The sequence below is a fragment of the Penicillium samsonianum genome (assembly GCF_028829775.1).
Source record: "Penicillium samsonianum strain IBT 33392 chromosome Unknown utg000003l_segment0_segment0, whole genome shotgun sequence".
Taxonomy (NCBI): Eukaryota; Fungi; Ascomycota; class Eurotiomycetes; order Eurotiales; family Aspergillaceae; genus Penicillium; species Penicillium samsonianum.
Genome location: NW_026643261.1, coordinates 1410 through 268916, shown reverse-complemented (window position 1 = coordinate 268916; position 267507 = coordinate 1410). Strand labels below are relative to the sequence as shown.

The 267507-nt window shown below is 47.6% G+C and overlaps 103 protein-coding genes across 103 annotated transcripts in view; 51 read left to right on the top strand and 52 right to left on the bottom strand.

Annotated features, from left to right (window-relative positions):
- The window catches only part of N7471_003645 (uncharacterized protein), a gene marked incomplete at both ends in the record, with an annotated part of 1135 nt that extends 1088 nt beyond the window's left edge, over nucleotides 1-47 (top strand). Inside the window, one exon of the mRNA XM_057276365.1 lies at nucleotides 1-47. This exon is cut by the window's left edge and continues 718 nt beyond it. Coding sequence (XP_057135975.1) covers nucleotides 1-47 — 47 coding nt within the window.
- A 159-nt stretch (nucleotides 48-206) lies between these two features.
- N7471_003644 (uncharacterized protein) lies at nucleotides 207-953 on the bottom strand (the record flags this gene model as incomplete). Its single annotated transcript, XM_057276364.1, has 2 exons — nucleotides 207-402; nucleotides 490-953. The coding sequence occupies 2 exons, from the start codon at nucleotides 951-953 to the stop codon at nucleotides 207-209; spliced, it is 660 nt and encodes a 219-aa protein (XP_057135974.1).
- A 621-nt stretch (nucleotides 954-1574) lies between these two features.
- N7471_003643 (uncharacterized protein) lies at nucleotides 1575-5578 on the top strand (the record flags this gene model as incomplete). Its single annotated transcript, XM_057276363.1, has 5 exons — nucleotides 1575-1705; nucleotides 1759-1979; nucleotides 2033-2064; nucleotides 2104-2164; nucleotides 2214-5578. 5 exons carry the CDS (start codon nucleotides 1575-1577, stop codon nucleotides 5576-5578), a joined length of 3810 nt encoding a protein of 1269 aa, XP_057135973.1.
- A 4908-nt stretch (nucleotides 5579-10486) lies between these two features.
- Nucleotides 10487-10759, bottom strand: N7471_003642 (uncharacterized protein; the record flags this gene model as incomplete). Its single annotated transcript, XM_057276362.1, has 1 exon — nucleotides 10487-10759. One exon carries the CDS (start codon nucleotides 10757-10759, stop codon nucleotides 10487-10489), a length of 273 nt encoding a protein of 90 aa, XP_057135972.1.
- Nucleotides 10760-11718: 959 nt separating this feature from the next.
- Nucleotides 11719-13005, bottom strand: N7471_003641 (uncharacterized protein; the record flags this gene model as incomplete). The annotated part of the gene is made up of 3 exons (XM_057276361.1): nucleotides 11719-12517; nucleotides 12573-12854; nucleotides 12914-13005. The coding sequence occupies 3 exons, from the start codon at nucleotides 13003-13005 to the stop codon at nucleotides 11719-11721; spliced, it is 1173 nt and encodes a 390-aa protein (XP_057135971.1).
- A 2523-nt stretch (nucleotides 13006-15528) lies between these two features.
- Nucleotides 15529-20786, top strand: N7471_003640 (SNF2-related protein; the record flags this gene model as incomplete). Its single annotated transcript, XM_057276360.1, has 6 exons — nucleotides 15529-15919; nucleotides 15974-16549; nucleotides 16606-17361; nucleotides 17662-18036; nucleotides 18106-20346; nucleotides 20444-20786. Exons 1-6 carry the CDS (start codon nucleotides 15648-15650, stop codon nucleotides 20784-20786), a joined length of 4563 nt encoding a protein of 1520 aa, XP_057135970.1. The 5' UTR covers nucleotides 15529-15647.
- A 521-nt stretch (nucleotides 20787-21307) lies between these two features.
- On the bottom strand, nucleotides 21308-26987 carry N7471_003639 (uncharacterized protein; the record flags this gene model as incomplete). The annotated part of the gene is given in 3 exon segments (XM_057276359.1): nucleotides 21308-22823; nucleotides 22838-26493; nucleotides 26613-26987. The coding sequence occupies 2 exon segments, from the start codon at nucleotides 26485-26487 to the stop codon at nucleotides 21308-21310; spliced, it is 5166 nt and encodes a 1721-aa protein (XP_057135969.1). The 5' UTR covers nucleotides 26488-26493; nucleotides 26613-26987.
- A 243-nt stretch (nucleotides 26988-27230) lies between these two features.
- On the bottom strand, nucleotides 27231-28086 carry N7471_003638 (EXPERA domain-containing protein; the record flags this gene model as incomplete). Its single annotated transcript, XM_057276358.1, has 4 exons — nucleotides 27231-27304; nucleotides 27362-27596; nucleotides 27656-27819; nucleotides 27882-28086. 4 exons carry the CDS (start codon nucleotides 28084-28086, stop codon nucleotides 27231-27233), a joined length of 678 nt encoding a protein of 225 aa, XP_057135968.1.
- Nucleotides 28087-28611: 525 nt separating this feature from the next.
- Nucleotides 28612-29337, bottom strand: N7471_003637 (SDR family oxidoreductase; the record flags this gene model as incomplete). Its single annotated transcript, XM_057276357.1, has 2 exons — nucleotides 28612-29026; nucleotides 29057-29337. 2 exons carry the CDS (start codon nucleotides 29335-29337, stop codon nucleotides 28612-28614), a joined length of 696 nt encoding a protein of 231 aa, XP_057135967.1.
- A 1189-nt stretch (nucleotides 29338-30526) lies between these two features.
- On the bottom strand, nucleotides 30527-35262 carry N7471_003636 (Galactose oxidase/kelch beta-propeller; the record flags this gene model as incomplete). The annotated part of the gene is made up of 5 exons (XM_057276356.1): nucleotides 30527-33353; nucleotides 33407-34226; nucleotides 34275-34376; nucleotides 34432-34500; nucleotides 34533-35262. 5 exons carry the CDS (start codon nucleotides 35260-35262, stop codon nucleotides 30527-30529), a joined length of 4548 nt encoding a protein of 1515 aa, XP_057135966.1.
- A 217-nt stretch (nucleotides 35263-35479) lies between these two features.
- N7471_003635 (SDR family NAD(P)-dependent oxidoreductase) lies at nucleotides 35480-36313 on the bottom strand (the record flags this gene model as incomplete). Its single annotated transcript, XM_057276355.1, has 2 exons — nucleotides 35480-35674; nucleotides 35720-36313. The coding sequence occupies 2 exons, from the start codon at nucleotides 36311-36313 to the stop codon at nucleotides 35480-35482; spliced, it is 789 nt and encodes a 262-aa protein (XP_057135965.1).
- A 628-nt stretch (nucleotides 36314-36941) lies between these two features.
- N7471_003634 (uncharacterized protein) lies at nucleotides 36942-37973 on the top strand (the record flags this gene model as incomplete). Its single annotated transcript, XM_057276354.1, has 1 exon — nucleotides 36942-37973. The coding sequence occupies one exon, from the start codon at nucleotides 36942-36944 to the stop codon at nucleotides 37971-37973; it is 1032 nt and encodes a 343-aa protein (XP_057135964.1).
- A 368-nt stretch (nucleotides 37974-38341) lies between these two features.
- N7471_003633 (isopenicillin N synthase family dioxygenase) lies at nucleotides 38342-39708 on the bottom strand (the record flags this gene model as incomplete). Its single annotated transcript, XM_057276353.1, has 8 exons — nucleotides 38342-38416; nucleotides 38479-38487; nucleotides 38551-38656; nucleotides 38713-38843; nucleotides 38905-39125; nucleotides 39186-39324; nucleotides 39393-39500; nucleotides 39568-39708. The coding sequence occupies 8 exons, from the start codon at nucleotides 39706-39708 to the stop codon at nucleotides 38342-38344; spliced, it is 930 nt and encodes a 309-aa protein (XP_057135963.1).
- A 665-nt stretch (nucleotides 39709-40373) lies between these two features.
- Nucleotides 40374-42726, bottom strand: N7471_003632 (CAZyme family AA5; the record flags this gene model as incomplete). The annotated part of the gene is made up of 2 exons (XM_057276352.1): nucleotides 40374-40551; nucleotides 40611-42726. The coding sequence occupies 2 exons, from the start codon at nucleotides 42724-42726 to the stop codon at nucleotides 40502-40504; spliced, it is 2166 nt and encodes a 721-aa protein (XP_057135962.1). The 3' UTR covers nucleotides 40374-40501.
- Nucleotides 42727-44636: 1910 nt separating this feature from the next.
- On the top strand, nucleotides 44637-46647 carry N7471_003631 (Dyp-type peroxidase; the record flags this gene model as incomplete). Its single annotated transcript, XM_057276351.1, has 8 exons — nucleotides 44637-44683; nucleotides 44752-44986; nucleotides 45051-45445; nucleotides 45504-45596; nucleotides 45650-45760; nucleotides 45817-45914; nucleotides 45974-46279; nucleotides 46352-46647. The coding sequence occupies 8 exons, from the start codon at nucleotides 44637-44639 to the stop codon at nucleotides 46645-46647; spliced, it is 1581 nt and encodes a 526-aa protein (XP_057135961.1).
- A 1094-nt stretch (nucleotides 46648-47741) lies between these two features.
- N7471_003630 (uncharacterized protein) lies at nucleotides 47742-49913 on the top strand (the record flags this gene model as incomplete). Its single annotated transcript, XM_057276350.1, has 6 exons — nucleotides 47742-47851; nucleotides 47927-47961; nucleotides 48019-48088; nucleotides 48149-48316; nucleotides 48376-48725; nucleotides 48775-49913. The coding sequence occupies 6 exons, from the start codon at nucleotides 47742-47744 to the stop codon at nucleotides 49911-49913; spliced, it is 1872 nt and encodes a 623-aa protein (XP_057135960.1).
- Nucleotides 49914-50661: 748 nt separating this feature from the next.
- On the bottom strand, nucleotides 50662-52722 carry N7471_003629 (uncharacterized protein; the record flags this gene model as incomplete). The annotated part of the gene is made up of 1 exon (XM_057276349.1): nucleotides 50662-52722. One exon carries the CDS (start codon nucleotides 52720-52722, stop codon nucleotides 50662-50664), a length of 2061 nt encoding a protein of 686 aa, XP_057135959.1.
- A 339-nt stretch (nucleotides 52723-53061) lies between these two features.
- On the top strand, nucleotides 53062-54944 carry N7471_003628 (misato family protein). Its single transcript, XM_057276348.1, has 5 exons — nucleotides 53062-53138; nucleotides 53188-53390; nucleotides 53440-53878; nucleotides 53948-54468; nucleotides 54550-54944. Exons 1-5 carry the CDS (start codon nucleotides 53067-53069, stop codon nucleotides 54809-54811), a joined length of 1497 nt encoding a protein of 498 aa, XP_057135958.1. The 5' UTR covers nucleotides 53062-53066; the 3' UTR covers nucleotides 54812-54944.
- Nucleotides 54945-57278: 2334 nt separating this feature from the next.
- Nucleotides 57279-58850, top strand: N7471_003627 (uncharacterized protein; the record flags this gene model as incomplete). Its single annotated transcript, XM_057276347.1, has 3 exons — nucleotides 57279-57603; nucleotides 57653-58417; nucleotides 58468-58850. The coding sequence occupies 3 exons, from the start codon at nucleotides 57279-57281 to the stop codon at nucleotides 58848-58850; spliced, it is 1473 nt and encodes a 490-aa protein (XP_057135957.1).
- An 809-nt stretch (nucleotides 58851-59659) lies between these two features.
- On the top strand, nucleotides 59660-62644 carry N7471_003626 (Hsp70 family protein; the record flags this gene model as incomplete). The annotated part of the gene is made up of 1 exon (XM_057276346.1): nucleotides 59660-62644. One exon carries the CDS (start codon nucleotides 59660-59662, stop codon nucleotides 62642-62644), a length of 2985 nt encoding a protein of 994 aa, XP_057135956.1.
- Nucleotides 62645-63050: 406 nt separating this feature from the next.
- On the bottom strand, nucleotides 63051-63326 carry N7471_003625 (uncharacterized protein; the record flags this gene model as incomplete). Its single annotated transcript, XM_057276345.1, has 2 exons — nucleotides 63051-63187; nucleotides 63263-63326. The coding sequence occupies 2 exons, from the start codon at nucleotides 63324-63326 to the stop codon at nucleotides 63051-63053; spliced, it is 201 nt and encodes a 66-aa protein (XP_057135955.1).
- A 1373-nt stretch (nucleotides 63327-64699) lies between these two features.
- On the top strand, nucleotides 64700-66953 carry N7471_003624 (pseudouridine synthase PUS7; the record flags this gene model as incomplete). The annotated part of the gene is made up of 2 exons (XM_057276344.1): nucleotides 64700-64921; nucleotides 64973-66953. The coding sequence occupies exons 1-2, from the start codon at nucleotides 64713-64715 to the stop codon at nucleotides 66951-66953; spliced, it is 2190 nt and encodes a 729-aa protein (XP_057135954.1). The 5' UTR covers nucleotides 64700-64712.
- A 256-nt stretch (nucleotides 66954-67209) lies between these two features.
- On the bottom strand, nucleotides 67210-68397 carry N7471_003623 (uncharacterized protein; the record flags this gene model as incomplete). Its single annotated transcript, XM_057276343.1, has 1 exon — nucleotides 67210-68397. One exon carries the CDS (start codon nucleotides 68395-68397, stop codon nucleotides 67210-67212), a length of 1188 nt encoding a protein of 395 aa, XP_057135953.1.
- Nucleotides 68398-70156: 1759 nt separating this feature from the next.
- N7471_003622 (cation:proton antiporter) lies at nucleotides 70157-72040 on the top strand (the record flags this gene model as incomplete). Its single annotated transcript, XM_057276342.1, has 7 exons — nucleotides 70157-70193; nucleotides 70256-70462; nucleotides 70534-70659; nucleotides 70709-70759; nucleotides 70821-70941; nucleotides 71006-71543; nucleotides 71597-72040. 7 exons carry the CDS (start codon nucleotides 70157-70159, stop codon nucleotides 72038-72040), a joined length of 1524 nt encoding a protein of 507 aa, XP_057135952.1.
- Nucleotides 72041-72655: 615 nt separating this feature from the next.
- Nucleotides 72656-74247, top strand: N7471_003621 (uncharacterized protein; the record flags this gene model as incomplete). Its single annotated transcript, XM_057276341.1, has 2 exons — nucleotides 72656-72942; nucleotides 73020-74247. The coding sequence occupies 2 exons, from the start codon at nucleotides 72656-72658 to the stop codon at nucleotides 74245-74247; spliced, it is 1515 nt and encodes a 504-aa protein (XP_057135951.1).
- Nucleotides 74248-75211: 964 nt separating this feature from the next.
- N7471_003620 (uncharacterized protein) lies at nucleotides 75212-77089 on the top strand (the record flags this gene model as incomplete). Its single annotated transcript, XM_057276340.1, has 4 exons — nucleotides 75212-75313; nucleotides 75386-75484; nucleotides 75552-75638; nucleotides 75701-77089. The coding sequence occupies 4 exons, from the start codon at nucleotides 75212-75214 to the stop codon at nucleotides 77087-77089; spliced, it is 1677 nt and encodes a 558-aa protein (XP_057135950.1).
- Nucleotides 77090-78204: 1115 nt separating this feature from the next.
- N7471_003619 (elongation of very long chain fatty acids protein) lies at nucleotides 78205-79892 on the top strand (the record flags this gene model as incomplete). The annotated part of the gene is made up of 2 exons (XM_057276339.1): nucleotides 78205-78993; nucleotides 79062-79892. The coding sequence occupies 2 exons, from the start codon at nucleotides 78205-78207 to the stop codon at nucleotides 79890-79892; spliced, it is 1620 nt and encodes a 539-aa protein (XP_057135949.1).
- A 714-nt stretch (nucleotides 79893-80606) lies between these two features.
- Nucleotides 80607-83897, top strand: N7471_003618 (glycoside hydrolase family 35 protein; the record flags this gene model as incomplete). Its single annotated transcript, XM_057276338.1, has 5 exons — nucleotides 80607-81407; nucleotides 81493-82489; nucleotides 82543-82836; nucleotides 82890-83049; nucleotides 83108-83897. 5 exons carry the CDS (start codon nucleotides 80607-80609, stop codon nucleotides 83895-83897), a joined length of 3042 nt encoding a protein of 1013 aa, XP_057135948.1.
- Nucleotides 83898-84164: 267 nt separating this feature from the next.
- N7471_003617 (putative MFS transporter) lies at nucleotides 84165-85740 on the bottom strand (the record flags this gene model as incomplete). Its single annotated transcript, XM_057276337.1, has 2 exons — nucleotides 84165-84331; nucleotides 84390-85740. 2 exons carry the CDS (start codon nucleotides 85738-85740, stop codon nucleotides 84165-84167), a joined length of 1518 nt encoding a protein of 505 aa, XP_057135947.1.
- A 3327-nt stretch (nucleotides 85741-89067) lies between these two features.
- N7471_003616 (uncharacterized protein) lies at nucleotides 89068-91455 on the bottom strand (the record flags this gene model as incomplete). The annotated part of the gene is made up of 4 exons (XM_057276336.1): nucleotides 89068-89115; nucleotides 89173-89543; nucleotides 89602-90472; nucleotides 90535-91455. 4 exons carry the CDS (start codon nucleotides 91453-91455, stop codon nucleotides 89068-89070), a joined length of 2211 nt encoding a protein of 736 aa, XP_057135946.1.
- A 3277-nt stretch (nucleotides 91456-94732) lies between these two features.
- Nucleotides 94733-96522, bottom strand: N7471_003615 (translation initiation factor eIF2B subunit gamma; the record flags this gene model as incomplete). Its single annotated transcript, XM_057276335.1, has 3 exons — nucleotides 94733-96189; nucleotides 96285-96414; nucleotides 96472-96522. The coding sequence occupies 3 exons, from the start codon at nucleotides 96520-96522 to the stop codon at nucleotides 94733-94735; spliced, it is 1638 nt and encodes a 545-aa protein (XP_057135945.1).
- Nucleotides 96523-96889: 367 nt separating this feature from the next.
- On the top strand, nucleotides 96890-98246 carry N7471_003614 (uncharacterized protein; the record flags this gene model as incomplete). The annotated part of the gene is made up of 2 exons (XM_057276334.1): nucleotides 96890-97570; nucleotides 97623-98246. 2 exons carry the CDS (start codon nucleotides 96890-96892, stop codon nucleotides 98244-98246), a joined length of 1305 nt encoding a protein of 434 aa, XP_057135944.1.
- Nucleotides 98247-98742: 496 nt separating this feature from the next.
- Nucleotides 98743-101926, top strand: N7471_003613 (uncharacterized protein; the record flags this gene model as incomplete). The annotated part of the gene is made up of 3 exons (XM_057276333.1): nucleotides 98743-99361; nucleotides 99421-99633; nucleotides 99687-101926. Exons 1-3 carry the CDS (start codon nucleotides 99013-99015, stop codon nucleotides 101924-101926), a joined length of 2802 nt encoding a protein of 933 aa, XP_057135943.1. The 5' UTR covers nucleotides 98743-99012.
- Nucleotides 101927-104126: 2200 nt separating this feature from the next.
- Nucleotides 104127-104604, top strand: N7471_003612 (uncharacterized protein; the record flags this gene model as incomplete). The annotated part of the gene is made up of 3 exons (XM_057276332.1): nucleotides 104127-104351; nucleotides 104424-104514; nucleotides 104564-104604. 3 exons carry the CDS (start codon nucleotides 104127-104129, stop codon nucleotides 104602-104604), a joined length of 357 nt encoding a protein of 118 aa, XP_057135942.1.
- Nucleotides 104605-108390: 3786 nt separating this feature from the next.
- brlA (C2H2 type transcription factor BrlA) lies at nucleotides 108391-110266 on the bottom strand (the record flags this gene model as incomplete). The annotated part of the gene is made up of 2 exons (XM_057276331.1): nucleotides 110068-110266; nucleotides 108391-109748 (listed from the first exon to the last, which is right to left on the bottom strand). The coding sequence occupies exons 1-2, from the start codon at nucleotides 110078-110080 to the stop codon at nucleotides 108391-108393; spliced, it is 1371 nt and encodes a 456-aa protein (XP_057135941.1). The 5' UTR covers nucleotides 110081-110266.
- A 6732-nt stretch (nucleotides 110267-116998) lies between these two features.
- N7471_003610 (uncharacterized protein) lies at nucleotides 116999-117551 on the top strand (the record flags this gene model as incomplete). Its single annotated transcript, XM_057276330.1, has 3 exons — nucleotides 116999-117390; nucleotides 117456-117483; nucleotides 117540-117551. 3 exons carry the CDS (start codon nucleotides 116999-117001, stop codon nucleotides 117549-117551), a joined length of 432 nt encoding a protein of 143 aa, XP_057135940.1.
- Nucleotides 117552-119606: 2055 nt separating this feature from the next.
- On the top strand, nucleotides 119607-121318 carry N7471_003609 (uncharacterized protein; the record flags this gene model as incomplete). The annotated part of the gene is made up of 5 exons (XM_057276329.1): nucleotides 119607-119916; nucleotides 119972-120085; nucleotides 120140-120272; nucleotides 120323-120752; nucleotides 120800-121318. The coding sequence occupies 5 exons, from the start codon at nucleotides 119607-119609 to the stop codon at nucleotides 121316-121318; spliced, it is 1506 nt and encodes a 501-aa protein (XP_057135939.1).
- Nucleotides 121319-122039: 721 nt separating this feature from the next.
- Nucleotides 122040-122991, top strand: N7471_003608 (T2 family ribonuclease; the record flags this gene model as incomplete). Its single annotated transcript, XM_057276328.1, has 4 exons — nucleotides 122040-122275; nucleotides 122352-122646; nucleotides 122695-122887; nucleotides 122942-122991. The coding sequence occupies 4 exons, from the start codon at nucleotides 122040-122042 to the stop codon at nucleotides 122989-122991; spliced, it is 774 nt and encodes a 257-aa protein (XP_057135938.1).
- Nucleotides 122992-123532: 541 nt separating this feature from the next.
- swc5 (putative Swr1p complex component (Swc5)) lies at nucleotides 123533-124664 on the bottom strand (the record flags this gene model as incomplete). Its single annotated transcript, XM_057276327.1, has 2 exons — nucleotides 123533-124211; nucleotides 124288-124664. 2 exons carry the CDS (start codon nucleotides 124662-124664, stop codon nucleotides 123533-123535), a joined length of 1056 nt encoding a protein of 351 aa, XP_057135937.1.
- A 790-nt stretch (nucleotides 124665-125454) lies between these two features.
- On the bottom strand, nucleotides 125455-126463 carry N7471_003606 (uncharacterized protein; the record flags this gene model as incomplete). Its single annotated transcript, XM_057276326.1, has 5 exons — nucleotides 125455-125471; nucleotides 125642-125978; nucleotides 126075-126155; nucleotides 126230-126310; nucleotides 126377-126463. The coding sequence occupies 5 exons, from the start codon at nucleotides 126461-126463 to the stop codon at nucleotides 125455-125457; spliced, it is 603 nt and encodes a 200-aa protein (XP_057135936.1).
- A 761-nt stretch (nucleotides 126464-127224) lies between these two features.
- On the bottom strand, nucleotides 127225-127542 carry N7471_003605 (uncharacterized protein; the record flags this gene model as incomplete). The annotated part of the gene is made up of 1 exon (XM_057276325.1): nucleotides 127225-127542. The coding sequence occupies one exon, from the start codon at nucleotides 127540-127542 to the stop codon at nucleotides 127225-127227; it is 318 nt and encodes a 105-aa protein (XP_057135935.1).
- Nucleotides 127543-129004: 1462 nt separating this feature from the next.
- On the top strand, nucleotides 129005-129700 carry N7471_003604 (uncharacterized protein; the record flags this gene model as incomplete). The annotated part of the gene is made up of 3 exons (XM_057276324.1): nucleotides 129005-129126; nucleotides 129192-129290; nucleotides 129376-129700. The coding sequence occupies 3 exons, from the start codon at nucleotides 129005-129007 to the stop codon at nucleotides 129698-129700; spliced, it is 546 nt and encodes a 181-aa protein (XP_057135934.1).
- Nucleotides 129701-130041: 341 nt separating this feature from the next.
- N7471_003603 (uncharacterized protein) lies at nucleotides 130042-130820 on the bottom strand (the record flags this gene model as incomplete). The annotated part of the gene is made up of 2 exons (XM_057276323.1): nucleotides 130042-130431; nucleotides 130500-130820. 2 exons carry the CDS (start codon nucleotides 130818-130820, stop codon nucleotides 130042-130044), a joined length of 711 nt encoding a protein of 236 aa, XP_057135933.1.
- A 1913-nt stretch (nucleotides 130821-132733) lies between these two features.
- Nucleotides 132734-133914, top strand: N7471_003602 (dihydroorotase; the record flags this gene model as incomplete). The annotated part of the gene is made up of 3 exons (XM_057276322.1): nucleotides 132734-132788; nucleotides 132837-132916; nucleotides 132982-133914. 3 exons carry the CDS (start codon nucleotides 132734-132736, stop codon nucleotides 133912-133914), a joined length of 1068 nt encoding a protein of 355 aa, XP_057135932.1.
- Nucleotides 133915-133980: 66 nt separating this feature from the next.
- Nucleotides 133981-135293, bottom strand: N7471_003601 (MIND complex subunit MTW1; the record flags this gene model as incomplete). Its single annotated transcript, XM_057276321.1, has 3 exons — nucleotides 133981-134577; nucleotides 134656-134982; nucleotides 135099-135293. The coding sequence occupies 3 exons, from the start codon at nucleotides 135291-135293 to the stop codon at nucleotides 133981-133983; spliced, it is 1119 nt and encodes a 372-aa protein (XP_057135931.1).
- Nucleotides 135294-135811: 518 nt separating this feature from the next.
- On the top strand, nucleotides 135812-136288 carry N7471_003600 (uncharacterized protein; the record flags this gene model as incomplete). The annotated part of the gene is made up of 1 exon (XM_057276320.1): nucleotides 135812-136288. One exon carries the CDS (start codon nucleotides 135812-135814, stop codon nucleotides 136286-136288), a length of 477 nt encoding a protein of 158 aa, XP_057135930.1.
- Nucleotides 136289-136321: 33 nt separating this feature from the next.
- N7471_003599 (CENP-X/MHF2 family protein) lies at nucleotides 136322-137137 on the bottom strand (the record flags this gene model as incomplete). The annotated part of the gene is made up of 2 exons (XM_057276319.1): nucleotides 136322-136464; nucleotides 136526-137137. 2 exons carry the CDS (start codon nucleotides 137135-137137, stop codon nucleotides 136417-136419), a joined length of 660 nt encoding a protein of 219 aa, XP_057135929.1. The 3' UTR covers nucleotides 136322-136416.
- A 411-nt stretch (nucleotides 137138-137548) lies between these two features.
- On the bottom strand, nucleotides 137549-138411 carry N7471_003598 (Appr-1-p processing; the record flags this gene model as incomplete). The annotated part of the gene is made up of 3 exons (XM_057276318.1): nucleotides 137549-138064; nucleotides 138131-138189; nucleotides 138255-138411. The coding sequence occupies 3 exons, from the start codon at nucleotides 138409-138411 to the stop codon at nucleotides 137549-137551; spliced, it is 732 nt and encodes a 243-aa protein (XP_057135928.1).
- Nucleotides 138412-138868: 457 nt separating this feature from the next.
- N7471_003597 (MIF domain protein) lies at nucleotides 138869-140037 on the bottom strand (the record flags this gene model as incomplete). Its single annotated transcript, XM_057276317.1, has 2 exons — nucleotides 138869-139591; nucleotides 139648-140037. 2 exons carry the CDS (start codon nucleotides 140035-140037, stop codon nucleotides 138869-138871), a joined length of 1113 nt encoding a protein of 370 aa, XP_057135927.1.
- Nucleotides 140038-140203: 166 nt separating this feature from the next.
- Nucleotides 140204-140688, bottom strand: N7471_003596 (DUF504 domain-containing protein; the record flags this gene model as incomplete). The annotated part of the gene is made up of 2 exons (XM_057276316.1): nucleotides 140204-140466; nucleotides 140523-140688. The coding sequence occupies 2 exons, from the start codon at nucleotides 140686-140688 to the stop codon at nucleotides 140204-140206; spliced, it is 429 nt and encodes a 142-aa protein (XP_057135926.1).
- A 4027-nt stretch (nucleotides 140689-144715) lies between these two features.
- Nucleotides 144716-145144, bottom strand: N7471_003595 (uncharacterized protein; the record flags this gene model as incomplete). The annotated part of the gene is made up of 1 exon (XM_057276315.1): nucleotides 144716-145144. The coding sequence occupies one exon, from the start codon at nucleotides 145142-145144 to the stop codon at nucleotides 144716-144718; it is 429 nt and encodes a 142-aa protein (XP_057135925.1).
- A 2331-nt stretch (nucleotides 145145-147475) lies between these two features.
- N7471_003594 (uncharacterized protein) lies at nucleotides 147476-148046 on the top strand (the record flags this gene model as incomplete). The annotated part of the gene is made up of 2 exons (XM_057276314.1): nucleotides 147476-147638; nucleotides 147715-148046. 2 exons carry the CDS (start codon nucleotides 147476-147478, stop codon nucleotides 148044-148046), a joined length of 495 nt encoding a protein of 164 aa, XP_057135924.1.
- Nucleotides 148047-149833: 1787 nt separating this feature from the next.
- N7471_003593 (uncharacterized protein) lies at nucleotides 149834-150570 on the bottom strand (the record flags this gene model as incomplete). The annotated part of the gene is made up of 3 exons (XM_057276313.1): nucleotides 149834-149979; nucleotides 150041-150199; nucleotides 150483-150570. Coding segments are annotated over 3 exons (393 nt in total), but the record flags the coding sequence as incomplete, so codon positions are not given.
- Nucleotides 150571-152198: 1628 nt separating this feature from the next.
- Nucleotides 152199-153636, bottom strand: N7471_003592 (arylsulfotransferase family protein; the record flags this gene model as incomplete). The annotated part of the gene is made up of 2 exons (XM_057276312.1): nucleotides 152199-152933; nucleotides 152992-153636. The coding sequence occupies 2 exons, from the start codon at nucleotides 153634-153636 to the stop codon at nucleotides 152199-152201; spliced, it is 1380 nt and encodes a 459-aa protein (XP_057135922.1).
- A 1063-nt stretch (nucleotides 153637-154699) lies between these two features.
- N7471_003591 (uncharacterized protein) lies at nucleotides 154700-155332 on the bottom strand (the record flags this gene model as incomplete). Its single annotated transcript, XM_057276311.1, has 1 exon — nucleotides 154700-155332. One exon carries the CDS (start codon nucleotides 155330-155332, stop codon nucleotides 154700-154702), a length of 633 nt encoding a protein of 210 aa, XP_057135921.1.
- Nucleotides 155333-156659: 1327 nt separating this feature from the next.
- N7471_003590 (glycoside hydrolase family 47 protein) lies at nucleotides 156660-158643 on the bottom strand (the record flags this gene model as incomplete). Its single annotated transcript, XM_057276310.1, has 4 exons — nucleotides 156660-156711; nucleotides 156784-157041; nucleotides 157102-157896; nucleotides 157982-158643. 4 exons carry the CDS (start codon nucleotides 158641-158643, stop codon nucleotides 156660-156662), a joined length of 1767 nt encoding a protein of 588 aa, XP_057135920.1.
- A 490-nt stretch (nucleotides 158644-159133) lies between these two features.
- On the bottom strand, nucleotides 159134-161100 carry N7471_003589 (uncharacterized protein; the record flags this gene model as incomplete). Its single annotated transcript, XM_057276309.1, has 2 exons — nucleotides 159134-159139; nucleotides 159385-161100. 2 exons carry the CDS (start codon nucleotides 161098-161100, stop codon nucleotides 159134-159136), a joined length of 1722 nt encoding a protein of 573 aa, XP_057135919.1.
- A 2430-nt stretch (nucleotides 161101-163530) lies between these two features.
- N7471_003588 (sulfotransferase family protein) lies at nucleotides 163531-164460 on the top strand (the record flags this gene model as incomplete). Its single annotated transcript, XM_057276308.1, has 2 exons — nucleotides 163531-163675; nucleotides 163739-164460. 2 exons carry the CDS (start codon nucleotides 163531-163533, stop codon nucleotides 164458-164460), a joined length of 867 nt encoding a protein of 288 aa, XP_057135918.1.
- A 1682-nt stretch (nucleotides 164461-166142) lies between these two features.
- On the top strand, nucleotides 166143-168038 carry N7471_003587 (MFS transporter; the record flags this gene model as incomplete). The annotated part of the gene is made up of 5 exons (XM_057276307.1): nucleotides 166143-166351; nucleotides 166487-166865; nucleotides 166945-167022; nucleotides 167102-167453; nucleotides 167560-168038. The coding sequence occupies 5 exons, from the start codon at nucleotides 166143-166145 to the stop codon at nucleotides 168036-168038; spliced, it is 1497 nt and encodes a 498-aa protein (XP_057135917.1).
- Nucleotides 168039-168325: 287 nt separating this feature from the next.
- On the bottom strand, nucleotides 168326-169914 carry N7471_003586 (MFS transporter; the record flags this gene model as incomplete). The annotated part of the gene is made up of 2 exons (XM_057276306.1): nucleotides 168326-169262; nucleotides 169325-169914. The coding sequence occupies 2 exons, from the start codon at nucleotides 169912-169914 to the stop codon at nucleotides 168326-168328; spliced, it is 1527 nt and encodes a 508-aa protein (XP_057135916.1).
- Nucleotides 169915-170680: 766 nt separating this feature from the next.
- N7471_003585 (uncharacterized protein) lies at nucleotides 170681-172105 on the top strand (the record flags this gene model as incomplete). The annotated part of the gene is made up of 2 exons (XM_057276305.1): nucleotides 170681-171036; nucleotides 171064-172105. 2 exons carry the CDS (start codon nucleotides 170681-170683, stop codon nucleotides 172103-172105), a joined length of 1398 nt encoding a protein of 465 aa, XP_057135915.1.
- A 45-nt stretch (nucleotides 172106-172150) lies between these two features.
- N7471_003584 (uncharacterized protein) lies at nucleotides 172151-172849 on the top strand (the record flags this gene model as incomplete). The annotated part of the gene is made up of 2 exons (XM_057276304.1): nucleotides 172151-172341; nucleotides 172444-172849. The coding sequence occupies 2 exons, from the start codon at nucleotides 172151-172153 to the stop codon at nucleotides 172847-172849; spliced, it is 597 nt and encodes a 198-aa protein (XP_057135914.1).
- Nucleotides 172795-174937, top strand: N7471_003583 (uncharacterized protein; the record flags this gene model as incomplete). Its single annotated transcript, XM_057276303.1, has 2 exons — nucleotides 172795-173606; nucleotides 173971-174937. The coding sequence occupies 2 exons, from the start codon at nucleotides 172795-172797 to the stop codon at nucleotides 174935-174937; spliced, it is 1779 nt and encodes a 592-aa protein (XP_057135913.1).
- A 1752-nt stretch (nucleotides 174938-176689) lies between these two features.
- N7471_003582 (aldehyde dehydrogenase family protein) lies at nucleotides 176690-178537 on the top strand. The gene is given in 5 exon segments (XM_057276302.1): nucleotides 176690-176834; nucleotides 176886-177412; nucleotides 177430-178086; nucleotides 178141-178210; nucleotides 178263-178537. The coding sequence occupies 5 exon segments, from the start codon at nucleotides 176776-176778 to the stop codon at nucleotides 178417-178419; spliced, it is 1470 nt and encodes a 489-aa protein (XP_057135912.1). The 5' UTR covers nucleotides 176690-176775; the 3' UTR covers nucleotides 178420-178537.
- Nucleotides 178538-179061: 524 nt separating this feature from the next.
- N7471_003581 (uncharacterized protein) lies at nucleotides 179062-180571 on the bottom strand (the record flags this gene model as incomplete). The annotated part of the gene is made up of 4 exons (XM_057276301.1): nucleotides 179062-179197; nucleotides 179245-179323; nucleotides 179381-180104; nucleotides 180167-180571. The coding sequence occupies 4 exons, from the start codon at nucleotides 180569-180571 to the stop codon at nucleotides 179062-179064; spliced, it is 1344 nt and encodes a 447-aa protein (XP_057135911.1).
- Nucleotides 180572-181842: 1271 nt separating this feature from the next.
- Nucleotides 181843-182564, top strand: N7471_003580 (uncharacterized protein; the record flags this gene model as incomplete). The annotated part of the gene is made up of 3 exons (XM_057276300.1): nucleotides 181843-182010; nucleotides 182084-182111; nucleotides 182236-182564. 3 exons carry the CDS (start codon nucleotides 181843-181845, stop codon nucleotides 182562-182564), a joined length of 525 nt encoding a protein of 174 aa, XP_057135910.1.
- A 145-nt stretch (nucleotides 182565-182709) lies between these two features.
- Nucleotides 182710-184984, bottom strand: N7471_003579 (Zn(II)2Cys6 transcription factor; the record flags this gene model as incomplete). Its single annotated transcript, XM_057276299.1, has 5 exons — nucleotides 182710-183199; nucleotides 183251-183841; nucleotides 183889-184289; nucleotides 184342-184547; nucleotides 184600-184984. 5 exons carry the CDS (start codon nucleotides 184982-184984, stop codon nucleotides 182710-182712), a joined length of 2073 nt encoding a protein of 690 aa, XP_057135909.1.
- Nucleotides 184985-186491: 1507 nt separating this feature from the next.
- On the bottom strand, nucleotides 186492-188287 carry N7471_003578 (putative nonsense-mediated mRNA decay protein Upf3; the record flags this gene model as incomplete). Its single annotated transcript, XM_057276298.1, has 2 exons — nucleotides 187962-188287; nucleotides 186492-187896 (listed from the first exon to the last, which is right to left on the bottom strand). The coding sequence occupies exons 1-2, from the start codon at nucleotides 188207-188209 to the stop codon at nucleotides 186492-186494; spliced, it is 1653 nt and encodes a 550-aa protein (XP_057135908.1). The 5' UTR covers nucleotides 188210-188287.
- A 355-nt stretch (nucleotides 188288-188642) lies between these two features.
- On the top strand, nucleotides 188643-190347 carry N7471_003577 (dipeptidase; the record flags this gene model as incomplete). Its single annotated transcript, XM_057276297.1, has 4 exons — nucleotides 188643-188657; nucleotides 188696-188939; nucleotides 188999-189211; nucleotides 189267-190347. 4 exons carry the CDS (start codon nucleotides 188643-188645, stop codon nucleotides 190172-190174), a joined length of 1380 nt encoding a protein of 459 aa, XP_057135907.1. The 3' UTR covers nucleotides 190175-190347.
- A 777-nt stretch (nucleotides 190348-191124) lies between these two features.
- mep20 (uncharacterized protein) lies at nucleotides 191125-192398 on the bottom strand (the record flags this gene model as incomplete). Its single annotated transcript, XM_057276296.1, has 5 exons — nucleotides 191125-191144; nucleotides 191198-191460; nucleotides 191525-191653; nucleotides 191706-192117; nucleotides 192170-192398. The coding sequence occupies 5 exons, from the start codon at nucleotides 192396-192398 to the stop codon at nucleotides 191125-191127; spliced, it is 1053 nt and encodes a 350-aa protein (XP_057135906.1).
- Nucleotides 192399-193808: 1410 nt separating this feature from the next.
- N7471_003575 (uncharacterized protein) lies at nucleotides 193809-194288 on the top strand (the record flags this gene model as incomplete). Its single annotated transcript, XM_057276295.1, has 1 exon — nucleotides 193809-194288. The coding sequence occupies one exon, from the start codon at nucleotides 193809-193811 to the stop codon at nucleotides 194286-194288; it is 480 nt and encodes a 159-aa protein (XP_057135905.1).
- Nucleotides 194289-194620: 332 nt separating this feature from the next.
- Nucleotides 194621-195352, top strand: N7471_003574 (uncharacterized protein; the record flags this gene model as incomplete). The annotated part of the gene is made up of 1 exon (XM_057276294.1): nucleotides 194621-195352. One exon carries the CDS (start codon nucleotides 194621-194623, stop codon nucleotides 195350-195352), a length of 732 nt encoding a protein of 243 aa, XP_057135904.1.
- Nucleotides 195353-195904: 552 nt separating this feature from the next.
- On the bottom strand, nucleotides 195905-196714 carry N7471_003573 (A4/G1 family peptidase; the record flags this gene model as incomplete). Its single annotated transcript, XM_057276293.1, has 2 exons — nucleotides 195905-196569; nucleotides 196627-196714. 2 exons carry the CDS (start codon nucleotides 196712-196714, stop codon nucleotides 195905-195907), a joined length of 753 nt encoding a protein of 250 aa, XP_057135903.1.
- Nucleotides 196715-197510: 796 nt separating this feature from the next.
- Nucleotides 197511-197971, top strand: N7471_003572 (uncharacterized protein; the record flags this gene model as incomplete). The annotated part of the gene is made up of 2 exons (XM_057276292.1): nucleotides 197511-197616; nucleotides 197754-197971. The coding sequence occupies 2 exons, from the start codon at nucleotides 197511-197513 to the stop codon at nucleotides 197969-197971; spliced, it is 324 nt and encodes a 107-aa protein (XP_057135902.1).
- Nucleotides 197972-198258: 287 nt separating this feature from the next.
- N7471_003571 (Zn(II)2Cys6 transcription factor) lies at nucleotides 198259-200295 on the top strand (the record flags this gene model as incomplete). The annotated part of the gene is made up of 6 exons (XM_057276291.1): nucleotides 198259-198349; nucleotides 198403-198850; nucleotides 198943-199204; nucleotides 199269-199441; nucleotides 199494-199803; nucleotides 199855-200295. The coding sequence occupies exons 1-6, from the start codon at nucleotides 198304-198306 to the stop codon at nucleotides 200293-200295; spliced, it is 1680 nt and encodes a 559-aa protein (XP_057135901.1). The 5' UTR covers nucleotides 198259-198303.
- Nucleotides 200296-200999: 704 nt separating this feature from the next.
- On the bottom strand, nucleotides 201000-203089 carry N7471_003570 (putative phenol 2-monooxygenase; the record flags this gene model as incomplete). The annotated part of the gene is made up of 6 exons (XM_057276290.1): nucleotides 201000-201051; nucleotides 201111-201186; nucleotides 201245-201361; nucleotides 201416-201590; nucleotides 201644-202528; nucleotides 202580-203089. 6 exons carry the CDS (start codon nucleotides 203087-203089, stop codon nucleotides 201000-201002), a joined length of 1815 nt encoding a protein of 604 aa, XP_057135900.1.
- Nucleotides 203090-203597: 508 nt separating this feature from the next.
- On the bottom strand, nucleotides 203598-204952 carry sitA (TOR signaling pathway phosphatase SitA; the record flags this gene model as incomplete). Its single annotated transcript, XM_057276289.1, has 4 exons — nucleotides 203598-203887; nucleotides 203950-204281; nucleotides 204350-204737; nucleotides 204799-204952. 4 exons carry the CDS (start codon nucleotides 204950-204952, stop codon nucleotides 203598-203600), a joined length of 1164 nt encoding a protein of 387 aa, XP_057135899.1.
- Nucleotides 204953-205575: 623 nt separating this feature from the next.
- On the bottom strand, nucleotides 205576-207237 carry N7471_003568 (putative alpha/beta hydrolase; the record flags this gene model as incomplete). The annotated part of the gene is made up of 1 exon (XM_057276288.1): nucleotides 205576-207237. One exon carries the CDS (start codon nucleotides 207235-207237, stop codon nucleotides 205576-205578), a length of 1662 nt encoding a protein of 553 aa, XP_057135898.1.
- A 342-nt stretch (nucleotides 207238-207579) lies between these two features.
- N7471_003567 (lactonase family protein) lies at nucleotides 207580-208795 on the bottom strand (the record flags this gene model as incomplete). The annotated part of the gene is made up of 3 exons (XM_057276287.1): nucleotides 207580-207935; nucleotides 208000-208473; nucleotides 208543-208795. The coding sequence occupies 3 exons, from the start codon at nucleotides 208793-208795 to the stop codon at nucleotides 207580-207582; spliced, it is 1083 nt and encodes a 360-aa protein (XP_057135897.1).
- Nucleotides 208796-209661: 866 nt separating this feature from the next.
- N7471_003566 (carboxymuconolactone decarboxylase family protein) lies at nucleotides 209662-210276 on the top strand (the record flags this gene model as incomplete). The annotated part of the gene is made up of 1 exon (XM_057276286.1): nucleotides 209662-210276. One exon carries the CDS (start codon nucleotides 209662-209664, stop codon nucleotides 210274-210276), a length of 615 nt encoding a protein of 204 aa, XP_057135896.1.
- A 231-nt stretch (nucleotides 210277-210507) lies between these two features.
- egl2 (putative endoglucanase) lies at nucleotides 210508-211941 on the bottom strand (the record flags this gene model as incomplete). The annotated part of the gene is made up of 5 exons (XM_057276285.1): nucleotides 210508-211250; nucleotides 211297-211394; nucleotides 211451-211515; nucleotides 211579-211790; nucleotides 211845-211941. The coding sequence occupies 5 exons, from the start codon at nucleotides 211939-211941 to the stop codon at nucleotides 210508-210510; spliced, it is 1215 nt and encodes a 404-aa protein (XP_057135895.1).
- Nucleotides 211942-213534: 1593 nt separating this feature from the next.
- Nucleotides 213535-215145, bottom strand: cbhB (putative 1,4-beta-D-glucan-cellobiohydrolyase; the record flags this gene model as incomplete). Its single annotated transcript, XM_057276284.1, has 1 exon — nucleotides 213535-215145. One exon carries the CDS (start codon nucleotides 215143-215145, stop codon nucleotides 213535-213537), a length of 1611 nt encoding a protein of 536 aa, XP_057135894.1.
- Nucleotides 215146-216315: 1170 nt separating this feature from the next.
- On the top strand, nucleotides 216316-217179 carry N7471_003563 (formyltetrahydrofolate deformylase; the record flags this gene model as incomplete). Its single annotated transcript, XM_057276283.1, has 1 exon — nucleotides 216316-217179. One exon carries the CDS (start codon nucleotides 216316-216318, stop codon nucleotides 217177-217179), a length of 864 nt encoding a protein of 287 aa, XP_057135893.1.
- Nucleotides 217180-217630: 451 nt separating this feature from the next.
- Nucleotides 217631-218239, top strand: N7471_003562 (NUDIX hydrolase; the record flags this gene model as incomplete). The annotated part of the gene is made up of 1 exon (XM_057276282.1): nucleotides 217631-218239. One exon carries the CDS (start codon nucleotides 217631-217633, stop codon nucleotides 218237-218239), a length of 609 nt encoding a protein of 202 aa, XP_057135892.1.
- A 465-nt stretch (nucleotides 218240-218704) lies between these two features.
- N7471_003561 (class I SAM-dependent methyltransferase) lies at nucleotides 218705-220399 on the bottom strand. Its single transcript, XM_057276281.1, has 8 exons — nucleotides 220257-220399; nucleotides 220141-220197; nucleotides 220051-220080; nucleotides 219954-219995; nucleotides 219779-219904; nucleotides 219509-219721; nucleotides 219033-219461; nucleotides 218705-218973 (listed from the first exon to the last, which is right to left on the bottom strand). The coding sequence occupies exons 1-8, from the start codon at nucleotides 220325-220327 to the stop codon at nucleotides 218883-218885; spliced, it is 1059 nt and encodes a 352-aa protein (XP_057135891.1). The 5' UTR covers nucleotides 220328-220399; the 3' UTR covers nucleotides 218705-218882.
- Nucleotides 220400-222762: 2363 nt separating this feature from the next.
- N7471_003560 (uncharacterized protein) lies at nucleotides 222763-223485 on the top strand (the record flags this gene model as incomplete). The annotated part of the gene is made up of 2 exons (XM_057276280.1): nucleotides 222763-223210; nucleotides 223265-223485. The coding sequence occupies 2 exons, from the start codon at nucleotides 222763-222765 to the stop codon at nucleotides 223483-223485; spliced, it is 669 nt and encodes a 222-aa protein (XP_057135890.1).
- Nucleotides 223486-223945: 460 nt separating this feature from the next.
- Nucleotides 223946-224239, top strand: N7471_003559 (uncharacterized protein; the record flags this gene model as incomplete). The annotated part of the gene is made up of 1 exon (XM_057276279.1): nucleotides 223946-224239. One exon carries the CDS (start codon nucleotides 223946-223948, stop codon nucleotides 224237-224239), a length of 294 nt encoding a protein of 97 aa, XP_057135889.1.
- Nucleotides 224240-225263: 1024 nt separating this feature from the next.
- N7471_003558 (nucleobase cation symporter-1 family protein) lies at nucleotides 225264-227285 on the bottom strand (the record flags this gene model as incomplete). Its single annotated transcript, XM_057276278.1, has 5 exons — nucleotides 225264-225707; nucleotides 225761-226485; nucleotides 226620-226848; nucleotides 226954-227024; nucleotides 227180-227285. 5 exons carry the CDS (start codon nucleotides 227283-227285, stop codon nucleotides 225264-225266), a joined length of 1575 nt encoding a protein of 524 aa, XP_057135888.1.
- Nucleotides 227286-228973: 1688 nt separating this feature from the next.
- Nucleotides 228974-229889, bottom strand: N7471_003557 (copper homeostasis protein CutC; the record flags this gene model as incomplete). The annotated part of the gene is made up of 2 exons (XM_057276277.1): nucleotides 228974-229667; nucleotides 229789-229889. The coding sequence occupies 2 exons, from the start codon at nucleotides 229887-229889 to the stop codon at nucleotides 228974-228976; spliced, it is 795 nt and encodes a 264-aa protein (XP_057135887.1).
- A 421-nt stretch (nucleotides 229890-230310) lies between these two features.
- Nucleotides 230311-231837, top strand: N7471_003556 (M81 family metallopeptidase; the record flags this gene model as incomplete). The annotated part of the gene is made up of 1 exon (XM_057276276.1): nucleotides 230311-231837. The coding sequence occupies one exon, from the start codon at nucleotides 230311-230313 to the stop codon at nucleotides 231835-231837; it is 1527 nt and encodes a 508-aa protein (XP_057135886.1).
- A 1251-nt stretch (nucleotides 231838-233088) lies between these two features.
- N7471_003555 (YjgH family protein) lies at nucleotides 233089-233538 on the top strand (the record flags this gene model as incomplete). Its single annotated transcript, XM_057276275.1, has 1 exon — nucleotides 233089-233538. One exon carries the CDS (start codon nucleotides 233089-233091, stop codon nucleotides 233536-233538), a length of 450 nt encoding a protein of 149 aa, XP_057135885.1.
- Nucleotides 233539-234790: 1252 nt separating this feature from the next.
- N7471_003554 (MFS quinate transporter) lies at nucleotides 234791-236772 on the bottom strand (the record flags this gene model as incomplete). Its single annotated transcript, XM_057276274.1, has 5 exons — nucleotides 234791-235178; nucleotides 235239-235666; nucleotides 235737-236133; nucleotides 236195-236613; nucleotides 236667-236772. Coding segments are annotated over 5 exons (1659 nt in total), but the record flags the coding sequence as incomplete, so codon positions are not given.
- A 1770-nt stretch (nucleotides 236773-238542) lies between these two features.
- N7471_003553 (YncE family protein) lies at nucleotides 238543-239748 on the top strand (the record flags this gene model as incomplete). The annotated part of the gene is made up of 1 exon (XM_057276273.1): nucleotides 238543-239748. The coding sequence occupies one exon, from the start codon at nucleotides 238543-238545 to the stop codon at nucleotides 239746-239748; it is 1206 nt and encodes a 401-aa protein (XP_057135883.1).
- Nucleotides 239749-240516: 768 nt separating this feature from the next.
- N7471_003552 (PstS family phosphate ABC transporter substrate-binding protein) lies at nucleotides 240517-240846 on the bottom strand (the record flags this gene model as incomplete). Its single annotated transcript, XM_057276272.1, has 1 exon — nucleotides 240517-240846. The coding sequence occupies one exon, from the start codon at nucleotides 240844-240846 to the stop codon at nucleotides 240517-240519; it is 330 nt and encodes a 109-aa protein (XP_057135882.1).
- Nucleotides 240847-242193: 1347 nt separating this feature from the next.
- Nucleotides 242194-242547, top strand: N7471_003551 (uncharacterized protein; the record flags this gene model as incomplete). The annotated part of the gene is made up of 1 exon (XM_057276271.1): nucleotides 242194-242547. The coding sequence occupies one exon, from the start codon at nucleotides 242194-242196 to the stop codon at nucleotides 242545-242547; it is 354 nt and encodes a 117-aa protein (XP_057135881.1).
- A 1723-nt stretch (nucleotides 242548-244270) lies between these two features.
- Nucleotides 244271-244522, bottom strand: N7471_003550 (uncharacterized protein; the record flags this gene model as incomplete). The annotated part of the gene is made up of 1 exon (XM_057276270.1): nucleotides 244271-244522. One exon carries the CDS (start codon nucleotides 244520-244522, stop codon nucleotides 244271-244273), a length of 252 nt encoding a protein of 83 aa, XP_057135880.1.
- A 7333-nt stretch (nucleotides 244523-251855) lies between these two features.
- On the top strand, nucleotides 251856-252176 carry N7471_003549 (uncharacterized protein; the record flags this gene model as incomplete). Its single annotated transcript, XM_057276269.1, has 1 exon — nucleotides 251856-252176. The coding sequence occupies one exon, from the start codon at nucleotides 251856-251858 to the stop codon at nucleotides 252174-252176; it is 321 nt and encodes a 106-aa protein (XP_057135879.1).
- Nucleotides 252177-253883: 1707 nt separating this feature from the next.
- Nucleotides 253884-254930, top strand: N7471_003548 (Alpha/beta hydrolase fold-3; the record flags this gene model as incomplete). Its single annotated transcript, XM_057276268.1, has 1 exon — nucleotides 253884-254930. One exon carries the CDS (start codon nucleotides 253884-253886, stop codon nucleotides 254928-254930), a length of 1047 nt encoding a protein of 348 aa, XP_057135878.1.
- A 311-nt stretch (nucleotides 254931-255241) lies between these two features.
- On the bottom strand, nucleotides 255242-256984 carry N7471_003547 (uncharacterized protein; the record flags this gene model as incomplete). The annotated part of the gene is made up of 1 exon (XM_057276267.1): nucleotides 255242-256984. The coding sequence occupies one exon, from the start codon at nucleotides 256982-256984 to the stop codon at nucleotides 255242-255244; it is 1743 nt and encodes a 580-aa protein (XP_057135877.1).
- A 651-nt stretch (nucleotides 256985-257635) lies between these two features.
- Nucleotides 257636-258488, top strand: N7471_003546 (glutathione S-transferase family protein; the record flags this gene model as incomplete). Its single annotated transcript, XM_057276266.1, has 2 exons — nucleotides 257636-257962; nucleotides 258024-258488. 2 exons carry the CDS (start codon nucleotides 257636-257638, stop codon nucleotides 258486-258488), a joined length of 792 nt encoding a protein of 263 aa, XP_057135876.1.
- A 4083-nt stretch (nucleotides 258489-262571) lies between these two features.
- On the top strand, nucleotides 262572-262922 carry N7471_003545 (uncharacterized protein; the record flags this gene model as incomplete). The annotated part of the gene is made up of 1 exon (XM_057276265.1): nucleotides 262572-262922. The coding sequence occupies one exon, from the start codon at nucleotides 262572-262574 to the stop codon at nucleotides 262920-262922; it is 351 nt and encodes a 116-aa protein (XP_057135875.1).
- A 1573-nt stretch (nucleotides 262923-264495) lies between these two features.
- Nucleotides 264496-264975, top strand: N7471_003544 (uncharacterized protein; the record flags this gene model as incomplete). Its single annotated transcript, XM_057276264.1, has 1 exon — nucleotides 264496-264975. One exon carries the CDS (start codon nucleotides 264496-264498, stop codon nucleotides 264973-264975), a length of 480 nt encoding a protein of 159 aa, XP_057135874.1.
- Nucleotides 264976-265829: 854 nt separating this feature from the next.
- Nucleotides 265830-267314, bottom strand: N7471_003543 (uncharacterized protein; the record flags this gene model as incomplete). Its single annotated transcript, XM_057276263.1, has 1 exon — nucleotides 265830-267314. One exon carries the CDS (start codon nucleotides 267312-267314, stop codon nucleotides 265830-265832), a length of 1485 nt encoding a protein of 494 aa, XP_057135873.1.
- Nucleotides 267315-267507: the final 193 nt, after the last annotated feature.

Below are 267507 nucleotides of genomic sequence, written 5' to 3'. Positions count from 1 at the left end.
AAGCGATTCATACGACCCTGAAAACATACTCCATGCACTGCTCTTAGAGTTGAGTATATAATTGTAAGTGACAATCGTCCCAGCTCACCACCAAAAGCACATTATCTCTTCATGTCTCTCAATAACACCAATGAACGCCGATTAGCTTTAGGTTAGACTTAACACAGACTCTCGCCATGTCGATGTTCATAACCCCAGCGTCTAAATCAAACTATTTCCAAATGCACTCTTCCAAAGTGCTCAGTCATATTATCTTTCCGACTGAAGAGTCTGTCACACTTAGGGCAACCGAATGAGCGCGGAGTGACATGCTGTGTCTCAATATGGCGCATCAAGACCCCTTTACGGGAGAACATGCCGGGGTAGGAGCAGTCCTTCCAGTTGCAGCGGAAAGTACCGTGGCTGTTACTTATATGAGAGCACTGTTGTTAGTAAGGTTGTAATAGCAATGCCCAGGCCTGATGCTGAGCTTGAACATGGAAGACTTACCCCGAGTTCTGCCTGCGTGCACCACGACGGCGACATAGCATCCCAGCCCTGGCACAATGGCCGCCATCGTCGTTTCGTTGCGGTATCTCTTGTACAGAGCAATCGGAGGATGGGGAGGCGGCACAAGTAGTAGTCCCAAACCCCGAGCTGACGCCGTCTGTAGGAAATGGTCTGGCGGCACCATTGCCCTCGAGCGAAGGATGGTGTGTGACATCCTGATTCGGGCGGTATAAGTCGAGATTATACGAGGCGGCCGGCATCAAAAAGCTAGGTTCGAGTGGTGCGGACGAATTTTGGAGATGATGGTTGGATAGAAGATGGCCTGGAGACATGGATGGCCCTGCCCTCGAGGGATTAGAGAATGGGCGAGCAGGAGAGACCGGAGGCGATTTACAGCCACTGGTGTCCCATCCAAATTCGTAGGAGGGACTCAAGTTGTCCAAGGAAATATTGTACGATGCCATCGTGAGTTAAAGAGATAAGGTGGAGGTCCTTTGAGGTTTGGAAGATGAGATGATTTTCTGATTTCCCTTGGAAAGGGGGTTTATATAATTGTACGTGGACATCTGTTTATTTTAATTGACATAACCTGTTCCAATTCACTGCACACATAATAAGCAGCTATGTGAGTGTACCTTGAATCTATAAAACAAAGGTGGATCAGCAGAATTTGTTATGATCCAATAAGAACAGGATTGGCAGCGAGGCGTTGTTAACCATAAGGGGGGGTGTCGATAACAATCCTTGCTAATAATGGGAGGCTGGGAGCGCCCTATCCGATTTGTTGGAGACATCTACCAATCAAGCCTTGCCCGAACAGCTCATTTGCTTACCGTCAGATCATCATTCACTCTCCGGAAAGCACAGGCAATGCGCCTAAGTGGAGAAGAGAATGTGACCTCCGCAAATCACAGCGCATACACGTTGCGGTGCGGTGAGTTAGGGTGCAGCGAGTCATGCCCAAAATACAGCCTCATCTGTTACCTCCATGGCCATGAAGCTAGTTCTATTGAAATAGGCATCCACAATACATTGTTCTCTTAACAAACTCTTCATCTACTGCCCATCTTGATCGATCCTTCGCCATGTCGACAACAACGAATTACACGGAATGGGAACCCTATAAGGCCCAGATCGAGCAGATCTATCTACACGAGGGCAAGACCCAAAAGGAGCTTAGTCGGATCATAGAAAAGACACACGGGTTTCGAAAAACGTACCATGTTCCCCTAAGCTGCTATCCATTGTGTCACCGCTAATAACTTCCAGGAAACACCAATATGAGAAAGCATTCGAGCGATGGGGCTTCAAGAAGTACCAAATGACATCTGAGAAGTGGAAGTTCGTCAAATACCGCAAAGAAAAAAGAAAGCGAGAGAATGGCAAGGAAAGTGAAGTGTACATTGATGGCATTCTCTGTCCATCTAAAAAAGTGAAGTATGAGATCGGACGACAGGCTTTCGAATCCACCATCGCGAGGTTCACCTCAGGTACAGTTTCACTCCGCAAAGAATACTACGGTCGTGTAGCTTATATTTCCTAGCACCTTCTCCAAAAACACCCGAGGGTGTGATGGTCTGTTCTCCTGGACCGGCTACTACATGGCAATTACAGTGGCCTCCAAATCTTCCTTGGTTTGCTTTCTCTCAAACACCTGTGTCGCAGAATCTACCAGGTGAGAAGATACCAAAGAATCACTCTTCTCTTGCTAATATGCGCCATAGGAAACCTTCTGTCAGCAATTAGTTCCACGTCACAAGCTCTTCAAACTACTGGGTTTTCGCGATCACAGTTGAAGAGGAGCCTGACCCAATCACTAGACTCTTTGCTGTCTTGGAAACCCATCAGATGTGTCAAATTGCTCTGGAGCAGCTCTCGAGTGGCAGCAGTACTGAATGCTACCATGCCCGAAGAATATGATGATCAGCATCGAATTGTATCTGAGAGGATCTACAGTAACGGGGAGTTGTATCTAGAGGAGTTCTTGCGAATCGCCTTATTTCTTTTGTCCAACAATCGAATTTTGGGGCACGCTGCACATGACCCAACTACAACCAGTGAGAATGATGAGAATGGTGAGAAAAAAGACAAACTCATCATAAATCTCCTTCGAATCTCTGGAAGTCTCAATATCTCAAACATGAGGAACTTGGTGTCTCTAAAGATCGCAACAGCAGATGCAATTGCGGAGAAATTATTTGGAAGCGCAGTCAGGTCTTGCGATTTTCAAGCTATTGAATTAATGCTGGAAGTTGGGATGAGTCCAGATATATCAATCATGAGTGGTGAAGGGAAAAGCTCTAGCCCGCTGGTCCATGCAGCCCGCATAAGCGACAATGAGCTTTCTTTCAAAATATGCCGTCTATTGCTGTTGCATAAAGCGGATCTCAATCAAAATAATGCCGGGAAATCAGCACTCGAATGGGCCATCAAGTTCAACAATGAGGAGCTGGTAAGAATTCTGATATCCAAGGGCATGAAAATTCCCTTAAGCGCGTTAGGGAAAGCTTTCAATTGTCGTTGTTCAAAAAATATTGTTGAAATGATTATGGACGCTGATGCAGACATCAAAGAAAGACTCGATCGAGGCAACCTCATGACAGTACTTGGATACATTGTCAATAAGAAAAACGCAGAATTGGCAAAATTGCTGCTTTCACGAGGTGCAAATCCAGATTCGTTGCACTCAGTGGGCTTGTATTACCCCAGTTCTCTTCCTAGAACATCGAGCTGGTCAAAATGTGGCTTGCGGAAATCACTCAAGGCATACCAAACGACCACACTGGGAGTCGCAGCGTCCAAAGGAGATACCCCAATGATGCATATACTTCTAGCAGCACATGCAACCGTCAATCGAACAAACAATTCGGGCAATTATATACACCCACTGGCGTTGGCTGTTATCAAAAGAGAGGAAGAAGCCACTAGGATTTTACTGGAAGCAGGCGCCGATATCCAAGCCGCCGAAATATACGAAGTGTCAGATGGGGAGAGAAAAAGAAGTTTGTTCGAACGAGCCTTGGAAGCAAATGACCTACCCATTTGCCAGCTTCTCCTGGCAAATGGAGCCGAGGCAGGGGCACAGCTCATGCAAGATTATTATTCCTCTCAATTGTGGGAGCACGTCAAACAAGACGACACGGAGACCGTGGCACTACTTCTACAATCCGGAGCTCGAGCAAATGATCTTCGTAAGGGCATTCCTAATAGTGCACTGGGCTTGGCCATAACTCGAAGGAATTGGACTATGTTCTCTCTGCTACAAAGCGCAGGGGTGACAGGAGAGAGCCATGCAATTCCCTCCATCGATAGCGTTGAGACCGCAAGATTTCTGGAGAAGAGCAACCTGTTACCACAGCTTCTTCGGACTAATGGGCAAATGATACTTATTAAGGCAATCCTCGCGGAGAACGAGCCTTTGACAAGCCTTCTTCTGAGCCATGGAGCCGATCTACAGGAGCGAAACATCGAAAATGCGCACGGAAAATCAAAGATGATGGTCAACACCCCATTAGAAGCAGCATTGTGCCTTGGCAATCTAAGCCTGGCTCAAATCATCCTCAGCCGCGGAGGATGGGTGACTGAGGCTGAACTAAATGCAATCATGTGGAGAGCAGGGATGGTCCAGGATCATTCCGTTCTGCTGAGCTTTATCAACATGTTCGGGCGATTTTCCCTCTCTTCTCCAACTGCAATTGCAATGGCCGTGCTATCAAATGACGAAGCTGCTATCCATCATTTGTTGGCGGCCGGTGTTGACCCACGCGGTGCCCCAAAACTGTATATTGACGGCCCTCGAGAGATTTTGGAGCCCAAGCCTGCAAACCATACATACACCGACGAGATGATGGGCTGTTGGAATTTTGACCGTGTCAAGCAAACATGCGGTCTCCTTGAATCGGTGCTCGAATTGGCAGTGATACATGGCAACCGGCAAATTTTACAAACCCTATTGGGAGCAACTATCTGGACAAGGGAAGAAAAAGGACGCGCCTTGTCACTAAGCCTTCACTTTTGGGACAGACAGTTTGTGCAGGACTTGTTAGATGTTGATGCAGATATACACCAAGAGGTTTTGCTTATTTACCATGTCATGGGACGGCCTTTAACCCCCGTGAAGGTTGCTTTGAGCGAAGGGAATACTCTCTTATTGCGGACTCTACTGGCCATCGACCGCATTGTTGACCATACCAACAGCCGAGTGTACATGCAATACGCCATCGAGCATGGAAACATTGAACAATTCAAAATTCTCCTGACAGCCAACACTGCTGTTAATGGTCTACTGCAAAACTCGGAAGGACAGTCACTTTTAGAGACTGCAGTAAGGGCCGGGAAAAATAAGATTGTGTCTTTGCTTTTGGAAGCAGGCGTAGATATTAACGAGACCCACGAGATGTCTCTGCCTGGAGGAACCGCGTTACATCTTGCCGGCGAAATGGGAAACATGGAGCTGATGAAGATTCTTCTGGAAGCCGGTGCGAGGATTCATGCTGTACCGACACCCAAGCACGAAAAGACTACTCTGTGGTACGCCATAGAAGGAGGGGATCTGGAGGTTGTGAATAAGGTCTTGGCAGCAGGTGCAGTTGTCAATGGTCCACCAGTTGGAAAAGGCGGCATGACCCCGCTACAGCAGGCTGCAAAGCAAGGAAACATGGAGCTTGTGGACTTGTTCCTCAAAGCAGGCGCAAATGTGAACCAGGAACCGGCGTCTCACAGCGGGGCCACGGCATTGCAGTTTGCGGCAATTCAGGGTTATTTTGGAATTGCCCGCAAGCTACTCGATGCTGGTGCTAGCGTTCAAGCCCCCGGTGCTGAGCGATATGGAAGAACGGCTCTTGAGGGCACCGCTGAGCATGGCCGATTAGACATGCTACAACTTCTCTTGAACGAGGGGGTGCTCATCGAGGGGAATGACCGGATTGAGTATATCAGGGCCATCAAGCTGGCTCAACAAAATAGCCACCATGCCGTAGCCAAGTTTCTCAAGTCATTCTCTGATTGGGCTGAGGTGGATTGCGCATGCTACGAAGAACAAACATTTGATCGGGAGGGGAATCCCATGTTTATAAGATTGGTGGGCTGAAACCATTGAGACAAACTGTCAAGATGAGAAAACCAAAGGGAAGTGAAATGCTCGGAGATATTTTGATTGTTAAGAAATACGAAGTACCGGATTACGAAGTACCTCAGGTCTCGGTTATCACAAAAACCCTCGATAGACTACATTCATCATGTTTCTTGGTGGTCAATCACCAAGAACCGAGAAGACAAAACCAAGGAACATGACGGATACCAAGTTGGATTGCGCGCATGTACCATATGTTATCACCTAGCTATCCCAATTGATATAAAAAGCAACATTTATCAACTCGTGAGAAGCGGGATGACCTGTTACCGGCTGATGATGCTGCATGGGACCGGAGGGTATATTGTTGCATTACTTCATTTGTCTTCTAGACACTATGTTTGGATTAGAGGTTATATTGTTAGACTTGATGGGTTCCCGACCCTATCAAGTACTAGGTCAGGTCCTCCACTACCTCTTAAGCGGCAACACCGGCGACAATGATCAAATCACCTTAGTGAATATGTTAGTATAAACATCTTCAATCATACGTTAGCAGTATTGCTTGTTAGGTCGGGATCCGGAGAATATGTCCCTATAGCGCGGCCTATATTTTGCGTATCAGATCTGTGGGGCGCAAATACGGTCTAGCAGAAAAGCACCACAGGATGCTATCCATTTGGGGGCTTGAGTTGGTGAGATATAGAACATCTGATTATAATATCCATGGATATATCTCTTTACGGAGTACATAAATCTAGAAAGGATTCGACTATGTTGCCTCTTATCACCCACGGCAACCCGAGGATTAAAAAAATACGACCTCATCTGGCTGAATGGTCTGGACACTACCGTAGTATGTTAAAATTCAAGGACCGTGCAGTTTATGCGTAGTAGAGGAAAGAGGGCCCGCAGGGCTGCGCGTCTGTGCGGACCAGATCCAGATCCAAGATCCATCTATGTGATCCAAACTTTAAATAAATCCTGCTTTAAAACTTCAATAGTATAATATATGTACCAAGTACTCACTCCGTAAGTATTGCGTAAAAGTGAGATTAGGTTTGGGATTGGAGAGGGGCCGAGAATTAAGATTCAATGATTGAGTGTGTAAGTTGCTTGTGATAGAAATATTTTTTGGATGTCGACTAGCAGACAAGGAGTGTAGGAATTCTTCGACGATATGAGTTTTTCTGATGGATGGACAATGTTATTTTTTGACTTCTTTCGCCAATACAGAACATGTTTAGGTAAGCTCTTCGGACTGAAACACTCGAGCCGAGGTATTCTTAGCTTGTCGCTAGCCTCAAGCGATGTAACCTACTAATCGGGTCGTCGAACGCGGCCACCAGGCGGTGTCCGGGTTCCCGGGCGCAATGATAACCCGGGCGCAATGATAACTTTTCCAACCTGTCCATCTAATTCATTGAATTTAAATAACATCCCCAGTAGTATCAACATAATAAAGATTATCTATCCATTCTGGGGCCATTTCTGTATCGGGATCCTCCTGAATTTCACCTGTATCCTCAATGTCGCCGTCCTCAATTGCTTTTAAAATAGCGGCGTCCCGCCATACTTTCTTCGACCGGTTGAATATTTGTAGTCTTTCTCGGTCGGCACGGTCGGAAATATGCTTTTTATAGTCCTTAACTAGGCGAGGGCCTAGTTCCGGAAGCCTGCGCTTTGTTCTAGCAGTATTCGACTACCTTTTCCGCTATAGAATCCGCATATTGTCCTCCGCGAATTGAGCACTAACCTTGGTAAGAGCGAGCCCACCCGCTAAAATCCGAGAAAGACTATCTCGTACCTTCGGAGAAATTGTAGTATCATTTTGGATATATTTTATGACCTTAGTGCTCGCTTTTCTTAGCTTTTACACGGTCGCCGGCGGTGAATTTGGTAGTGAACTTGAAGGTGGTGGTGGTGTAGTTCCGGAAGTAATATTATAAATGATAAAACCAGGCATATTAGGAAGACTATCGTTAACTAAGCCTAATTTCTCAAGGCCTTTATCTGAATTAATTGGCTAAATACCAGTTTCTCGGAAGCTATATCGAATAGTGCGCTTCGTTAATGATTTTGTCCGTATATCGTGGATCCCGGCGAAGAATTCAGCCTTATACTTCGGATCACCACCCTAGAAGATAGCATTATTATTCGACTATTTATAATAATGCTTTAAGACTTAAAAGGGGCGTATCATTAAGAGGTTAGCAACCGTGTGTCGTATATAGAATAAAACAATAAGGAATGATTCGTTTTTACTAGCAAAATTCAATGAAGTTATAGGTCAAATATGAACTATAATTATCTATTAAAAGAAGACGATATTCCCCTTTTTTAACACGGAACGACGTAAATTCATCGAAGATCTGAAGCCATACGAAACTAACGATCTCGTTAGTCCAACCATTTAGGGTTGGAACGATCGTATAATTATCTAGTAGATTGGTTTCGATAAACCAGCTTTCTATATGATATTGGCCCTTCACTAAGAACTATAGCGGTATAACCCAACTATCCGTAGAGATATATTTAATACCGGTAAGCGATTCGGCTTACCCACTAGTAGAATTCGATGAATTGCCCTAGGCTGAGACAACCTTTTCAGTCTTTCCTTCGCCAATTCTAAACCTAGTTTCATCGAAATTGTATAGGTTTTTCTCGGTGATTCTATAGGTTTTAATCGTAATTTGTAGGCGATCGTACCATATAACAAGAAAGCCTAGTATAATAGCTTCATATCTTGCCCTTTCTATAGGTTTTTGCTTAATATTTTAAAAGCGCGGTGGTAAACGAGCGATGAAATCGTAAGCCCAGTTTTTTCCTAGGGTTCGGGAAGGATCATAACGCTAGATAATTTGTAAGGCAGCACCCTAAATTCGCGCTACTAATAGCGGAGAAAAGGCCTGATCTAAGGTATCAATCTATAGAATTAAGGCCTTTTCTTGCTTAGGTTCTAGAGCTTTATTGCCTAGGGTTTGGGCCGCTCGAGATTTCCGACCCTAAACTCGCCCTCTAAAGGTTTGGTATAGAATGCTAAATTCCCGCGCGATCGACGCGATTTTGGGCTTCTTAGCAGCATGGTATGCTTCTAAAGCCTTGATAATGCGGTCTTCTAATTCTTGAGACATAATATGAAGATCTGGGGTAATGGTGAATTAATGAAGATGGCTAGGTTGAAAAAAGTATCATTGCGCCCGGGTTATCATTGCGCCCGGGAACCCGGACACCGCCTGGTGGCCGCGTTCGACGACCCGATTATACAAGGATATATACTCGGTACCTGAACGGAATTGCCGGAATTGCCGGGATTACCGAACGGGCTCGAAAGTCCCATCTTATATCCCGTAGCCAACAGCAAATCAAACACTGTTCCTAGCAACTACCCCTGCATCTCCATCGCATCGTGGCGGCCGGCGTACCTACGAGATGTAGTTAGAGTGAAGGCAAACAGCCCTACAATTCGCCGCCATGTGTGTTGTAGTGTTACATCGGGGATTCATTGCCTGTCTTGCATATGCAAAACATGCAACAAACAATATGTAAGTATATAACGTACTTCACAAGCGAGCTGGACACCCCAACACACCATACTAAATGCGATTTTCCAGAACACAATATCTCGACAACCACATTTGTATTTAATTTCATTTCTGGTCAATAGCTGTTGATAAGACGTTTAAACATTATATATCAATTTTAAGAAAATTGAAAATCTGCATTATCATGGTATTGAAAATTACGTTGCCCAAAGCTCGGAATATATATATCGCAATTACAAAGTCATGAAGATTGTCTAAATTCCGTAGAGAAGCTAGATATCACATAAAAAGCATTAAGCTACTAGAGAACCTCCATATAGACTACCGTTGTTGAGATATCAAGCTGTAATTTATCGCATTTACTATGTGATTTGGGATGTCCAGCTCGCATGTGGAATACGTTATACATTAACTTGTACTGGAACCTGAAGACTGAATCGCCGGACAAAACTCCTATTCGGGTGAGCATCCCGTAGCCATCTAAACTAACTAGCCCAAGCAAAAGCCTACATCTAAGCTAGAGGATACATACTTTGTATGCAAAGATAGAGTGGGGACTAAAAATTCAGACCAGAGCGAGTATACAACATAGTTGCGATTAAAGAGTGAGGTCTTTCGGAGTTGACGGTGGGGTCGACCGGGTCACTCCGGCCGAGGCGAGAGAAGAGACAAGGAACAAGGATAAAAAAATAGCAAAAAAGAAAAAGAATGGAGAAAAAGAAAAGGAAATTACCACCCCTTTCTTATCGGGAAAAGATGAACTTGCAAGGTTGTCGGCGTTATGTACATATGTTGTAGTGCTCCGCTTAGGGGATCCACTTTATGATCGTATGTAGTTGTGTACAATTGTAATAGGAATATGGAGTACGGAGTATAATTCATCCTAGTCATGCAATTACTACCGAGCCCGTTGAGACTAACTTTTTAGTGAATCCTTCAGCACATACCATAATATAACACCGAATATTATCCGTGCAAGTTACTAGAATAGGGATAGGTGATCGTATTTTCACTCAAAAATGAGATCAAAATGAGACCAAATACACATGGTTCGGCTTCCAAGCGACATCTAGAAGAATGAGATGGTCCAGTTTATACCTACAAAGTATGTAGCACGCGCACAGTAGTATATGGAAGTTGGAGACCGCGCTGTAACTCTGGGTCGCCGAAACTCAATTGAAACTCAGATTTAGGGGACTTACGCGGCTTAATCCCGAGGTCTTTTCAATGAAACAGTTTGAGATTTCACGCTTAAAAGGTCTTTTAATAATACCTAGGTATCCATTTCAATTCCCATGCCAGATCAGTAAGACATACGGAGTAAATGAAGCCGTACAAGATATGACCGACGGCAATTGATAATCACTCCATTCCCCCCTTATCACGTCATCATCTCTCTCCATGCAGATCCCGCGAAAATCCAGAGCATTGTTCTGGTACCGACCCCAAGCCATCCAGAGATAGCTTTCAGCTTGTCCATGGTACCAGCGCGAAATCTCAGTACAACATAGAGCATCCGTGGATGCACAAGTGGACTCTTGGCGGCTTTGACCAGCTTTTCCAAGGTTGATGTGCACTGATCGACTGGTGGAGCGGGAACCTTGAGGATGAACCACTGTTCGTTTAATACTAAGGTTTCCCTTTTTTTGCCCATTTTACCTTTTTAGGATCAACATCGCCGACGTCGGACACTGGCCTTTCGGGGTAATCACCGCCATATGATACATATATTGTAGTTGTTGGTGCCCAATGTTGTAGGATGTATAGTCTGTGGATGATTTCCGTATGATGTTCTCATGGAGTAGGGAGAGGAACTTATTATGTACGATAATAATTACAGGCATGAACCATCCTAGCTTTGCATTCACAATAGCCCGAGAATATACAGACCAGCAACGCCACATAATTTCCAGCCCAGCCATTCCAAGCCTAAGCCCAGGCACTGGTTATCAGAACCGGTGATCGGGTGATTAATATCGACGGAAAGGCTCCATTGCGCCCGAGTCATGTTCGCCGGTTCACCCAACCACCTCCCTCCCTGCAGAGGTCAAAGAACTTAGGCTAATCCCGGCTGTTCAAATCCCGGGGTCAATCCCTTCCCAGCTTAGAGCGTCGCCGTCAGATGCCGATAAGATCGGCTGTTCTTAATGCAAGGTGCCGGGAGATCGGCAGGTTGTGATGGAATGTATCCCAAGGGTTCTATCTGTCTTTGAAAAGCGGTTAACCCACTCGCCGCGGGGTTTGGGTATGGGTGGCTGGGAGCAGAGGCTCTTCTTTGGGAGGTTCGATGCTCTGTGGAAATGAAGGTGGAGATTGTAGTTACAGTGGCATACGCAATTCAAGTTGTAGTGGCGTATGCAATTCATCGGTTTGGACTTTTAGTTCATTGTGAGGTATGTTCAAGGAGAAAACTCTATATCTAAGAAACAGGTGTTTTCGACAATCCCAGAGAAACAAAGCAGAGAAACAAAAGAAGCGTCTAGAAGTAAATATGTACAGACAAAATAGAAACAAAATAATACAGGACCGGGTATCAAGCCCTCCGGGAGTTCGTGTATTCATAAGAAAGAGACAAAAGAAAAGATACTTTTCTCAGCGTATAACAGGAGTCGATTAAACCTCCTCGTGCGCGTGGGTAATGCGCGAAGAATTCGCCTCATAATCCGACGGCCGCGAATCACGCTGCACCGTAACGGTAATATCCTGACGAATGCGCAAAGCACGGGCTGAGCCATCGTCACTGCTCACATCGCGCTCCTCGCTGAGACTGATATCAGAAGCAGTCGCCTTTTGCGGGGTAATCGTGGTGGTGCCCTCGAATTCTTGCATGCCGAAGTCTCCCGATCGCGCATGGCTGGGCGGGCCATAGGGAGGTATATTGGAGCCACCCTTGCTGGTCCAGGGCCCGGACTTGTAGCGGTCGGTGCCGCGCTTGGAGCCTCCGGTCCAGCTCTTGAGGGCGGGGAAGACGTCGCGAAGGAGTGACCAGACCAGAGGCAGGTTGGTGACCAGGATGGCGACGGTTGCTTCGCGGAAGTACCAGTTCATGTAGACGTAGGAGATCAGAGACGGGACGAGGCAGTACACTTTGTTTAGGACGGCGGCGACGATGACGAAGATTCCCATGCCGAAGAGGAGCGTCAGGATCATCTTTTGCTTGAGCGGGACGCGGACTTGGATTAGCATCGGGATGGCGATGAGGAGCATGAAGATGTCGGCAGAAATTGAGATGCAACCTTGCACGACTTCGTAGTATTGGTAGGACGAGCATTGGTAGTCTGGCGTTGGGACGACGGCCCAGTAGTCTGTTAATGGGCGGCACATCAGGAAGAGCGACAATTCGGTTGCGACAAATCCTAGGGCAACGTAGATTGCGACATAGTTGATCCATCGTTTCTGCTTCAATCCTTCACTGTTGGTTGGTGTTAGCGAAAAGAACAAGCTCCAAATATCGAGTTTCAACATACGTGATACGCGCATAGATCACCAGCATGCATGCTTTCAAACTCCAGACGCAAAGAATAAAGGAATGTTCCGACACGAAGACCCATTTGCTACCGCGCACTCGTTCGCCGATAATTTTATCCGTCAACGATTGTTTGTCTTCTTCGGTCATAAGATTCGAGCCGCCACCGGAAGCGACTTCATTTAGAGCGACACATAGGATCGTATACCAAACTACCGCGAAGAGCATAAGATAGTCATCGACCTGGAGATTGCGAATGCCTAAACGTCGAATACGAGCAACCCTGTCAAGAATCTTTAGTCAGTAGGTGTTTGTATATTGGGATATTCAATCAAGACTTACCATCGCAAGACGGCACCCAGTACGCCGACGGCATACAGAGCCCATGTTTCACGGGCGAATTCCACCGCGAAGTGACCTCCTAAGCCAGACATCCCTGGCCTATTTGAGTAGAGGTTAACAGGATCCAAGGGAAAAACGAGAGTTGAGAGGCGCACTCACATTTTGTGAAATTAGCCGGGATATGAAATACTATGTATACTAGTAGGGTTCCAAGTACCGATCCTGCATATGCCGATGATCGTACCGCCAGGGGTGTGGTTCGAAGTGTGTGAGAACCTTCGAAGTGTGATAGGTTCGAAGATTGGTAAATGCAGAGGATAAAACGCCAATCACTCAAGATAGAGCCCAGAGAATCACCATTGGACGGTGGGGACTTTTCATGGCGAGTGTTCCTTGGATGGGATTAGTTTGGTAAATTGATTTCATGACTGCATTCTGATTTGTGACTGCCAATTTTGTCATTGGTCCACTTTACCGTGCTTTGCTTACTCTGGAGTTTCCTCTAATCCTTGTAAATCCTAGCTGGTTTACAGTTTATTAGCCCTTTAAAACCCAATCTTAGTAGGCAGGATTTTACTACTTAGATCCATAACGAACCTAGTTGTTACCCACCTGCTTGACTAGGCAAGAGGACATACAACATAGGAGCACATCTGTAAATTGGTATGCCCAATAACCATGGTAAACCATCACTTAAGCGAAGATAGACATTGCTCTTTCTATCTGGGGGAAAGGTCCACAGTGGAGGAGCCGAGAGGGTGATCAGCCAATATTCCAAGGTTTTGTCAAGGAGTGTTTTGTTTACAACAAGGTAACTCAATATTCAAGCCCCGGAGAGATCCAAGAATATAGTCCTTTGGGATATACTTTGTAGAAGCTGAGATTGTGGTCGGTAGACTTTACCTCGAAACTGCCCAGGGTGGATGAAGACCGGCTAGATCGGGCATTGAGACATTTTGAGTTTGCCACTAACCACCTGGGCACAAGTAGGGGGGGGGGGAACCAACCACATCCATGGATGAGACGCTAATTGGCCCGAGCCTTTTCTTTTTGAGGGAATTTTGTGAATTTTGGAAAGTGGAAACGGGGCGGATCCTTACTCGGAACGGAGGTCTCCTTAATCTTTTATGGAGTGTGGGACCTCCCCAGAGGCAAGTTCGAGATATGTACATCATACTACGGAGTACAACTTGCACTGAAAATGTAACTGGGTTCGAAATATTGGAATAAAGTTGATATTGTAAGCTTCGAAGGATCGGAATGGTCGGAACTTTTGTCTCATATTTTTACTGTGCGCTAAACTCTAGCACGCATGAAGGAACAAGAGACTTTATTCACCTCTTCACTGCCGAAATATGCATTACACTCCAAATTAATTCATTCTAAGGTTACTTTAGTCCTTAATGAGCCACACGGCTGATAGTACTTAATTGGTCTAGAGGCGAAATATCGATTAGACCACGTAGTCTCCTAGGTCACTATGCCCACTAGATTGAGGCTAAGATCGGACATCGCCTTGTCTGCGCATCCACACTCAGCTGCACTACGGAGTATACCTCCGGAGAACGTTCTGGTTCAAGACTAAGAGATCCGGACTCTCGATTGCCCCCGATAGTTTCCAATTGATGGACTCTCGATGGATTGAGTACTTTATGTTGTGGCCCTGGTCTTAAGTGGGTATAGAGGCTGATCTAAGACCACCCTCTAGCCCTATATTGCTATATACCCTTGTATGAGACACACCCCTGTCGCTTTAGCCTGACAAACATAGATTGTTTGTGTCCACATCCAATGCTACTTGAAATTACTTGACTCTATGATTAGGAAGGTGGCATGTTATGTCTCTGGGCTAGTAAAGGATTTATTCGGATTCGCATTTAGTCCACTTTTGCACTTTAGCTTACCAGGTACTATAGTGGTCATTTTTTAGGCTTGTCTCACTTGCAAATAATAGTTTTCAATTCAAATATGGGGGGATTCTAGAAGAAAGTCTGTAATAGTGGTTACTTTGTATTTGTATGTGGGTACGAAGTACGGAGGACATGCATGAAATATCGGAGGTTTGAGCCATTCGTGGATGTTTTATGTTTATGTAACATGCATACTTCCAAGGAACATGTCCAGATGGACATCTATTTAGAGTATCGATGAACATCATTTTAAGCAGAGTCTGGGGTCAATTGACCCGCCAAAGAGCCCCAATCTCCCCAATCTCCCAAAAAAGCAAGAAGTAGAGATGAAGCAGAAGTAAAACGAAACTATGGACCCTAAGGGGGATGGAAAATTCCTTTCTGCTGAAGCTCCCCTTCTAGGTTAAGCGTAATGCAGCCATGCAGCCGCGTTTACTGTGAGAGTTTCCGTTGGAGTACAATGTAACATCCTTGCCTCCGATTTCGCCCAATAGAAATTCTGGGGCGACTCCACTCGAACCAGTTGGCCACCAAATGATGTGCCTCCGTGGTCGCTGATTGGACAAAGATTGAGAAAGTAGGGGTGGGGTCGGGAGGAATTCATGGATTGTCGAACCAGCCGATCAGGTCGGCTTTGCCGTGACTTGATAATATACCTTGTACGCCTAGTTTTGCTCCTTTTTTCTCTTAACATCTGTGTTCACATCGATTATTCCCATATCATTCTTTAGTACGCCTGGGAGGTGCATTCCGGAAGCCCCTCGTTATCATCGTCAAGGAGTATTGCGGTGTGGTTTTAGGGAAATTCCCAAAATACGTCCAATATGTCTGGGAGTGGAGTCAGTTATTCGCCGGAGAAGGAGGTCAGCTACGTCCCTGAGAAGGAGATCGCACCTACGCCCGATTATACCAATGATGGACCAGTGGATGGAGAGTTGGTCAACGCCTCAGGCCATCGCCAGGAACTCGAGCGGAACTTTGGTCTTATCAGTATTTGTGCTGTGGCAGTGACCACCGGAAACACATGGATTGCCCAAGGTGGTAGTGTTGTTGTGGCTCTGAGCAACGGTGGACTTGCAGGAACTATCTACGAATTGTATACCGGCCCTCCCTTACCAGTCTAACAAACTAAAGCTAACCCCTTAATTAGCATGGCTGTGTCTGTCTGCTACTGGTTGGTCGCCGCATCGATTGCCGAATTGGCATCGGGTATGCCCTCAGCCAGTGGTGTTTACCATTGGGCAACTATCACTGCGGGAAGCAAGTACGGTCGCGTGTGCGGATTCTACGCTGGATGGTGGAACTGCCTGGCTTGGATTCTCGGCGCTGCATCGATGTCTTTGATTCTGGCTCAACAGACTGTGGCTATGTATGTGCAGATGCATCCTGACTTCGTGCCCTCACAATGGAACGTGTTCGTCAGCTTCCTCCTCTGCACCTGGACTTGCTGCTGCATTGTGCTGTTCATGAACCGCTTCCTTCCTTACATTGGAAACCTCGGCATGTTCTTCATTCTCGCCGGTGTGTTCGTTACTATCGTCGTGTGCGCTGTGATGCCTCATGTGACCGGCTCTGGATATGCCCCCGACAAGCTCGTGTGGGCGACTTGGGAGAACGGAACCGGTTATTCCCAGCAAGGATTCGTCTTTGTGGCTGGTATGCTCAACGGTGCTTACAGTGTTGGCACCCCTGACTGCTCATCTCACTTGGCTGAGGAGATCCCAAAGTCAGTGTTCTTCTTTTCCCATTCCCTCTATTATCAATGCTGACCTGAACTTATAGGCCGAGCCGAAATATCCCCAAGGCTATCCTGGCCCAGATGGGTGTCGGTTTCGTCACTGGTATCTGCTACATGATCGCAATCTTCTATTCCATTAACGACCTCTCCAAGGTGACCGACCCGACCACCTTCTTCCCTCTTGCTGAGATCTACCGCCAAGCCACCGGCTCCCATGGCGGCGCTCTCGGTCTCCTGGTCGTCGCTTTCCTGCCTACCTTTGTTACTGCCTGCGGCTGCTACATCACCGCCGGCCGTACACTCTGGACCATTTCTCGTGACGGCGCCACTCCATTCGCGGGATGGCTTGGACGCATCAGCCCCAAGTTTAAGAACCCCTTCAACGCCACCCTGGTCTGCGGTGGCTTCATCACCATCCTGGCATGCATCTACCTTGGCTCGACCACCGCTTTCAGCGCCTTTGTGGGATGCTTCGTGCAGTTGTCCAGTCTTTCGTACTTCATGGCCATCTTCCCTCACATCTTGACCCGCCGTTCGTCTTTCGTTCCTGGATACTTCTTCATGAACAACAGAATTGGCTATGTCGTCAACTCCTTGTCCTGTGCCTACATCATCGTCTTCGCCATTATCTTCTGCTTCCCTTACGTTGTGCCTACTAGTGCCGCGACGATGAACTATGCCAGTCTGATGACTGGAGGTCTGTCCATCTTCGTTACTATCTGGTGGTTCATCCACAAGGGCTCCTACGTGGGCCCGAAGCATGTCCCATTGACCGACAAGGCCCTGGCCGACGATGCTCGGTAAATCTACTTGGGGATGTTGGAAGGACTATTCTGCGTATACCATTTTGCTTGGCACAGCTTTTTCTTCGCTGCACAGCTATAAAACGCTCTTTTTTCATGATGCGACTTAAACGTTATATACACCTTTTGTACATTTCTATTCGTGTTGGGCTTTTTCCGACTCTATACATAGCTACTGTAAAAGCATAATTCATATTCATTTGTCCAAACACTTTTTCTGAATACGCACACTTTCCATACCACTATTAATAGCTAAATATTTAATCCACATCAAGTATTTTCTGATTCTAGACCCAGTCCTTTAATGCACCAGAGTGATCTACCAACTCACGTGACTACGCGTCCCGCGCCCGTGTCGCGTCCTCATCCAAACGCTATCTTGATCAAGGAAGAAAAGACCAGCATAGTCATGGTCTTCAAACCCTTCAAATCCCCTTTAATTAGGAATCCCGCTACATCATCGACCGAAACTCCCGACGAGGCCAGTCGTCCTACCAAAAAGCCCCGCCTCGAAGACGAACCAGTACCCAAGGAGGTGCAATCAACACCGATAGCTAGTCGAAAGCTACTCCTACAGGTCAATAATCGAGGGCCAGACAGTGCGACGCAATCAGCAGCCGGTGAATCGACCAAAGATGATACATCCGACGAAAGATATTTCAATGTTCTTTGGTAGGTCCTCGGAACGTTGATCCCTCACAGGATGAGTACCAATTACATCGAATCAGCTAACCCAGACAGGCGCAAACCAAGCGCCAAAAAGCACAAAACATGGGACGGAGACGGAATCCTTTCCTCCCGCGGAGAATTCGTGTTTCTGCGAGACATTGCCGGAAAAGAGATGGGACGGAAGATGCACGAAGCCCGCCTCGAGCCGGGAACAACACTGTCTATCGCCGGGAAAGAGGTTGAAATAGACTCCGAGATCTCGCGCAAGGAATACCTCTCCGGCAGAATCTTCCTGGAAGCCACGAAGCCAGCACCTACCTCCACGCGGGACCCGGTGCCCACACCGAAGAAAGAAGCTCTCCCCGCTCGAAAGAAGGGTGAAGTACGCAAGCCTACCGCTGCTGAGCGGACACAGTCCCTCAAGCGCTCGCTGGCTCTAGTTACTAACCCAAATGCGAACCCTGGAACCGCACCGGCCACGTTTGCGGCTTATAAGGCGCCGCTGCTTGTGAACACGGTTACTCCCAAGGTTATGGGGAAGGTCGTTCCGCGTCATGATCCCAAGGCCGTTGGTGCATTGGTTATGCCGCGGCCGAAGTCTGTGCCGAAGGGGAGACAGGTTGTGGATGTTGTTGTTGATCCTCTCTTGACCAAGAACTTGCGGCCGCATCAGCGTGAGGGTGTGAAGTTTTTGTATGAGTGTGTGATGGGCATGCGGTCATTCAATGGTGAAGGTGCCATTCTCGCAGATGACATGGGCTTGGGAAAGACTTTGCAGACTATTGCGCTGCTTTGGACTCTGCTCAAGCAGAACCCTGTCTTTGAAGCCCCGCCTGTTATTAAGAAGGCCTTGATTGTGTGTCCTGTCACTCTTATCAATAACTGGCGGAAGGAGTTCCGCAAGTGGCTCGGCAACGAGCGCATTGGAGTTTTTGTCTTTGATGATAAGAGTAAACGTCTTACGGATTTCACCAAGGGCCGGGCTTATAGTATCATGATTGTTGGATATGAAAAGCTCAGAACGGTCCAGGAAGCTTTGGCGAATAGTTCTGGAGTCGATATCATTATCGCGGACGAAGGTCACAGGCTCAAGACATTGCAGAACAAGAGTGGTCTAGCGATCCAGTCGCTCAGCGCTGTGAAGAGAGTCATCCTCTCCGGCACACCAATCCAAAATGATCTGAGAGAGTTCTTTGCAGCCGTGGACCTTGTTAACCCAGGGATACTGGGAAATTTCAAGTCCTTCATTCGAGAGTTCGAAACCCCAATCGTTCGCAGCAGACAGCCAGAAGCAACGAGGAAGGAGATCGAGAAAGGAGAGTCCAGAGGCGAGGAGCTGCGAGAACTCACCTCCAAATTCATGCTCCGCCGAACAGCAGACATCCTGGCCAAATACCTCCCCCCAAAGACCGAATACGTCCTCTTCTGCAAACCAACCCGCCCTCAAGCAAACATCTACAAAGCCGTCCTCGCCTCCCCAATCTTCCAAACCGCAATGGGTAACGCCGAAAGCGCCCTGCAGCTAATAACAATCCTCAAAAAACTCAGCAACAGCCCATCTCTCCTGACAGCCAAAAACAACAACAACACCCCCAACGAAACAATGACCGCCCTCATCGACTCCATCCCCCAACCCCTCCACCGCCATCTATCCCCCTCCTCCAGCGCGAAAATCCGCGTCCTCGACCAACTCCTCGACACAATGCGCAACAAAACAGACGAGAAAATAGTCCTCGTCTCAAACTACACCTCAACCCTCTCCCTCCTCGCAACCCTCCTCACCTCCCTAGGCCTCCCCTACCTCCGCCTCGACGGCAGCACACCAGCCCAGAAACGGCAAGGCCTGGTAGACGACTTCAACCGTCTCCCCGCAAGCTCCTGCTTCGCCTTCCTGCTATCCGCAAAGGCAGGCGGCACAGGTCTCAACCTGATCGGCGCGAGTCGTCTCATCCTCTTCGATGTAGACTGGAACCCGGCAACGGATATTCAGGCCATGGCTCGTATTCACCGCGACGGCCAGAAACGTCCTTGTCGTATCTACCGTGTTCTGCTCAAGGGTAGTCTTGAGGAGAAGATCTGGCAGAGACAGGTTACCAAGCTTGGTCTTGCGGATAGTGTTATGCAGGAGAAGAGTACCAGTAATGGTGGTGCGCAGTTCTCAGCTGCTGAGCTGAGGGATTTGTTCAGGCTTGATGAGGACAGGGCTTGTCAGACGCATGAGTTGTTGGGTTGTCGGTGTGGTGGACGGGGTGTTCAGGCTGATTCTGAGGCTTCGTCTGGGGCTGTGACGCCTGCTACTGTTGATGGTGGGGGGTGGGTCCGAGGTTGAGGATTTGTCGGATCCTCCTTCTGATCTTGATGATGGGGATGAAGATTATGATTCGGATGAGTCGCTGCCGAAACCTCATAGTCTTGTCAAAGCTTCAGAGGTCGATATGGAGAAACAAGAACAGTCTATCCGTGACGGCACTTATCGGGCTAAGATGGCTGGGAAGGGGAAGAAGGGCACGAAAGAGAAGGATGGCGATACGAAGAGTCAGAAAGATAAGATGCACCAGTCTTTGGCTCAGTACTCGCACATTGATCCAACCCTGCTTGCAGCTGAGTCCGATTCTAATGCCGAGGCTGGGGCTGAAGATGAGGAGCTTGAAGCTGCCATTGATGACGATGTGCTGGTTTCAATGCTGAAGGATGAGTGTAACTTGATTGGATATGTTTTCAAGAAGAGTAATGGGGCGGAAATGAGGAGTTAGACTGCTCTGTGTCTTGCAGGGCTGGAATAGCCTTTAAGATGATGTATTATGATGCATGTTCATTTATTTTGGACTATACTATATATACCAGACTAGAATGACATACATAGAAGCACCTCAAACACGACATGCAGAGATAAATGTGTAACGTAATAGCATACCTAGACTAGGTACGATTGAAGGGCTCAATATCAAGGTCATGGATCCTGAAAATCATAACCTGCTTCTATACAATAGAGGATGAAGAAGAGAGAGAGCAAGAGAGAGAAGTTAGGCACGATTGCATTATTCCACGGCCAGGATATCATTCAGCTGAGTCTAAATGTACAAAAGAAAAGAGCTAATAATGATTGAAGATATGCAAAAAAAAAAAAAAAAAAGAAGAAGAAAAGGAAAAGTAAAAAGAGAGAAAATGCCAACACATACACCCCCCATACCCCATAACCATACCCCTACCCCGTTCACACATACACCCAAACACAAACCCAACATCAACTCATCACATCACATAACATCACTCATCAATACCTGAGCTTGCCAACAAGCCCAAAGGTATAAGCCGCCTCAGCCTCACTCTTCATTTGAATCATAAATATCTTGCCAGAGCCAGTAGCAACGCCACCCTTCTGCGCGACGGAAGCGTCATCATTCTCCTCGCGGATGGAGACTGCAATTCCCGTGCGGGCAATGCGCTCAAAGGCGTTCTCGCCCAGACAGACATCAAGCAGAGTCTCGCCGCGTGTCTTGCCGCGGATGACGATGCGCTTCTCAGTCGAGATAGCGCCGCGCGGGGAGGCGGACCCTGATGTGGGAGGTGAAGTGCCGCTTGCGTTGTCGGCGTTGTCGCCTTGCGGGGAGCTGTTGTCGCTGCGGCCGCTGACGCCAGTACCGGGGCGGGAGGGGTTCTTGGGTGGTGCTGGCATGATGGTCATGCGGGCGGCGCCCATGTCGCGCCACTTGGAGGCGGATTCACGCGCGTAAAGGCGGACCTTGGCGTTTGAGAGGCCAATGCCGTCGGCGCCTTTGACTGCTGCGGCGATGCGGCCTATGCCCGAATTGGGGGATGGGTCGTTGCCGGAATCACCGGAGCCGGAGTAGATGCTGCCTTCGCGGCCGGTGCGAGATTCGATGGTTGAGCGGGAAATGTTGAACATTTTGCTGCTGTTGCCGAAGCGTTTGAGGGCCGAGAACGCGCTGCTCATTGTTCCCACGCTGCTTTCGGATCCTTCCGCTAAAGAACGTGGGGAGCTGGATGCGCGATAGCTCTTTCTGCGGCGGGGCCAGCCAAACAGGCCTCCGCCGGATTTCGGTGCAGGTTCAAAGGTAGAGACATGGCCGTTGAATGGGCCGCGGGCGTTTTGGAGGGCGATATATGTTGGGTTGTTGATTCTTGATTGGTTGATTAAGCCATATAAGGCGTCGCATTCATCGGGGTTGCCAGACCGGAACATGATGTTGTTGCTGGATGTGATCTTGGATCGCTCGGTGGGAGGAGAGCGAATACTGATATCGATGGCGGTGCCACGGCGAATAGGAACGAGTGGTGTCAATTCAAGAGAGATAAGCGGTCTTGATGATGTGGAATCGGAGTTTGCATCAGGCTCAGAGCCCGCCGCGAAGGCCTCGATCAGACCAGGACTAACGACGATGCTACATTCGTCAGGAAGCAAAGGCTCCCAGTTGCCTTTGTCGGACCAGGCAAAGACAGATGCAGTGGCCTTGTTGGTCTTGGTAGGCTGCAGCGGCACAGCACGGTAGCCACTCTGCGACACAGAATTAGAAGGCGAGAGAGAACTGGCGTCGGTAATCGCGTCGGGTGCTCTTGGCTTGGGAGTAAGATATTCTTCGTCTTCAGATACCGAGGAGTAATCATCTTCTGAGTCAGTAAAGCCACCGGATCTTGAGTATTCGGATGATGAGTAGGAATAGTGGCGCACTGTTGACGCGTCCGAGTCGGTCTCTGAGTAGTCTGAAGCTGTAGAGGGTTCATATTCGTGCTTTAGGGGAGAAGAGCCACGCCGCTTGAGTCCACCACCACTGGAAGTGAGAACTGGAGGAGTAGAGCGCTTGCCATTGGCAGGGCTAGGCGAGCGATGAGGCGGGGGGGGGGGGGACTGTCATCATCCTTTGGCCGTCTTCGAGACTTCCTTCTCCTAGTTCTTGTTGGTGTCTCCGGAATTTCTTGCTTGGGCAAGCATTCAAGTGGAGGATAGTCTTCCTCATCTTCGGGGCCGATGCTTGTCGGAGTGGAAAGGTGAGTTTGGCTGCTAGGGGTTCGGATTTTGGGAATCAATGGGAGAGTTGCTGAGGGAACAGATGAAACCCTAGGAGATTCAGGCTCGGGTTCCCTGACAGGCGTCTTCTGAGGCTGAGGAATCCTCGAACGCGACTTTTCTCTCGGTGATCCTCTAGCTGGAGATTCCTCCGATTCGCCATAGAATCTACCTCCCGTTGGCGTACTTGGAGTTTGAGGAGAGGCAACTGCAGGTCCGCTGTGTTCGGGTGCTTTATCGGATACAACAGTTTGCTGAGAGGCAGTCTCGGAAGCTTGGCTGTCACCATAGCGAGAAAGCCTCTTCGCCTTGGATCGTTTGAGCCCGGTGGGAGTCTTGTCCGGGCTAGTTGGCGAGCTCCTGGGAGCCGTGGAAGGAAGAAGAGGTAGGTCAGGGCGGGCGGGTTTTGCAGACAACTCGGATCCTCCAGTGGTGTAATCAGTCTCCCGAGTGACGATTGAGGACAAAGAGCTCCTGGCATCGGTAGCAGAGGTGACCGTACTTGGCTCAGACGAGTGCTCTTTAGGGGTCCACGAGCGTCGTTTACCGGTCGCCTTCTCACCGATGGGGATATCAATGTCATTCGGGTGTGGTCTGGGCGGAGAAGTAATGGCAGAGGGCTTGCGAGCCTTGTTCTGCTTGGCTCGGCTGATGAAGCTTTGGCTTCGACAAATTGATGGCGGAATAGGGTCAGATCCGAGCAATGAAACCCACTCAGACCCAACTTCTTCTTCGTCAATGCGGAGCGAGATCAATTCTTGCCAGTACTTAGTTTCATCTCCGGGAGCACTGCGCAGCATGAGCACGATCTCATGTTTCGATTCTCCTCTGCGGGCTGAAACACATCTTAGGTCCATGGGAGGGAACAGAAGCCAGCGATCTGAATGATCGATTTCACAAATCAAAAGATCACCTCCAGGCCCTTTGCTCGAGGCGTTGTCTCGATATAAAAGCTCGGCTCGACAATCCACAAGTTGTCCACTTGAGTGATACAACGACAGATTGAAGAAGTCGCGAGCACGGACATGGCGAGTCTGATCAATGCCGATCCCGTGGAGGACGCCCAAGGTCATCGGGTCTCTTGTGCGTGTTGGGTCGATACAGGCAGCAGAGTCATCTTCCAACCTCGCTCTTTCATCGCGGACGCGTTTTCGGGCATCGATAACAAGACTTTGATAGGCGGTAGCCGTTTCTTCAGCCTTTGGGGACGGTTCCAGTAGATTGATACCCTTGAAACTCTTCGCTAGGTACTTAAGACGTACTAACGGTCGCTTCAGCAAATAGGCCACATCGACCTTTTCCCCGTTGCCGTCTACAAAGTCGCCATTTTCGTCTCGCTCCAAGCCCTCATCCAGGCTCTTCGTGTCAGCATCGTTCGTGACGTCATCTTCTTCTAGAGGAGCCAGGTTGACAATGACATCTTTGAATCCAAGACGCCACGCCCTCAAGTACTCGCGGTAGACTCTCTGGGCCCCTTGCGCCCATGTAAGCAAGGCATCCGCGTTGTCCTGCGGGATTCGCTTGTGCAGGTTCTTGAGACGCTCGATCGCCACTCCCATGTTGACGATTGGCTTTGAGAAGTTCACGTCGTCTTGGGGGTCCAAAGACGGCCGAAACAGGCCTGCGGCAATAGCCGAATCAGAGCGGGACAGCACGCAAGTCAAAAGGACCGGAATCACGCCCCCGACCAGTGTTTTCAGCTCGCGCATATACTTCGTCTCGTCACCCGAAAGCTCATAGAGCAAATCGTCAACTGTCGCGTGGGCCAGACGACTTTTGTTGGTGCGAATACTCCGATTCGACCGGGTACTTCTGCTCCGCGAAGCCGAAACAGATAGCACAGACATGAGGTCATTGTGAGTGGTAAGCCGTCTTTTCAGTTGTGAGGAGACAACAGGTAGCGAGTCTGGATCGAACTGGTCATCCCTTTCTGCTTCTTCTGCTTCCTCAGCAAGTTTTGATTTGCGTTTTTCGGTAGAGGTAGACTTCGGTACGTGGTCAGTTCCATCTGTAAGAGTGGTGCTCAAGCTTTCCGTGGAAACAATCGTTGATAAACGATGGTAACCGGTGCTCGGGAATGGCTTCTTACGGCCAAGCGGTACAGGTGCATTAAGTCCCGATACTTCAGAGCCACCGTCGGAGAATGGCTGTAAATCGGACTCTGAGGGCGCGAGACTATCCTCATAAGGCTTGTCTTCGACAGGATTATCCTCTTTGCTCTTGACGGATGACTTGGAGGTCCTATCTATACTAGCTCGCTTTGATTCCGAGGCTGTGTCGCGATCTTGTGCCTTTGGTGTTTTCTCGATTGAAGAAAAGCTCTCCTTTCCTTTGGAGTGCCTACTCACAGCGCTCTTTGGGCGAGAATCGGAACTCTTCGGGCGCTCGCTGATCGTTGATGGTTCAGACTCAGTACCAGGTTGTATGTCTCCGTCTGCAAGTTTTTGAGATCGCCTTGCTCGGCCTGACTTCAGATCCAGAGGAGCTGGAATATCATTCTTAGATCCGGCTTCATCCATAAAAGGATCCGGTGTGTCAGAGAGCCATGCCTCGATTTTGGCTCCACGGCCCGTAGTCGGCGTAGGTGTAGGTCTCGGCGGTTCGGGTTCAGGGATCCCAAACATTTTTCTGGACTCGTCGATCATATGTGCGAATATACCACCTTTGGGAGGCTTTGCAGGGCCGCGCTTGCGTCTTCTCGACAGCTCAGAAAAGTCCGCCTCGCTTGCGGCCCATGCATCCTCTGGAGGAGGGGAGCGCGTCTTGAGTCTGTCCGAGAGCTCCGAAGGTTCCACGGATCTGGGATGGTCCGTCTCATAGTCGCTCTCCGTGATGGTATCGATATTCTGTCGTGCACCCGCGGACTTTGTGTCTCGAGTAGGAGATTTAGACCCTGTTCCGGTGCCTCGTTTTGCCTGAACTCGAGCAGGATCGCGACCTTTCTCATCTTCATCTTCACTATCGTCGTGTTTCCCCCGTGAAGACCTAGGCTGCCCTTCATTTGTGGTGTATTCGGCTATGCGCTTAGGTGCGGGCAGATTGCGCGACGAGGACTGGGTTAAGGCTCGATTTCGCGTTCGTTTCCAATGCTCATCGCTCACCACACGTTTGCGCGGTGTGCTGTGACTGCGCTTCCTTGTGGCCGGGGGTTTGTCCTTGTTCGGCTTCTCGACCTTCTCCAGCTTCTCCAGCTTCTCTACCTTGACCTTAGCAGGCTTTGGTTTTGACTTCGCATTATTTTCCTCGTCATCGGCATAGGGGTCGTCCACTGTTACGACCCCGCCGCCTTGTTGCTGCCATTTTCGCACTCTCGAGCGCACCGTATTTGTGTCGTGCACCCCTAGCGGTTCTCCGATGTCGACCGGTTTCGTGGATTTCGCAGTTCCTCCACGATTGGAGGGACGTTGTGTCGTCGCAGGAGATGGCATCGGTACCTGTAGAGCAAAACAGAAGGCAACATTTAGTAGGGAGCTCGAGGGTTTGTTGTCAAAGCAGATACCCGACAAAACACGGGGTTTGTTGACTTGGACAGTCACAGAGAGTTTGTACTTACCAAAGCCCCTAAAGATTAACAAATTTGGAGCATTTGCTTTTTGGACGATCGCAGGAAAATCCTTCAGGGATCATAAACAATGCGTCAGACCCTCTGGAGGTTGGGGCTGACAAGTTCGATAAGCCTCCCCCTCCCGCACTAAATTGGTTGCCGGGAAACCAGATCGGCCTGAACAGCTTCTTATTAAATGGTTTCCCCCGCCTGATTTGATCTGGTGAGCCTTTATTAAAGATGACCTCGAGCTTAAAATTAGAAAGAAATCATCTTTGGAGAGACAGAGTAGTTAATATTGGCTAATATCGCCGGGTTGCGCGTCAGGTGGCCCCCCTGTGCATGAGCGTCATAGGGTGCTTAGTGTGGGTGGAGATATTAAACCTATTAAACCCTACTAAATCTTGGAATATGAATGAACTAACGAGAGGTAGCCCTCATTTAATCATCATGTAGGGCAATCATATGATCCGGGATACTATACATTGACCAATTCCCCCCGTTCTGACCCTCGCATCTCCTCAACCTCAACACCGAATTCCCTTAATATTTCCTGCCAACTCAGTTCTAGCCCAATGCTCCACTACGCCTCGACCCGCCACTATACCAGTGATGACGAAAGAGGTGTTACTTAGTCTTGTCCTTTTCCGACTGGCGTTTGAGTGCAGCCGAGATGGTGGAGATGCTCTGATAGAGATAGTCTATTATACCAAGTCATGTCAGCCTATAACGAGCATCCCGGGAACTGCAGGACATACACGCCGGGACAACAATCCAGATGAAGTTCATGAAGAAGTAATACAGCCAAAAATAGTACGGCTCCGGTCGGGAATATGGTCGCCCGTGGACATACTCGTCAAACAAACTGGTCGCATAATACAGCATGTCGCCGTACAGATGGCTCATGCACACAATTACCTGGATAGGGTGGCGCAGGGAATGCCTGGTTGCGGTCAAGTATGCAACAACAAAGCACAATGGTCCCCACAGGAGCTTTGTGAGAATCAGCGGTGAATCCTCGAGTTGGCCTTGTATATAATTGTGGGACTCACCACGGTCATTGTCTCCATACATAACACCAACGTGTCTGAGGTCATATACCGGGAATCCGACAGAGCATATTCTTTCCATAGTTGCCCAAAAAGATCTTGGGCAGAAGCCATGTGGTTATGGTGGACCATAAAGTAACCCTCGAAGAAGCAGTGCAGAGTTCCAGCTATATATCCCCATTGTCAATATTCAACCTTCAAATTCATCTTTTCTCGATTGGCGTCTTACAGAGCACAAACCACAGGATGGCGATTCGATCCGCCATGCGCAGTGTCGGTTTCACATAGCTAGCCAACGCGAAAGTCACACTAAGGAGAACAGTACATGCCCCACCAGCAGAGACGAGAAGCTCCAACACTGGGGTCTGGTTGGGCTCATAACCCACAACATTGGCATCGAGGGGGTAGTATGGGTGGGATGGAGGACTGGGCATTTTTGGAGTACCCCTGAGAGTTGGAACTCTGGTCTAGACTGTGAATGTCTCAGTGTCCCGGAAACACAAATATAGAAAAGTACAGAGTATAGGAAAGTCAATGGACAAAATGAGACGTCAAGAATGTTTGGCTTTTTGCGAAGGGGGTGGATTTGAGTTCGACCAATAACAAGCTTAATTGGATCTACAGATGACCTCGGGATGCCTCAATTTGAGAGAAGACGATCAGAGATTAGATCGATCAAGCAAAAATAAAGAAATAGTGACACAAGCTTGAACATTTCAAGGCTTGCATCTTGTGTTTTTCTTTTAGCATCCTTCTCGTGTGTTTTCATGCCTCTGGCGACACTAAATGCCTGAGGCATTATATTTGCTCAACGCATCGAACTGCACTGGACTTGCGATGCTGTAGAGTATTTATATACAATAAGTTGCTTAAGTTCGTATTGGCAAAACTGGCTATCCTTAGGTACTAAACGACAACCCTCCATTTGCAGAAATAGCACTCCCAGTACACCATCCAAACTAATGATTACAGATCGTCGCAACCAACCCAGCAATCTCCTCAGCATACGCCGCTCTCCCTCCAAACTTCTTTCCCAGCTCCTTCACCTCCGGGCTGTCAGTCTTCCGAACAGCCCCCAATGGAGTGAGAGGATTCCACAATGCAAGTTCCTTTTTGACTGCATCAGGGGCAGACATATACATATCCGTCATGACAGGACCAGGGTTGATCGAGTTGACGGTGGCTCTCTCAGCCAGCTCACAACACCACACACCGGTGAGTAGAATCGGACCAAGAACATTTAATTCATAGATTCGATGGAACTCGGATTCTATGACTGATTCGAGTGGGCCGAGGTATAGCACCGCGGCGTTGTGAACGATGATGTTGATTTGGAAAGATCCTGTTTGCGAGTCGGTGAAATGCTCTTTCGCGCTTGACACGATTCATGCGCATTCCTCCCGCGAAGTAATGTCTGCTCGAATGGGCAATGCGCCCACTGAGTATTCCTTTTCGAGGTTGGCGGCGAGTACTACTGCGGATGCGTCGGAGGCCTCGGTTGCATAGTTGATAAACACATCGCAGCCCTTGCTGGCCAGTTCTGGACTATTGCGGCTCCGATACCTGGAAGACAATGAGTATGGGATGTCTGAGGAGCCAATGTCGGACTTACTCCGTGCGGATCCCGTTACTAGAGCAAGCTTGCGCTCGTATATGCGAAGGAATGTGCCTTGATAACTACCCATATTGACAGTGGTTTGATCGAGCAAAAAATCAGGATTGGACCTGGATCAAGACCAAAGCAAGCTGGACACGTTCTTTTATGAGAGATACGGGTGTGTCTGGCTCCAGTATTAATGGAAGTGGCCAGGCATATCATTGGCCTGCCCACAAGCTCAACGGAAACGAAGGATTAATCCCCGACTTAGTACGGAGTGTGCACAAAGTACGATGTATTGTTGTGCAACTGTTCTATGACCCACATGGATTGACTCCAATAATAGCCCGCAGACGCACTCTGTAAATGTCGTGGGTGGATACTAGCGCATAAAGTCTAGTATTTCTTCCAATTCTCTGGGGTATCGGCACCTCTAAATCTTTCAATTCCATCCGCCACTGCATCTTCGTTCATCCCCCAGTCCCCTTTTTCCACACGTTCTGCCCAGCTCAGTAACACCTTATGGTTTCGCGAACTGTGCGAGTCGCATGGCAAGATACCACTGAATTGATATACCTGACAGAGTTTATCAGACATGCCATCAAACCTATCAAACCTGCTCCGCAAGGCTTCTTGGTGCATGTCTGTTATGCTCGACTTCAAATGGGGGTGACAGTCGACTATCGTACCCCGAACCTGCAGGGTAGAACCTGTCAACAACATTGAAATATAAGCTGGTCTGAATATCCTGCACCTTCTCTTCCGAAAACCATGGTCGAGTCTAGGGCGATTTATTCTCACCAATCCCTCGCAAGACGAGAAATGGGATAGACTTGGGATTTAGAGGAGGATGTGTGCTATTTATTGAACAAGAGGGTTCGAGCGGGCCTATACAATCTTGGAAAGTTCATCCGCTCAACCATGGTTCCAAGGTTGGTGAACCTTGGAATACAACAATCTACCACAAATGTAGATTCAACGATCCTTTCACTTTCGCTGACGAGCTTTAGATACATATGTACTCTCTGCTGTCCAATTCATTGCCCGAGGATAGCTCAAATGTACTGGAGATTTCGAAGTCGTGCAATTCACCGACTCTGCTCTAGCACGGAATATCTCCAATGCGTCTATTGGGGAGCATCAACTTGAACTGGAAATCTTGGTTTATGAGGCACTGAGGGCAGACCAAGCTTCATCTGCTGCCGGATTGATTAATTATCCACCTAGAACCTTCCAAGGCTTTTTCCTGAACAAATAGACTGACAAAATGGAGATGCTCACTCCTCGCTAAAGCCCCATAGGAAATTATCGAGGATAACCCTTGCATCGTGCAGGTTCAATTCATTCGAATTCCCATACTTGACCAGCACTTGTAGGGCCCGATAGTCCTCCAGATCAACTGCTAGCTCGACTGCTGTGTTCACCATATCCTGTGAGACTTCAATGTCTCTCCGGTGGGCAAAGAAAGTCTTCAAAAGCCATCCCCGGCCTGCCTTCAAGGTATCGATTACAAGTTCATCGGACACTCCAATTTCAAACTCGCTCTCGAGGATGAGATTTAGAGCAGGCTCAGATACCCAATCGGGCCAATCGCTCGGTCTCTCTTTTGTTGTCATCACTGCGTTCAGAATATCCTGGCATAATTTGGAATCTTTCACCCGGGAAAACAGAAACTCAACATCCGTAGAGTTGGGAGCTTTCAAAAACATCTCAGGACACACATTGATATGTGGGGCGAAGTTCCAAAGCACCCTGAGCATGTCGATGCTACAGCTGGGATTTCCAGATGCCGCAATCAGAATATCTTCGGTAACAACAGCATTGTCTAGTTTCAAAAGATGCTTCATTACCTCCAAACTCCCCGTGGCCGCAGCGGCTAATAAAACAGATGGCGTGGCCTCGCTGATTGAACATCGATCCAATACTAAGGTTAGCATAGCGTGGTTGCCGGACTCGGCCGCAGTTTTCACATTCGCCTCGCAGAGATCAAGTTGTCCGAAATGGGTCTCCAGTATCTGCAGTATTTTATAGCCTGAAATCTGATTACTGGTGACTGCGTCAACAACCATCAGGGATGGTTTCTCAATCATTGCAGTTCGCTGCAATAGAAGCTTTGTCATTTCATCTCCGAATCGACAGTTCTGAGCAGCACCAAGTAGCATCTGGCTCGAAATATTCGTAGCGCCGTGTCGGTTGAGAAGCTTTGATATGGTTTCGGTGTAGTCCAACCTTTTCAATGCATTTACAATCACCGCATCAGTAACCTGTATCTCTCGGTTGTCCTCCAGAATGACATCCAGAATGGTGTTCCCTTTGATGGAATTTTCCGTGAAAGCAATCAAAACCTCTTCTGAAACCTTCAGACCAGGTTTCATTTCCAGGAGCGCTTGAAGAGTTTCCGGATTCCCCCATGTATTTTGAGCGCATTGCAGCATCATCTGGACCCATAATTCATCATCTAACGGTCGGTTCGTCAAGGATACAAGGAGCTTGACCATTTGAGGCCCATCATCAAGATTCCGCGCTCCACCAACAATCACTTTGGACGTAATTGGGCCTCCAGCCTTGAGCAGGAGCTCGAGAGGAGCGATTCTTCCCCGTGTCGCAGCTTTCACCATAACGTTTTCTGTTACCGGCCAACCGTGATTGATGAGAATTTCGATCGCCTCAGAGTTGTCGCGTGAGGCAACGGCTTGAATCATAGCCCTCTCGGTCCCTTTGATCTGCCCAGCGCATTCCAACAAAAGCTCTATTTTGGCTCGCATCCCTTCTCTCAAACCAGCGTAATAGCTAGCCGATGCGATAATTTCACATGTAATGATCGATTCATCATTCTTGTGAAGAATTTCTCTCAGGTGCTCAATGGGTATGGCGGCTATAGCATTCTTGAGTATCTCAGAGGTGACTACGACATCGGGGGCTCGGCTGAGAAGTGCTTCAATGGCCGTGTAAGACGACCTACATTCTTCGATGAGCTCCGTCGTAATGTGGAGACTTTTATTATAATCAAGCAACAGCTCAATTATTTCCTTATCTGCCTGATGCGCATTTACAATGACCGGTCCGGTAATCAGGTCAGGCTCGACGAAAGTCAAGAACCATTTGAGCGGCTCAATGTCGTCGTTTTCGACTAGTGCGTTCAAAACGCGCTTTTGCAGTAATCGGCCTTTTATTTCTCCCATCAAATACTCCCAGATATGATACTGGGAGTGTGTAACGGCCGCCAAAATACATGCTTCTTTGACGTCGTCATCCAGCTCATGATAGTGATCGATGCGAAGAACTTCACCGAAGCCGAAGACGCAGGAAAGCAAAAATGCCCGGTCCCAAGATCGATGATAATTTTGCAACAGCCCGAGAAGGTGCGATCCGGTTACGCTTTCCATTTTGCGGCGCTGACGAGAATGGACCCAACACTTTAGTGGACAGTTCGGATCCGAATCATCAAATAGAAAATAGCGCAGGAGGTGAAAAAGGTGTAGTTCTTCGTTCGACCGATTCACTTCGCCAGCATACACACAGTGTACATTCCAATTTCGCAAGGAGTAGTCATGTATGCCTTTCCTGTAAGAGTCGATATCTGACAAATTTACGGTGCTTTCATCGCTGAGGCCTAGTCTGCTGAGGAATTGTTCTGCACTAGGCGACCCGGAAGCTCCGATCAGTTTCAACAAGCATACCTCCGCGGCAAAGGCGTTGCTGGATTCCGTGGAGTATTCGGGCTTGGTTTCTAAGAATTCTCGCACTGACAGATGGGCGAAGCGGAAGGTCCGGTTTCCATCTTGGGTTGTCTGAGAGATCACGAAATTGCTGAACAGATCCAAGATAAAGTCTTCGTCGATCTCGTATGTCTCAATTTCCACGAAGCTCGTGATAGCTTGGGAGAAGTCTTCCCAACCGAAAACCCGCGTCGTGCATAGCATCCATTTCAGCGTGTTTTGGAACAAAACCCGATCTGTTTCTTCGGTGCTTTCGAGTGCTTTTTTGTAGAGGTCCTCGTATAGCTCGCTGAGTGGGCGCGGGATTGTCGACATAGCGAATCGAATATCTCTCTCCGTACGAATCCAACGAAGACTCTGCAGCTGCAATTGGGCCCAACGGAACCTAAAGCTCGTAAGGCTTTGCGTTATCGAAGACCCAGAAATATTTTAACTTACATTCCGTTAGCCTTAGAAATAGTATCTTCTTTGATCAACGCCTTCAGATCATCTTTTGTGGATTTGACTCGGATAGAGCCAAGTAGCTGGTTCTTTGCCACAAGCCTGTCCGTTTCAAAATTCACAAATTTCTCGATATCGGACCCATTCTCTACCCACGTCACCTGAACCCCCGAATGCGCCTGGATAGATAACCTCAAGTCACCTTCTTCGCGCGAAGTGACAAAGATCTTGACGAGGCTAGTCGAGTTGTCGATAATATACTCCAGGGCCTCGACGAGTTCTGCACGCTCGTCTCTACTACACTCATCCAGAGCGTCCATCACAATGGTGGTCCGGGAATAGACTTCGGTCAGTTCAACGATTAAATCACGGCACTCACACAGATTCGGAACTCTCGTGGAACCATCTGCCAGGTGTAATTTCCTGTAAAGAGAAACTGTTGGGGGAGCAAGGGGCTGGTTTGAAGATGGGCTAGAAAGCTGACGCGCAATACATCCGAGAATACTCTGTGCATTCGCACGTTGGGACTCGGCAGTGTTGCGAGAACAATAAAAGTAGGCTTGAGCAAAGTCTTCAATCTGACAGGAGACATTCATGCCATCATCAATGACCATCGATGCTAAGCAGCTTTTGCCCGCACCCTGAGCACCATGAAGCCAGAGCAGCGAATTTGTGCTCTCGCCTTTCCATTCAGTGAAACTTGGATGTTGCAGAACCCATTGGCATGTTCCGTCCAGGACTCTAAATTTGATCGTGGTGTGGTAGTCAAGATACGGCTGAGTAGACAACCAGTCCAACATCTGTCGTCGCTGTATACCTGAAGGACACGTTAGATTGCTCCGATCGGTTAAAGAGGGAAACTTACTGTCCAAATGATCCTCGACCTTGTTCAAGTGGAAGAACACCTGTGAGAGTGGCTGTTCCATCCGACTGAGCGTATCTCGCAGTGAATGAAAGGTCTCCATCTCTACAAAACCATTAGTGGTGGGCATTTGTGCTCGTGGTTTGAGTCGTCTCCTTACCTAACGACAAGGTCGCAAGATGAGAGGCAATATTATTGTTCACTATTATGATCGACTGATCAACCATGGCTCAACCAAAACAAGGCGAATGGAATACTTACTCTCACCTTGAACCAAACTCGCACATCGGTCTACCAATTTCTCGTCCGCTTCCATTTTGTCCAAAAGCTCCTGGAAATCATCCTGGCCAAGGAGCCCACTTTTCAAAAGTCGCACTAAAGATTGTGAGCTTTCTCCAGCTACCATCGAACTTGGCAATATAAGCTCACCTCCTGTTTTATGTTCAAAATAGCGCTTGGCTTCAACGAGATATTTGAGGATTGAGCCATACACCCTCACCACCGCCTGCTCAAGCTGTTCCGAGGTAGCTGAACGTTTTTGGATGTAAATCTTCTCGATGATTCTATATCGTGCGGTCATTTTGGCAATTCTTTCGGCACCCTGCACAACGAAATCGAATTTGCTGAAATCGTTGATAACAATCTGCAACAAGAACCGAGCTCCGGCCCATGGTAAGGCAGCGTGGCCCGGGTCATACTGCACAAATTGATCGCCCACTGATTTGAATAGCTCAATCCAGCGCACGACTTTGCTCAGTAGGTCACGAATTATAACTTTCTTCCCTTTTCCTGGGATGGTGATTTTCCATCTCTTATGGATGCATGTATCGTATGCTTCCCGAGTAGTTTGCTCAAGTCTCTCCAATATCTCAAGCTCGTTTTGTCCAGTTCTCTTGATATCATTGTCGCTATCGAAGGCCAGCAGGTCCCGGTCAACGTCGTCGAGTTTGGATTTCGCAACCGTCCAAAGTGACTGGCTCTGGACGCACATGATTCCTTTGCATCAATACACGTTTTGATTAGAACCGGTAATTGGTACAGACGGATCTCCCCAGGTCTGGATGAACCTCACGTTGGAACGAGAAAGAAAAGGGACTAGTGTCTACGGCCTGGGGGTTGCCCCGCGCTTAGGTGAGCTAAGGGTTTGTCCACTCCACGGGTCCCACGTGAGAGAAATATTTCCATAGCTCAATTAAAAAACTATGTAACTACCATTTGGCCAGGAATCCTCCATCGATGGGCAGACAAATTCCGTTTATGTATGACGAACACTCAGATGCAAGCCAAAGTGACCCCTGCGCTACCTCATGAGCCTGTCCGAACCTGTTTAGGCTGCTAACCTTGGGCGCAAACTCCTCATGTGTAGTGCCCATAATCTCCAACGCTGCGGCCGACATTTCACTCTGCTATTATTAGACCCTCTTCGAATTCAAGACGGGAAAACATACAAATATCGCCCCAGGCGCAATGGCATTAACTCGGATGCCCTTAGGGCCACCTTCAGTCGCCGCATGCTTGGTCAAGCCCAAGAGTGCATGCTTAGCCGCCGTATATGCTGGCATATTCGGTTGTGGTGAATAGGCGTTGATTGAAGCAATATTGACAATAGAGCCCTTAGAGCCCTGCTTTTCCATTTGCTGCATCTGGTATTTACAGCACAGTGCGGTACCAGTCAAACTGACATCCATCAATCTGCGCCAATATGACTCGTCAAAGTCAATCAGGGGAGTCTGATCCGGAGACATGGCCGCATTGTTGATTGCCACGTCCAATTTGCCGAAGGCGCTAACTGTCTGCTTAATGAGGTTTTGTACATCCTCTGACTTCGAGATATCGGTCCCCACGAAACGAACTTCTCCCAAGGCAGAAAGCTCCTCTGCAACTTGGGCTCCCTGCTCTGCCTTCACATCGGCAATGACTACCTTAGCCCCCGCGCGGAGAAACACAGACGCGGTAGCCTTGCCCATGCCCTGGGCGGCACCTGTAATGATGGCGACCTTACCTTCAAGGAGGGGAAAGATAGGCGCTTCTGGCACATTCATTTTGCAGATGATCGGCTAGACGACAGGATGAATATAGATATGTGAACAACAGGGGGCAAAACAATGAGTTTTGTTTCGGTTTAGTGTGGCCAGGTATGATTTTATGTTCGATAATCTATTGAATTTGTGGGTCGGCATTGGCCCCCTGTTTTGGGACCATTTCGGCCCCATCTATCCTCAAATTGGCCCGTCTGCACAGACGATAATCTGCCCCATTCCCTGGGAAAGACCGTTATTGTGTCAAATAACGTTCAGTGGATTGAAACACCAAACAATGGAGTACGACCCACTTTCCGAAGCCCCAGTCTTGGTAACAGCGCCAATATCAAGTTAGTGTCGAGGCCGTCAAGTCCTAGCGGACGGCGATCGCCCTATGTGCCTCTTCTTTAAGAACAATACAATTAAACCCATTTAAGGCTATTGATGCATGGAGTACAAATTACATAAGTACTTAATTTACACATGCAGCAAAGGTTACGAGCTACGGAGTACATGTAGCAGGTCCAAGTAGCCCTGAGTTTTCTTTTAACTATCATCATTTTGAAATCAACCACCAAACTATCTACTTCCTGTTCTTATTGACATTCCACAATGGCTGCCTTTCCTGTGCCTTCTATCAATGCAGATGATGAATGGTCTCCCCTCAAGTCAGTTATCGTGGGCCGAGCAGGGCAGGCATGCTTTCCCAGCGCCCCCCCCTGAAATGATCGAAGCAACGATGCCGTCGGCCCACGTGCCTCTATTTAGGCCGCGATCCCCGTTTGACAAGCTTCTGATAGTCAAAGCGGAGGCAGAACTGAACTATCTCGCTCGACTTCTCGAGTCTGAGGGTGTTCGGGTCTATCGGCCGCCGGCAGGGATCAACTGGCTAGACGTTGGTGGGTACACTGGTGCCATGCCTCGTGACGGGCTTATGAGCGTCAAGAATACATTGATTGAAGCCTGTTTTGCCTGGAACTGCCGTGATCGGGAGATTGAAATTGCCTTTACGCCGATCCTTGACGAGCTGGCGCAGGACAGCGGTGTGACCATCGTGCGGCGCCCTCCGCACTCCTTTGCCAACTCCTTGCTTGACGACTTCCCTCAGACTGGCGATGCTGCCGGAAATGCCACTAGTCAGTGGGTAATCAACAACACCCGCCCTGCCTTTGATACGGCGGACTTTATGCGGTTTGGCAAGACTATCCTCGGGCAGTTCAGCCACGTAACCAACCAGGCTGGTATCGACTATGTCCAGCAGCATTTGCCTGGGGGGTATAAAATTGAATTGCTTGAAGTTAACGACCCGAGCGCCATGCACATTGATGCCACAATCCTGCCGCTCCGCAATGGACTATTGGTTTACAACCCGACAAAGGTCACCGAGGCCGCGCTTCGCAAGCATGAGGTTCTGGCGGATTGGGATCTCCGAGCCTACCCCTTTATTCCAACTGAATCAGATGGTCCGCCGCTTTACATGACCAGCCCATGGTTATGCCTCAATGCTTTGGTTTTGGATGGAAAAAGAGTCGTGGTCGAGGCTAGTGACCTCCAGACAACACAGCTGTATGAATCATGGGGAATGAAATGTATTCCATGCCCCTTCAAACATGTGAATAGTATTGGTGGCTCTTTTCACTGCGCAACAGTGGACTTAGTCAGGGACAATGTTGAGAAGTGATAGAGTAAGCAAACAAGCCCGATAGGTGGGAGCTAGTAGGCTCAAGGAAATTCTTTTCAGTCATTCGATTTCATAACTCAAATTTGCATTGATTGATCTGGGTCAAGGACTGACTGTTCCTATGCTATGAGCTCTAGTTTCTCTGCCTTGTTCGTATTATATTGATTCAGAGAAAAGTTATACTCGCGTACTACGGTTCCCTCTAGAATCACCTGGGAAACGGCCATAATGTCAAATCATCTAGCGGTGAAGCCCATGTGGATAAATGAGTTGGGCTTAAGAAGCCAGCTTTGTCTAACGAGCCGGGTATACTGTCTCACGCGACTGTCTGACATCCAATAGCAAAGGGTAAAATGGCCAAGGACAAATTAAAGCTTAATGCGGTCACCAGCAGCCTCACCATCATGTCCAACATAAGATAGTGAAAGCTTGTCGCGTATATACTGCAAGTGCTCACATTCAGTTGTTCACCTGAGGAGATTATGAGACAGATGTTATGACTCACCTCTCCGACCTTGAATGGTTTTTTGCAAGGAGGGTTATTCTCTGAAATCTGTTTTTTTTTTTTTTTCAATACGGAAATAGTTGTATCATAGTCAACGCCAAAGAATGGTATTGAATGCCGTTCCTCTCCGGTCGAATTGGCCACGCGGTGAATGGTCGACTTGAATTTGTTGTTTGTCCTAAGAGCTGGTTAGTATATGTTGGCACCGATTTGAGATGAAATCTTATCCCATACCAGAAGGCGAAGCAATCCGAAATGTTCACAATTAATGTTCCTGGATCGGCGGTGCCGCTACCCACTTCCCATGAGGGTTGAGGACCTGCAGAGCTGGAACGTGGTCTAGGGCCTGTGAAGCATTGATAGTCCTTCCAGAATGTAAGCATGCATTATTATGTCCACATCGAGTCTAAAAATGACTCTGTCTACCGTATGAGCCGCTAGCCCCGGGGTCTCCTGCCCCTTCACGGGCGGAGGTGGATAATGCATCATCCTCGATGCGACCCCTGGATACTTCACCATCGATTGGAAATAACCCTCGTCCTGGTCCAACGCCAGCGCAAAGATCCTCATCAATCCTCGGGCAAGCTCGAGGACTTCGGCAAAATATTGAAGGTACGTCGCCCGGAAGCCTGGGAGGAGGCTTTCTTCTAGCCACTAGTTTTCTCCATGTAAACCGTACCTATCTGAAGGTGGCGAATCATCGGGACCTTTTTGCAGATCTCCTGAGAGCTCATAGCCGATGTCGAATGCCTCGGAAAGAGACCCAAGGGGCTTGTCTTGAGTGGCTCCCTCAAGGTCGGTATTCGACGATTTCTTTCCATACAAGGGGCTATAGCCTCGGAAGTACTGGTGTCAACGTGGTTAGTTAGTCCCACCACCTTCACAGATCGCTGGCTCTAGTATGCGACACGCACTTCAGACGTCGCCAGATAGCATGCCATCTTATGTTCTTCGCTGAGGGAGAATAACTGATGGGCGGCTTTGTAGGTACGATTGATCAGCACATCGGAAATTCCATGACTCTGTTCGAACGAGATTTGATTAGAGTTAACGTAAAGGTTGATGGGTTGGGAGTGAAACCCCTTGCACCTTGATGTCAAAGAAGCCAACCTGGGTACAGGCCTGAGCGATTTCTCTCCTGAGTTGGTGGCGCTGATGGATACAGGGACTATTCAATGTGCACAAGTCAATAATGGGAATGCTCTCAAAATCAACTTCTTGGATGGCCATTTTCTGAGACGGTTGCTGTAAGCTGAGGGTGGGGATTATTTTCTAGCACTCCAGTGTAACAGTCTTATTTTCTTGGTATAGCAGCACTCGGCAATACTATATATACTCCATGCAGAGCCAGTCCTCCACCGCACCGGGGAGTTAAAGTGGCACCGTGCATTCTCTTCTATACTGGTGTCTAAGGAATGTGGGCTATGTAGTGTACTGAAAGTCCATAACACAATGTTCACTTACTGCATATTTTATTGCATATTGTATTGCATGTGCATATGTAGACTTCAGGTAAGTACCATTTACTCCGTATATTGCTCACCGATACACGATTCCTGCCCCATACTTGTCTATTCAAATTAGGCTAGGGTCCTAAGATTGTTGTTTGTCAGGAAGAGAGCTCCTCTCCCTTCTTCCTTCTCTCCCCAGTGTGCCATTTTAGCATCCAATACAACTGTATTAATCTGTTCTGTGTTTCTGATCCTGTAGAGGTTGCATTGGCTAGAGAAAATTAGTTATTTATGTATGTATCCAAAAGAGATAGACTCATCCAAAATTAGACCTACATAGAAACGATGCCAGAAAACATCCATACCAGGTAGACTACTTATGTGGTGATACCCTTCCTCTATCCTTAAGGCTATGGCAAAACCATATTTCAAGCTTGGGGTGGCTTTTTTGAGGTAAGTTTTTAGATTCTACTCCTTACACCTATGTGAAAGTCCTCAACACTGTATTTACTGCAAGAGACCTAAAATGACGCTATATCAAATTTCGGACTCTTCCAAAATACCAGCTTGCCTCAAAACCACTTTCTTTTCAGCAACTCGATCCTCATAAACGAGTCAAGATCTGTAAATTCAGCGTTAGGTTCTAAGTTTTCCAAAAGGGTTGCAGTGATTCATGCTTACTGTTCTGAGCCTCCATCATGCCTAACGGATCCTGCGCAGCATCGATGGTCTTCGTGCTGTCCAAGCCAATCATCATGATCTTCGCGATGCTAGGCACGCCATTCCGGTCCATAACGAACAGCATCCAGTATCCAGGAATTAGAATACCCGAATCTTTTGGCAGGGTAGTTTTCCAGATCGACTTCCAGAAGCGCCAGTCACGAGTAACATCAAGTGGAATGCGGCGTTGATCAGTGTTAACAGTGTGGGTGGCGGTACCCAGACGGACCAGGGAAGCTGTGGAGATATCATCATCGGTTTCGAATGTCAAGGTACTGCCCACCGAGGCATAATCTTTCAGTCCTGAGATGATCTTAGGACGGCGCCGGGGCTGACCTGAAGGAGTCAGGAGGTAGGGAGGGGTAAAGATCTGGCCATCATAGTGGTTGGCTGTGCAATTGCCACAAAGACCACCGCCTGCGTTCAACACCCGGGCGTCCGGGAGGAGGATTGACACGGTGTGGTATACTCTCACAAGATTGTTCTGCTGCAACTTCGTGAAAGTGTTGGTTTTAGGGTCATAGATTTCCGGGACGAATTGGACGTTTTCCTCATTAAATGCAACGCCGAACGTCTGGCCGCCGAAGATGGCGACTTTTCCATCGGGGAGAACGACAGTAGTGTGGAAGACACGCTTAGTGTGCATAGTGCCTCCTCCGGCCGGTTCAACCTTCGGCTTCTGACCCGGTTCGCCGATCGTGATAATGTGGGCGGCGTTCGTGGCCGGCGATTTATCATAGTCAGGAGAGCCACCGAGCGTGAGGATCTTGCCCTTCACGGCATCGAACATGATTGCGTTGCCGGACATAGAATCCTCATCGTCCATACGAAGCCCTGCCTCCTTAACACCTCCATTGTGATGAGCGGAGTACCAGTTCATCTGCTTGCTAGGCCCGGCTTGGAAGATACTCAGGTCCTTCCAGCCGAAGAGCCAGCCATGGTTGTCCGCTCGCCAAGGACCTTCCATATCCTTAGTCAACATGTGGCTGACCTTGGCTTCAGGAAGCATAGTCCAGTTTCGGGTAGCAGGGTCGTAAACCTCGGCATCCTTAGCAACATTCGAACCTCCAGCCCATGAACCTCCGATGACGAAGACACGTCCATCGGAGAGAGTTGTAGACGCCTGGTATCCACGACGGAGTTTCATTTCGGTTGCGCGAATCCATTTATCATTGGCAGAATCGTAGAGACTAGTCTCCGAGGCATCATTGCCACCAGTAACAACCATCATGCCGGTGCCATCATAAGAAATGCCCGGGCAGAACATGTCGTGGTGGGTTTCGCTGACAGTGCGTTTAGAGACCTCGTCGGTCAATGGGTTCCATCGGGTCATAACGGTCTTGCCTCCCGGAGTCGAGTGGAATTGGTCGTCGGCCCACGAGGACCAGAGAGCAAGCCTGCCAGATCCCTCCTGAGCACCGGAGACAGGCACAATAGGGAAATCAAGAGTTGGCCCCCAGACACCGAGAGCAGGGTCACGAGGAATGGTGTACAGAGTTCCATAAATGTTCAGTTCAGCGATACCGACCCAAGGATTCTCACGGTCGGCATCGGCCGTGATTCTCAAGTATCGGGTAGATGATGGTTCAAACGCAGACATTCGCTGTCTGTTTGTATTGGGCCACATTCCATATGCAACAGGCTCCGCCCACTTCTCATGATCTTCGCTGACCCAGATCTTGTGCTGGGTAATGAGGCCTTCCGTGCCCGTATCAGTTGGAGGAAGGACAACGACGGCGCTCACTTGGTACCACGCTCCAAGATCAACAATAAGAGTATGTCCATTGTTGGAGGGGTCGCTGCGCCAGGAAGTAGTGTTCTTGCCATCGATGGCATATTTGCATGGGTAGCGAGCAGCAGAGCTGCTGCATGTCAAGGTCCAGTCTTGACGGGGGATTCGGTAGCTTTGGTATGGAGGAGATTCATCTTTGAACTCCGGTACCCATTGGGGGTTGTTGTCGGATTTGCCATAGCCAGAGACACGCTCTCCTCTCATAGCCTCGTGCATGTATTCAGCCATACCATTGACTCCGCCAATGGAAACCCCAAAGAGGAGCCCGGCCCATTGAAGCTTCATATTGGGCGAAGTTTATTGGAGAGTGAAGAGAATGTGAAGAAGGGGAAAGAGAAGCTCACTTCACCTATGCGAAAAAAAATTCTTGACGTGACCAAGGGCACATACATATAAGTGCAGTACTCGGCATACTCCACCTGGAGTGGAGCGCTACTCTCATTCAGGATCCAAGTTATTTTCAGCACGGAATACAACATCGGCAATAGCCTACGCCAATATTACGCAAACTATAACAGTCTAGCCCGATCTCGTTGGAGGGCAGGTGGGGCTGCTTTCCACCAGTCAGGTGTATATCTCGGCATTGCTGAATATCAACATGAGAGACAGACGTCAGTGATTGCCTGGGCCCACCTTGCGTAGTACGACGTGACTGGGCACTCCATTTTAGATCGGTGAAGAAAAGTCTCCAAAAATCAGACCCGATCGGCGATGCTCGGCGACAGGTGAAAGATCAGCGTCTCCTGCAGAAGACACGGCATGCAAACCCACTACGAGCTGGATAGTTCAGCTGCGTGAGGCTATTCCTAGCTTGCATATTAAAGGTGGGGCTTCCAAGGTTGTATGGCGCAAAACTTGGCGTCATGACTCGGCAATCGAAGATTAACCAATTGGCGATCGGGGATTTGGTGCTGCGAAATTACCGCATGTCGATCATGGTTGGAAGAGGAACCACAATATGTGATGGTACATGTCCCCGGGTAGATAGTTCGTGCTAGCGGCAATTGGGTGGAGCCCGGCCCGCTTCCGCTGACGTCCATGGATTGAAGAAGCGCTAATCTTGAGCGATCTACTCTCACAGTCGTAATCTCACGTATGTTGTAGGTGGAAGTCCAGTTCAGCTGAGCCTTTATTTATGGGCATCGGCGCTATTCTGCTCTGTGCACTAGCTTTTTGCAGATGTGAGTTGGATATGTCGCTCCTGGCAGAAATGAGCTACATACGGAGTGGAATGTGGACCCATAATTTGTGGAAAGTGGAAAGCTGAAAGCTGAAAGCTGAAAGCTGAAAGCTGTCAGCCCCACATCCCTCAACTTGATGGTTTTCCTGCGGTTATTTCAGACTGCTGCGTTCCTGCATCCATGGATACAATGTTACATCCATACCAGAACAATTGATAGTCGTGACATGTTCGATCCCCTCTTATCGACCAGAATGTTGGGTTGACATGAATGTCCCATCATTCAGATGCAGCTAGGTAGATCGCGGCCGAAGCTTAGAGATCTAGGTCTGTGCGATGTACATCGATTACATCTTACCTTGCCAGATATAGATATTCCGAGGTCTCCACTACTGCAACCAGCGTGTTGAATATACGGAGAACTACGGAGTACAACTGTTGTAGGGAACCGTGATGTTCGTGATATTCTAAAATGTCTCGTCTCATTTGCTTGAAGGTGACCCACCCGTCAAATGTGACTGGAAATTGGGCTATGTTGATCTCTAGTATTGGAAGAAATGCGACCCTATGATCATCTCTGTATTAGGAATCCATTCGATTTATGCGCTGTGGGGCAATGAGTTCGCACACTCAAGTCAATACTAGTCAAAGCGTAATGGAGTATGGCCTTCCCCTCTTGCTCCAGAGATGCCCATACAGCTGAATGTGGCTGTAATCGATTATTGCTATTGGAGCTCACTCGATACTAATGTCGGTATCGAATATGCCTCATATCTAATTGGGCGATCTGATCCAGTAGCTGGATGCTACGTGCGGTTCAATCGCAGGCCTGCGCTGCCCCGCCTCCTTCCTTTGCTTTTTGATTTGGAAATGGAATTGTTGCTGGGTCAGAAGATTGCGTGCCACCCATCTTTTTCATATATTTATACCATCCCCTCAGGTCAGCCCTTGTGGTTCGACAGTAGCCTTCATTGACATTGGATCGTGCACTCTCTTAAGAGTTTAGCTTTCCATCATGAGTCTTACTTCGGCCATCAAGGCAAATATCCAGGGAGATGTTTGGTAAGTTTCCCATGTTCCCAAATGTTCATATATCGGCATGGTCTTTCAAAAATACTTATCATCATCAGGCCTGGTCTCCCCAAAAGATTTCAAACCTTTCTCTTCTTTCGCGTTCGAGACCAAGTTGCTTTCAAGAACCGTCTGAAGACATTTATTCCCAAGATCACCACGGGTCAAGATGCCTGTCAGATGAGCGAGACCATTAAGCAGGCAAAGAAGGAGGCCGAACTGGCAAAGAGATCAGCTAGGCTTCAAGGCTTGCCGGGTATCAACATTGCCTTTACCTCGACCGGTCTTGAAGCAGTAAGTTGTCATCCCAACTGTTTTCACTGGCATCGAACAAAGACTGATAAGTGACTACTCATAGCTCGGAGCATTTGTGAATGCCAATGATCAGAAACTCGTTAAAATGGACAGCCAGCTATCTCCAGTCTTCCGGAAGCAACAACTGAAGGGTGGACTGTTCGAAAAGGGCATGTATGCAGATCTCGTGGGCGAGGGGTGGGACAACCCCCAGGAGCTTCGAAAGGAATACCAGCCCACCAGTGATAATGAGAGATCCATTGATGGTGTGATTATGGTGACCGCAAGTCTGAAGCGTGATTTGGATACCAAGGTCAGCGAGGTGAAGCAACATTTCCTGGCCGACGAAAAAGCACCTCTCAACCCGGACACATATGTACTCAGCCAGAACCCTTCTATAGAGTTGACCCTGGTCAGAGAAGGAAATGTTCGCCCGGGCGCTATGAAAGGAAAAGAGCAGTAAGTACTTACCAAACGCCTGGGAGTCTTTACGAGCCAAACTTACCTTTATATTCAGCTTTGGATTCAAGGATGGCATCAGTCAGCCTATCATTAAAGGTTGGGATGAAAGACAACCCGTGGGCAAGGAACCTCCAGCCGCAGAGCCAGGGTAAGTGTGCTCACCGTCATTGAATAAAGGACTGGCAGACTGATGAAATGCAGAATGATCTTTTGCGGGCATGAGGGCGACCCAATGGGCCAACCAGCTTGGGCCAAAGATGGCAGTTTCCTTGTTTTCCGTGACCTCCAGCAACTTGTTCCTGAATTTGAGGAGTGAGTAACCTCTGATTGTTTCATTGTTTCCTATTTGGTATTGACCAAGTGTATAGGTTCATGGAGGAAAATGCCAAGCACGCCCCTTTCACTCAAGACCATCCCAAGCCAGCCGAAAAGCTTGCTGCATACTTGATGGGCAGATGGAAGAACGGTTCGTCGCCAATTAAGAATGCTGAAGATTTACAATTTGCTGATTCAATCAATATCAAGGAACCCCTGTGGATGAGTCTCCTCATGATGACGCTGACGAAAATCTGTTCTCATCAAACAATTTCGATTACCACCCCGTCACGGAGCACAACAAGTGCCCCTTTGCGGCACACACCCGCAAAATGAGACCCCGAGCTGACTTAGAGCACGACCATGCTGTTATCATCCGTCGTGGCATTCCGTATGGCGAGGAAGTCTCGGCCGATGAAATGACTGATCGAAAGTCATCTGCGGAAAAGGAACGTGGGCTTCTGTTCGCCTGCTACCAGAGCGACATCCGAAATGGATTCAACTTCTTGACTACCCGTAAGTACTCGCAACTTGAACTCATGCATAATGTGTGACAAAGGGCTCCTCACTAACGTTTGATGTTTCCAGGCTGGGCAAGCAACCACCACTTCCCCGACCGCAAGACTAACTTCGTTGGTGGTGAAGGTCCGGGTATTGATGCCTTCGTGGGCCAGAGATTGGATCACCACCCGCCTCGCTCTATCGGTCTTCCTGATGGAAAATTCCCCACCGAGGCCCGCATGCCGCTGGAAAGCTGGGTTGTTCAAAAAGGAGGCGAATACTTCTTTGTTCCTTCTATCTCAACATTGAAAAACGAACTTACGGGTCCTAAAAGTATCTTTGACCAGGAGGAACTGGCGCGTCTCCGTGAAGATAACGAATAATTATGGGGGATCGGGAGGCCATCTTTATGGTAGAAATCATGCTGCGTACTTCTCGAAATTTTGGATGTAATCAATAGGTCCTCTGGACTTGACTCATAATTTATTGAGAATATGAAGGAAACATGAATTTGCACTCTTTTGATATCGTGGCTGCTATTGCTTTTTATATAGGAAAGGACTATGGACACTCACATTATCCAGCGACATTCCCGTTATTTTCATCCATCTACGCGGTCTCTGATAATGAAATATAAGAGCGAGAATTTCGATTTAGCCATATACCATACTGCTAGCTGCAAGCGACTCTAAAGGTTTGCTTTGACATTTTCACGTAGAATTGTCAGTTGAAGGAGGTACCCCCGCTCTTTTGGAGAACACCCCTCGGCTAAACCTGGCAATTCAAAGTCTTTCTGGCAGGCTTCGCTCCACTGCTGAATGCTTTCTTCCGGCTAGCCCTTATGGTGAAGCCATACACCTGCAAATCCAGCATATTTGTTCACCTCGACAAAATATTCATGCTTAGGTGGGAAGATGGGACTGTTGCAAGGCAGGTATCGTATCCTTGTACGGAAATGGAAGTTCTCTGGTCTGACTTGCACGGAAATGGAAGTTCTCTGGTCTGAATGTGGAACTCGGGGGCCATGGTTGAAGCAAGATGTAAATATTTAGCTACCCAAGTGCGGATGGGATTCTCGAAAGGGTCGATGTAGACGAAAGGGTTGCAGAAATAGGACGTGAGTATAGCGGAAAAGAATATTGGCTATATAAATACATTGTAATGATATGATCTCTAGTTATGTGATGCGTGTACTCATTATCCGTGGATATATACATATGTAGGTATTGTACCACTATTGTACCACTATTGTACTAATATACACCTAACATCGAGACAGATCTTTTATATATAGCACCTCTAACTACATACTAATACTATATACAACATAATTAACCTCTCATGGGTCGGCCACGTTATCCCGAAATTCTGCCTCAGGCACCACCTCCGCATAGCCAGGGACGAGGCTCACCCCTCAACTTACCGTGATTCCCCGACACTACTTGAATAACGTCGCACTCCATGATTCTCCTTCACAATGGTATCTGAATCTCCTAGGCCTTTGGGCATTGACGTCTCACATTCCACTATGGAGTCGCCACCAGCCATTGCCGCCTTATTCGTCATCAGCTTCGACATCAGGGCCGGGTAGGTCCTACTCCTTCCACTGGGCATCGCATCTCTCAAGCTCGGGAACCTATCGCTGACATTCTGCGACAATAGATATGTGGTCTCGTGGAAGCAAACTGTGCCGGGAGGTGAGCAATCAATTATCTAGCCGAGGCTACAATCGATACTAACTCCCGAGTGAATAGTTGAGGTTGAAGGGGTTGTGGAATACAAATCACTACCCTCTGGGCTGCACAATGTGACTGAAGACCTGGTGTATGTTTTTCAAGGTTCCCCAAAGCTTTGGATCCGATTTTTGCTGATGCGCTCATGTAGGTACTTCGTCCATGAACAGTATGCCGGTATCAGCGCGTTCCTCAATCATCCCGCCACGGAGGCCGAACGCAATGCGAATATGTTTGCGATCGGAGTTCTGGTGCCCCTCAGCACCGGAAGACTTGGGAAGAGCTGGCGACACGCTCCAAGGCTCAAGGAACTGACGCTGTTCGTATCTCCAGGCACCCGCCATGGACGAGATCCCGACTGACACTGGTACTTGATAGGAAATACGCCGAGAACATGTCAGATATGCAGCATCTGTCTGATTACTGGGAGACATATAGGATAGGAGGGACCGATTCTTCAGCGCCTGAATCCCCCATCGACTCGCCTCTTAGTCTTCGATTCAGACCTGGCGAGCGACCAGATCACTCGAGTCGCAACCGCGCCTTCAGCGATGCAATGGTACTGGAAACGTTCAGGCCGGCCTTGACGCCCTTCCATCCCGCTTCATCGCTTCCAGATTTCACGGAATGCTTCGGACCTCTGATCTTCCCCCTCTACAGAGCAGCTTTGCTGCGCAAGCGGATTCTCTTCATGGGCGAGGCTCCTGTACACACATCTTGCAACTACGGTACGCTCCTATGCCCATTGTACTTGATCTACTGCTAATTCAGATCCAGTATATGATCTATCTCTCTTAGCCTCATTGCCCAACTCCCTCCTGCAGCTACTCCCCGACGATCGCATACCACCACTACGCCCCCGCCCCCTCTTCAACGTCGGCATCCATGATATTCCCTACCTCTCCTCCTTCGATCCATTGCGCAGCATCATAGACCTCGAAACAGACCCAAGCTGGATCGCGTGCTCCACCGACACCGTCTTAACCATGAAACCCGACCTCTTCGACGTCCTCGTCACCCTCCCCGCACCATATTCACAACAAACCGCTGAGCGAACCTTCCCCAAAATCTCCCTAGTTCATAACACAGGCGGCAAACCCAACCAAACCCAACAAATCCAGCTAAAAGCAACGCAGCGCGACGCCCGCCGCTACTCAATGCTCCGCCGCGGACTCCGCCAATTCTCCAACGACTGCCCCACATCCCCAGAACAAGATTCCTCAGACACAGACTCAACTTACTCCTCCAGCCCCGTCGTCGAGCCTATCTCCTGGACCCGCCTCGCCTACACATCCTTCATCTGGTGGGCCTCCGCCGGCGAGAACCGCGACGGCCTATCAGAGGAAGAAGAAGAACAGCAGATAGAACAAGACTCCCGCCTTCTGGCAAGCGTCGAGAGTCTCGTCCGCCCTCCCTACAACTCAATCTCCCACTCCGACCCACCCCGCAATCCCCTCCAGGAAGACCAGCAGCCGGCTGAAGTCGCGCTCGTCGCATACTTCCGCCGCCTGACGTCGCAGATCTTCGTTACGTTGGCTGGCGCCATCGCCCGCTATGATAGCGACCTCGACGACGATGCCTATAATGATGCGCCGTATATCGATGAAGATTATGATACCGATGCTTCGCTCTCAATGTCTCGTCAGTCTATCCATGGCGACGAGGGGAGTTCGCCTTTGCTTCGGCAGCGGTCGAGTGTGAGCGGGTCTGCGAGTCATGGGTCGAGAGCTGGTCACCGGGACAGCGGTGCGCATGACGTTGTCACGATTACGGTGGCAGATATGGCGGAGATGGGCCTTGATGTGTGGAGTGCTACGGACCGGATCTTTGTTGAGGAGTTGGTTTCTTTGTGGTGGGGTCGTGGTGCGAAGGTTGATAGTGCGAGGATTAGATGTTGTGGGATCTCGGTTTTGTAGAGGCTGGTTCTCTGTTTTATCTCTGAGATCTCGGAAGATCTTCATGGGGAGATCTTGTTTCTTGTTAGGCATATATTATACATTGTAGGTCAATATACATCTTTTCATAATTATATCTCAACGAGAATAGTCGGCCGCTTATACGGCCTCTGCCGTTGGTGAGCTAAGACCTTAACAATGATCTATTTGGACCAAGATGGTATTAGAGACGTTATATGTAAGAACCCTCCGAAAGGCTTTTTGGATGTTCTTTTTATGTCTTTTTTTATGTCTTCTTAGGTGTATATGAAAGCGGTAAAAAGACACTATGTACCTAGGTATAACCTTTGGCCTTTGACGTGTGTGTGTGCGTGTGGTTTATAGTTCAAGTGATTCCAATTCTGGCTGGATAAGGACCGAGAAATGGTAAAATAGCATTCACTCTTAACAATCAGAATCTATGTACAGAAGAAGAAAATGAGACATAGGAAATGTGAAAAGAGGGACAGACAGTGAAGCCGAAATTGCGTCAAAGGAAGGACATGCAGTTGGGAAAATTAAATCCATAGTATACTGAGGCTCATGACATCGGAGCTAAAAGATCCAAACACAAAACAAACAAAACATATTGCTTCCAATCGCCATGCAAATGAAATAAAGACAAATTGATGCAGCGCCGGGGGGTATTAGAGGAAACGACAAGCACCGGCAGACCATGCAAAAGAAAGACATAAATATGCATCATGAGACATACATCCCAGGGCATTCATTAACGTCGGAACATCCGAACAGGAGCACTCATATCTCGGCGTTCGCCAAGTTCGTTCTCGGTCCTCGAATCAGCCCGAAGATTGGGGTTGGGAAGGCGTCGAGGTCCCCGAGCAGGGGTCGGGTTGAATCCCGCCGAGGCGCGAGCTGCGCGACCGGGCTCGCTGGCACTGACTGATCGCTGCTTGCTGTGGGTACGGCCTCGTCGCGCCCTGATTTGTGCGAGTGCTTGTTCGCGGTCGATGGGTGTATCGGGAACGCTAGGGTGCGAAGTGCGCTGTGACTGTGGCTCTTGTCGGGAAGGAGCTCTCTTTGGGGGGTTGATGGGCTGTCGGTATCCATGGTGATCTCTCTCGACACGTCTCGACGGTCTTGCTTCCACGGACAGTGGTGCACGCGAGTGTTCAGCGGCACCATCTGATGGGGTGGGACGGGTCATTCTGGCCACAACCGGCTCCCCAGAGGGCGTGAACGAGTCAACCTGTTGGTCGGGTGATGCAGAGGGATCGATACGACATGTGTGTACATCTGGCTGAGGCTCGGCGAGATCGGGTGTGTCAAAGAAATCCAATCGTAGAGGTCTAACATTATCTCGGAGAGGAGATGGGAATGTCGTGAATGTGCCGGTCTCTGGAGAAAATGTAACCAGGGGCTCGGCTGGCATCTGCATCTTGGGGAGATCCGTAGGTTCGGCCTTTACGGCAGGCGCGGCGTGCTGGTGAACAGGAACAGGTGGCGCGGCCAGAGGGGTACGGCTTGGCTCGGGTTCTTCCTGATGGACGCCGTGTTGAGGAGATCTCACCTGGGGAGTGGCGGCCTGGTGAACTGGAGATCGGTGGACGGGGGGTGGAGGGGGAGGGCTGGCCTCGGGGGTGGTGGCTGGGTGAGGATGGGTTTGGTGCACACTAGCTTGCTGGATGCTGGCTTGTTGAATGCTGGATTGCTCAGCACGAGCTTTCTCTTCCGCCTCAATCTGAGGCTTTTGGAATTTATTATAATACTCAGCGTCGTAGATGTAGCGACGACCTTGGCTCTCAGCAAGCCTACAAGAGCAGCGTTCGAACTGGCACTCAATGTTCAGGAAATGCACCATATCTTCGGCTGCGACTCTGCGACGACGCTCAAAGTCTAGCTCTTCCTTAATCCCCTCCAACAGATCCTCGTCCAGTTCAGTCTCGGATGCAGGTTGTTCACTCTCTGTCTTTGGTGCGCAGTCCGACAAACGTGGGCGTTTGGGAGGAGTGGCTTCTGCGTGATCGTCTTCGCGTGCCGGAACTGGGGATCGAACAGATCCCGCAGCGGCTCGTTTCGGTCTGCGTGGGGAGGCCAAAAAGGCGAGGTCACCTTCTGCTATTGACAGTCTTCCGAAGTCTTCTTTCCGAATCTCATGGGCGCGAACTTCGAGGGTGCTCGAGTGGTTGTCTGTCTCGAGGGCACGGAATTTCTCTTTCAGGACTTCAAGTTCCTCTGTGAGACCAGCGAGAGCATAGGCGCGCTCGAATGCCTCCTGTTTGGCCTTGTCCTTCGTCTCGCGTTCTGCTGCCACTTCATCTTTCAGTGCTCTGACCTCTGATTTCGCGTGCTTCAATTCTTCTTGAAGCTTTACCAAGGTCGATCCGGCCCGAAAAGCTTCTTTGCGGGCTTTTCGGATTTCCTTTTCGAAGATTGATCGTTCGTGGGCCTGGCGTTCTTTTGCTCCGTGTAGCTCCTCCAGCAATGATTCGAGGCGTTCACTGATCCGGCGTTCTCGCATCTGTGCTTCGGATAAATCTTCTTGTGCGGTGGCTAGGGCGGATTCGGCTTCCTCACGGCCCAAGATGGCGCGTTGTAGAGCGGCATTGTTTGCTGCAGAGTTGGCAGGGCTGCCTCCTCGAGATAGACCGTTTAGGAACGCCACTTTGGCTTGGACTTCTGAAACACCTCGGGTGCTCTTGTGGTGTAGTGTGAGGAGATCGGAAGGTAATGAGGGAGAGGCGGGTATGGTTTGTTGATTCATGCGTTCCGGCGAAACCGGATGCAGTGCTTTTGAGGGGCTCAGGATGGGACGTGTTGGAGACTCCATCGCAGATGCTTCGTGACAAGTAATGGATCCAGCCGATAAATATCACAAGGTCAAATAATCATCACAGGAATAAGGAGATTCACGAGGGAAAATCACCATTGTGGAGTTAGGGTGGTGACGCACCCACAGAAACATGTTTATTGCCCTCTTTGGAAGGATCATGTGACTGTTGCCCTGGTGACTCTCTGCACCTTCCCAGATATGGTTAGACACTCACGTGCGGTACTTCCCCACATCGGGACTAGCGTCATATTTTGGTTATGTCTGTGCGTCTTTGGGCGGGCGTTGTCGATATCGAAATTTACTGAGGGGCCACACTGCGAGTGTCATTTCCATCCATCAATATGCATGAAATTGTTACACTTCAGCTTGGCCAGCGGGCTAACTATCTAGCAACACATTTTTGGAATCTGCAGGTACTGTCATCCACGGTCAGATATGAACTTCGGTCTGATATATAAGTAGGAATCATACTTTACATATAACGATGGAGAACAGTCTGATGTTGATCATGATGTTCACTTTCGACCGGGTGTTGGAGCAGATGGTTCTGAGACTTACACCCCACGCACAGTAATCTATGATCTGAAGGGCGGATTCGGAACATTGCGCAGATACAATGCACTTTACGAGCTGAGTGAAGACTCCACAGCAGGCCAAGGATTATGGTATGCGGTTCAAATTGATGGACAAGTCTTTCAAATTAACGTCTGGCAGGGATGGACGAGAGATAGTCCAAAAGCAAACCCCAATTCAACAAAGTGAATATCAGAAAAGCTTGGATTTGGGCACTCCAGCCCCACGCCTGACCTCAGAGTCCGTACGCTACTGGTCAGACTACAACAGAGTGTACTATCATCCAAGGTCCATTGTTCAGTTAAATGAATATGACCTAAACTCCCAGACCATGCCCTTTGAGGATTGGAATGTCGGGGAAGAGTTATTCAAAGACCTTGATAAGGAGCATGATCTGCTAGACCGTGATCTGAGACCTCTCCTTGAAGAATGTGACCACTTGCGGGCGCTGCAACTGTTCTCCGGGTCAGATGATGCCTGGGGCGGATTCGCTGCCCAGTATATGGAAAGACTGAGAGATGAATTCGGAAAGAAAAGTATCTGGGTGTGGGCCATTGAAGACGGCACCAAGACACAGCGGGTAAGTGACACAGTGCTGCCATTTCGAAGAATCGCGAGCTCGGTTGGCTAAGTTTCGAACTTTGTATAGCATCACCAGTTCAAGAAGGATACGAACAAGGCCAGGTCACTTTACGCGATCGCCCCACTGGCATCGCTCTATTCTCCAATTATCGACGTTCCGCATAAGCTGCCCGGCTATCTCAACGTTGATCGCCAATCAGAATGGCAGAAAACCGCCCTGTTAGCCTCTGCAATTGAGACCGTCACACTGCCTTCCCGATTGCGGCCATATCAGCATTTCGAGGCCTCTCTTGCTGGGGAAGATGGTACGCACACCATCTTCGAATTGCAATCTTCCATCAATAAAATCAAAATCAATGGTGGTCAAACCAAGGAAGCCTCCAATGAAGATGGGCCGACGAAAGCCGAAATTGAATTTGACATTGACTTCGCCTATGACGGCGAGTACAACAAGGGCGCTCACATTTTCAACCAGGTCCAGGTAACCCGTGGAGATGAACCGGAAAGGGACGGTGAGTCCACCGAGGACAGTGATGTTGGGCACCTACGCAAACTCAGAAGATACAACTCAGAGTCGATGCTACAAAGGTCGGTTTTTCACTTTTTCAATTTGTGCATTTACTTTCACTGTCTCAGCCAGGATGCTCACATTCTATACCACTATTATAGTTTCCACACGCCACTCAGCATGCCTATTCTTGACAGTTTCCCGCATGACATGTTCCCCACCCCCAAGGCAGGTACTGGAGTAAATGTGTTTACCGCATTGACCGCCTCGACACGGACGGCTCAGAGGATCAAGGCTATCTCGGCAACTGCCGCACGTCTGGTCTCAGTTGATGAGCGTGAGGCCTTGGTAAACGGACTCGGCGAGATTCGAGAGTACTACGAGATCGGATGGAGTAGTGGCTCGGACGATGAGGACGACTAGACACACTCATGGGATAAGACTATGCTTGTTGATATCATCGCAATCTAAAAAATGACAGGGTATATAGCCGGTTTCGGGCGATACTTGCCTCCCATTATGCAGGTCCAATATATGGAGGATGCAATACCACCACTGTGTACGGAGTAATTGTTCCCCGAGAAAAGACCTGGAAGAATTCTGTGGCTTAAGGCCCACTTTGTATAAAGTATTACCCCACATGTAGTAGCTTTCACTGTTATCTCTTCGGATGTGATGACTAGGATATGTGCGCCACCTGGGCATTGGACGGGAATGCGACCATGTACACCCAGCCTCCTAAGCTCACACACTCCGCAATTTAGAAGGCTGGAAACTTCCCGGATCATACTTTTCCAAGACCCTAAGGCGTGGAGAGTTTAAGACATATATCCCAATTCTGGATACTTCAACCTTGGAAACATTTGAAGACATATGAGATGTTCCCTTGGTAACAATGCCCCCGCATTTTCCGAGCCGTGGACGAGTCCCTCGTTCCTGTCATTTATGACAATTTAAATATTTTAATTGATTTACTTATGGACTTATTATGACTACAACATACCTGATTTAGAACCAGCACATCTTATACTCTGTATGGCAAATAAAACAAAAAAACTCTGTAAGAAGGCTGGCAATAATTCCAAGGACTACGAAGGCTTCTTATTTTGTGACTATGTGACTACCGTGCAATAATGTAAGTGCACGTCCACGGGTACAACGCCTATGCAGTGTATATTGTACAGTAACAGGGGCAGACATGTAGGTTTGTTCTCAAAGCCCAACAGCTCGTCTACCCCGCCATTATTCTTCTTTTTTGTCAAAACAAGATTGAGAGCGTCATCAGTCCAATTGAAATTTCCAATAGTGTGGACTGTGAAAATATTGGAATGGATAGACTTCTTATGATACAGAGGCCGTGGAGTAAGAGGGCAGTCCCCCGAGTTCCGCTAGTTCCATGAGTATTGTATGTGTCAGATTGTAGGGAATGAACACTAAAAAGAGGATTGGGAAGATACTAGGGTAAATAAAACCAACACCGTCAAAAAAGGAAAACCGAGAAAAACAGGAAAAAAAAGAAAAAAAGACAGAAAACAAAAAAAGGGAAAACAAGGACAACACATTCAACACATTGACATCGGCAAGTACATATCCATATCTCGCCAATCGCGGGGGTCTCGGGAACTTCCTATGTTTTTCAGTGGAAAGGGAAAAAAGGCCAGGGCCTGTCCCACAAGGGTCCACTGTCCTGCGTCGGCTTACTTTGTAGGGCCCATTGCGAGGAGACTTTCAACTGTTGGGGCATATACTGCATAACGTCACCTGCATTAGACACTTTTTCCAGGGGCACTGCGTTGTGACTGCTCCGTACTCCGCACCAACACAGTCTACACACATTCAACTAACACTGATCCACAGAAAACCGATCAGCATATTGTGATCATCTGGGAACAGACCCTGACCCAAGTCCAGACTTCAGACGGGTATTACCGATACCGGGCTCTCCAATTTTTTTATGCCTTACCAGAGTCTCAAGGGTTCCAAATTTTCCACGTCTGTCATTCGTGAGGTTTCCCCACACTTTTATCTGGACACATGGGGACGTGGACCGAACTTAAGAGCTATTCATAGCTCGGTCTCATGACGTGGGGAAGAGACATTTTCATACCAGACTTCATATCACTACTCCGTATGGAGTATCAAGTTAAAAGAAAAGAGGCAACCAAAAAACAGCCCGCAAAATCTAACCGAATATGGGTACTGTGATGGAAAATCCTAGAACTATCTCCCGCATTTGCCAAGAAGCCACCTGCATCATTGGAGTCAATTGGCTGATCTGCTCATGCATCGGGCTCTGAACACTTTGACCTTGGCATATTCCAACAGGTTTTCGAGGTCGGCAAACCAAACACCAGTATCTGAGACCTCGTCAAGTTATCATTGGCTCAACCCTAGTACCTGGTCGTCTAGTCAACCGGGCCCGTGTACTTTGTACATGCGCTAGCACTCACCTCTACGTCTGGGTTCTGGTACACCATACACTATGACCAGCCTCTTCGCTGGAAATAAGCGGGTCGACTGCTGAATACTAGTCGTTCATGTCAGTTCTGGTTGGAGTTAGAATATGAGCGCCACTTTTTTTTCTGACTTTCTCTTTTGAGTGCCCAATATGGTTTCGGTTGGTCCACACTAGCCTGAAGGCCAACACAACGGAGCTATCAAATGAACCAGCCAAACAGGAATTATGGCTCTGAGGGTACCTCACCCCAGGGGGACATATAAACTTGCCCTATTTCCCCGTTTGATCCCAGCCTCGGTCCTAGAAATATTTCAATTGTCTATATTGCCCGTTTAGGAACTCTCTCGCTACGGTTCCTATCGTCCTTCGTTTCAAGGAACATATCAGCCCTAGCTATTCCAGTACATAACAACCATTCGTTTGCTAGTCAATATGCGGGGCGCTCCAATCGTTCTGCTCTACGCCGCGACCTTGGCGTCCGGCATGGTCATTACTCCCAGACATGCTGGTGAGGCTCACATTGCTGTCCGCGGCGGTGGTGAGGACCACGACGGCGGTGGTCCTTGGTGGGGTGGTGACCACGGAGATCACGGCGATGGTGGCCATGGCGGTGGTGGCCCCCCAGAAGAGACCACTCCCTGCGAGACTGAGACTCCTCCGCCTGTCGAGACTCCCCCGCCTGTTGAGACCTCCACTCCGTGCGAGACGGACACCCCTACTGCTCCCCCGGTTGTGACGCCTACTACTCCCCCCGCCTGTCGAGACCTCCACTCCGTGTGAGACCGACACGCCTACTGTTCCCCCAGTTGTGACACCTACTACTCCCCCGCCTGTTGAGAGCTCTACGCCGTGCGAGACCGACACACCTACTGTTCCCCCAGTTGTGACGTCTACTACGCCCCCGGTTGTGATACCAACCTCGACTCCTTGCGAGACCGACACTCCCACTTCTCCTCCTCCTGCGAGCTCGACTCCATGCGAGACCGACACTCCCACTTCTCCTCCTCCTGCGAGCTCGACTCCATGCGAGACCGACACTCCCACTTCTCCTCCTCCTGCGAGCTCGACTCCATGCGAGACCGACACTCCCACTTCTCCTCCTCCTGCAAGCTCAACTCCATGCGAGACTGATACTCCCACTTCGCCTCCTCCTGCGAGCTCGACTCCCTGCGAGACAGACACTCCCACTTCTCCTCCTCCTGCGAGCTCGACTCCATGCGAGACTGATACTCCCACTTCGCCTCCTCCTGCGAGCTCGACTCCCTGCGAGACAGACACTCCCACTTCTCCTCCTCCTGCGAGCTCAACTCCATGCGAGACTGATACTCCCACTTCGCCTCCTCCTGCGAGCTCAACTCCATGCGAGACTGATACTCCCACTTCGCCTCCTCCTGCGAGCTCGACTCCCTGCGAGACCGATACTCCCACTTCGCCTCCTCCTGCTAGCACTACGCCTAGCAAGACCGAAACCCCTCCTCCCGCTTCCACCACTCCTTGCGAGACTGAGACCCCTACTGGCACTCCTCCTCCGGTTATCGTGACCACCACCTACACCACTACCACCTGCCCAGGTAAGTAAAGATCTGACTATTCCATCAATTACAATTGCTCATAAAATCAGTGACCTACAGCACCGTTACAAGCGGCACATCAACCTTCACTCACCCCGTGACCCAGACAAGCACGATCACCGTGACGTCTGTCTCCACCTGCACTGAAGGTTGCACTCAGCCCACAACCACTCCCACCAAGCCCACGATTCCCCCTGTTGTTTCCACAACCTCTGTCGTGGTGCCTCCTCCCGCTACTGAGTCTAGTGTTCCAGCTACCGAGACCAGTGTCCCAGCTACTGAGCCTACTGCACCGGCACAGTCGAGCCCCGTCACTTCTTCCACCTCCGCCCCCCCTGCTTCCTCCTCGCCTGCTTTTAACAGTGCTACAGCTCTCCAGAAGTCTGCTGCGGCCTTCATTCCTGGCCTGGCTCTTCTGTTTGCCCTGCTCTAATTGATCTATACGGAAGTTGATCTGTCAGACGAGATATGATGCCATGGCTCTGGGCAGTTGGTGAGAAACTGGACGATGGATTTTACGCACGAAAAAAAAGGCATTACTAAAATATCCAAAAACATTGTATTCGGCATATCCAGTCTTGAAGGACACCAGGATGACGGTTATTAATGGGTTACTTGACGACTTGACGCTCCTTATCCATGATTATGGAACCCTAATTCTAGTCATATATATGTTAGTTTACGAATTGATATTGATTTCTATTAATTACCCACGTTTCCCATACACCCATACAAAATTAGAAAATTAGAGACTTCACAAGTCATCTGGTATACAATTCAGCCCTATTCGAAATTAGGGCTGTGACATAATGTGATAACGATAAGAAGTGCAAACATCAAACATTAGCCGGTGTGTTTGCATGATGACCCGTGTCCTCATCCAACAGCTCTTTTAGGCTTCAAGTTACGTTACTGCCAAGTGGCCACAGTATCCCTTTGCTTTCAAATGGCCTAATTTTTGAGTCATTTTCCAGATTTTCTTTTCTTGTTCATCATCCCCCACTCCCCATCACCCAGCCCAACACAATCTCGAGCTATCCATAGCTCCATCCGATCATCCATCTGGCGCAAAGCTAGCCCGAACCCCGACACACTATTCGGCAAACCGGTAGAGTGATTGAATATCTGTCAATTTGTCTATATATGTGCGCACAAGGGTAAAATTTCCCTGTTGAAATTACAAGCAACTCCCTAAATCAGCGATTTGGCTGACTCCCGCAGCCCGGAGCCTACACATAGATCATGGCGTTCTTAAATCGCCGACAATTATCCAGCTCGCCAATGCTATCCCTCGTGGTCCTCCCATTCCTCATATTCCTCCTCAGCTTCGCTGGGCCAGCTTCTGCCGCCGGATCGGCCGTTCTGGGCCTTGACATCGGCACGGAATATTTCAAGGCCGCTCTCGTCAAACCCGGCATTCCGCTCGAGATCGTCCTCACTAAAGATTCGAAGCGCAAGGAGTCCGCTGCTGTCGCTTTCAAGCCCACAAGAGAGAGCGATGCGCTTTTTCCCGAACGATTCTATGGTGGTGATGCGCTCGCCCTCGCGGCTCGGTACCCGGACGACATTTACATCAACTTGAAGACTCTTTTGGGCGTTCCGTTCAATGATGGCGATGAGGAGGCAGTCGAGGCATATTGGAGCAGGTTCCCCGCGTTGAAATTGGAGTCCGCCCCCGATGGCCGCGGCTCTGTTGCTCTCCGCAGTAACCGGTTAGGAGAGGTGCAGAAGAGGGAGGCCTTCTTGGTTGAAGAGATTTTGGCAATGCAGTTGAAGCAGATCAAGGCCAATGCCGATACGTTGGCTGGAAAGGGATCCGATGTCCGCGATGTCGTCATTACCTACCCTGTGTTCTACACCGCGGAGGAGAAGCGCAGCCTCGAGTTGGCGGCTGAGCTGGCGGGTCTGAAGATCCAGGCTCTTGTCAGTGATGGATTGGCTGTCGGTTTGAACTACGCCACCAGCCGTACTTTCCCCAGTGTTTCTGATGGCGAGAAGCCTGAATACCACATCGTGTATGACATGGGTGCTGGATCTACGACCGCGAGTGTTTTGCGATTCCAGAGCCGCAAGGTTAAGGATATTGGCAAATTCAACAAGACCATCCAGGAAGTTCATGTTGTTGGATCTGGTTGGGACAAGTCACTTGGAGGCGACTCCCTGAACGACCTCATTGTGAACGACATGGTCGCCCACTTGGTTGAGGACAAGAAGCTCAAGGATAAGGTTACTCCAGCTGAAATCAAGGCACACGGAAAGACTATGTCCAGACTCTGGAAGGATTCAGAGAAGCTCCGACAGGTTCTGAGCGCCAACACCGAGGCTTCGACAAGCTTCGAGGGACTGTTCGACGAGAATGTCAACTTCAAGTACAAGCTGAGCCGTGCCAACTTTGAGAAGATGGCTGCTGAGTATGTCGCCCGCATTGGAGCCCCAGTGGAGCAGGCTTTGACAGCGGCCGGCCTTCAATTGAGCGATGTCGAATCTGTTGTACTTCACGGTGGAGCGATCCGGACTCCATTCGTCCAGAAGCAATTGGAGGACTTCGCTGGCTCTTCTAAGAAGATCAGAACCAACGTCAACGCTGATGAGGCGGCTGTGTTTGGTGCTGCCTTCAAGGGAGCTGCTCTGAGCCCCAGTTTCCGTGTTAAGGATATTCGCACCGGTGACGCCGCTTCGTACCCCATCTCCTTGAAGTGGAACTCAGACGGCAAGCAAAGAAATCAGAAGCTATTCACCGCCACTTCCCAGGTCGGTCCTGAGAAGCAAGTCACTGTGAAAAACCTGGAGGATTTCGAATTCAGCTTCGCCCAGCATGTTTCCAAGGATAAAGAACAGCCTATCCTCAGTGTCCAGACCCAGAACCTTACTGCGTCGGTTGCCAAGCTCAAGGATAACTTTGGCTGCACCACTGCGAACATTACCACGAAGTTCACCATCCGCCTCAGCCCTGTGGACGGTCTTCCTGAGGTTGTGGCTGGTACCGTCAGCTGCGAGGTGGAATCCGAGAAGAAGGGAATTGTCGAAGACGTCAAGGGCTTCTTCGGCCTTGGCAAGAAAGACGAGCAGGAGCCCCTCGGCGAAGATGGCGAACCTCGTGAATCGATTACCCTCGAGCCTGAGACGGAGTCCTCCACTGCATCCTCTGCCAGTTCCAAGACCACCACCACCTCCACCAAGGACGCAAAGAAGGACGCAAAGGCTACTCCTCAGGTCAAGCTTGAAGTTATCCCGATCAGCTTGAAGTCTGTCGCGCTTGGAACTCCAGCGCCATCAGTCGCAGAGCTCAGTCGCATTAACGGCCGTCTCCTTGCTTTCGATAATTCGGACCGTGACCGCATCCTGCGCGAAGAGGCTCTTAATGAATTGGAATCTTTCATCTACCGTAGCCGAGACCTCGCCGAGAACGAGGAGTTCATCAAGGCAGTCAAGCCGGATCAACTCATTGTTCTCTCCGAGAGAGTCTCTAAGGCCAGCGACTGGCTGTACGAAGAGGGCGATAACGCGAAGACTGCCGATTTCCAGACGAAGCTCAAGGACCTGAAGGCCATCGTCAACCCTGCACTGAAGCGGATGAAGGAGAGCTCTTCTCGCCCAGCACGCGTGCAGTTGCTCAAGGACATGCTCAAGAACGCCGAGTCAATGAAGGAATTGATCAAGAACCAGATCGACAACGACGAGCAGATCTACTCCTCTTCCCTCTCGGCCTCAAGCGCTTCCTCCACCTCCACCTCCACCTCCACCTCCACCGAGACCAGCTCATCGACCCCAGCCCCCGCCGCTTCTGACGAGGGTCTCGATGATCTCGATGAAGACGCATACTCCGCTTCTTCATCTTCGACCACATCTACTAAGAGTACTGCTGCGGCCAAGCCCACAGGCCCCAAGTACTCCCTATTCACTCCCGCCGACCTCACGGCCATCACCCAGGCCTACGAGTCCACCAACCCCTGGCTCGAAACCCAGCTCGGTCTGCAGGAGACGCTTACCGAGTCTGATGACCCGGCTTTGACCGTTTTGGAGGTCGACTCGCGGCTGCGCGAGTTCGAGCGCATCCTTAACCGCATGTACGAGAGGATGACTGCAAATGCTGGCCAGCAGAAGAAGAGCAGCAGCAGCGGTAAGAAGGGGTCCAAGGAAAAGAAGAAGCCCGAGGCCGAGAAGAGCAAGGGTAAGGGCAAGGACCAGCCCAAGGAAAAGGAGGATCTTCCCAAAGATGAGCTGTAAAATAACCATCCCCTTGTTCCTTTCCACTATGCATTTTACATTTGTTTCCCTTTTTTCACTCTTGACTCGTACAGAGCATTTCATTCTAACGCAACCCATGTATCATGCACACACACTACATCCTGGAAGATAGAAAAAGAACCATAATGGAGTTTGGGCTGAGCGTTAGCAGTTTTATTGTCTCTGGTCCCTCTATTTTCTTGTACTATAAAGACCTCTACTCCACAGCCAATCGCTGTAGAAACCATCCGAGCTCTACAAATTCATGGATGCAAATCAAGTAGGGCTGAAACTGTCATTGCCAGTCCTATCATCCTATCATCCTATCATCCTATCATCCTATCAGAAGACCACTTCACCGGACTACACAATGCCAAGCGCATTAGTCCAACCTTGAAAGATCCTTTTAGTTCCCCTCGCCAGCACCAGCACCAAGACCAGCACCGGCTCCAGAACCAGCGCCGAAGCCACCTCCAAAGCCACCACCGAGGCCTCCGCCGATTGAGCCGCCGCCACCGCCGCCGCCGCCAAGTCCGCCAGGACCTATTATGACCATTCAATTAGAAGTGCCCCAACCAAATTGGAAAGCGCCGGAATGGCTAGTGTCATATAACATACCGGTAGGGGCAGCAATAGCGGCCAGAGCCAAGCTGAAGAGCGCGATGAGGAAGTTGGACTTCATTTTTTTAGATCGAGCTAATGGGCAATGACAGTCAATGATTAGCTCAATTGCCGCATGTGATAGAAGCGAGATGGTAATGAGTCTCACCGAATGACTTTAGAGGCTAAGCTTGGTAGAGAGGGAAGGTTGATTCCTATAGAACTGATATCCAGAACAGCGGGCGAATACCTCCATTTTATAGCTTGAGGTTCGACTTCGTCTTCCTTTCAGAGTACAAGACTGATCAGCTAGACTTTTCAGCTCGGTTCGGAGATTGGGAGGATTTCTTCGGTACGTTGCATGTGCAGCATCCAGTGATTTGTGCTGTCGGAGCGTCTGATTTACAATTCGTGGCTGTCCTGGTTCTGGCGGGTAGTGCTTTTACCTGCATCCTGAAGATTTTGATGCTGCTCACTTGAGTGATGCTGGGTGTTGAGTTTTTGGGGGTTGCTGTCTACCTTCGATTACAATATATGCTTCAGCTCTTTAAACTGGCACATGTTCCCTTCTGTCTTGATCTATGGTTTGTATTTGGCTTTGTTTAACAGGAAAGGAGCTAGTACAGAGTTACTAAGTATAGTCCGCCTAAACCTCTAGAAGAAATCAGATCTGCTTTCAAATTCGTCTGGCTACTTTGGAAAGCTCGATCCGATATGAGGTAAGCCTGTACAGCTTGTTCGGCTTAGACCTGGCCATTCTTCTGGAGGAGAATCTATAGAATGTTAGATCGACAATCTCTCACATGTAATAAGATGGGATAGAGGAGTCTGTGAGACGATTGGCCTCCTTTATAACTAGTTTCCAATGACTCGAAGATATCATCGTCCTTGGCAATCTACCAAATTCCTCATCAACTATAAACCTTATCCCAATGGTCTGAGACATAAATTGGGGCAGCAGACCTGTACATGATGAGAACGGTCTAGTTGAAGATGATATTAAAACGCGAGACTCGGTTTACATGATAGTAATTGCATCGGAAGTGTCCACGTGAGATCATTTTATAACAGCTCGCAACAATCTCCACCCGTAAAGGCCTTAGCTTTTGCATTTTGTGTTCTTTCTATCTGTTTGTTGACGGCCAATTGTCACACCACTGCTGTAACACGTGAATTCCATTCAAGGCACTGAAGGTATCGGGAATATGTTAGTTTGTATTTGCACAGCTATGTTTTAGATAAGAAAATATCTGGTCAGACAACTCCGAATGGGATCTATTGTTTATTGAAAGAGTCAAGCATTGAATGAGTGAATATAGAAGTGTAAGTATAAGGCTCCCCGTTCCAATGCGGTAAGTAGGGCTGATCCACACTTGGCCCTGCCGCGCTAAACCCAATCGGTAAGGAAAAGTTCCTGAAGTTCAACCTTCTCCATTCAACCCCACCCATTACGAACGATTGACACAACATGGAGAAGCCAGATATCGTGGAGTCTCCGCGCAAGCGACAGAAGACCGAAGATGTGGGCTCAAATGAGGTTGCTATCGCCGTTAATGGCGCAACGAAGACTCCGAGCACCGCAGTCTCAGATGCGCAGGCTCTGAAGGAAGTCGAGGTTGGTATCACAGAGTTTGTGAGCAACGATACCGAGGGATTCTCTGGTATCCTGAAAAAGAGGTGAGATATTCTGTTCCTCTACTTGAGGATTCTGCTAATAATCATCCGCAGATACACAGATTTCATGGTCAATGAGATCATGACCACCGGCGAAGTCGTCCACCTCCGAAGCCTCGATACGCCCAGCAAGCCCGAAAAGTCCGCGCCTACTACGACAGAGCCAAAAGCCCCTGAGGTGGAAACCCAGGCTACAGAGAAAACTGAGGCTACCCCGGCCAAGCAGGCGGAAACACCAGCCGAGTTCAAGGTTTCGGAAGAGGACCACACTCTTCTGGAGGAATACTTTGGCGCTCAAAATGCTGCCGAAATCATTGCGCTCCACAAGATCGCTATGGCTAAGCCAAAGGGTCGGCCCAGTGAATTTGGAAACGTCACCGTTGCCGTGTCTGATCGCGACCTTCGCACCAAGATCCACCAGGCCATCCGTCGCATCTTCAACTCTCAGCTAGAGTCTTCTACCGATGCAGAGGGAAATATGGCAATCACCGCGGCGAACAACCGTTTCAAGCGCGGCGCGACCGCAGGGCGAGCCAATGGCCGGATCCAGGGCCACCGAACAAACTGGGAAGAACTCGGCGGGCCATACCTGCATTTCACCATCTACAAGGAGAACAAGGACACAATGGAAGTCATCGGCTACATTGCTCGCTCATTGAAGATGAACCCCAAGGCCTTACAATTCGCTGGAACCAAGGATAGGCGGGGTGTGACCGTGCAGCGTGCCTGTGCTCTGCGCGTTCACGTCAATCGCCTTGCACAAGTGAACTCGGAACTTCGCAATGCTTATATCGGAGACTTTGAGTACCGCAAGCAAGGCCTGGAGCTTGGAGATTTGCAGGGCAATGAGTTCGTGATTACTCTGCGCGACGTTGAAATTGCCGGCGTGAGCCTGAGTGATCCTCAGGCCGCGATTGCCAAGGCGTCAGAGGTCGTCAATACCTCTTTGAAGAACCTCTACCAGCGAGGATACTTCAACTACTACGGTCTCCAGCGATTTGGAACCTTCGCAACCCGGACGGACATAGTCGGTGTCAAGATGCTCCAGGGAGATTTCAAGGGCGCATGCGATGCTATTCTGCAGTTTGCTCCTGAATCTCTTCAGGCGGCAATGGAGGGTAAAATGTCTACTGCTAACATCGGCAATGATGACAAGGATCGCGCCATGGCCATTAATATTTTCCAGTCTGGCGGTAGCGTCAACGACGCTCTGCAAAAGATGCCGCGCAAGTTCTCCGCTGAAAACAATCTAATCCGCCACCTCGGAAGGAACAGCAAGGATTATTTGGGTGCGCTGCAGACTATCCCCCGGAACTTGCGGTTGATGTACGTGCACGCATACCAGTCACTTGTCTGGAACTTTGCTTTAAGTGAGCGCTGGCGCCTCTACGGCGACAGGGTGGTGGAAGGCGATCTCATCATTATCCAAGAGCACCGCGAGAAGGAACCCGCCTCTGCTGTTGAGGCTGCCGAGACTGTCGATGCTGACGGTGAAATTATTGTTGTTCCTCAGGGCGAGGACAGTGCCGTTGCGGCTGAGGACATGTTCATGCGGGCACGTGCCTTGACGGCCGAAGAGGCAGCCAGTGGCAAATATACCATCTTTGACCTGGTGCTTCCCCAGCCTGGATATGACATTATCTATCCCGAAAACGAAATGAAGGAATTCTATCGTCGCTTCATGGAAAGCGAGCAGGGTGGTGGCCTTGACCCGTCCAACATGCGCCGCAAGTGGAAGGACATCAGCCTTAGCGGCAGCTACCGCAAGGTTTTCAGCCGCATGGTGGGAGACAACTACTCTTTCGACGTGAAGCTTTATTCCAAGGACGATGAGCAGTTCGTTAAGACGGAGCTGCAAAAGCTGGAGCCTGAGGATGAGAATGCCGATACCACCAAGGCCGATGAGACCGCAGCTGATAAGCTGGCTGTTGTTTTGAAATTCCAGTTGGGATCCAGCCAGTACGCCACCATGGCTCTTCGGGAATTGACGCACGGAAAGGCCACAGCCCACAAGGCTGAATTCGGTGGAAGATAATCGGAATAAGAATCAGCACCAACACTTATCATCCCTGTACATGACCTCGAAATGCCCAATGCTATGACTACTACTATGGTCAGGATATCATTCCAGTCATATTCAAGTAAATAGTCTGAAATACACAACTTGTACCCTATTACAATGAAGACCTCACTGAACTCGCCCAAAACGCCAGAGAACCAAAAGAAAATCACGTAAAAGAAGCTCCAGACCAAGCTTAGCCTCATTATATCATATCATCTTACCGACACCCTCAAACTCCCCGAAACCGCCTCCTCTCCTGCTCACCTATCGGCGACACCTCATCAAAAGACGACACCACAGAAACCTCATCAAGGTCCCTCTCCCTCCTCCGCCCGTCCAAATCAGACACATCAGAAACAGCGTCATCATCATCATCCGAACCACCAACAGCAATGCCAATACCAACCTCATCATCCGAGAAATCCTCAAACGGCATCCTAGCCAACCGCGACGGTCCCCTCGACGACGACGTAACAGACCCAACCCGACTCCTAAAATCCTGCTCCGTAGCACTCCGCCTCTGATCCATCGAAACAGCAACCGCAACCCCAAGTTCCGCCTCAGAATCACCAGGTCCAGGCGCCATAGATGTGCGGTGCACGGAGCTCGAGCCAGGACTAGGACGGGGACTGGGCGTTCGGCCCCGACTTTCCGTCGAGGGCGAGATGCTGATAATCGGGATCCGGGGCATGAGCATGGGCATGGACGTGGCCGCTGAGGACATTGCCGGGGTGCAAAGTGAACGTCTTGGTTCTGGTGTCGAGGATTTAGGAGATATCATTAGCTCTTGTGTTGATACTCCGCTTCGATGGCCTGTTGCTATGTCGTAGGGTGGTGGCAGGGTGTTCCGTTCCTTTTCCCGGCGTCGTCGTCGGGAGAGGAAGAATACGAGCGCTAGGATTAGAGCTAGGCCGATTACTGATACTGGAACTGCTATGGCGATTTTTGTTGTTTTTGATGGACCACCGGAGAAAGCGGTTGGGTCGCTGGTTGCTGAGGTTGTTTCTGAGGATGAGGCTGAGATTGTGGTTGTTGTTGGGGCGGATGCGAGAGCGGATAGGTTTGAAATTGACGGTGTGGTCGAGGGTGTTTGTGTTTGTGTTGGTGATGGAGTATATGAAGTTGTATCCAGTAGGCTGGTTGGACTCGCTTCTGAACTGATACCATTGACAGTCGATGTCTCACTTGGTGCTGGTTGTGTGGTCAACTCGCTGACAGAGGGCCATGAAACGGTTCCAGGAAAGATACCTGTCACCGGCACTGCTGGATCTACCCAGCTTGACGATTCTGCAAGATTCTTGTTGTTTCCGCCGGGTGCGGTCGTGAGCACCACATCCCGGCCCGCTGATGCCACCGGCGCGATTGGAGGATATTCCGATCTAATGGTATTTGCATCATCAAGTCCAGTGCCCAACATTGCAAATGGCAAGAATCCCAAGAATCTTCCCATAGCAGATATGGTAGGTTGAAGTTGGATTCTCGGGGCACTTTTGTCTTATGTGAAGGCTCCAAAGCGAATACAAAGAACCGCCACGAAAGATGGTACAAAAGACACTGGCGCTAGAATTATCCCTTTCAATAACCGCTTTAGGCAACTCCCCGATGTCTTTGTATAAAATAATTAAATATGCCCAGATTCGAGAACAGAGTAGTTGGAAGGTAACAGGAAATGCGAAGCTCCAAAGGATCTTTGGAAGAATAAAAACGAACATTCACAAATAATGTACAGACCCAACAGCCCCCGAGTGGGGGTTGAAGCACTGCCCTCAAGATGAGACGCTCTAACAAAGAAGCGCTTCGACATGCATCACTAGACTCGGCGTCAATGAAAGTTCACATTACTCTGATCCCTTTGAACTAACACACTTGCCTTTCAAAGAAAATATCAATCGCACAAATAATTATTAGGATATTAAGATATACAAATCATTGAAACTTGAAATTCATGAGGCTCATAGATTCTATTTTTACGACGTTCGCGCTAAAATGGGGCCACGTAGGATCAGCACGAGCCCTAACTGCTTTCTGTTTAGTTTCTAGGCGGGTGAGTTCGAACAACATAGGCCTACATTTTATGGGGGATTTTATTATTGGATTATTCCTTTGACGCCGATGCTGACAGGAGTGGCATGTGCATTTAAATGAGGGAGCCAATAGTAAATGCCTATGCTTAACAAGAATTCGTTTAAAATCGAGAGTACAGCTTCCAGTTTCTACTCTCGGGGCCGTATAATCTACATAAAATTATGCAAATGAGTAGGCCATAGCTCAACTATCAGGCTACAAACAATTCATACTTAATGTTAGGCCAAACACATCGTTGGTATGAATTGCCCATAGAACTAGTAGACATCAGAATTGGGAGCACGATACTGCTAAAATTAGACCAATCACTAACCCAAGACTGTGCGGTGTACGGTGATAATTCGAGATTTGCAAATTGTACTAACCCCAAATGTGATTTAGTCGTAGATCGCATAGAATAACAAATTTCAAGCTATGATCTCTTGATTCATATTCGTAATCTGATTGTATAAGTTCGTTAGGGTGTCCTCCAAAAGCTCAGGTGATATGAAGTATATATTTTCAACTTATTTTTAGGTGGTATACTGTAGGTCTCGAGTATTGCCGCGCAATATAATGTAAGTTGATAACGTCGGCTGATATAACCTAGTTCCGGACTACCTAGGTAGAATCAGTTTTCAGAAGTCGAAGTAAATCACCAGAATTGCTCAAGACAGCTAGAATCAGTAAAAGTGGGGATAAACGTGGTGTTTTTCAAGACTAATTCAGATGATGCTAAGTTGATTAAGAATGTGAGAATAATGTGGAGATGAATTCCTAGGATTTCAGGCTAGTAGGTCGAAGTACTTAACCAGACCTCGGGATAGATAGTGTATGAGGTAACTATTACGACGTAATGAGTGATTGTATCCATGGATGGCTCCTCCACTAGTCGCACATGTCGCAGAAGAGAGCTCTAGGGCTGAGTTGATTTGGTCCAATGTCTACGCTGCTTCGAATCCACACATGCCCAGACTGCCCAGGCTCCCCAGACTGTGAGGACCACACACGGGTTTTCACACTTACTAGGTACTTTACTGCTGGGAGTTCCCTCGCTCTTTAATCTTATTCTTCAGTCTTGCGGCTTACAAGGTTAAAGACAAAACTCGAGCATGGCCAATGGATTCCTCCCATACCACGAACCTGGAAGTATGTACCCAAGCATATCCCAATTGATCTCTGCTCATTTCCTCACTGATTAATTATCGCAGCTGTCGACATCCTCATCATCGTTTCTTTCTTCTTTTTCCTTTCCCTTGCAAGATGGGTCTCCGCGAAGGTGATCCAGGCCGGAATTATAGGTCAAATCGCCGTCGGCATCATCTACGGTGTACCGTTGGCCAATATCCTTGAACATGGCTGGCAAGAGACTTTTATCACTCTAGGATATGTCGGTCTGATTTTGATCATTTTCGAAGGTAAGTGGGAGAAAGTTTTCACCTTGGCTTGGCTGCTTGGCTTCATCGGATACTGATGTCATCCATTCTAGGTGGTCTTGGCACTCGTGTGGACTTGCTTAAGCAGAACTTCACTTTGAGTATGGTTGGCGCTGCAACTGGCGTTTTATTTCCTATTGGTCTTTCATACCTTTTACTCTATCTTGGTTTTGGATATGGTTGGTTTTACTTGCCCCAATTCGTATAGTCAAAGCTAATGTGGGCCAGGTGCGGTGGAGACCTTCATTATCGGCGCATCCCTTTCCGCTACCTCACTCGGTAAACTATCCTTCCTCGGAAGTTCTCATTTGATTTCGTTTCAGTTGCTGATAAATATTAGGGACCACCTTTGCTGTGATCAGCTCTGCGTCTAGCTCGGTCAATCTCGCCGAGACTCGAGTGGGGTCGGTTCTGGTGAGCGCTGCTGTCATCGACGATGTTGTAGGACTTGTTATGTTAAGGTGCGTACTTATTTGAGCTGGAGTAAGGTGTGTGGTTAATTCATCAAGCTGACTAGCTACATAGTGTCATTGGCGACTTAGGCAAACTTTCAGACGATGGCAATAATGTCAATCTGGGTTGGCTTATTGGGCGTCCCATAGTGGCATCGATAGGCATGGCCGTCGTAACGCCCATCGTCACCAAATGGGTCTTTGCGCCTTTTTTCCGCAAGTTCATTGAATACCGCTTTGCGCGCTTCGACCATATCTCCAACATCATCCTCATGACACTTGTTCTTTCGGCTTTTATTGCGATTGCTGGCTTTACTGGTACATCCGTCTTGTTTGGTGCCTTTCTAGCGGGCGTATTTCTCACATACATACCGAGCAAGCACCCCGAAGGACCATTTGTTGTCATGAGTCGTGAGGAAGGCGAGCGCGAGGCGGATAAAAGTCCCACTTTCATTCATACCTTTGAGAAATATTTGTTAGGACCTCAGCAGTACTTGATGGAACCTTTGTTCTTCGCAAGTATCGGATTTGCAATTCCGTTCTTGAAGCTGTGGACGGGAAAACGCATTTGGAGAGGGGTGGTTTACACCCTCCTGATGGCGTTTGCAAAGGTATACAGGTATCCAAATCGTTTCTCAGCAATTGAGCTAATGAATTTATCTAGTGTATTGTCGGAATCTGGATCCCCATATGGCAACTCGTTTTGGGGGGTAAATCTCCTAAAAAAGAGTCACTTGAAGAGCAGAAAAGACAGGGACAACCAAAAACCGAGGACAACAACACAAGCCACGAAGAACAAAGTGAACAAGAGAAGGGGAAGAGGTGGAACCGGGCCTGGCTCGCCGCAACACTTTTAGGATCTGCCATGGTAGCACGCGGTGAGATTGGGCTTTTGATAATCGAAATCGGACACAACGAAACTCCGTACGTCAGTGACGAAGGTTTCATAACTGGCGTCTGGGCTATTCTTTTGAATACCATCATTGGCCCAGTTACCGTCGGTCTCCTGGTTCGATTCTACGCGCAAGAAATTGAAGGAGGGGAGTGGGGAGTGCAGGGTACTCCTGTGACTATCTCGAGCCATGATATTGGGCATGAAGCGGTATAGACGTTTTGCGAAGATTACATATCAGGTGGAGGGATATGGCTGTACATAGCATATGGATGCGCTATGAGAGAGTTGATATATCTGACTGATAAGCCGAATACCCTGAACAATGTGAGATGAAGCTGTTGTTTGATACGGGTGGCATGAGGGGTTTATATTATGAAAATTCAAAGGTAACCCCCGGGGCCTCATACCTACCTAGGGTAGTAGTATAGTGTGAAATGTAAAAATTAAGCTTGTTTGTACAATCCATGGATGCGTTGATTTGGCTTAGATGGCAAGGAATACGAGTACGAGTCCATGTGGGCCAAGCTAATAATACACTGATAACCAAGCAGCAGAGATTTTAATACTTTAGAAATGTGGAAAGACACGAATGGCCTGAAAGAACTTCAAATAATTATCACACTCTGTTCGATCTTTTTCCTCTCCTCAGGGCTACCCCATGTGGATATGATCTCCTGGAGCCAACCGCTTGACTTAGTAAGCTTCGGTGGCAATCTGAAGCCCCCCGCATTCCAACCTTGAAAGGTTCCAAGGTTGGGGAGTCCCAAGAAGGGAATTCTGTTGTTCATTTTCCTATCTCAGCTTCTCTCTTTGGTGGCTCATTTGGCGATGGAGATGGAGATGGAGGGGAATATTCGTACTTGCGCCGATGGATCTCATTCCACCCTGTCGCTGCCTCGGCCCGGAGGATACCAGACCACAGAAAAGCGCAGGCTATTACTGATTTATATCCATGGCTTCATGGGATCAGAAGCTAGCTTTCATGATCTTCCGCTGCATGTTCATGATCTGTTAACGGCCTCGTTGACCGAGTCACACGTGGTGTACACCCGCATGTATCCCAGATACAAGTCTCAAGGCGAGATACAAACGGCTGTGGATCAATTCAGTGCCTGGTATGCGATCACACCACAGGAAGCTCGTTTTTCCTAGATTTTTAACGAGGTACATATGCTAATGGAGATACCTGCAGGCTATCACCACATGAGGCAGATGACCTCGATGTTATCTTGCTGGGACATAGTCTCGGCGGAATCCTAGCTGCAGACGTTGCTCGCTTACAACAAGACGGGCAACCAAAGCATCGAATTTTGGGTGTAGTGGGATTCGATGTCCCCTTTCTGGGCATCCATCCCCGCGTAATAGCAACAGGAACCATGGGCTTAATACCCAAGAAAGACCCGGCAGATGAAGAGAATCTTGCGAGAGAACAAGAATCTCTGGGCTTGGAACCAGCCTTTAAACCCGCCTCTTTCAATCCAAACTTTGACCCACCATTCATGAACGATGTGCGTCTGGTTGACCGTGGCTTTCTCAAGGGTATTATGCATTTTGTCAACAAAAATACCGACAATCTCTCACGATCTATCTTCGATCGCGTCGTATCACCTTTCAAATTTGCTGGTTGTGTCAACAATTACTCCGAACTTCGTGGGCGGTACCGGCACTTGATGGAGCTGGAAGCTGCTGAGTCCAGTCCCTGGAGAGTACGATTTGTCAATTACTATACCGCGAGCACTGGCCGCAAACCACGAGAATCCAAGACGAAAGCCGAAAAGAAAGCCGAAAAGGAAACCGAAAAGGAAGCCAAAAAGAAAGCCAAGAACTCTACAAAGGAAGACGAAGAGTCCGCAAGGGAGGTCAAAATTGACCTGAATGAATATGCAACGAAAATGCATTCGCACGAAAACCCAGATACGCCAAGTGGTTCCGAAGAAACTGAAGTAACCACCTCCATGAACAACATGACAATAAAAAGAAAGCCCTTGAAGTCCGCCACTTCTCATTCTTCCCTGGCAACCAAAATAACCAACGATGACAAGAATACTTCGCTGGCGGATCATACAAGTACCGCACTGTCTAATTCAAGCTCAATCGACCAAATAGAGAGCCAGTCCCTCTCAGGAAGCATTTCCCTCTCAACTGAGAATGGCTCCATTACAACCACAGAGTCCTCAGACCCTAATAAACAACACCTTCGCAAGTTCATCCTCTTACCGTCACATCATTGGAGGCACAACGATAACTCCCATTGGGAGCCGATATTAATGGAGGACATGGACGAAGTCGTGGCACATCAGTCTATGTTTATCCCACAGGGTGCAAACTACGACCACCTTGTCGGAGACAGTGTTGGCCTAATTGAGCAATGGATTGAGAATGATCTTACTCGACGATTTCTCCAAGAAAGTCTTGACTAAAGACGTTTGTTAATTAATTCCGATCCCACTTGTCATTTCCCAACTATGTAAATACATATACTTAATATATTCATCTCTTTTCTTTCACCGTAAGCTAGCCTCCAGTTTCCCATTATGCAGTCTTGGAAAGCAGTCATCCATCATTGTACAACTTTTTGAAAACACCATGGGGGTCAATTTGCTTCGCAACCGATCTGAGCTTGCTCAAATTCTCGGGTCCATAGGCAGATAGCGGATCCTGGTCTCGTAAAGGGTAGTTCTAATACGTAAAACCAGGGTAAGTTCCATTTCTTCTTCACAACAGGACACAGGAATCTCCACTCGATATTCTCCCATTGGACCACCTAATAAAAGAATGACGGAACCGCGGGACCCACGTCCAAAATCCGACCAATGAAATTTGAATTGGCAGAATATCACGTGATTTCCATATGCCGTTGGACCAATTACATCCATGGAGGAACCTCAATATAGGACGGCGAAGGAATATAAAAAAAAGGTGCTTCTCTTTGATTATGCGTGTCATCCTTAATGCAGGAGCCATGCTAATCTTCTCTGTATATTCTCAGTTGACCATATGCCCCGAAGTGCGAAAGGAGCATCCTTAAAGTTTAATATAACCCCTGTTTTGGGCAGAATTGTACCGCCTACCTGCTTTGGCGATAGCATGGCGGTGATGGAACATGATAGCAGAATCTGGTCAGACCGCCTACTTGGTTGACAATCAAATCCATGGATATTTTGAAGCAGGAACTTGTAAAATTGACTGAATTGTTCTTCTTAGAATCTTCAATGATCATATATTCACTATCATGCAATATGTATACGGGATGCTTGTGTGGTACCCACTTATATAGATCAATTACTAAATCAAGCGCTCACGTGACCAAGTGGAGATATTGTCGTCACGGCTTCCCCAACCACTTAGCACTGTCATCCCCGCACTCCCCAGGTCTGCAGCATAATGAGTGGTTTACGCAATACTATGAAGGGTGGCTGGCACCCAGAAGGCAAGGAAGGTGGAAAGGAAAGCTGGCGTGGTGATTTCAAAGGCATTAACCAAGTGGTAAGCTTACCTCTCGCTCCTCTCGACTCGCAACTCGGGCGGCGATTGATGCTGACTTATCATTGCTATTAGGCTGGGTGGATGGGAAAAGGTAAGGAAGGTGACTCCTCTGGCTCTGGATCTGGCTCTGGACAGTCCTCTGAACCACAAGGGGGTATCAGAGGCTCAGTGGTAAGCTCTCTACTTACCCCTCTCGAACTCACTCGCACCTCGACCATTGATGCTGACTTGCTACTAGGCTGGGTGGATGGGAAAGGGCAAGGAGGGTGACTCCTCCGGCTCTGGACAGGGCTCCTCATCACAGGGGGGTATCAGGGGCCAAGTGGTAAGTTGACCCTTCGTGTATTCACGACTCAGCCATTAGTGTTAACCTTTGCTCGCTTTTAGGCTGGCTGGATGGGAAAGGGCAACGAACCCAACTCTAACCGCTCTGATCATGTCTCACGACCATTGTCAGCATTAAAAGACCCATCTACCTTCGGGCCCCCTCCCAAACATATCAATTACCATGGAGCAGCCGCGGTGCCAAATCAGACAACACCCGACCGCCGGGGTGTAGGAGCTCCGCTGTCCCAGGATCAGATAGACGCGCAGAATTTCCATCGACAGCAAGTAGCCGAAGCAGAGGAGGAACAGTTCCAAAAGCCCGCTCCGCCTCCGGTCCCGTATCGCGTCGACACAAGCGGCCTTTCTACAGACAATCTCCCTCCACCACCAGTGCGGCGACTGGACTCAGCAAGTTCCGCCTCAACAAGCTCAATCTCAAAGCCAAAGCCACCAAAGCCCCCGCCACGCCTTCCTGCCCGCAATGGATCCCCCAGCGCCGACCCGCCCCCCGCTTATTCTCCTGAACCGGTACTCTCCCACGATTATATCAATCAAGATGCTACATCCCGCCTAGCAAACGCGGGTGTCTCGGTTCCTGGATTTGGAATCGGCCAGGAGAAATCTTCGTCGCCTTCACATACGCCTGTCAATGAGCTGCAGTCACGCTTCTCCCAGATGAACACCTCGGGATCTCCATCGGCACCCACCCCGCCTGCTCGAGCCTCGACGAACATCGAGGCGCAGTCCGCGAGCAGCACATCTTCTTTCCAGAACTTGCGCGAGCGCCACGCAGACTCCATCGATTCAGGAAAGCAGAAATATGGTGATTTCCGTGAGCGCCACGCGGACTCGATCGACTCGGGAAAACAGAAATACGGTGACTTCCGTGAGCGTCATGCAGATACCATTGACTCAGGAAAGCAGAAATACGGTGATTTCCGTGAGCGTCACGCGGACTCAATCGATTCAGGCAAACAGAAGTTGAGTGGTTATGCGTCACGATTCACTGGCTCTTCTCCCGCAGCGCCTAGCCCACCGGCCCGGCCCGCGTCGAATACTTCTAATATGAACTTGGAACCGGCGGAGCCCGCGCGGGGCACCTCCTCTGTGCAAGATTTCCGTGAACGCCATGCGGACAAAATCGACATGGGTAAAGAGAAGTGGGGTGGAGTCACATCGCGTTTCAACACATTTGTGGAGGACCGCAAGTTCTCCGCCGAAGCCAACAAACGGGTTCCACGCCCACCGTCTCGTCCCATGTCCATGGCCCAGTCGAACTCTGCAGCGGTGTCACCCACAGAGCCCGATATCCAGACTCAAGCCCAACGCAAGAAGGCCCCGCCGCCACCTCCACCCAAGCGGGCTGAATTTCGTGCGTCTCCCGTTGACGCTTCGTCACCATCACCTCTGGGGCCTCCTCCCGTTCCCCATAATACCAAGCCCCGCTAAGGATTTTACTATCAACCGTGTATATGTGTATGTTGTGCATTCCTGGCGTTGATTGGTGTTTTTCTTTACAACCTAAACAGGATGGAAATCGAACAATTTTGTCATGATGACGATGTTTGCAGATCTATCTACCCTGTACGATGTATGTTGTACAACAGTTGTAGGTACATCATAGTCCTGTCTATCCCGGTGAGTCTCATGCTTTCACGTTTTACGCATTTTCAACATACAGTAAGACCGAGGCTGCATGTGATCCGATTAGGCTGTTTTATATTTGATTGCATATCCCCAACTTGTTGGCAACTTGTTGGGACGATTATAGTGCACATGTGGTCATCCCAACAAGCAGCTGATCCCGATAGTCTGAGGTCACCACCTGGGCACATTCCTACCTCGGAAGGTTTCAAAGCTTCCAAGCTTTTTGTCGGCTTAACTTTCCAAGGCCAAAACCTTGAAAATGTTCCCGGGGAACTCGGAACCTTGGAACTTTGTCTAGCTGACTCAGCGGGATTTCCCTCCTGGGCTGTCCAGGTGGCCCCTTCCTCGGTAGGGCTGCGCAACCTGCAAAGTACAACATACAGCCCTGGAGGTATCCAGATTTTATACGACCATCGGTCCAGAGTACCGACTTGCCCACGGTTTCCAATTTTTAAAAGCATTGGAGGATTATCCTAATCATTGGCAGTTCAATTCATTTACAGTTTCGCCCCCCCCCCCCCCCGATGGAAGATCAATTTCTCGAATTGAGAAACAGAATTGATTCACTGTTACACTCTTCTATACATGTACATCGTTGTACATATCTAACTAACTAACTAGATGTAACCCTTAATAGGCAAGTGGCGATACTAACCTCGGCACGTTTGGCCAAGCCTTGGAATTCCCAACAAACTAAGCGCGGGCGGATCGAGATCGTCGGAGATTGCCCTTGTTGAGAAATTTAAAGGGCAGTTAGTTTATCTGGATCCACTCGACTTCAACACTTCAACCGTTTTCTTTTTCTTTTTTTTTTTTACTTTCTTTATTCTTTAGAAATCACATATCTTTTCTCCTATATTCTTTCTTATCACCTTTGTTGACGCGCTGAATTGAACGCCTTCCGCGTGGCGATAACCATGCACGACTTCAACGTGCCCACCGAGTTTGGCCAGGCCATTGTTCGCATTGCCTTCCCTCCCGCCTCTCTCCTTGCCTTCCCTCCTCATGAGCTTCCAGTGACCATCCCCGCGCCTCACGTCGACTCCCCGACATGGAAGCAGCCCTTCAACATCCCGAACGATCTCTACAACCAGGTGCTGGACGTCCGGCTACCAATCATAGTCGCCAGTGTCTATGCGATCACTGTGGTCCTGCTCAATCGCATCAACAAGCGCCGCGGGTATAAGCCATATGCGTTCAGCAACACCCGCTTGTTCAAGCTGTTCGTCGTTCTCCACAATGTCTTCCTAGCTGTGTACTCCGCATGGACCTTCGTGGGCATGTTACTCGCATTCAGAAGCTCTTTCCCGGATAGCGATGACCCTCACGGACTGGTTGGAGTTGTGGACTCGCTGTGCAAGATCAATGGACCCCGCGGTTATGGCAATGCCGCTATCTATAGCCCCATCACCGACGAGTGGTCGATCCCCAACCCCGCCTTCCACCTTACCAACGGCATGCCCGACCCCACGGATGCTGGCCGTCTGTGGAACCAGGGCTTGGCTTACTTCGGCTGGTTCTTCTATCTGTCCAAGTTCTACGAGGTTGTCGACACCGCGATCATTCTGGCCAAGGGCAAGAAGAGCTCCACCCTACAGACCTACCACCACGCAGGAGCTATGATGTGCATGTGGGCTGGTATCCGCTACATGGCAGCTCCCATTTGGATCTTCTGTCTGGTTAACTCGGCCATTCACGCTATGATGGTAAGTCGGGCAATCGCCTTGTTTTTGATTTGTTAAACGAAGTTACTAACTTTTTTTCTACGCTTTAGTACACCTACTACACCCTCACGGCTCTCCGCATTCGCGTCCCTAACGCCATCAAGCGTAGCTTGACCACCATGCAAATCACCCAGTTCGTCTTCGGAACCAACATGGCCGCCGCCTACCTATTCGTTCACTACACTATCCCATACCCGTCCGGTAGCGCCGCCCTGCAACAGCTGACCAATGCTGCTACCGCCGCCACCGCCGAGGTTGGTTCGATCACCTGGTTGAAGAAGCTGGCATTCCGGGCTGCGGGCGCAGAAGGACTTGCTGAGAACGTGGGCACTTCTTTCACCGCCGCCCCTGTCCAGCAATCCGGCTACTCCCAGCAGATGATGACCTGTGCGGACACCACCGGACAGGCATTCGCCATCTGGCTGAACGTCTCTTACCTCCTTCCCCTTACCTACCTCTTTGCGCGCTTCTTTGTCCGCTCCTACCTGAACCGCAAGGACCCAGGAGTGAAGCAGCCCACGCACATGGAGGCGGCTGAGAAGGCCGGCTTGGATGCTCTGAAGAGTCTGAGCCGCGAGATCCGCAAGGCTGCCATTGAGGGCGAGAACAGCGAGGTTACCACCGATGATGAGGTCCTCAAGGCTCAGGTCCAGAAGATCGCCGAGAAGGTTATCGCTGACTCGCCGGTCCGCACCCGCTCGGCCGCTGCCTCAAAGGCCAAGACTGCCTCGGCATCGGTCAGTCGGTCGGAGTCTGAAGAGGGGTTCGCTAAGGTCCCCGTCAAGAAGGGGGCTAAGAAGCAAAAAGCCGAGAAGCAGTCTTCCTCCAGCCCGAGCACAAAGGGCGAGAACCCATTCGGGGTATTGGATAACAATGCCTAAATGCAACCTTGGAATTGGTAGCATATTCCTATACCGCATAAATTTGGAGTTTTTGGGTTTTTAAAAAATGATTTGATGCTCGGCTATGATATTCAATAGCTTTGCTTTGGTGCTTTCACTCGCCATTCAGGACTTCCCCGCAAGCCTGGGTCCCCTACACTTGCCGATCCGGCCCGGTGTATGCATTCGAGTCATGGCCCCCGGTGGGGGGAATATCCGGGGAAAAGCCTTCTCTCCGGACTCTTTCTTCCCCAGGCCCCAGACTCGGCTATCCGAGTTGTATAGACTGGTGACTTGAGGAACGGTGGATTTGCTTTTATAGCGTCTTTTGTATTTCCAGCCTTTTTCATTCGCTGTTTGAGCATATATTATTTTGTATATCTTTATCATCCGTTTATTGTGTAATGAGAAGACGGTGTATTTATGAAACCTCCCAGACATGACCACATGTTACATATGTAACTAATGTATTGTCCTCCACATCCGGAGTAATCCCGTAACGTGAATGGAGGAAAAACCACCGGCCAAACACCGGAGATTCCACCAAATCCACCTGAAAGGGAAAATTAACATCCGTTACCTTGCTTGACCCTGTCGAACGCCGCATTTACTCTAAATCCAGTGGCTGAGTGAGAAACAAATATAAATTAATCATGGCCACCCCGGGAATGTTCCAAAGCATTCGCGCAGTCAAAGAGCGGTCCACGGCCCAAAATGACGCGCATCTTCAATTGCTTGCTAGTCCTCCTAGCTTGTCTCGGAGCTTCGACCAAAGCAGATGACCAAGCCGTCACGCAATGGCCACTGCAAGATAACGGCCTCAGCACCGTCGTGCAATGGGACCACTACAGCTTCCAAGTAAACGGTGAACGCATCTTCATCTTCTCCGGCGAATTCCACTACTGGCGCATCCCCGTCCCAGCTCTATGGCGCGACATCCTCGAGAAAATCAAAGCAGCCGGCTTCACAGCCTTCGCCTTCTACTCCAGTTGGGCGTACCACGCACCGAACAACGCAACAGTGGATTTCTCAACCGGCGCCCGCGATATCACCCCCATCTTCGAGCTCGCTAAGGAATTGGGGCTGTACATCATCGTCCGGCCCGGCCCGTACGTCAACGCTGAAGCCAATGCTGGTGGCTTCCCGTTGTGGCTGACTACGGGTGAGTATGGTACCCTCCGCAATGATGATACCCGCTATACGAATGCCTGGACGCCGTACTTTACCGAAGTGACAGAGATCACTAGTCGCTACCAAGTGACTGATGGCCATAACTCCATCGTTTATCAGATCGAGAATGAGTACGGAAATCAGTGGCTGGGTGATCCTTCCTTGCGCGTGCCGAATGAGACGGCAATTGCTTACATGGAGCTGCTCGAGGCCAATGCTCGTAAGAATGGTATTACGCTACCGCTGACTGTGAATGATCCTAATATGGCTACCCACTCGTGGGGGAAGGACTGGTCTGATGCGGGTGGGAATGTTGATGTTGCCGGTGTGGACTCGTATCCTTCGGTATGTGCATTTCCATCTATACAGTGGGAAACAAGATGTGAATAGAAAAGAAAGAGCAACAAAAACTAATTACCTTGTATAACAGTGTTGGACCTGCGATATCACCCAATGCACCTCCACCAATGGTGCATACGTGCCCTTCCAGGTCCTGGAATACCACGATTACTTCCAAGAATCCCAGCCCAGCATGCCCGGTTTCATGCCCGAGTTCCAGGGCGGCTCATACAATCCCTGGGGTGGACCAGAAGGTGGCTGCCCCGGTGATATTGGTGATGACTTTGCCAACCTGTTCTACCGCTGGAACATCGGGCAGCGTGTGACAGCAATGTCCCTGTACATGATGTTCGGTGGTCAAAACCACGGTGCCATGGCTGCGCCGGTCACGGCTACCAGCTACGACTACTCGGCGCCGATCTCAGAGGACCGGTCTATTTGGTCGAAATACCATGAGACCAAATTGTTGGCATTGTTCACTCGTTCTGCCAAGGATCTGACAATGACGGAGTTGGTTGGTAATGGCACGCAGTACACTGATAACCCCGCTGTGAGGGCCTATGAGCTTCGGAATCCAGAGACTAATGCTGCGTTCTATGCTACTTTCCACTCGAACACTTCCATCTCGACGAACGAGCCGTTCCACTTGAAGGTTAATACTTCTGTGGGTGCTCTGACTGTCCCTAAATATGCCAGCACCATTCGCTTGAATGGGCACCAGTCGAAGATCATCGTGACGGACTTCACCTTCGGCTCGAAGACTCTGCTGTACTCCACAGCCGAGGTGCTGACATATACTATCTTCGATAAGAAGCCAACCCTGGTTCTCTGGGTTCCGACTGGCGAGTCTGGCGAGTTCTCTATCAAGGGATCCAAGAAGGGTTCTATCAAGAAATGCCAGGGATGTTCGCGGGTCAAGTTCATCAAGGAACATGGCGGTCTGACGACCTCCTTCACGCAATCCACTGGCACGACCGTTCTGGAATTCGATGATGGTGTTAGAGTTATCGTGCTTGACAGAAAGTCGGCGTATGACTTCTGGGCTCCTGCAGTCACAAATGATCCATTCGTGCCGGAGACAGAGAGTGGTATGTTCTCATTATTATTTCTCTCATGCTCACAATACTAATCATTGCTGCAGTTCTCGTCCAGGGTCCGTATCTCGTCCGCAACGCTAAGCTGTCCGGATCCAAGCTTGAGATAACTGGCGACGTCGTCAACGCAACAACGCTGGACATCTTTGCACCAAAGGGTGTCAAGTCCGTGACCTGGAATGGAAGGAAGGTTCCCATCCATTCGACCGAGTACGGCAGTCTCAAGGGCTCGCTGGATGCCCCGAAATCTATCAAGCTGCCGGCTTTGACTTCATGGAAATCGAAAGACAGTCTGCCAGAGCGATTCACAGATTATGATGATTCTGGTGTGGCGTGGGTTGGTAAGTTACTGGTATATGAACACGACTCGAGCAAAAATAGCTGATCTTCGCAGATGCCAACCATACGACGACGCTAAACCCGAGAACCCCGACAAGTCTACCCGTCCTCTACGCCGATCAATACGGATTCCACAACGGCGTCCGTCTGTGGCGCGGATACTTCAACGGAACGGCGACGGGAGCCTTCATCAATGTCCAGGGAGGATCTGCATTGTAAGTTCCACAACCACCACCACATTGAACCAACATGATACTGACCTGCGATTTGCAGCGGCTGGTCCGCCTGGCTAAACGGCGAATTCCTCGCCTCCCACCTCGGCACCGCCACCACATCCCAAGCGAACCTAACCCTATCATTCACAAACGCAACCCTGCACGCGAACACACCAAACGTCCTCTTAATCATCCACGACGACACAGGCCACGACCAAACAACCGGCGCCCTCAACCCACGCGGCATCATGGACGCAAACCTGCTCGGCTCGGACTCAGGCTTCACACACTGGCGTCTAGCCGGAACCGCAGGCGGAGAGTCAGACGTAGACCCGGTGCGCGGCGTGTACAACGAGGACGGACTATTTGCCGAGCGAGTTGGATGGCATCTACCCGGCTTTGACGACTCAGCCTGGGGAGGAGAGGAACCCACTACTAAGGAGACAACGTCTGTCCTTAGCTTCGAGGGTGCGACGGTTCGATTCTTCCGGACTACCATTCCCCTTGCTATCCCTGCGCACACTGATGTGTCGATTTCGTTTGTTCTTTCAACTCCGGCTGGTGTGACGACGAAGTATCGCGCTCAGTTGTTTGTTAATGGGTATCAGTATGGAAGGTATAATCCTTATATTGGGAATCAGGTTGTTTATCCTGTTCCTGTCGGAATTTTGGATTACACGGGGGAGAACACCATCGGTGTGGCTGTTTGGGCGCAAAGTGAGGAAGGGGCTAGTATTGGCATTGACTGGCGGGTCAATTATCTTGCTGATAGTTCGTTGGATGTTGCTTCGTTGGATACTAAGGATTTGAGGCCCGGGTGGACTGAGGAGAGGGTTAAATATGCTTGAGTTCAGTAGCTTAAAAGGTGGCTGTGGCGAAATGATTTAGATCTAGCATCTAGTATTCTACGTGTTATATAGTTCTAGTACATATTATGAATATCTTACATAGGCATTTTGTGGCATTTTCGACATATACTTGAGATCCTAGACTAGCAGGCATACTATATATAGCCAGATAGCCATCGAGACCAAGAAGCACATTATAATCATGAGCCAAAACCCTTGATGAATATATTCCCACGCCATAATGCCCAAATCTAAAATGATATAATCTTAAACCAAGAAGCGGAAACCACGACGGCTTCCTTCGCCAGGAACAGCACCCTCGACCTCCTCACCGCGATCAAGCTTCTTATTGAGGCGTACGAGCATAAATCGGAGTACCGTTGCAGCGACAATGGCGATGAAAGCCGTTGCGCAGTTGACAGCCATGGCAGGCACTAGATGAGATTTAGTTTAGATTGATAGAAACAAAACCAGCGGTAGAGAAATACATACCAAATCTTGGAGCATGAGAATTAGGATACATATAGCTAGCATATATACTGCTGGCATTGCTAACACAATTAATAGCAGCCAGAGCAGCGGCACGCTTCGCAGCCGGACGAGGCAGGGTATTTGAGATCCAGCCGAGAGCGACAACATAGCCCGAGTAGAACGACGGCACCATGAGCATCATTGCCACATAGCGGGGTGCAGTAGCTGTGGTAGTAGCAGCAATGATGAATGCCACGACGGAAATGTATAGCGGTGCGGTGACGTGGAAGTACCGCTCCCCCGTGCGGTCTGCATGCCATGCGTTGGCAAAGGCGCAGATAACGGCTAGGCAGTAGGGTGGGGCTGTCAGGAGTAGAGTCTCGATGTTGCCGTATTTGAGTGTTTTGACGACTGTCGGGAAGAAGTTGGTGACTGAGGCCGAGGAGACAATACAGAGGATCATGAGCATCAGGACCCAGGTCTTGATGTCTGCAAAGGCGAGCTTGGCTCCGTGCAGGAAGGTCTGCTGCTCGCTGTCGACCCAGTCATCTTCGCCGATGTCTTCTTCTAGACGCCACACGGCCAGTTGCTTCTCTTCCTCCGAAAGCCAGCTAGTTGTGCGAGGGAAGTTGGGGAGAACGAAGATTGCGATAAAAGCAACCGCAATAGTGACGGCACCTTCGATGATGAATAACCATCGCCAAGCGCGCAGGCCTAGCACGTTGTCCATGTTTCTAGTAATGCCTGCTGCGATCAGACCCGAGAAAGCACCCGAGAGCAAGGACCCAGAGTACAGCGCCGCCGTGCGGAAACCCAGCTCCTTACGGGTGTACCAAACACTCAGGAAGTACAAGCATCCTGGGAAGTAGGCAGCCTCGACGAAACCTAGGAAGAAGCGGATGACCACGAGACTGGCGTAGCTTTGAGCAGCGGCTGTAGCGGTGGAAATGATACCCCAGAGAATCATCGCAATAGGGAGGTAGAGGGCTGGCTTGCCGAATTTGTTTAACATCAGGTTGGATGGGATCTGCATCAACAGATAACCGACGAACAATATGCTGACGCAGGTCGCAAACTGATTGCCCACAAGACCTAGGTCTTCCTCGAGGCCTGCTAGTCTAGCAGAAGCGATGTTATTGCGATCCAAATAATTGAGAATATACATGATGATGATCATGGGTAGTAGACGCAGGTCGATCTTTCGGACGAGAGCTTTCTCGGCTTTCGCGCGTTCTTCGGGCGTCAGGTTGGCAACGTAGGCCGGAGCTTCTTTCTGAGGGTTGGGCCTATCGGCATTGGCGACAATTTCGACATTGTCGCTGTGAGACTTGTCGATATCTCCCACTTCGATCTCTGAGTTTCTGGGCGACATCGTTGTTTGCTTTGCCGGTGTGAGAAAGGACGAAGGTATTAGGAAGATGAGAGAAGGATTGAAATAAGTAGCAAGACCACACCAGCTAACTTAATATGTGAGTCTAAGCCAAAGTCAATAAGAAGATACCAGAGGAAGCAAGGGGTATAAGAATGGGGAAGAAAAGAAAACACACGTGGAAAGTGAGACTCGGCAAGTCGGGGCGAGTTGCGAATTGTGAGTTTGGAATCCTCTTCTACAGGGGTGAGATATGTGGCGTTGATGTCTATTCGCCCGAGAGAGTAGTATCCCAAACTTGCCGGGCTATAAATGCCCATACCAATCAAATCCATGATATCCCTACATATGTAGGTAGGACGGGACAACCAAACATCGTTCCCCGCAGAAAACTTGGAAAAGACTGGGGAAATGCCAGACCCCGGACTTATCCCGATCATACCATCCTTTACCAGCCTTTTGTGGGGAGAAGCGACAGGGGATGAGGTTGCATGTAGAAAAGATCATCTCCCCGCGTGGGGGATGCTTACTCGTATTTAAGCGTATTTAAGGGCTAGCCCAACCTTGGTATCACCCCGGCGTGGGGGTGTATCTCAGTCCAATATGCGTGATTTCTTGATTTCTTTTCTGGCATTTTAAAGCGAGGGGATACGTAGGAAGTATCTGAGGTTGGGGATATGGTTATTATTCTTGTGTCTTTGCCTGGTTCTCCCAGTCAAAGTTAGGGCTACGGAAACAATACCAAAAGCAGTGTTTTATAGTAGCCGATAATATTCTGTGGCTATTATGAGCAGCATGTTTCAATAATCAATGTCAAGACCTTCTTATCCATTCATTTTAACCGAACACATCTAGAGGTGTATAGAAGTCATTACGTAGTAGCAATGTATTCAGATGTTAAGCTTTATCGGATTCAAAAGGTGGAGAATCCAATATCAACTCTGATTCAGTACTACATTCGACTCCCACGCATTCTAATAGAAGTATGCTGTTCCCATTTCCCATCACGAGATACTATGTTGTAAATAGTATGGAAAGCCAAGATTCCTCTTATCATCCTAGGTTCCGATCCCAATATTCTCGGTTTCCCGATCCCTTCATTCCTTTCGGGTCTTTTCTTCATTTCGGACCGAAAAGACATTCCGGCCTGAACAGAGAATGTAGAAATATATGGTAGCTAATAACTGTGAATAATGCAACAGCCTTAGAGGTCATTATCAGAAACCTTACCTAAAGCCGTAGATTAGCCGATGGCGACTCAACCTCAACCTCTCTCCACTCATAGACTTTTAGAATAAATAATTCCTTTATTCGGAAGATCCAGACCAAGAATGGCTCAACTAAAAGAGGGAATACTAGGCGAGATCATATAGACAGAAGCGGGCTCGGTGACCACAAAGTTGCAGTTCTGATGTGATTCCTTTCTATGGATTTGTGACTGACACAGCCTGGGAATAGGCTGGTTTCTAAGATCAGACATCTCTCATCTGTGTTATTGGTCATAACACGGAAGGGATGAGGAGGGGGGGAAATGGCTGCCGTGCCTTTCCGTGACCAACCGTCGGATGCTCTGGGATTTCCTGGATTGGCTGCCCCCACGATCAATTCTTTGTTTCTTCCCCGGGATTTACTGCTGGCTATTTAGGTTACTAGTGGCTCTTCGTATCACTGCCATGTTTCTACGGAGGTTGGATAATGCGCGAGTTGCGAGTAATATAAAAACGGTTATAGTGGCCCTCCATAGGTCATCAAAATGCTACGTTCTGCTTGAGGTTTGTATCATTCGCCCTACAACCCTTCAAGCTAAAAATTTGGAAATTGACGATTCAAGTGCCAATGTATACTTTGGATCACATTTCAATTTCTACTAGTAATTACTATTTGCGAGGTCGCGCCACTAGGGTACCTCCTGTCCAATTAAGAGTTAACCTTGTTCAGAACTTTTCGATTTCTGCTCTTCAATATTGAAAATCTCCCTAGTAGCTACTAGTAACTACTAAAAACATAATATCCTAAGTGACCTGACAACCTGACAGTGAAAAAAATTCGAGAGCTTTGAAGATCTAGTCTCAACCGCGACTAGTAATCAGTATGGTTTACTAGTAGAATTTCACTGCATATTATAACTCACCTGACAACCTGACGACCTCGAAAAAATTCGAGAGTTTTGATGTTTTGATCGTGAAGGGTCAAGTCATCTTCTGGTTCCTGCTAGTAAGAACCGATACTAGATGTACCACTTGTCTATGTGGCAAGTCAAAAATGTTCAGACATTTTCTTGATAGACTCTTGTATATTCTGCTTGCATTTTGATGCTATCATGATCGTAGCTTTGCCTATGTCACCAGGCAACCTGGCGTCCTGGCGAGCAGCAAAATCTCGAGAGGTTGGAGAAAGAAAATCCATGTTTTTAACACAATTATGACCTGCAACCCTCTCAACTACCTTAAACCAATACGAAGCTCGTGTATCTACTCCTATTCCCCAAAGTATCAAGAACAAACCCTACGAACTACAATAGCAGTAGAAGATAGTCACCGAGGAACAACGACATAATCTGAATCTGTGCAGACAACAAGAACCGCCCATTAAACACAGTTACCCAACACAGCAGCCGAAGAGATACCAAAAATGAGATTGTCAAGACAGAATGCAACAAGGCTTAGACATTGAATTCAGAGCTTAGTGAGTGATAGATATGAAATGGGCCTAGAGTTGACCATGAGGAACGATGTGCTAGAAGGACAGGAGAACAAAGAGAGAAAACGGAAATAAAATGAAAGAACAAAAACAGTCCAGTAACCCACGCTCCCAATAATACTCAATGACAATGACTCAGATGCACACGATGCAGGAAAAAGAAAACAGAATTGAAAAAGAAGATGATGACAGAGAACAAGTGAGGAATATGCACCGCCACACCGATTAGATGGTAGGAGGAACATTCATTAGATCAACGCCGAAGATAAAATCCTCGAGTGGAAGAGGAATCTCTTAGGCTTTGGATGGACTGGCGCTAGCAGCGCCTGTCTAGAGACCGAGAGTTTTTCAAGAAACGCCGCCCCATTTTTGGGTTGGCGGAATATCCGCCGGAAGCACGATTGTATTGGTCAAATCGCCCTGAATAGAGCGTACAACAATCCATAGAATCAATTAAGATCCGCCCGGACAGCACAGCTTCTGTTCATGCGATGAAGAAATCATCAAACACCTTATTTCGCCGGAATTGATGCATGTCTAGACAAGAATGCAGGCTCAGTGCATAGAACCCTGGCCATAGATGGCCAGAGTTCGGGTCACTAAGCGATGCAAGAGACTCCCGCCCAAAACTTAAATGAAATGCGTGTAGATCTTGGAATTCTCATGAACTTCCATCTCCTGTAACTGTTGTTAGTAATGGCACAATTGAATTTAAGAACAATGCAAGCAACTCACCATCTTAAAGTTATTGATCTCCTCCCGAATCTGCTGAGCAAGCAGGGGGGTGAGACGGTTGCAGGTCGCAATTTCTCCACGTCGATCATACTCACCGCTGGGCCAGGTTTCGTGAAACTGGATGCGAGGACTGAAGACGATATTTCTACCACCAACAGCTGACGGGGTGATGGGTGCACTCTTCGCTTCAGAAGATGAGAACCGCCCTGCGTTCGAGAGGAAGTAGTCCTCGCCGGCAATCTTCACCGGATCATTTTGGTGGGCTGGGGATCGTGAAGACTCATCGGGCGTCGGAGGAGCACTGGAGTGCGGCGAGTCACCACCGGCCAGTGCGTGTGCAGGCGAAGAAACGCCCAAGTCCGAGTGAGTTTCTAAAAAGGTCAGTTAGTATGCCAAGAACGTCAAGTGCATTTGTGTGGAGATACGCACTCTTCAAGATACCCTTCCGGACGGCCGCCAGGATCTCCGCCCGTTCTCGGTCTCCTCCCACGATGCTCTTACGCGACTGGGAGTTCTCCGATGCGGCTCTTTCCCGAATGGAAGCGGATCGTCTGATCTCCGCCGCATTGCCCTCGACCTTGGGGAACACAGTAGCCCCACGGGGTAAATCTATGGGGTCAGGGTTGACAGCGACGCTCTCCCGTTCTGCCTCGACGTTCACCACGGTGATCTGCGGGGGTGGAACTTCGGGGCCCGCACCCTCCATGGAATTGATGCTGGCCACAGATTTGGGACGGAACATGCCAACCAATGAGCGAGTGGAGCGCTTCATACCCTTGCCCATCTTGCGAAGCATCATCGACGCCGATGAAGCGGTCGATGATACTGACAGGTTATCGGTAGACCCGGTGAAGAAGTGGCCTTGATGGGAGTAGATGCTTTCACCTAGTCCGCTCAGTTCCTGCTGCTCAGCAATTGCGGCCTGTTCCGGGCCAAGTTGTTCCCTCAGAGCTTCACGGCGCGCCTGTTCTGCGGCAAATGCTTCCCGCTTGGCAGCATTGCTTTGTGCAGATGTCTTTAAGAGCTCGGAGGCACTGCCGAACGAGAAAGCCCGTCTCAAGCGTGATTTCCCGGGGCGCTTCGAGTCATTTTTCAAATCGTTGAGACGCTTCGCGGCGGGGGAATCCAGTGTAGGCGGTGTTGGCTTCTTCTGAGACTCGGCTGGAGGGCTGGGTTTGGGGGCTTCGGGTTCTGTCGATACTGGTTGCGATAATGGCGATGGCTTGCTCGTACGTTTTTCTTCTGCCTTGCCAGTCTTGCTAGTGACGGAGTTGGACTCCGATGGCGTCCCATCTCGTGCCTGTGAAATAGACACCGTTAGCTTCCGCATTAATTCCATGAGTCCTTGTAAGATGATCCTACCGAGGAGGCTGACGAGTGTGTCGAATGAACGCTACCCACGCTGTCCCGCTGAGAGTGAGCGGAAGCAGGCCGTTGATTGGTATCAAATGTGATGAAGTCGTAGGATCCCGGTTGAGATTGAGGCTGAGAGGAAGTTGAAGTAGGGAAATCCAGCGACAGATTAGGGTACGCCGTGGCATCCATATTGCCCAGGCTTCGTCGTCGATATCGTTCAGGCTGGGCCCTATCGACATGAGATGAATCATCCACACTTGAGACCCGATTGTGAACGTTTTGTCGAGCTGGTTGAGGGCCACCAAAATCATCAACAATCACGGTCGGAATTGGAGAGGGAGCAGGGGCCGATGGTGCGGCAGCAGCTTCCGCTCGTTGAGGGGTACGACGATACCGATTCGGGGAGGGTTTCGGGGAGGAGATGTTCACGATGGAGGGGGAAGGAAGGTTGGCCGTAGACAGGGGACGGAGCGGCTGGTCGCTCCTCGGTTGCCGCGAGGGAAGTGCGCTATCGTCCTTGGAAACATAGGAACGGGAGGAAGAGTTGGAGGAATTGGATACAGAACCAGCTGCAAGATGGGGGGATCGGGTGCTGGCACCGGTGTATGTCGGATTCACCGGCACTTGAGGGGTAGTAGGTGCGGAAAAGGTGCGATGTTCTGGCCGGAGGTGTGGTGTCCAAGACTGCCGGTTTTGGACGGTGGCTTGGCCCATGTTCGGGTTGTAGGCATAGGGAGCCACAACCGGGTGGCCCGCTCGATAACTCCCAGAATTACCAGCATTGAATGATGTCCAAGACATAGTCTGGATACGAGAGCCTTGATTCTGGGTTGGTGAAGAGAAGGTGCCTGATGAGGATGAAGGACGCGTCTGAAGCACAGGTACCGTACCACTCTGTTGCGGAATTGTTTGAACCAACGCAGCCATATTGTTCCAGCAAATTGTCAAAAGGAGAGGAATCACGAGTTGTCCAGGGTCGTGATCTAAGGCAACTCGCAAAAAAGAGATAAAATATGAGCCCGAGGTGTGTTCGCGTCAAATAGGGATCCGAGGAACGAAACGGGATGCTGTGACCAAGGAGCTGTCAGCTATCCATCACAAGTAAAATAAGAACCCTCACGTTGTTCAATGCGGTATGAAAGGTGGAGTTTGTTAAGGAAAGGGGGCGTGCTTTGCTTCTTTTTTTTTCTTTCTTTTGCTGTGCACGTTGGGGGGGATAAGGGACCGCGTCAGCCAGGGGGTAACCATACCTGTTCTAAGTAACGTGGACATAGACTATAGTGGTACAACGATTAAAAAAAAAGGACGCTCGATGCCAGAAGAATGAAACTCGAAACCAGGCGAGTTGGAAGAAACGAAAGGAGGTAAGATGAGCAAAAAAAAGAGGGAGAGATCCCCAGGATGATGAGACGTCTCTAGAATAAGAGAGCCATGTACAAGAAAAAAAAAGAGAGAGAGAGAGTAAACTGAAATAACCCCAGAACCTTCAAATGACAACAATCAAATGTGCCTGTTCACTTCAGTGGGAAGAGAAAAATGGAAGGGGAGAAGATGAGAGGGAAAATAGGAGGGGGGGGGGGTTGTTCCGGAGAGATGGTAGACGGTAGACACGGGGTAGATTAGGTCCGGGAAGTACACTCCAGTGAAATTGAAATTGAAATTTGAATCAGTAAAATAGTCAAGTAGAATAAGTAAAAGAATCAATAACCAGAAAGAAAAATAAAAAAGAGAAAACCTGTCATCTCTGAACTAATTATGCTTATGCGTCTCTTTGCATGATACCGCAGTACAACGTTATCCATGGACGTATTATTGACTTACAAATCCATTCTCTATGCTGTCTATTACTATTTACTTTTAATATATACTATACTATCTACTGTACTATCTACTATACTATCTACGATACTACATACTATGTACTTCTACTTTGACTTCTTCTTGGAACATTGAATACTGTAACATTGAATTCACCTCCTGAAGCCGTTCATAAAAGGGGGCCCGACCTCCAAATTTATGTGCCAATCATAGCTCTCCCCTTAATGCTCCATCTTGATATTCTTAGACATCTCCATAGCCACTCATTCTATTCTAAGCCAAAATATTCCAAAAAAAAAACACACAATATCTTGCATTTTGTGCACTTATTTCCAGGTATTCTATACTTGTACTATGTCACCCGGTACCTGACCACAAAATTGTTGTCAAACTGAAAACTGACGCAAGGCAACCTTCTGCAGAGAACGTGGGCGAAGGGATTAGCGAGCTACCTACGGAGTAGATAGCTGGGGATCCGATCGGCCTGGCACCGCGTCCCGCGATTTGCGCCTGCACTAAAGTGTGACGCTATCTCGGCTTTTCCAATCCACATGTGTTCAAAACATCTTAAAAAAGTACGGAGTACGTGTACTGTACTTATTTAATCTGTACTTTTTGTTTACTTTCTATTGTGTATTAAGCCCTAATCTGACAATTTCACGTGGAATAAAAAAGCGAACCTCCCCGCTTAACAGCTCCGATGTTTGGGAAAGACCGAGCTGTTTCCATGGTTGTACATGTTGTGGTCCACTCAATCTAATCTATCAGTGTTTTATACCTACATATGTATGTAGGTATATCTTTTACCAATATCTGAAACATTTGTTCAATGTCACACGCCGTAATAAGGCTGAATTCCTGCCGTATATCATGGCGTGATCATATCTATGGCTCTGAGTCTATGAAAATTTATGTTGTAGAGTCTAGCGGAACTTAAATTTATTTTCGTAGTTCTCTCGGTCTCTTGCTAACTAACTACTCCGTATAAACAACATACTTACCGCTGGTTCCAAATAAGCTTTATCTCAACTTCTAACGGTAAATGTACAATGACGAAGCCTTCGCTAAAAATGATCTCAACTATTTTGATATCGAAGTTCGTGTGCCCGGTTCAGCTTATTGGCATGGCGCCACTCCAGGGCTGAATCTTCACATCCAAGTCCCCTCGCAAACCTGCAGATATTCATAATACGCTGTGTGCTTACAGAGTACAGAGTATGATAATATGCTTGCAAATTCTTATCTTCTTCGGAGTACTTCGTACAATCCGAAATCTCCGCGTCAAAATTGTCCCGCTTCCCCTCCCCACTTGCTGCAAACCACTCAATCCGTCGATCCACATACAAGACAACTTCCCGCGTGATCGGCATACACTTTTTTTCTCACCCGAATCGTTTAGACCATTTATCAACTCCGTACAACATACTCCATACATTTGTGGAGAATACCAAAACATATCTACATATCTCCTGCTCCATCCGGGTTGGCACCGACCTTTCCCGAGCTTGGAATTAGCGTATATTTTAGATTAGAGATATTGTATTGCGTACGGAGGGGAAGGGGCTATGTCTGATACTGTAAATCATCGAGGGTTAAGCATCCTGATGCCCCCGTTTCATTTACCCCAGGGCTCTGTGCGCTGAAATCTAATCTCCTATTCCACCTTGGAATGGGGGTAATCCTCAATAATATGCACGGTGCTATGTGGCTGATCAGGGGTAGCAATTCGGGCACAGGCCAAGGACCACCGTCGCGAAACAAATGCGGAGAAGACAATAATTTTCATCCATGGACCTTATTATTATGCCTCCGATGATCACTCGAGTCTTTTTTTCTCGGACAGTACAAAGTATCCACACGGTGCCTTTGTGACAGCGCGTCCAAATCCCGAATTCACACGCTATGGTCTGATGTTTTAATGGGTGGATATGGATGCAACGAGTCCCGGAGAAAGGAATTCAAAACTCCTCATTCGTGCGGAGTATAGTTCATGCAGTGTGTCAATGTACTAGTAAGTACTAATATCTCCACTGCCAAGATAACGTCCCAAAAGGTCCCGTGCTTGCACCAGCATTGCGTTGGTGTAAGTACTAAATTTTAGTATGCATCCGGGGAAGCACGAGGTGGAGCGGATTGGCCATTGGCATTACACATGGTGGTGTACTGTCGTATTTATGAGCCTCTTAGCCTATCTTGTTCGGATCACGCCCGATATTGTTGTCTCATTACAGTAGTTAGTTACCCGTTTAGAGTGCATCTCTGCCTCACATGTCGGGCTTTCAACTTTCATAACTTGGTGGATGCAGGGGTATAAAATTCTATTTTTTGATCTTGATCTCATGGATCTTATCTCATAAACATTTAGCCAGGATAAATATACCTCGAATCAATAATCTTGGTCATCCTCCGAAGCATCCATATCATCTTGATCGTCAAGACCCTCAAAGATCATGAATTTCTCGTTTTTGGCGTCTGTTTCATCAGGAACAACGTTTCCATCTTGAACCTCGCAATCCTTCAGCACGGTTTCCCGGCCGATCTTGCTGCGGCGTCCAACAATCGTACCCGTTAATTGACAGCGCTCGCCAACAACAGCACCGTCCATGATCAAACAACGAGTCAACCGAGCACCGCTGGCGATATGGCAATTAGCACCGATGATGGTCTCCTTGATCACACACTTCTCCTCAACCGTCGAGTTATTATCCACTAGACAGTCGTTCCTCGTGACGGTACAACGCTGCGCGATGCTAGCTGTGTTCGCCACTTTGGAGGCGTGCGCGAATGCCGACGAAGCAACTCGGCCAACCTCTTCGATGGACTCCAGCTTAGCAAGACGGAGAGAGGTAGACAGAAGTACGGCGGACGAATCAACCCGTCGAACAAAAGGTGCTGTGCCCTTTTGAACGTAAGCGAGCATCGGTGGTAGATTTGACTTGGAACTCTTGACAGTTTGCGAGGTGGGACCCTTGACACGAGAGGCGAATTGGGGGTCTGATGCGGCTGTGCTGAACTTGGCTGGGGTGGCTTTGGTAGTGCTCATGCTCTGTAGATCAATCTCTTCCTCCAGCGATTCACCTTCGAGGGATTCATCGTCATGGCTTTCACTCTCGCCTAGAGTGAGCCCGTGGCTCTGGCGACGGCTTTTCTGATGGAAGATTTCGTTGATCTTCAGCTTGTCGCTGAGGCCTTGCTGCCATTCCGATTTGGCCCACCATCCAACCAAGTCTTCGCCGACCGACTGGAACTGCTCATTCAAACGAGCCATGTCCTTGACCCAGTAAGGTAGGACGTAGATATGCGCATCACGGTATGTCGTCAGCAACTTCACCTGCGCATGCGTATCCACCAGGGAGTGGCGCACAAGGAAGCCCTTATCATTTTCCAATTTCTCTTTCAATGTGGCCATGGGCATGGAGAGGACTAGCTTGGAGAGCGAGGAACGAGGCGCGGCATGAGACACGGTAGGAGCCTCGTTCTGCTCAAGTGGTGCAACTGCCAAAAAGTCCGTAGCTTCGCCCTTGACACTCTCCTCCCGACCCTGTGTCTGATAGTACATGCTGAGTCCATTCCGACGATTTTTCTCGCCGCCAGACACCATCCATGCTTCAAGTAGAGACTCGCCGGGTATTTCGCAAACTAGATCACAAGGCAACAGAAGGAAGTCTGATTTGATACAGGTCTGCACCTCGGGCAGACGAAGAAGCTCTGCTGTGCCTGTCGTCATCTCGAGTTCCGCCGGTGCGATGACTGATGGCGAAGGGAGTGAGGTAAGATGTGGGTTCTGTCGTAGAGCGGCCTGGAGGGGAGCGAGCGAAGAGGGAGGAGTGACCAAAGTGACATCTAGCATAGTCAGTCTTCCATCCGATGTTTTGCGATAGAGCACATGGCGTCATGGAATGCCCCGCATGCTATTTCGATGGTGGGAATGCCCTTACCAGTAATGCCCATCCTTTTCGACCAGTCTAGGGCGTACCAGAGCATCGGACGGTTGGCCACAGGGATAAGGCATTTTGGGTATTCCTCGGGGTTCGAAGTGAATGTGTTGAGCGATACACCAGGGCCACACTTGCTTGCTTGTTAGCTTTTGCTTCAGGGACATATATATAGAAACTATTTGCTCACAAGAATTAGGGCCTGCAGGCCCGTTGGTGGCACGGATACTGAGTGAGGCATGTCTTGAACTAACAATGCGCTTGCGATTCCTCACACCTAGTCATATATTTCTCTAAAACCGATAAGCCCTGCTTCGGAGGAGTCAGAAAAACCACTTACATAAGCACACCGGAGATGGCACGTGATTCTGACCCGCCTCCAGATTTAACAAGACGCAAACAGGACAAACACGAGTAAACACCCGCGGCAATCACCAGCCACATGTTTCTAGTATCCGAGGAGGGACGTCTGCCTCCTTTCCCTCCTTTCCCCTTTCCCCAACCTCTTATTTTGCAAATCGACGTGTTGAAATGCAACCTGCGAGTCATTGCGACCGCGAATAATAACCGTTAAATGTGCCACCTCTAATTGAACACCCGCGATCGCAATGTCCTTCCCTCAAGACCCTCGGCGCCGCCGCGGCGGAGCCGGCACTGGGTTCAGCTCAACTGGCGGACGAACTGCCATCGGATACTGGCTCCCCTTGGCCTTGACTGCTGGAATTGCAACTATTAGCATTGCAGCTTGGATTTGGAGTGAACGAAATGACGACGAAGACGAAGACGACCGCCCCCACGGAGATGGCCGCCCTGACCCGCCTCCTGTTGGACCTGGAAGTGACTACCCTCCACCTTCCTATGCTACCGGGGATTATGCCCGAAGTGCAGGAGCGGAAGTCCTGCCTGGAGATGCTTCCTATGATCATAGTATGATGGCTCGCATGCAAGGTGCTTTGCGCCGCACGCCTAGCCCTCAACAGATCTTCGATGGCGCCAGCAAAAGAGTTGTGGCCGGTGTCACTGCCGCAGGAGCCTTTGTCGGTGGCGCTCTCACTTCAATTCGTGAAGATAACAAGGGTGAGGGCGACTACGAGGACCACTCCAGATGGTCGGAGGAGGCTCAAACCAGAGCTCATGAGAGAGGCCAACAAGGCGCCATTACGCCGACTATGAGTGGTGGATTGCCGAGCCGCCCAGCAAATACCGTTAGCAAGGACAGGAAGGTGGTCGCAATTGTTGTCTCCTCGGTTTCATCGGCTGACTCCGACGAATTTCCTTCTGAACATGCGGTAAGAAGTCCTCGCCCTTGATACCCACTTCAGGCTTTTCTGACAATCGCAGTCCATTCTATCCCATCTCCCTGAACATGTCGATTTGGAAACCTCCAAGATCTTTGTGTTGATCTATGCCCCGGAATTGAAACACGGCATCAAGAAGGGAGGCTCATCTCCCACCTCACCCTCTATGGCTTCGTCTTATTCGAACATTGGCACCGAAGAAGGCGCTTCTGTCGGGGAACTGGCCCCTGGGGACTTGACTGCGGTCGAGCCCCGCCAGGATGACGAATTGGCAGGCACATCTCGCTTCTTCAAAACCTTATACACACAGGCACAGGCGCTTGTTGAGAAGGACAGCATGATCATGCCTTTCAGTACCCCTGGTGGCTATGTACACCTGGCCCGCCACCTATTCCCAGAGCTTGTTTATGTCCAAGAGTCCTTGACTGGAGATAAGGGTGAACCTGCTGTTCATATCGCTGGTTGGGTTCGCCAGGTTATCGTCGTGGTCGGAGACGAGGGTGGCCGTGGCGGGCTTATCGACAGTGACGACGAGTCAGCACTTGGTGAAAAAGGAGAGAAGTGGTGGCAAAAGGAGGGCGTCACAGGACTCGGCAAGCGCATTGACGTGGTTGACGTTGTTCGAGTCGGAGATGACTGGCGACGACGAGTGCGTGGTCTGGACTAGGTTAGATCAAGTTATGGCCCCATGATTTTGATGTTGATATTTGTCTGCTTGCCTGTCTATACCTGATTTTTTTTTTTTTTTGGCTAAACCCCCTTATGACTGATTGACCCTATTCCCCTGCCTTTTCAGATTTATTGCTTTCTTTTGATACAATTCACCTTTGACAGAATAATGTATGCTTCTTTTGCCGCAAGTTGCGCCTATTTACCACATGATAACTCACAATCAGCTCACTTAGCTCTAACATTCACAGAGCGTTAGGCATAAGATAGTACAATATGCAGCAGTATATCAAATCTATTCAGCCATTGATTCATTAATTCTTCTGCCTACATAATATGTATTCAATCGGCCCCATTGTTGTTGTATCTCATTGTTGAATCTATTCATTGAAAGCTAGTCCCAATGCGGAAATGGTCATGTGACCGACTTCACGTTGACCCACGGCTTGGCATCATCAGTTGACCTACCTCTGCAAGACCTCGTCCAGCGGCTTCTCCGATTCACCCCTTCCAGCAGCATTATTGGACGGGTGCTTTCTTTCTTTCATTCTTTAATCCCACTCGGTCAACCTCCGCCAATTCTTCGCATTGATTCCAGCTGTGCTGCGGACCGGTGTCGCCCTACCTATCCCCACATGTCTCGCGCATCGGCCATCTCACTCATTTCCCGAGAACGGCTTTCATTCAACATCATCAAACCAGCATTCTGATAAGTGGCATTCTTAACTCACTGGTCACGCCGAGGTTGCGCAACCGGCGCAGACATGATGGCGACCGCAATTTCCAAGCCGGCCTCCCATACCCAGAAGATGAAGCGGCCGCCCCCGCCTTTCGGCCAGGCCGCGGTCAATGGAGTCAAGGGCCAGCACCTCTCGTCTTCGCCCACATCCGCCGCAAAGCGTCTTCCCACGGGAGCCTCCGCCAACGCAACTTCCAATTTCACAAATGGCGTGGCCCATGTGGCGAGTTCCACCACTAAAGGCCCCCTTAATCGGACCAGGAATCAGTCGCAAAGACCCATGGATCAGTCCTCGCGCTCTGGCCGGCCAGTAACGAGGACCGCTACAACAGATCAGGCATACCGAGTTGGGAAAAAAGCACCTGAACCATATGGTAAGGAGTTCCGTAACATTCGCAATGCGAATGCGCGATCACTGACTTTCTTCTCATAGTGAAAACTACATCCTATATCCTCAAGAAATATTCGAAATGCCCCCCATCCCTCATTGTGCATTTACATCCTACACATTTTCGATTTGAACAGCAAGATGGTAGCTTCCCTTACAACTCCGAGATGAAGGTCATCATCGAGCACATTCGTGCCGGGACAGTTCCGCATGATCTGATCGAGGAGCTACTGCGAGGCGGTGTGCAGTTCTATGAAGGTAGTTATAGGCTTCGACAGGTAGTCAGATTACCCCCCTGCTAACATCATTAGGTTGCCTCATCGTCCGTGTCATCGATCACAAGTCTGCTTCGGCGCAAGCAAGAAAAGTATCCACTACCTCATCCAACGAGAACAACACACCATTCTCCCTACACAATTATAACGAGCATGTTACCCCATCGGCTTTTGTTCCATACCCAAAGCAAAATCAACTCACGTCGGCCACACAAGGCACCAGGCCCGATGGGACACCGATTGCCAATCAACAGACAGATAACCTGACGATTGGTGAGCAGACGGACGACAAAAGCAGCAACACAAGTCAGAAAAATGATCCCATGAAGCCTCGAGTATTCACCACAGTACTCCATCCCACTGCCCGAACTTTGCAAGCAGAATTGACACTGCTGGTCACCACTCCCGACCCGAGAGCCAACAAAGCACCAGCGCAATCAACCTCCTCTGGTACTTCAGCTACCCCTGGAAGCAGCCAACCAGATCGTGGTCACGTCACAAAGAGACAGAAAATGCTGGTTGAGCCCGAGGACCTTTTGGAATGCGAATCTAAGATGATACAGGCCTTGGCGCCTCCTATCTTCTTGGACCCTGTGCATAGTATCGAAGCTGCCCAAGAGCTGTTTAAGCACCTGGAAAGCCCACTGCATTGCGACCCGCTGCCGTTGCCCAAGCGCCGAAAGAGAACTGTTGCCGAACTTGCCGCGGACGAAGCCTTGGCAGCCGAAGAGGAGAGATTCATGCTCATCATGGACGAGCGTCTGGAGCCCACGGCTTCTGGTCCTGGCGGTGCTGCGAAGGCTGCTGCCGTGGATGACGCGGGTGGCGTGGCACCATTCGAACCCCGATTCTCTCGTTTCAAGACGCTTGAAACGATTCGCATGCAACATGAGGAGAAGGCTAAGCGTGAACACGAAATGAAGCTGAAGCAAGAGTTGGCCAAGAGACAGCAGCAGGATCAGGAGAGAGAGCGGCGCCGTGCGATCGAGCAGCGGCAAGCCGAGGAACACGCGAAAGAGGAATCGCGGAGACAACAACTCGCTGCCCAGCAGGCGCAGGCCCAACTCGCTGCGCAACAGCAAAATCGTCACATTATGGCTCAGCCCAATGGCGTCAGCCAAGGCCAACAGTCTTCGCCTGTTGTACGTAACCAGACCCCACATGCCACTTCATCACCACTAGTTGGTAACATTATGCCGCAGGCGGTTCCAATGACCATGACCGCATCTGGGTCTGGCAGTCCACCGCGACCTCCATCTTCTTTACAGCATGCGCATCCGAATGTTATGAGCCACCCGATGGCACCTTCGAGAAGCCAGCAAGGACCAAGCCGACATGGTACTCCACAGATGACTCAAGGCACACCAGCTATGTCGCATGCCACACCAATCATGCGTAATGTTACGCCTACTCAGCGGATGGGCCATGGCAGTCCAACTCACTCGATGGGTCAGACTCCGGTGATGAATCAGGGCATGGCAGCCACGCCGCAAATGAACGGGGGCATGCCTTTCACCCCCCAACAGCAAATGATGCTGCAACATCGACAGCAAGCGCTTCTTCAGGCGCAACAACAAGGACATATTCAGCACAATCAGTTCACACCACAGCAGCTAGCCCAATTGCAAGCTAATGCCCACGCCCAACAAAATATCCAATCTCATCAACACCAAATGCTACAGCAGCAACAGCAGCAACAGCAGCAGCAGCAGCAGCAACAGCAACAGCAACAGCAACAAACCCATCAGGGTGTTCCTAAAGTTACTCAACAAGGCCAGCAAGCATACCAGGCTCAGCTCATGCGTGCTCAATATGCGCAGATGCAAATAGTCAAACAACAGCAGCAAGGCCAGCACCCACAAATGCAGGGCCAGCAAGCCCAGCCACACCAAGGCAATCAGCAGTTAACAAACCAGCAACAGCAGCAAATGCTGATGGCAGCTGCACAGGCGAATGGCGGCCAAATGGGTCAAAACGGACAGCCCATGAACCAAGCACAAAGATACACCCAGCTCTACCAACAGCGACTGCTTCGCATGCGACATGATATGTCGACACGCTACATGGCTCAGTATGGCCCGCCAAACCAGTATCCTTCCAATATTGCGCAGCAGTATGGCCCTGGGCTGGAAAAGACCGCCAAAGCGTGGGTCTCCGAGGTCATGCGACGTGAGCGGGATGGTGGACAGCAACAACAGCAACAGCGGGCTGCGTTGCAAGCCCAGCAAATGCAAGCGCAGGGCTCGATGCACAGTATGGGTGGAATGAACAACTGAGGCTAGTTTGTTTGCTGGCACTGATATAACATGGCAACATACGAGATTGATGATATCCTGCGAGGACAGAAGCTCTTCCACATTTACAATTTCACCAGTGTAAAATCTGGCTAGAGGTTATTTATGCCGAACATTTACCCAACGGCAGTGCGTGTTTGGTTAGGAACCACTCACTGTCTCTTCTTTTGGCCTTTTTTTTGGTTTTTTTTTTCTTTCTGAAATCCCGGGGTTTTGTACAGGGACCAGGCATCGTGGAGATTGGAGGGGACGGCGTTAAATTTTTTTTTTCTTGTTCTGTTTTCTTATTCTTTTTTTTCGATTGTACTATTTGGGCGCGGCTTTCGGTGGGAACCCTGGGATTTATCAAACTCGATACCATTCTGTACAGGAGTTATTTTGATATCACGACGCGACTATGGGGTTTGGATTGCAAATTGCATTGTGGAAATACCTCGAATTTGATAACACAAAATGGAAGAACTGGATTCTGTTTGAAGCCCTTCTAAACATTCGTATGTTGGTCTTGTATGTCTACAAGTCTTGAGTATAGTTTGAATGTACTCGACCCTACATGTCCGCTGGCAGACATCTTCCAAGGTTGACGGATTGCAGCATCGGACTACGCATATCTCGATCATTGTTATCATCAAATTAAATATTATACATAGAAAAGACGGTTTCACAAATTAGGCCTTCTTCCGTCTTTTTCCGCCGTCTATCTATGAAACTTGAGAGATAAGATAACTAAAAAGATCTAGAAAGACATCTAAAAAGACTACTAAAAAGACTACCAACAGACATCACAAGGCCGCGGCCGGCTAGTCTTGTATGACATCACGAGGCATTCAATGTTGCTTTGAATCACTACTCGAACCAGATCTACATTCTCAAACAGGCAAAGGACAAGACGAAGCATAATCAAAGTGATAAATTCATTCCATATATAAATAAAGTCTACGAGATACGGGATGTTCCAGATCTTCAATGGATGTTTGACACCTCGGGCGAACCGTAGGACAAAAATCTAGTACTCACTGGCTAGGGAGATAAATCTCCATTTCGATATAAGCACTTCTTCGGCGCGACCGCGGCCATGAAAGGGCCGGATCGCAATTTGACATCCGTGCTATGAGCCGCAAAGCTGTGTGGGAAAGGGAAGGAGAGGCACATGGAAATGATTGAGTATTCAATTGGATACATAGGGTATCAAAGAGCTATGGAGAAAAGGGGGGTATCAAAAGATATCGTCAGTATATATCACACAATCAAGACCGCCATGAGCGGCCATCATTTGCTGAGACTGTTCTCTGGTCAATCGGTACTCAGACTGTTGAGCTTGATATTTTTGAAACATTCATGGAGAAGTTCATGTCAATAGAAATGGTGATCATCATAGTAAGGAGAGACCAGAGTTGTCTCGCGAGATGGAGGGGGGATATAGAGGCAAAGCTAAAGCCAATGACCAGGGGAAGACATTAATCCCTTGAGCAATGGCTTTGCAAAGCATGTTGTTGTACAGTCGAGCAGACAAAAGATGTCGGATTTTATGTGAAGGAGCTATGGAAAATCTGAGCGCTGAGTTTTTATATCGTGTGATTACATAAATGATGTGTCAGCGAGGGGACCGCCGACCTGGCGGCAGTCTATCCATTACCGCCATGATTTTGCCCATAGTAAGTTTTGACCGCCTAGCTCACCCTTACTCTGTACAAAACCTGTGAATTAGTAAAAATTTGAGTAGAATTTAAGTAGAATTCAAGTATCCAATTCAAGTATCCAATTCAAGTATCCAATTCGAGCATCAAATTCGAGTAGTGCATTCGAGTATTAAGTGTAAGTATCACAAGAATAGTCGGCCGCGTTTGCGGCCGCGTTTGCGGCCTCTGTCCTTGAGAATGACATGATCTAGCTAGCTCGATGGTAGTCGTTTTAGAAGTCTTTTAAGAAGACTTTTTTTGAGATATCTTCCCCTAAGTTTTCTAAGTTGACGGCATAAAAAGGCGGAAAAAGGCTTAAATTGTGAGAACAGCCACATGACTTGTTATCTTCAACAATACCTCATAGTTACCATCCCTCCTTTGGTTCTCTTTTGTTCAATGTCCTTTCCATTTCACAATCTAAATTGTCGACCCCCAATCCCACAATATCCGATCCGGATTCTGAGCAACCACCCCCTATTATCTATCAGGAGTGACCCTTTATGCCTCGCCCGCCAATCACCACCGAGGAGAGGGTTGCCGTTCTTACGCGCGTGCTTGACCCCAATGACTCCCTCTACCTCCCAAACCAAACCACGAATATCGTCACCTTAATTGACCTTTACAATAAAGGAATGATCACGGTCGACGATGAGGTCTTCGTGGTCGACGGGCGCGTCGCCAGCAGAGAAGAGTGCATCGCAGCTAAAAAGCCATATTTCTGGGAGGTTAGCTTACCTACACACATACATACTCTAGTCTCTATTTTTATCTCATCTATTATCGCTAACATAAAATAGCGGGGCAATCGTACCGGGCATCAACTAGCACAGAAAGCCAGCTACGGACATGGCCCTTACACCTTTGGATACGAGGTAATCCCTTTCTCTCGTATGTCCTTTTTGCTTTCGGTATTATCTGAGCACGCTTTTGGCTTTAGCTCAAAGCTCGTATGCGTCTTCCGCTATGGGAAGGTGGTGATGGCGCCGTTATGCAGATCAGCATGCTAAACGATACGGGCAGTGACCAACTCACAATTTTTGAGCGCGAGACCATGACCCTTGTAGGCACATGCCCTTTTTAGTTTCCCGCAATGTTGGTGGCAGGGTTTTTTATGGCCAACGGAGCTCAAGAGTATCATATCTGCTTTAACATGGAGATGCATATGGAAACGGAGAATGGGGTCCCGTGGGGTCCCTAGTTTGTGGAGCCGGCAGTGCAGCGGCCTTACGCAGTTGGTTTGTCTCGGTTGTCGGGGATGAATATGAGGCAACAGTTTTTCATGGGGACATCGCCCTACAATCCTATTCTGTCTGTTGCTATCACGAAAGGAGGGATGGCATCGCTTCTCTAGTCCTTCATCTATGGAGTAGTGGTAACATCCGTCGCTATGTTGCTAGAAATCGCTGTGACGAATAATAAAAGAGGTAAATATCCCTCTATCAAAGGTTATACATGGAAAAGTGTAAATTAAGCCTTTTTCCGCCGTCTAGCTAACAAACTGAGAAGGAGGAGAAAATATCTATAGAAACAGACATCTAAAAAGACATCTAAAAAGACTACAATAAAAGACTTCCAAAAAAAGTACTTGACAAGGGCGCATAAGCGGCCTGCTATTCTTGTTATCTTAATAGTAAAATACTAGTAGTTTTGCAAGGGCTATCACCTGATAAAGAAGCCAAGTGGATATAATGGCGCGGGGTCTAGACTATAAGACTGTTGGACTGTTGGCTCGAGGACTCGCCCGGCCTGTAAACTACATTCAAAAATGGCAATGAGAATCACCAATAATATGGTAGAAGTAGGCGAAATTAAACAATTACACCCAACGAGATTAAAGCAAGGCGGGAAATCAGGCACCAACGAAAATATATGGATTAATGTGATGACCGCCAATTCGAGACCCCAAGCTAGGGATGAAGATCGCCGCACATCACCCGAGGACCAAGTAAGCCAAGCGAATCAGAATATCCAGAGATCTTCATTACCACTGATAAACACAGAATGGAGAGAATAATAATATTGACGTTGCATCGCATACAAGAGAAAGAATCACCCCAGAAAATAACTCATACTAAAACAATCCAGTCTCAAAGCCTAGAACAGACTTGATTGTCGCTATAATATCACATTCCAATGGCATGTACATCGTAACCCCCGCACAATTAGGTAGTGTAGATCTGTATAGCGTGTATGCAGGGCCAATCGAAAAGGTTTGCTCGCATATAAACGCCAAGTGAGATTGGCATTGCATCGACATAGATACCATTCGATTCGGATGCTGGAAGGTCCATAGTTATGCTGTTCCAAACTCTGTATAATGTCTCACGCCACTACATTTCATTTTACATCGATATCCAAGTGCACGCGCACAGACATACCGATTCGGTGTGTTAATGGTAGTCATCCAATTGGCCGGGAGAGTTTCTCCCTGGAATGTGATAAGTAGGTACATTGCATTGATAAAGCATTGTGTTTATCTGATACTAAATAGGAAAATTAACGGAGAAAAGCAAAAAAATAAGAGACTTCGTGATCGCTGCAGTGAGATCTCCGAATACATAGCAGATCAAACACGAAGCAGCAGGCACAGTTCACCGATCGTTCCCGCACGCAATCTAGAAATAGAACGAATGGTCTACGGGGGAAACAAAAATACGTTGTACAGGATCAATAGCCTATTAGCGGATGAGCGGGTGCATCTCCAGACGTTAATCCTTATAGGTACTATTGTGCATGGTCAAAGGACGAAATCAAGGAATGAAAACCAATAGAATGGAAAGGCGTTTGGATATCATTCCCGCATATCATGCCATTGGGGCGCCCGGACTCCCATTCCCAATTTGTACGGCGTGGCATATACATAGCGCGGTGTAACAGTATCCTATGTACATGCAGGGCATGGGCATCGGGCTAATTTAACGTCATGCCTAGAAATCACACCGCAAAATGTGTCAAACATCGGTGTAGCGGTGGACTGGGGCTATTTGGAATGGGGATTTGGAATCTGAGATTGGGTTTGGGGAGTTGGGGAATACAGTTTGGTATTAGTGAAATATCTGCTGATATCGGAAAATAAATGCGGTCAGTACTGTGTATGTTGTACTTTTTGGGGTGATAGATGAGAGCAAAGAATGTATATGCCGGTAGTAGATGTGCAAGTCACAAAGTCCTACCAAAACCGTGCGTTGAAGTTTGAAGATCGGTAAGAGATTCCATGCACGCCGATCATTAGTGAAAAAAAGCAAATATGGGCTCCAAGGTTTTATCCGGAAGACCGGAAGACGACGGGGACGTTTGTAATAGGACTTTGATCACTGTTCTTTTCCTCGGAAAGCGCTAATGCCCGTGGAATTGGGAATGAGGAATGGGGGGTGACGCATGAACACCCACGGTGGCGAGAGTCTAGGCACGTAGGAGCGCGGCTCTTGGCCGTGGAGACTTGGCCATGCAGTATGTACGGAGTACAATGTAGCATGTTGAATTCTCTTTTTGCTTTTTCTCATTCCCGTCTCGTTTTCGTACTTGCTTTTCTGCGCTCTGTGCTATACTTAGAACTACGGAGTACGTTGGAGGGCAAGGTTTGGGGTTTGGGTCTTCACCGAGAACGGGTGAATGGGGCTCCACATGGCTGTCTGATACATGCTACTAGCGATAGTGATTGCGCTGTCGAAAGTGGCGCGGGTCATGGAGTGGAGTATCAGCTCTTCGCCCATTGTGGTTTGCAGTAGTGTTGCAATGCGTATTTCGGGGCACTGTGTTCCACATAAAGAGTACAGTAGTATTTTGATAGTGGGTAAACGATGCCCATAGCCGCGGTGAAGAGATGATGACATGGCGTTTCTGAAACGGGGTAATGGGAAAGCCCATGTTTAGGAGTGGAAGGTGTGGAGAGTTCTGAGGAGAGACGAGTAGCAGGTACAGTTTGACCATGCTCTACGTCTGCAGCAGGCCCGATTTGTTCAACCTTTGATCCACTCCATCGACCAGATAGATCGGTTTGGAGAGATCCAGGAACTAAGGATCTAGAGCCCCGAGTGTTGTGATGTGTAACATTTTTGGGGCATATCTCAACTCCCCCGAGATCAGGAACCGTGCGAGAAGCGAAGTCAGGAAGTTGTAACACGAGTTCAGCCCGAGATGTTGGTAAGTTCTCAAAAGGGTGGGTGGTATACAGGAGGGCTGAGGCAATAGTAATGCAGTGCAACAATGTAGATCTCGATTTTTGTGAATATTATGCCAGTGTGCGACAATGGTGGTAGTACAAACGATAAATAAATAAAGAATAAAACAACAACACGTTGTAGCAGATTGTACACGATCGCCCGACCCCTGAGGGTTTTCCTCCCAAATGATTATCCCAGTTGGCGATCCCCTCCAAACCAGAAAGGGAAATAAAAAAAGACATATGCAACGCCGCATAAATTCCATGTTCAAAAATACCTCCCAGCCTATAGCACCAAACAAATTATGCAAGAGAAAGGGAAAGGGAAATAAATAAATCAAAAAAAAGTCTCCTATCCTCCAGGAGACATGTACAACGCCAGGCCAGAGAGCAATCTGGCCCATAATGCCTCTACCATTTCATGGGAGTCCATCCGCCATAGACGGGGTATCAATAAGGGCCAATGAGGGCCACGTTTCTGTTTTCTGTTTCTATAATTCCATATTTTCTTTTGGAAGACTCGCATGGAATTTGGTTGTGGTTTTTTTTCTTTTCGGGGTTTTCGGGGTTTTCGATTTTTGCTTTTTGCTGTGATCGTGCGATTAATCATCCCAGCCATCGACGCTCAGCTCGCCACAGTCAGGCATGGAATCTTCAAGCTTGCTGCCATAGATAGGCCGACCGTCGGGGGTAAGCTGTCCACGGAAGTCGGGGTCGAAATCTTGACTGGTCTCATCGAGGGTCGCGACGTAGCGGTTGCGACCGCCTCGCTTGCTGTGGGTCTTGGTATAGTGGGCATTGAGGTTGTCGCTGCGAGAGAAGGCACGGTGGCAACCAGGAACCCAGCAGACATGGGGCTTTTCCTTGGAGTGGCTCTTCATGTGGCGCTTGAGATGCTCCTGGCGCTTGAAACGCCCCTTGCAGCCAGGCTCCTTGCACTTGAATTGCACTTGCTTAATGATTGACGGCAAGTTCTCAAGGCTCAGGTTAGAACGAAGGAGCTGTTTCTTGGAGGATTTGCGCGAAGGTTGACGATGACGTTGCATCATGCCTTCGCGATAGACAGGAGAGAGCTGGAACTCTTCCTGGTAATCATTGTGTCCGGACATTCGACTGACCGGAGTATCTGACCCTGAGGGAGTACCCATGGAGACAGATCGGTGGGGAGTTGAAGGAGTGTGGGACTTGAAAGTCGGGATGTTGGTGGGAAAGTCGGAGTAAGCGGAAGAAGGAGGAGTCACAGGTCCTGAAGGGAAGGGCTGGACCTGAGCAGGGGTGATGGTTTGAGGTACCAACGACTCGTGGGAAGGCATCCAGTGAATCATATTAGACATTGAGGCGGAGTTAGGCATCCGCTCGGTGGGTTGGTTAAAGATTGGACGAGACAAGCAAGGGTTGGAGGCCGATTCAGGCAGATATCCTGCCTGTTGAGGACGGTGGTAGTAGTTGCGAGCCATCTGGCTGTACTGAGGCATCGAGGCCTGGTAAGGAAACTGGGGCTCCTGGTATGTCTTTGGCATATCCTGAGGAATCCAGAGTTGGTCGACGTTCTCATCGTATCCAGGAAGATAGTCGGGAAGGGGCATCTGCTCCTGTCGGTCCATGTTACCGCAGGGCATATTCATCATGCCTTCACCTGAGGTGAGATCCGCCATTCGGAATGCGCTGCGCAATGGGGTAGCCGAAGTTCGACGCTCCATTGGGAGGCTGTGGTGATAGTGGGAAGGCTCGTGCCACCCGGGTGAAGCCATTGAGCCTTGGCTGTAGAGACTGGTAGGCGTGGGAGTCGGAGAGTCCAAAGGAGAAAAGCTCGAAGTCATCGAGGGGCATTCACTTGGGCCCAAAGAGTGGCAGTCAACTTCAACAGTCAAACGATCGGAGATTTGCTGTCCGTGAGATCTCATGTCGTCCAGGTCCTCAGTTTTGAAAGGTTGAGACGCAACTGGGATGATGGTATCACCTGCCCAGGGGTTTTAGTATTGTGTTTTTTTGTTTTGTGTGTTTGTGTAAGAACGAAAGTTGAAGTCAAGTAATTGACAAGTAGAACGAGTAGAACGAGGGTCGACAATGAGGTAAAGAAATATGAAAAGAAGGTGACTATAAAAAAAAAGAAAGGGATGGAAAGAGATAGAGAAAAGGGAAGACAAGAGAATGTGTATTAGGTCCCAGAGTATAGGGAAAGGAAAGAATGTTCAAAAGGAAAGGGAATGGAGGACAAACGAGCAGAAATAAACAAATTGGTCCAGCATAGAATCCCGAGGGGTGGAGATCGGACTTACAGCTATACGCCATGGTCTAAGCTCAAATTCGAACTTTGGGCCAAAATTAGAGGCGCGTCGCGTGCTTGAGGTTCAAAGCAAGGCTAGGAATGTAGACTATGAGATCCTCCGTTACCGCGGCAAAGGCTCTAACGGCTGGATCTGGGCTGGGATCGACTTGAAAGTTCCTCGAGGCCTGCAGGTTTGATCGATGTTTCGCGTTGTTTCGCGTTAAAATGGGACTGGAATTGCCAAACTCGGACAATAGGATGGGCTGGTATGGAACACCAAGAGAGATAGGAATATTGGTGTCAGAAGCCCTTTGACGCGGTTTAAGATGGATGGTTGGAAGGGGAGGCTGGTCTCAGATTGATAGGTTAATATAGGTAGGGGGGTGTGTATATGAGTATTCTTGAGGGGAGGGGAGATTATAAGTACAGCAAGGAGTTTTAAAAGGGCAAGGGTGTCTTAAAGAGTCAAATTGGGTTATAAGGCAATGAGAAAGCAATGATCCACGGGGGGGGGGGGGGGGAAGCTTGTTCCTGGTACCTTTTTGGGCTGAAGGTGCTGATTCTATTAGAGAGAGACTTGGATCGGCCGATTGATTGTCATCCCTCACCTTTTCTTTTTCCTTTTTTTTTTTTTTTTCTGATTTCTTTTTTTAATCTTTTTTAATCTTTTTTTGTTATTAATAGGGAAAATAATATTATTATATTAATGATAATATGGATAATAAGGATAATAATGATAATAACGATACTAAAATACTATTTTAAATTCCTATTTTGGATTTGGACCCAGTATTCTGGTCACCTAGGTGTACATATGTACCTAAATGTAGATAATCCTCTATTATTTAATGTTTAATCTACTTTTATCCTATTCTTTTTGCATTATTCTTCTCCACTCCAGTAAGCATGCTCTACTTCATTGGAATGTCCTGGCTGTACCTCTTAGGTTCCGTAAAATGTGACCAGAGTCTATTTGGACATGCAGGTCGATCTCGTCCCCGGACTTTCTAGCCGTGTCGATCATGCACAAACCATCTAAGACCCTGATCTCCCTCTCTCCACTTGAGGGTCTCAGTAAAACCTTGAAGGCTAAAAGAGTAATTATACTAATGGAATAACTGGATTTTTTAATTTTTAAACAGAGTGTTGAAAACATTGGGAAACCCAGAGATATCGAAATCAGAATTAATATCAACAAAAAAAAAATATGAGCTCGCTCGGACGTATAGTGGAGGCTTGGATCGATCTCATCCGTACTTTTGCGATAGGTCAGACGTTGAGCCAATTCGGGTCTGTGCGAACCTGGTTGATGCTGCATCTCTCCCGGAGAGTAGCAATCTCAGATTCCAGAGCTTCCTATTGCAACATTCCCTATTTCTCCGCAATATTTCTTCTCCATATCATCGTCACTGGATCGCCCTAGCATTGTCTTATTATAAAAATCATAAATTCGATTTTATTCTTTACTCTATTATCTTGCCTCCCAGCTAAGTCTAGTCACTGCTACCCCACCCCCACCCACCACCCGACCCATCGGCTCTACATTGATGTAAGCCGTACCTAGGTACATACCTCCAGGCCTACTCCGTATGGGCCCAACTAGCAAATCAACTTCATCATTTGGTTCTCATTGGAATGTGAGAAGAACAAAAGCAAAGAACCGCAAGCCTCGGGGAACAACTAACATCCATCCCGCTGGGTCTGGGAAAAGCCACCAATCCGCCCCAACGGTTCGGATAGTGTCGGTCTAAGCTGGCACTTGCGTCTGACCCATCACGCGTCAGTTGAGACCTGAATGATGGGATTGTCTTCGATGTGCACCTGTTTCGCTTTCGACCTGCGTGGCTAACAGTCAGAGGCAAAAGTTTCGCATTCTTCTTTAAATGCTCGTTCCACGCCGTGGCCACTGGTTTGAAACATGCCCCGTCCAGATAGCGATCGGCCTCGAATGTTTGTCTCCGCTGCAGGTGTGCGAAATCACCGGTTCTCCATATATTAATAATAATTCTCTTATTTCACTGTTTGCCTGTGTATCACATTGCACTTGCATGGGCCCAGTGGATCGAGATGAAACAGGGCTTTATCCAGTAGCGTTAAAACCCATGGAGCGTTTGACTGGGGTCATAAGGCTAAGCGATTTCGCCTTTTCACTGAGAAATGACATGGATACTAAACTCCTTTTGGCGGTAAGATTAGGTTCGAACTGGACCGAGTAGTGGAATTGCTCTTCGGTCCGTACTGGTCCTTTAGTCTTTCTCTCGGCCCCTCTTTTTTGTCGATCGTTTTCGCTTGTCGATCTGTGTTCCTCCAGGGCTATATTGCTCTGTGTCTACTGTCAGATCTAGTCCCCGAGCCCCCACTTCAATTCCTTCTATTTCTTGCATCTTAACTATTTCCTAAATCCTTCACGCTTTATCGATATACCTGCATAGCTATCTCCCATGAGCTCGAAACCCGGTTTCACACGCTTCTTCAAGCTCTATTGATAAGATGCATTTATTCCTGCAGTTGTTCAAGACTATTGTACTTTGAAATCCCGAAACCTGGAAGTGAACGAACCCCGCCAAGACCCAAGCTAAGGGGGGCTGTTCCATGGATTCTCTGACTTCTAGGTTTTTGTTTAAGTTTCCCCGATTCCCAACCCCAGGTTATATACTTCCCGGGGTCTATGGATGTAACCCTTCAAAGTTATAACCGGATTTATATGAAATATAGACTTTGGGGTATTTGATATCTATAAATGGAGAGAATAGAATCAGAGCACTTGGTAGTCTGAGCTTCTTGCTGATCAATTTCCTTAATGCCCAGACCTGAGTGCCGCAAGGGCGACCGAATCCCGAACACCCCCACCCACTCCATCCCAAATGCCGTGATCATCGACGTTGGAAGGTTTCGATAGTGGCTTTGGTTTCGTCGCATCCAGTCATACCTCAGTCTGCACGGCCGCCTTGGCCTACCCGGCCGCGCCACTGTGATCTCTGGTGGCGTTATGGAGTGTGGCTTATCTGGGGTGATCGTCAGGCGTCTGAGATTTCGTACATGCCTCCCCTATCTGTGTCTACGGGATGTACAGAGATCTACAATGAACATCTCGCCACCGCTGCTGACTGCGGGATTTTCGGATTCTGTGTTGTTGATGGGGCCTCGTGGATGCCTGGGATGGCTGTGACTCATTGAGGCTCTCTGCGATGTTTAATCCCCTGTTGATCGCATTGCTTGGTTTCAGATATGTGCCAGCTGTGGCGACTGAAACAGACAATATCTTTACAAAGTAGTTGTCCTCTTCCGGTATAATCACATACTACAAGATTACGTACCATCGTAGATTATTGCGTTGGGTACTAGCCTTAAGGTAAGATACTCGAAACTATGTTATACCTCAACTAAATCAAATCAAATCAAAAAATATAGACCAGTCAACACACACAGTGCAAATCCCGAATTAGCAAACCTTATCTGGGCTCAGGAATATGGCTGCATTAGCACGGTTTCTCACTATAAGCTACCAGGTACTCGGAAAAAAACACAAATAGAGCTATCAACTTTGTCCTCTGCCCAGATTCCCCCCGGTTCTTCGAAGACCAAAGAACTCGGAACTTAGAATTTAGCCCAGATAACCCAGGTGATCAACAAGACATGGCATGCAAGCCTCCCTCTCAATGCCATGACAGCACTTTTGCCTATCCTATCATATATTATGGTAAATTTTACCACATTCGTAAATAAGTGGCAGTCCATGCAATCTACCACTAGACCGTGGCCCGACATACTTGCCTGTATATTATACTACCTATTATTGTGTCTAACCACTAACCGATGATTGACATTGACATTCTTCGGTATGCACAGCGCTCCTCCCGGTCCTGTAAGCCGGTGTCTGGGGGGCTGCAAGTGCTGCAGGTTCGTTGAGTGCCACTGACGCAACCGCGAATGTCCATTACTCGGCGTTGACTGTTCGGCTTTCACTGCGAGTTCTGGTTTTAGTTTATGATCTCATACCAATACTTCAACTTAAGTTCGATATACATTTTCCAATAAAGGTTATCAGCTCTCGAAGCCAAAGCGCTTGACTACTCGTACGATCCAGGACCATACCAGGACTGAATTTAAATGACTAGCTGTGTCTTTTTTTAGTCTCTCTCGATAAAAAAAAAACTCCAGCGATCGGCCGTTTGAGTAGAAATAGAAGCAGAATCCGAGAGCTGATCATTTTGTCGGTGTCACCCGATAGATTATTTTTAATTTGGTATAGATTTCCTAGCATATTATATGAGCTCCCGGGGAGTGAGACAAGCATTATAGAATTGAATAAACTGCAGACAATGATTTATCTCATACGGAGTAGAACATTCGGAATTTGGGCCAGATGATGCAGGGACGAAGTTGAGCGGCCTATAGGAATCAAGCATCAGAGATGGCGGCTGCAAAAGTGATCAATAGTACACAAGATATCATAGGCACAGACGGGATTATGCACAACTCCAAAAATGGCACCTGGTTGGTGTTCTCGGTGGTCTCTCGGTGTGCTCTGGCCTGGCAATGGCTTCCCTCCCGTTTACCCCCGTTGTTCCCCCTTGCTTGTTGGCTTCCTTTTTTCTCTTCACATAACGGCTTCTCGTTCGCTCACAAAGGCATTCAAGGAAAAATTGATTTGCTTTTTTAATTCGATTTTCCTCGAATGAATACTCCACGTTGACTTGCATTGCATTGCCTTGCATGGTTTTATTCCCGGTTTCCAGGAACCAAATTCATAGTGGCAAAAGCCTATGTACCAACGCCCTAGGAGAGCTCTAGGTCTGCCCTGTTGAGGTATACTTCCTTATGGTTGGTGGACCTGTTCTCCCCTATTCAGCTTAGTTGCCCTTCAGGGATTCCCCAGGTTGGATCCTCGTGTGCCTGTGGACATCGTACCTGTATACTTGTCTACTCCCAGGAACGCGATGTGAGTCGTGATGTGAGTCGCGATGAAGGATCACACATACCACTACAATACTTAATACCATAGTTCGCGACTCGCATCTGAAACTAAAAACCCAATGTATTTGGTTCCTATTACTTGAATTGTGAATCAGAAAACAATAAGAAAACAATAAGAAAACCTTACAGTGTCGCAGAGATGCAGCGTTGCAATAATCCCGCCTGTATCACATACCAGTGCAAGCACACTGACCTGCTCTATTCACTCCAACGGCCCATACATGCATGCCCGCTGCCACAATCTTATGTAACCTAGTCCATACTAGGACCAAAGTAGCTACAGATGTACCTGAGGTAGGATGAGCATGCGCCCGAAAAAGAAAAGCCAGGTTTGAGCCTCCAATAAGAACCGGATCGACCCTGCACATCGAACTCTCTGGAGAATGTCAGACATCGGTGCTTTGCAGGAACCCTGCAGAGCACGAACCATGTCTAACCTGCGCGGTCGGCGATGGCACCCCCTGATTGGTGTGATTGTGGATGATCGCTGGTGGGAATCCGATGATATCATATTATTGGGGCCCTTGCGCCTGGTTGGTGCTTGTCTGGCCTACTTGGGAGAGCTACATGCTGTTATTAGATGCTGGTTTCATTTTTCCTACATATTGGCTCCAGGGCCGCGACTCTAGTGTCTGACTTGCGGTCGTCATGAGTACTATTCTTACTGTATCTTGGTTTCGCGGTGTCGTGTTAGGTTAGGTTTGCTAGGATCGCGGCGTGTGCTTGGGATGAACTCCTGTGACGCGAGTTAACCAGACTGGGTTGTTGTATGTCATTCATTCTTGACTTGGTTCGGTTTCTACATGATCTGTGCGGCCTTGGGTTGGGCACGGCCGATCTGTGATCAGATGAGAGAGGGCTTGGTCGTAAGCTCTCTGTGTAGGTTTTCTAGGCAGAAATACGAAGTTCGGTTGGGAAGCAGATAGCGCTGAACTCTATGGTCATCATTTTGGTCTCTATTGGTTGGTCAAAGAGGAATATTGTTGTGCTTACTGGGTACGATAGTCTTTTGGGACCATCACAACAATTTTCATAACACTCTGTCCTTCAAAGGAGCTATTCATGGGCTTTGGGGTGCTACGTAGATGAAATCAAGCAAAGCAGCCCTTGAGCCAACCTTCGGTATGGCGTCTTGACTTTCTTCTCAACGGCATATCTAACTGTCTTTTCTGATGTCTTTGTAGGTATCGTTTTCTAATCCTCTTCCATCTTCTTGGGGGTAAAAATAACAGACAAGAGTTAAAATTGTAAACACCAAAAGACCCAACGCAGAACACCCACCTTCGTGGTGATCCAAGAAGAAGACTGTCGTATATGAGCTTGATATGGGCTCTACCAGTATTTCTCGGATGAGTCCGGCCTTGAGGGACTTTGTTATCTTGTAGCGGGAGTGTATATGGTGTGCGGTTACTATGGCATTTATCGAGCAGGATTCTACCAGCGAAGCCAGCTTGGCCGAAAATGATCACACTTGAACAAGAATATGTATTCTACATCCGTAGCTATATAAATTTATAATATGCAATGGCCTATCTGCTTCGATATACTCTCTAAATTTCTATTCTACGTGGTTGTGTGTGGATATATATGTGGTGACTAGAAGGCATAGAAGATGTAGACATGAGTACATCGTCTTCTAGATTCCCAAGCACAGATGGATGTCTCTTATCATTATCAAACCAGAACAAAATATTCGATTACTTTATATATTGAACTGTGTGAGCGATGTATGTTCTTATAATTCATTCGCTGTCCGGAGTATGCACTTATTCTCGTCTAGAGATTTGCGTCCACGCTGATAGTGTGTTATACTTCGTAGCATCGGGCTCAACACGGATCACACTCTAGCAACTTGGACTTTGAATGAAGAATAGATCAATCTAAAATTTATTATCGAAATAAAATATGAACGGAGGGAAGGTTGGAATAGTGAGCATGATGAGATGAACTGCTGTCATATGACTATGACCACCGGCCTCACCTTCCTCGTCACACTTTTCCTTCCCTTTCCCCCAACCACAATCACCAATCGTATACATCCATCCTGGCTGGTCCAACCTTCCATCACGCCAATACTTTTGACGAATTTGGGAACGAAGAACGCTGAACTCTCATCAAAGAGAGGACAGAGGAACCTCACAGATTTCGTCAGGATCACTACGGTCACGGACGCCGAGTCCGTCATTCCTCCTCCTCCTCCGTCCCCAGGAAACTCCAAGCCAGTGTCTCTCGATATGGTGTCTCCGTCGGTGGCCATGGACGCCCACTCTGCCATTGCTCCCCCTCCTCCGTCCGCCAGGAATTCGTACCCGGTGCCTGTTGATCTGATGTCTCCCACGGATGACAAAAGCATACAGTACAGGCAATAAAGAGACCAGTTATCTGGCCAATAGCCTCCAGACTCAAATTTCGAATCCCAAGATCGAAGCGCGAGCATATAGTCCACACCGTATGTCCACCTAAAAGATTGGTAGGGTTTCATGCTAATCTTAAGTTGTCTTTCAGAGCCTGGAGTGAGATGGGCACAAATGCGTCCTCTCGAAATAAGGTCGACTGGGTTACAAATGGCCCATATCATTCCACTTCCTCTTCTCATGCAGCTCCTCCCTTTTTCTTTTCCTCCCTCTTCCTCCTCCTCTCATCTTCTCCTCTCCTTTCTTCCTTGTCAACACAGCAGTACCATCATATCTTCACCTACCACTGCTAGCTCCAGTTCGAACAGTTCACCGTCTACAAGTTGAGTAGCGGACGTCCACGACCCTAAAACAATCGGTATCTCTTTGGCATTCTAGCTATCTGAACGATTGTTTAAGCTTCTCTGGAATGGAATAAATGCTGGTCAAACATCAAATTGGAGAACTGCAAGTAATCTTAATTATTCCTATAGGAGGAGCCGTAGAGCACTACTCAGTCCTTAGATATCAGGCGGATACTAACGTACTGCCCAGGAAGATACTGTCCTTGAACTGATTTTCAAATGATATGCAAGACCAAGATTCCTGCATCAATACCGCGACTTACAGCGAGAATAGCAGTCCAGCAGTCGAAGCCTCGGCTTCCCAAGACCACACGAGAATCACGTACCTAACATCAGATGGCTAAGTTCCAATGGATAACGACGACGACGATGACTACTGGGCTCAATACGACTCCACACGCTATCCACCATGCTGCAAGCAAGCAGCTGCCCGCTTAGTCCAAGCCCGAATCATTTGAATAAGTACATACATTGCCCAAATTCAAGCCGCGATAACAAAAGATAACCAGCTAGGACGAACAGGTATTACAAATCCCCGAACAGACAGCGAAGCACGAGGAACCCAAGAGCCAATGATCTCGACAAGTCACCGGGACAAATGACAATCTCATCTCCGACATATGCAAGCCTAGAACCGAATGTGTCGCACTTCACGACGTGGGCGCCACCCGACTCCCGCTCGTGTCGTGCAACGGATAGTCGCAGACCAAAAAAAAGGAAAGAAGGAAAACCTTCGCGTAATCCTCCGAGAAAATCCCCCGGTCTCGGGACTTTCAACATCTCCACAATCATGCAGTGTTGGTGGCGGTCAGATATGAAACCTCAAGGTGCAGCTTCGGGCGCATACAGAAGACAAAGGCGAGACCCGCGGACGGGAACTTGCAGGCTTGCGTGGTTAAGTCCTCAAGAAAATGCGGTCAGCATTTTCGTTCTGAGATATCACTGCATACCATCGAGGCCTTAGGTACGGTCAAACATCTTCCTGCTTTATGGTGGACCCGGGGGTGCTGGTTCGCAAACTTCGACTATCGGTGTGTTCGAAGGTTGAAGGACCGACTGGACCATGCTTTGGGGCCAGACCGATGGGAAAGACCAGCATGAAGGTGGGGTTGGTTGCGTTCCTGTTGGGAAGATGCCTGTTTGGACTGCGTCAAGATCGAAGACACAGATCGCACAACTACATGACTGCACTACCCAAGACCACGTTTCTCTTGGTCATCCCGGAAGCGTTCATGCTGGTTGAGTTTGGTTTCACAGAGGGGTCCCTGAATCCCTAGAGCGAGTCTTGTTTATATGAATTCAGGGGCACTGCGCTGTCTCATTTAACGCCATCGGTTTTTGATTTAAGCGTTATGCGATGTCACTAAAAACGTCGAGGTTATCTTCCTTTGGGACTTTTGAGACATGTCAGATCGAGCCCCGAACTCCGAGCTCCGAGTTTCAAGATGACGCGAAGTCATGGAGGCAAAGTATGTTGGAATTTCATGCGCCAAATGAATGGACTTTGGCATGAATTCTGAAAAATACTAAGTTAATGTCAAGATAAATATCCCCCCAAAAAAAACAAGTATCGAGGACAAAGAAAGACAAAAAAAGAGGGGGAAGTAGTGTACCCCGTTACGAAGGAGCGGGATGCCAACGCCAACTATCTAACGGTCGTCTGTCATTGGACTCCGACAACGCATAAGCAGCAATTTAAAGGGGATGGCGTCACAAAAAAAAATATATCTGCCTTCTCGACATTCCACTTGATGTCTAGGGACGCCCTTTCTTGACTTCTAGGGGTCTGCACCTTTTTAAGAACACCATTCACAATGACAGGCGAGACAGAGCCACTTTTGGGCTCACACACGACCAAACCACCAGCCCAGCACCCAAAGAAACTGCTGGTCAGCATCGTGTGTGCTATATTCTTGCTATCGGCCGATTTCGGATTCTTCATGTCCACCGCGCCGCAACTGGCAGTGTATGAGGATATTATCTGTCGAAACTACCAGGCCACTCTACACGGGGCGGGCAATGGGACTCTCACTCCACCAGAGTCCAATCCGTGTAAATCAGAGGCGGTACAGGGAGAATTGGCGCTCGTGATTGGGTACCAAAATACATTTGATGTGGTGCCTGGTATGCGTCCTCTGCGATATACTGATATTAGGATGCTGATACTTTGGAAATACAGGTCTTATCCTCTCGCTACCATATGGCGTGCTCTCAGATCGCTGGGGGCGGAAGCCTCTCTTGTTTCTTAGCATGCTGGGTATTCTCCTCGGGGAGATCTGGGTCAGGATAGTTTGTAAGTTAGTCATTAAACTATCTGGTCGATATTTCACTGATCCCTTCATATTAGGCCTATGGTCAAGCGTCATTCCCCTACGGATGGTCTGGATGTCAGCTGCGTTCAAAATCATCGGCGGCGGTGACCAAGTCCTCACGGCTATTGCCATGGTCATAGTGGCTGATGTCTTCTCCGAAGATGAGAGGTACGGTTATGGCTCGATCTTTCGCTGGAATCAATCTAACATATATGCAGAGCAACTGCGCTCTTCCGTTTACAATCTTGCATCCAAATCGCAGAGATTCTGGCCACACCACTAAGTGCCTATCTGATGACCTTCGGTCCAATGTTTCCCTTTATGCTATCAATATGCATCATTGTTGTGGGAAGTATTCCATCCTTTTTCCTGCCCGAGACTCTCAGAAACGCAAAGGGAAAGCAAGTCAGCCGAGAAAGCCCAGAACAGGACAGCGAAAGCGAGCAATCCCAGCCTCGGAGGAAGCAGACAGTCTTGCAGGAGCTCACTCGACAAGTTCGCGAGTTCGCACAGTCGACACGCTTCATCTGGGCCGATTCCAATATCTGTCTAATGGTATTTGTGATGTTTGTCACAGTGATGAGTCGACAATGCACAAACCTGCTTCTGCAATATGTGTCAAAGAAGTTTGACTGGAGTATTAGTCGCGTATGTGTCAATCCCCTCATTCGAATCAAAAGCTAACCATGCTATAGGCCAGTCTCTTGATTTCGCTGCGCGGGATATTTTCTCTTGTGACATATTTGGTCATAATGCCATTCCTGGCCTTTTTGGCCGCTAAATACCTCAACCTCCGCGGGAAGCGTAGCGACCATTTCCTGAGCAAAGGCAGCGGCGTGCTTTCAATCATTGGTTTCGCCATTATCGCTATAGCTCCAACACCCGCTATCTTGATCGGTGGTCAGGTCATCTTGTCAATCGGTTCGGCATTCATGATCACCACACGCAGTCTGGCTACTTCACTCGTACAGCTCGACCATGCTGGCACCTTGTATTCAGCAATTGCCATTGCACAGGGCGTAGGGACACTCGTTTCCGGTCCACTATTTGCCAACCTCTTCCGGCTAGGCATGCATCTTGGAACTGCCTGGATTGGACTCCCGTTCTTGCAAGCCTCTCTCTTTTTCGTTGTTGCTGTTACCGCCGTTTGGCACATTCGACTTGGTCCGTCTCCGCGAGCCAATGATGAGGAACAGGACCCTTTGTTACTGTAGTTTCTATATTTCTTCGGTCAATTCCATTACATCCAAGCAATTCAACACGGGTTCCTTATGTGGAGAACGCCCTGTCAGCCTGCAGAGATGGCGTAGACGGGAAACTCATATTCTACCCAGTAGCAGTACAAAGTAATCCCATCTATGAAGATACCCACAGCAGCCATTGTCTTCTAAGCGAAGCAGCACCAGCTTTCAGATAAAACAGTCCAGATCCAGGGCTAAGCACTCTGGTTCGTCAGGGCTGGGCGATCAGCGGGTTTAATCTCGCGGGGCCGAATCAACTTGAATCAACTTGGGTCAACAGTCGGAGATCCGGAGTAATAGCCCGGTCAATGCAACCTCAGAAGGCGTTTCATCAGTCTTCTTCAGACGAAAACCGTCGGACTCTGATTTAGCGCTGGAGTGCGTTGTGCATTTCTGTCTTGTCATTGGAGGGAAGTCAATAACGCGACTGCCCCGCTCGGTGATCGTCGCCTACTTCGACTAGCAGCTACGGAGTACTGTACTTTATATGAATTTCTTCTCCGAGACGATAGGTGTAGCGGCGACATCCGAGAACAAATCAGCGTCTTCTTATCGGTGCATGTGCTACATTGGCTATGTGCCTGACGATGTTTATGTCGAGTATGGTCTCTGGGCTGAAGCATAAAACCATCCGATGATCCTCGTACAATTCTTCACTCAGCTCAACACTTCCTTCTCAATTCAATCTTAAAAAATGTTCCAATCCCAAACCTCAAAGGGCATGCTCGCCCTAGCTGCCATGAGCCTAGTCACTGGCACAACCGCCAACCTCGAAACCTGCGCCAGCAGCACCGCTTTCAGCTGCGCGAGCTCCTCCACAGAGCCGACCTGCTGCTTCAATTACCCAGGCGGTGCCCTCCTTCAGACTCAATTCTGGGATACCAGCCCATCAACCGGTCCCACGGACTCATGGACCATTCACGGACTGTGGTACGTAATACTAACATCCCAACCTGACCTATACCCCTTATAAATACCCGAATCATAAACTAACACCTTCCTTCAGGCCCGACAACTGCGACGGCACATACGAGGCAAGCTGCGACTCGAATCGCGCTTACTCAAACATCACAGCGATTCTGCAGGACCAGGACCTCGGTGACCTGGTCAACTATATGGATGAGTACTGGGTTGATATCAACGGCGACAACGAGGACTTCTGGTCGCATGAGTGGAGCAAGCACGGTACTTGCATCAATACCATCGAGCCGAGCTGCTACTCCGGCTACAAGGCGCAGGAAGAAGTGGGTGATTTCTTCCAGAAGACAGTTGATTTGTTCAAGAGCTTGGATACGCACAAGGTATGGTCTCTCTGCCCTTTATGACGTTCGTTTCTGACTGTGTCCCAGGCTCTCGCCGCTGCTGGCATTACCCCGAGTACATCCAAGACCTACACCCTCAGCGAGATCCAGAAGGCTCTTACTACACTGCATGGCGCGTCGGTTTACCTTGGCTGCTCCAGTGGCAAGTTGAACCAGGTTTGGTATTTCTATAATGTTAAGGGCAATGCGATTGATGGAACATACAAGGCTGTTGATACGCGTAAGTTTCATCGTTTGCTTTTTAGTTGCTTTACTAACGTCTTGGTCTTTTTAGTCACTACTTCTGGCTGCCCCAAAACTGGCATCAAGTATGTGCCCAAGTAAATTGATAACGGGGCTTGATATGTCTTGGTGATGATTGTTCTTGCTTATTTGCACACTGAATGTGTCGCTGAAATGGTATCTCTGGATTATTGCTATAGTACATGTTGATAGTGCAGATTCGAATTCTCGTTAATCTGATACGATGATGATCGTTCTGATTGACCATAACTTTTCACGGGTATAGACCGGTGGTTATACTGCAGGGTGGTTGAGCATGTGGTCATGTACAGGCTCGAAGCTTTAAGGCAAGGATGTCAGCCATTCTCGTAAATGTATCCTAGCCCTGCAGTGAAAATAAAGCGCACCGTATAGTTGGAAATCGGTGATGCGGATGAAGCTTGTAGGTCGAGAGCTCATCCTTTCAATCGGAGTCGAGTGAGCCGTTGTTCAAAGTAGATCTACACGCCGAATTCACAAGGCTTGCAGAGAGCTCCGCAAAAACACAACTCTGTATGGAGCCATATCCTTGTTGCAGCGCGCGGGAGGAATAGTGTTTCTGATACCAGAAGGAGTTTTGGTAGAGAGCGCACAAGGGCTGTTTTCATGTGCCCTTGAGCCGTGCAGCCCGCCGTTCGTCTTCCCTCTTGTCTTCCATACGACCCAAGAAATCCATGCGACCGATATAACCCTCCTTAGCTTTGCTATGCGTACGCAGCTCGTCTTTGATACCCGCTGAGTCGACGTACGAGGCCCAGTCGAGTCTTGACTTCTCCACAGTGTTGATTTTGGGTCCGCGCGCATCCTTGTCATCGGTAACGAGTTGCTTCTCCCAGCTCTTCTTAATCGTGCCGGTCGGGTTGGGGTCGAATCGCGAGATCTTGCGAAGCGGTCGCCGAAGGTTACGAGCTGCGTTTGCGGCTGCGGCATCCTCGTCGGTGTATTCTACATTCTCCCCACTCGACAGGAACGCTTTAGCCTCCGCCGAGTGTTTGGGCACGACCTTTTCCTCAGTGATCCATTCTCCGGCAAACTTGTATGTGCGCTTGATCTTGATCATCTGGTCGGCGTGCGCGGCATGGCCTATTATGCGTTCGGCATGTTTGGCACCCTGGTCCTGTGCTTTCGTTTCGCTTGTTGGTTCGGGTGCTGGGGCGGATTCGGGTATCTGCTGGGTCTGGGGTGGCTGCAAGCCGGTATGGGCTTGGGGGCATTCATCTGTTCCCATAGGGCGTCCACGTCCACGGTCGCGCCGTCGATCCTGGCCAGCGGTTTGCGCTGTTCTTCCTGTCTGCTCGGGAAACGCGTATTAGAACCCGATAGTAAGTCAAATAACATTGATAAGAACAAATAACTCACATATGCTGTTTCATTGCGCGTGTTCGCACGAATCCCCCGGTTCCTCCTTCATCGTCGTCCATGTCAATGTCGCCATCGTCCTCGTCGCTATCGCGCGCGCGTTTGCCCTTGGGCTTCTTCCCCTTGGTCTTCTTCTCTTTCTTCTCCCTCGCTCTTCTAATTGTAGCCTCATCTCCGGAGTCGAGTTCTGCATCCTTGGGGATCTGAGATTGGGTGTCTGTCTTTCGCTTCTTCTTTGCGGGTTCTGCGGCCTCATCGGCATCGGAGGATAAGTCGGAGTCGTCCGGTGCCGCGTCTAGCTCGAAATCTTCATCCTCAGCGGAGTCATAGGCCTCCTCATCAAGATCCTGATTCTCTGGCAGAGTAGGGTTTGTCATTGTCAAGGTTTTTTTTTTGCTTGTCAGCACTTATCAAGACGAGATCCAGGAAGGGCAAGGCGCAACAATGTACAAGGATGAATTTCTGCCGAAAGCGGTGTCGCGGTGATGTATGGCATGTCCATTAACAAAATGAAAAGATGCACATCACATTCATCTTCTACGCCCATACAGTCAACTTAATCAACATACGGAGAGAACTCTAGCTTTCACAGACAACTCAAAAAAAATTTCTTTGCTATGAGCTCATTTATCTCAAACAGCAAATCTCTGTGGTGGCCTGAAAAAGCATAAGCCCTTCCACTGTACTGAGAGTCCGAATGTCGAAATGCATAGACCTGGACATTGTTCAGGCCTCGATTCTTGCTGAGAGGACTAGTGTCCCAGCCTGGCTGCTCCTTGAGGGACACATGGGACTGCATCCCAGACGCCATGATAACATGGTAGAGCATTGACAACGGGGGCAGCAATGATAGCATTTCCCAAGATCATTTGGGAGGGCGCTTGTTGGCATTCTTGGGATATTGGTAGGAGAATTTATGTGGATATATAAATGAGTTCAGAGAAAATGAGTAAATGATTGAATGGTTCGTGATGAGCGAAAGAGATAACAATTCCATGTTTTGATAGAAGAACAAAGAAGAAACAAAGCCTCCCCAAAACAGACAGTAACAGCCCGAGTAACAGCAGACCGGCCGACGGCTGTTCTTCTTAGGCGAGAGATAGAAACAATTTGATCGAATCATTGATATTCAGCCCCAAAGGGGAACCGCACCGAAATCGCATGCCCTTACGGGGCGTCAGCGTCTATAGTACGTATGACGGTTAATATAATTCCAGTATCGTGATCGATCAAGGGATGATGATAATATAGGAACGGAGGCATTGCAATTGACCAGGAAACAGGGTCGAAGCTATTGATAAAGCATTGGATGTTGATAGGATTGGAGGGGGTGAGAGAAGCAAACCATTCTTACCTGCCATTTCCTCCAGACGAGCCTGTGGCCTTGTCCACCACTGGAGTCCACCACCTGTGGCAGGCTCAGGGGCCACTTGCTGGCCTGCAATTTGTTGGTTCGGGACTTGCTGGTTGGGGGCTTGGTGGCCGGGAGGGTTTTGCTGGCCGGCGCCACCCGCTCCAACGCTGTGGAGAGCACCGTGACTGCCCCTGCGGTCACGGCCACCGCCGCCACCACCACGACAACCGCGATCATAACGGGCACCCTGCGCACCACCACGGGCTCGGCCTTGGCCCTGGCCCCGGGCCCGGGCTCGACCCCCACGAGCTGAGCCATCGCGTACACCAAACTCATGCTATATAGGTCATGCACGTCAGACATCATGACCACTGCTGCCATCCCGAAAGAAAGTTGGGTTGTGTGAAAAATGGGGAAATGGGGTAAATCTTACATCCATTTGTGCTTGGACTGCCTGGAATATGAGCGCAGCAACACGGGCGTCACGAGCATCAGAGGGTTGGAAACCCTCTCGCTATAAGTAGTATCAGTATAGAGCTTCACAGGGTCGGGCTGGATGTAAAGCAGGAACTTGGGGTCATAGCGTACGTTAACCTGGTGCTCGATAGCCCGTACCATCAACTCGGCGATGCGAGCGTCGCGAGCGGCGGCAGTTTGGGCAGCAGCTTGCTGTGAGTGATATCAGTATTGCTCTGCAAAAATTCCAATAGTCAATGGAGTGTTCAATGGGCTTACACGGCGTCTGAAGCGCCAGGCTTCCCTCCGACGGCGCTGGGTGGTGCTGGTGCCGCGGCTAGCAGGAGGGGCAGGCTGCTCGTTCATTTTGTAATAGAAAGAAAGAAAGAAGAAAGAAAGAAAGAAAGAAGAGCACTAGACTACTCGCTGTGGCCATTCATATCAGTGTCAGATGAGGAGGGAGAGTTGTGTTTTGAGAGGAGCAAGAAGGGAAAGTTTCCAAGGAAGTTGGTGTTTGTCCATCACGACAGCCCATACATTAGAGTCATTGTCACCCTTCTTTCCCGTTTGCGCTTTGTTTTCTGTGTTAGAGAAGTTATATTCCAGATACATATGTACATTATGTAGTATTGTTTGGCGTCTTTTCTGGCTCAAACCTAGAGCTCCCTCTAGGCCCTCGTGGCTAATGAGTGATCTACTAATTTCCTGCCAGGCAAAATTCCCGATGGGCGTAATATACATTGAAGACTGCCATATTGGCGCCTTCTGACTCTATCCAAGGCCAGCTGATTCCAGCTATGATTATCTACTTCCTACCAGTCTCCAGGGCTAGGTACATTCTGACCAAAAGTGTTGAGGGATGTTGGTGGCGAAGCCGTCGGAAGAAAGATCTAAAGCAAATAGGAAAGGCAGCCATGCCTCCAGCAGAATCTGAGGTCACTACCAGCCCAGGGTATACAACGAGAACGGCGATTTTAAAGTGTCTTTGATGACGGTTTGTGAGGTATACACCTGCTTGGCTCGAGTTTAGGTATTTCCATTTCTCTGTCTTGCTCTTCTTAAATACATACTATTTGGCCCTGTGTTCCCCTTTCTTCAACCACCGCCCATTAGCTGAATGACACACATCACATCCCCTGCCAGCCACAGATGGGCGGTTTAATGCCATAAAGTTTAATGGAGACAGACAACCATGAGGACGACAAGGATGAGTAGTATGAGGACGAGGACAAGGGCCCTCCTGAGCTTTCGTCTTTCCTCATGAGTATAGTGCTTGTAGATGCGATGATTTCGACAACTCTGCCAGTCTTGTGCGCTTTCTCGGTATATTGGTTCCGAGTCCGTAAAGGATGGCCATAATGGTCGGACATTCGGTCTTCAAATTGCCTCCCTCCTTGCGAAAATGGCATAGGCAATTTGGACAAGGCCTTTGCTTTGATGGCCATTGTGGTTGGACATTTGCCCTTCAGGGCAAGATGCGACACATCTGGATTTGCCCGTGTCAACAGGGGATAGGTACGTACGCCAACGTCGCCACTACGGCCACGGCTGCCATAGCTGGGACCACAAAATGGCAGCGATAGTAATTGGAAAAAAAAAGAGAAGACTAAGTGGTATCTGTAAGTATCCATAACGATAAACTCGTGGCTGTTCTATCCATGCAATCAATTAACTGTTGTTCAAGAACCGTGTAGTTTCATGCTCACTCACAGTCTCTCTAGAGACAGCCTAAGGCACCCAGCTTTGCCCTCCACCTGGGCACCATGTGTCGGTGAAACCTGGGGTAGTGCGTGAGGGAAATAAGTGTTCCATTGTGCAGTTGAGTGGTAACTGCTTAGCAGTTTAAAGTTCAGACATTGTAGAAGTGAAGTTACTTCCGGGGGATTTGTGAGTGTGGGATCGATCATTATGTACATGTAAATGTAACTTATGGCAGGTACGATGTACATCGACCTCGTGATATAGGAAGGTACAGACCTCGGGGATATGTACATACATGTATATAGTTGGATTTCTACTAGTTATATTTCTACTATGGTAGACTATGTTTTTAACAGATACCATGGCTTATTTAAAGACAAGAAACAATTTCCAGGTCTTAGAAATGGGGAAGATCTTGTTGAGGGAGACGTGGGGAACTACAGACGTCTTCGTCCACCCCACCGCTGGCCTTCTATTGCAGGGCTAATAGCTATTGAGATAGGAACTTGTACGTAGTCGGTCCCATGTAAGATACGTAAATGATTGCAGTGGAGACTTAAACATTCCTAATGCGGCTCTAATCATTCACCATTGGCCAACGCATGCAGGGGTATCGACCGAGGAATGTAACCCCGATCTTTGGAATGCGACATCACAGGAAGTCATGATGTCGAAGAAGCACCTCACTACCCACTCCTACTGTAACTGGCAATCCTTTTTGGACCAGGATACCGCTTTGGGCGAAACTGTGCTCTTCGGGTTCAATCTTTATCTTCAACCGAACTTGCTGTCTAGGTGTTATAGTAACCCGGCACATGCAAGGAACAATATTTTCTTGATAGTTGACTAAGTCAATCTCTATCTTTAATCCACGTAGCTTTCTGGAGCATAAATGTGAAGGATATATGGTGCCTGGCTAAGAATGTGGACCCTGGAATACTTTTCCACGTGGGAGCTTTCTTCAGACTCCCCTCCTGTCAACGTTCCGGGAGTAGACACGGCCTTGAAAGAGGGCTCAATGGTTCCATTGCCTTTGAGATTAATGTAACATTCAAAATCCAAGTTTTCAACACGCCCAATATAAGGTCTCGGGTGAATCTACTTGAACTTTAAATCTTAAGATCTGATCTATACCTATCAGGGCGCATAATATTCTTCGCATTTTAAGTACCTGTGTTCTTCAATATAGGTTTTCTCAATATCCAGATGCATTTCTTTACTACTCATCTCTCCCTCCTACTTGCTGCATTGGCTACCCTCATCGCCGCTCAAGATGCAACACCCGCATCCGCAAGCATAAGCGGCAACTCGAATTGCGCTTCACAACAGTAAGCTTATAAGCCTCTAAGCACCCATCATTTACTGTTTAAGATCCTTTTCTCATAATCAACAGAGTTGTAGATTCATGCGTCGCTATCATGAAGCGTGGACTCGCAAAGTGCGCCTCGAGTGATTGGGACTGCAAGTGCTCGGGCGCTGCAAATATTGCCAAGTGAGTAGACCACCTGCCTGGCTCTTGAAATTCCTCGATAGAGTATCTATACCTTCAGCCCCGCAGTACTAACATAATTGGACAGCTGTTACGTAGACTGCTCCGATGATGACCCAGATTCGTCCGCGGCTAAACAACTCAGTGTAAATGATTGCGCTACGGCGAATGCATACGACCAAGGAGAGACCACCGTCGCACCCTCATGGACTCTTCCCGGGTCAAATGCCGCCCAGCCAACCGACACAGATGCCAGTCTAACCACTAGTGGCAGCTCATCTACTACTGCCGGACCGACCAAAGCCTTTATTGGGAATGAGAAGTCAACGAGTCCATCAGAGGGAGCTGCAGTTGTGAATGATGCTGGTAGCTGGATGGCTCTTGTGGTTTTAGGACTAGGGGCTGCTATTTGAGACTATTGGCCCCGGAAGGGATTACAAGTTTCAAGTGAGTCTACGTGGTTATTGAAGCTATTTAAATAAAATTATAGAATGACATTGACTTTGGAATCTTTGCTCTACAATATAAATGATGATGATAGCATACGTATATCAAATAACCTCCTAGAGACTCAGACTAAATACATATTTGTTCTCCACCTTGGTTGCACATCACTCAGCAAATCAACTCCCAGCACAGATGACCATGAATACATCCTTCCATTGAACACAGTAACAATACATTCATACATATAGATCAACGAACCAACGCCACGCTTACACAGCACCTAAATCCTCCCGAAGTCATTTACCCATCAATTGCGATACACCTGCTTAGTAGCAATTTCCAACTTCTCGAGTTGGAACTGCTCTGCCCGATGACGAGAAACGTCCCGCTGGAACCACGTGCCAACAGCAGCAACGAGTCCCATCAACACCTCCAACCCAACAAGTACACACAGCAAGACAAAGCCTGCGCGGGTATTGATGCAGTCACGATCAAAGTGACGGGGTGTCTGAGTACTGCTTGTCCCAGCCTTCCACTTACAGGCCCAGCTGTGGAGGGTTTCGTTCTTGCTGAACCCTGCTGGGTAACCCGAGGACGGTAGGTAGATTATGAATAGGATGCCGACCAGGGCGGTTAAGAAGCCTGCGACGGCTGAAGCTGAGGCGTAGTTGTTAAGTGACTTGATACGGGAATGCGGCTAGATGGGAGTTAGTAGATGGTATTAAGAGTAGTCATATAGTGCAGTGGAAGGGGTGTAAGACTCACAGATGGTAGGAGGGCAACGGCGATGTATACCAAGTTCAAGATGGTGATTATACAGCCGCACGAAATTGCGGCGGTTGTTGGACGGAGATCAAAGTTCAAAGGCCACAGTGCGAGACCGGCACTCGCCCACTGGGAAGAGTTCCTATAATGTCGCAAGGGTGGGGCTTCGCATGCGACGACGGCAATAGCAACGCCGAAAATCAATAATGATAGACCAAGTCGTGCAAAGTGAAGGACACGATTGCGTTTCAGGAAGTTTGATTCCTCCATGTCTGAAGAATAAACACCGCCTGATCCGGCGAGGGACGACTTTGAGGTCATGATGGAGTGTCGTTGGATTTCGTGAGATGACAAAGAGGGGTCGAAGGAGAGTGTGTAACTGTTAATGACACCTTGCCGGCAAGGATACTCCTGGGAATGGATATCAAAGAACGAAGAACCCCTCAGGGGCAATGATAAAAGAAGAAAAAAAAGCAAAGGCAGCTACTATGTTCAAACGACTGTCTCAAATGATGATTAACGGATACCAGCTGGAATATGTATATTCGTGGAAACATAGTCCCAAGATTGATCCAGGGACTAGTTTAGCGAGCGCTATGCTATCACAGAAGTAACTACCGAATGAGGGTGTATCCTGAAGACGATATTCAGCCCGTATTACTGCATAAAGCCATGCAGAGCGCCTCGATGGGAAACCGACTGTGCTGATTCGCCTTGGGCTCTGGGTTAAATTCGCAGGACTGTCTAGAATTGTAAACAGTGGCCTTGCAACTGGGACTTGTACATCCCCGGAGCATAATTGCCTGGGCGGGCGCCAGCGTGCAGACTTGGCAGACGCATCGGGGGACAAGCATCCAACGAAGCGCCTAGTAGACCCAAAGAGAAAGTCCGAGCGGGGTTTGCACCGAATTTTGTGATTGAAGGCTAGATCTCATTCGTCTTTTGGAGAATCTAATTTTCTTGTGGGTGGCCATTGTTACCTGTGATAGGCGACGGCGAAGCGCCGAGAATTGTGCCTGGGGGGCCACCAGCGGCAAGGATGATTCAGGAACACCACATACTTGCCTTCAATGTTGTTTATTCGCGACATTCTCGTATCCCCAAAATGGATCTAGGCCTTGGTCTTTGTATATCAATATTTCCCCCCGAGTACTACCCCAGATATGCCACTGTGCATAGTAAGTATGTCCGTGCGACGAGAATGGCGTAAGATGTAAACAAAAGACCACCCAAAAGACCACCCAAAAGACCACCCAAAAGACCACCCAAAAGACCTCCAAAAAGACCTCCAAAAAGACCTCCAAAAAGGCATCTAAAAGACTACCGAAAAGACGTGACAAGGCCAATATGCGACTCTCTCAGATGTCACATGACTACCTAGGTATGACAGCCCGACTTTTCTACTTCTCTCATTTTTCCTCCAATCGCCTCAAGCCTCTTAGTTCTTTTCCTTTTGCCTCGATTCCCGAATCATTCTAACCTTGTGAAATACCCAAGGGAAACGTTTATTACTCTCACGAATCATGACGCCCGCTTCAGAGATCCAAACCCAGGGTTTCTAGCGGTACATGCTGCGATCGGGAACATTCTCAATGCTAGTGGCCGTGCCGAATTCATTGAAAAACTGCTACGAGATCTTGATAATGCTGATTTTCTACTGGCAAAAGAAGGAAGCACAGACATCAGCAGCCTGCTTTCTGTGAGTGGACTGTTGGTTTTGGGTTCAGGTCGGAATAAATCCCAAAACGACGACCCTAAGTAGCTATAAAGCCCAGGATTGAATAGTTTAATACATTCCGTCTGGCTAATACGCTTTCAATTTGTCTTTCTGTCTGTCTGTTTTTTTTAAAAGTCTTCTTTTGACGTTTTTGAAGTTTCTTTCCAATCCCCTTTGCTTACTATGCTCTAATATTGTTGCAGTGAAATATTTTTAATATAAGCTGTTTCCGGACTTTTCGGAAACGATGTAGTTTAGATGCCTTTTTGAAGGTCTTTTGGAGGACTTTTTGGTAGTCTTATGTTTAGATATTCCCCCCTGTTGGTGTGTAGGTAGAGTATATGCGGTATAAAAACGGCTCAAAATGTGCACGACTTTTCCCGTGGCTGGAGCTGGGGTCGCCACCGCCGTCGGCAGAACTTTTCCAGAAATGGCGGGGCAAAAGTGAAGATCGACTTTCTCTTTGAACATATCATAGGCTTTGCAATTGGAGCTTGATTTTGATTTGAAATTCATCATGCCTCTCTCCAAGCTGCAGGGAGTAAAGCTCCCCGCCTCGGCCGACTTTCATGGTACTAAGCAATTCCGGGCATTAATAGAGGCAAGCTGACCAAAGATAGTCCATCTTCGCGATGGTCCAATGATGGAGTTGGTGACTCCCACTATTCGACAGGGAGGTGTGAACACCGTTTTCGTTATGGTAAGGGGATTCCTTTATTGGGGAACAAATCCTGTCTTTTGAGCTATGTCTAATACACTCGATAGCCCAACCTTGTGCCACCTATCACAACCGTCGACCGTGCTCTGGACTACCAGAAGCGCCTCCAAGCCCTCGGGCCGAATGTCAATTTCCTAATGTCGCTGTACCTCCACGAGACCGTGACCCCGGAGACCATCATTGAAGCTAAGAAGCGCGGCATCGTTGGTGTCAAGAGTTACCCGGCCGGTGTGACGACCAATTCCTCTTCGGGCGTGGTCGACTACACGCAGTTCTACCCCGTTTTCGAGGAGATGGAGCGACAAGACATGATTCTGAACCTGCATGGAGAAAGTCCCTCTGGAGGCGATGTGACGGTCTTGTCCGCGGAAGAGCGCTTCCTTCCCAAGCTCTTTGAGCTGCACTCCAAGTTCCCCAAGCTGCGCATCATTTTGGAGCACTGTACCACTGCTGCGGCTGTGGAGGCTGTAAAGAAGTGCGGCCCCACAGTTTCTGGTACCATCACAGCTCATCACCTATCCATTATCATCGACTCATGGGCTGGCGACCCATTCTGCTTCTGCAAGCCCGTTGCTAAGACCCCAGCCGACCGCGATGCCCTTCTCCGTGCTGCTGTCTCAGGAAACCCGAAGTTCTTCTTCGGCTCCGACAGCGCCCCGCACCCGGCGGCATCCAAGCGTGGTGGCGAGAAGATCGCTGCCGGCGTTTTCACCCAGCCATACACCACTCAGGTTGTGATTGATGCCTTTGAGCAGGCCTGCGATAACGGTATCCTCAAGGAGGATGAGATCACGCCAGAGGTTGTCGAGGGTTTCATGAGCAAGTTTGGACGGGCCTTTTATGGCCTCCCGGAGGAGCAGAGGGAATTCATCACCATCGAGAGGAAAGGCGAGAAGATCTCGGAGATCCTCCGGTCAGACAAGATTGACGTGGTCCCCTTCAGAAAGACCCAGGAAACATGGAGCATCACTTGGTCCTAGTAAGGCGACCAGTACATATTCAATAATAGAGTCGTAGTACAAAACAATTTTCACATGCACATCCTCTTACACAGACTTGTCTTGCGTAAGCATGTTTGCCACGCTTTCAAGGGCATGGGCCTCTCTGATGTCGATTCTGCGACCTGCGACCACTGGATTGCCGTCATCGCCCATAGCAAGCTGACCAGCTCGCTCGAGATGGAGTCGAATTCTGCTCTCGATATATTCCTTTCTTTCATCTCTCTTGGACTTGGTTTCCATCGGCACCGTTGCATTGGGCAGGGCTGCCAATTTTGGCCGGAGCTGCTCAAGTGTCGTCTGCAATGCGGGCAGCTGCGAGAGAATGAAAGTAGTGTTGGTTGTAAGAGGCGTGGGTTTAGCATTCGGCCCAGCATCGACGCCAACACGGAGCTGGCGTGCAGCTGGGCTAGAGGTCAAGAAGGACAAATCCACTGGTGTGTTTTCGGCCGTCTTGGACACACCATCTGCCTTCGCCGTTTCAACTGTCGATAGGATAGCTTGTAGTTGTGAGATGACCGCGTCGTTTCGAGCGCGTTCTTCTTTTAGCGACCGATTTAATTTCTTCGTCTCGAACAACTTCTTACGTTGCGCATGTATGGTTTCTGGAGTCGGTGTGTCTGGTGAAGATCCGAAAGAGAGACCCTACCACAATGCGCATTAGCATATCCCTTATTACAAAAACAAGCAAATTCAGATCTAGAAATCTGCGACTCCACATACCTCGTAGTGCTTCAACCGCACCCAAGAGAGCAAGTCCCCGGGCACTGTGAGAATATTGCGCAGCACATAGATCTCGAATTTGTCGAAGGCCTTATCAACATTGGCTTCTAGCAGCGTCTCCAGCTGATGCAATCCATTCTCGATCTCTAGCTTCGCTTCGGGATAGACCACATTGCCATCCTCGTCTGTTTCCGCGATGCTGGGACCACTGCTGTCATGGGAGAAACCGAGCCGTTCAGGCGGAGTATTGAGGAGTCCGGACTCCAAGCTAGAGATCGCTTGGTAGATCAAATTGTTGATCGAGTTGATAATGTCATCTATAAGAGACTAGGGAGCTGTCAGCGATATTCCTAGTTGCAAGGGGTGGGTCCTGAGTCGCAGGTCGCAGGTCGCAGGTCGCGCGTGCAGCACGAGTCAATGCGTATCGGTCTCGATCGACTTACCAATGGTGTGTAACTGAAGTGCTCAGTGAGCAAGGAGGTCGTCGCATCATCCATCGCGAAAAGATTGGTCTTCTCGGGGCTGGGCTTGACGCGTTGAAGAAACAAAACACGCGCGGGGGAAAATCCACTAGCCACCGCCTTCCGTCGACTATCAACTACAATATTCTTAGTGACATCCAGCTCTCGTTTAATCATACTTGGATTCTTTGTCTTTTCTCTCTCTGGCTTTTATTTTATCATCTCCGATGCTCACTGCGGGTTTGCTATATTGTACATAATTTAATGTCAGACTGACAGACGAGTCCCATCCCGACCTCTCAACCCAGTCACCAGGTACCCGGCAGCGTTGATATCCAGCTGAAGCAAGACCCTTGCACTTGGCTGTCAGCATGTTTTGTACAATGTGGCAGATGATCATCCCCTGGGAAATGTTCTGATTTGAACGATCAGACTGTCAGGCCATTGGAAGGTTATCATCTAGTCTAGGTAAGACACCGACTTTGCCCGCCCCCATGTGTCTCCTACCTGTAGGGAAACAAAATTATTTAAACTCTGCTGGAGGACCATGAGAAATCTTTGTATGTAGCAGTGCACCCTTTAGAAATTACTGAAAAGTCGTAGAGACTATCCAAACCTTCTATCTTATCTATACCCAGTAAGAACACATCCAGACAAACCTCCAAAGGGACTACTCCTCACATTCCCAGCCCACAATGTCCCAGGGAAACCCCCTCCGAGTCCTGGTCATCGTCTCGCACCGGAGTTCTCAGATATCCAAAGCCCAAAACAACCCAGAGGCTCTCCTGCCAAAAGCCATCCGCCTCCTCAAAGCAAGCCATCTCTACATCCCACAAGAAGTTCGCCCAGCAACAAAGCTGGTGGCAGCTCAAAAGTGGCGAACGCGGGTATTCTTCGTTTTCGACATCTGTCACACAGCCTACGACGCCAAGCTCGGCCATCTGCCCGAGCAGAACAAGCTCCCCGTTGCTGTTGTTCATCTCAGCAAAAAGAACACGGCCTATGCGGCGAATGGGTGGTTATCGAAGAGGGTTAACAGGGATATTGCACTGTTTCACAATGTCAATGGCTTCGAGGCAGTGCCACCTTTTGTTGAGGATCATACCGTTGGAAAGCCACCTGAGTATGTGAACCCGAGGGATATTTCACTCTTGCGGGCCTCTTGCGTTTGAAGATGTCTGAATTAAAAGTGTTGCATGTGTTCTGCTGATGCTGCGGTATCATGAACAATAAATAATAAGCCCTAATACATGATGGATTTGACCCAACGCCATGACCCTTGGTAGGAGAGACGCAGAGGCTAGAAATCCATCGTAAGCTGCGGCGCCATTTTCTCAAGATCTTCAACCTATATTATCAATCAGAATACCAAGGATAGCCAATTGGAGGATAAAAGAATGAAGACATACCTCAAGGAACCCGTCCCCAAGACCCCTGCCCCCAATATTTCCATCTGACTCGGCCCTCTCATAAGCAGCTCGGGCAATGGCTTCCCTCACAAAGACATCAACATACTTGGCGACAACGCTATTGGCATCTTTCGCGACCTTAGTTTTCTCATTCTGGAAATTCTGATGCAACAGGCGTGTGAGCAGTTTTGTAGGTATTTTTGGGTCGCTAGACGTCACGTCCTCTGCTGGGTTTGTAGTTGTTATTTCAGCAAGGATATAGTCCGGCTCCTGAGAGAGCGAGCGCGAGCGACTGCGGCTCGATCCATTGGAGTCGGACTCGGATTCGGATTCGGAGGCGGCATTGGCATTGGCATTGGCTACTGGAGAATCGGGTCTGGGGCGTTTCCCAATGCTTGTGGATTTGCTCTGGGTTGCGGACTTGCTCTGAGTCTTGGATTTGCTTTTTGTTGTTTTGGGCACGGTTGTGGACGTGGAGGCTTTTGTGCTGGTTTGTTTCGCTTTTCCTTTGGCCTTCTGCACGGAGCTGGATGGCCCCGCGCTGGTCGTGCGACTGGGAGGTTTGAAGGGGAGTCGTGGGCGCTTTTGAGCTGGTTGAGGTTCGCCGGGCATCTTGGTATCCTAGATAACTGCAGAAGGTGCGCGATGGGTAATATGGTAGGAATCACAAGTAGGCAATGGTGAGGGTGGTGATTAGAGATATCGGGGGACGCGGGCGCGATCTACAGTACGCGCTGTCAGGTGATGAGCCGAGGCCCTACTTTCCTACTGGCGACAGACAGCCTTGTCTCCTCCAAGATTGTTTCTTTTCTTCAGCCCTTTTTTCTTCTTCTTCTTTTCGTGTATCAAAGTTACGTACATGCTCTCCATGGTTACTGGCCTCAATTATCATCATAAAATGAGAATGAGGCGTTAAACCCTCGCTCCTCAACACCACACCAGGTAGAAACCCACGAGCCAAAACCCACGAGCCAACACCCTTGCTGATGGCCCCGGGGGGAGGAAGCAAATCGTTTGACTATCTCAGCCCTGGTGACTCTCGCTGGGATGCTCCATGCGAATGGGGCGAGCGCGGCGGTTGCTGGCCTCAAATGGGTAATACACATTGACACGCAGACCAACTGTGTTGATCAATTTACGAATGCGTTCCCAGGGAACGTTGAACAAACCAGAGCAGAAACGGCTGGAGTAGAGACTCTGGGGTCGCTCATTACCGGTCTCGGAAGCCTGCTGGGAAAGAACTCGTAGCTGTCCACTCAGGTCCTGTAGGGCAGCAAAAGTGCTATTGACAATCATATCCTCCGAATCCATGCGGCTGCCGTACTTCTCCGAGGTAAAGAGACAAATTATCCAATGGCGCCGGCGGTGTAGGGTGAAGTCACTCTGCTGGGGTGGGATAATGAGTGCAGTTCCGAGGGGACGGTGGACAACGAGCGAGGGCTGCGGGTCCTCATTGCGTAGGTCGGTGATGATGTTGGTGACTGGGTGGCCTTGGTAAATGAGGCAGTGGTTGCGGTAGATTTTGTAGGCGGCAGGATACTATTAAACATCGTCTTGTTAGCTCTAGGTTGTCGCGCCAAGTGAGTGATTTAACGATTGACTAACCCGCTCACGAAATGCACGGGCAATGCCTGCGCCCCAGACGCCCTGGCAGTTGCACGCATCTAAAATGACAAGGTTAGTGAGGACTCTAGGTAAAATAAAGGGTCGCTAAATGAGGGGTTCCCACGGATCAGAGCAGCCCCATTGGGGGCGTCGAACAGGTCACCAGGGGTCTCCTGGACAAAGTTAACGGTAACAGGCAAAGACGAGGTCATCAAGATCAACGACTCATCGCTATCAGTGCGGTCAATCGTGGCAGCCTGATTATCACCTGTGTCAGACATGATATTGTGTTGTGGACGGAGAAAGCAAACGAAGAAACTGGAATTTTCTCATGCTCCTTACGAAGGGTTAAGGGAAGCGAGGACAGTATAAGGGGAAATGTTATAAGAGAGCATCAATGAGCAAAATTTGGGTGTTTTATCATCTAAACAATTACAGTCTCATGTGAGGTTCGCAAGGCAACGCATCTCTAACAACTTGAAAAAAGGAAGGACATACAGAATCCTTAAAAACGAAGGAAGCAAAAGGAAGAAAATACATACTACATTGGCAACAGGCCATTTAACTCGATTCTTGTGCTAAGAGTAAGATTCTATGCACTATGGTCAAGGATGCGTAGTGTAATCATATAGAATGAATGGTTTGATACAGCGAAGCCACATGTCGAGGCCCGTTAAGAAAAGACCCCAATGCAATCAAATACATTGTCCATTTCACTTTGCGATTCTCAAACAGAAGTCAATCCTTCTTTCCCTTTGTGGCTGTGAATGGTTTCTTTGTGGTCAGTTCGCCCAATTCGCCCAAACGCCGGTTAACAAAACTCTTCAAGCTCTCTCTCTTCTTTAAGGTTCGTTCGGATTTCTCGTCCTTGGATGAGACCTGCAGGACTTTTTCCCTCTTTGGTGACTCTATCGGCCTTTTGTCATCTGCCTGGTTTGGGCTCGGCAGAGGGGCCTGACCTGAAGCAACAGCGATGGGAGAAGTTGAAGTAGGGGTTGCGATGTCAGGGCTCATCACTGAAGTGAGGGAAATCGGAGCACTGTTGCCGCTGCTCGATTTCATGCGACGACTCATGGATCGCGAGATAGACTTGAAGATCGAGGAGTTATTGCCGGAATCAATTCGTTCGAGGCGGTCGATCTCACTCCTGGCAGTCGTCCCATTGGTTGCAAGATTGTCTTCACTCGCTGGCGTGTAGATCACCACTCCTTTGTCAGGCCCAATGCCAAACATTTCTTGGACGGTTGATTGGATTAGGCCCGTGTTACGGAGGTTGGTAAGGGGTCTGATCAAACTCGAGAGAGCAGTAATCTTCAACAGGTACGCCGAACCGGATGTATTTCCGAAAAGCAAGTCAGCATTCTGGTCGATGGTAACTAGCATTGATGTCTCCGGACGCTGGTAGACCTGGGCAAGGAAATGGGCGAAATCTGACAGTAACTTGGGTGCATCATCCTTCACCTAGTTAATAGGTTAGCAGAGAGGGGTCACCGAGCAGATGTCAGCGCATCACAAACCTTTGTGTTGGTCTTGAGCTCAACGACAACAACAGATTCATGAGTGACGCGGTCCTTGGGGGAGTTGTGCGATCCACGGGCCGTAAATGCGTCTTCGTAGTACAACTTCTTCACCTTTGTTAACGGCGAATCGTCCACACTTTTCTGGGAAAGATAGATAGGCATGCTCTCTGACGCAAAACGTGTGACGGGCACGATGTTCTCCTCATCATGGTTGTCATCCTTGAACATCGATGAAGTCCTCGCCGGCCTCTCAGGCATGATGATCGGGGGTGCGTTGGCATATGGGAGTGTTTTTGGTAAAGTATTGCGTGCATTGGCGGGTTTCTGTAGTAGGGGAATGTTGGTGGTCAAGCGAGGCAAAGACGGTTTTTTCTTGGAAGGGTCCATTTTATGTGTCAATTTGGGGGGGGGGGGGGGATTTGAGTATGTGATGAAAGTTGAAATGTTATAAGAAGACACAGAAACAAGAGACAAGACTGGACCTTCCAAAGTTGGAAGGGACATAAAAAGTAAACAAAAGACATTCGCGGAAGGTGCGAAGGTAGGACCAACTTCAGGCAAGAAAGGCCAATTCGCTGAACGCTGAGTTTCCACTCAAAAAGATCTTGTCGATACGTCTCCTTCGATCCCAAACAATCTCCCCATTGGTGTGTCTGATATACAACACCCGATGCTGTGGAATGAATTCCTCGTCGGTGGTCTCCTTCTTCCAACTGCCCATAGTGACTTCTAATTGTCCTTCAAACCGGTCCACGAATCCAATGACATAGTTGCTGCGTTCAAACGCCGAATCCCAAGTAATGCGATTGATAATGTCTGTAAGTTGATTGTCAGGCTTGGCGATGTATACATGTCTTAACCCAACTACCCACTTCCAGCCGGGCGTAGTCTGTTTTCACCAGCCTTAGGATCATATTCAGGCGAAACACTTCGCTGATCCCGCTTTTGAGGCGAGCTTGTTGACTCTGATGGGAATGGGGATGCCTCTTTTCCCGTAATTTTATTGGCATCTGTTTCGCTCGGATTAATCGAAGCCATAGTCTTTAATGATTCAAGAATTTCGGGATCTTCGAGTTGGTTTTCACTGCCTAACCTGGAAATTTGAGTGACTTATATACCACCTTAATGGCATAGGCCGAACACATATTTTTTTTTTCTATCTCCATTTGGCTATTGCGGGCCTCAGCCTTGTGCGGCTGGAAATGTAACCTTGGAATGATTCACACTCAGTCATAAAAGTAGTACGTACGGAGTTAGTGTCTACCTAGGTAACTTCTAGTGATAGGCCAAACAAAGCAGGGATGCCAATGACTCAGAATGCAATCGTGGCTTGGCCTAGGAAGTTGTGGTGACTCAGGGATTCCACCAGGAGCGACCAATCACATTCTCGTTACTTGGAAAAGTTTACGGAGATACAAAAATAAGATACCCATTAAAAATCAAACATGGTGAAGAAACAAAAAAGAAACTCCGATAGGGGGAATCGAACCCCCGGCTGCCGTGTGAGAGACGGCGATGTTAGCCACTACACCATATCGGAGGGGGACTGCGAATTACCCTCTTAGGTTTAGTGTTAACCCTTTTGGTTTAGCGCTCTTCGTCCGTCTGCGTTCCCGTGCGTGGTTCTATATAAGTCCCCTGCTCTTCCTGCCTCTATCCAACAACTCCGATTTTCTTTTTCGCCTTCCTTTCTCCCACGCCTCGTAGGTGAGGCATTTTTGCCATTGGCCTAGATCACCGAGCTCCTAAGCACTGCCACCCCCTTTTCCCCTATGACTCGTCGGCTCTTCTACGACCCCGCGACTACAACCTAAGCTACCCTCCCTCGTCCGGCCCTATTTTCCTCCTCAGCCCCGATCATAGCGCTAGATGTCAATCGGCCGGCCTATATTTGACCTCTGCGTATATAGGCGCATTCGCCCTATACTCTTTTAGGAAAATCATCCCTATATAGCGGGACTATAAATCTGCCTTACGGCCGACACACCGCGCGAGAGCCTTATCGACCCTAGCTAATAGCGCTCGCCTCAATCTAGAATAGAAGATGACCGGATGGGGTTACTTAGTTTAATAGACTGATCAGACTATCTTAGCCGTGATTCGCGCTAGCGGGTTCTTACTTAGTTAGCGTAGTCAAGTGACTAAATAGGGATAATTTAATTTTACGATGACTATAATACTCTATGGCGGTTATATCGGGGCCTAGGACGGCCTTCGGATATATAAAGCGGTGAGGCGACGACCTAGGCTATACGCAAACGCTTTCCCCACGATTTATATTAGTGTATCGCGTAATCGATTCTAGGTATCTACGCGTCCCCGCCTATATCACTAAAGGCCCTTATAACCTCATTTCCTATTAGTTTTATTAGTGATTAGTATAGAGGACGAGGTGGAAGGATAAGGAACCTATCGTGCGGACTAGAGGTGAAGAGGGTGTGGTCCGGTTTTACGCGTTTCGTGTTCGGTCTCGAACCATAGAACGACTAGCGAGTAGAGCCTATTCAAATCAGTGATAGTGATACTAGGTGTAGAATGAAGCGCAGATATATAGTTCTCTAGGAATAGTAGCATCATTATAGTATGATCTTAGGGACGCGGTCGCCCGCACCTTAGAGATCTATATAGTGTCACGATCTAGAGTTGACGACTGTAGTTCTGCCGTTGCTGACCGCCTGCCAGGTTGAGCCACTTGGAGGATGGTGTTTGCAAGTTTTGCACCAAGGCCCCACAAAAGGCCTTGGGCCAACCAATCCCCTTTTTCTTTCTCTTCTCTCTCTCTGTACTTAGTATTTTCGTTGAATGCACTCTTTCTGTTCAAAGAACTGGCTCGTAACATATAGCCCCGATCAAAGGCGCCTTATTATGGCAGAAATTCTCGTTACCTTAACGATTGATTGGCATAGAGGATGAGATAAACTAATAAAATGTGGTTTATTCTGCTACGTCATACGGACTAGGGATAGTAAAGAGGGCGTTTATCTCCGTATATATAGAACGACTGGCAAGCAGTGCTCAATCAACCTAGGGGTGATAAAACTAGGCGCAGACGATATATAGGCGTGCAGTTCGTTAGTAAAAAAAAAAATTTATCGAAGATACCAGTTAGTCGCGAGCATGGTTAATATGGTTTATTAGTCTACGAATGCGTCGAGTGTCCCAGATCTGCGACTTATCTGGATCGCGCTCGAAGTATAAGTATTATAAACGAAAATACATATACACGGGACCATAATCAGGTCGCATTTAAAGTTTATATATACTCTATAATAGCTATTCTAAGTAGTGTTAACCACTCAATAGGGACAATATTACCATCTCGAAAGACTTTAATATATCATCTAGCCTATATTATACTTTTCTTAGCATCGAGATTTTTCACCGTAGCAAGTCTTCCCATCCTTATCAACCAGACTCTCAGGTCAAATGTTCTATCGCTCAAATCATTCTAATCCCCTTTAAACTTGAATATATATCCGACATCGTCTATAGGCGCCTATTCGGAAACACTAATAGCCCGCTAATAGTATCGCTTAGAGAAGAGGGGCGTCCGTGATACTAGAAGCTCTCTACTATCACCTATTCGAAAAGCACCGTCTTTACCCTAACAAAATGGTTATATTTCTATAAGACGGACCCTAGAGGCCTAGTGACGACCGTAGGCATTAGGAGGGCCCTCACATTCATAGTTAGTTTAGAAAAACCACTTAACCGAGGGCTAAAGAGCAAAATGTCTGCCCCCTTCTCGAGAAGGAGCCTGGTGATCTTCCTACTCCTAGTGCGAATCGCTAGGAATAACGCCGTATATAGATCCGTAGCACCTCGATCATCTAGTAGGATCTAGACAACCTATTAATATCCCTTAACTAATATAGCTTAAAGCTCATAGCCACACTTCCCACCCTAGACATTGACATCGGCACCACAATCTAGCAGCATCTGGACCACCTCTTTATAGCCTCCTAAGGATACGGCTTAAAGTGCGTTATTACCTAATCGACCCTAGGCGTTGATACCGGCACCTCGATCTAGCAGTATCTAGACCACCTCTTTATAGCCTCCTGAGGATGCGGCTTGAAGTGCGTTGCCGTACCTTCCACCATTGGCGTTAATATAGGCACCACGATCTAGTAGTATCTAGACCATATCTTTATAGCCTCCTAAAGATGCGGCTTGAAGTGTATTACTAAAATACCCACCCTCCTTGACGTCGGCGCCTTAATCCAGCTTACGCGATAGCCTCATATAAAACACACCTCTTAAATTAGGGTCCACGCTAAAATCTAGTAATATCCGTATGACTTCTAGGAAACCCCTATATATAGCAAGATTTAACGGTAGAGTCGATAGGGAGCATAGGCGGTTTAGGTCGGTTTTTACTTATAGTAAAGACGCCATAAGAGCACTAGAGCCTTTAGAACACGATAATGATAGTGGACTCTAACCCTTATAGCCCACGAGATTCAACTCTATTAAGGTGCTTTTAGTCACTACTAGCTCGGCAATTTAAGGCATTTTAAGATTAACTACCTTAAGTAGTGTGTGTAGATCACCGGATAAGGGGAACTATATACCTAGGAAACGCTCCTATATTTCACTAAAGACGTTTTATATAGGTAAAATAAATGAGGTTTTAGTGAGTGCTAATCTAGCGATAATAATACCGAATATTAATTCAGTCTTAGGGTCCACGACCTATATACCAGAATCTCTAAGGGCTTACTAAAAAACGTTAGTTTTAAACCCTATAGGAAAGGTTATATTAGCACTCACTTAGTTTTATATTTAATATCTAGGTATCTTAAAGCCTAGAATGAGGTAAGAATAGCCCGTGTATAATAGGGGAAACTCTAGTTTATATCGGTGTAGCTAAATTCACTATTGCCTATACTAGATTCTTAGGGAAGGTCACCGATACTTTCGATAGAACGACAACCTTACTATTAAGGGTTATAAAATTAAGAAGTAGGCTAGTGGTCGATTCTAGTTTCACGAGAGCCCAATCTATATACGGCGAGAAATACCTCGACCTTAATACTTAGGGAATGGCACCCACAAATCTTCCCTAAGACTCAGACTCTAGGAGATAGATTGTGTCTGCATCTAGAGTAATGCCTTCTAGATAGAAATCGATATCCATACTAGAAGCATTATCGTCGCTATCACTCAAGTCGGATTGATCATCATCATCGGACTCATTGATTTGATGCCTTTCAATGAAAGGATGCAGTACAGTAACACCAAAATACTCTTCGCCTAGAATGATAGCGCCTCCTAGAGTTGACCTTCTAGAGGACATGCCGTCCGATCCCCCAACGACAAACCGCATGCCGCAGAGACTTGTAGTAATGTTCAGCTCGTCCATTAAAGAGGTGGCCATGCTCGGTAAGACATCGCTCTCATATTCGTATACGCGAAATCCGAATTCAAGGAGCAGCTGGCCATGCCTTTTACCACCACCTACCCGGTGTTGGTGGGCCCCACCGGATCCCATATTCTCACCGGATCCCAGATTTTCAATTAAAAATGCATTCAACACACTATTTACAAATAACCACCATTACTATCTCTTGCCGCCACTGATGCTTCATGCTCAGCCTCAGCTAAATCCCTTGCCTTTTGGGCCTGCTGTTCAATTTCAAATTCCTTGGCTTGCTTGGCATGCTTCCTCTGGAGCTTCTTAGTATCAGCCTCATCCCTTTTTGCTATCATCCTATTTGCAGATATAGGAGATAGGACTGAATTAGAAGCTCCAAGAATCTATTTCCTACTTCTCGGTTGATTTCTAGCTTTCTGGTGGGATTGAGACTTCTTTAAAGATGCCTTTACCAGATCGAGCTGTTGGGATAGAAGTGTATTTGGATCACCACATCCTAAGAGGATTTGCCAAAGCGCCAGTCCTCGTTGGAGCAATGAGCGAGACCAGGGGTAGACCGATTCAAACGACGAGCCGGTGAGCTACAAACATACACATGGAGTCATGTTGAGGGAATGTATGTCTAAAGTGCTGATGACCTTGATATTAGGTTCTATGATTTTTGTAAGGGCATCTCGACCTAGATACAGAGCCTTATAGTCGCAAGATTTCCCGCTGTCATTTTAGCGTTGGTTTGCTTTCAGATATTGAAATTATAATAAATGAAGTTGTGGTTCCGTTAAAGTCGGGGATTACACCGTAATTCCTGCATGAAGAAGGCAAAGTCTAATCACTCCCATTCTTGACCACGGACCTAGGGCTTGCTATGGAAAGTATATCACGTGAAGAAAGATAAATTTCAACATTTAAGTCTCTAACCAACCAATATGCTGTCAATCTAGCATCATTTAGCCGTGCAAGAAATATCCAGGAATGACGAAGAGTCTGACGCCAAGCAACTTCGTTTCTTGCAATAGTCGGTATCAACGATACGATATCACCTGGTCAGTGCTCTACACATAGTTGTCACCAAAGCGTATGAACTCCATAAAGAGATCATCTATAGAGCTAATCTCCGGATCTTCAAAGCTAGTTGGCAGAGCGGTGGAGAAAGATCCTCTAGGCCCGGCCATGTTTCATCGCTCAAGTCCATAGAGAGATCATCTATAGAGCTCATATGCGGATCTTCAAAACTAATTGGCAGAGTGGTGGGGAAATAATCCTCTAGGCTCGGCAATGTTTCATCACTCAAGTTCTCGAAAGTAGTTCCCGCAGATTCTGACAACTATTGCAGTAATGGACTACATATTTTGATACGAGGCCAATTCACTCAAACATTTGTCAGAGCGTTAGCACTATAACGGTCGGCTTATAAGTAGTGCATCGATCTAGTAATTGTAATGGCATATCTCTATCTAACTTTCCGAAAAGCTCTTTACTGGAGAAAGTGTCAGAGATATAGCTCCAACGACGAAGGATCAGCAATTTGTTTAGTCTTTCTCTGGCCTACCGCCTCTATTCGCTATCATGCCTGCTATAATTGGCTTTACCCATTGCTTCGGACTACTATGCTCCTGGCACTTTGCTATTGAGATGAAGCCTACCCTTGCTACTATTGCTCACCTCGATTTATCGGGGCTTATCAGTCCACTTCGCTGTGTGTACTCCGTACTCTCGGGTGACAGCGAATTACCCAATGCGGTTTAGTGTTCCTACTTCTTAGCGCTTCATGCAGTTACAGTCTAGGCTCATCGAATCTGAGGTTTGTTGCATAAGAAATAAGCATTGATGATGAATTGTTTGAGTTTTGACATAATGGTGATGATATCGAAGCCAATAATTTCCCGTGGAAATAGACACCTATTTTCGCATATAAGGACTATTGTTGTGATAGGGTGCCATTATGCATAGTTACATACACAGTATATGCTATTTGTAACCTTGGGAGACGGGGAGAAACGATCTGGCTGGGAGACGGCCCCACTCATTAGGCCCGTGCCGTGGCGTCTGCAAACTTAGGTTGATCCCGCTTGGTCTATGATCAATCCCCACACAAGATAGTGAACACCCCAAATTGGCCCGGATTTGGAATCAGAGAACTTAAATCACGCAACAAGACTAGTTATAGACATTGTAAGGAGAAAACCGCCACAATGCATGATGCGATGAAAAATGTGATGAAAAATGTGATGAAAAACTGCTATATAGCGAATGTCATAGATGATGTCATTACTATGTGAAATTCACACCGGTCTTGCGAGCTTCGGGTATTTATACTTGGAGCAAGAGCCCTTCATTCATCGTCCCAAACCATCTCTATCATTTTCCGGATCAAGACTTGCCTTAAAATCAAGCCTCCCAAAACAACTACTGCGATAAATAGACCGCCGAAATCACATATCGTACAACATGAGTTCGAGTGCCTCGCCCGCATGGAACAATACCCGCATCCAAAACCATGATGATAAGGTATTGCTGGCGCGCTTGGATCAGTACTTCAATGCTTTTGTCAGTGCCGATGCCCAAGGGCTAGAAAGTATCATGGCTGATGATTATCACATGACCGATATCCGTAAGAGCTAATTTCCCTTCTCCCTTCTCCCTTCTTAATTCAAATATTACCATTCTAATACTTTAATTTTATATAGCCCTTGGTGTTGCTAGGTCACCTAAGAAGGCTTGGCTCCAACAAAACAGTGGATTTAGCGATCTTCTTACGAACCTCTCAGTTGAGGCCATTTCGCTCTACGGCAGTTCCGAGCCTGGCTCGTTTTCGGTTATGGAGCACGTTGTATGGTTTACATTGAAGCATGATCCTCCTGAAGCAGCTAAGCCCAACCTTCCTCCTGGAATAAAGAAGGGCGATTCATCGGGTATGATCAACATATCTTTGATGTGGTGGAATAGTGATGGAAAAGTTACCCGCGAACTTGAGTATGGAAGGATTTTGTGGGACGGCTTTGATATCAATGCCTTTTAACACATGGTGAGGGGAACGGGTATGCGAACTTCCTGATAGACTCTGAGAAGTCATTTGAAAACAGATAGGCCATTGGGGAAAATATGGTAGCATGGGGCACTTGCCCAGTCAGTCATTACATTAGTCGCAGAGGCATCGATAATTACCATGGTTGGCCCAAGTGCCGGATCAGCTCCTTTTTCGGTTGAAGATTTCCGCACTCGTAATGGATCAAAGCTAGTGTCCATCACCGTTGAATCTATAACTGGAAATCCAGTGAGGATGTAGAAGCTAGAAATGAAGTATTGTTTTGGGCTGCGTAGAAGTAGTGATTGAAGAAGGAAGCTCTGCCATACATAATGTGGCTTAAGTACGGCTAAGCGAACGGGAAGCCCTCTTCTCCACACCCTGTGGTCGTATATACTAGAGTTGAGATGGAAGGGAATTATATAGTAACCTTAGAAGCGATATGAAACAATCCTCAGACTGATTTTGTAGCGTGTTGTGAGTTCTTTCCGTTGTCGCCGAGGTGTTTGTGGTTGTTTGAAGAGGTGAGAGTCGGGTGAGAATCACCCCTGGGCGCGCGACACCACACGGACCCTTTTGGCTTATTCCAGGCATAACATTATTGGTTGACTTGGATCCGCCCGAAACCGCACTTCCTTGGCACCCGCATACACCATCGGATTTCAGCCCAGGATTGGCTAAAAAGGCTGGATTCTACACGTGTGACTCCTTTCGAAACGCCTGGTCGTACGACCATGGCCCATGATCCTGGCGAGCCCTCTGGCTGCCAACTGGCGTCCCCCCTGGCCATCCTGCCTTGGTTCTAGGTCTCGTGATCCAGAACAGTTGACTCAAGGCCAATTACCGACAGCCGTGGACGCAGGTCCACATTGGACGTACGTCCACGGCTCCTAGTTTAGGTGGGCTTTAGAGCTGTCAACTGGCGGCCACCCTGGCTTAGTGACCATAAGGGTCCTCGGTCTTCTGACTACGGTCCATATGGGTCACAGGTATTTTGATCTAGATCTCAAGTGCATTATTCATCGCCCACTGTCGAATACTAAGATTGAATACATGGTGGAAACAGGGTAAAATACCCTGAATATCATGTGACACATGGTACCATCCATACCATACAAAAGTGCATATTACAGTTAGTCATCTATGTCCGCCCAGATTGTTGAAAACGCGGGTTTTGTCATTTTAGTTAGAGATTCCAATATATCTGATTTTGTCCATACGTTGTCATACAGCCAGATTTCTGTCAGTTATGAGCCCGGAATCGTTCAATAATATGATCTATATTTGTTAAGATCAATAAACCTCGCTATCGCCGGTTAATACTAAGTTGAAAGTTCAACCACCCACCGTCGAAGCAACCCCTGAATCGAAAATCGGATTTCTGTCTACGAAAAAGATAACGAATGGCAGGATAGTATAAAATGGTTAATATAATTAATATAATCAAAGATAAATCTTATAATACCTAGCTAGATGCTCTTATATCTAGGAAGAGATATATAAACACTTAAATATTTAGGAATATTATATTAGCGACCTAGGCTTTCGAAAAGGTCCGGTAGGTAATGACCTTTAAAATAAACCTAAAGTATGTCCTTTCGTGAGTACTTATATCGCCTAGCGATAGGATCTAAGCCTATATTCCCTAGATATATAGGACATTCTAGCCTAGATAAGCTTTCTATTAGGACCACTACTTATCTCGATACTTTCTTCGGTCCACCTTTAAATAAGATTCGCTTTTTTAATACCTTAGGTATATAAAGGCTATTTATTTTTAGTTATAGCTCGAGAGATCGAATACGGTCTTTAATTAATTCCGTATTATCGATAGTATCGATATCCCTATTCTTAAATTTAAGCTTAGTAAGGGCAATTCTTTCCGGCTGAATATAACTAACGTCTAGAGTAAAAGTGACCGGAGTACCTTACTAGTTTTACTTAATAATCCGGTTTCTAATACTATCGAAGAATTCCTCCTAGGCTACCTTTTAAGCGCGGCGTTCTAATTATTTTTATCTCGTCCGGATCTTTTATTAGTCGCTTTATTTTAGTGAACCGCCTATCTAACGCTCCCTCCGCTTTCTTTAATTTATAGAATTCCGATATAAGTTCATCTCTAGTTAACTTAACCGCCTTTTTTAAGTCTTAAAGTTCGGTATCTATTTCGATAGACTCTTTTTACTTAGTATTTAGGTGTTATAGCGCTAATTTATCTCATATTAGATTTCTATAGCATACGAGATTTAATAAAGAATCCCTCGTTAGAGTTTATATAAAAATTGATTAAGTGTTATTAAATATAGATATATAATTTGAAAACGTTACACTTTTTCGATGACCTATAATTATATTACGTGAGTGCTTATTAAGATTCCCTAAAATTTATTAGTATCTAATTTATCGATCTCTAGATTCTCTTCGTTATACTCAAGTTTTTAACGGCGCCTTTATAGTATTTATAGAGTGATCCCTTATCTATAAATCTAGCCTTTACACTAGCCTTCTTTTTATATTCCTATACCTATAAATATAAAAAGCCGACCTTATAGTTAGTGGCCTAAGCTCCGTATTTTATTCTTATAGCGCGCCTAAAAATAGGGATATTTTTTAGACTATCCTTAAAATAAATAGGAGTGCTATAGCGATAGTCTAGAACTTTTATAAAGCGCTAAATATCTTAAGGGCATTTAATATATAGGCTTATAAATATATTATTAAGAAAGGTATATATAAGTATATCCTAAATAACATATAGTCCGAGATTATCGTTTCTTTTAGTATATATAAATATAGGCCTAGTGATAGTTAGACTTAATTATAATTAATAGTATAAGACTAGGACTTATAGGGCTCCTTAATTTCTCTTTCCCTTATTAAGCCTATACCTAGCCCTTATAAGAAGAAGTTAGGTATTAGGATAATTAGGATATTTTACTATATATAGGTTAATATCCTTCTATTTTAGCGTATCATTTTCCTCCTTATAATAGGAAGATAGTATAAGGGTTCTAGGTTAGGCTAAAGTCGAGACTATTATTTTCTATAGGGTGTTTAATTAAAATAAAACCTAGACTATAGGAAAGGCTATATCGTAAGCGGCCACTAAATAATACGTGATAAAAAATACCTCGTTAATACTAAAGGGCGGCTATTCTTTCGCGGTCTTATTAAGGTTGTGGTCTATAGCTATTAATTAGGCTAGCTTCTTAAGTAAGTAAAGGACTATAGATCATACTATAGAAATCATACCGAACTAATATCCTTTCTAAGTTAGTAAGGGAGGTAAAGGCCCCTTTTATCTATCTAGTATATTCTAAAAAATCGTATAATTATTATAAAGCTAGACTTATAGTTTATATTATACTTATCTAAATACCACTTAAAAAACCCTTAAACGATCCTTAGCGTGATATTTTCAGGCTAATATTTATAGTCTTTATTATCAAGTTCTTACACCCATCTAAAAATCCTTTAGTTAAAGCATATAGATTAAATAAGTAACGGTATAATACTTCTAAAAGTTAAAATGGATTCCCTTTAACCGCTCCTTCGTCGATAAGACTTTATTGGTCGTGACTTTTAGATCCGGCTAGCGGATAAATGTATTCTAATCTCTAACCTGCTTTAGGGGGCGCATTTCGATTACAGTAGGCTTAAAGGGGAGGGGAAAGCTTGATTAAGATCTAGGTAGAGGGGGAGTGTACGATACTTAACCACTACGAGCAAAATAGTGATAATCAATTCGTAGTGAAAGTCTATATTTGGCAATTAATTAATTATCGCCCATGATAAAGCCGCCGGGCTTATAATAAACATGTAGCACGATTGGGACAATCATACGCTAAACCCAGTTGGATATATGGCACTAGTCCTAATTAGATCTACAAAACCGCCTATACGGAATCACCACGATTATCCCCCAAAACACCACGCACAACTATGGTCTTTCCGCTGTCCCCCTGGATTACACCATATCGGATGACTTGATGAAGGCTGCTTTCGATTTGGTTTTATCAATTCAGGGTAACGCTCTTTGTCCTTATGTGTCCCCGTGCGTGGTTCTATATAGCCCCTTGTTCTTCCACCCAACAGCCCCAGATTTTCTTTTTCGCCCTCCTTCTGTGAAGAGTCTGCAATCCTCTTTTATGCGATAACAGGACAAACAGAATTTATCTCCTGACCCAGTTCCGCGATGGAGGACTTTCCCACTATTCTCTCGCCATCTCTTGCAACAGCAATGATAAAACGGGCATCGATATTCTCAAGAGGGACGTGAGTTTCGAAGCCGGTTCTCTTATGCACCAGCAGGCGCTTGCCTTCTAGCAATGTTGAGGTCTGAGATGGGACCGAGAAAATGGCCCAGTTGTCATAGTCCGTGGCACCGTTCCAGCTCATGTAGAGATCAGTTGTATGCGAAGTTGTGTGATTAACAAAGAGAGCAGGATCCCAGTGTGGAGTAGCGCTCCACGCGGATTTGAATATGCGGTAGGCATTAGCCGAAAATTTGTCCTTGCCAAACTGCCCTCGGAGAACTACGTTGCCGTCTCCGTCATATTCCTTGAGTTTGGGTATCGATCCGTAGCCCAGCAGCATGTGCGCTGTTCCTGGGTTTGGAAGGAACTGGAAGCTGCCTTGCGTTGCGCTCACGATATGGTCAGTTGGATCTGTCAGCTCGTGGGTCCTCCATGCCTTCTTGTTGACGAGATCGACGTGGATGACTAGTCCTGTTGATGGGCCTGGGTCGTCATGGTCCATGGCAGCGTTGTTGTAGAGACTGAGGACTAGGCTTTCGTTGGTTTCGTCGTGAACACGGACATCATGTTGCCATGCAAAGCTAACATTGTCACTTTTGAAGTCGCCATGGTTATCATTGTCACCCTTTAAAATACCGAGTAAGCGGATATACTCAACATTTGTGAAGCTTAGATATACTCACAGAGAGTTGCCAGCGGACAGAGCCGTCCTTGTTAATATAGAAAACAGAGCGGATATGTCGAAAGTTGACCAGATATCCATATTTGGCGGTTGTAACCGAGTTTATATGGTAAGCGTCCCAGGCTTCATGCAACTTTTTCCCACCCAATACGGTAACACTGGTCTTGGAAATCGGAATATGCTCGAGTGCATCCCATTTGAACAAGATGTTGTTTGTTTTTATGTCGATTTCGTAGAACAGAGAGTCCAAAACCCACATGTCGGGCGTGCCCCTTCTGAGATGGCTAGTATCAGTTTGGGTGAAATTGAGGGCCGAGACCAGCATGGTATTCTGAGGCGTGATGTAATGCTCGTGGCCATCGATATAGGAGTCAAACCTTTTCCCGCTAGGAGTGTGAAAGTCATCATGCAGAGTGACTGTGTAGATCTCTTTATATGTGCTGTCGAGGATATGCGTTGCTCCATATCCCAACACTCTTACATCTGGCTGTCCATCCCAGTATGTGATCACATCCTGGCCGAACAGCTTTTGCATCTTAAAATTCAGGTTCTCCCCGTGCGGGCCCTGCCACACCATATCGCCATTGTTGTCAAAGATTGTTGGAGCGGTGCCAGCCTCGTTGGATTTTCGAACTCCTATAAACATGTATCCGGGGTCCGTTTCACCTGTCGCGCTGAGTGACAGATGGGGGGCTGCCAATTTCCTGTCTGAAATGATTTATACGGCCAATCCGGTTCCCCAAGAGCCAGCGAGAACAGCACATATAGAATGAAAAAATAACATGCCATGATTCAAACTGCAAGACTAGTCGTCAGAGCAAGAGTTTAAGTAATTGATACTGATGGAGATCTCTTTTGCCGTCTGCTACTTTGTTCATGGAACACCATAGGAGGCGACAAAGATAAGATGGCAAATCATAAATAATCTCAACATTTTCTTGAGCATTATTAGACCAGATCTTTATTGTAGAAGCCAACACCTCCGTGTTCCCAATTTCAAGAGACCATCAGCATCGATGACATGGGTCTTGGCACTCCTTACCATCCATGGACCACACGGCAAAGTATACGTTGACCTTTGATGATGCACAAATACATCATTGATCTGCTGCCGCGAGAAGATTTGGTAAGGTCTGGCTCTCTCTGTGCCTAGCTACAGTCGTACAGAGGTTGTGTATTATTGGCTAGATAAATAAATATTTCACTTCCTGGCTTACATCATGGTACGGAGCTAGTTGGTTTGGGTATGAGTGTCTCCATCTTCAAGTCATTTCGAATAGAAGGATTTCAAGTGTCATATTGTCTCATAATTCATACTAGTACGGGCTGGAACCACATAGTGGCTATAAATGCATCTTGGGCCTTCTAGGGGAGCTTTTGTGACTACCACCGAGATGTGACTGGAGGTGAAAGAAAGTGCTCATAGTTTTTACATCCGCCGCTTCTTCTGGATTTTTTTTCGTCTGCCTCATCATTCCTTCTGGAATCTTTACTGGCTGTCCAGATTATATGTTTTAAATGAGTGTTTCAGGAAGAGAGTTACGAAAGTAATGGTAGTCATCCCGTGCAGTGTTGGATAGTCTCTCGACTCTTCTCACTCCTTTGCCATTGAACCTTCACTCATGCACCCTAACAACTCCTTAAAATAAACTTGCCCTTCAATGGTCATCCTAGCTCAGGTGCTAGGAGTTAGGAGGTGGCGTTATCGCTCATGGGCCAGTTGGTAGGCGAGTCATGTCCCAGAGTCCGAGATATTTGTTAGGCGAGTCCTCGGGGATACGAACAAGCGGGTGGCCGAGATTGAACGGAGGTAGAGTTAGGTCGAGCTTTCTATGTCGTAGATTTGGCTCGCTCATTCGCTTGAAATTGGAGAATTCCATTTCACTCAAAATTGGGTCATTGGTGTAGCTTGTGGTGAGAAGAAACGAAGCCGAGTGGCGGAATCGCTCCAATGTGGGAAGAATCATGTCGTTCGGCAAATGAATAAAAACATCGCGACAAATAACTAGATCAGCCGGGCGTGATTCATTTGCTGTGATATCAAGAACGTTCAGTCGATAGCCGCGTTGTCGTAGTTCGGCCCAGTTGGCACGCTCATATATATCGTAGCCCATATAGTCGATACCCTCGAGATCTATCATGCTCATCCATGCAAGGTCACCACAGCCAGCATCGTTAACCGTTTTCACATGATATGCCTTGAGTATTTCAGCGAGTTTTGTCCGAACTAGCCGGGTATGCTGTTCGCTGGAGCCCCAGCCACAAATTGTGTCGGGAGCCTGGTCAGGCCATCCGCGTGAGAATATCTCTGTGTTGTGCAATTCTTCTCCGCGTTTGACCATCTGCGTCGTTGAGACCTCATGGCATTTCCCCTCTAAGCGAACTGCAGAATCATGGTCCTGGGTTTGCGAATTTGGAACAAAATATTTCCAGCTGTCGGACTGACTGGTCGGATCCCATGATGATGATAACCCAAGCACCTGCGAATCTAGTATGACTGGCTTCGCTCTTCCCAGAAATGGTACTTCTTGAGGCTGAACTTGTGGATAACAAGAATAGTCAGCGTTTACTATTCCCGTAGGCCAAGCCGTAGCCATTGAGTCCCAACTCAATTGATGATATTGGACAGCAGGGAAGGCCTCATTTACAATAGAAATCATTTTCATCAACTTGTCTGCTTTTTGGTCTTTTTGGAGCCAAACTTTGAAAATTTAGCTCATTTTATCAAAGTTGGAAATACAAATCACAGTCCGAAGAGAGACAACATAAAAAAGGCTTGCAGGCCAATACGACTTGGAACATCTTGTGTATGCTGAAGGTACCGGAAGTTGACGGATGCCTAGATGTATAATCGACACGGACACAGATTTCGGTTCGAAAAAGTTGACAAATCGAGGTTACGGATAACGTAAAATGATATTATGGTTCCGAAAACCCTCGGATGTGTCCGTGATCTCACCGTTTCCGTCGACTGCCTAGATAGTCGATAGCGGCAGTCTAACCTATATAACCATGGTACACTATTTATGCTCGTTCCTTGGTATATATTGCGGACAAAGATTGGAGGAGAGTCGTAGAGCAAGATATCTTCACCGCAATGGTCGAATATTTGGTGGCTGGCCTGGGTCTAGATATCAGCTGTTGAAGAAAGTATATCAAGACATCCCGTTACAGAATATTATTTTATTTTAAATTATTTCCCTAAAGAGCGTTAAATTAAAGTAACAAGCTGCTATAATGAACTATGTAAACGATCTGTCCAGTATGAAAAGATGAAGAAACTGTATATTTCAGAAAAATGAAACTAAAATTGTCTCTCTGTCCAAAACCGAGAAATTAGATATCTTTATAACCCTGTTTGCTGTCCCAGAATTGCTATAGGATTACATACAAATATTGAGCATTCTGGAAAGTGCTGAAGCGTATATGGGCTTTACAGGATCAATTAGAATTTAATCTTGATTCACAGGATACTCGAGTGAACAATTCTCAGGCAGTCAGATAGGTGCATGAGGAGGCATAGTTCTGCAGCTTGATAGATTGGAGGTGACGGCTCGCGGCATCGCCGGAAACCGAGCTTTTGTCATGAATGCTGGAGGCCGGCTGACCAAAATTTTGCATGAGTTGTAGATAATTCACAGGAAAGTGCAAGATAAGAAAGCGACAACGCTAGATTGTAGGAGAGACACGTGTATACTTGAACGGATGAGCTTCGGTGTTACTACATCATGCAGTTTCAATCGTTGGTCAGAATCTTCAGTTCCGCGGATGAAAAGGGAGACGCTATACTTACAGAACATAATCATCCAAGCTGATGAGTTTTGGATCTGAGAAAATGAGGTAAAAGTATTTCAATGTCTCTGCAAGCCAGAAGCTTTCCATACCATCCAATCTTGCTGTCCGTATGTCACGGGTATCTTTGAGCGAAGCATGGCCGTGTTTGACTTTGGTGTACTGATCAATGTTCTGAAACATTCGCCATGCGGCGTCTTGCAGTGACGTCTTGCCGGTAATTCTGTACATGATAAAGATAGACTCAATTGCTTCAGGCCTGTGTAAAAAGGTCAACATGGTACTGTTTTGATGAACCCCATCTGGTATTCCAAATTACCTCAGATGATACTTTGGATTGGCAACTTCCAGTATTGGCGGCTGTAGCCTATCATGTTGAATAATCAGTCGTGTAGCCTCACGTACATTCATAGGCATTTGTTCTCCATCTGGCCATCCAAAAATGTCACGGAACCACTTTTCTTCCTCCCATTCGCAACGGTCAGAATTCCTGCAGCCACTGATGTATAAAGTCTCGGGCATAATCCCGGTCGGCATGAGATCATATGCCCAGATACACCCATTCACCAATTTCTGTGCAATAGGCAAGTCATCTGAGCGACCAAATGCTCGGGAGCCAAGTGCTACCATACCTCCGAGGAAGCACTTTAGATGCTCTGTTTGATACTCAAAAAACCCTTGGCCGGACTCTGAATCGAATCGGATATTTCCAGCGAATAATATGTCTTCTTTATCTTTATTCATGCCATGGAAGAGCAGATGTTTCTTGATCCCTTCCATTGCAGAGATATACATATCACGATATTGATCTGATTGTGCTCCAAGGAGTAGATACTCTTTGACGAGGTATTCGTAGGTGGAGTCAGCCATACCACCTACTGTGAAGTAGTTGTCTGAGAACTGCAATGCACGGGCGTCAAATGAGAGCGGCCACAGACCCGGCAGTCTAGTCTGGTTTTGTGTGCGATGTAGGTTGTCTGTAATTCTTTGAACAGCATCAAAATATTTGGGATCGCCTGTAATTTGCGAAAGGCGGGTGAACTCTAGGCTCAATGAGCCTATCTCGGCAAGGAGAGTACGTTCACTGGGGTACGTTGAAGACTCGAATATGCTCCTAAATAGTGGTTAATGCGTTCCCAATCATAATCTAAGAATACAGAAATCTCAATTTTGGAGTCGAAAAGACATTTATTGCCTACCTTATCCATTGCCATCGCATCTGTGGCATCCTGTTTGGGGTATCAAACGCCCTATACAAAAGTTCGCCCAATTCTTGGGCTTTCTCCAAGAGAATAGGATGTTTTCCTTCGGTCAGGTCATATGCACTGATTAAACCCCCAAGATGTCGGATTGTTATCTCAAAGACATGAACAGTTGCTAATTTGGGAGTGGAAAAATCGACATGATGGACGGCCTCAAGTGCGGCTTCGAACTCGTCATCCAAACCCATTATGAGCAGTGTATCCAAGGAGTCAATCAAAGTTGCTGCCCAGCCCCCAAGGGGGCTTTTATGGCCGCCACTGATTGGTGATAGTTCGTCCCGCAACCAGGCATGGGTTTTATATCCATTCCAGCTATGTTGGAACGCATTTTTCACGGCCCGTTGCCTTTTGGTTCTCTCAAGTCGATCGGATTGAGTTTCAGAATTGAAGTGGTGTTGGATCTGTGGAATGGATCTTGATTTGCCTTTTGGAAGAGGGATCAAGGAGACTGGACAAGTTTGAAAAGCTCGGATAGTACTGTCGCTTGCTTTCGTGGCAGTTATGTCTCCGCGGTGATCTTCATGAATTGTCTCTAGGCCCAATATCAAACCCGGGAAGTTGATATTGATAAGGAGAAAAAGGAGCAAGTTCGATGACATGTAGCTTTTTGGAATGAACACCATTGAGAGCAATTCGGTCGGGGTTGAGTCTAGTGAGAAAAGACAATTTTTGGGGACTAAGTCCGAGTTCAACGGATTTGAATCTGCATGTAGGCTTTTATACTATACTGAGAGAGTAGCAAAAGTCCAGTGGGGAGTGGAGACCCAAGTTATGTGATGTCGGAAAGCTCAAGCCGGATTGTCAAATTAAGCATCCATGGATGCTTTTTGTTTGCGCCACAAAAATTAAATGACCAAAGTGGACTTCCCAACCATGGATTGAATGATCTTTGTTCGTTTGTTCGTTTGTCGTTGTCTTCTCTCGTGGTTTCGATCAAGGATCTTGTCCGTTAGCCTTTTTCTTCTTTTTCTTTTGGGTCCACGCTTTTCTCCAATCAAGCTGCCAACACACTCAGACTCGAAATCAAAAATTGATTCACCCAAAATTACTTGCGAAATAAAATAATTTCTGGCTTCCTTCTACATTCATTCACGTCTAACCCCATGTCAGCTGTAATTCATCTTGCGCCCATTCCGACACGCCGAAATTCGCAAGAATAAAACTAGTATCAGAATGCTCCCAAAAAACAAAAACAGAATTAAAAAAAGACGTGGAAACATGTCATGCACGTGCAAAATTGCTCCGTTTCCTCTATGATAATCAACAGGTTTTGTCGGTAACTCAAGGGTTGAAGGCAGAGGCCACAGATCTTCGAGTAACTGCCTCAAAGCGTGTCTCACTTCAGTTGATGGGCTCTTCATGTCGTCATTGAGACAAATAAATTTTGTTGGTCGGTCTCTTGTCGATTGTAGTTGGTCCATAGTGGTCTGGTAGTCGTCTCCCAACTCGTGAAAGGTCACATCGGTTCCCATCTTCAGTCTATATCCCTTCTTCTGCAAACGCGATCGCAATCCTGGCATATCGATGCAACGCTCAACGTCCTTGATAGAAAAGCCTGTCGTATTTCCCGTTTTCGTCGGGAATTCTAGGTTGTTTGTGAACTCAGAGTCATTGTGAAGGCACCTTTGAACGGAGTCATGAAAGCCTGCCGGTGGGCTTGTTCCGCACAGAAGGCTTTCGAAAGTTCGGATATTATCTTCTTCAACCCTACAATTGCTATTGATGTCAATGTCTTGATCCCGCAACCCGCACAGGGTAGAAGACAAAAAGTCGTGGCGATTGACTAGATAGTTGAAATAGGCAAAGCCAACCTGTAGGTCCCGTGGGTGCCGAAATCGGTGTGCTGAGTTTAGCTGGAACTCTTGTGGAAATAGACTTTTGAGCTCGGTAAGTATTTGCTTGTTCATCATATGAGGCATGTGAGACGGGACCCTCCGGAGGTGTTTTGAGAAAGGGAATCGTCCGTTGAATGCCTTTATCACAGATCTGATTGCATTAGCAACCAAATCATCGGCATTTGGGCACTGCGAGAATGCATCTAGCAGCGCAGCAAGTTTTATTCGGCTATGGGTGTCCAGCCCTGGCATGCTCTCTGTCGTGTTTGATGCCTCAACGTCCTCTGAGGTGCAATTTTGGTGGGTTGAGTGTAAGGTAAGATTAATGTGGCCGTGTCCTAGAGGGACATTACTCCCCAAAACTGCGTCAAGTAAAGACTGCGGGATCTCTGCTCCTTCCACATCGCATGCCGATGAGGCATGTACTTTCCCAACTAGCTGCTCAATTTTTACTCCGCCCTGCCCGTCATCCACGAAGCCGTAGTCGTCAAACTCGTGGGGCTTATCCGGAGCAGAGTTGTTAGCTCCAAACCGATACTCTGGATATGCATCATAACCCAATGGAACTGGGTGGGAGAGGTGGATGGTTTGCACCCCAGATGGTGTGATAAAATCATGTGGCCACACAGGCGCAGCAAGGAAAACATCGTCATTGAAGTAGAGGAAGGTATCACTGAGACCTGGAATTCTGTCCAGATTGCTCTCGATAGCAGAGGAAGAGAAGACCGGCAAGTGTAAGGAATTTTGGAAAATTTCCGAGTGCTTGACAATTGTGATACGGGGATTGTCTGGATCTAACCAAGAAGGAACCTGGCCATTCGTCACGACGTATATATGGCGGATCCACGGTGCATATTTATCGAGGGAGCGAATTGAATATCGGAGCTCGTCGTTGTCTCGAAAATGATTGTCGGCGGAAGCACCGTCCTCATCATTAGAGCCGTTGTTCTGACTTTTCTGGATATTTCGGGCAGGTGTATCATATTCCTGGATCGAGCGCTGATACCAAAAGTCCCTATCGCTCTTCCATATAGGATCTGACCCATTGACCCAGGTGTAAACAGCATCGATGGGTCCAAGCCTCAATTCTTGTGAGAAATCGTTTTGGTCAATGTTATATGCGTCGACATCAACGCGTGTTTCCTTTTTTGAAGTACCGTTTGAGATGAAGATCAACAGAGCAATAGCAATGCAAAGCTGGCAGCTGAAGATGAACAGCATGTCGTTGAGCCACCGCAAACCAGATTTAATCAAACGGGTTTGAGAATCTGGAGGATTTGGGACATATCATTGTATCAAGACCAACCTTTTAAGTTAGACAAACATTATTAGTCTCGAACAGTTTCCTCGATGCTGCTCCAAATACTAATAAAAGTGTATTCACCACTAAGATAAAATCAATGAAAATATTTCAAAACGGACAGCAAAGTGTGGCGCGAACTAAACTTAATCCGTTGAAACTAAAAGAAGTCGTGCGGTCGCATTCTCGATGGATCTCGTTATTCCTCGGGCTTGAGTACTTCCGGTCGAGCCTTTATTTCACAGCCCCACTTTTACAGCATGACAATATGAACGGATAAGTCATGTGAGATGGATGAAAGACATACCTTTCCCACGCAAGCGACAAGATGCGAATCAATGAAAAAAGCGGATGAGGTAATAATACGAATATGCCTTTCCAAGGGTGAAGGACTCCAGACCTCGCCAAAAGATGGGTTGGTTACGAGCTCGGACCCAACCCTATCGAAAGCCAAGAAAATGAACCAGAATAATAAACATCACATTATGTCAGTGGTCATAAGTACTCTAAATTCATGATTCATGGTATCACATGTGTAATTTGATAATGTAGGTGCTCATGGGCTCTTGCGGGTCCTGAGTGACCCCTAGGTACCCCAGACAACAATACCGTAAGGTCTAGGTGAGGCCATGGTGAAGGGTTTAGTGGTTCAAATAGAGAGGGGATTTCTGATAGCGGCATTATGCCTCTAATACTTACATAGATCTAAAATGGGTCCAAATCTTGTAAACGTCGATCGTTGCTAGATTCTGGTTTGATCCCATGACAATGATAGCCTAAGCACCTGCGCGACTGGCAGTATTTCCTGGAGTGGAAGTTGTAGATGATGCGAATAGTAGTCACCGGTCATGGGCCAAGCAGTGGCGACAGAGTCCCAACTTAACTGATCTTGGATCCGTCGCTCACCCCAGTATCATAGACTTAGTATCGGTTACCAATATCAAGAACGGGGTTTAGTCTCTTTCGCATTCGTGAGTGACGTATCAACGATGCAAGGTCTCTTGCCGCGGAATCGCTCACTGCTGACTTGGATGATCTTCTGATGGCCGATTTTGCAATTTAATATTCTAGACCCAGGCTGGGTGTTATTTAAAATCAATTCGTTTCTCTACATCAACTGGTACTTTCGTGATAATTATTGTTCACCAAAACCACTGATCTGGACTTTTATATTCCATTACAAACCACCCCCTAAAAGATGCATTTCAGGATTCTTCTTGCTCTCTTTGCATTCACCAGCCTTTCTATTGCCGAGGGATCTCCTGATGACAATGACCTTGACAAGAGGGTATTCAGTCCTCCCGGCTGTTTTTGCTGCACTGGCGCTATTGTAAAAAACATAGCTGGAACTCGATGCGGCAAATGTGAGCAGGACAAACGGTCGACCCAGTAAGCTTACTAACAAACACTAGATACTTCCCATTGCCATGATGATGATAAGCTCTGCTGCAACAACAAGGGTGCCATTGTCTACCCTGCGATTGTTAGTCTACCCTTCTTCCCCTTTTCATTTGCCTGTCTCCTCTGTTTGGAAGTTAATCAGCCCAAAATTCTAGACTTCCTCAAACAGTAGCTCCGTGGTGTGCACATGAATGGTAAACTACACCGCTCTGATGGCCGAAGGAGAACTGTCTGGAAGAGATGATCTGTTAAAAAAATGTGTTATTGATTTAACAGTCCTGGAAATTATTTATGAAAAGTAAACACATGCTCTGTTTGAAACTGTCTCAGCATTTGTAAGTCATGTTTTTTCTTTTATGCACTAAATAATCTACCAGCTTATCCTTCTAAATAGGCCCATCTATGATTTCTTCCTCGTATGATTCATAGTAGTATCAAAAGGTTATACATAGAAAAGTCGTCTGCACAAAGTATGCTTTTTATCGCCTTCGTATACGCCTAAGCAGATATCAAAAAAGACATCAAAAAGGACTTATGAAAAGAACGTCCAAAAAAACACATCGTGGAGTTCTTACATATAACATTCCTCTATCATCTTCAAATAAATCAGACTATTAAAGTCTTACGTTATCAAGGACATAGGCCGCATAGGCGGCCGACCATTCTTGTATTGGTATCATCATAGATCACAGGGTGTTTTGCTAGAGTGGTTAGCTTTCTCTACTCAACCAATCTAATCATTTCATGATTGCATCTTTTTTGTCTTCCTTTTATAGTCTTCCGTAAAGTCCGATTCGTCCACTGTGATTACCACTGCTCCTCTGACCGATGCCCGGCCCACTCTCCTCTCATAAAATCTTACCTACTGTTTTGTCACTTCATTCTACACCCAGTGCTTCCTTTTGCATATCTATTCTTTCTCCTTATTTGCTACTCCATACAACGCCATAATGTCTCTGGTGCTCTCCGACAATCTGGCTCCTCAGCCTATCACTGATATATTCACGAACGACACCAATATTGTCCGTCGCAAGTGCCACCGCACTGTGCCTATGAAAGTGCTTGCCCTCGGTGTCGGCCGTACCGGTACTGCCTGTGAGTACTCCAATTGACAGCCTGGTCGAATTTCTGTCAAGGACTAAATCAAAATTCCGTCAGCCCTTCGCAAGGCACTTGAGCGATTGGGATACACCAAATGCTACCACATGATGTGTGCCAGTGTCGAGAACCCACCCGATTGCCTGATGTGGCACGATGCTCTGAACGCCAAATACAAGGGCGAAGGTGAGTTCGGCCGCAAGGAATGGGATCAACTTCTAGGAGACTGTCAGGCCGTGTGCGACTGGCCCGCCTGTGCCTTCGCCAAGGAACTTATTGAGGCCTATCCCAACGCCAAAGTCATCCTGAACACCCGGGACATCGATCAATGGCATACCTCAGTCACGAAGTCCGTGTACTGGCGTGTCAGCGATTCAGAACATAAGTTCGTGGCGAACTTTAGTTGGGCCGCGGGCATGTACTACCCCATGCTTAACAAGTTCTTCGAGACTTTCTTCCGGGGTGACTTCCCCAACAAGGGCAAGCAGGTTTACAAGGAACACGTTGCCGAGGTCCGCAGCCTGGTGCCCCCTGAACGTCTTCTGGAGTACAACATCAACGATGGCTGGGCTCCCTTGTGTGAATTCCTCGAGGAGGAAATCCCTAATGACCCCTTTCCCCATAGCAACGACGTCGCTTATTTCCGCAATCGTTGCCGCACCCGTAACCGCCATCAGATAATGAATGCTCTCCTGCAGGCCATCACCATGGGTGGCTCACTGTTGGTCACTGGCTTCGCTGCCACCATGGCCTTCAAGCACTTCACTCGCCCTAGCCGCTAAATGTTGAGACGCATACACATCTTTTTTTTCCTTTTGCTTGTTTCCTTATTACATGATTTTAATCACCTTATCTATAATTGAAATTTCAAAATCCACTTCAAAATCCACTTCTACTCTATCTCGTCTATATGACCACAAAAAGCTCCGTATCCTCTTTGGAAAAGACTTTGGAAACGCCACAGGTACTATAAGTCAGTGGATAGGGCATACTAGAGTACATTGCCAAGCTGGGCCCATTGTCCTAAATCGGCGAGGAGATATTTCTAAATAAGAGAGAACGGAACAAAAGATGGTAGATTCAGGGGGATCAAGAAGAGAAGAAAAGCTACAAAAATATGATACACGAAAACAGGCGGAAGGAAGCAGCGATATCTGGGACAATATCTACCAAATGTTGTTAAAGCTTCGCAAATATTGACCCCAAATCTGGCTCACTTGACGCATGTACAGGGAGGGGTCAAGATCCATCTACGCTGCGCTAAAGTGAGCTCATGTAGGCGATAATGAAGTGCTACTCACGAGCCGAACCAATGTGAAACAAATATATTAGCGCTTACCTGACGCAGATAACCATTGATAATTCCGACGGGCTCAATCAATTTTCTCCTTGAGGTGTATGCACGTCATTCTATTCGGTATACTAAATTGTATTGATGTGCACATTTCAAATCATTTGCACCGAGAGTGATCCCTTTATCAGGTAAGTATCAGGTAAGAGCAACCATGATTACTGTCGTCGCTCGGCTATTGTTGCTACAAGAATAGTGGGCCGCTTATGTGGCCTTGTCATGTCTTTTCAGTAGACTTCTTAGTAGGCTTCTCGATAGTCTTTTCAGATGTCTTTTTCTCAGATATCTTCTCCTCCCTTTCAGTTCTATGCCTACATATGTAGATGAGAGAAAAAGGCGGAAAGAGGTGTAAACCGTACATACGGCTTTTCTATGTATACCAGGGACTAGCTACAGGGATAGTTGAATAATACATAAGATCAGCCTTCGAATAGTTCCATAGCTATAGAATCTAATAAGAGTCTCTGTTATTTTAGATCTGTATTTTTAAATACAAATTTAGGGTTTATTGGCTTCCAACCTTGGAAGGTCGTTATCAGTATTCCCGCCTTAAGCCTCCTGGGGCCACGCGGGAACTCCACCGGATCTCCCGAGGTCCGTTACCCACCCGTATTAACCCCAATGGTATTGGGCTAGTAATTTTCATTTCCTTGAGATTCGATTCATTGATTCCTTTTTTTTTTTCAGATTAAGTGGCGTCCACCCTTAGCCAATCTGCATATCACATTAGGCAGTCAAAATTTTCCCCTCGGTCTTGCATCGCGTGATTTTGTCTGATGTGCTTTCATATCTTCTTTACCTTTGAATTACAGCGGCGGCGCTGGAGAAAGTATGGACTACCTAAATACAACTTTGAAAAGGGTCCATTAAGTCGAGGATTAATATTTGAGAAAGGGAATACCTAGTGAGAATACCGTCTAGATGTGATAGAATACGCTAGTGTTATCTCCGCTGGAATACGGAGTACATATATTTAAGAAGGTTCAATTGCTGGATTTTCGCTCACTATTGATCGATTGCGCGGACTAGACCGTTGTTTTTCTCAACCCAGTTCGTTTATCAATATCCGTCTCTCTCTCTCTCTCTCTCTCTCTCTCTCTCTCTCTCTAACACATGGCCTCGACCCATGATGACGAAAAGGGGCCACATCCCGTCTTGCCTGCGGATGACAGCCTCGGAGATCGAGATGGCGTGCCTGATACTGATCCTGATCCCAACGAAGTGTTCTGGGATGATAACGCAGATCCCTCAAACCCTATGAACTGGAGCGCCACGTATCGTTGGTGCCATGTTGGTTTCATTTCACTCCTAACCTTTGCCACGTATGTATTGCTATCTTTATAACTTCTTCGTTATCTTCTCTACAGCTCGGTATATCCCGCAGGCCCTAAGAAGATCGACAATGTTGTTCAAGCCGAATATATATATGTGACTGATGCTTGATGATACAACATTAGTTCGCTAGCTTCATCCATGCTGGCACCTGCAGTTCATGATGTGATGAGATCTCTTGGATCCGACAACACAAAACTAGAGTCATTTGTCGTGTCAATCTATGTGATCGGATTCGCTATTGGCCCACTCATTGTAGCGCCATTGTCAGAGTTGTATGGTCGCGCTATCGTCTACCATGTGACAAATGTGATTTTCCTCGGGGTCACCATTGGATGTGCCTTGAGCAGGAATGTGGGGATGTTTCTGGCATTCCGGTTCATCTCCGGTTGTGCGGGGGTAACCCCTTTGGCTTTGGGTGGAGGTACGATTGGCGACCTTATGCCGCCCGAACGGATGGGAACCGCAATGGCTGTTTGGGGCTTAGGATCACTAGTGGCACCTGTAAGGCCCCCAGCTCACTCCTCACGGCCTTATCCGATGGTCTTGGCTAAAACCTTCTATTGACATACATCGTGTCTAGGTCTTCTCTCCCATTGCAGGAGGCTACCTAAGCGAGGCTGTTGGCTGGAGATGGATCTTTTGGGTTATTGCTATTCCGGTAAGAGTTGAGGAAACCAAGCTACGAAAGGACACTGGATGTGAAACCAAGAGGAGGAATAGTTCTGACAGTGGAGTAGATGGCCATCCTTACGATCTTGTCCCCCTTTCTGATCCGTGAAACATACGCTCCCGTACTACTGGAAGCTAAAACTCGGAGACTTCGCAAGGAGACAGGCAATCTTCAGTTGAAGTCCCGCCTGGATCCTGGGGTCTCTCGCCAGGAAGTCATCCTGACGGCTCTCATTCGTCCCCCTAAGCTTCTGCTGACATCATTTGTGGTGACGACAATTGCACTATACGTGGCGGTAGTATACGGATATCAATATCTTGTCTTTACTACGCTGGCGTACATTTTTCAGGACAAGTATCACTTGTCAACCGGGTCATCTGGGCTGGTTTATTTGGGAACTGGAATTGGGACCATTTTAGGTAAGCTGATTTCTCATCTCGGTTCTCTGGCTTTTCTTCAGACGACCTGAGAAAAACAATCTGGTTTATGTCGGTCCACCGAATGACTTTTTTTTTATTGCAACAGGAATCTTCACCATTGGTTTTGCGGCCGACAAAGTCACTGAACGAAACAAGAAGAGAGCAACCGACTTGGGTAAAGATCTCCAACCAGAGGATTATCTGTGGCCTATGATTCCTTCAGGTCTAGTAGCTCCCGTTGGTCTCCTTTGGTACGGGTGGTCGCTGCAGACGAATGCATCCCCGATGGTCCCATTAGTTGGGCTGGGTGTGTTTGGCTTCGCCATGATGGGTATTTTTCAGCCAGCGCAGGTCTACCTGGTGAATTCATTCCCAATACATTCCGCCTCCGCCCTGGCGGCAATGAACATTCTTAGAAGTCTGGCCGGAGGCTTGTTGCCCCCTCGCAGGTCATGGGCTATACGATGCTCTGGGGATGGGATGGGGGAACAGTCTCTTGGCGTTTATTGCATTCGCATTTGCTCCTGTGCCCTTTCTTCTGATGAGATATGGGAGACGAATGAGAAAGAAGGATCGGAATATTAAATGAGCTCAATTTCGGAGTATGTGGTCCGTCAAAGTGATACATAATTGAAGGGAGTTGAAATAACCTTGTAAATCCGAGGGCCGACTACGTACATACTTGAGGCTCCTCCCTCTTTCGCTCTGTCTCTGTCCGTGTCTATGTCTCTCTCTATCCATATTACAATAAATTCATCTTGATATTTGAATATCAAAATGCCTTAAGAAAGAATCCCCGTCTTCTGTGATGGCCATAAGCTTTTTAACGGCACTAGTGTAGAGTCCTCAGCCGACATTCAGGCGCCACTTCTTCACTGTGGAATCCGAACACAACCTGTTAAGCAGCCGGATAGAAAAAATAAACCAGCTGCCACCATATAGGGCAATCCCACCAAAAGCCCATCTTCCTCAAGGCCCCGACGGAATGCGGCAGCTAGAATGGGTCCTGAGACCATAGAACCGATACTTTGAGCGAACCCAATCGCCGTGTTTACAATACCCACTTGCGATGGCGATACCAGTTCCATGGCCAGACTTCGCAGGGCCGAGTAGAACCCCCATCCGAATGCGAGCAAGCTGACCCCTACTATGAATCCGGCCGGATGAGTGGAAACGGCCATGATGGCTGAACCCAGAGTTAAAATCCACACACTGCCTTGGACAATACGGAGGTCCTTGGCGGCAGGTGACAGAAGTAAATGTTTATTCAGCCAGCTGGAAAGGCAAGGGAGAAGAAACAATAAAGTGACGAGATTTATGGTGCCCTTCAGCGTGATCAGTGAGCTGGCGCGCGCAATGCTCCAAGAAAAGCGGTTTGAGGAATATTGAACAATAAGCTGTAGCGCTTGGCGCCCTATACTTGCAAATAAAAATGCACCGACAGTATAGAAGAGGTTGGTGCTCCAGGATTCAATATAATGGTTTCGAATGTGATTCCACTGCCGTCGTATGGCACTTTTCCAACGTAGATATGGTGGATCGTGCGCCGAGGTCAAAATACGACCTTCTTCCTGGACCTCTGCTTCTTCTTCTTCTTCCTCTTCCTCCAAACCCCATTGGCTGTTGCATGGCGCTGAGTTGGAAGGTATATCGGAGATAAAAGCGGCTCCGAGCAGCCCCAAACACTCAAAGAACAGACCCAACAGCGAAGGAATCCATGGGCTCCATGACATTAGGAATGCAGCAATCGGTGTAGCAATAATTTCGCCTAGTAGAGTCGCAGCAGACAGGATGAAGAAAACAGATGCCCTAAATATAGATCGTCCTCGTTAGTCAATTTACAATCAGCTTGGGGAAAGTGTTGTCGCTACCTTTGATGACTTGGCACCATATCGGTAACTATAGCATAGGCCATAGCGGTCGCTATTTGGGGTCCGCCGCCGATGATTTGGAAAGCAGGCGTCATCCAAATCATCCGCAGCGGCAAGGCGGAGGTAAAGAAAAAGATTAATCGAGCGGCGATTTCTTCGAGAACGAGTCCAGTCAAGCTGAGTACCAGGATAGGCTTACGCCCTATGCTATCAGCAGCAAACCCATAAGGAAGCGCAAGAAAGATTCCTGGTAGCTGGTCAAATGTGTCTTTCCATCCATTTATCAGGGCCAATTCTCCTTGCACTTGAGGCGACTTGCAGTCGTCATCTACCCCAAATGAGCCGCTGCCCCGAGCCTGGCGGCATATAATCGACTCAAGAATTTCGATATGAGGGGCATAGCCAAGATAGTTGCCGAAGTCAGCGGCCACAACGGTAAGGCACACAAGGAGCAAGAGACGGCGACGGGGAAAGGAGGTGATCTTAGGATAGTCGCCATGACTAGACTCGTGCCCCCCTAAAAGGGGCGCCCGCTCATCGGGCTCTTCCGGTGGGCGAGCTGACGGTGCTGATGGATTTCGCGTCGACATAGCAGGCAGCGGTGAGTGTTACTCTGGATTTGAATTTCCCAATTTCCCCCGAGCCTCTTACAAGAGGCGTTTCTATCAAGATTCCTGAGAAGGATAATGCTAAAAAAAAAAGGCCCTTGTTGGGGGGGGAATTCCAGGGTGCAGGGGGTGGCTTAGGGAGTTGAGGCGCTGAGACAGAAAACCAGCCATCATTATCGTTGCATCGGGCTATCAGGATTCTCCGGCGGAGGCCCGTCTCCCGCGTCACGGAGTGCATAGAACATCGAATGCCAAGGCGCGCGAGGCTTAAGTTAAGTTCCCAGGGTTCTGGCGCGTCCACCCGTGGACGTTACCTCTCAGATTTACCATCAGATCTCCCCCTTTTTGTAATTTTCAACTTCCAAATACGACCGTGTAATTTTCATATCTGAACTTACCCCATTTATCACTCTCTCTTAGCCAATAATCTTGTCCACGGAAACAATGGCGATGTCTCGTCCTAATCCAGCTAAGAGGATCCAGGTACATATGTCAATTGATGGAAACTGCCGCCTTCCTAGATTGGGGCCCTTGATGCACCAGCAAACTATGGAGGGAAGGCGGGAAGCATTATATGTCTCCAAGCAGCCCGACCTGGCAAGGATATCTCAACCCCACCCAGTTAACAGTACCTTATCCTCAAGCTCGAAGTATCTCAAATGGCACATAAATTCTGGCAAGACGAATTTGCCGTGTTCATCCATGGCAGATCGAAGACGCATATCCCTGCTCCCCTATCCTGGAGGCGATGTTGGCACGGACCGCCTTACGAGGTGATGAATTCGTCTCTCGTGGTCTTATTCCGCTTCCTATCGACGTTGACGTCAATCGCTTGAAGGAAGCTTGGAATACAGTGATTGCCGAGACCCCGGTACTTCGCACTCGTGTAGTTGAGTTTGCCGGACAAGGGTTGTTGCAGGTCGTCACAAAATCAGCGGTCCCATGGTTGGAGTTTGGGAGTTTGGAGCAGGTAACAGCGATAACCATCCGGAGTGGAGGGCCTCTGCTTTGCTTTGCGCTCGTAAAATCCTCTTCCGAGTCTGACACTGGTTCTTGTGGCTCTGCAGCCCTGTTGATGACTATTCATTATGCCATCTATGACCGGTAGTCCGCGTCCTTGGTCATAAAAAGGGTCGAGTCTATTTACCGCGACAAAACTCCAGCAGTGAATCTAATCCTATACAGCCGATTTATCCAATACCTTGTCGAGAAAGTCGATAAGGACCGGTGCCGGGAATTCTGGACGGGCTATTTGGCCAACTTAGCTGCACCACAGTTCCCTACTTTGCCTAACCCCAAGTATCAGCCAATCACCAACATGACCTCCAAACAAGATGTACAGGGCATTAACTGGCCCAAAGACTTCACCCTAGCAACAACCTTGAAAGATGCCTGGGCTATACTCATTTCGCAGTATTGTAACTCCTATGACGTCGTGTTTGGGTCGACCGTTATGGGTGGACAATCACCTCTCGCTGGGGTTGAACTGATTGCGGGCCCAGTAATTGCCACGGTCCCCATTCGGGTAACGATGGATTGGGAATCTTTACCTCTTCGTACTTTGTTAAAGGATATTCACTCAGCGGGAACACAGATGATTCCATTTGAGCAATATGGACTCGGTCGTCTGCAACGGTTGGACTCAAATGGCCGCCAGGCCTACGAATTCCAATCTCTGCTCGTTATTCAGCCAGGAGACAAAGACGACAGCGACAATAATATCCTGTTCTTGCAGCGAAGCCAGGATGATATCATAGGACACATGTACCCCTTGGTCCTGGAATGCGTCTTTGGTGGCTCATCGTCAGTTTCATCGACCGACGCAGTCACGCTGAGCCTGAGCTTTGACGACCAGGTTTTTGATGCACCACAGGCGGATAGAATTTTACTTCAGCTCGAGCACATTCTCAAAGAATTGTGCAAACACGGAGATACGATGGAAAAAATATCACTTTCTGAACTTGACCTGCTACCGGGGCAGGATCGGCAGCAGATCTGGACATGGAACGAAATCCTCCTAGAAACAATTGACTCTCGTATTGACAAATTTTTCACGGATCGAGTGAGTGAGCAGCCAAACTCAGTCGCGATCAACGCCTGGGATGGTCAATTGACCTATCGGGAACTATTTTATAAGGCTCGCCAACTGGCCTACTGGCTTGTGATGGAATAAGGTATCGGGCCGGAGGTTGCAGTCATCCTATACTGTTCAAAAGGTATGTGGACGCCTGTGGCAAAGTTGGCAGTGATTATGGCTGGCGTGGTGGTCCTTGTGGACCCATTCCAGGCCGCTGAACGCTTGCAACCCATCACTTCACAGGTCGATACGCGGTTGATTTTGGCGTCGGAAAGAACCAAGGAGATCACTAAAGAAATCACTTCTTCCGGGGTTTATGTCGTGAATGATACGTTCATTTAAGGCCTAGAGGGCCCGCATATAGTGGAAGACCAGTCATGAATTCCAATTGTGTCGGGGAGCAATGCTCTGTACGTGATATTTACTTCGGGAAGTACGGGGACTCCCAAAGGGGTCGTCATTACCCATGCCAACGCATGTAGCGCTGTGGTCCACCAGAAGCAACACTGGGACTATGATAATACCAATCGGGTGTTTGATCTGTCCTCTCATGGCTTTGATTTCGTGTGGGTGCCATTTCTCCCCAAACTGTATGCGGGTTCGTGCATCTGCATTCCTTCTGAAGATGGCCGCCGGAACAACATTGCGGGCGCAATTCGTGAATTGAACGTCAATTATCTCAATATCACGCCTTCTTTAGCTCGATCTATGGACCCCAAATTCCTACTAGGTATAACGAATGTAGCTATGGGAGGCGAGGCCGTTCGATTAGAGGACATCACTCGATGGGGGGGGAAGTCAAAATCATCAACGCCTACGGTCCATCTGAATGCACGATAGCCAGCACAATGGCGGTCTATGGAGTGGACTTGACTAAAATAGTGAACATTGGCCAAACCTATGGCCTGAACGCCTGGATTACATCATGCAATCAGCCGAACAAGCTGGATCCCATCGGTGCCATTGGAGAGCTTGTCCTCGAAGGGCCCTTGGTTAGAGGGGGGTACTTGAATAATCCTGAAAAGGCAGCCAGCGAATTCAAATCAAATCCTCCCTGGCTATCTCGGATTGATGGTGATTTGATCGCTCATGGCCAGCGGGGGCGATTGTATCGAGCGGGTAATTTGGTGAGTTGGAACAGCCATGGCAGACTGATATTTGCCGGCCGAGCGGATACGCAACTCAAGATCCGTGGGCAGCGTGTGGAATTAGGAGCCATTGAATTCCATATCAGGCAGTTCCTTAGCCCTCCGTTCATGTTAGTGGCCGAAGTCATCCAAATAAGCACCACCAAAGACTCTGGATACAGCTCCCAGAGGTTGATGGTGATTTTGTCGTCTCACAACCGGAAGGAGGATGTGGATGTTGCTACTGAAGGATGGAAGCGCTTTACAAAAGCAAAGCATGAAGAGATAAAGAGGCATCGTACGCAAGCCCTCCCATCATATATGGTTCCCTCGTCCATCTTAGAGTTAGATCGGATCCCACTTATGCCTTCTGGAAAGATTGATTGCAAGAGGCTCCGAGAACTTGCAGTACACGCCAAGTTGGAGGAGAGTGAGCAAACTGGAACTAGTCGAGGAGCCGCAGACAGACTGTGAGAGAGCATTGAGGGACCTGTGGTCGAACCTGCTTGGAATTTCAAGAGATAAGATAGGCCGCTAGGAACTACTTTAATCTCGGAGGTGATTCCCTCATGGCCCTCCGCCTGGTAGGGGCTGCTCGACAGCAAAAACTTCCCTTGTCGGTGGCCCTCGTCTTTGAAAATTCACAGCTTGATCAGATGGCGGACCAATTGTCAATTTCTTCTAGGGATGAGGGGGCGCAGCAAACTGACTCTCCCGGGACTGGGCACCGCCCCCGTTCGATCGAGGAGTCTCCTAGGCAGGTGCTTCCCGGGAAATCTCAGGTTGCAGGCCTTCTTTCAATCCCCGTGGATATGATCTGCCACATTCTTCCAGTGACGGATTTCAGCGATATGCCATTCGATCTGCTTTCGCGCAACCTGGCACTGAATGGAACTATTTCTCCATGAGATTCAGTGGCCTTACCGACACCAGGAATTTGACAAACCTCTGCCATCAGCTCGTATCGTCACTCGAGATACTGCGATGTGTTTTCCTACCTCATGACTATGGTGGTCAATACATCCAGGTTTTTTTACATGCCTTGGCAACAAAGGTCACTGTTATCCGTAATTTTGATGAACCATTGGAAGAAGCATGTGCGAGGGATTGTTTGACTGAACTAAAAGAGAAACTTATCCCCGGCTCACCCTTTGCCAAGTTCTTCATTTTCCAGTCCCCAAAGCATAATATGTGTCAATTGGGGATGGGAATTTCCCATGCTCTCTACGATGGAATCAGTCTACCGCAAATGGCTGAACATATTGGCGCGCTCTATGATGGCCGACCAGTCCCAGCTGTTGGTCAATTCTCTTCTTACATGAACTCGATCACTTCTGCCACTTCCGGCTTTTCTCGGGTAGCTTCTTGTGCCCACTGGCGCTCCCTGTTACAGGACGCACCCGTCCCAACCAATATAATTTCCAATGATTCCAGAACTTACGCCCGGAAAGCAAATACGCATGTTCAGCGAGGTCAAGCTTTCTCGTCCCCCAAATGTGCCACTGCGGGAACGATGTTTCCTGCTGCATGGCGTGTAGCACTTGCCCGGGTTACTGGGGGAAATGATATCGTGTTTGGTCGTGCTGTCTCCGGGAGGACATTAACCTCCGCCACTGCAGACCATGAGAGCGTTATCGGGTCATGCTTGAACCTTGTACCTGTGCGGGCGAAGCTTTCAGACTTTGGTTCTGTTAGTCGATTCACTACCGCGGACAAGTCCCAGATCATAGAATCGCTTCAGTCCCAATTCATCGACTCCATCTCCCATGAGACCACTGGACTGGCTGAAATCGCGAGATAGTGCACTGATTGGCCACAAGGTCTCTCGGCATTTGGCTCAGTTTTCTACTTTCAAAACACTGAGAAGAAGACCTCTGTTCTAATGGGAGGCCAGAACGTAGCTTTTGTCGCTCTCCCGCTTGACCGGCCCGATCCTCCTGAACCAGCCCGGCTGGATTTGTTACCTTGGAAAGAGAGGCAATACACAGTAGAACTGTTGGTGCTAGAACAAATGACGAACAACAACATCTGGTGGCAAGTTTTGGATGCGATGGTTGACTGGTAATGCTGTTCCTGGCGGCGATTAGCTAAAGTTGGTGGGATTATCATAGTAGGGAAATCACGTACTATCTCTTCGCCCTATTATATCCTAAATAATCGCAGGGTTTAGAATCCCGAGTAGAACTTAATATTATACACTCTAGCGAAGAAAGCCCTAGGTGATGAATCTTAGTGTAATAGTGAGTTTATTTAGTCAATCTATAAAAAGCAGCTAACAAGTAAGTGAAATATATTACAGTTGACTCTCCGCCTCTTTGGAAGATTTTTCGGTGACATTTGGATAGTTGGTGGCTTATGGCATGCAGTATACCGTCGGATTTCAGGTGAAACAACGAGAGATAGTTCAAATGGCCCAGCTGGGGCAATAGTAGCGCGTGAGACTCTCAGTACATTTTTCACCTGAACAAATTTTCAAATGTTGAATTCAATAAAAGTGTCTCTCAAGGTCGCAAGTGACCCTTGCGTCGGGTCGCGACTTTGGGCTGACGATTCATGGCCCGGTAGGCTGGATCGTTCATGCACGCTCTGGGGGACAAGCGTGCCGACGCTAACTGTGGCTTCTGCGTGTTACCGTGACGATTACTACGAAAGCTATAGTATGGAGGTTGCCCCATTTTTCTGTGTCTTCAGGAATCACCAATCATCACAAAAATGTTAACATTTGAACATTGAATATTACCTGATCCAGAAGTCATGTGATCCATAATTCCCCCCTCATTATGTTTAGCCTCAACAACTTGGAATAATCTCAATCCAAAATAAAGACCGGTTATTCTCGGCCGATTAATTGAAGCTTCGAAGCTTGTACAATATACCATACCTTACTCCCCCACTAGTAGTGTCACCGGGGAGATATTAGCCCGCTCACGGAGACATCACGATGATCACATTCTAGGCCCACTTGCCCCTCTTTTCGCCCTTTGGTCCGAAATAAAAGGCGTTTGAGCTTTTGTATAAAAAGGATAAAATATGCGCAGGGATGTACTTGTGATAAACTCATAGACTATAAAGGGCGCACTTGTACCAGCTCGGAAGTTCTGCCGGGATTTGATGTGTGAAAGATCATATTACCTCGGCCTTAATCCGAGAAGGCCTTAGTATGTTGTATGTCGTTTTAGTACACGTCCATGTTCTGCGCCAAGCCTCAGATGGAGCTCGTAATGTAGCAGACCTTGTATCATAGAGAAATCAAGGAAAAGAATAGAGGAAAATCTCCAATGCATACATGTAATCAATGATGTTACATAACAAATTTGACTTTACATCGATATACAAGTATCCATCCATCCGTGGATACATATAGGTAATTTAACATAATTTAACATAATTTAACATAACTACTATGTTACTAATTTTCTAGTACATGTACTCCAAAGTAACAATACAAACATACTCAATACATACCATGACAAGTGGCTCACGTGGCATTGACCCCGCATCAAGAAAGTCAACGAAAACCAATTGTCTCTTAAGTTACAACCTTAACTACCTACTAGTACCTAGCTAGGTTATAAAAACCCTTGATCCCCTCCGCTTTCTCTTTCTTGCATCTATTTGTGATACCCTCCCTGTGCAACCATGTCTCTCTCCACTACCATTAAGACTCCCAATGTCACTTATGAACAGCCCCTCGGCCTGTACGCTTTACCCCCCCCCACATAATCTCATTGCTAATTGGTTCCTTCCAGGTTCATCAACAACGAGTTCGTCAAGGGTGTTGACGGCAAGACCTTCGAGACCCTAAACCCCACCACCGAGAAGCCTATCACCTCCGTCTACGAGGCTTCCGAGAAGGATGTCGACATCGCTGTCAAGGCCGCCCGTGAGGCCTTCGAGGGTCCCTGGAAGAAGGTGACCCCCTCGGACCGTGGCCGTATGCTTACCAAGCTTGCCGACCTCTTCGAGCGTGATATGGAGACCCTGGCTTCCATTGAGGCCCTCGACAACGGTAAGGCCGTCACCATGGCCAAGGTCGATATTGCCAATGCTGCTGGCTGCCTGCGCTACTACGGTGGCTGGGCCGATAAGATCACTGGCCAGACCATTGACACCAACTCCGAGACCCTCTCCTATACCCGCCACGAGCCCGTTGGTGTCTGTGGTCAGATCATCCCCTGGAACTTCCCCATTCTCATGTGGGCCTGGAAGATTGGTCCCGCTATCGCTGCCGGTAACACTGTGATCATTAAGACTGCTGAGCAGACCCCTCTGTCTGGTCTGTATGCCTCCAAGCTCATTGTCGAGGCTGGCTTCCCCCCGGTGTCATCAACGTCATCTCCGGCTTCGGTCGTGTTGCTGGTGCCGCCATCTCTAGCCACATGGACATTGATAAGGTCGCCTTCACCGGTTCCACCCTTGTCGGCCGTATGATTCTGCAGGCCGCCGCCAAGTCTAACCTGAAGAAGGTCACTCTCGAGCTGGGTGGCAAGTCCCCCAACATCGTCTTCGAGGACGCCGATATTGACAATGCCATCTCATGGGCTAACTTTGGTATCTTCTTCAACCACGGTCAATGCTGCTGCGCCGGTTCTCGCCTGCTGGTCCAGGAGAGCATCCACGACAAGTTCGTCGCTCGCTTCAAGGAGCGTGCCGCCCAGAACAAGCTCGGCAACCCCTTCGAGGGTGATACCTTCCAGGGCCCCCAGGTTTCGCAGCTCCAGTTCGACCGTATCATGGAGTACATCAACCACGGCAAGAAAGAGGGTGCCACTGTCGCTCTGGGTGGTGAGCGTCACGGTACCGAGGGCTACTTCATTCAGCCCACCGTTTTCACCGACGTCACTCCCGAGATGAAGATTGCCCAGGAGGAGATCTTCGGCCCCGTTATCGCCGTCACTAAGTTCAAGGATGAGGCTGATGCCATCCGTATTGGCAACAGCACCAAATACGGTATGTGTTGCTTACATTCATGAAACCGTGAACTATCATTCTAACTGTATTTAGGTCTCGCTGCCGCCGTTCACACCAAGAACATCAACACTGCCATCCGCGTTTCTAACGCTCTCAAGGCTGGGTATGTTTTATCTTGATCAATTACTGCTGTAACAAAGCTAACTCTATTGCAGTACCGTGTGGATCAACAACTACAACATGATCTCTTACCAGGCCCCCTTCGGTGGCTTCAAGGAGTCCGGCATTGGCCGTGAGCTCGGTTCGTACGCCCTTGAGAACTACACCCAGGTCAAGACTGTGCACTACCGCCTGGGCGATGCTCTGTTCTAAAATAATCAAGAAAAAAAAAGAAATTAGTTGGGTAATTCAATCCAATGAAATGATGATACATGATTGGAAATTTTCGTTTTGTATATAATCCAAATTGAAGAACTTTGGTTCCTATCAACTGCTTTTCCCGATATCTTGTAGCACTGGTACGTTTACTACGTAACAGGCTCGTGGCGGTGTTCCTGTGTTTCTATGCATGCGACAGAGTCTAGAACCGTAGGTATGTAGCTTGGCTAGCTTGGCTAGTCTACATAATGCTACAACCTTAGATTACTACAGAATACAGTGCTTCATCATTATCCCCGTAAAACTGCACTCCCGTTCCACAGTAGGGTGCTATCGCGGGTCATTGCATGCCGCTCGGTACATCTCCCCCGAGAAGCTCGGTGACTGCAACAATCGACTCCGGGCTAGGCTCGGCAGGTTTCTCGGCAGGATTCCACCACGCGTATTATCTATCGTATTGTTGTTCTGGAAGAGTGAATTAGTGGGACGTGCACATCCAGCGACTTTGGTATATACTATGTATTCTACTATGTAGACTAGCGCAATGTACAAACATCTCGATCAACACAAGCCAAGCTAAATGATAAAGCATGTCCAATGACTGGTTCCTGGTTTCAAAAAAAAAACTACTTTTCATCATGCGCCAACTGCGCCGATCGTGATCCCGTTCGGCAGCTCAAGTCCGATGGGAAGTCCGCAAAGGAACTTGTCGGTATAGACTGTCCCGCGCTTGGCTGACAGTTTCTCTTCGATATCTCTATGCATGTCATAGCTAGTCGTTGTCAGTATTGCCCAAAACATGAACTCTGTCAAACTCACGCATTCATCTCCTCTATGGTAAGAACCTTCTTCGGGTCTTCGACCTTATATGTGGGGGTATCTTTGTTGACGGAGAAACCTATTCGCTAGTCAGAAAAGTAATATACCGCAACACCGTTGAACAAAAGTCACTCACCAATCCGCTCATTGATATTGTAAGCCGCCTTGGCTGCTGCTGCCTGCACCCTTGTGACACGAGGCAGACGTACCTCCTGGTAAACAGCGAGGGCTTGAGCAATATCCCCAGAGAAATAACGCTTATTAAATAGGAGTCCAAGTGCTGCCGCATCTTCGATAGCCATGCAGGCTCCTTGGCTTTGGTGAGGCATCATCGGGTGAGCAGCATCCCCCAAGAGACAGGTGTTACCGCGTTGGATATACGGGTACGGGTCATGGACCCAGAGGCGCCATGGTTTGATCTCTGTCCCAATCTTCAGATGGTTAAACACTTGTCGGTCCAGTTCCGGGTATGGGGCGAGGAGTTCCTCAACGGGGCGGTCTTCGGCCCCCCATGTCTGTGACGTATAGTCGCCTTGCTCACGCGGGAAGAAGCAGTAGTACGACAGAAGCTCGCCGCCGTTACAGGGTGACAGAACAATCTTATCCCACTTGCCTTCCTGTCCACCCCAGTACTCCAGTGCGCTATCCTCGGAGTAGTTCACCAGACCGAGCCTGATGGCATCCTCGGTTTTGACATTGGTGTGCAAGCAGCTCTGGTCGGAGGCTCGCTTTTCTGGTGTGATTCCAATAATCCCTCGAACGGCCGATCCGATTCCATCTGCACCGACGATTAGGTCGTGGCTGACAACCTCACCGTTCTCGAATACGACTGTACTCGTCTTCAGATCGATATCGCGGCACTGCATCCCAGACAACATTAGCACATGCTCAATTCTCAGGCAGGTTCCAGTGACTGATGTACCCGGTAGTTCACTTGGAGGGTTGCTGGGGCTCCTTCGCCCTCTCCCAGCGCCGAATCCTTTAGCATGGCATGCATGTACTGGCGATGGAACATGTTGTAGACATATCCCCAGCGCTTCTCATAATCGTCGAGGTCGTACACACTGACGGGCTCGCCCGTATTCCAGTCGCGGTTGATGAGCTTCTTCAACACCACAGGGTCACCCTTGGCGATATCCACGTTCCACTCGTGTAGCCAGCGGGTTCCATTGGCAGCACACGAAACCGAAGCGCCGACTTCACCTGCAAAGTCCGACTTTTCATAGATGGTCACAGTGTGTCCTGCACGACGCAAGGCAACTGCAGCGGACATGCCCCCGATGCCCCCGCCAATAACGCCGACATTGAGACTCCTCCAACTTGACATAGTGTATTTAGATAAATCAATAAAGCTTGGGGTTTTGAGGTAGGTTGAATTGAATCGGAGCAGAAAGCCGTGAGTGTAGAGGTGGATATATAGCAACTTGTCTCCTATTATTAATCTCGTATCTCTACATCTTCTCATATACACTTCACGTCTCTACATCATCGGCTGGCGGATAGTGCACTCGGGTCACGCGGGCCGCGCACTGGCGCTTATCTCCGGCTTTTATGGATACTTTCCTACCTATCGGAACCAATTCGTCAAACCCTGCGTTATCCGGCAACCGTGAGCATTATTCATTACCACGTGAAGGATGGAGAAGGGCTTTTTATAGATGGAAAGATGGGGGGAAAATCAAAACAAAAACAAAAACATACAACAGTGAGGATTCGCTGGTGGTCACCCACCCAACTACTAACTCACCGGCGTGTGGCTTAAGTACGGCTGAGCGGACGGGAAGCCCTGTTTTCCACACCCTATGGTCGTATGTATCATATTACCTGTGGTAACGGATTATAAAATGCAGAAGTAAGTTGGTATATAGTCCAACGTGATTGAAGATAGTTAGTTATCAATTTTGAAAACATGTGTCTTAGTGTAAATTAGGGTTGTCTCATCCTATTAATATATGGTAAATAAAACAAGTGCCCTAGAATATGGGAAAACCCCATTAGAAAACAATTCTCGGTGTTATCAAAAAGTTGGGACGGAATATGTGTGCATGTACCATATATATATTTCGATACAATTTCACAATCGCCTTCCGGTTGCACAGTAAGCCATATTGGTTTCAGTTACCACCAATAAAACGTAATCAGTTAGAGGGGTTACAGTGCAGCATACCTTTGCTTACTTGCCATTGTTTAGCTGGCTCCGAGGCTGGGGGTCATCTGTAGTGATTTTTCTTCGTGTTCGATATAACCACAATAATACCCAACTCACAAGACTAGTTTAAATAGGAGCCGATTATTCCGATTATTCCGGCAAGAAGTGCTAAAATGTCACCATGACCCAATAATATCGTTCTACAACACTGTAGAGTGGCCCTTGCCACTGATTTGCGTATTGATTTGATACTGATCAGGTTCAAATAGAATAAATCGAGATATAAGCAGTATTACTACATCCATGGATAGTTAACTTAAGTGTCAGCCGTCAGGTGCAGGATCTGACTGCGTCACCCCAGTCTGTTTTCTCTGGTCAGCAACTTATTGTCTGACAATGGAATAGTTATAACACAACTGCCTAACTGCACGCCTCGCACTAAAATCCAAATGATCTTCTCTCCAGAATTATCTCCGAAAAAGATGAGATTGAATATCCTACCGACCAGTATGGCTTTGGCCTCGCAAGCCATGGCTACACTCTCTAAGTCGGGGCTGCAAAAGCGCTATCCAACAGGATCCTTCTCCATTCTTGCATACGGTGTCGCTCCTGAGGGAGTCAGTGTTTTTTATTCTGACGGTTACTATCGTTTCCCACATAAATTGATGCCCACCTGACCCCAATACCTAGGACTCGCATATGTCGGCGATTCTTCCCAGTGGGTGTCTGGATCGGTGACAACCGACGTTATATGTAGGATCTATTTCTCTTTTACATCATTTCCATTTCCATTTCCATTTGTGTTTTTCTTTTTATCCAAACAACTGCTAATCCTCTATCAGTTGTCTTCAAAAATTCCCAAATTATCGCCACGGCCACCAACAAGGATTACACCTTTGATGCTGACACGTTCTTCTACATCCGTCCCACACCCAATAAGGTGTTACCTGTGGGTTTCACTGGGAATGATGTCGATACACCAGACGATGCGAAGTTAGATCAATTTCTTTTCTACGGCAGGTATCTCATGTGGCAGAATGAGAATGGCCTCCTGTATGATTCGTTCCGTCTGAAGGATACAGCTGTCGACAATATTTACCAGCTCTACTGGGACACTTCGGACCTTTATCCCCCCGGCTTCTTGATTCCGACTGTAAAGTCATCTGTTTAAGTGAATCTAAGTCTTGCAGTTCTTCGTTTTGGGAGCCCAGATGCCCATGTAGTCTTACTAAAAATCATAGGTTCCAAGGTTGGTTCGTCAAATTCCAGTAAACTACATATGTAATTCCCCGGTATAGTCAAGGAATTATATTCCATCATATTGTAGTCGACTCGGCGAGAAATGGGAAACTATCCCATAACGGCAAATCCATACCCTCCCAATCAAATAAAGTCCCATCAATCATGGGGGGTGAGACAGCAGCAGCTGTGCTATCATCTGAATGTAACCACGCGTATGACGCGATACTCTGTGATAGAAGTGGGGTTGCATTTCTCGCTTCTTCTTCTTCGTCCCCCTCACTTTGTGTCCGCGGTGTTGCCGGGCTATCGTTCAAGCTAAAGATCCGACTGACGTATTGACTCCGTCGTTGTCGGGCTTGGGCAGCAAGTCGCTGGCGCTGTTTACTTATAGCGGCCTCTAGTTTCGTGATTATCTCTAGGTAGTGAGCTGCCTGGGCGGACTGCGACGCCAGCATGCGCAAGATGGTCAGGGCACCGCGGAATACATCATCAATATCTGAATCCACGTCACGGTGAGAGAACATAGAGAATCCGAGCACAAGGGCTGCGGCAAAGATAAAAGCTCTGTTGGATGTTAGTATAGGAATCGCTAGATGGGTATTCGTGCAGACGAACTTGAGAATACACATATTCCGAAGAAGAAGGCCGGACTTATGAACCTCCAGACATGTTTGCAGCATGTATACAGCAGAATCAATACATGCCGCTGCAAGCCGAGAGTGGGCTGGGTCCTCCTCAGGCGCCTCACTGGGATCACCAGTCGAGAGACTCTGGTGTAACCGGGCCAGCCGGACACTCAAGGCCGAGACGAGGAAAGGTCGGGTGACTAAGATCACTGCAAAATGATATGAACATGCAACGTGCATGTTTCCAATTGTGTGCTCTTGGAAAGTGCTCTGGTCTTTGTGTCCTAAAGACGACGTCCTTAATGATCGTGGCAGATATTCACTCCAGCCGTTTAATTTGCATAATAACAGGTCTGCCTGCTGTGCGGATGCGGCCTTTTCACAGTAAAGACAGTTTATTATTTCGTCCAGGATCAACGATAACTGATATGAAGCCACCAGTCCAGGATCGGTCGGTGTGGGCCCAATCCAACTAGGTTCTTGTCGATTCTCGGGCAATAGAGGTGATATAGCAGAAGGTCTCCCAAGGATCGAACTGACAAGTAAATCAAGAATACATAAGCTCATCCATAATCGTGATCTAGTAGGGATTAGCTGGGCCAAGTAGATTTTGGGAGAAGCTTTTACCGTTCATTTATCTCATCACTCTCATGGGGGCTTATTGACCCTGGAAAGTCTGCATGAAACCCAAGCGCCACTGCTGCTCGTGACGCCACCCCCAGGTACATGAATGCCGTGTTTCGACGGCATGCACCCAGCATATAAAAGGACATGAGTAGAAACACTCGGACTAAATCCACGCTAGGATCTTCCAGCATGTTAGCAAACGTTCTACGTTGGCCGCGAGCAAAGTAGAACCGCTCCGCCTGAAGGGTTTGTCGGACGTTCGGGGAGGATTGTGCTCCGATAGCAACCATAAGGTCCATGATGGCCGCCCTAGTTTTTTCTCGATCGGTTTTGGGCTCAGCTGGGCCAATCAATGAAGATGAAATGTCACCACTAAAGCCCAAATTGAAAAAGCCGCTCGTCTTGCATATTGTCAGTGATTTATCCGCCTTTCATGATTGGCATTCATCCTACCGCTGCGTGATAATTCTGGATAAATCGGTCCTTCTCATCAACAGTGCAACATTCTTCGGAGAAATTCAACAGATCATGATGAGCTTCTGCCTCTAGCATATCCTCACTCCGTCCATTATGAGAGAACTGTGAGGGCCCGATATGTTGGGTCACTGTATCCCGAAGCAATTGTAGAAATGATAGAGAGGCGGCTTTCCCGACGTACACTGTGGACAATGTCAATCAAATGATGTGCATGACAATCGCAAAATTTCATACCTCGTTCCCCTTGCAGGTTGCGGAGCATGCGTGGATGCGTCCGATGCGTAACTTCAGGCGAGTGCGATCCCGCCTCTAGCGTGTCAAACTCGAGATGGGGCGTACTAATGTCATGAGACTGTGACCTCAAGGGTTTTTGCAAATCGACTGACATTCCCCTGCATGTCCGAGGTGCCTCAACTGTGGGTTGAGAAGCAGGTACGAGGCGGCTGCGGAGGCCTGCATTTGGTAAGGACTTGAATGGGGTGCACGAGCGGCCACGTCCTTTGTGAATACAGTTGGTGCATGGGAAATAACCACTGCAGCGCTTTTTGGATGCACGACAGGCAGTGCATGCAGTGTTTGCTCGTAGCCGATTCGCTGGATGGACCTTGGGGCGTGGCATGCTTGAAGAGTCTAGAAGTCTACAAGTCTGGGGATGACCTCGGGAGATCCCCGCATACCGGCGGGGATAAAAGATAAACGATAAGCGTGCGCGGCCCGACATCCAGGGTATTTCGGAAGAGGCACTTCTGAAGGATGAATAGTTTTAAAAAAAAAGAGAAAGTCTTTAAGTATTGCATCTTTTGCATGTGGAATACCCCGGAAAGAAATTAAACGTATGATACTAAAAGCACTACACATTATGTACAATAGGCCCTTTCGGTGCAACCAACGGAGGCCTTTCGGATACGCACACCATGATATAATTAATATACCCAAGGTGACTTGCTAATGTTGTCCAGGTGTATTTGATGAGAATTAATAGGGATGTACGGAGTACTAGAGACTACGAGATATAACGTTCAAAATGTACCACATACCCAATGAGCCGGAGAACTGAGCGGGTAAGTCGGCTTGCCTCGATTCCATTCTACAACACAGTCCCAAAGCATTGAGTGACACATAGAATTATAGAAATAACAAATTATCAAGTAATGAAAAATGATACAGACTAGTAGAAGAAGAGCGAAGTTGAAAATTTCTATAGAGAATCCACCCTAAGCAAATGATTGGCAGATGATTGGACCAGCCACCAAAAGGCGGCCCACCAGAGCAAAAGGTAAGCCGAACAAACCAGGCAAACACAAGACACTCTCGCTTAGTGCTAGCGTGACCGGTAGGAATATAAATAAGCCCAGACCCCCGGACCTTATCCTGTTTTTCAAGCGACTCTACGTATGTTCCTCCTCCCCCATACAGTTGAAAATCATCTTTCACTGTAACGCAACATTTTACTGACCATTTCCACAGTTCAAAGAATCACTTTAGAGTAGACGTCCCCTTTCTAAACTCTTTAAAAGAGCCACAGAATCTCCACCCTTGCTGATGACTACATGTCCTCGATGCCCTAAAGTGAAACCTTTTTATTCCCGCCTCGACTGTCACGCGTGCTGTTCGCAGTGTCTGTGTTTCGGTCTAGGGAGTGGTGATGATCTTGACCTGGTCTCGACGTCTGACTTCGGTCGGTCGGTCCTGGTGGGTGTCGAGGAGGTCTGAAAGGTCCTCTTCCATATTGGTAGATGGCATAGAGATCTGTGAGGGGGTTTATGCAGATAGCGAACAAATTTATTCATCTCATTGGGTCTTCATTCGGATTAGGTTCTGCTCGTACTGTTGTAAGCTAGTGTGTGTAGACGGCTGGGTTTTCTTTTGAGCCTACTGGCTGCGCCTCGAACCCGTGTCTCGTCGCGTTGTTCTAAACGGAGACTTGTGCTTCGACCTCTGCATCGTTGTGCTGACCTAACTACATCCTTTGAATATTGAAGTGTTGGTACTGCCTGGTTCAATAGATTGGTTATAACATATCAAATCCTTTGCTGCAGCCATCATGTAGTTATCGGTAAAACCTGTCATGCCTTCGGGTATCATGTCTCGTGAACTGCTAAAGAACTCAATATGTAGTTCCGCCCTCACTCCGCCTCGGTGCCTCCAGTTTTCTCTGAAGCTCCACCTTTGGGTCCCTTATTCCGTGATCCACGCCCTCCACGAGAGCCGCGGGAGGAGCCAGCGTTACTTCCAACATTACCACCAGCCCCTGAAGCGCTTCCACCAGCTTCAGTAGGAGCCTTGGCCTTATTGGCAGTGAAACCCTCGCGGCCTTTCCGAGACTTTTCAATTCCGGGGTTCTCTTTGCGCTCCAAGACCACCACTTGACTCTGGGCCACCGATACGGGACTCGCAGCGATAGCTTTGCGAAGTGCTTCTGGTTCAGCAAAATCCACATATCCGAATCCCTTCTTCTTGTCAATCTCGACCTTCGTCACTGCTCCGAATGGGGTGAAAGCAGACTGCAGGAGCGCCTCGGTCACACCCTGGGATGGGTTGGCGTGCTTGAGGAATGCTTGTTTAGCAGTTGATGGGTGCTTTGCTTTGCCACCTTTAGTAGACTTGGCTGCTAGGGCTGCAGGCGGCGCAGCCGCCGCATCGGGTCGCGAGGATGACTCGCCATCCTTGGGCTTTGGAGAATTGGTTGTGGATGATGCGGTTTTAGGAGGCTTGGTTGTCTCCTTCTTGGGCACATCGGATGATGGAATAGCCGAGTCTCGAGAGCTCTCGTTCTTAGCTGACGCAGTATCAGTCGAACCGCCTTTCCCACGTCGTCGCCCACCGGATGTCGAGAGTCCAAGATCACGCTGAAGGATCTTGGTGGCTACTGTAACATTTCCGCGCTCTCTCTTCCGCTCTGGAGCTGCGGTTGTATCCTTTGTAGTGTTTGATGTGGTACTCGACTTGCCTCCCTTGGCATTGGCAGCGGCTCCATGCTTGGTCGCCTTGACAGAGTCCTTGCTTGTCTTTTCTCCTTTGGGTTTCTTGTCGGAGGAGTTTGTCAAGGCTTCCTTATCGCCCCGTTGCAAAAGTTTTTTCGCTTGCACTTTCTCCTGCTTTGATTCCTTGTCCGACCGACTGTGCTTGGATTTGGACCCACTGCCGTCCTTTAACTTGCTGGCTTTCTTGTCTTTGATGAACTGTACCAGCGGGGTGGTCATTACGGTTTCCTTCTTCTTCTCCTCACCATCAGCCGTGGAATCCACAGCCGCGGGCCTGGTAATGGGCTGGGTCAGACTTTCCAAGAAAGCGATGAAGTCTGAATCTTGATCAATCGTGCCTTGACGAGCATCCTTCCGTAAGCGGCTTCCGGGGATCTTGGCATAAGGTGCAAACTCTAGCGACGGAGGCCCAAGTAGAATGGGATCATGTAGAGTGTTACGAGCATCCTGGAAAGAAGCCTGGCGCACGGCGTCCGAGAGCGAAGAGACACATTCGGTGGAGACAACGTGGATGTATGCTCTTGATGGGCGAGATGGCTTGTTGGGGCTATTTGAAGAACCCCCGTTAGTCGAAATCAATGAAACACTGAGTCGGAGGAGGGTGAATCCTACTCTTTCGACACCTTGCCAGGTTTGTACTGAAGCCAGTCGACGTTCCCTGCCCCAGCCTTCCACTGGTCGCCAAGAGCACTCTCCAGCTCGGTCTGTGTTAGCCCGGGTGGCAAACGTCGAATGAGAAGTTTGAGACGTGGAGCAGGAGGCTTGGGCGTTTTCTTTGCGGGCGCTCCAGAGCCCGACTTTTGCGTAGCTGCTGCCGAAATTGGGAGCAGACCGGCCGTGGTCTTGCCGGGGTGCATCATGGTGAACTTTTTCGATATTAAGAATTGAGGCTATGTTTCTCTTCCCCAAAACGAAGTCATGGAAATCCCAAAGGATGTTAAACAGCCAGCTCCAAGTTGATACTCCACGGGGCATCTACGGGGTTGAAAGCGGTGTGATTGGACATGAGCTCTCACCGCCTAATTGCTCAGTCAGCATCGTCATGTGCATGCCCAGGTGTTGCCTGGGTGCACCCATTGCTGACGTTATCAGTCATCACCTCCAGGGCACCTGGGCAGGCTGTCTAGGTACATGTACAACAGGTTAGGTGGGCACTCACACTAACATACATACACGATTGATATATAAATATACATCCTTGATTCCACTGGAAGAGATTATTTCATCTATACTGTAGAATGACCTTGTTATAGTTGCTCTTGTCGTGGACTACATAGTAGTACTTTGACCAGAATGAAGACTCCGGCGGTACCTCCCGAGGTCGTTAAACCAACCTTATCGATAAGCCTCTCCACTCTCTTCGACGTCACAACACTCTAGATGTACACAATGAGCGACGAGAAGAGCCTCGTCTTGGAGAGCCAAGGGGATGCGCCGACTTTGAGGCAGAAAAAACGCCCCTTCAATTTACTCTGGTTGTTTCTCTGTATCATTGTAGCCACCGCCTGGTTCACACTGTCGCGCTCCCCTTCACCCCCCCGAGCATCGAGGAAAGGGTGCAGAAGATCCTGTCGCAGACTCCATTGATCGGTATGGAGATTGGAGAGAATAATTCTATGTGGACAATCATAACTGATGGCCTAAAACAGATGGTCATGATGACTTTCCCATCTTGGTCCGGGAAGTCTTCCACAACCGCGTAAATGATCGCAACTTCACCGAGGCTTTTGTCAAGGGGAAATTTCCCGGCCACGTTGATATCCCTCGATTGAAACAAGGTAGGGTTGGTGGGACGTTTTGGAGTGTTTTTGTGCCCTGTCCCAAGAATGGGACCGATTTCTCCGACGAGAATTACGCAGCAAGTAAGGGAATTTGGTACGACGGTTGTTGCACAGTATACTCACATTGGAATCATAGGCGTGCGGGAGACGATGGAGCAGGTGGACATCATGTCCAGGGTTCAGCAAGCCTATCCCAAGGTCTTCTCGAGTCCCCCAAATGGTACCTCTGCCATGTCCGCTTTCCGCGAGGGAAAGATCATCTCACCGCTTGGTATCGAGGGCTTGCATTCGATCGGCAACTCACTGGCTCATCTCCGGATCTTCTATGAGCTGGGAGTTTCGTACGCAACTCTGACGCATAATTGCCATAATCGGTATGCCGACGCCGCCATTCTCGAACTTCCAGGCGGGGGAGTAAAAAAATCCGATCCTCTCTGGCATGGCGTCAGCGAAGAAGGCCAGAAGCTGGTGTTTGAGATGAACCGCCTTGGGATGATTGTTGATTTAGCCCATGTCAGCACGGAGACCATGCGTGATGTGCTTGGCGCCGGCAAGTCCGAATGGATAGGGAGCCGTGCTCCAGTGATCTACAGCCATAGCTCAGCCTATGCACTCTGTCCCCACCCGCGCAACGTACCCGACGACATCTTGGAGCTGGTCCGGGAGAAGAACTCACTGGTTATGGTGAATTTTTCACCAGACTTCATTTCCTGCACGGCTTCTGACCGCGCCGATGGGATCCCAGACGCGGACCCTATTCACGCCACTCTGGAACGAGTTGCCGATCATATCCTGTACATTGGTAATCTTGTAGGCTTCGAGCATGTCGGAATAGGTAGTGATTTTGATGGTATTCCAACGGTTCCTCGGGGATTGGAGGATGTCTCCAGGTTCCCGAATCTGATCAAGGAACTGCTGAAACGAGGAGTCAGTGACAAAGATGCAAGTAAGGTGGTAGGAGGCAATCTATTGAGGGTATGGAAGAAGGTTGATGAGGTGGCGCTTGAGATGCAAGCCGAGGGTGCACTGCCTGTGGAGGACTAATCATTTGAAGCAATTTGGGTTGATTTAATCACAAATTTCCTAAGAGTGGTGCTATCTTGAATGTCATAGTTTGAGAATTTGCAACCACAAAGCTTTTTGGAGTGTATGTCGTCGAAATAAACCAACTTTGGAACGTAGAGGAACTGCATATTGGAAGTTCATCTTGACATTGCTATTTTCTATCGTGGTCATGGCAGCTCGAGTGGGTTAAGCTAGAGCCTGTCGTCAAGCATTAATAGGGTCGAATCCGCGGGTAGAATTCTCTAACTCAGCGCAGTAAAGAGGTAGTAAAAAAGTATGTAATTCATAGCTCTTTTCTTATGTTGTTGAACTACACCGGCATGCCTCACTCATTCTGGATGCTTTGTACAGCATCCCATGATGCCTTTCATGCCTTTGTTCAGGCTTGTGTGCAGTCATCTTATCATAGATGGACTGAGCCTTTCTTTGTTAGAGGGTATAAATCTCCTGCTTTTAGATATATAGAATGATCATGATTCCTCTTCTCTCTCCCCCCCCATACGCTCTTTTGTAGTCTTAACATACGTGACAGAAAATAACTGCATTGTTTTAGGCGATCCTTTCTATCTCAGATTTTGATGTTCAACTGACAGAGAATGCGAGTCTACTGCCGAGGACCTGGATATCCGGAAAGTGAATATTAGTGGCCAAGAAAATTTACGTATGTAGATATAATTTACCAGATAATACGACCCTTCCAAACAGTTGACTATATTCACATTACAGCAAGCTGAGGATATTCATAATCACCGGAGATTTTCATTCACAATCTGTCTCGCTAATTCTCATTCATAATCCAATCACTGTCCTCTCACAACTAGTCTCTCATTGACAAGCCTCATCAGAACAAGCATCCAACTTAATATCTAGCAATCTCAAATTGACACTGGCGCTTCGCACTTCGCACCCCCGGAGTAATTGTTGATCATTTAGCAGCCAAGGGCGATTGCTATTTGCTGGTTAGCTGATTTCCATTAGGGGGGCTCGATCTTGGACACTAACCATTGGCATACAATGCATACGAGTCAGCGTTCAACACAGCATCTGCGCTAGAGAGGGCCGTCGCAGCGCGATATCCGTATCCGTTGTCCTCAGTTCCTGGGCTGTATACTCCTGGAGCATGGGTGAGCTCGTGGAGAGTTGTGGTTGCTTGATCTTGGTTGTGGCATGTGCTAGTCAATGCTGGGAGCTCGCTGTAGTAGATATCGCAATTGGCGATGACATTCTGAGATGGCAGAGTGTAAGCCAAGACATTGGTCTCGCAACTATTTGTATTACATTTGTAAGCCACGTATGCACATAAATTCTTTACCGAAAGGAGGTACTAACTATCCCAAGGTATCTTCGCAGTAGTACTTAGTGGCAGTGTTCGAGCCGGCCTCTTTTGCCACAGCCTTAAGGCGAGCAGCCACAACATTGCGTGTAGTGGTGCTGGTGGTCTTAAAGTACTCGCTGAACCTGTCGGAAGCTATTAGAATGGTTGATTCGCAGCAAAACGGTATGTACATACTTGGTGGAAGATCCAGAAAGAGCAGCCTGTGCGGCATTGGTTGCGAGCGTAACAGTGTTCTGGAGAGCCTTGGCAAGCGCAGACTTCTTGCTCGAATCACTGCAGGTTTGAAGAGCACGACGATCGAGCGGCTTGATAGCCTTCAGCACACGGGATGCCTTGACACCGTCAACCTCGATCTTGAGATCATTGGAACGGTATGGCAGATAGCCAGTGACTGCACCATCAGTGACTAGGGGCACCAGGCCGGTCGAACGAAGAGTCAATGGGCCTCCGCTAGACAAGTCACTGGTAGTGGCAATGTCAAATTCATCCTCAAAGGTCTCTCCTGCAGCAAGAGAAGTGAGAGATTCCGAGGTGAGACCCTCGAGGACGAAGCGGCGCTTGATTCCCTCAAAAGTGATCTCAGCATCTGGTATCAAGTTAGCATTGCGCCGATAGGGTCCGAGGAAATTTGTACATACCGTTCTTGAAGACATTGACCTTCTTTACGGGTGCGGCGTCACGGAAAAAGTTGAGATGCACAAATGTGACATCTTCGCTGCCAGAGTTCTTCACGACAGCCTTGATGCGGGTGTCAGCGACACGACTCAAGGTGATATCGAGCGCAGAAGTCTCATCGGTTTCGACTGGCAAGGCGTGCACATGCTGTGATAGACCCAGAAGTACCGTGGAAAGGGCAGCAAAACGCATGATGCTCGGAGGTCAAAAGACTCAAAGGTTGATTCTCTGAAAAGAAAGTTGTAATTCTGATGTCTTGGATGCTGCTGGAATAAAAAAGCTCCCATTTTCGAGAGGAGGTCGACTGCTTTATAGTTCACTGGACACTTATTGCAGTTTCGAAGTGGAATGCCGCGGTTTCCTGTCTCCTGTACACCTTCCATCTTCTCCCCGTTGCCCAGAAGGACGGCAGAAGAAAGAGGGTGGTATTCTCTCCGCATGAAACAACTTGATCACGCCAGCAGCCAAGATTGCATAGGAAGGACACGGGAGACCTGCGGAAAATCTTGTCACTGGTCAAATATATCTTGAGATAGCTACATCCCAGGGGCAGACCGCGGGCAATCTTGTCACTGGTTGGAGATATATTGAAATAGCTGCATCTTCAGGAAGATCATCATGGATGTCGTCTTGGCCCGACGGAAACCCGCGCCCCTGAAGGACGGACTTTAGCGGGTTTGCATGCCCGAGGGCTCATGAAACTGCTTTTGACCCCACATCATGTTTGAAGTGGCGGGGGCTTGTTCGATGTAACTCCTCAAGATCGGTTCCAGATAAAGAAAAAAACTCGGCACTAAAAGCCGCAAGCCCCTAGGCAGATCTTAGTGTTTGATATATGCATAACCTAGCTGAGGTATGGAAGTAATTATAAAATTACATTCTGCGGAGGAATACCTAAGTAGTACACAAATGTATGTACAACACCATTCTTAGAATTTGTAGGACACAAGGACATTGTACTGTAGGAATCAATATATGTCGTTTATGGCAAAAATATGACCTACCGGTAACAACTCATATCTTCGTCTCATTCTAAATGACCAACCTGCAAAACCCCCTCCATTCATATCATGCCAAGCCCTAGACCGTGCGTTTGTCACCGGACTCCGGTGCCAAGATACGGCCAAGATACCACCCAAGACGGCGCCGAAGTCTTGAATTCAGAAACAATGCTTAGTGTCAGCTGTTAGGGGTCACGTCAGATATAGCCTTGAGATTAATAGAGGCTTGGCTATTGTGATGAATGGCCCGTCTGGGAGGCAAAGCGATGCCAAGTCCACGAGAAACAAGTGTTCCACGGAGCCCCGTAGGAATGCGGTAGAGCGCCCTAGCTAGTCGACTTGGCATGTAATTAACAAATTTGATTGGTTCAAATGAGAGATCGTCAACATGATCAGCGTTTCCAGATATAAGGCGTGATAAGAATCTCTACCTGGGTCGCTTCTCTCTGATCTTTCAACACCCCAAGGCCCTTTCGATATCTCGATACTACTAGTAACTTGCCTAAACTATCCCGTTGTCTCTATTTGTTTGTTTGTTTTTTCTCCTCCTTATTGATATAGTGTGACACCGATCACGGAAACGACCTTTTTGGACGCAAATATGGAGTCAAACTTGAGTTTGCAGGTCACCTTGGCCCCCCAGGCACCGATCCTCAAGGCACATGAAGCATTTGCTCTACCAATCAAAGTTTCTGTTCATAATGCCGCAGATTCACCAGTCACCATTTTAAGATGGGGCACCCCATTGGACCCTCAGGCTGGTGTTCTCGGTGTCTTCGAGATTTGTGACACAACGGAGCAACGGAAACTGTCCGTTCCTACTATTATGGTATCACGCAAGCTACCTGCCTCCGAAAATGATCTCGTTGAGATACAAGCACGGCACACCGTTGATGTAACTGTCAATTTGCCGATCCCAGGCCTCGAAAAGGGACATGAATATTCTATTCGTGCACAGGGAACTTGGCATGCGGTGTGGCCAACTGAATTATCCAATGTGACTACATCACAACTCAGAGATAATGAAGGTGCCAATCGCGGGCACTTCCTTTCTAATGAGTCCTCTGTGAGCATTGATTGAGCTTAGTATTTGGTTCTTGGATACTTGAAACAAAGGAGCAGTATGTAAGGGAACCTGACCCTGCCCGATTGCTGTTGATGTCCTATGACCCACGATCTATTGCTGCGTCATTCGGCGAGAATGAGATTAAGCCAAATTATTTCCACTATTATTCACATGATTTCCTGGGAGATAGCAGTTTTTTGTTACACACCTCGGTTTCCCCGGTATTGCACAGATTGTTAAACGAGATTTCATGGGCTGTCTAGTATTACGGTCCACTTTTCATGACTAGAATGAAGCTGCGATGCTCAGTTTTCTCTAGTACACATCGACTTCTTCGTACAATAAACATGTCTTTCTATAAAGTACCAAGCCCAGAAGAAGATGCCAGAGTGGTGTTCGAAGTTCTGAAACGGGGTGGTGTTGGAATTATTCCGATGAGCGTTGGCTACGGAATCACTGCGATCGATCCTGACGCATTGGACCGGATTTCTCGCACAAAACGGCGAGAACCACACAAGCGACATGCAATGGTTGGCAGTTACTTTCTGCATCGAGATATTCATGTTCTTCCCCCCAAGGAAGCCGATATGGTCAAACTCTTGACCGTGGACTTGAGCCTTCCTCTAGGGATCATTGCGCCATATCGCCCTGATCATCCGATTATCCAAAAGCTTCCACCAAATATATTAGCACAGAGCGTTGTTGGGGACACTCTAGCAATGTTGGTCAATGGGGGTGATTTGTTAGAAGAATTATCTCGACTTGCTACCCTAGAGAAACTTCCTCTAATGGGATCTTCGGCCAATATCACCGGCAAGGGAACAAAGACCGTGGTCGAGGACATCGAGCCAGAGATCGTCGAAGTGGCAGATATAGTTATCGATTATGGGAGACAAAAGTTTCACCATCCTCGAGCTTCTTCAACTATGATCGATTTTAGAACAATCAAGATTGTGCGGTACGGGGCTTGTTATGATGTGGTGCAGGATGCTCTTTGGAGATTTTATGGAATTAAAGTGCCAAATGATCCTGGAATGTCGGCTCTTTCGTTTGGACAGACTTGTGCGAACAGGATATAACATCTTCCTAATTACAAAATTTGATTCCACCTTTGTCGTAACCTAGCCAGATTAGCAAGTAATGTGGGACACAATTAGCCAAACTACCTAAAAATGAGACTGATGGTTTTGCTTTACGTATCTACAATTTCCCTCTCTTTTGGTTATTATAGGCAAATCCCATTTTTAATCATGATGAACACCATTCGAGAACCCAAAAGCGATATAAATGTTGAAGAAAACTGAATTCCCCTCCCTATATTGGGGTTAATACCTAAATTCTACTTATATTGTGTCAGTCATGCAGAAGGATGTAGTTATATCTCATCCTATATTGGCAAGGAAAAGTGTCCGTGAACCGTCTGATAAGAGTTACTGGAGCGAGATACAAATATTGCATAGAAATAACCAGGTAAATTCTATGTCAAGCTCATTGTGGTATCTAACCAAAAGTACAAGGACCTCAAATAATCACTAGGTGTGTGTTTCATTTGTGTTATCTAGAATTTTACTGTTCCAACGGAATATTCTAGAGGAGGATTTGAAGAATTTGAACTTGGCTGTTTGTCAGAGCTAGATGTAACTAATAGTGACCGTATTCCCGGTGACAGAAGAAGATGTGAGAATTCGATCCTGATAGATATCCATCAAGGTAGCACCCGATGGTCCGTAAGTATTCCCACCGCGTGAGGCAGCTGCACTTGAGAATACTACAGTGCCAAAGTCGGCAAAAGGAGCCAATGCGTTGTTTACAGAAAAGTCCTCCACAATCCATTCGGCGTTGAACTCGCAGAGGTCACCCCCAAGGCCACTGGGGAATATGTGCGTCACAGACACGCCTGTGGATAGATTCTCAACAGTAGCAAAGCCAGAACTCTTCGAAGTTGCATCGACTGTCATTTTGATCACATTTCCAGCAGAAATCTGGATGTTGCTAAAGTCATGGGCGTAGTCTGGATACCATTCATACCACGCACTATATGACGTAGAGCATCCTTGAATACAGAAATCGATTCCTGTTTGTAGAATGGCTGTACTGCAAGTATCACCGTCGATGCCAACCCATGCAGAGGCGCAGTAATTTGTATAGGAATTAGCACCATTTGGAAGTTGGGGGATAGGAACTGTGATCTCTCCGGATACCGAAGTGTATCCGGTACCAATAAGTACAGCCCCAGCCCAGTTTGAGCTGTAAGTCTCCTGGGACGTTTGATTTAGATAGAGCACTTCCGAGGTACCTGGACTATGAGGCCGGATTTTGCGGCGCGGAGCTTAAGCAGATCGCTGTATCTCACCGTCCGCCTGTCGCTGAAAGGTGAGAGGAGAGGCGATGATAGACGTGGCGAGTAGCGTAGTACCAAAGATTGCGACAGAGGACTTCATAGTGAAAGTCTGGGGGCTGAGTCGGTAGAAAACTTCCCAAGTATCAAAAATGAAAAGATAAATTTGATATATGTTCGTGTGTGAATCGCGCATGAATCTAACGCTTCGCACGAAACTCGACGTTATATAGCGCTTTCTCCGAATATTTGTTAAGCTCAAAGGGTATAAGCCTAGACTGGATTGAAAAACATGAGTGACCAGAATGCTAGACGCGGATGAATGACTCTCAATGTAACATGACCTTTATGTGAGACGAAGACAAAAAGCGCAGATGATCGTTGTCGGAGACCGATGACCAGGTGACTTTGCAAGATAGCCCCGTGGCTAACATTCGGACTAATATATACATATTTACCGATGTAGGGTAACTCACAAAATATAGGCCAGGTACTCTACTTCATTGGTAGATATGAAGGTATACCCTAGCACATGCAATTTACATGGATAGCAAGCAAATTTAATATAGACCAGATCTTTCTTTCATAATTTCCCTTCTTGGTACGCAAAGATGCATATCTTGGTCCTATTCTCATCTTATAACAACGTTGCGGTTCTTCGACAGCAGCTTCTTCCGTATCAACGTGTTCATTGTGCTTTCTTGGATACACCCAAGGTAGCTAACGTGATACCAGATTATACGAAAGCTTTCTGGCAGGTGCCCAGCCCTACCTTAAAGGGATTGAATGCCCTTATCGGCAAATTGCGCAATTGAATTGAGGCTGGTGCGTTGCCCACTGGATGTCAAGTCAAGATTGATGAGTATGTATCGATTTATGGCCACCTGCCCACCCCCTAGATGCTTGAAGAAATGGTTACTCATGTGCTTGCTTCAAGGGATGAACTCTATGCCGATGTTCGATTGAATGACACTCTCTGTGAACGCACCATGTACACACGGGACGGTATAGTCGCAATGATCTCAAGCGCCATGACAAGGTCCTAACAGGATCGTCGGATATTGGTATATGGTCAGATAGTATTCCTTTTGACTGACAGGACTAACCCGTGTACTTCAATAATAGGAAATGTTAGCTACAAGACTCCCACGCTTCATACAATGTTTGCGATTCCCGCATCTACAACTCGTTTCCACATCACCCGACGTTTGCAGCTGCAGCTGGAACAGATGAAGCTCATGCCGAGGCATTGATTGTTGGAAAATCTCTGGCATTGATCGGTTGGGATATGATTGTGGATAATGATATGTATGATTTGGCGCGGCGACAATGGAAAGACGAGATTGTGCGGGAGGATTAGATGTACGTTGCGTGGATAGGTAGTATATAGTACTTCCCAAGGAAATCAGACTATATAAAAATTACATTCATTTCGTCACTAGAGACAATTTTTAGCTCTCCAAGCTTCTAAATTCCCAACCAAGTTGAAGAAATGCAACTTCTTATGGCAGCGCATCCGAAAAGGGAAACCGTCGGACTGACGTCATGATATGATTACTCAGCTTTCCCCGCGTTATCTTATCGGCCTCGGCACTGAGATCGTCCTCTATCCCGGTCCCTTCATAATTAATTCTTTCAATTCGCTCTCTTCGATCTTTTCGCTCATGCCTGCAGGTTGATCCCTGCTGGTTCATGTTCATGCAGGGTTTTGGGCGAAATGGACCACGTTCCAAGAGTGGTAGGATATTCCTTTTACTTTCCCACATGGTCGACTAACCCACTTTTCAATAGGTTGTAGTACCTGCCGCCGTCGCAAGGTCAAGTGCGGCGAAGAGAAACCAGTTTGTGCAAGATGTTCATCCCTGCGACTCAATTGCGAATGGGGGGTCCCAGTGAAGCGTGGACGAAGCACGCAAATTCGACACCTCGAACCTGCACCGGGAACCTCCGAACAACTCTCTTTGGCGATGCCCAAACGCGAAGACCTTATCGGGTTTCAACCAGATGCAGATGCCCTTTTTACAAGTCTCTCGCCAGTCTCTTGGGCATCGGACGTTATTTGTTTTGATACATTCAACCCAGCGCCAATTCCTAACCCCATATACCCTTCTTTGAACGTCAATGTCGCGTGCGCCAACTCATTGACGCTCACATCTCTTGATCGGCAGTACTTCCAGTACTTCCCTTCTTCCTCGCTCGTATTTTACTATATGAAGAGATGGAAGTGGAGCACCTTATGGTGAGGCTTTCATTCGTGTGAGAAATGAGGTTACCGTTTCTCACTCGAGACTTGAAGAGTTCACCCGGCTAATTGGACACCCGAAAAATTAGCCATCTTTACGAAGGTCCAGCTGCATCCAATAGAATCATAATGAGGATGATATTGGCGTTAAGTGCATGTGATATGCATCGCAATGGGCTGATTGTGCGCTCTCAGGATCATGGTCGGTACCATTACAGCCAAGCGGTCAAAGAATTCAGACAATTACTCGAGACGCCGCGCCAGGTTTCATTGGATGATGTCGAGACAGTTTTTGCCACAGTTTTTTTAATGACAGCTTGGGAGTGGCAGTTCGGACACTCAGTGCGCCATGTAAGAATGCTCTCATGTACTGATTTGTTCACACCGAATTATTAATCGGCTAATGGGGGTTTAGCTTCAACTCCACCTCCAGGGCGTGCGCTCGCTTCTGGAAACACATCCGCAACTATTCCGCATTAAAAATGTGAATGATATGTTCTTCTCTCCCGGAATCAATACGTTGGCCAGTGATACCATGACCATGGCCAAGGTCTCCTTCATTCCCGAGCAGTTTTTGTTGTGGATTCTGTGAGCTCATCTCCAGCCGTCATACAAACGACTACCACTGACAAGCGAACAGATATATCGATGCTAGCTGTCGTCCCATTGGTCTTACCGAGTCACTTAACGACTATGTGGCCCAGTCAGGGAATCCCGCTTTACAGCCGGACCATCTTCATCGTTGTGCTCGTCTCTGGGGTCGATGCTTTTGGGGCGAGCAGTATCCCGACGAGGAAGTTCTGGACGACATTGAAAACTATAGAGCTCTGGAGCTATTGCATGCTGGGTTTTGCCTACGCCATCGAACTTGGAAGGTCCTCGTCGAATCCGCGGCTGGTCCCGCCGACTCCGCAGAACTGCTTTTCCGTGAAATCCTCGCTACCCGAGAAGTCAGTATAGATCCGCGGCCCCGATATCGAGAGAGTTGCTGATTAGATTAGAAATTCTCCGACCTTTTTATCACTGCGAGATTCGCCGGTAGTGTTTCCGCTCGACGTACGCTCAATACCATATACATGGCTGTTTCTACCTTCTACGGCCAGGTCCTCCTCCACCGCCGGCTTCTCTGCGTCGATGCTTTACCTCTACGCATTCACCAACATGCTACAGCAGGAATCATTGACATATGCCAAAAACAATTTTTGTCTGATCCGAAGCTCCTTAGGCGTTTACATTGGCCGCTGTTGATGGCAGTGATTGAAACCAATGATACAACTCATCAAAGATGGCTCCGTCAGCGTCTATGGGAGCTGCGCGACTTTCATTCAGAGTTTGTTTGGGCGCATGATGTGGCCGAGCATATTCTGGCTCAGCAAGACGCGAGCCAGGGACGATATGCCAATATGGCGGAATTTTTACTAAAGCGTTTTCATGCGCAGTGAAGCCCACGGGATCTTGTAGATCTACTTACATCTTTATAGACTAACACTAATATTTTATATCTTATGTCGCTCCACATACCTGTTGTCGATTCATGTACATTTGTTTGTTTCGTTTGTTTCTCTTTATGATAGGCCACCTCCCCCTTCACCTTCGTCGTGCGCCTGAGAAGGCTTCATTTGCTCATCCACTTGTACTTTTCGACTTTTTATCTCAATATTGACATTGAGATGGAACCAATACCTGCTAGAATTGATTGGTTTATCTTTTACTAATGCCCGAAAACGATGAGTGAGTGAAATGAACAGCGCCGTTGTTAGTTTCGATGAGATGTTCATTTTTGCTCCGGCTCGACCAACACAAACCTGTCATGAATTTCCTACATGAAATCTGATTCGTACCCCCTGGAATTATCTGGATAATTATATGATTAGTGCCCTTACACTAATTTAGATTTAAGGGAAATGCAGCGCCGTTGGCCATAAAGACCAAGGCCGAAACCCGCTTACTTGGGAGTCAATAGAAAGATCTCCATGAATTTGGTTTCCCTAGAATTATCCATCTATATTCAAACCGAAGAGATCTGTTCAGAAGTGCCTTTTAGCCTTGAACTTCTCTCTAGAGCTATTTAGAAGAATAAAACAAGGACGTTATTCAAACTCCATGCAATTTCTCATTTATTTCGCCCTAACCGATTTCTATCCTATCATAATCTGCTGCCAACTGGGCTGGATGCATGACAACTGGAATCCGTGCCCCTAATGTACATGTAATTTAGCCGCTGTGTCCTTCCCTTTACATGTGGTGACCAACGTACGTTTTGCGTATGAGGAATCCAGCAAAAAACTTGCCGATTTCAAGATAATCGTCTATACCCATAATGGCAGACACATCTAGCATTCCGAAAGCGTCAGTTATATATAGTTATCTCACGACCACGGATTTGCTTACATTGATCTGGCCGAACAATGACAAGAGCACCTTGTGCCGGGTCAATGCCGAGATATTCGTATGCATGGCCGTGCCCGTCGTTGTAACTCTCGTCGTCGTAATAAATCTTGTGTAGATCTAAATATTCTGGGTTAGGGATGTTGGAAATATTGGAAATTAGAGCATCTGCACCTCTTGTTTGAGCTTCTCCAGAGACTGGATAAAAGCACTCGGGGATCTGCTCCAACTCAACCCCATGACGCTCTCCATGTCCGATCAGGATGGTCTCGATGAGGCTGTCAATGTCTTTATCCTTGGGGGTGAATGTCTGGATGGGCCCATCGGCCGCGCTCAAGTACTCCCCCAGCTGTATGATGCATTAGATAAGGCCCAGGTACATTTTGATAGTGACAAACAGACCTTGTTGAGCTTTGAGTGGTTTTCCGGCACAGTCAGGTCACCCACGAAGGCCATGATGCGCCATCGGCCATCGGACTTGAGAGACTTCATGAGATGTAGAGGTTTAGAGTCACAGAATCGCACGACCTGTGCGCTGGGGAGCCGCATACCAACGGCTATATTAGAGGCGAGCTTGCTCAATTCCAATGGAGAGGTGATGGGTGAGACCTCATACTTGGCTGTTAAGCCTGCAGTGTATTTGCCAGACTTGATGAAGCCTTCTTGGAACTCGGCAGGAGAGGTTGAGGCCCCAGAAGAAAACAACTTGGAGAAATAACGGTCAAATTTAATCAGATCAATAGCCACCTTTTGACGCTCTAGGACGTAAGTCTCCAGAAGTGAGGGACTGGCCAGACCAGTCAAAACCTCGCCGAGCTTCCAGCCAATGTTGTAGCCATCCTGTAAGCTGACATTCATACCCTGACCGGCTTTTGGGGAGTGGGTGTGGCAAGCGTCACCAGCAAGGAAGACCCGGTTATCCTTGTGGAAGAAATCGGCATGACGCTGGCCAATGGCATACGCCGACCACCAGATTGTTTCCACAAAGTCTACCTTGTATGGGTGGAAGATGCTCTGTGCTTGGGCCTGCAAATTTTCCAGGGTCACCTCTTTCGGGTTGGTTCCTGGGGAAAGTTCAATATAGAACCTTGTCAGATTGTCACTATCGCCTTCGCGGGGAATAATCAAGACATTTCCTGATTTTGAGCGAATAGTAGACTTCTTGCGAATGTCCGGGAAATTTGTTCGGGGCACCATGTCCATGACACCCCAGACAGCGTCGCTGCTGTCCCCAATCATTTTGTACCCGAGGGCTTTGCGAACAATGCTGTGTGCCCCATCACAAGCCTGATGGTCGGATCAGAAAGCATCTAAATCTCAAGGATGATGAGCACCTACCAGTGCATATTTGGCTGCAAACATTTCTGTCTTTCCGTCCTTTTCCGCAGTGACCTTGACCGGATAGGCATCATGATCTTCCGCAGAGGTGCTATCAACTTTGACATCGGTCACATTGTAGCCATAGTCGATTTGTTGGTCATTATATTTCTCCATCAGCTCTATGAGGAGCCCGTTGATACGTGCCTGGTTCAGAATAACGTGAGGTTGGTGTGATAGACCTGGCTGGGTATCCGCCGTCCGGCCTGTCCGCTTGATGGTGCCTGTGCCATTGTCGGCCCAGAAGTTGACCTCTAGAACGTGGTAAGCCTCACGAAGAAGCTCTTCCCCAATTCCAAAGCTTTCAAAAATCTCCACGGTACGGCATTGCACACCATCGGCTTGACCCATCTTCATGGGAGCACCCCGTCGTTCTAGTACCTTGCACCGCACTCCATACTTGGCGAGCCAGGTGGCAGCGCAAAGACCGGCAGACCCGCTGCCGCAAATGAGAACATCGACTTTCTCCATCGTTCAAATGTGTGTACGATGTGTGCAGATCGAGATCAAGTGTAGTTAGTGTGTGCATAAATCCAGGACCTTTTATGGTGCATCCGGGATGCGACCCGGAATGAGATCCGGGCCATCTCGGGATGTGTTCCGGAAAGCGATTGCGGGACAACACCCTGAAACCCTCGGCAGCCAATCCTCTGTTATATCGGGGTTTCTAACGCCACTGGAGTTTTGATATTGCGAATCCGTGTTTAAACTACCCCGTGTCGTTGCTTTTGATAGTCTGGAGCGCGGGGGGATTGATTGGAGTAGCTCTTCGGGAAATATCAAGTCTTCGGAATGCCGGTTCTCTTTATTCAGATCTCATTCATGGAATATCTGGTTTCAATGATCCCTTTTGGTTTCTCATATCCAAACACAAGGCATATGCATCATTAAAGTCTGGTCTAAATCATTATATAATGCTCATCCTTCCGCCCAAATACCAAACCGAACGCCAGCGCCGGTGCAGAACTCGCATCACATCTTATAAAAAGTACTCGCTGCGCCCTGGCCGCGAAGTTGGAACATGCCTCTGGTCATCGCTGACTGCACTAAACAGCTTGAAGGTGGGTTTGAGATCCTCTCCGATTTCACAGACCGAGGCCAGGTTTCCGCATCGGTAGCAGTAATTTGGCGCACTCCACACGGTGACGACATTTTGATTGTTAAAGTGGTATTTGTAGCCCTCGTTGACCAGCTGATGAGCGCGTGCGATCAACGAGAGGTCATTGACATGGCAGAACTCATCGGCCACTCTGTCTCCGAATAACCATCCTAGGGAAGATTGTCAGCTATGCGTGCTCAAAGAAAAAAAAAAGGATTTAGATGGTTCTCACCTGCTCCCCGAGGACTGACAGCCCACGTCTCCACATCGTCTGGGTCAGACCACACGAGATCACAGAAGGCACCCTCATGGGGGATCTCCTGTGCGCGGGCTACCACGCGGACTTGGTCCAATGTGCGAATCTCAGGACTCAGACCGCCGTGAACACACAGCACCTTGCCGTCAATAATGGCGCCCAATGTCATGAAATCGAAAACCTGGCAGCATGCCTTCCATACCGAAGCACTCCCGTATTTTTGAAAGCATTCTTCGTAGAAACCATATACCTGGGTAATTTGGCGCGACTCGTGATTACCACGAACCAATGTGACTCGATCGGGGTATCTAGGATATTAAAGTCAGCAGTGAACACTTGTAATTAAGTCCACCAGGAGGTGCCATGTGTCACTCACTTTGCTTTGAGACAGAGTAAAAGCGTTAACGTCTCCAGACTGAAATAGCCACGATCCACGTAGTCACCCAGAAATACAAAGTTGCGGTTAAGCTGAAGATCTGCAGATGTATCGCTGGCCGATCGGCTTCGTGAACTCGAATCTCCCTCCTCATCATTGGAGTTCACGTTGGGACCGCGAAGCTTCTTGCGAATTTTAGGGTCTGAGATGCTTGAGGGGGGTTCGATATCGGCGGAGGTAATCACGGAGGGGGATGTCTTCGGGGGGTCCAGTTCTGTACCATCAGGCATGCCTCCAGAAACCCGAAAGAGTTCCAAGAGATCGTAGAATTGGCCGTGAATGTCACCACAGACTGTGACGGGTGTCGAGACTGGTTGGATATTTGATTCTGCGAACTAAGTCAGAATAGTTAACCCGAGAGAGAGTAAGTCCAGCTAGACAACACTTGCCCTCCATCATATATTCCTTGACGATCTCACACAGCTGCTTCATGTGTGGCTCCGATAGATACTTGCAATCCTTCGCTGCCTCCAGCCACTCGTCAGGGCCCGCATTGCGCTTAAGTTTGGCAGGACCCGGTTGAGGAATCTTGCTCTCAGGCATGGTAAAAAGAAAGGAAGAATTAAGTAGGAAGAGAAATAGCGAAAGAGAGTGAAGAACCAGAACTAGAAAAATGCATGTCAAGGAGAAGTGCAGTTGGTGTTTCCCCGCAAGCTGAATTTCACCCTTGGCCGCCTTCGTCTGCCGAATTGTTCAGCTCCGCTGACTTTTTCTTTTCTTTACGATTGTACTCGACGATGCTATGTGATGACAGTTCAGGGTGTATTATTTTACCTTGTTTTGTTCAATATTTGGATCTCGGTCTGACTACTAATATTCAGTTGGTTTAGTACTCCGAAACACACCCGATCAGCCTCCGGTCACTCTTCTATCCCACACGAGCACGCTCATCCTCTAGACAAGATATTCGGACTTGTTGACACGCTTTACTATACAATGGAAGTCCCGAAAAGGAGATCCTCTGATGTGTATGCCCGGACATATTGCTGGATCCGAAGTCACGATCTGATCTGATCCATGGAACAATACTCCGTACAAGCACGCACTTCAAGGGAAGATACAATCATGTCTCAATGGGGTGAACGTTCGGGGAGATAATTCATCAGTCATTGCCTTGTATACGCCAGGGAACAAAATCTATCTACACATGACCCATAGAAATGCAATCAACCATCAATTTTGCTGAGGAACTCAGTCACAACTTCCGCGAATGCCACAGGCTGCTCCACCATAGGTAGATGACCGGCACGGTCGATGAGCTTAAGATCGGCGCCACCACGTAGATCCGCAGCCATCTTCTGCATTGTCTGGGGCAGGACACCGTCATTGGCTCCGGCGACGAACAGACCTGGCACAGTGGCAGCAGCCATGCGCTCACGGATATCGTAGGCACAGAGGGCCTGCACGCTATGGGCAAACCCCTTCAAGCTGTTGGTGCGCACGGCCTCCTTGACAGGTGCAAGGACGTCGGGCTGGGTCTGGTATGATTCCGGCACGAACCAGCGACGGGTGGTTACCTCGGCCAACTCTTCGCCGACAATGGGCTCCTTGGTGTCTGGATCGGTAGAGCCTTCCTTCTCGCAGATGGCGACACGGTCACCCCATGCCTTACGGTTGGATTCGGGGGCGGAAGAGTTGGTGTCGCATGCGATGAAGGCTCCAACGCGCTCCGGGTGAAGGAGAGCAGTGTTCAAAACAGTTACACCACCCAGGCTGACACCGATCAAACGAGCGGCCTTGGGAGGCACACGCAAAGCCTCCAGCAACGTAGCCAGATCAGAGGCCAGCAAATCGATGTTGACAGGCTGCTCACCACTCTGCGAGCGTCGGCCTCTAGTCAAATAGCGCACGACACGATAGCGCTGGTTCTGTTGATGAGCAAAGAAGGCGTCAACGAAACGATCCCAGATGTTCCAGTTGACCAGGATGGAGTTGCTCAGAACGACGACAGGCGCGTAGGGGTCGGTGCTACCCTCCAGCCGGTAGGGGATTTCAACACCATCAGAAGTAGTGACGAACGACTCGACAGCCGGGCGGGCGGTCGAGGGAAATGTGCGAGTACGGCCATCATTGGAGTTCCAAGGTCCAACGACATCCGGGGCAGCTAGCGAAGTGAGCTCACGGGGAGCAGGGCCGAAGGTGTAGTACCACTCATATACGCGACGCTTCTTAGAGGTGACGACCTCGCTCATGAGACGCGATCCCCATGGGGTATTCATGGCGGCCTTGTGGGCATCGCCTCCAAGACCATTGATAGGAGCATACTCGTGGAGAGCCAGCGATTCGCGCGGGGCAGCGGAATCGATCGCCGCAGTGACAAAACGGCGACTCCGGCGCCATCCAGGCACACGGGAGAGCATCTCAAAATGTTCCTCGCGGTACCATTTTTCCAGGTCAGCTTGTTTGGCGGGGTCGGGGTGAGTGGCAACTCGGACGGCGACGAGGACGCTACCCCGGGTCTCGGCATCTGTATCGGCTCGATCTTCTAGCGGGCGGAAGTTGGGGTTGCTACGCTCATCCACTAGATCGTACAGTAAACGGCCGACATCGATTTGGGCCATAGTCCTCTTCTCCCGCTCGGTCTTAATCAAGTCGGTTCTTAGATCCAAGTAGGTCTCGCGGGTCAACTCGTCCATGTCGGTAATATCGTACAAAGCCACATATTCAGGGTGCTCTCCATCGGTGGCACGGAAGCGAAAGCCATTAGTGACAAAGGGCAATCGCAGACGCAGAGGCCCATGTTCAGTGTTGTACCAGTCGTGGAACTGGGTGTCCGGCAGCGAGCCCTTGGGCTGCATTGTCACATAGAGAAGACCGGGAGTAGGCATAATGAAGACCTTGTAAAGGAGAGGAAATCCAAACTCGATAGAGAACCCAGAAAAATGATTCAAAAGATGCAAAAGACTCAAATAAGTCAAAAGAATCGAAAGATCCCCAAGAAAGACATCCGAATATATCGGCACTCTTAAGGATTGCCCCTCATCCGGGTGAAAGCAGAACCCGAACTTGACTGCCGATGATATTTCCCTTTTTGGCTTTCCTTTTCTTTACATTCCAAGGTTCTACCATAATTATACCAATATAGCAATATATTTCGTATACTGTACATAATCTTGCATTTGCTGTACATATTGATGATCATTTATTCTAATTTATTCTCATTTCTTCATTCAATCATACCAGATGGCATTCATACCAAATCCTTGCTCCGGGATATCCACACGCGCAACGCGTGCCAGCTTCTCGTCACGCCAGCGGTACATCTCAACAAATCCGAGCTGATCATCACATAGTGCGAGCCACTCGTCACTGAAGTCACAAGGGCTGACGGCGTTGGAGTGACCACCACTGGTCGAGGTGGGGTTGATGAAGAGCTGGCGCTCGATCTCGCCATGCGAGCCGAGCTTGAATGCGGTGATGTAGCCAGTCACATCGAAATGGTTTGACCGAGTAGTGGCGAACAGGTATTCTCCACCCTTGGTGCAAAAAGTGACATCTCCGCGGTACTTGTTGCGTGGGGGAAGGCCTAGAGGTTAGTTGTTAGTTTCCATTGACATCGGTCGCATTTTTCCAGGATAAGTAAAGCTCACCGGAAGGCAGTAATGGATACGTGATGTGAGTGAATACTGGCTTGTGGGTGCGCTCATCGATCACGTACACTGCAAGTCGATTGCCCGCCTCCATCAGCGCGTACAGGTACTTGCCGCTCGGGTGCATCTCGACCCAGCGGGGGTGGTCGCCCGCATCAGGAGCCTCGAGGCAATCCACCAGTGCTAATTCGCCCGTCTTGGAATCCTTGATGTGCGTCCAAATCTTGTTGGCCGTGAGATCGGCGGAGTACAAATACGTCTCCGTGGGGTCGAACACCATGCCGTGGATACCAGTGTTGGGGACATATTCGTAATTCTGAATATTGTTATCCAGACTTCCGTCGGGCTTCACAGAATACACGTTGCCATAACCGGCGTGGTTGTAGAAAGGGTTGCCGTAAACATTGTAGGGAGGCTTGTGGGCAGCAAGCACGAAGATAGCACGAGTGTTGGTCTCGCTTCTGGATGCCAGAGCTAGCGCGAAACAAAAAGAGGGTTAGCGAGGGGAATTGGATATGTATTCCATTGACTCCTTGGACATACGGTGACCAGCAACCGGGTGCGACACTTGGTGAACGATCTCTGTCGGGCTATTGACGGCGAAACTGTTCCACTTCTTCATAGCCGCGCCATATATCGCCTTCTTATCGTGAGAAAAGGTCATCCATGAGATGGGCTCCGCTTCTGGGATCTCGGTCTTTTTGACCAACTCTAGCGTGAGGGCATCATCATCGAATTGCACGGTATAGATGCGCCCGGGGGCAGTCCAGGTACCGATCATCAAATGATGCTTCATATTGGCGTTTGAGGAGTGAGAAAATGACCGAGATATTGAGGCAGATGCCCGTGAGAAAACAGAACGGATCATGTATAGTCGAAATTTGGAATATAATGAAAGTTCAATGTTATCTGCATGCGGGGAGGATATCGGCATCGAGGGGCGGCACCCCGCGGGAGTGTTTTTAAACTCCAATGCCGGTCTTGGGATCACGACTTTTTGCCATTGAATAGACTTGAGCTTGAGATTGTTTATTATAATTTTGATTTCAGTTGGATATGAATGTTTTGAAATAGCTGGTCACTTCTATGGAGGCTTTACCACATCTTTAAAGCTCCAAGTGCCTTCTACCGTAATCTGGGGTAGCATCCAAGTATATACTAACTTCACAATTGCTCTTCAGCTTGATTTTCTATGTTGCAGTGCTTTAAGACTCGGTTGCATCGAGAATATACTATTGGGAACAACATACTCAGTATCTTCCAACATCTATAACTAGAACATTTTACATAAGCTGGTTAACTATTTCGATCAAAAATATATATACCAGTGGATATCGTACATAGCCTATCTGATTGTTTCCTATGTATCATCTATTAACCATTTGACTTGTCTCTTCTATACAAGACCAGAGAGTAGACATTTCTAAACATCCACGGTTATCCCTTGGGAAGTTGCCGGAGAAACACTCCCCCACATGGGCGGGTAAGACCTTTCCCACCGACCCTCGGCATCAATATGCCCCCCGCGTTGGAAATATTAAGGTGCCGTGGAAAAAAACATACATAATACTTTGAGACCGGACTCTAATTTATGTTCTTCAGCGTAGACTCACCATCCTCAAACATACACTGAGATCGCTCGGAATCAACCATACACGCACCATGCGTCTGCCCTACGCCCCTTCGACCCCGCCTGTCGATGCACCCCCCGACACTGCAGACATATATGCTCGCATCGCGGAGCGCAGAAACCCCCGTCCTCTGATCCCGCTTGACTTGTCCCTCCTCCATAGCCCACCTGTCGCCGATGGCTGGAACAGCTTTATCGGAGCTATTCGGTCGCGCACTCTGGTTGACGCTGGTGTCATGGAGTTGGCAGTTTGCCGTGTCGCCGTGCTCAACAACGCTATTTACGAATGGAATGCTCACGCTCCACTGGCTCTCAAAGGTGGCATCAAGCCCGATCAATTGCAGGTTGCTCTTACACTGCCTTGCACCGCTGAGGGTGATATTGCCGAGCTTGAGAGTAGCGCCCTCACCCCTCAACAGCGCGCCGTTCTACGCTATACCGACCAGATGACTCGCACCATTAGAGTTGAAGATGCTGTTTTTGCTGAATTGAAGACGGTCGGGTACGATGACCGCGAGATCGTGGAGCTCACCACCGGCATTGCCGGTTATAACTGTGTGAGTCGGTTCTTGGTTGCGCTGGACGTTGGCGAGAACAATGCTCGCGAGATGAAGAGCGTTGATGAGTTGGTCGCTGCTCTACAATAGAAAGTGAGATCATACGGGAGATAACACCAGAGTGAAATGCCGCTGCGAGGAACAAACCAGGAGCAGACTCTTGACGAACAATCTGTACAACATTGAAATTGTTAGAGCCATCCAGATCTACAAGTATTTGAATAATGAATGAATGATAAATCAGAATTTGATCTCATTAGCAATATAAGACCCCCACTAAGCTACCACTGATACCTATATCTTCTTGCTCCACTGCTTCGCCTACAGGCACTGCGAGTAGTAATCACTCTGCTTCTGGCATGTGTACGGGCTGACACAGGTAGTTGCCCCGGTCCAGTTATTTCCACCACATTGTGCATAGTGAGCTGCGCCGGTGGTGCTTGACCCAGTTGCGGTGGTGGTCTTGGTAGTAGTAGCGACGGTTGTTGTGGAAGTGGTGGTGACTGCGGTGGTTGTCCCACCTGAGCCATTCGAGCCGGGGAAATAATTCTTCAGAAGACTCATATAGTAAGTATAGCCTACGCCGGAAGGAGGCTCGAAGCTGTACATGTAATCTCCCCACCATGGTCCCGCGGACCACCAGGACGCACCAAGCCAGACATCGCTATTCGCTTGCAAGTAATCGAGCATACCTGTCACTGCACTTTGACAGACAGAATTGGCACCCCCAGCAAATTCGCCTAAGAAGGCCTTCTTGCCGTTGTCCTTGAGCCACTGTGTGGCAGCCACAACTCGTTCTTGGCCGATGGTTGAGCTAACACACGTCTCTGATGTGCCGGAACCATCGGAGTCAAGATATTGGTGCATCTCATAAATAATCAAGTTCTGTGGGTCTGTCAAGGCTTTCATATTATCATTGACAGTCGGCCATGTCCATGCGCCACTCCAGGAGTTGCCCTCCACAAAAATGTACTGTGATTTGGCTCCTACAGCTCGGATAGCGTTGATAGCAGCTTGATTCAGGTTCAGCACCAAGGTTTGGTCTTCCGAATGGAATTCGTTATCTAAAAAGTTAGTGTATGGTTTAAATTAAGGAATAGTGTATCTCACTTGTGTCGAAAATGACCTTGTCATTCGATGCGAATTCCGATGCGAGAGTGGTCCAAAAGGCTCCGAAGTCACTAGTAGAGGTGATGATGTTGCCATAACTATGTACGTATGGTAAGATGAATATTCCACAGCGTAATGTAACTTGAGACCTTACTATCGTCCAAAATTGTGAGGATCAACAACAGCATATCCACCGCTGGACGTGATATAGTTGACAGTCTGTTGCAAAATTGGCATCAGTATTGTCTCATCCACGGATGGCTACAGATTATAGATACATACACTTTTCAATGAAGCCAGGTAGGTCGCATCCGCACTCGACGTCAGAGTTCCCGGAACCAAACGCTCCATTGCGAAGGGAACGCGGAATATATTCATCCCTGCACTACGCAGAGTTTGAATGGCTGAGGTCGATGGCCAGATATAATCGGTGCCTAGTTTTCCTGGAATGTTCCCACTCCCAAACTCTGCGCCAGCTTCGTTTGCACCGAACCCTATCCATGATCTGGTCAGATATCTAGTTGCACCACGATTGTTACACTTCATACAAACGAAGGAAGATGTCCTTTTAGATAGGGATGGACCTGGTGCTGCCAGCACCAGGCCTGTGACGCCGGCTATGGTAAGCAAAGAGGTATACCGCATTTTGGCTAGGTTATTGGAAGTTCTCGAGGGTGCTACGCAATGTAAATGTATCGGGAGTTACAATGGGATTTATATAAAGTTATAATGGACAATAACGTCAAGGAGCAAATTCCCTGATCATGAATGGTTCCTTACCTAGGACTGAAACAGCGAGGATTTGTTCTGACGTACAAAGAAACACTTTAGCCTGACGGAGAGGTCTCCGGGGATCATCTTCAAGTCCTCAATCCGTTGTTTTTTTTTCTTTCGCTTTTTGCGGACCGCCACCCGAGCTAGAATAAGGGTTGAAGAATGAATCGCCAATATGTGAGAAAAATGTAGTCCAGATTCGGCACGGCATCACAATCTCTTCGTGGCTGGAATTTCGGAGATGAGGTTATGTGGGCAGGAGGGCGCCACTGGAGGCGCCATAAAACCTGGAGAACGAAGCGTAATCAATCTGCATTAATTTTGGATTATCTTGCCGACAGAAAGCACCTATTACCAAGAGCCTAACGCTTGTCAGACTGCCCAAGCTCATTTCCGGTGATTCATCCGATAAATCCAACGGACTTGGAACTGCAACAGGGAACTGGCGTGATACCGACCAGGGGTATATACATACATATGTATGTACTTTATTTAATCTGACGAATAGAATACACCATTCGGCCGCTCATCCGACCTACCTAGGTATCTACATGTACTCGAACTTGCGTACCAGTTCTTGTAAGAATTGTGCATGGATAGAATCCAGATACTAAACATGAGATAATCAACAGCATTAACAGGAGATCGCATAAAATCCCTCAGGCTCAGAAGGCTTGATTGATTCTTATTGCTATGCGGTGTATAGGCTGTGCACCTGTTTTCTTCCCGGAGCCCGCAGCCCCCGCAAGTGCTAGTTCTATGGGCCCACGGAATCACACGATGTGCAATAGTTTATGTATGAAACTAGTAGTGTATATCATTTGGCGTTATGCAAATGAGAAATCAGAGGAAGCGCCCAACGTACAAGGGAAATCAAAGTGGCTTGACTAGTCGGAGCATCCTCCGGTTTCTGCATGGCTTCTTCAAGATGAACAAGGTAGCGCCACATGCATCAGCTGGGTCTGGGGATGTGGGATATGCCGTGCAGGAGCTATCGGCTTAAATGGTTCTGAGACTAGTGCTGACTCTGACTGGGGTCAGACAACGGGTATCGGTTATTCAGGGGAGCCGGATGAATGATCCCTATTTCCAATAATCTCCAGTGGAAGTTGAATTTAGCGACGGAATTTAGTTTGAAGCCGACACTATGTACCGGAATACAAGCAGAAAAAGCAATCAACGGGGATATTATGGCGTTACCTAAAAGGCCCCTTGGATATTGTACGGACAAAAGAGAGCACATCCATGGATGTTGGAACAAAATGTAAATTAAGATGGAAGAATAGAAAATAAGATGAATAAATATGGATTTCAATTCAAAAGAAGGCAAGACGAAACACTTAAATTCAAAAATAAGGCCAAAAATAATCAATCTAACAAAGAGCGTGACAAATTGATCCAATCGTTTCGTATCTTCACCATTCTCCGACTTTCCACCACTCCACTCTTAGGGTTGCCTATTGTCTACAGGCACTGCGAGTAGTAATCACTCTGCTTTTGGCAGGTGTACGGGCTGACACAGGTGGTTGCACCGGTCCAGTTATTTCCACCACACTGCGCATAGTGAGCAGCACCGGTGGTGCTTGATCCAGTCGTAGTAGTAGTGGTGGTTGCCTTAGTGGTGGTGGTGGAGGAGGTGGTGGTGGTTGTAGCCTTTGTGGTGGTGCCGGAGCCTGAGCCGGTCGAGCTGAAAGTCGAACCGAGAGGACCGACCTTGATGTTTGAATAGATAACGTAGGCGCCCGCATGGTTAGCTTCAACATCGGTGGGATCGCCGGAGGAAATGTCGCAGCTACCACGAGCAGCACCGGGAGTAGTCGAAGAGGCGGTGGTTGGGTAAGTGCTGTCGAGCCACAGCATGTTGGCCGCGTGGTCATCCCAAAGACTCATCACCAGAACCATGCCATCCGCAAGACCAGCCCCCATACCCGCCATACCGCCATGTTTAGCGAATACGTCCGTGTCCTTGAATGCGGTCTTCTGAGCAGAGCAGAAGGAATCGGTGATAGAGTTGCCAGTAACAGCGCTGATGGTAGATACAGACTGTGGGATAACCCTGCCATTCTGCACGTAGAAGCGCTTGATTTCCGAGAGGGTGCCGGTGGATGTACCGTCATTGGTGATAAACTGAGTCACCACAGTGAAAGGGGACTTGGTATCAACAATCTTGCTCGGGCCATAGAAAGACTGGTTGCCCATGCGATATGGGTTGAAATCACATCCATCAGGGTCACAAGTACCACTATAGCGGTCACTGCTGTAAGTGCCGCCACAGGCATCTCCACTGCACCTAGTCTGGGCGGGGTCATCGCAGGGATGGGGTGTGACTGCAGTGGAGATGGAGTTGGCCTCCCAAATATCCATCTCAGCACAGCAAGAACCATAATTGCCAGTACCAGCGTTGACATCGTTGGAAGACGGCTCCCACCCTTCCACGTTGGCCTGGCCGTTGATGAACTTGAGGTCGCGGGGGCATTGCGCATCACAATAACCGGTACCGTACTTAGCACCGGCTTTGTTGGCAGGATATCGTGCCATGCCACCATCTTCGTCCATGTGCACGAAGTAGAGCGCACCGTTCAAGCCGCAGGGAAGGTTCGAAACATCGACATCGAAGGTGAACTCTTGATTGAGCAGCTGGAACATTTCGTACTTGCTATCATCCGCCATCAGGTAGAGACGTGAGCCGATGTTCTTTTGAGATGCCTGGGTAACGAAGTTCAGCCGCAAAGAGCTGCCGCTGGCGGTAACACCATAAGTGCCCGAGTAGTCGGCACCTTCCAGGGCGCAGTTGGTGGCACAAGTAACATCGTCCGGGCAGATAGTTGCATCCCATGTATTACCAGTATAGCAATTGGTGTAGCCGGCAGTGTTGTGAACCCAGCGCCAGTTGGCGTCGACAACAACCTTGCCGTTTTGGGAAGTGCAGCTGCCTCCAGCGGTGCACTTTTGCCAAGTCAAAGACGGATGAACTTCAGCTTTATTTGTGCCCACCTGCTGTGCCTGTGCAGCCCCGAGAAAGGCGGCCAAAATCAGGGCGTTTTTGTAAATGTTGAAGGAGAGAATGGAAGCCATGATATCCAGTGTCGATGTGCACTGAGTTGAGGTCTTGATTGCTGGGTGAATTGATGAGGAAATCAAGACTGAGATGGATATAGAGTCCTTTTATATTCCAATAGGAACTAGACAGCGTTTATCAGATGATTCATATTGAGCTTCATGTCACGGCTCTACGGTCCGTATGACCGCATGACGATACACTGGCATATTTCCCAATGGAGAAGTACGACAAATGCTCCGGGGACACGGAGGGAGTTCCCCAGACCCCGCGACGGGCTTTGGAAGTAGTTGAAGTCATTTTGTGGAGGAGGCGCCTTGGGCCTTGGTGCCACCGAGATGGCTGTGAACATTCTATCGCTCGGTAAGGGGGAAACATCATTCAGCTCGCCAAACTAGGCTCCAACAACGTAAATACATCGAATGTAAATCCATTGGCGGCTAAATAGCCAGCCTTCGAATTAGGCAGCGACAACGCCATGTTGCGTACGGCGCCCGAGTTGGAGAAAAATGAAACATGTTAGCATACCCGGATTAGGCAAATACCTCAGATCCGTGACAAGGCAGTAACTACCCGGATTCTGCAGGATCTAGACGGGGCAGGCTTTGCCCCAATGCTCGGTAATTTGCGTTGGCTGCGCGCACTGGGTTTGTGGGAGTGCAATGGGGTGCATTAGCGTAGTGAACGTAATTTAGTTTAATCACGGGGATTAAGGAACCAATGCCGAGCACAGGCCTGTCAGCAATGCAGTTCTAGTCTCATGACACCTAGGTAGGTGAGATCCCTGCATAATCTTGGTGCCGAGTGGCTTTGGAGTCGTGCTAGAGAAACGGTGGGTAAGAAGATGGAATCCGGGATGCGAGACTATCGAGTCCGCAATTTTTGTTGTTGACGATTGCAATTCCTAATTATATGTACAAATCAAAGAGAGGAGATCAAACAGATCACCGTGATCGACGTGATGAAGATCGAAGTGCTGAAGATCAAAAAGTAAACAAAAGAAGAACGTCGATCCACTACCTACCTAGGTAAGCAGGCAATGTCGGCAGATGAGTCATCGCCGAAACCGGCAAGTGGGATTCCAAGGTTCACAAAAAAAAAAAAAAAAGAAATCAGAACAATTCCTCTCCATCCTCTTAGCCATTTGAAGGAATACCAGCGGATTCAACACCGTTATCTCATATATCATGGCTTCTAGCTTCATTTTGACCCTTTCCGGCCCTGACCGTCCCGGTATTGTCCACGCGGTCACTGCGTTCCTCGTGCAGAACAACCTCAACATTATCGATTCGTCGCAATTCGGTGATCCTGCCTCTGAGCGCTTCTTTATGCGCACACAATTTGCGATTGCAAGTGGAGAAGATGAAACCCCTGAACTCGGGAAATTGCGCACTGCGTTCGAGCCCACTGCCCAGTCGTTCTCCCTCGACTTCGAGATCAACCCCACTGTGAAAAAGCCCCGCGTGCTGATCATGGTCTCCAAGATCGGCCACTGCCTCAACGACCTGCTCTTTCGCCAATCCACCGGCCAGCTGAGCATCGAGGTGCCTTTAATCGTTTCCAACCACCCCGACTTCGCTACCCTTGCGGCCACCTATAATATCCCATTCCACCACCTCCCCGTCACCGCGGATACCAAGGCGCAGCAGGAGGCCCAGATTTTGGAATTGGTGAGCCAACACAACGTTGATTTGATTGTGCTGGCTCGGTATATGCAGGTGTTGTCCCCAACCCTGTGTTCCGCCATGTCCGGTCGCATTATCAACATCCACCACAGCTTCCTGCCCTCTTTCAAGGGTGCCAAGCCCTACCACCAGGCCTATGACCGCGGTGTGAAGATCATTGGTGCCACTGCCCACTTCGTTACCAGTGACCTTGATGAAGGCCCGATCATCGAACAGAATGTTGTTCGGGTCAACCACGGCATGAGCCCCAAGGAGCTGACCCATGCCGGCAGCAACGTGGAGAGCAACGTACTCGCCACTGCTGTCAAGTACGTGACAGAGCGCCGTGTGATCTTGAACGGCCATAAGACCGTTGTCTTCAACTAAGGCATTTAAGTCTCACCCCACCCAATTCTGTGATTCATATTGCCCATATTACACATTTGGCCATTATTAAATCATCCCCTTCAGCGACACTTCTGTGATACCTCTATGGTCAATATTATAGACTATGGGGTTACCAAGAAAAGAAATCAAAATAGATTCAGAGCTCGAATGTATATAATATATGAATATATATATATATACAAATATGTTTGCCTTCATGAAATACAATGACTCAAATGGACTTCAGAGCCTCGTAGATTTAAAAATCATAGGGAACTGTAGTACTGGCAATTTCTATTTCGATATTTTTGTCTTTTCATCATTCTTACTTTTCTTTTTTTCCCCTCTAAAAACAACCGCTCAGACGGTGCCTAGCGGGGAAGATAAAACTCACCATCTGCACTGCTCAAAGAAAGATTACATTTCCTATCCATATCTACCTCGAATCAAGATGACTTATACCGTTGCTCCTCATCTCAAATACTTCACCATCCCTCTCACGGACTTTGTGGCCGCCCGACCTGAATTTGAAGGGTTTGGTGTTGGGGCGTACGTTTTCTCTCATGCCGATCCCACCCCACGCATCCTTCTTCTCCAGCGCGCACTGACGGACTCCATGCCCGGCTGTTGGGAGGGCCCCGGAGGCGCATGCGAACTGGACACCGACAAAACCTTACTCGATTCCCTTGCCCGCGAAACGCTAGAAGAAAGTGGATTGCATGTGTCTCACATTATTGACCTCGTCGCGGTGAATTGCGGGGAGCATCATCGCCATAGTGGCGGCAAAATCCGCATTGCCAAGTACTCGTTCGTTGTCGAGGTTCAAGAGGCCGTGGGATGGTTAGCAGGGAAACAGCAACCGGTGCCAACACTCCAAATACCTGTCCAACTCGAGCCACTGGAACACCAGCAATTCGACTGGGCGATAAAAGAGGACGTTCTGCTTTCTGTCCGATCACCTAACGGTCGATACAGATTCCCATTACCCTTAATTGGCCATCAGGCACCTAATATCCTCCGGGCTTTTGAATTGATCGAACAACGAGAGAGCAAGGATTGAATGATCCTAAAATCTCGCTCAATAGTGTCTCAAACGCATATTCATATTTGTTAAAGCTACTAAGCGAAGGGAGATAGAGAAGAAGAAGAAGAAGAAGAGGAACCATGATCATTCAATCTATCTAAAGCAGGGGATTTATACCCTGACACACAAAGACTATCAAACAAAGACAGGCTCAGTCTGTAAACCAATGGAGGAATTAATGAGATAACTAGACAAAGGCGGCATAAATGGGATGACCGACATTGTCTAAGAATATTGATATTGGCACATTTATAGGACTTAACTAACACGTTGCTCTCTTTTTCTCGGCGCTGTAGAGATATTTTGTAAGTGGACTTTAACATCTCTTCTTCCCACATGTCTTGGTTGTTTTGGTTCCATGTCTCATTTCTTACTGGAGACCATCAAGTAAAACACGCGTACAACCATTACTTGTATAGGTGAAAATTAGCTTTAAGCAAATTGGGAGGGATGAACGGTGAGTATTATTACGAAGGAAAATATATAGCTGAGTCGTGACGGGCATGATTTATACAAAACCGAAGAAACAAACCGATCCCTGAGAGAACTGGGGAGTAACGAGGACGCACGAGTCGCCCACTCCCGATTAATCATGTGACAAGTGCACCCTCTGCTGGATTCATGGTTTTGTCCTAGCAGAACCGGAGCTGGATTTTGATGACCTAGGTGGAATTTCACCAGGCATTGGCTTGCGAGCCCACACTCTTCTCCTGTACTGGTGGTCAGTCTAGCCTGTGAGGAACTTGAGCCATGACAGAACAGAACTTACGCCTTGTGATATGCATGGTAGGATGGGTTCTTGAGTTCACTGCGTATTTTGGCACAGTATACATGAACTTGCTCCTTAGTCCATGGCTCGGGGTCACCAAATTTCGTTAGCAGCCACATGCACCACCCTTCCATACCAGACATCCAGTGTTGGCAATTAACCACACCTGCCTCCTTGAACTTTTGGTCTCTGGGCCATGGCCCAATTGGCCATTTGTAGATCTTTTCGTGCACGTCCACAAATCCTGCGTTCTTGATGCTCTCCGACATGGTGAGGACGATATCGCAAGAGCGACCAGCGCGATCACCACACAGTTGCATAAGTGGACCCCACGAGGACAAGGCACTATCGACTGGGAGACTCCCATCGTCACTTGTGATAAAAGGGCCGGCTTCGATCTGCTCGATCCACCCACCAGGGGCCATTTTCCTATACAGTCAGATTGGCCCGGTCACTTTGCTCCATTGATAACCTACTCAAAGCAGTGCTGGTAAACAAGGTCCCACTCAGAAGAGTCAAAGGATGCGATCATATTGCGCATATGGATTAGATCAAATTGTTCGCGCCATGTCCACTCTTGCAGCACATCATCGACCTCGATGACGCAATTGGGTGGCATCCAGGTGACCGGAGGTGGGAAAAGGTCAACTCCTCGGACAGTGGCATTCGGGTACATATCAGCGACATCGCTAGGAATGATGAGTATTTGACATTTTCACTGGGGTCGGAACAGTCTACAGACGTACATGGCCCAGGTGCCCTTCCCAGTTCCAATATCGAGAATCTGTAGCGGGCGTTCTCGGTTGGTCCCGATGGGTGACCGAAACAGTGGATTGGCTCGATCCGAGTCCATGATGAGATCCACGAGATGTCTGCCGCGATAGTCAGAGGCGTGTTCTGGACTGGGACTGGAATACGTGCCCTGCCTCATAGGTCTCGAATTGTTGCTCATCGGATGGAATACTATAAATACATGTAAATGAGTCTATTCTTATTATGTAACGATTCAACCACATACCAATATTCTTTCTTCGAAAGCGATTGATATCTATAGAAGTATGAGGTTATGTTAAATATCATCAAGTCATCCGATCTGGGAAGCTCTTACCGCCTCCCATTGTCCATCAGACCACGATAGATTGACGATTTAATTGAGGTAGTTTCCCTAATGACGCGTAAGGAACGTGTGAAGTACAAGATATCAATAATCACATGCAAACTCACGACTGCCAGTCATCGGGGCTATAGGCGCACTCAGGAGCGTACAAGTCTGGATCCACAGCGATGGCCTCCATATTGTTTCTCTCTCTTTTTTGTTTCGCTTTGTTTCCTTTTTTTTTTTTTGTTTTTTCTCTTCTTTTCTTTTTAAACAAACGAAGGCCAAGTAAGAAAAGCAATATGTGGGGTCCTCGGGAGGACCTAGGTATGGGGAACAAAGAGGGAGAAGAGAATAATAAAGGTCTGGAATCCTGGAGAGATCAAGGTTAATATTAATAACCTTGGAACCTGTGGAGCCCTTTTGACTTTTCCTTCCCACAAGGGGATCGCTGATTGGCTGCGCAAACGGTAACTTACCTTTTGAGGCTTTTGCCCAAATACGTCAACCTTGGAAGTTGAAACCTTGGCGTTCCCGTTCTCCACTCGGAAGAACCATCAGCTTCCCGCTGGATCTGCTATTGGTTGGTTATCATTCACATACTTCCCGAGGTCCGTACTAGTAGTATGTACTCATGTACTCGTACCGTCAACGGTATGATGTGCAATGCGAATTTCTATGTAGTACTCCGTACATATTCGTACTATGTACAGATTCAGAGTGTACTTTTAGACCTCTTATAACGTATACTGACAGGTCAAATCCAAAATTAAATACCTCACCTTGGATCCCCTACACCTTTCTCATGTCACCGACACCTACCTAGGTACCTAGGTTACGTAGGCACCTTCGGCTGAGTCATTGCTCATTTGCTCACTTTCTACAGCATATCGGGCAGCACGAACTATTAAAATGACAATAGCCTCGATTAGTCCCGAGGTCCCCAAGGGCCCCGGGGCCGAGATTGGTCAGATTGCAAGAGACGAGCTGTGTTGTGCTCCTGCACCCCAGTGCTATGCGGCAAAGCATGGACCCCGCCATAAACATAGCATTGGAAATTCCTGCATGTTATACTCTGTAACATCTGCAGGTCAAGTTCCTTTGGTGTTGCGGTACCCGTTTTCGAGCGGTGTGCAGTCCGAGTATCCTTTGCGTCACTTTCGTGCACTTTCGTGCACTGTGCAACCTCTGTAGAACCTCTGTAGACCAATATCAAAGACCCGTTGGCACTTTCAAGTCTACCAGAATAAAACTTTGGAAAGTATCGCCCAGGAACGATGCCCGAAGAGAACCCATCAACTCTCGATCAATTGGTCCGAATTTTAGAACAGACTCGAGGAATACATATAGGCGTTCTAAATGGTCAGTATGATTGTGCCTTTTTGCGCCGCCTACTCTGAGTAGATCTTTTCCTTCGGGATTTCAGAGACATCCCATTCCACACAGAATGCCCTGCAAAACCTGGAGTATATCGCAACAATTCTTCGCACCGATCATACGAAGCAACGGGAGGTCGATGTCCTCACCGATGTCCTTGGTATTTGCTATCAACCAGCCATGCTAGGGGGCCTAGGAATATACAAGCATGATTCTCTGACAATGCAACAACAATCGGAAATCTTATTTCTTGTGGATGCGTGGCTGGAATCACTCAATTCAGCCGACCGAGAAAAACTAATCCCTTGCCTTCTAACAGAAAGGCCGGAAGGCCGTCGAGGAATGACCATGAGTGAAAAAAATATTTGCGATGCATGATTTAAATCAGAAAGGGTTTGTGGCTCCAGGCGACATAATTCGTGTTCGTGTGGATTGGATACTTGCCTCTGAGGTGTCTTGGGCAGTAGGTTTTCTTTTAAAGGCGCAGGGAGCCGCGGGCTGATTGTGAATCTCAAGGGAATGGAAACGACCTATAACCTGCTAGGCAAGCCTGGAATATTTCGAAACGATCGCTTCTGGCTTTCTGGGGACCATGTTGTTGATCCTCGGGTTAACGATCTACCTCAAGTGCAGGTGCTGATCAGTGTAAGCGAAAGAGCGAAGAAAACCTTCAAAATGACAGAATATCAAGGCATGAATGTCAGTTTTCTTTTCATCGTGTTTTTTTGCAATCACTGAATCACACCTATGAAGTACACTATTCTCCACACTGAATTCTACCGGGAGCGCGCGCAACCCGGAATGCTGGTCGTTGGCTCGGACTCACACATGTTCATCGGGGGCAGTAGGCTGTCTCGCAATTGGACTGGGTGCTGCGGATGTCACTTTGCCATTGGTAACTGGGGAAACGCGGTTCAAAGTCCCAGAAACCATCAATATACGCCTGGTTGGAGAACCGAAGCCAGGGATCGGGGGTAAAGATGTCATTTTATACATCTTGCAAGTGCTAAAACGGAATACTATAGCATCCGATAGAATAGTGGAGTTCACAGGACCAGCCCTCAGGCATTTATCTCTGGATACCCGCTTCGCAGTTTCAAACATGACCACAGTTATGTCATACCCATAAACCAGCTGGGCCAAATTTACTAACATGATTGACAGGAACTTGGTGGCATCACTGGCTTATTTGTGCCTGATGACACCACCCACGATTTCATCAATAGACGAAAACTTCCTCGTCACAAATGCCACACGATGTACTTCAGGCCCGATGCCGATGCGGTGTATGCCGCAGTTCATGAGATCGACCTTACGAACGTGGGGTCTTTTATTGCACGTTACCCCAAGCCGGATGATGTGGTTCCAGTTACGGAAGAAGAGGGAATGGAGCTTGATGAATGTTTTATCGGGGCCTGCACTACCACCGAGGAAGATCTGATCCTCGGTGCTCTAGTCATGGAACAAGCAATGAAAAGAGGATTAAAGCCTACCGCAAAGGGGAAGAGGAAGGTCGTCCCCGGTTCAATACCGATACTGTATCGCTTAAGTGAACTGGGGTTATACGATATATACGCAGACGCAGGATTTGAGATCGGGATCCCTGGGTGTAGTTATTGTGTGGGAATGTCAGCCGATCAGGCCGCCCCAGGAGAGGTCTGGATTTCCTCTCAGAATCGAAATTTCGAAAATCGGATGGGCAAAGGTAATGAGCACTCTTCAATGCCATGGAATAGTTGATTGAGACCACCCGATTTAGGTTCGATTGGTCATCTCGCCTCTGCAGCCACTGTCGCAGCATCATCATTCAAAATGAAGCTAGTCGATCCTGGTGATCTGCTTGCTGCGATTGATTCGAGCGGACGGGGCCAGTTCAGAACAGCAAGTATACACTTGGATGCAACTAACTCAAAGAGTGACCTGACATATGTTGAGCCATGTGATTGTGGTGATTATTCTATTGCCGTGACCGAAACGTAGAAAAAATAGAGAAAAGGCCGCTAGATAATGATGGAGGAAGACAGAGGAAGCGCCTTCAAGGCAAAATACAGAGACTGTGAGATTTCATCGACACGGATGCAGCGCGTGTCTATTTCTTTTCCCTGTGTTTGTGAAGTGCCAGCGCTAATTCTAGTCTTCAAGCTGGCCCCTGCCGAGTTTCTGATTGGCATGAAAAACAACATGAACGCTGGTATGTGCTGTCTGATGCATAAACATCCAAAATTCCGCGAACGAGCCCAGCAGGGGTTCAATATTGTTATTGGTGGTGAAGGCTTTGGTTGCGGATCATCCCGCGAACAAGCAGTGATGGCATTGTTAGGCAAGTCCAGTCCAACAATCCCATTAAAAAGGATTTCAGATTTTTGACGATGGGTTTCTTTAAGGATGCGATGTTCAATGTGTCATAGCCAAATCGTTTGCATTCATCTTCCAACGTAACATGCCGAGCCTCGGGCTCCTAGGCATCACAATGGAGGATGAATACTTCTTTCAACTTGCGACTGATGGAATGTCCGTCGCCATCGATTTAAATTCAAGAATCATCGAAGTCGCTGGCAAGACGTTCGGATTCAAGCTCAGTCAAATGGAAAGCGAGATCTTCCAATTTGGTGGGATTGCTTCGGCTTTTGGACTCTTCGGAAGCAAGCTGCTTGAGGCAATAACCCCAGCCAAATTTCCCTCAGAGCCTAAGAAGAAGACAGTAGAACAGCCGGATAAACGATTACAATGGTAAATATCATACCCACTCTCTCCATTTTAGTCATTTGATTGCGGTTTTGTGTGGATTAGGCTCGAACGGATGGAAAAGGGAGAACATTGTTGGAACTTCATATCTGCTTCGGGGGCTATCTTGGTTAGTGAAGGGAATGATCATAGCAAAGAAAAACAGAGAAAGAGGGACGGCAGTGGACTAGCTATAAAAAGGGAGCTTTCCAAAAGTCTGACTTGTCAATGAGGCCCTAAAAGAAGAAACATGCTCGCTGGCCTCATGCAGTCAGGCCGCGGACGATAATCAAGCAAGTATTTGGTATTAACTATCATTTACTCAAACGAATGTTGACGCGGATCCTCTCTGCAGAGAGGAATAGTGACTCATGTGTTCTCTGCTATCAAGAGAATAATATTTTTCGTTAAGTATTTCTCTGGTAGCAGAATCTTATTTTGCCGCATTGGACGAGGTCATTTCCCCCGGGCGTCAAGAGGTTCGGGAGTGGGTCGCCCGTGCCCATGTATCTGACTGTATTCAATCCATCAACTTGATACGATCTGGGAGAGTGGTGACCATATCAAATAGTACACTCAACGAAGCGCAATCCTTATGTCCCACAGGGTTGACTTAACAGCGATAGTATTTCCCGCAGTACTTCCGTGGTTGACGGATCGAAGACATGACGGAAGGAGCTCTGAACTGCGAGGAGCCGGCGACCACTATGCCCTATCCAAGGAATGGAATTGGAAGCTACGGCGCTATACGGGTCATACTCCGTTTGCAACGTGACACTAGGTACGATGGGGAAAGAGAACCCCGTTAAATGCAAAGCCGAGGTGCGTTGTAGGGCGAAATCCGAGACAACCTTATGGTCGACTATTTGGATACATTTGACTTCATGGATGTCGATTATGTACAGTGTAGACTTGAACTAAAATATCGTTCTTTTATCTTACTGCGTTGCATAGTACCACCATCTTGTTGATCCAGGCTGAATCAAGACGCCAATCTGGGCCACATCAATTTTGTTTATGGTAGACGCCAACCTTTAAACATCTTCCACCTTCTTCTCTTCTGCACCAGACATGTGATGTGGTTCGTAGGGTATCTCGTTCCATGTGTCACTTGCTCCAGGAATAGGAACCAGCCAGGCTAGGGTCCAATACACTGCCCCGGAGACAACGAACCCCGAAAAGTAGTTAATATTATAGATGTACTTGGCTCCCATAGGAACATTGACACCAATGGCGCCAGCAAAACCAACAATATTGATCAAGATACCGCATATATAGGCGGTATAACCGTGCCAGGAAACCCCCAAGGTTCCGTAATAAAGACCATCTCGTTTAGCGCTATACAGCGCTTGGACATCAAGAAAGCCCTTACGGACTAGATAGTAGTCACTAGCCATGACCCCTGCGATAGCGGAAAGAAATACCGAATACGCAGAGAGGTACAGGGTGAATTTACTCAAAGATCCAACCAAGGTCCACTACAGTAGGCGATTAGTAATTGTGCCACTAGCGGGCTTTTGGAGTTACTCACAGGACACATGGCAAGACCGATCGCCGCACACAGATATCCCCCTCGTCGAATCGTGCAAAACCGAGGGAGAAGAGCTGTGAGATTCGTACCAGCTGACACAGAGTTGGCTGCAATATTCGTCCCTAGCTGTGCAAGAGCAAAGCCAGCTGCAATAACAAAGATCCCAAATCGCTCGGCAGAGCTTGCATCCTTCAAAAACATACCAAGAAGGGTAAGGGGGTTCCAAACAGCTTGGCCAAATATAACACTGGACGACGAGGAAACAATGATCCCAATGAATGATGTGACGGCGAATCCAACAGGAATTGTGATCAGCTGGGGCCATAGTGCGTCCTTGGGGTCGCGAGCATATCTCGTAAAATCAGGATTGTTGATAACCAGGGCAGCAAAGTTTGCAATACAGTTCATAATGCTTTTCACAAATGCCCAGGCCAAAGCACTGCCATGCGTCTGGTTAGGCTGGTCAATTATTGGCCCAAGTCCGTGGGCGCGAGCAATTGCCCAGCCAAAAAATGCAATAGCACAAGCCGGGGAAAAGTATGCCTTCACCGTAAAAAGATGCCGAACCTTGTAAATGGGAAACCAAAGAGCCGGCAAAGACAGCAACCAGAAAAGAAGGAAGCTAACAAACTGCTTAGTGGTTACTCCTGATGATGCGGGAATTGAATTTGGTAGATTGTTGTAGCTTGGCCAGATAGCAGCAATCATCAAAGTCACACATTCACCTGAAAGTTCAAATAATTAGTTCATCCATCAATGAGCTTTTGTCTTCAGTAATATATTACCTCCTAGATAGCTCTTTGTTTTGTGGTAGTTAGAAGTGAACGCACATGTAGGGAAAGTTTGCGTACCTGTACACCATACCAAATCACAGCCATCGCTGCTCGGTTGATAATTGGCCAAAACGACCCCCAAATCCCGAATGAAGCTCGATTAGCTACTGCGAAAGGAATGCGATAGACGGTAGCAATGCGACCCAACATGTAAACAAAAATGGCTGCGACAGTATAACCAATCCAAACGCATAGCCAAGACTGCCACCAAGAAAGTCCATCAACTATCATTGAGGATGAAATCATCCATGTGTTCTACAAAAGAGGGTCAGATATACTTATGAATGATCAAAGTGCCGGGAATGAGTGAAAGGAACCGTCTCTTGTAGCCCTGAGTATGCAATACCAACATAAACTTACCACATTTAAGGAATCTGCAATCCAAAACGCAACAAAATTGAGCCATCCCCATTGACGGCGTTCTGGCTCAACTAGAGGCAAACCAGAAAGACGAAAGTGTCAGCTGTGTATAGATAATCGTGAATATATCACATTGGCTATTCCCTTCCATGAGAGTAAAGATGATAATTTTAAAGCCCTATAGTTGATATGGGAACTTTCAGGGAGAGCCCGGTTATAGTCTCACCTGGTCGAAGATCATCGTTGGTCAACATCAGCTGCGCCGTTGACAATCCAGGCTCCGCAGGCACCTGGATCTTGTTGAGCCAGAACTTCAACTGGCCTAGAGTCATGTTGACGACAGAATGATTTCAATTACAATATCAAGCTGTTTAAGCGCAACGAATGTGGTATGATATCAAAGTGAAAGGAGACCAAGCTTATGGCTTAGACACTGTTGAAAAATAGTAGGCTTGCCACGAAAAATAAAGTAGAGGATGTTGGTCTAATGTATTGCAGTTAAGGTGACAAAATCGATCTACAGAGAAAACCCCAATACGTATTAGGTAGATCTCGACGTATATCAGTTTGCCGACGAGCATCTCAGCCCGTGCCATGTGAACTCTAACCCCGCATTTAGTCAATCCGGTGTGTTGTTACTAGCACGTATACCCCATTTACGATGGATGATAGTACTGCCCACTTACCCTAATGAGCGTATGAAGCCTTGTGGTTTTGGGTAATGGGGTTTCCCCGCAACGAGGTCGGTTTTTTTCACCTTTGACGCTTTAGAATATTCTTACTGACGACCACGCCAATTACGTATGGACATGGCTTCTGAGAATATACCACACTAGGCAAAAAAGTGGAAGAACAAAACTACACTACTTCGGTAGCCAAAAGCAATATCGAACCATCTATTTGTTGAGCATAAGGGGCCATTACCCTAATTATTTCCTCCTAAATTCTTCTTTCGTGCTGTAATTTTGAGATTAATTTATTAAATACTTGTGGGCTTTTGTCTCTTAAACAGTTTCTGAACACATGTGAGACCTAGAAAAAAGGGCATAACTTGGAACTGATGTTTAGCTTTCCGCGGGGCTTTATTGTGGCTCCCTTTTTCAACTTCTTGGTGTAGGAAAATGCATTGGATTTATTTAGATCACTACGAGACAGCAGTGTGTCACAGGTGAAGGCGAATCTCGAACCTTGCCGCTCCAAGTAGACCGAAAGTGGTCCGTCTATCTATTAGGGTTCCCAAATGACAAACATACGTAGACCCGGTATTTCCGATTGTTTGCTTGAAAATCATCTAAGTCCACATCCTAATATTTTATACTGTCAATACTTTTCAAGTTTTACCTTCCCTGATCTAGATCTCGTTAGTATTTTCTGTTGACAGTAGGCTTTCAGTGGCTGTCGCATCAAACATCGCTACCACCTTTCCCAAGATGTGTTGACTTTGTTTGCTAAAATTTGGGCTGGCTTTATTGGGCGTTGTTGGTTTTTCTCTATATGTTCCCCTCGGCCGTCATACCATAAGATCGGGCCGCATATTAGACCAACTCGACGAAATGGTGGCACCCGAGAGCCTTGAAACTGTGTTTGTTTCATTGATGTTAAAGGAACGCTTGCAACCATTGCTCTACTTCTATACGTAATTAGCAGTAGGGGACAATCGATTAGATGGTACTAACGATCGGAATTGGGTTGGTCAACTTCGAAAATGTGAAGGCAAATAAGATAGCTATGATATCGGTGATTGACTACTGGAGGCAGAGATTAGGAAAAGTGGCTGCCTCCCTATGAGCCTTTATGCTAAATAGATGATGTGATTATTTTGCTTCAAGCTGTGCCCTAGCATGGTTGAATTTCAACTACTGCCTCTACGTTTTCTCTCTCGTTATCATGTAACATCCCTAATTTTAAGTTGAGGAATGTAGCAAGACGGTTTGGGACATGGTATATATTTCAGACTGATAATGTTCATCGGTTTGTGTTCTATATCCGAGGCTATAAATTCGACAAATACGTGGAAGTATTATTGCGCCTTTCCATCTACCTCCCATGCCCGAGCTATCTTATCTTTCATCTTAAACACTTCATTTGCACATGTCACCTCGTCCGAGGCTAGAAGAGCAGCGGAATGGAAGACCGAGGCACCGGTGACGTCGCGGAGCAAGCCTATGTTTGATGCCCTCACACCACCTCCAACAATAATTTCTGGAACTCTGTTGCTTTGAAGTTTTCTTCCCCCCTGTAGTTGCGTTTTATAACGTACTAGAGTTTGCAGCTTATCAACACATTCCGTTGCTGTAGTCCCCGAAGCACCACCGTTGGTTAAAATCGATGCAAACCCACACTCCATGATGTCGGCCAATGCGTTCTCCCAGTGGGATTCGGGAATGAGATCAAACGCGCGATGAAATGTGCAGGGTCGCCCCTCAGCTAGTTGGACAAGCTGCTTGTTACGGGATACATCGACCCACGACACATTCGGATCACGAGGCTTTTGTGGGGATCGATTCAAAATCCCGAAGACGAAACCGTCAGCCCCGTAGGACTTGAGAGAATTGAGCGTTCGTTTCATCACCTCAAAGTCGAGTTCTTCGTAGCAGAAGCCTTCCGCGTGTGGTCGAATCATCGCATATATTGGTATTGTGAGCTGTGATTTCAGATTTTCGAGAATCTCTGCGTCGGCCGATAGTCCACCGAGATGGTAGTCCTTGCATAACCTTGAGCACGATTAGTGATAGAACGGAGGGATATCTCGCAACTAAAACATCAAAGCCAAACATGGGTTCGTTGCAAATGCATGTTGCCACGGGGGAGCCCCAACTTGAATATAATACTCACTCGATGCGGTCAGCTCCTGCTCTCGCAGCAACCACGGCCGATTCCTGATTGAAACACGCAATCTCTAGGATTGGTCTTTGTGTAACAGCAGTTTGACTCATGACTTATATTGGCTGGTTTGCAGTTAGCTTGTATAGAGTACGGAAATAAATGTGGGAAGGCCGAGCTATTGTAGGTGCAACTGTCTGCGGGTCACCTGATTGAGGATCTTACCTACCTAGGTAGGTAGACCCGAGCACAAATACATACCTACTATGTACGTGGTGGCGTGGTTTTGATTATTATATATATATATATTTGATTCCTCGTCTTTTCGACATTTATCAATGTTGGACAAGCGCAGCAATTCAACTCTTTCCTCGTATTACGATCTTGTTACCAGAGCGGGGAAAACGCGTCAACGCGATCGTGTTGGATCGGAAGTAAACAAAAGCCTGCAACGACATTACTTCATCTTTCAAACTTTCTAAACACTTCTTACACTTTTCACACTTTGCACGATTCTCTCACCCTTCGCAAATCATGTCTCGACGACCAGTTATCGCAATCGCAGGACTTGCTTGTGAGACCTCTAGCTTTTCCCCCGCTCGAACACTCGGTGGGGCGTTTCACCCGCGCCGTGGCCCGGAAGTGATCGACAAGTACGCTTTTCTGCATCACGGCACTTATCTAGCAGATGCCGCAGATTGGAAGGGGGCACTTATAGGTCATGCGCTTCCAGGCGGAGTCGTTGTACGAGCTGATTTCGAACAACTTTCCACGGAAATCCTCGAGCGGTTGGCTGCAATCGTCGCTTCAAACCCCATCGACGGATTATGGTACGATATTCACGGCGCAATGTGTGTTGAGGGTATGGACGATGTGGAAGCAGAGCTTCTTCGGCGGATTCGAAGTGTTATTGGCCCAGATGTTTTGGTCTCGGCATCCATGGATTTGCATGGGAATGTGTCCAGAGAGCTGGCCCACCAGACTGATCTGATCACTTGTTATCGTATGGCACCCCACGAGGATGCCTTGGAAACGAAGGAACGGGCGTGTCGCAATCTGGTCCGCGTTTTGACATCGCGAACCAACACTGGGAGAGGGAATAGACCTTTGAAAGCATGGGTCCCAATTCCTATCTTACTGCCGGGAGAACAGACTTCGACTCGCAACGAACCAGCGAAAAGCCTGTATTCGCTCGTTCCCGAAATTGAAGCGATGGAGAATGTCCTTGATGCAGCCGTATGGGTTGGCTATGCGTGGGCAGATGAGCCACGGAATCATGCTGTAGTAATGGTCACTGGATGGAATAAGGCTGCTATCGCTACAGGAGCGGAGCGACTTGCGTCTTTGTTCTGGCGTGTTCATAAGGACTTCCATTTCGTTGCCCCAACCGGCTCTTTCTCCGAATGCATTGACAAAGCGCTGGCATCTTCGAATAGGCCCTTCTTCATTTCTGATTCAGGCGATAATCCTACCGCCGGTGGATCAGGCGACGTGACCTTCGGCTTAAATCAATTGCTAAAGCGACCGGAGTTTTGGAAAGAGACCAGTCCATCTGTGATCTATGCCAGTATTCCAGCACCCCAGGCAATTGACGTTATAATCAAGGCTGGTGTGGGCGCCACTGTGACGGTCACCGGCGGGGCCCAAGTGGACAACCTCCACGCTGGGCCCATCACCATGACTGGGCGCGTTCATTCCATTAGGTATGGAGATGTCAATGCCGAAATTGAAGCAGTTCTACAGGTTGGAAGTGTGTTTACCATTCTGACCAAATTCCGCAAGCCATACCACCATGAGAGTGATTTTATCAATCTTAACCTCAGCCCCCGAGCGACAGACATCGTTATAGTCAAGATTGGCTATCTCGAGCCAGAGCTGTTTGACATGGCGGTAGACTGGATGCTTGGTTTAACTCCTGGCGGTGTTGATCAAGATCTACAGCGTCTTGGGCATCGTCGCATCCCCCGTCCAATGTGGCCCTTTGACAAAACGTTCCATAGGGCCCCGGATCTCTCCCCACAACTGATTCCATTCTCGAACGAGGATTTGGAGACCCGTTAGGAAAGAACTTTTGAATATTATGATACCTAGCTGTTCAGGCTCGACGCCCAGTGGGTTCGATTGCCGGAGGATCCGGAGGGTTCCTTTCCCAGTGCATGTCTCTGTTTCCCTCGGTTCCTTGACCTAGTGGTCAAAGATGTAGAGAGGGCAAAAATGAAGGCCAGCCCGGTCTACCATCTCCGCCGCATGAAATTGAGAAGAAAGCCCATGCTACACCTGCTAGGAAACGCGGGCAAGCGGAATATTGTGGTAGGGCCACATTTCGATACCTAGGTGGTGAAATGAAAGGTGGTGAAAATGTCAAAAAAAGGCGAGGCCATCCTTACACACTTAGTTGGCAAGAAGACGAAGCGCCGAAAGGAATGCGCAAATTACATAAATAGGGACAGGAAATTAATGTCCTATATCCGGGTGCTAGGCAAACTCTTTGCACATGCTGCCACTAGCCGGGCCAAAGTGCCCGATGCAGCTTCAATAATCTCTAGAAGAATGAGTTGAAGGCCCTAGTGCCGAGGAACAAGTTTCTTAATGCCCTATGACGCACTATCAAAGCTATAAAAAAGGAGTGCAAGGCCATAAAGGACATGGAATGAGAGTCATTTTCTCGTGCTTTTTTGCGATAGCCTTTTCATCAGCATTAATAATTTCATAAACCTCAGATAGGCGACTCACCATGATATATGCACAACTGGACATAAAACGCTTAGCAGACCCATGAAAATACATAGCGGACCCATATGTAATATAGCAAATGTCACACCCTTTTTCCAGCCCAACTACATGACACACCTATAATGAGCCACCCGTAATCAGCCACCCGTAATCAGCCACCCGTAATCAGCCACTACGTTTGATGCCCCATATTGCACTCCCTAACGTAGCCATCTGACCTGTATAGTGGGAATTGATAAGGGTCAACAGAGCACAAATTATGCACAGATACTTCTCGTCCCCTATGTTAAAACCTGCATTTCCTACTACATTTTCCGGCTATATTCGATCATCGACGACATTCTACAGTTAACCGCTAGTGAGAAACGCCACACAATCGTGACTCATTCGGGTGCTACTTCGTATTTAAAGATCTTTGGCCACGTCAAGAAGGAAAATGCGCAAATTTGAAAAAAGCCCCTTCTCAATCTTCTGTCCATCTTCTCTTCTAAAAGTTCTCTTACCTGGTAATGTCATTTGGGTTGTCGCTCTTGTTTGCTTTACTGACATGATAGTTGAACACATGTTTCTAGCCTTGCTATGGCTTCCGTTCTAGCGAAAACCTGCTTTGCCACCTCATCCCCATATGAAGAAAAAATTGGTTACTACCGGGCCATCCGCCATGGAAATCAGATCTTCGTTTCCGGCACTACAGCGGTTGATCCCTGTTCTCCCACCGACGCACCGCGAATTCTTCACCCAGAAGATGCCAAACAACAGACACTCGTTGCTCTAGAGGAGAGTATTCGAGCTATCCAAGGTATTGGTGGTAGAGGCGCGGAGGATATAGTTCGCGTCAAGATGTTTGTCAGTCGCCACGAGGACTGCGAGGCTGTGGGACTAGGATTTAGTGAGATACTGGGAAAGCATCATTGTGGTGGAGGTGGTATAATAGGAGCTGCTGCAACAATGATTGTGGTTAATGGCGGTTTTATAAATAAGAGGATGCTTGTCGAGATTGAGGTAGATGCTATTGTGGAGCAGACTTAAAAATCTCCAGCATGCTATTTGTCAGGAGAGGACTACGTCGAAGTGCATGGTGCAATGTGAGACAGATGGATTGAAGAGTTGTAGAAGCTAGGTTCTACAGAGCTATGAAATCTGACACTATTATTACGAGAGGTCTAGAAAGACGTTGAAATGTATGGTTTGCTGAAAGATGAGATTGTTGCGAAAAGTAGAAGCTAAACTATTGAATTTCATATGTGGCAGCTAGTCATATGGAGAATAAGGCCAGTCTATAAGGCAAATGTAGCGCAAAAGTTCGACCTATATAGTGTTGAGACCATATTCGCTTTGAAGGTTACAGGGTAACCAGTATATTGACGGAGAAAAGTGAAGTGAGAAAAATGGTTGGTCAGGCAATGAAGCAATGAGAGTTGCCATTCACAAACATACTACTGCCCTGCCGAGGAGGCGCAAAATTCCCAGATCTTTTCGGATGTTTGAAGATCTCCGAATCCATTGTCTCCAGAGTAAACAATTCTCGCTACCACATATCTCTGCAAACTAGATGATAAAATATTTGACGGGCTGTGGTACCAAAGTTGCGGAGCAACTCCCATTGCGAGTCTTTGAGAATCTTAATAAACTGATTGAAGTAGTCGTCCGACGAAGTGAAGATCGTACATTGGTCGGCCTATGTCTACATTCCACAGAGAGAAACCAAAGAAGACACGCACATATTTTTGGAGATCCCTATCCTATGGGAGGCGGCCGACCGAGCCTGAGTCAGAATTATAATATATTCTTTACCGGTATTTAGTAGATCTGGTTGGTTAGACAAACGCCCCACACCCCTAGGTCTGGAGATTTAGTCGAAGCTAGGTCGGGCTTTATAATATATACTCGATTTTGATAAAACTTTATAGAGGTATATTTAAGTCGTAGACGTATATACTCCCTATATATAAAACGTATAACCTAGCTATAGCGCTAGGAATAGACGACTTAAGATTAACGTTTAATATATATCTAGGGTAGGGCGTAGTAGAATAATTAGACTATAACCCTTAACCCTAGGTTAAGGCCGCCCTTTGTACCTAACAGACTTCAAATTTTTAGAGGCTATAAGGGATATAGTTAAGTATATCGTAGCTAAGCCTTAACTTCTTAACCTAGATATATATTATATAGTAATTAAATTAAGTATAAGATATAGTTAGTAATATAGCCGAAGTGGACCTATCCTATATACTAAGGACTACCTAGCTAACTATAGTAGCCTAAGTATAATCACTAATTTATAATACTGCTTAGCTTTACTAGGTCATCCATATAAGAGCAACGCGACTTAGATCTCAGTCTCTCAACTCAAAATTTCAGAGCTCACGTCCACCTGGCGCTGCAACTTCTCTGTGTTCAGCTTGTTCGATGTTGGCGATCTTTTCCATATCAGCACCACTGTATGCCTCCGCAACGGAGCCCTGACCAGCAGTCATGGCAGCGCCCTTTCTTCCAATAATGTACCAGGGAAGACTGAACATTTCATCCATAGCTTCCAAACTCTTTCCTGCCGTCTCGGGAAGGAAGAACCAAACCCAGAGAAGGCCAATAAAAGTGATGGCCGAGAAAAACCAGAAGGTGCCTTGAGGTTTCATGGATGATTCCAAGAGCATCGACGGAACAGCCTAAGGTCCAATGTTAAGTAATCTCGCAAGAGTGTAAATAGAACGTATAGATTCACTTACCTTGGAGTTTGCATACTGATTGATGAAGTGGAAGCACATGACCAGACTTGTACCCAAACTTCTGACGCGCAGAGGAAAGATCTCAGCGTTGATCAAATATTGAATCGAGTTCCAGCCAAGGGCCCAGCCAACGCCACTGAAGTAAATAAATACTACTGCTCCTGTGCTTGCATGCTTCGCGGCGGTGCTCTTATTCTTGTCGCCGGTGACAGATGGCAACGCAGTCAGATAGATGGCGATATACAGCATAGAAACTAGTTGAAGAATGATTCCGTACGTCAGAGATCGTTTGCGTCCAATGATATCAACCAGAAACAAGGCGCATATGATAGCGGAGACGAATTTGACAACCCCAAATATAGCCGTCGCGAATAACTTCTCCGACTGGCCGGTGGTACCTAGAAGGGCGAAGAATTCGGGGGCATAAACTGCGTGGATATTTCGATTAGTGATATGAAAATTGCAGGACATTGCAGTCCTCGATTTTGAATAACTGACTTGTAATTGAGTTGGCACCAGACCACTGGCCAAGGAGTTGTGCCATGAGGCCGACCATGATTCTGTACCTGTTGGAAGGGAGGAAAAAAATCTCTTTTAAAGGTCCTAGCAAGCCACTGCCTAATGTAGCTTCTCTCTCACGCTCCAGTTGATCGTTGATATCGATAAGCTCTGTCTGGACATATGGATGCTCGGCGGGGAGATTGCGAAGGTAGATCATGTTTTCAGTGGCATGTTCCCGTTGTCCCACCTTTAACAAGTATCGCGGGCTCTCCTTCGCAAACAAAGACATAAGCAAGATTATTCCCGCGAACATAATATGCATTGTCTGGGGAATGAACCATTGTTTCGGGCTTTGATTCGAGATGTGCAATGAAGTACCCCAACTAGAAAAGTACTTCACCAACCGTCAGTATGAATTTTTCATGGTGAAATGGAAAGCGAATAGGAAAGCTTACTCCCAACATAATACCGAGGTAGACAGATCCTGAGAAGACACAGATACACAGGCCTCGAATGGATCGAGGCGTCGTCTCGGCTAGATAGGTAGGCGCAACAACGGTCGTCTGCCCAATTCCAAGGCCCATGACAAATCGGCCAGCGTAAACTTGTCCAATATTGCCTCTGGCCGTAATGAAGACGATGACTCCAACAATCCACACGACGCATAGTTCACGAGTGGCCCATAGTCGGCCGATCCTATCACAAAGCAAGAAGGCAATAAGTGATCCAGCGACACTCCCTATCTGAACCATAGAAGTGACATTGGACAAGATATTGGCTTGTGCAGACTTGCTAAGGGACTTGCTTTGCAGTCCGAATTCAGCAATAAAAGACTTCTGCGCCACGGTCGCGGATATAAGACCCTCATCAAGGCCTGTGAATAATTAGATATAGCTTCCAGAATCAGCAAAACCCAAAGGCTCATACCTCGCGCGGCGCCCATAAGGCCGAAGCAAATAACCGCATAAAAGAGCTTCCAGTTAAGTGCCTCCCTGGGCGTGGACTGGAGCAACTTGCGATACATGGTGATATTTTCTCACGATCGCTTTGCTAAGGGGAAATATTATTCAACAGCCTCGCATATGGCACGAGGCTTAGAAAGCGGAAACCGCCATTCCTTTTATCGAGGATCTTGCATTACCGACATCGGCGATTTGTGGCCGATTTTGGGTTTCCTGTTCATATAATACCCCGCAATATAATTCCCGCGAGGTACAAACGCCAGACGAAGTTTATCACAGATTCCGGTTCGCTTTGGTCCCGAATCAACGTGAGAAAGCGGGGTCAATAATGGAGGTTGGCTAGTGGTGGCAACCTGTGTTGGGCTACTAACCAGGGGAGAGAGAGAAGAAAAGGAGGAATCATGATCTATTCAATCTATCTGAAGCAGGGGATTTATACCCTGCCAAACAAAGAAAGACAGGCTCAGTCTGCAAACAAATGGAGGCATCAATGAGATGGCTAGACAAAGGCATCAATGGGATGACCGACATTGTCCAACAACCAGTTTTCTCGGTCTCGGTCCTTTGGCTTTGGCATCGAGCCTTTGCCTCCGTGGCCGATGATTGGGAAATCTCGCCGTGGAGCTATTCGGCAGGGTTGTGTAGCGCGAGGTGGAAACTTAGGTCCCCACGCGAGATCCGACGGGTAAATTGATGCCCCCACGTTACACTACATATGTATCTACTACTAGAAACCTTTGCCAATCAGCTTGGGCCTTAATATTTAAAGCCGTAGCCAATTGTAATCTCGTGAATTCAAAACACGGGCTACCACTAGGTGTCCGCCCTTGACAGACCCTACGTGGCTTCCTCCCCGGCGTCGTAAACCAATCCAATCTTTCCTCCGGAATCTTGCCACGCACGTAGCGCTATCCAAGGGCTGGCATCTCTGGCCTCGCCTTACCATCCTCTCTAGCCCCCGAGGAAATTGCTCAAACCCCCGGAATATCGAATTCTCAATTTCTGTTTTTGTCTAAAGTTTACTATTTTCCCCGAAATTATTCCGTCTCTGATTGGCAGTGCCACACCAATTAAATTCTAGGTTATCCATTCGCTCTTTGGAAAATAGTACTTCGTAGCAAATCACACATTTTCGGTGATCGATTACGCCAAGAACATCCAAGCATTCCCAAGCAATCGCCCGAAAAGCTTGCCTTAACTCTAAAGATCGTGAACTTTAAAATAGGAACACGGTATTCAAAATTGAATCAAAGATTTAATCATGGATTAAACCACTAGATTCAATGTTATTACAGTCATATAAGCGTATTTCCCACTCGATACAGTATCGGACGTACGTCCTTCCACTTTAATTTAAATTATTCGACTAGGTGGTCTGATCCATGGGAAGTTGCTCGCGCTTTGGACCAGAAAACGCGGGGGTGAGGTTAAAAATTTTGACAATTTCCCTGGATTGTCTCATGAAACCAATCATGCGTCGAACATAGCTTTTAGGTAAACCTTACGACTTCCTAGAATATGGAATAGGCTGCCCCCGCGGGGTTTTAGAAGCCGCCAAACCTTATGTAGTTGTGTAAGACGGCAAATATCTGCCGCGTTCGGAGGAACCCCGACCCCTATCATGACCCTTTCAGGTACACATTAACAACACTCCGGAAAACGGACATATTTTTAAACCACATAGACAGCCAAAGGACCAGGAACCAAAGGCAAAATGTATATAAAGCCCGCGTTAATCTTACGGCAAATAAAAGGATATCTGCATTTGAAAACAAGTTCTGCCTCTTATCCTTGATGATATCTATCCATTTTAAATTTGATTCATCCCATTCTTTCCCACGATGAGACCATTCACTTCCCTTTCTGTTTTCTGCCTGGTCACCGGCGTGAGGTGTTTGTCTTATGAGACTGCATCGACAATCCCATGGACGCCGAAGGCGCCCTCAAGCGTTGATCAGAGCACGGTGTACAACGGCACATACTACCTCGCAGATCGGACCAACAACATGGTTCATGTCGTCGACCTGTCCACGAGCCAAAACAAGCCACCTATATCAGGTTTCAAGGGGCAGGCTTACACGAAGAACAAAACCGACTCCTCGATAAGTGGACCGGATGGACTTATCGTCTTGCCAAACCTCAATGAACTGTATGTTGGTGACGGCGATGGCTCGGTGAAGGTCATCGATCTCTTCACGAGCCACATTGTTGCAAACATATCTACTGGCTCAAAGAAGCGCGCAGATGAGTTTGCATACGACCCACAAACCCAAACTGTGGTCGTCACGAACCCCAACGATGATCCCCCTTTCGTTACCATCATATCGGCAGCAAAGCGCGAAGTGGTTGGTCGCATTCTGTTTCAAAATGCCTCGGGACTAGAGCAGCCAGCGTATAATGCTGTCAATGGGATGTTCTATGTTTCTGTCCCGAGTACGGGCACCAACCCTGGCGGGGAAATTGCCGAAATCAATGTTTCAAGCAAGAGCATTTCCAAAATCATCCCGTTGTCAGAGTGTATTCCGGCGGGGATTGCTTTCGGACCAATGCAGAATCTTTTTGTCGGCTGCAGTCAGGATCAGATTCTCGACTACGGAATGGCCCGCAGCCAAGTTCTCGACATTGCCACGGGGAAAGTTATTGCAAATATTTCCGGCATTGCTGGAATCGATCAGGTGGCATATAATCCAACAAAGAAGTTGTATTACGCCTCGGCGTATCAGAACCTTGCTGGCGGAAACAAGTTAGGCAAACCCAACCCTCAACTCGCTGTGATTGATGCGACAAACAATACTTTGATCCAAACTTGGGCTACGGATAATACCACGGCTCATTCAGTGGCAGTTGATGTGCAAAACAACCTGGTAGCTGTACCACTTCAGAAGGAGGGGATTGTTGTTTACAATCTGACAATGGCGAGTTCGGGAACCCCGAATGCAACGACCACTGCGAAAGCCACCTCAACTGCGAAATCAAGTGGTGGACATTCTTATAAGCCCAACATGTATATCGCTGGTGTTCTAGGTTTTTTGTATCTATTCCAATAGCCGTGTCAAGCCCACTAACACACCGTGTGGGAAATTGTGGACCCTCGCTCAGTCGACATTTTGACTATTCCGTTGAATTTAAATACGCACTCCCTTATAACGCCGCGACCATCTATATGAAAGGACATATTTTCACCTTGCTAGCGTTTTCACACTACGCTAAATGTACCTTATATACTGGTAAAAACGACCAATGGCTTCTAGTGGAAATTGGAGACCAAGTCGTCGACCAACATGGATTGAAGGGGAAGAAGACAAAGAAGTGATTCGCTTCAATCAACAAAACCATTCCGCTGACTTCTTGAATAAAAGACGATCCGCATCAAAGCACCCTGCATGTTTCTGGGCACTCAGCTTACATTATGTCCGGTGATTCCACTCCACAGGACTCCACACTTCCACTTGTCAAGATTATTAGCACTCTGCTTACGTCCAGTAATGTTTGAGCAAATCCACTCCACCTGTAAACTTTGTTGGCCCTCGGCTTATATGCATCCAATCATCTTCGTGTAATTCCGTCCTTTTTAATCCTCGTAACGAGACACGTCAATTTGAAAATTATATGCAACCGCTAGTATCATGTCAAAATACACCACTGTTTACATTCTCACCTCTTTTAAACAAATACGATTTATATACAAAAAATGAATGTGAGTCTCCGGCCTCTAGAACTAAGCATATTCAATTTGAACAGTTGAGATGAACCTCCATGGTTGAAGAATGATATTTCTCTCGGTGCCCTTCAACATCCGGTAATCTTCAATCAATTTACAGAAGATTCAAGCTCGACTTTTGCTGGAACTCTCGAAAAGGGAGGAAAATGCCTTGGTCCAGAAGAATCTGTTGACCTTCTTTGGAAAGAACGAACTTGATCAATTCTCTCAACACTGGATCCATTCCTTTGTAAGGAGGCGAGTTCAGGTTGAAATAAATGACTCGCGCAAGTGGCCAACTTGCCATCGCAATGCTTTCATAGGTAGGGGTCACAATATCGCCACTGGTCTGATTGCTTGTGCCCAGTATCTTGACTGGATGGTCAATGTAAGCCAGCCCCGTATACGCAAGTCCAGCAGGATCGTTGGCTACGTGACGTGACATGTTGAAGACTGTAGCATCCCAAGTGACATGGGGATCTTTGGCAGTGTTGTTTACTGCGATGCCAGAGCGCCCTTGTGAACAATCTAAGTCAGCAAACCAGCTCTCTTCTTGGCCTTATAAAATTGAGGCTTTAGTCTTTTTCCCTCTTCCTTAAAACATATTTTAGCTTCGTATACGGCTTTTATTACACCTACCTACCTAGGAAGAATGCCCAAACCTACTAACTTTACCTTTAACGAAACAAACTTTGGAAAGAAGTATAATGTTTTATCTATAATCAATTTATGCCATAGTTCGAGCTCCATATAAGAGTTAGGGCCGATAAGGTCGGGGTAAATAGTATTTAAGAGCTATTTTCTGATGTAAAGCAAGCTACCTAGCCAAATCGTTAAAACGTCAACCAACTATGACGGATATAGACTATCAAGCATTCACTATAGCCTACTAATTTGAGGGCTATCACTTTTCAGTTATAGTGACGTAATAATATAATATCTTGACTAAGGGCCATCGTGATAAGTAGACTGCGCCAAAAACCGCAATTGGGGGCAAAACCTCACCCCAACCCCCAAACCGCATTGGGTGCGGTTTCAAATAGCATAAACCGCACCCAAACCATAAACCGCACTGGGCCCCCATTGGGGCCCTAAGAAAAACCATTATTGCATAAAATGTAGGTCTTGGCATTCATAGAACAGCTGATTTATCATATTAGATTACTGTTATTTACCGCTGTTCCAGTCACTATCCTACTCGACATGATAATTCTGCTATAAAACAGACGAAATCAATTGAAATTTAATTGTATATATGATAATTGACTAAGGTAATAACTTATTTCTTACTTTTTTACTACTCCTAACTATAGGGGGTTGGCTATTATATGGTATAGTAGATTATTCTCTGATTTAGTGTGAAAATATATATTTGATATAGTATATAAGGTGGACATCTTTTAAAAAGAATTATATTTATTTATAGGGTATTGATATACGTACCCCCCTTTGGATAATCCTACCCCCCTTTGGATATTTGTACCCCCCCTCTGCCTGAAAAATCAGGTGCACATTCCGAACTGCGTACCGCTGTCTGTACCGCCTTCCTATTTTATACACCGCCTTCGTGTCAAACAACCCATGTAATACTAGCAAGACGGCAGATACCTACAATTAATATGTAAACCACTAACAAAATTAAGTCACTTTTGTCACATAACACCCCGTTCATACATGTAGATAGGATCAAACAAATTGATATTCCAATTCTGGTTTACATACATTAACCTGCCTTCTTCCTACCCATTTTTTCATCACTTTCTTCATCAAATTCATCATTACCATTGTCAATATGGCCTCCCTAGGCCTTGCATATCTGGAATCAGATCTAGATTCGGATCCGGAGATCGTCCCCGAGTCCCCACCGGCGATGCTAAGCACCGAGTCCCCTCCCGCGGAGCCAATCAACGATCCGGATACTAAGTCCCTACCCGCTATACTCAGCCCTTCGCCGCAGCCAGGCCTTGTTTTCTTGCCATTACCCCCTATAGATCAACCATACGATGACCCTGACAGCGCTATCACTGTAATTAATACCTTCGCCCAGCGTTTTGGTTATGCAGTGTTAAGCCGACGGTCGAAACGAATAAGGAAGGGCATTAAGAAGACTGTTCGACTCTGCTGTGACCGATGGCGAGAACCATAGGTAGAACTTGACGAGAATGTTTCTGTTGATAACGCGAATGTTTCTATCGATAATGCGGATGTTTCTATTCACCGTATACGGAATACCACAACCCTCGCCTATCAGTGCCAGTTTAGCATCTCATTACGCCTGCGGCTTGAGATAGGAACCTAGCATCTAATAGTGGAGAATCCATTCTATAACTATAAACTATCACCTCCGTCAACTCACCCTATCCACCGCCATACCGAGATCGTTAATAAGACAGAAGAAATACGAAAACAGCTTTAGTAAGGTCTCCCAACCCGCCGTATCCTAACTACGCTTCGAGAGAGTGACCTAGAGTCGTGTATAACAGCCCGTGATGTTTATAACTTCCGGAAGAAGCTTAGTATTGAATTTCTTGCTGGCCGAACCCCTCTTCAAGCGCTACTAATGGAGCTTCCTAAGGATGGAGAGTGGATTTTCAAGTACGAAATCGACGATGATCGCCATATCACTGCCTTATTCTATATGCATAAGACAAGCGTTGTAATGCTGAAGTCGAATCCCTAGGTACTTTCGATGGACTACACGTATAAGACCAATCGGTACGGCCTCCCACTACTCGATATTGTTAGCTTCGCTTCTACTAGCTCAATATTCTATATTGGCTTTGCCTTTATGAAGGATAAGAGATAAGATATATACGAAGTGATCCTTAACTGCCTTACTGAAGCTTATGATTCCCTAGAACTTCTATACCCCCAAACGATCCTTATAGATAAGGAAGAAGCGCTAATTGATGCCATCGAGTCTGTCTTTCCTAGCATAAAAACCATGATCTATATCTGGCACATTGAGATAAATATCTTAAAAAAGGCCCGTCCACTTCTCTCAGAAGAGATTGCAAATGCCTATAGAGAGGTAGGCACACAGCGTCTAACAAAGGCCTAGCGAGATTAGGATCGCCAGAAGCTAGATGAAGGTTGGAAGAAAATGCTGAAGCGCTGGAACCAGATTGTATACGCCACTTCCCCCGAAGTCATGAACCAGTAGTGGGAATACTTCAAAGAGAAGTACTAGGATCCTATTTTCCAACCTCTTCTTAACTATCTTTAGAGTGAATGGCTTAAAGATTGCCCCGAGCGGTTTCTCTATATCCATACGGCTCAATACCTTCATCTCTTAGAGATCGCCACTTCCCGAACTGAGGGAGCTCACTGGCTGCTTAAGCAGGATCTACAGATATCAACTAATGATCTTCTAGTTGTCTTACAAAACTTTGAGCGAGTTGTAAAACTTCAATTTACAAAGATCACTAATAAGATCGAAAACAACAAGATTCGAAGGCCAATAAGCATCTCTCCGCTATATAAGCTACTTATTAGACGAGTATCATTCAAAGCAATTCAGCATACGAAGGATCTTTATAACAGATATCTTCCAGAAGGAGAAAGCAAACCACAAATCTCGCCAGGTTGCAACTATAACTCTAAGGAGACAGCGGGGTTCCCTTGTATTCATATCATCAAGCGATACGAAGAAGAGAAAAAGAGCCTTGAACCTTCGCTCTTCCACCAGCATTGGCAGTTATACAGTGTCTCAGCACCACCGATCAACCCCCTACTTCTAGTTTAGGATCCTCTCTAGGTTCGACGACGAGGACGTCCACGAGGAGCGAGAAACTTTATCAGCCAGTCAACCACCTAGCAGAGCGTCACCCAGCAGAGCACCCAAGATATCCTCTCTTCGCCAGATCCTCTTACCTAGGATCGATCCACCCGGCGAGAACCATCAGCATTCGAACATATACTTTCGCAGGAACGTGGACGCGGTCGTGGACGGGGACGGGGACGGGGACGGGGACGGGGACGTGGACGTGGATGTGGACGTGGAACTGGCAGTGGTGAAACTGGCAGTGGTGAAACTGGCAGTGGTGAAACTGGCAGTGGTGAAACCGGTAGTGGTGATCGAGGTCGTGGACGGGGACGAAAGCGCGCACGGGGAGGTGCATAAGAAGCAGGATAATCAATATGTAGAGTATCAAGGCAGTAATCAGGCAGAAATGTACGTTTTTTTCTCATTAAAATGCAGTGTTTTTTACTGGTTGTGGCAGAATATATGGCAGAAAACTCTGTAGTGGCAGAAAAGTATGGCAGAATTCAGTGTCGCACCCGATTAGGAAGGCGGTAGTATTAATGCCTGATTCTTTTGGCAATGGGGGGTACAAATATCCAAAGGGGGGTAGGATTATCCAAAGGGGGGTACGTATATCAATACCCTATTTATAGGTGTATAGCTTTTATAGCTACGAGGTTATAATTAATAGCAATTAAATATAGCTTATCCTATTTATAAGAAATTATCATTTATATAGCTTGAAACTATTTCTATAGACTATAAGATAGCTTTTAAGTCCTATAATCTAGATTCTATAGGTTTACTTTATAGTTATTATTATTAATAGTTTATAAGCGGGGCACTATAGTGGTTTATAGTGGTTTATAGTGGTTTATAGTGGTTTATAGTGGTTTATAGTGGTTTATAGTGGTTTATAGTGGTTTATAGTGGTTTATAGTGGTTTATAGTGGTTTATAGTGGTTTATAGTGGTTTATAGTGGTTTATAGTGGTTTATAGTGGTTTACTAGTGGTTTACTAGTGGTTTATAATGGTTTATAATGGTTTCTAATAGTTTTTACCTATAAAAGCGGATGGTCTTATCTAATTAGAGGGCGTATTTAAATTATATTCTATAATATATCATATTATCAACAATTCTTCTATTTATTTAATCGCGTCGAATTATAATATAATTTATTTATATAAGTTATTTCCTTTCCTCTTATTATATATCGTTATTAGATCTAAATTTAACACTATAATGTCTTAAAGCTAGCAATCCCCCTTTACCTTATCTATATACGACGGCGATATAGATATTATATATAATCCTCCCTTTACGCCTAATCTCTCCGAGAGCTAGGAAACTTTCCCGTCCTTCGATCCAGATTTCCTCCGACCGCCCCTACCTCTTATAATTCCTTCCTCCCTTAAGCGTGTTAGTCCTAGTCGGAATAAAGTATATATTCGGTACGACGAGATGCTTTATAACGATTAGGTGAATTAGTGGCTAGAAACTAGGTTTAGGAAGAAAGATTATATACTTTAGAATACGAAATATTAGTCTAGCACTTAGAATAAATTTTATTAAGTCGTATATAGCGTTAATAGTGTAGCTAAGGTTATATATAAGCGCTATAGGCAAATTCTCGAGTACCCTAACTTTATACGCGAGACGAAAGATAGAAAGAAATAGCGCTAGGGAACTTCGATAATAAGAAACCACCTTATAACTATAGGCTATATAAAGGCTTCTTAAGGCTAGAAGTCTAATATCACTCGATTTCTATAGAGCGGGGTATATTTTATATACTATACTTCTAAGGATTTAATACTAATTAATAGTAGAATACTCTATATATCGAATAATTCAACTAAGATATATAGGAAGCGAGGCTTCTAATATTTCTTACGGTCGTATGTCTTCTATTTCGGCTTATTAAGCACCCTAAATTCTATCGCTTAATCTAAATAGCCTAATCCGTACCGATAAGTCCTATAATCCCTTCCGCGAAGACGATACGGCGTCGACTATAAACCTCCGTATAAGTATAATAAGAAAGTATTCTTCGAATGCTTCCGAAAAGTGTGAAGATCTTAATTACTCTCGACTACTAGACCTCTCCTTTTATATAGGCATTTATAGCTATCACTAGCTATTTTATCGATAAGAGCTAGTAGTACCGTAAGGTCCTCCTCAGCTTTAAACCACTTTATAGAATACACTCTAGTATAAACCTAAGTTCGGTGCTCCTAGATATTCTTCTATAATATAAAATCGAAGATCGGATCTTTATAATTATAACTGATAATATATCAAATAACTAGATATTAGTTAACACACTCTAATAAGTAATATCGGATAAAACGACTATTATCCGAGTCCCTTACCTTATATATATTATTTAGCTTAGCTTAAACGAGCTTCTTAGGTATATTAAGGCTTACCTAGAGAATGAAATAACGGAGACACGGTGGATAGAGTAGCGCTCCTAATTAGCGCGTGCGAATATAATAAGTTAAGATATCGCTAATACTTTAGCTAAGGTACGTATCCCACCCCTTATTTAGACTATACTAATTAACCCTAGATTCGTAACCTTACTATTTACGTGAATATAAGCCCTTAATATCGAGAAACATTCTATACCTTATAGGTAGAAATAGTTAAGCTTATACTACTCTAAGATATAAAGACCTATTAGAATTTAACGTTTCTTATACTTCGGCGTGTAAAGCGCCTACGATCTATCTTTAGCCCCTTCTATAATAAATATAAACGGGCTAATATATTACTTAATAACGAAGAATAGCGCTAGGTTAACTACCTTCTCTTCCTTACCTAACCCTTTTTTAATTTTACTATTAAACTCTCGAAGATATAGGATACTACTACACACTATATATTCCTAATTTATAATAGACTATTCGAACACCTTAAGCTATCTATCGCCTAGCTTACACGGAAACGGACTAGCTAGAAGCGATAGATACTTTAAGCGTTATAAGCTACTCGAACGAAGCTTAACGAGTACTACTCGAAGATAGATAATATTCGAGGACACCTTTATATAATTAGTATAATACTTACGCCCGCGAATAAGTTCTAGTTCTTTCAAACTAATAATTAGGACGATAAGTGGCGCGTAATATATCGAAAATCCCTTAAAGATCACTTGATTCTATATTAAGAACGCCTTACTAGCTAATCGATATCGCTTTAATTTTAATCGTTAGGAGGAGTAAGATCACGTCTTAACTCTATATTAACGCTAAATCGCCACTATACCACTCTCTTAGGTGATAAGGTTTTATAATATCTTAATAGCGGTATATATTCCTACTAACTTTAATAGTATATATAATACTAATACTATAATAGTAACTATTAATACTACACCTTTATTATTTTAGAAAGATAATACCTATCGCTTTCCTACACTTATAGCCCTCGTATAGGATATACTTTTAGTCCTAGCGACTAGCGCTAGTGTTAAAAGACTATTCAATACTACGCGGGATATCTATTATTATCGCCGAGGAAGACTAAGTGTAATAATAATTTAGGAATTAATAATATATCTTTACACTTTAAAGTTCGATATAGAAGAGGAGCAATCGGCATTTCTAAAGGAGTTCTTCTCTTATAATAAGATTAAAGCTACGAGGGAAGAAAGGGAGATTATACCTAATAGGGTTAGCGTCGATCTAATTAGTGATACTAAAGAATAGGGTAACTAGGAAGAAGAGTAAGATATAGGCGAGGTATAGATTATAATTAATAATAAACCTAACCTTCTACTACCTCCGACTAAGGTAGGAAGTACTTAGCTACGTGCTTCTATAAGAGCTCGGAAACGTATTAGGCGTGATAATAATCAATATATATATTATTAGCTAGATAATAAATTATATCTTTCAATTTGAGATGAAATATATTTAATCCACTAATATAAAGGAGTAAGGGGAATACTAAAAAATATAGGGGGAAATTGTATAAGTTATGAATGTCACGGGGCTCCTAAAAGTTACTCCACTTTAGAAACCACTGGGGCCCTATAAACTATGGTGGTTTCTAGAACTCGCCCCAAACCGCAATTGGGGCGGGTTTTGGGGCGGTTCGATTTTGCGGTTTTGCGGTTTTTGGCGCAGTCTAACTGATACACGGAGTCGACTAAGAGAAGGGCCGAGACGATCTAAACCTTATATTAACTTATCATCGATGATCTTATCTGCTTGGGTCCCCTATACCGATACGATCGTATACTATCTATCACTTCCACATAACTTATTCGCTTCATATTCTACTCGAGTATAAGTGAATTTAAGGGACCTCCTATTATACGATCCGAGTCAGCTAGGCTTACCACTTAGACGAGTTATTATAACTTACCTATTCATAATATTCGCAGAATGTTCGCTTAAGACGAGACGATCAATTAGCTTCGTGGTTATTTCTTACCGACGAGATCACTTACAATTATCTTCATTAATACAGTCACCATCCATACTATATTAATATAATGTTATCTCTAGTTCGTCGCACTCTCCGGCTATCACTTCGAAGAAGCCGCGTTAGGTGCACCGGGCAACTTCTAAGAGCCAAAGGCGCGTGACGAACCACCTACGACAGGAAATTGTACAGTCGTTATAGGGTTAGGACCTCGCGATACGGACGGCCAGAGGTTCATACACTCCGCCGTTTAGTGTGAAGGCGGTAAGGTCGAGGGCGGAAGACGCGATGGAGCACGCGTCGTAGTGACTGACGCCTTAGTCTTATCTGGATCCGACGATAAAAGAACTCCCCACAAGGATGTTTCACGGGTGGCGATGGGCTGCTCCTATGTATAATGGCATGAATCTAGTAATGGTATTCGTGTTCTGGGGCACAAGAATTGGCGCAAATAACTGATATAGCGCAGCAGCGGGGGCGATAAATCACTCACATTATCAGGAAGAATGGACCTCTCAAGCTTCTATGCAGCGAAGCACGCAATCGGATATTCGCACCTTTATTTGGCCGCTCGTTTGGTTCATATATCTCACCTACGGTATGCTGCGTAGTTTGGAGCGACGGGGCCAGGAATAGTGTGTAAGCCATGGCTTTGCGCGGAGCACTGACTGGGATGCTAAATCCTCAAGGGTCACTGTCGTTCATTAGCTTGTAGATCGGAGAGACATCTCAGGACTCACCTGTTCTGGTGGACCAGGGACGAAGAGACAGCAAAGAGCTGTGATCCTTGCGCTCGTGCATTTTAGTCGAATGTGTTGTAGTTCATAGGTATGAATTGTTGTATTTATTCAGAGGGAAACATGAGGCTATATATACAACGAGAAGATCAAGTTGATTGATTCTTCGTATAGACACCTCGGGATTAATTCCGATGGTTCGGCTTGGTTCCTGATCTGCATCAGCCACATATCACAACATTTTCTTTGGTCACCGCCGTTAGGTACGATGCTACCAGCACTTTTAACTACCGGGACTCGGTTTCATGCTTAGACACATTTTGAATTCAAGCGACACTAGCAATAGCTTTTGGCTAGGTGCAATGACATCTAGCACTTACAAAGAAGAAACGGTTGCGTAGTGCTCTGTGGAGTTTTACTGATCAGGGTTTCATTTGTTTAGATGCTAAGCTTGCTCCAAACTCTCTATCTCACTACTTGTTCTCTACATCACGGCTATGCTCTGAGATGCTGATCCCAATGCCGACTGTCTGGTCACATAGCATCACGGGTGAGTGATTGACAGTCGCTTCTCTAATCTCAAGTCCATTTCTGCCACACCTCCGCTGTAAAATGTGATCAATTATGCTCGGTGGAATTCAGTGGTGCCGACAGACGAAGTGATGTAGAGATAGAAGAGTCCCGCGGCAGATGAGCTCCTGCTATTCTGGCTGAGCGACGGGGGCTATGTTCCTCACTCTGCTCGACTGATGCCCCTTGGGATCGCACTCTTCTAGCTGACTGCGCGCGGCTGACTTTGACGAGGATTGTTTGGTGGTGAATTCCTGGCCGTGATAAGTTCTCTATCGGGAGACGATTCGCTTGCCGTGTGGACGAAATGTCTCGGCATCCGACGAGGCGACTCGGAGTGGGCAAATCAAGGCGTCTAGAGTTCCTTCATTTCGACTGTATTCATCAGCATCCCGATATTGCAGAACCGGGATCATCCATACTTACCAAACGCAGCATGATGTGCCAAAGTCTGGCCGTCGCTTTTCCAACCACTCTTCCGCGCAGGCTAGATGGGCGAGCGCTCGGTACTGATTGCAACGCAACATCACGCACTCGTTTGCATGATCTTCATCCTCGGTCAGACAAAACACACAGTGGACGTCGTCGACCTCTTCACTCAAGCTGAGATTCTGGAGCGTCAAGTCTTGGACACCAGCCCGGATATTAGTGACCGACGACAGAATAGCTGGTCGAGCCGGCGAAACGTGCCATGGGACACTGTTCGTTCGCAGCATTGCGGCAGTGACAAAGGGATTGATTGGCTGCACCGGCTCGGAGCTAGTTGACAGGGGCACCGTCGAGTCTTGTTTGATCCCGCGAGGCGTCGTCTGGAGGCTGACGATATCTGACGCGGGCTCGCATGTGTAGCAACTAATGGGGAGGCAATCCTGGAGACCTTTAATACTCGCGCCTGGTTGCGGACGGCTGCTTCATACCACTGCTGGCCAACTTGGTCGGCCTGCCGTTGCCGGCCGACTTGACGCCGCTTAACCATGTCGACCAACACAATGACACCCTTCCCCCGAACCAACCCACACCAACCACCTTGTGGCAGAGACGGTAGACGCGCTTCAACTGCCGAGGATAGGATGTTGAACACTTGAAGAAGCGCCTTCGAGCCAGTCTACTAACAAAATTACTAACCCACGAGGACCCGCTACGATATTGACAGCTGAGATGACATATACTGACCATGTATGGGCTCCAAGGAGACATGGTATTCAATAGGACATGTATTGATAGATCAGTGATAGTTGCCCTTTCGGCTTGGCCGCCGGGCGTTAATGAATTGTGTGTGTAAATCAAAGCAAGCTTCTCTTTTATGGGTCAGAGCTGTAAAGTCTGTAGGCGAAGCAGTTGTAGAAACATGAAGCGGTCTATCTGGACACATCATCAGCGCACTACCAACCCGAGGGAGAAAGTATGAGGTATACAAATTGAAAACATCCGGTAAGCTCGTGGGATCCATAGATAAGTGGCGGGCGTACGGGGGGAATGCGTTGCATCATCTCGCTTTTCTGCGAAGTCGCCTTGGCTTAACTACGGATATATTTTCGCGGCATTAGGATGCTTCACCATTTTTGATAAATCGTGTTATGACACTGGAGTCTCTATCATCTAAATTCGAAATCAAATTACTGCCATCTTTGGTACACAAAGGGTCCTTTCCGTTGACAAAACCAGAGAGACGGATGATATTTTGACGTTCACTTATTATATTCCCATTGTCTCAAGCTGTGCAATTAGCTGGGGTGGTGTCACATCCTCAGGTGATGGCCGCAAGGGGCGGGGGATCAAAGGACGACGCGGATGCCGAGCTATATCCACTGTATCTTAGTATTTCTTTACTATAAGGTCCAAGATTCTGAGACATGGCACCATTGGCTCCCCGAGCCACATCAGAATCTACGGAGAAAGGCGTGCTTTTACCTGCTAGAATGTCATGGACAGTTTGACTTCTTATAATAGCACGTGGGGGTATATAATGGGCAATAAGATACTCCCTAGCAACACTCGCTTGGGCTGCTTCTGGAATCGACAACGAAAGCGCATTAACAATCTCCTCGGCGCGGAAGATAAAAAAGCTGTGAAGCGCGGCCGTATTAATCTGAAGGAGAGTGCAGTTTCTGCTGCCAAGACGGGTATGCCTTTCCAGCATCCAATTTTCAGCATGTCTTCTCTGAGAAAAGAGCGAGATAAAAATGCTCCTATAGTCAGGGTCCCAGCTCAGATGCTGCTCTACTGCGTCGCCAAACTCTTGGAGAGTATCGTCTTCCTCCTGTTCGTCCCCTTCACCATCATATAACGTAACCGTATCATCTGCCTCGAGCCCCTCATATATGTCGTAGGTCGTCATAGAGTCCTCGTATTGGACTCTGTAGAGAGTAATAGGGACATCGGCTGGATGGAGGCTGAACATATTCATAACTATATGCCAATTGATAAGAGGCGTTCTTCATACCGACCATTTACACGAAAGAACGCTTACCGAGCAAGTATACTTTGCGGTACGGTACGAATTGTAGAATGAAGAGAAGTCCCAAAAGCCTGGCGTTTTGATCACTCTAAAGGATAGCACCTCCTCGAGCCGAAAACAATCTCAATATATTTCTTTTACCGCAGGGTTTCAGCAAGTTTGGGGGTATTCAATCTCAATGCATTGCGGCCCAACCCCGCTTCCAATTTATAAGCAAACACGCTGTACAAACGAATGGCAAGCCAATAACAATAAAACATTATTGTTGGGGCTGCTAACTATGGGGAGAGAGAGAGAAGAGGAAGAATCATGATCTATTCAATCTATCTAGAGCAGGGGATTTATACCCTGGCAAACAAAGAAAGGCTCAGTCTGCAAACAAATGGAGGCATCAATGGGATGACCGACATAGTCCAACAATTATGACAGTGCGTAGCAAGAGCATGCATGCAACCAGCGTGCGTGACCAACAAATAAGCTGCAAGTAATCTGATGAACGCTAGGGCTAGGGGGTCAGCTGATAGGGTTGTGAGTGAAAGAAGCCACTAGATCAAGATATAAACCGCCAACACTAAACCACGATGATGAATGCTTGATCAGCAATCAGAAGTGGGCGTGGAAAGGGGATACAGCGAATCAGAGGATAGAAGTGGGCCAAGGTAGCGAATGAGGATCCAGATGTGGCCAACAATCAATGAAGTTTTTGAGAACAGGGGTATTCCCGCGGGCGGAGAACGGGTGGCAGACCAATTAGAAGAAGACTTTAACATAGTGCGTAGCAAAAGCATGCAAGCAATGAATGAGAGTGTACAACGAATAAGCAGCAAATATGAAGCACAGCCACTAGGGTTAAGGAGTCAGCTGTTAGGGTTATGGAGGAAAGAGCCAGACCAGGACAAAAAACGCCAAACTAACCTAAGATGATGAATTCTTGGAAAAGCAATCAGAAGAGGGCGTGAAATGAGAGGGAACGGAAAAGTAGCGAATCAGAGGAGGACAGTGGACCGGACTAGCGAATGAGAAGCCATAATTTGGCTAACAACAGCCAAATGAATTAAGTTTTTGGAGAACAGGGGTAAGCCCGCGGGCGGAGAATCCTTGTCTCTCCTTTGTTCGTTTCAGACAGATCCAGAACGTGCGCAAATGTTCGCCAACAAATTTCAATGATAACGCTAACCTTAATCGGAGGCTGTTATGTATATACCCTTTTTACTGTAAATACTAGTAAAAGACGTCGAACTGTGGGAAAGCCTTGTGGGAACGCCCCCGAGCCTACCTTAACGGCCTAGTCCATATCGGGCTTAGCCTACACAGACCATGACGTTACGATACTTCCCAAACAGGAAGTTTTGATAGCTGGGTTGGTGTGCACTTTGATTTTCGTAGCTTCTATGTGACTTGTTATAAAGATTGCATTGGGCCCTGACTTGCTGCATCCTGTCTATTCTCCTGCTCAGCCTTCTACTTGGCAAATACACCGGAATCAGCAGGGGTGAATCATATTATCCCGCAATATCCTCGTCTGGTACTGCTCCCATGGCGAACGTCTACCCGTGCCCAGTCTACGACCCGGAACTCGTTGCCATCAACGGCAACCCGCCATCATTCTCAATTCAAACGACCCAGGATATTTATGCCCTGCGACAGACTACGGCTTCTGTTCTTGAGGAGATTCTAAAAAAGTGGCGGGTCCAGCATGAGCCTTACACCGTCTCGGGCGTTCAGAGGGATGACCTTCAAGTGTCCGTGTTTCGTCCGTCATCATCTGCACACTGCCAATCGCCAACCTCTCAAAAAACTCTAGCTATCCTATACATTCATCCAGGCGGGATGATAGCCGGGGATCGCTTCACGGGGATCGAATTGATGCTCGAGCACGTGCAACAGGAACAGGTCGTCTGCATTACAGTCGAATACCGCCTCGCCCCAGAACATCCACACCCTGCAGCTCTGGAAGACTGCTACACCACGCTTGAGTGGGTCCGAGACCATTCAGGCCGTCTGGGAATCGATCAATCCCGGATCCTAATAGCCGGGATATCAGCCGGCGGCGGGCTCGCAGCAGGTGTCGCCCTTTTATGCCGCGATCGTGGAGTCTTCCCACCCCTCTGTGGGCAGATTCTGCTTTCCCCCATGTTAGACGACCGCAACACCACCGTTTCCAGCTTCCAATACCGAGCGCACGGAGTCTGGTCGGGGGAGAGCAACTTGTTTGCATGGAAGTGCCTCCTTAATGGCGGCGGCGGCGATCACCAAGGGGGAGCAGCACATGATGATGATGTCTCCATTATTTACGCGGCACCTGCACGCGCGAGTGATCTTGCCCACTTACCCCCGGCGTATGTTGAGTGTGGGTCAACTGATGTCTTCCGCGATGAAGATACCGCGTATGCGTCTCGTCTTTGGGAACATGGGAATGAGGCAGAGTTACATATTTGGCCTGGGGGCTGGCATGCGTTTCAGATCTATAGCCCAGAGTCCAGGTTGGCGATCATGGCGGCTCAGACGCGGTCCTCTTGGCTTCGCAGGCTGTTGTTGCGCTTGGGTAGCAATGGCCAAGATTATGCCAAAGCTGCCGAATGATTACCGAGGAAGTCAACGGTCGTACTGGTCAGTCTCTATTGTGTTTAACTTTTCAGATGCTAGAACCATGTTCACAAGTAACATTCCTCATTCCCACTTAAAGATTTACAATACTATATTCCCGGCACCTCTTTGGCGACGAGAGGCAACTACTAGCTAGTATTATCAAAATCTATTCATTCTGGTTCTTAAGAATCCCGGGCTAGGTATCTAGGAATCCACCTATAGCCGATGGTGACACATTTATCAAACAAAGGCCATGTCAAACAAAGACGTGAGATGCGGCTGGTATCTTTCACTTCCCAGAGTTCTTACGAGCCACACGCAAACCAGAGAAGCTCACAGTATGTTTGTGAGACAGCGGTATGGTGGCTGGAGCCTCCAATGGCAGGCTCCAAGAATGAGTCAGGAGGAACCGGTATATCCAAGCCGTCGCGAAGGGCCTCGTGCTGTATAGCGTCAAGATCCACTTGGAAGCTGGGCGACAATCTCGCGGCATCGATCGGCAGTTCAAGAAACAGGAACATTGCCTCTTGATATTCCATGATACTATGCTGGTATCTGGCTCGCTTCACAACGGCAAGGATCTGGATTGTCTTTGACCACAGCACCCGTGACGCCTCCGGGGTGAGTGGATATGGGCTGCGCAGAAGAGTCCAGAGTAAGAACTCTGCAGAGCGTAATGATTTGTTGTTGGGTAAATATCGCTCAAGCGAACCCAGAAATAGCTCGGCGGCTTCAGACAAGTCTCCGAGCTCTAGGAGCATCAGATTGATGTATATAATGCATGCAAGCCTACAGTTATCCGTCCTGAGCCGGTCGCCAACCATTTTTATAGGCTGGTTCGGGTTCGGGTCCGCTGCAATCGGGTAGGAACCTCCTAGGGCGTTATTCCGGCTTAATTCTGGGCTCAAGACCTGGTGAAGAACGGTACCAGGCTGAAAGCTCATGAGCCGTCGAGGGTACATCTCATACTGGAGCTCGGATTCAGCATCAGAGGTGGGTAAAAGCCGCAGTATGGAGGCTCTTCGACCGGTATAAGACTGAACGAAACAATGGCTGTTGCTGACCATTTCCTCGGTTGATATTTCAAAGTCATAATTTGCTTGTGATGCCAACGGGTTGCGAGGGCAATTGAAATAACCATCGCGTGCATTCAACAGCGCGAAACAATTCCACAAGATTTTGCTGTACATGAGATCATGAGCTGTGAATGCTGCCGCACCGCCTCGGGCATCAATGATGTCGTACATTGCCCGCCAATGAAGCCGGAATGTATCCAGGTCACCCCACAAGCGTTCTGCGATGGCGAGTTGATAAATTGCTAATATCGTGCCGTTGTCAGGATGCACCCCTCGTGCCCTAGAATACCCCAATTGCCTGTTCACTTCCCCGAGGGCCTTGATCTTGAAAGCGAGGGATAGGGTTCCCGTCACTTCATTTTTATAGAGATGCTCTCTGTGACGGGCGGAGTGGTACAGCATACCCAGGAACGAGGCAGGATGCAGGCTGTACAGTTGAAACAGGTCTACACTAGGCTCATGTTTGGAAATACCCAACTCGGCGGAATCTAGGAGCAGTGATGGAATGACTCTAGTATCTGTGAATGGGTAGTTAGTATGGGTAGGTATCCAACGCGATAGAAAGAGATCAATACAGTGGTTGACCAGCTGTAATATTTCGGGCGATGACTCGACCGGCAAGGTGTGGAACGGGTCTAGACTGCATGATATCGGCTCCATGAGAAAGATGGCTGGACACTGATGGGAGCCCAGTTTCATGCGCTGGCTCTCTTGGCAATCCTTCTTGCTTCCCGCATTGGTATTATCATCAGCTGGAGAAGAGTCGGATATTATTGGACGTCTCAGGCGTGCTTGTTTCTTGGCCGCATAGTCACGCCACCTGCGTTCTCGCAAGCGCTCAGTTACTAAATGAGAGCGGGCATTCCTTCGACTATGGCCGCCCGTCGCATCCACAAAATGAAATACTCGTTTAAAGGACGCTGTGGTGGCAGCGCTGGGTTGACCGGTCAACAGGGGCGACGAAAATTCCATGGAAGGTGATTAGAGCGTTGTTGGGCAAAAACTTTGATGTCTGTCGCACTGAAAGCGCACCTAAATAGCTCTCTGTAGGCCATTAGGGAAGTGTGCATGAGAACGAGGAAATCACCTCTTGCTGAAAAAACTGACAAAAATCTGGGTGTACAACAACGTATGGTATGCATGAAAGATTTGTATGACTCTTAACTAAAATGACACGAATCCGCCAATCTGTGCGGACATAGCTGACTAAACAATGTATGCAATTTGTATGGAGCACGCCATCACGGCGGTCCGTAGATTTTTCCGGGTTTCAATACCTTGTATTTCACCTCGGTATTCAACCTTGGTATTCGACAAAAACGAAGTGATCTCGACCACGCCTGATTCTTAATATTACGCTAACCTGTCTAGGAATAGCGCCATCAGGCAATGACGTTGCGATACTTCCTAAAAGGGATATCCTAAAGCCCATAATGAATGACAAACACACAGCAAGATTTCGCCCAGTTTCCATTAACCTCTATAGATATTAATAATAACAAAACAAGGTGAGATCAATGCCCGAGGACAGTACTGACAGGAGACTCACGATACTATATAACCGTTGCTGCGACCCATTCCGTCGGACACTACAAGCCTTCAACTTTTTTCTCCAACTACGAGATGTCTTCTCTAAACTCTCCAAATATCATTCTCTACACGACCCAGACTCCGAATGGGAACAAAGCATCCATTCTCCTGGAAGAACTGGGCATCCCTTATCGTGTCTACAAACACGACTTCACCGCCCGAAGTCACAAGGAGCCGTGGTATCTGGACATCAACCCGAATGGCAAAATCCCTGCCATCACAGACGTTTTCAGGGACGGCAAGGAGATTCATATCTGGGAGTCAGGCAACGTCTTGAAATATCTCGTCGAGCAATATGACCCTACCTTCAAGCTCTGGTACCCTCATGGAACCCGAGAGAACTATGAGCTTTTTAGTTGGGTTAGTTTTTGAGAGATTCCCCAAAATACCCACACACAAACGAATGCTAACCCTGCTGCAGCTTTTCTTCCAGGTCAGCGGCGTCGGGCCATTCCAGGGCCAGGCCACACATTTCCTGCGACATGTTCCTGAGCGCATCCCGTACGCTCTCGATCGATATCACAACGAAACTAGACGCCTGTACTCTGTTCTAGAAAAGCAGCTGTCGCAGAAGACAAAAGGTTATATCGTGGGCGACAAATTTACCATTGTTGATATCGCCTTTTGGAGCCTGGCTGCCACAACTCCATGGGCAGGTCTGGACTTGGATGAGTTTCCAGCAGTCAAGGAATGGTATGAAAGACTCTTGCAGAGGCCGAGCATCCGCGAGGGCATGAATGTACCAGAGCCACATGGCGTAATTGCCTTGGCTGGGGATAAGGATGGGGAGTTGACCAAGAAGTTTGAAGAGTTTCACCGCAAGTGGGTTATCGACGGCATGAAAATTGATGCACGGGCCGTGGAGGTTCAGAGCAAGCGCAAATGAACTAGTGTTGGATGCCTGTGTGCCTAAGGCATCTCATGTATGATAGAACCTAGATAGTTTACCTGCTCTCTCTCTCTCTGTTTCTCTTCTTTGTCCATCCCAATAAATACGTTGCTTTCTCTATTTATTCTCCTTCGTATTATATCTCTATGAACTAGGCTATTATCAAATGCTCAAAGAGCTATACGAGATGACAATGCCACAAAGGAGATAGGTTTTTATGCTCGTTATTAGTACTTGTATGGCAGCAGCCAAGGGGGATTGTCGACGTACCTAACAACCGTATGGAAAAACCTAGATATAAACAATAGCAAATCGTGATGAAGAATTATAACCATGTAGGTTATTATAAGGGCCAAGATACTTGATAAATGATATTTTATTTAACTAGGCGAGCCTTGCTAACTAGGCAGGGGTCGCGCTTGCTATGTTTGATCGCTAGAAGAGCGAGACAGGGTCGCTCCTTCCTAACTTGTCTATATCTGATCCTGCCTAGCAGGTAGAAGGAAGGGGCAACCCGTCCCAGGAGCCTAGAGCCTAGATGTGCCTCCCAAACTCCGACGGCCAGTACAAGCCCTAAACTCGGAACTCCGAACCCCAGTTTCTGCAGTCATCAGCCTCTACACAAGCACATCCCTATCAAGTTGGGGGCTCCTTAAGACAAAAGTACTGTCTAAGGATAGTTCTTCCTCTTCCAAGCCTGATCGACACTTTTGCCCTTGCGAAATGGCCCAGAATCGCCGAGTGACTCGGAGACGCGCTTGAAGATTCTAAAGGAATGTGGCATTGAAGAAGACACAGATCTAGGCAGTACAAAGCATACAGAGTGGGTAACAGAGATTAGGGGAGTTTAACAGACATCTGGGGCGAAAAAAGGAGGCAAATAGTAAACAGGGAATAAAATATGACCGCTTAAGCTTTCCAAGGCTAGACACTCGGTGATCCCAACTTCTTTCGTCCGGTCAAAGAGCCCTGGAGGACAGCGTACCTATTTCGGATCGACTTTTATATGTGCGCACTAGATGTACTTAATTCTCATGTATCATCCCCCGATGCTTGTTAATTTTCAAATGTCAACTGATCTAAACCACCATAAAGAGCGGAAGTGAAGAGGATGTCGAATCCTGATGTACAACATATATTGTATAGGAATTGCGAAGCTTTTGGTGGAGATGAGCGATGAGCAAAGGCGCCTGTCGTTCCTTTCCTGTTTGAGTATCAAGTCCAAGCCTCCCCTCATTTTTCCTCCTTTCAAGTTCCTTGTTCTCAATTGTTCTTTCATCATACCTAAACGGTGACCAAGGAGACATGGATTCATCTCAGTGGAACCAGGTTGCGTAAGGCGGAGCTCATTTCCAGGAAAACGAGATCTACCGCTGGGATCTTCACTCTACGCTTCTGACTGAATAGGAAACTGGCTTTGGGAACACGTTGGCTGGATCTGGGAGCTGTGACGCCCCTGGGACCCTACTTTGGGGCCCTAGAGATAGAACCTAGTATAAGCTTGAATTCTTTAAAGGACTAGAGTGGGTAGGTAAAGTCGATAATATAGATTCCTCCTAGTATAATATATATAAAAGGTCTCTTTATAATTATTTAGAGGATTACTTAAAACACTAGCCTAAAAAGTAAGTGCTTATAAAGGCAAAGTCCTCCTTATATAGTACGGATATAATAATAAGCCTCTTCGAGGAGGATTAACTAGAGCTACCACCGTAGCCGAAGACTAGGTAGTAAGAAGAACTTAAGGGATATCTTAATACTAGTATATACTAGAATTAATTAATAATTTATTTAATTTAGAGTGAACGATATAATCGAAATACTTAAAATTACTAGGAATTTCTATATTATTTAGGGTATTGTTAATTACACCCCCCTTTGGATAACGTGTTTCACTACCGAGCTGCGCACACCACCGAGCTGCGCACCCAACCTAACCTATTAATTTCAAATGCATATATCTCAACCAAAACTCCATTAAATTAAATACACTAAAATCATCATCTATCTGGACATGCATCTCTTCTATGACCCTGGTTTTGACATAGCCCGCACGTTGGTAATGCTCTCGTTCGTGGTTGTAAAGGTGGCGAAGGCCTTCTTCGTAGGGAGCGGGGGGGTGCTTCAACTGCTACCACCGGCTCAGTAATCAATTGAGAAGCTTCTTGAACTGAGAGCCCTGCTTCAGCTGGTATCTGCCTTCGGGATCGAGTGCGCTTTTGCTTCTGCTTCTCGTTGGCGGCGCGTAATTCCTTGTTTTCTTTAGCAAGTAAGATAGCACCTTGCATTGTAAGACGGAAGCCTTTCACAAGCTGGTTTAATGCTCGATCTGACGGGCTAGGTGGACTTCGAGATCTTGTACGAAGTAAAGCTTTAATCGATGAAGCCTGTCGACGTAGTTCTTTCTCCGTAAAGGGGGTTTTCGGCGTAAAATTCCGGCTTGATTCACTACCCCGGCTAGGGGGGGGGTTGGTGTTCGAAGCCGAATATTTAGCTTTGAAATCACTTGATCAGGTGAAAACGGTACTAAACCGGCAGCTCTAAAGCTGCTTTTAATAGTATCCGTTTTAAAAGCTTCAATTCGAGCCTCTAGGTATGCTTCGAGGAAATCAAGTTTATCAATATGATTTATCCCAACCCGCATTGTTGATTTAACCAGCCCGCCGTACGCACGTTTTAACACCGCAAAACAGCCGATATCGAGAGGTTGTAAAAGGTGAGAGGAGTGCGGAGGCATACAGATTGGTATAATATGATTTTTCTCACAGATTTCATCAAACTTCGGGGTTAAATGGCTTCCGTGACCGTCAAGTACTAGAAGCCGATACCTCCCCTTCGTACGTGAAAAAGTAGTAGGAATAAAGAGCTTTTCAAGCTAGCGAAGCCCAATTTCATCGGAAGTCCAACCGTTAGGGCTTACTTCAAGGCGCCAATCTTTCGGAAGGCCTTTAAACCAGGATTTAAGGAAGACCTTTCCTTTAAAAATCACACACGGAGGAAGCACCTAGCCGGAAGCACCCGTACACTCAATCACCGTCACCCACTCTCGATTTCCAGGTTGTAAAAGTGCTCTCCGGCCGTAGTAATCACTCCTCGTAACAACCTTCGTAGTTGGCGTTATTAATCCTATAGCAAAACCGGTCTCGTCAAAGTTATAAACGTCATCGGGATCGATTCTAAATTGAAGGATCGTTTTTTGAACCAAATCAAACCACTCCCCAATGATTTTCTGGTCTTCACATTTCGCACGCTCGTAATTATATCGTTTCGAGAATCGAGAGGAGAGGAGAGGGCGCCTTTTAACAAACTTCGTAACCCAATTTTGGCCGACCGAAAGAACCGGTATAGATCCGCGCTTTTCGAGAAGAAGATTCGCCATTTCTCGTACCATAGTAGGCCGGGGGGCTGCTCCACGAGAATCCATAGAGAGTATCCATTTTTGAAGAGATTCCTCTTCGAGCTCTGTCAATTTATGACTGTTAGGGCGGGTTTCAGCGCGAAAAGTAGTGCCACGAAGACGCGACCGGAGGGTTGATTCAGGCACTTCAAAACGGCGTGCTGCTTCGCGAATAGCGCTGATTTCTTGATTTTTAAAAGCCTGGATAGCTAATAATATCCTACCCTCTTGCTCTATTGAATTTCTAGAGCTTCGGGAGCGAATTGGTGGCATGGTGGGTGGTTGAATTGACTAAGTGCTAATTCATGGACGCGTTTTGGGTGGGGTGCGCAACTCGGTGGTGTGCGCAGCTCGGTAGTGAAACACGTTAATCTCACCCCCCCCGGCCTGAAAATCCAGGCTTCATAGACCGCCTTCCTCACCGCCTTCCAATTTTGTACACCGCCTTCGTGTCAAACAACCCATATAATACTAGCAAGACGGCAGATACCTACAATTTGTATATAAACCACTAACAAAATTAAGTCACTTTTGTCACATAACACCCCGTACATACATATAGATAGGATCAAAGAAATTGATACTCCAATTCTGGTTTACATACATTAACCTGCCTTCTTCAAACCCATTTTTTCATCACTTTCTGCCTCAATTTCATCGATTTTATCGCTAAAACCGTCAATATGGCCTCCTTAGGCCTTGCATATCTGGAATCAGATCCAGATTCCGATCCGGAGATCGTCCCCGAGTCTCCACCGGCCGTGCTAAGCACCGAGTCTTTCTCTCCCGCTATACCAAGCACCGAGTCCCCCGTGCTTTATACTATGCCTCTCCCCCCTATTGGTTTAGAGTATAGTACGCCAGAGGAAGGTCTCACCGCTATCAATGATCTCGGCCGTACACATAGGTATGCGGTTTCATCAATTCGGACCAAATTCACCAAAAAGGGCGTGAAAAAGACTATACGCCTCCGCTACGACCGAGGTCTCGTACTAAGAGATCGGCCTAACGACGGCCTAGAGCGGAAACGATAGACTACCACACTATAAAATGAGTGTCCCTTCGGTATATCGCTTCGACTAAACCAGACAACGAGTGCCTAGTTTCTTACGGTCGAAAATGTATTATATAACCATCGACCTTCCCCTATATTAACTCACGCCGTTCAACGAAGCAATGAACTTTCAACCATCAAGGCGGATATCCAGAAGCAGCTAGAATAAGGCCTTCCCACTCGCTAAATTCTCACTAGCATTCGTAACGAAAACCTAGATTTATATATTATCCCTCGGGATATCTATAACTTCCGGCGGTAGGTCTATATAGAGTTCCTAGCCGGTCGTACCCCCCTATAAGCGTTATTAATAGAGCTCCCGAAAAACGGCGACTAGATCTTCCGGTACAAAGTGGATGATAATAACTATATTACTACTTTATTTTATATATATAAATCTGGTATTACTATACTGAAATCCAACCCCTAGGTCATTTCTATAGATTGCACGTATAAGACAAACCGGTACGGGCTACCATTACTTAATATCGTTAGCTTTGCTACCACCGGAGCTACTTTTCATCTTGGCTTTACATTTATGAAGGACGAGCACTAGGACTCGTACGAAGTTATCCTCAACTGCCTCGCCGAAGTATACAACTCCCTAGGTCTCGATCCCCCCTATACAATTCTTATAGATAAAGAAGAAGCGCTGATAAATGCAATTGAAGCTATCTTTCCTCTGATAAAGAGCATGATTTATATCTAGCATATCAATATAAATATCTTGAAAAAGGCCCGGCCAATTCTTCGGGATCAGATCGTAAAAGCACGGAGCGAGTTAAGCACCTAGTCGAACACCACCTAGTCGAACACTACCTAGCCAAGTAGCACCCAGCCAAGCAGCACCTAGCTAAGTAGCACCCAGCTAAGTAGCACCCAGCTAAGCAGCACCTAGCCAAGTAGCACCTAGCTAAGCAGCACCTAGCCAAGTATATAGCGTCAAACAAAGGCCTAGCGAGAGAGGGAGCTCACCTAGAAGGTTGATAAAGGCTAGGAGAAAATGCTAAAGCGCTAGAACGGAATTATATACGCTACTTCCTCTAAGGTTATAAACTAGTAGTGGGAAATCTTTAAAGAGAAGTATAACGATCTAATCTTCTAGCTATTAATTGACTACATTCAAAAAGAGTGGCTTAATAACTGCCTAGAGCGTTTTCTTCATTGCTATACCGCTCAATATCTCCATCTCCTTAAGATTGCGACTTCTCGTATAGAGGGAGGACACTAGCTGCTTAAGTAGGATCTATAGGTTATAAGAAATGATCTCCTCGTTATTCTCTAGAATTTCTATCGCGTTATTAATCTACAATTCAATAAGATCACTACTCAAATCGAGAATAAGAAGATCAGAAGGCCAACTAACTCTTAGAACCTATACAACTCTCTAGCTAAGCGGATCTCAATAAAGGCAATTTAGTATATAAAGGACATTTACGACAGATATCTTCTAGAAGGACAGGAAGATAAAGCTCCAATTCCACTATTATACACTTACAATTCGAAGAACACATCTGGCATCCTATATATTCACATTATTAAGGAGTATAAAGATGAGAACAAGAGCCTTAACCCCGAGCTATTCCACCAGCATTAGCATTTATACAGTGTGTCTGCTCCACCAATCAATCCTCTCCTTCTACTCTAAGATCCTCTACAGGTTCGACGACGAGGGCGTCCACGAGGAGCGAGAAACTTCATTAGCCAGTCAACCACTCAGTAAGCCACCCAGCAGAGCACCTAGGATATCCTCTCTTCGCCGGATTCCCTCACTCAGGATCGATCCACCCGGCGAGAACCATCAGCATTCGAGCACGTACTATCGTAGGAACGTGGACGTGGACGTGGACGTGGACGTGGCCGAGGACGTGGAAGGGGACGTGGAAGGGGACGTGGAAGGGGACGTGGAAGGGGACGTGGACGTGGAACAAGCAGTGGTGAACCTAGCAGTGGTGAACCTGCTAGTAGCCAAGGACGTGGAAGGGGACGTGAGGGTGCCTAAGAAGCAGGATGATCAATATGTAGATTTTTAAGGCAGGAATCAGGCAGAATGTACGATTTTTTCTCATTAAAATGCAGGGTTTTTTACTATGTAAACCAGAATTATATGGTGGTGGCAGAATATATGGCAGAAAAGTCCGTAGTGGCAGAAATGGATGGCAGTATTCAGTGTCGCACCCGATCGGGAAGGCGGTAAAACTGTGCACCTAAAATTTCAGGCAGGGGGGTGAGATTATCCAAAGGGGGGTGTAATTAACAATACCCATTATTTATAGGGGATTGATCTAGACACACCCCCCTGGATAACCGCACACCCCTTTGGATAACCGCACACCCCTTTGGATAGTTAAGTCTGGCAGAATATATTAATGGCTGAGGAATCAGGCATAATCAGGCAGAAATCAGGCATAGGTGTGCCACTATCCAAAGGGGTGTGCGGTTATCCAAAGGGGTGTGCGGTTATCCAGGGGGGTGTGTCTAGATCAATCCCCTATTTATATAGTTATAAGAAATTAGTATATTTACAATATTTAGTTATGGGGGGGGGGGGCTCGTTAGACCCCCCCCCCCCTTTCGAGCTATAGGCCTAAACTAAAAGCCCGAAGCTCGCTACGAGCTTTAGAAATAGGCTCGAATCCCGACCCTTTTAAGGGTCGAGTCGGGTAGGGTTTCGGGCTTTACGAGCTTTGCGGAAGTCTAGAAGTGACCTCCTACTATAAGCTACTAGTAAAATTCTACTAGTAGCTACTGGTAAGAAAAAACTCACCTGACAACCTGACAACCTGACGACTACTGCGCTGGACTACCTGCTACCTGGTACCTCCATCCCCGCAGAATAGAGCGCAGAAATCGTGTCCGGATTGAAGGCGGGATGGCTCTGGGATATCTACCATGTTGGAGGGATATAATAATCCTCCCAACGATCCGACTCAGCATCTTTGAAAGTATCAATAGTACCTTCTACCCCTTTCGGCCCAACAGACCAGACGCCTTCTTCAACCAGCTTGCGCCAACAATCCAACAAACGCTCCAGCCGCTGAGGGCGGTAGTAGTCACCACCAAAAGGCTTGAATCCATGCTGAAAGAGGTCTGCAAAGCTTCCCCTATCAGCAAGCTCCCCATCGCTTCTTCGTGCGCCTACGCTCCTGCCCCAACCATCATTGAGGGTGAACGGAAGCAAAAGCCGAAATCCGTCCTCGGCCGTGTCAAGACCGTTTCTCTCCACCGCCGCGGTATATAGGCCTGCAGAGACGCGAGACGGTGTGAGCGTATCAGTGGACATTGAATAGTAATCCAACAATAAAAATGGAGATGTTGTTCTCGTGAGCTGAATAGGACGCTGGTCTCCGCCTTCGGCGGGGAAAAGGCACACTGGCGGTGCGGTGTGCTGAGAGTGGGGTAAGACGGCAAATGGCTGTGCTGCCACAAACCCAGACAAGTCGGCTGGAGGCAAGCGAAGGCCCGGAGCGATATAGTGGAACCGGGGGCGTCTCGCGCGCATCAGAAACGAACGCGCAAAGGAAGGATCGGGCACCGAAGCGGCATCCAGGACGGTTGATTCGACCAGTGGCTCTGGATTATCCGCATCAATCCCGGAAATGGGGCCGATCAGTGATAGTGGGTTTGGCAGCTGTGAGATGCGCGCCTCAATGGCCCGACACAGCCGATTCCACGCGCCGACACACGTAGTAACCTGGGCTTCGCTGTAGGGGCGCCACTCCCAGGGCCCGATCTTCTCGAAGTCGAATAGGGCTGGCTCTTCATGAGGCGAAGCCACAACTTTTCCAAGCCGAATAAGGTTGATCCAGTGGGAGAGCACTGTCTCTAGTGGGTTCCAAATGTCTGGATGATCCTCAACTGGGAACCCGTAGTCATAGGAATCAAGATGCATGAAGACCGCGACGCGATGGAAGCGTTGGTGGTAGATAACACCGCCACCGCTGCCCTCGCCCGATAAGCCCACAGGGCTTAAGCGCACCAGGCTATCAACCGGCTGGTCTTGAAGATCAGCTACAAATTCCTCAATAAGGCCGTCTGGCGTAGGGAGCCCCCATGCGAAAATAGAGAGTGGCGGGGGAAACTGGTCAGGGCTATCACTAGGAGGTATCATAGCGGTGTCAAGGAAAGCCACCAGTGACGGATGAAGCCTTGGACGAAGAGCTTCAGCTTCAGCACCGAAGGCCGTGAAAAAGTTGGTGCTGTTTTCATTCAGAGTTGCCAGCGGACGACCTTCAGCGAGCCAGGAATATTGGGCCAGATAGTTGTATAGAGCTGCACATCGTGGGTAATCCATCCCTTCGACATCATCTCGTGGAGGGTTATCTGGCCTGACAAGCAAGCCAGTGATATCCGGAAGTTGAGAAAGATCCATTGAGATGAAATCGGAGTGTGTGGCTGAGGACCAGGTGAGAACCCTCGCTTATCAATAAAGGACAATGTGCAAAGAAATGAATATATTATGAAGTGTTGAGTGGGGATGGTGGACGGAATCAGGAAGCTAGAAGACGGGCGTAATTCTACCAAGCAAAAGCGGCGAGGGGGTGAGCACTAATCCGGAAAGTGGA

Coding starts and splice junctions, on each gene's coding strand:
- N7471_003582 (XM_057276302.1), top strand. CDS start 176,776: ATGTCTCTCTCCACTACCATTAAGACTCCCAATGTCACTTATGAACAG. Junction 178,087..178,140: donor TGGCAACAGCACCAAATACG/GTATGTGTTGCT, acceptor AACTGTATTTAG/GTCTCGCTGCCGCCGTTCAC. Junction 178,211..178,262: donor TCTAACGCTCTCAAGGCTGG/GTATGTTTTATC, acceptor ACTCTATTGCAG/TACCGTGTGGATCAACAACT.
- N7471_003561 (XM_057276281.1), bottom strand. CDS start 220,327: ATGGAGGCCATCGCTGTGGATCCAGACTTGTACGCTCCTGAGTGCGCC. Junction 219,996..220,050: donor CTTTCGAAGAAAGAATATTG/GTATGTGGTTGA, acceptor ATGTATTTATAG/TATTCCATCCGATGAGCAAC. Junction 219,722..219,778: donor GGGAAGGGCACCTGGGCCAT/GTACGTCTGTAG, acceptor CATCATTCCTAG/CGATGTCGCTGATATGTACC.
- N7471_003628 (XM_057276348.1), top strand. CDS start 53,067: ATGCATGAAATTGTTACACTTCAGCTTGGCCAGCGGGCTAACTATCTA. Junction 53,879..53,947: donor ACGGCACCAAGACACAGCGG/GTAAGTGACACA, acceptor AACTTTGTATAG/CATCACCAGTTCAAGAAGGA. Junction 54,469..54,549: donor TCAGAGTCGATGCTACAAAG/GTCGGTTTTTCA, acceptor CCACTATTATAG/TTTCCACACGCCACTCAGCA.